The 288208-nt window shown below is 41.2% G+C and overlaps 1 protein-coding gene and 1 long non-coding RNA gene across 3 annotated transcripts; one reads left to right on the top strand and one right to left on the bottom strand.

Annotated features, from left to right (window-relative positions):
* Positions 1-53149: 53149 nt before the first annotated feature.
* PDGFC (platelet derived growth factor C) lies at positions 53150-198619 on the top strand. Its single transcript, XM_033060384.1, has 6 exons — positions 53150-53515; positions 130798-130993; positions 155817-155997; positions 191281-191488; positions 196869-197086; positions 197744-198619. The coding sequence occupies exons 1-6, from the start codon at positions 53398-53400 to the stop codon at positions 197858-197860; spliced, it is 1038 nt and encodes a 345-aa protein (XP_032916275.1). The 5' UTR covers positions 53150-53397; the 3' UTR covers positions 197861-198619.
* Positions 198620-223686: 25067 nt separating this feature from the next.
* LOC116996578 lies at positions 223687-281656 on the bottom strand. Of its 2 annotated transcripts, XR_004417962.1 has the most exons (4): positions 281503-281656; positions 260647-260692; positions 228698-229548; positions 223687-224109 (listed from the first exon to the last, which is right to left on the bottom strand). It is a non-coding gene; the product is annotated as an uncharacterized LOC116996578 (long non-coding RNA). The 2 variants fall into 2 exon arrangements; XR_006162988.1 differs by lacking the exon at positions 223687-224109 and having other exon boundaries at positions 227060-229548.
* Positions 281657-288208: the final 6552 nt, after the last annotated feature.

The raw sequence follows: 288208 nt of genomic DNA, 5'->3' as shown, positions 1-288208 counted from the left end.
TTCAACAAGGCCAAGTGCGGCATCCTGCCCTTGGGTCACAACAACCCCATGCAAGGCTACAGGCTGGAGAGTGACTGCAAAGCTACCCAAAGGATTCTGGGGCAGCTGATCAACAACCAGCTGAACATGTGTGTGCCAGGGCCAGTGTGTGCCCAGGTGGCCAAGAAGGCCCGTGGCATCCTGGCCTGTATCAACAATAATGTGGCCAGCAGGACCAGGGCAGTGATTGTCTCCCTGTACTCAGCTCTAGTGAGGCTGCATCTCAAATCCTGTGTTGAGTTTTGGGCCCCTCACTACAGGAAGGACATTGGGGTGCTGTAGAGACTCCAGAGAAGGGCAACAAAGCTGGTGGAGGATCTGGATAATAAGTACTATGAGGAGCAGCTGAGAGGTGGGCATGTTTAGTCTGGAGAAAAGAAGGCTCATATAGGACTTTAATGCTCTTGACAACTGAAAAGAGGTATACATAAAGGTGGGGATTGGTTTTTCTTCCAGCAGTCCCGTGCCAGGCCTGGGGAAGGGGCAGGAGACAGCCCAGGACACCAGGGTGGCAGGGAGAACTTGCCAACCCACTTTCCACTCCCCACAACCTTACCTTGGCAACACTGCAGATGCAACAAACCACGTCCAAGCTGATGTAGCACCAGGGCGTAAGCCCAGCTCCCTGGGATAATGTTGCCTTCTCAAGGCGTGGCGACCTGGTTCAGGCCCGGCACGGTGGCCCAAGCCCAGGGCCACTCAGTCCAAATGCTCCTGACACCAACGTGGTGGACAGCAAATGGCGTTTATTGAGGGGTCACAAGGGTTTTTATAGCTTGGGCAGTTAGTGTCACTTCCTTCTGCTTACGTCCGGCTAGGTGCGGCCAGGTACGGGGCAAAGGTCTGACTGCAGTGGGGGGGTGTCCTGACTGACCATACAGCCCGATATCTTCCGCACGCATATCCCTAACTCTCCACATTTCCCCCCTCCCTCATGATTAGTAAAAATTGTATAAAATTATAAAATGTAGACGTTACAAAATTTCATGGGTTAGTAAAATTAGTATATAAAATTGTAAGTGTGTTAGTAACAGGAACGCCTCAAAGTAGTTGTCGGCGTTCGACAAACATAATGTTAACCGCTTCTAAACACTTTTTAATGAATAGCACCAATTTGTTTAATATGCAAGGCCCGAAGGTTAGTGTTAGTAAGATTATGGTGAGTGGGCCTATTAGGGTAGAAATTAGGGAGGTGAGCCATGGGGACCAGTTGAACCCTGACTCAAACCAGCCTCGTTGAGCTTCTCTGTCCATTTTTCTCTGGTTTAGTCGGTATCTCAGCTCGGCCATGGAGTCTCTAACGACTCCGGTGTGGTCCACATAAAAGCAACATTCCTCTTTCAAGGCGGCGCACAGGCCTCCTTGCTGCATAAACAAAAGGTCCAGTCCTCGCCTGTTTTGGAGGACGACCCCTGAGAGTGAGGAAAGGGATTTCTTTAGGGAAGTAATGGATTTCTCGATCCTCTGCAAGTCCTCGTCGACAGTCATCTGCAGTTGGGCCAGTCCTTGATGTTGTGTTGCAAGGGCCGAGATGCCTGTGGCAGCGCCGGTAGCTCCTAAACCGAGGAGCATTGCGATGGTGATGCCCGTTATCACTTCTCGCTTGTGGAGCCGGTCGGGTTCCTCGAAAAAGCGGTACACCTCTTCTTCCTGGTGATACAGGACTCTGGGGACAATTAAAACTTGGACACAAAAGTCGGTAGAATGATTGAATTTATCAAGGAGTACACATGGGCTTACCCCGGATTGATTGACAGACCCACATTCCTGATGCAGCTGGGATCGCCCACCGGAACTTCCCCCCTTTAAGTTTGACGAACTCCCGGCAGACGTCGCCCATCTGCTTTGCCAAGGTTGCATTGCCAAAGCATTTGCCTTGGCCCGCAACCTGACTTAGGGTAATGCCTCTCCGGGGGGTGTCCCATCTGCATTGGCGTGGATTGTCTGACTTTGAAAAGATGAGTGGGAGATCGAGGGCAACACCTTCGTAAAAAGGGGGTTGTGCATCATAGCATAACCAGCATGATTCTGTGAGGTTCGGGTTGGATTGGTTCAGCGATAAAAAGGTAGCATTTAACACACTGAAAAATGGATTGGAGAGGGTTGGTTTGGCTAAGAGATCGGATGGGGAAGAGGTAGATTTTAGCATCTGTGTTTTGTGGCTAGAGCTACGGTTAGCTGCGATCTGCTTCCTGGGTCTACCCATTGCCAGAACCGGGTTGGGTCCGACTGATGGGGATATTGGAGGTGGGAATCTGATAATTTGTATGTTTGCCCAGATGCGGCGAGAGAGATGAACAAACGCTGTCCACGTTTTGCCCGTGGCCCAGCCATCATGGGTCGGCTGCAGGATTGTCATTATGTAGCCCGTGCAGGTGTGCTGTTTCCTGCCTTGGGGCATGAGCACGTACCCTTCCATATCAAATTTTGGTTCGAGACAGCCGTGGGGAATATACTTAATTTGCAGGAACTTATCAGGCTGTTGTGGTTTCCATCTATTGCCTGTCACAATAGTTTCACACCCCCAATGTCCACAATACCCATACCCTGGGTAGTTACAGTAACTTTTTCCTGGGTTGGAAGCAGGGCACCAATAGGTCTGAAATAATGTCATTTCCCCAAATTTGGGGTGCCCGGTATGCAAGGGAAAAATGTCTTTTAACTTGAACTCGAAAGATGGGGTGTTGGCTGTAACAATTTCTTTGATGACCCCCTCGTCTGAGAGATGGCGTAGAACCCACCTGAACGGCTGGTGAGGGTAGTGTTTTGTGTCTGCCTGTCCTCCACCTACTAACCCTAGAAACAAGATCACACAGAGATACCGTTGCTGCATTGATTTTGATGATGCGGGCTTCTCAGGCGATGCCGGGTTGCTCGGTGGTCTCTCTCTCTTTCCTGGTAGCAGGACGTACGGGCTGTGGGGGCGTCCGATGATCCAGTCCTGCAAACAAAGTCTCACAATTCTCATTATCTCTACTCTGAAGGTCTGGTTTGATAGATTTGAGTGGACACCATTTAATGTCCCCATCTTTTTTAACGGCCGCATACCCCCGCCCCGTGAGCACTAGTCTCCAACCCTGTTCCCACTCCCCTAGTTCATTTTTGATCACAACCCGTGGGCCTTTCTCTAGTGCTCGAGTGGCCCAGTGTCTCTGGGCAGGACTGTTTGTTTCATCCCCCCTAGGGAATTGATTTAACGCTAGCAGCGCGGTTGCTAGTATGCGTGCCTGGTCACTCAGGGGAATGGTATTGGTGAAGCCTTCTGTCTTTGCTAGTACTTCCAGTTTAGTTTTCAGAGTCTGATTTGCTCTTTCAACGATGGCTTGTCCGGTGCTGTTGTATGGGATGCCGTGTACCAAGGTGATGTTCCATTTCGAGACGAATGCTTGGACCGTCTTTGAGATGAAGTTCGTGCCGTTGTCTGTTTTGATTTGTTTTGGAACTCCAAGCCATGCCATGGCTGTCAGCCAATGTTGGATGGTCGCTTTGGAATCGGTCTTGGGATGCTGTGTGGCCACGATCATGCCGCTGTATGTATCCACGGTAACTGCGAGCCACACTCGGGGTTTTAACAGCTGGCATTGTGTAAAGTCTGTCTGCCATATTTCTGAGGCTTTGAGGCCTCTGGGGTTGACGCCGCTTGACCACAGCGGTGATTTCTGACAGTGAGGGCACGTGGCGACGACGTGCTTCGCGTCCGCGGTAGAAATCCTGCACTTTTTCGCAAGTGCTTTTGCTCCGATGTGAAGGGATTCGTGCAACTGACGAGCTTCTTTCAGTGTCCATACACCTTTTGCGGCGGCGTCTGCCTTGTCGTTGCCGATTTGGTAGAATCCTTTGATCGGGTCATGGCTGTTGACGTGGATGACTGATATGGTGCCTTTCCGTGAATAGAGCGCTTCTTCCAACATCGTTGCCACTGTGGACACTGACACACCTGGTCCGGACATGGCTAGGCAGAGCTTGGCAACAAATATGGAGTCAGTCACGATGTTAAGGTGTTCTTCTGGGAACAGTCCGCACGCTAGCACTACAGCTGCTGCTTCAAGCTGTTGGACTGAAAGTGTGGGGTCGGTTGTCTTGACACATTGCCATTGTTCTCCTGACTGCCATACTGCTGCTGCGGTGGAGGTCAGCGATGACGCGTCCGTGAAGATGGTTGGTCCTGCTTGCGGTCGGTCGATTATCTTTGGTGGGAGATCGATGTCGACGACTGTGAGCAGCCGAGTCCAAGGGGGTTTTGCCGCGTAGCGAATCTCTCCTCCGAAGCCTGCAAGAGCCATGGCTAGGTCTTCGGATATTGTTGTTGACTGTGCGGAGAGCTGTTTGCGGAAGGGCAAGTATATCTTGGTAGGTTCGATGCCCAGATGTCTTAGGGCGAGTTTCCTGCCTTTCATGATGAGGCTGCTGAGGCACTCGACTCCCAGGGAAAAGGCACGTGATGGTTTCCCCAAGACCACCCATTGTATCGGTTGGGCTTTGTCAGGGGGTCCTTGGGCTAAGGCACCCACTCCCCCCTTTTTTGTAAAGTGAACATACAGATCGATCGGTGCACTTGAATCCCATCTGGTGAGCGTGCTCACTGACATCTGGTGTTCGATAAAGTTGAGCGAGCTTATCGCTTCTGGTGTCAGGGTTTTCTGCTCCCATGGGTTCTTTCCTCTCAAGAGGTCGTTTAGAGGGTCCATGACCTCGGGAGGAATCAGGACGATGTTGCGGAGCCACTGTAAGGACCCTACGAGCTGTTGCACATCATGGAGCGTCTTGATGTCTCGGCGGATCTTCATCTGTGGGGGGAGTTATGTAGGAGCTTGTGATTCCCACTCCTAGGAAGGTCACGCACGGTCCCTTTTTTATTTTTGCACTCGCTATCTCGAAGCCATTTATCTTTAAGGTCTCGGAGACGGTTGATACCAGCTGGTCTACTTGTCTCGTTGATGGTGCGGCGATCAGGATGTCGTCCATGTACTGCATGATGGTCACAGTCGGATTGCTCTGCCGGACTGGTGCTAGCGCTCGGTCTACTGTGATCTGGCAGATGGTAGGGGAGTTGATCATTCCTTGGGGTAACATTCTCCACTGGAAGTGTAGGTTGGGCCGCTGGCTGTTCGGAAAGACGATGGAAAAGGCGAACTGCTCCTTGTCGTCCTCGTGCAGGGGAATAGAAAAGAAACAGTCTTTGATGTCGAGCACTGCACAGGGTTGTCCTTTCGGTATCATCGAGTTCATGGGCAGCAAGGTTTGCACGGGGCCCATAGGCTGGATTCTCTTGTTCACTTCCCGCAGGTCGTGTAAGAGACGAAAGCCTTCACCAGACCGTTTAGGTATTACGAAGATTGGGGTGTTCCATGGGCTTGTGGAGGGTTCTATATGATTCTTGTGCAGCTCACGGCCAACTAGCTCAAGGAGGGCAGTCATTCGAGGCTTGGACAAGGGCCACTGCTCGATCCACACCGGATCGACTGATTTCCAAGTTAGCTTGATGGGCAATGGTGGGTATGCGACAGTGGCCCTTAGAACAAATTTGTCACCCTAACGTCCAGCAGGGCTAGGGCATCTCTCCCTAACAAGGGTGGGCAATCCGACATAACGTATGTCGTGAGGGTGATAGTTCTTCCTGGTCCTCTCTCGGTGCAGAGTGTTATTGCTATTGGCTGGGTGCTTTTGCGGGCTCGGGACAGTCCTCCAACTCCACCCACCATGGGGGCTTCTTCTAGCTTCCATGGTAGAGGCCAGTGTATGTCTGGGATGACGGTGACGTCTGATCCTGTGTCCACCCAAAAGGGAAGGCAGATGGCTGAGTCGTCGGAGCTGTTGTGGAGACGACACACTGCCCACACGATCAGTGGGTGCTTGCCCACCTTCACGGCGAAGGCCACCCATGGGTCTCGTTCCCATGCTTTCATGGCCAAAGCCACCCAGGGGCCTCGCCCCCAGGGAGCTGTTCTTGGTATTCCTGAGGTGCAGATGGGTTTGATTGAGCCATTGGTTGGGCGACGAAGTTGGTCATTTCTTGAGGGGGTGGTGGGCATGGAAGCCCTGTGCCCCATTGAGGGTTGCTGTTGCTGGGCCGCTTCATGTTCCAGGAGGGAGGAGGCTGGGTACGGCCCGGCTGCCCCCTCCCCTTCCCGTTTCCCTGAGGCTTGGATCTGCATTCCTTAGCTAAATGCCCCTTCTTTCCACATGCCCAGCATGGTCCCCTAAGTTTCCCCTGGCGTGGTGGAGCAGCTGCTGGTGGGTGCCCTGACTGGGGGCAGTTTACTGCCACGTGGCCTGCCTGGCCACACTTAAAGCATGCCATAACACTGGTTATTGCAGTGCGAACTGCTGCTTGGATGGGAGCTAGGTGTTCTTCCTTTGCGACATGTCTGATCATGGCAGCAACATTGGACCCAGGTGGCAGTGATCTTAAAATGTCCTTGGTGGCTGAATTGCATTGCTGGCGTAGGCAGTCTGCCAGCACAGGACCCTTCGCCTCTGAGGGTAATGCTGAGGAATCTAGTGCTGCCTGAAGGCGGTCCACAAACTGAGTGAAGCTCTCACTCTCACTCTGCTTTATAGTGGACCATGGCGATGGTCTGGCTATTACTTTAGAAGCAGCACGGATGGCTTCCCAGGCAGCACGGGTCGTTGTCATGACCTCATGGGCCCGCAAGCCCTCTGCCTGTGCCTGGGGGGTGATCATAGTGGGGTCTGTGCCCATTAGCCTCTGTATGCTGGAGCCGTGCAGTGGATGGTCTGCCCCCATTACTAAGGCTAGCTGCTTTACACAATTGTCCTCCCATTCCTGTTTAAAAACGATCATCCCCGCCCCATCGAAAATCAGCCTGCACGTCTGTTTGATATCAAAGGGAAGCATATCATCGCCTCCAAAAACGCTATCGATGAGTGTGGAAACCATGGCAGAATTAATCCCCCTGTCCGCAACTGCTTTAACAATTGCCTGCACGTCTTTCGGGTTTACCGGCGAGTAGGTTCTTTGATTTCCGTCCGCCCCCCCCACACGGACCGGGAACACCAGCTTGGCAGACGGAGTCCACTCCGCGCAAGCTATTTTTATTTTCCGCCAGTCTGTAAGCGGAGTTCGATCTTTCTCTGATATCCCCTTAACCCATGCAGGAGCGTTGCAGCTAGTGATCTTATATACCGCCGCTCCCTTTTTATTAGAGCCCAATTCGGTGTCGGACCCATCCTCCGACCAACTTTCGAGCCCATCCGAGCTCGAGTCAGAGTCCGAGCCGGAAGTCGACTGGCTGGACGTTTCCGGAGAGCTCAGCCGTTTTCTCGGGCTCCGACCCCACCCCTTCTTGCAGGGGTCGGGCCGTTCCCTCCCCCTGGGCTCCCTCCGCCTCCTGCTGGGGGAGGTTCTTGCCCTATAAGGACCTGATTTAAAATGAGCGCTTTGATTGGTCTTAAGCTCCTTCTCGGGGGCCACCCCTCCTCCCCGCTCACCCACGCTTGCGCTGTTCAGCGAACCTTCTGCATCTCCGCCCCCCGCGTGATCGGTCAGCCCCCTATCACGTGCTCCGGCGCCATTTTCAAACGCATATGGCGGCGGTTTTTCCTTTAATTCCGCGGCCGTTTCGGGCTCCGATACTATGGCCGCAGTCCGCGCCTCCTCCGCGAGCCCCTGCCAAAACGTCCGTGCGTGTTCCCCCCCTCCGATGGTGGTGAGTTCCTGCCCCGGGGGTAGCGAAGGGGGTCCCGGAGTCCGCGCGTCCGCGCGCCCGACCGGGTCAAAGTCCTCCGCGGTTTGCGTCGCGGCCCCGATCCCCAGCTGCGGCGTGGCTAATAAACAAGTCCGCGCGGCTTTCCAGGTCTCCTGCTCCTGCCGAGCTTTTTGCAGAGCCTGGATAACCCTGCCCCACGATTTCAGGGCTTTCCCTGAGCCTGAGGACATGGTTTCCTCAGCCAGGGCCCTGGTGCATTTATCCCATATCTCCGGATGGAGAATTTCTACCGGGCTTTCTATAGCCCCCAGCTTAATCAATCTCGGCACTGCGAGAATAAAATCTTTAAGCTGACACTGAATACCGTACTGCGTATGAATTTGACTTATGACCTTCGTGATAGCGTCCATGCCCCTTGCTGGTCCGGGAAGCGTCCTTTCCCGCTGCACTAGACCAGCTGTGCGGCTGCTGGCTCCTCGTCCAGGCTATCCCCGAATCCCGGGCGTAATTTCTCCCGGGTTTCGGCACCAGATGTTGCCTTCTCAAGGCGTGGCGACCTGGTTCAGGCCCGGCACGGTGGCCCAAGCCCAGGGCCACTCGGTCCAAATGCTCCAACGTGGTAGACAGCAAATGGCGTTTATTGAGGGGTCACAAGGGTTTTTATAGCTTGGGCTGTCAGTGTCATTTCCTTCTGCTTACGTCTGGCTAGGTGCGGCCAGGTACGGGGCAAAGGTCTGACTGCAGGGGTGAGGTGTCTTGACTGACTGTACAGCCCGATATCTTCCACACGCATATCCCTAACTCTCCACAGGATAAGAACCACCTCCTTTGCTCTTTTATTGTCCCACAAGCAGCCAGAGATGACCCTAGCATTGCTGATACTCTCCAGTTCAGATATAGCCATAAGAGTGGAAGTCATTCCTGTCTGGCCTCTGGATGCAGGTAGGACATGGCTGAGTTACCGTGTGCTCTAGCTTAGTATGTAACAGTATGAGCCCATGTGAGAATATTCACACAACACACATGGAAACCTAGCAAGGAAAGGACAAGATGTGCTGCCACCAGAATGTAGTGAGGACTACCTAGTTTAAGAGTGAGTTTTAAATATTCAGGATGGTTGAACTCAGACAGTTGTATGCAAACTTCGTGCATGCAGGAACACTTCTCCGTCACTGCCATAATTTTCCTACTAGAAGCTCACCCTCCTTCCCAACTTGCCAGGGCTTCCTCAGAGACCTTTTACCCTGGGATGGGGCCATGGTGATCCAAGGGAGTGACTGACAGTTTTCAGGTGATGGGAAGAAAAGCCAGGAAGTGCATATGCCACAGAGGCAGATGAGGGGAGTGATGGCAGCTGCATCCCCTGAGAACCAGCCTTAGAAGCCAATGTTCTGATCTCACAGCCAGGGTTTCCAGGAAAGGCAAAGGGTTCTCCCAATGGCAGCAACTTCCTGCTGCTCTTGGAGAGGAAAAAAACCTTGCTGCAGGGCTAGCAGACTATGGAGAAGACAGCTCTGTCTTATCCTCAGCACCATGCTGGGCATTTCAGCATCTTCAAACTAAGGCTGGGTGCTTGCAGCCAGCCATGCCTCTCCTGGTCTGTGGATGCAGCAGTGTGAGTTTTCCCAGGCTACTCGAGTGCATGAGAGATGTGATGTTTAGGTAAAAGCAAGAGGTGTTGCCTTCCTTGGACCAATGAGTTTGATTCTATCCTTGGTTCTGCATCCAGTCTATAAAAATGTGTCTGATTTTTCAATAAATTGCTGCTTCTGCCTTCTGAAGGAAGTCTGTGTGGCTGCATTCTTTCGCTGTTCCTAGCCCTACGGTGACACTGGTCTGGAAGCCTGTCCCTTGTCCCTCTCTTGGTGTGCTTCCCTGCTGCCATTTCATGCTTGTTGTCCTAAGATGACAGTGAGAAGCACCTTGTCAAGCTGGGGAAAGCATTGTCACCCAGCCATGTTTAACTACCTGTGAATCCTATGGCACACCTTCACCATCTCCCTTTCCCAAAAACTCAAGGCAAGACAAGAGCTCCTGTCCCACGGGGATGGGGTTTCTGCCTTCAGAGATCCCTGAAAAATAGCAGGGAGGTTACAGCCCCCATTTGAGGGTTGATTGTTCCCCTGCCACGATGGAGCTTCACAGTAGGACCATGGCAAGACTGTGCTTGGGGCTGGCTTGTGTGAAAGTCAATGGAGCTTTAAAAGGGACTGGGAGAAGAAAGGCATGTTTTGGGCAGAAAATAGCATCCTGTATGACAGAGTTCCAGCACTAACACTTGCTGCATTTGTGGTCCCTGTAAAAGAGACAGTGGGATTTCTTCAATGTGGGGAACAACCATAGGGGAGCTGTGGCCAGGAACTCATGATGAAAAGAGAGAAGGTGAAACCTGAGGGATGATGAGAACTGCAGCTGAAGCTCAGGAACCCAACATCTTATAAACCCCAACACCATGGCTTCATTCCCCTTCTGCAGCTGGGGGAGCAGTTACAGCTTCTCTACTCAGTCCCCTCCTTGCTTCTCTGCTCATTCCCCTTCTCATATTCCTAAGCTGTTACAGTGAGACGCGAAGAAGCAGCTGGTTTTGAGCTGTTTCAAATGAGCTTCCTGCCCACAAGTGTTAAGCTGAGCAGACAGGTTTGGCTCCAGCTGTCTGGGACAAAGACAGCAGTACCAGGAGGACCAGGACTGGCACTCCACCTAATTTTTTTTTTTTGTCTGCTGAGCACGGAAAGGTTAGACTTTGTCCTGGTCTCCTAAGATGTTGCTGTATGTGCCTATAAGTCCCAACACAGCTGAACTCACAGGCAAGATCTTTGTTCTCTATGTACAAATCCACCAAATAAAATAGCAGAAACCTGAAAGTCTCAGCAATTTCCACAATTCATACTTTTCTCTGGAAGCGTTGCTTCTTCAAAACAAAAGCTGCAGATAAGGCCCTATGGCTCTATGCCACACTTGCTAGTAGCCTGTCTTCCATGACTTTGTTCAAAGACAGTTTCTTTTACCTGGGAAGAGCTTAGCAAAAGCATTTTTCTATGACAGCTTCATTGTCACCACTTCCAGGTCATAATTCACCTGCAAGCTAGGGAGTGTCTAGAGGACAGGAGCAATTGCTTTGGCAGTGTCCCTGTGCCTGACACAGCATTAGGAACATGAAGGAGAATGGCATCTCCTTCCTGGTTTTACTTTCAGCTGGAATGATAATTTCCAATCTTTCACCCTTAACAACCTCCATCTCCTTAGCCAGGCAGGCTGCAGTTAAGCCATGTTCCCAGGCTGGTTCTGGGGCAGAACTGCCCATGCAGAACTGAGACATCACAAGCCCCCACTCTAGCTCCCAGCTCCATATCCATCCCTCACCCACACACCTGAAGAGGAGAACATGGCAGCAGGAAGAAGATGGCAGTGGAAAGGGCTGATGATTAAATTCAGAACTAATTTCTGGTTGGAAACTCCAACTTCCTCCTCCAAATACAGCACACCTGGCTGGGGTTTGCCCCCGTGTACTGAGACACACAGGAGAAGTTGGCATGGCCCAGAAGGTGCAGAGCCCCAGCCCTGCTGGCAGGGAAGATCCCAGGGCCTGTTCTGTGGCAGTTATAGTATCCCAAAGCCATAAAAAACATAAAAACCATATAACCCCTCAGTTCACAACATTCCATGTGAGCAAAGGAATCACTCCTCCTGCAATCAAACACAGCATATGATGGGCTGCACAGTTGGTTGTTATGGCTCTCCCATGAAGAAAGGGGAATAAAAACAAGTCAGACCCAATCTTCCATAGGCATGTTTCCTAACAGGGGAATGCATGGAAACATTTTTAAAAGAAAAAGGAGAAAATTAGTTTCTCTATTCTCCTTGAGCAAAAGAGTTTTGTGCAAGTGTTTTCCAGTTTTGGCAATAACCAAAGTTAGATATTTTGGTTGTATACCCTCCACTTGTCTCAGCACTGGAACCAGCTCTTTGTCCTGATTTGCTGTGAGCCTGATCTGCCTCTGCCAACTGCTCTGGCCTGGCTGCCCTTGTCCCACCATGGCCCCCACTGCCAGCCAGATGTAGTGGAACCATGGAGCAGGTCCTGGAGCCTTCATCCCACTGGTAAGGGCAGTCTCTTCCCTTCCCAGCCCACAGAATGCTTTTCAGAAGCCTGGAAAGCCTGACCCACAGGGCACTCACCCCTGTGACTTGCCCTGCCAAGTTTCAACTGCTCCCATGCACATGGATTTTTTCTTAATTGCTTTTCCTTATAATTTCTTTTACTCCCTATTGCTGGGGACACAGAACTGCTTCCATTTATCTCCAGAAACATTTAATTTCACTTTTCACTTGCTCCCTCTCTCCTTGCTTCTGTTCATTGGACTCTTAAGCAGACCTCTACCCAAACTGGTACTATGTTACTTCTCGTGACCCACGTTTTACTGTTATTTCAGTTCTTCTGAAGTTACTGTCCTCCTAATGCTGTTGTCTTAGAGCACTTGCTAAAGACTCAGGAAAACTAGGACTGGGGCAAATCTAAGACAGAAGGGAGCAAGGAAGAAGGCTTGTTTTGGGCAACAGGATCCATCTCAATCCATTGGGTACAGGCAGTGGCAAGAGCTTCCTGATACAGGGCAATGCCATGAAGACTCTGTAAGAAAAGGCCTCTTTTTCCACCTCTCACCCTATAAAAGCTATCCAAAGTCACAGACAGCTGCTTTCCTACCTGACAGCGCCTTCTTGGCAGGCCAGCAGGGACAGAATAATCACTCCACTCCCTTACTCCACACTTGTGAGAAGAATCCAGAGCAGTCATGCATTCAAGACTCTGGAGGACAGCCCGCATTCCATTCAGATGTTCTATTGCAGTGCAAACAGAGCTGGCAATGCCCAAACGGGAAAAAATGGAGAAAAACTCCTCGTGAGAAAGCCTTATACACCCAAGCCAGTTGATCATGAATAATAGTGCAGCTTCTGCTGATTGGTTTCAGTCATATTGGTTTGTATTTCAGAGAACCTATTGATGAAAATGAACGAAATACAAGTTTTACTAGTAAATGAATGTATAGGGGAAGACACGTCTGTCTCAATATTCATTGTATTTCAGAGTGCAGCAATAGACTTAACTATCTTTCCTCTGCTTGAAATTGCTGCCTTGTCAGGAGTTGGGAATATCTAACCACCTTAAATTGTCTAATTCAGGAATAATTCCCATAAATTCTTAATCTTAGACAATATTCACTAGAAAATTCTTGTGCAAACCAAATGCAAAATATAAAAGACGTTTCCTAGTGATTGGCGCGGGGACATCAGTTGTTTCTTTGGTTTGCAGTAGTAGAACATGGACATCTGAAGGTCCAGCTCTGCTGTTCAATCACACAAAAGATACTTTGCAGCTATATAAGATAGAATTTCTTCAGTTTTATTGCTTTTTTTAGTCTCATTAAGATATTGATTTTTCTGTAATAACACTGTATGTGTATATATTTCAAGCAACTTGTTTCAAACTTTTGATTTTTTCAAGTGATTTATACCACATTTAAAATAATAACAATAACTTAACAAAAAAGGAAAAAAAAAAGAAGGCAGAGGACTCACAGAGTAGTCCTGTGTGTTCTATAAAGGTACCTGGATTAAAATACAGATTAAGCTACTGTTCCTGCAGAAGGAAGTAAAGAGAGCAAGCAGACTGGTCTGAGTGGTCACTAGAAATCAGAAAAATCACCTAGGAGAAAGTTATTACCAGTTCTTAAGCCACAAACCTATATAATTCATAAAGCATCTACTTTACTAGAGGACAAATTACGAATGAAGAACAAAACCTTAATGTCAAATAACTGACCAAATTTTATTAAAGCCTTTACCAAGCCTTTTTCAGGAAAGCAAATACATATTTTTAAATTTCTATTAACATAAGGGCCCATGCCTTGGCTTTCAGACTAATTCAGTTTAAAAGCCAGGCAAACAGAAGACCAAAATCAAATTAAAATCATATTTCATTAATTTCAATGCTCACTAAAGTTGTTTTTCCTATAAATTGAGTTGATTTAATTCACAAAATTGAAGAACACACTTTTAGAAAGGATTCAATGTTCTCCAAAGTTTGTAATTATAAATGGAGTTTTTTTTAGTCACCTGTCACATCTTCATGGCTATGGTGACCATTCAGAAGATTTAGAGATTTATACAGCACCTAAGAGAGACTGATTTCCAAAGGATGATGAAAACTCTTTATTCTTCCCTTCTCTACTATTGTAAAGGGGCATAAATCCTCAGATCATTGTAGGAAATAGGGACAAAATAGGTATTTGGTATACAATCTTTCTCCCATCTGGCACAAAAGACCAGAACCCTGGGCACAACTTGATTTTGCTTCTTTGAAATGAAGACTAATGATTTTTCTTTCATTTTGAAATACAGAAATTTGAAGTAGCAAACCCAGCAACAAACAAAACAGTAAAGAGAGGAACCATCACATAAAAAAATTATATTCTGTCCTCCTTAATGTTCCAGTTCCCTCATCTCTCTCTCACTTACTGAGTATGACAGACAGTTCTTACAGGGTCGATCAGGCAAATCTGACTGGAAAATTCAGACTATTAAGCGTTGGTGAAGACTAAAATTAAGACTTTTGAGAGAGAGCTGCACACACAATGAAGTCTCTCATTTATTAAAATGAATGAGAAAATTATTAGAAACCTGTACCACTTCAAACATGCTAATGCTAGTTTAAAAAATAGTATATGTATATATATATATGTTAGGCTTTGTATATCTGATAGATAAAGAGCTTGTGAAAACAGCAATGACATACATTGATCATAATAGACATGACATACTTCATAGGAAGCAGCCACATGTCTAATTGCTGCCATGGATTTATAGAAAATCAAGGTAATACAAGATGCTGAAAACATATATTCGTTGCAGCCTCATGTGTTTTATTTACTATGTAGCTTGCCTTTGCTGACAGATCTCCATATGCAAATCGCTGTCAAGCTGTTTGTATGACCTCATGCCCCATGCAGTGGTGCCCCTCCCCGGCCACACTACAATCCCAGAAACACTCCCTAGACCTTGGCCTTGAGAAGGAGCACCTGGAGCTTATCAGGAGCTTAACTGTCTGTTCCCAGGAACTACTATTGTCTAATGACCACCTGGACTTTAAGAAGCAGCCTTGGAAACTCATTTTTCTTGTCTGAACCACAACTTGGGTGAAATAATATTTTCATTATCAAATTTTCAAGGAAAGTTTCTGACCTGAATTGTGGCCAGGATGGAAGATTACTATGACTAAAGCCACCTCTCTTGTGATGCTAAAGTGAGCCCAAAATGAGACCCTCTGAGCTCTCCCAGACCACAGCAGCTGCGACCAGCAGCCTCCCTTTTCCTGGGACTTCTCTCAGAGCCGGTGAACTCTCAAGTTTGCTCTGCTCAGAGATCACTGAATGAAGACAATGGAATCTGGGCTGATACCCCAACTCCTCAAGGCTCAACTCTGTGCCTGTTGAGAAGATGCAAAGGCATCTGAAGTGAGCACTTCACTGAACTCAAGGGTAATTTTTCAAAGGCACCTTGTACAGACTTTGTGTCTGTACGAGCAAGAGTGAATATGCTATAGCAAATTACTAGGAATGTTAATCTCCTATATTCTTAAATACTTCAGATTTGAAAGTAAGTTAGGCTTGTGAGTTACTGTTGTGCTACAGCAAATTCTATATGGATCCTTTGCTAAATTGTCAATCCTAAATTATGGATTAAGCGCTATTAAATTCAAGTGTTGTTAAGGTTGATGGCTGTTGAGCTTTCAGGCATAAACTGTTGGTCATGGTTGGGCTCAGTTTAGCACAGGGGTCTACTCTGAACCTTGTGACTCAACAGTAAGATCTTCTGTATTCTTCTTTATCCTTATGCTTTCCTATCCTTTTCTTGCCTGACCTCCTTCCCTGAATTTTAATGTTTAAAGACTTCCAACTCTTGTTGCACATTACAACACTCACACTGTTGCACATTATAACATTCACAGTGTTAATATCTTTAAAAAAAGTTTTGAACACAATCATATGCCTATAATAGTGTTAAAAAGAAAACCAACTAAATGTCTCTTGAAAATTACAGAGGCTTATTTTCTTCCTGTAAGATAATTTTTTAGAAAGTTGAGAAATACTGTAACACCAGTTTTGTGAGAAAAAAAATTATGATTAAATCAAAAGATACCTATTTGTCTGCATCCATATTTAACTGTTATGCTCTCATTTAACCCCTATGTCTCAATAAAATGGTGTAATTAATTGGCTGAATATGTTTAGTGCCATTTTGTATTCTTTTGTGGATTATACTGTCATTGAGGAATTGAAATGCAAGTCAGTGATAAAAAGCTGACAGCTTCAAAGATCTTGAAGGCAGTGTTTGTTCGTGCATAAATGGTAGATATAAATGACTTGTGAAGAGTTAATGCATGATTAGTAATTTTTATCAACAAGCTACAGGCATGAACTGTATGTGTCATGAGTAACTGTGACAACTGTATCTAAACAAATCAATAAAGAATATAACTTAACCCTGGAAAGAATCAGGAAGACACTTATTGAGATATCATTTAATAATGCCTTCTATACTTTCTCCCATATAAATACTTTCTAAAGGCACTTACTGCATGCAAAGTGCTATACAGAATTAAGTACCTGTCTTTATTTCCTCTACTTACCTGATAAAAAGAAGAGACAGATGCTTGTTGGACAAGTCAAGACAATTCCATCTAATAGCAGTTTTAAGCATGATTCAGTATTTGTTCTAGCTGACTATTTTGGAAAGGTATCTAGATGTTCCTGAGGACAAAAGTGAGGACAGCATGAAATATCGCATTCAAATTTCCCTTTTGCCCACCATAGCGTATGTACTATATACCTAAGTCCCACTGCTGATGTTCTTTAATATAGTAGTTGCTCTTTACTTAAATTCTTCTTGATTTGCACTCTGAACAGCTACCTGCTAGACATATGGTGCCAATGGCCCACAGGGCAAATTTCTTACAGCCCACAAGATGCTCAGTTGCAATCTTTGGAACACTTTTAGCACACTGGCATGTGTGCTAAATTCCAAAGTGGACTTGAGCCCCAAAATTTTTACCTGAAAAAACCAGATCCCTTCTGCCTTGAACAGAGCTACTTTAGCAGAATCTCACTCTGAGGTCTTAGTTTGCTTCTTAGTCTAAAAAATTGATATTCTCTCTATTTGTGCTAATATATATGTCTGAACTTTAGAATCAGTCCCCTCAACCAGATTTAGCAATTCAAAAAAGGACATCACCATAATAATTGAGAGAATGTATGGGTTTTAACAATAGTGTGAGGGATCTGCCCTAGGAGATCCCAAAATATACTATTACATTTACCCTGAAATTAAAGCTCTGCTACCTTTTTTTTTTTTTTTTTTTTTAAGAAAACAAAGAGAACTAGCAATGCCTGAATTCTGATTGTTTGACTAAGGAGTGAAATGAGAACTGAGAAATGCAGTAGAATCATTACCTATATGGCAGTGGAAATCCTGGAGAATGAATGAACTCAAAAAAAACAGCTGCCTGAGGCACCAATGCAGATATGTGACATTTAAGATATTTAAGGAGATATTTTTCAAGAATAGGAATGTTGGACAAAATAAGGGGTTGGAACAATAACTGTTATATGAACCCTCTTGACTGAGCATACTTTTCAGATGCTTGAATACAATTAAGCATGTAAGAAAGGCCATGTCCTTCTAGTTTGAAAAACACACTTCAGAGTAATAATAATTATATACTTGGTGCCTAGTTATTAAACTATGTGGTTTCTCAGAAACTATAATAGCAACTAATAATTTCCAAAATAGAAACTTCCAAAAATATGTTACCCTGTAGAAATCTCATTCATTCTAAAATGGCAGCTTGTTATGGAAACAAGTATTTTACACATTATGCCTGAAATGTATAGGGTAAATTACATACCTTACATCAACATTAAAAATAAATCTAGCACTGAAACTTCAAGAAACTGTGGTGAAAGCTCTTGTGCTGCTAATTTTTTTAAAAATATCTAACTGTAAATATAGGTACTAGAGGATAGGTGGTGATTCAATATTAAAGAACATACTGACCTCTTAATGCATCCTTAAAATAATTTTCTCTTGTCTAAGACATTATCCTTCCTGTCTTGAACTAGGAGAGACTCATACAAGCTAATAGATCTGATACCAGTGTTACTGGATAGAACGATTTTTATGGTAGAAAAAATGCATTCTCATTTTCAGATTACATCTGATTATTGTTATATTTCTGCCTTCACATTGATTCACTTTAATACTAACTCAGGCCAGCCAGCAGAGCCATTACCTTTAGTGTAATTATTCACATCCTTAAGTCTGTGTTGAAATGCTTTTTTTGATTAAAGGTCTGTATTTTATGTTAGCACTTTCTTGCAGACAGTAGTTAAAATAATAGATCCTGCAGTGATTTTAAGTGCCAAACTCAATGGAAATACTCAGTCTTGAACACTTGAAAGATTAGGATGGGGTTCATGTGTCCAGACTGATCTACTTTGTCAAAGTACTATTCAGTTATTGTGTATGCAATATGAATTCAGTAGTGTTCATATGAAGACCATGCAGTCATTAAATATTTGATGAAGATTATCAAATGACTTCATAAAAGCAACCATGCTACTTCAGATCACTGGACCCCATAAAACAACATTTTGTCTACACCAGTGGCCATAGCCAGGTGCCTAGGGAAGAGTATGAACAGGACCAGCAGATGTTACTTTTTATCCAAACTCCAACCATTTTCTATGTTTTCTGTGCAGGGGATTTCTTAATATCACATGCAAGTATATAGACCTTAGTGTATTAGAGCAAGGGGCACTGCTGCCCTGCTGCTCAAAGATCAGGAAAAGAAGAATACTGTGAAGTTTGCATGCCCAGAGGAACTGTCAGACTGCAGAGAAGTAGTCTGAGACTTCTGCTGCAGCTGCCCAGTCTAGCATTATGGCTCTGCTTCAAGAAATAAATTCCCACAGGGCAGAAAAACTGGGTAAATAAGAGCCAGGAACACCAGGTCTTTATGACATTGTTTTCTTTTGATTTGCAGTACATGTGCATAACTATTTGCCCCAGTTTTTCTACTTTTTCCCCATTTTTCTTGTTTCATAACCCAGACCCAACTCATATTCACAAAGTGGTTTTCAGTCTTCATTCTGATTCTTCCCTGCTTCTCCTGTGGTCAGACCAATAAGCTTGTGAAGAACGATCTTAGGTTTACATACCGGTATCTGGATCTGAACATACAGATTTCAAGTCAAGACCAACCAGACAGCAACTATTCTGCTTTCCAGTCCAGTGAGTAGGAGAATGTGACTCTGAATTTGCCTTGAGCACGCCTTAGTGAGGAGCCTCCAGAAGCTATTTTCCATTTTATTAGAGTCCATCAATGTTCTCTAGTACCCAAGGAGGCCTCTTTTCTGGTGGTTTATCTCATCTAGCTCCACACAGTCAATGAGAATCTGGAGGCTATTAATTACTGACATTATTTACTGGTTACTTCATGTCCTAGATGTTGAGGGTGATGTTTTCTGATGGAAAAATATAGTATAAATAAAATGTATCCAAGGCAGATGGTCTCAAAAACACACAAGGAATAAATACTACCAGTATTGCGATTATACTCCTTGGCTGTGAAACTCAGGAAAAATAGATTACAAGAGACATTTTGCTGCCATTCAGCCTCCTTTTGAATGTTTTGCCATGCTGCAGTGCATGCAGCAGTATGGTGTGATGCAAACACAGAAGCTTGCTGTCCAGAGCAGCTTCTAGCCTTTCCATCTACAGATCTCAGGCACGCCTCCCAAGCTGTCTGACCTCAGATTGCTTGGACCTTGTCTACCACACAAGCTGTCCTTGCGTTACTCTCTGCTTCAGTCGCTATATTCCTCTCTCAATTCTTATTATGGAGTTTCCCAGTCCAACCTCTCAGCACCCACTCTAATCTAATCTTAATGACTACTGTCAGCCTATCCAATCCCACTCTCTGAGTCTTGCTTGAGGGCCTGAACACTAACACAGAGCATGTGGGAGATATCAGGGCTCTCTCACCCATTGCCAGCATGGGGAACTCTGTTCCAAACTGCCTGGGTGGGCTCATCAGTGAACCCTTGATTGGAATTAAGAATCTCTAGATAAAACAGTTTTAGACAACTGGCATAAAGGAGATGAGTTACACTGCTTAAATTAGATGTTTGGGCTGGCAGTCACAGGCTAGGAAGGTCTCCAGCTGAATGGTGACTGAACAACACTGGGCATTAGAAATCCCTCCTAGGGGAGAGGGAACAAATGTGGTGTTATGCTGAGGTAGGACCTGATGAGGAGGTTGGATTAGAACTAATAAGGTCTGAACTAGACCACATTTCCTTGTTTGCTTATGCTGAGATGCACAACATAACCCAACCATACTAAAGTCAAATTATCTCACTCCTGCTTTATTGACTTACAGTGCAGGCTAGTGAGCTGCCAGCAAATGGTTGCCTTGGTGGGTTTTGACAAGCCCATATTGTATACTTCTTAGCACCTCATCTTTTAGGTGTATACAATTTGATGAAACAAATATGGTATGTCCTTTCCCTTTCTAGAATTTCACATTCCTCTGTTGCTCTCTTCTCATGATAGTTGAATAGAATTGAACCTGCACCAGGTTCACAGTTCCAGCAAGGTCTTGTTTCCTGTCTTTAAATATATAGCTAGCTTCAAAAATACTAATTACAGTAATTTCATGATTACAAGCCGCACCATTTTGACTTAAATTTAGCTCCCAACCCGGAAGTGCGGCATACACTCTGGAGCGGCTAATATACTAACAAATTTAGGAAATTTCCAAACCCGGAAGTGAGAGCTTGCAAGCGCGGCAGCGCTGCCCGCCCCCGACAAGCACAGCAGTGGCGCTGCCCAGCCCTGATAAGCGCAGCAGTGCTGCTCGCTCTCTGCAAGCACAGTGGTGCTGCCCAGCCCCGACAAACGCGGTGGCAGTGGCGGCTGGGCACACCGCTCTCCCGCTTCCTGGCAGCTGTGGTGAGCGGGGTTGGGGTCGCTCCTTGGTGGCCGCCCCGAGCAGGGCCGAGCCAGTAAACTCCGCCATCCCGTGATTCTGTTACTATTTGGCAACTTTGTTGCACACAGGTCCTTGCTGCGAACGACAGAGCGGCTTATAATTGGGTGCGGCTTGTGTATGGACAAAGAACGAAATGTTTGCCAACACCCAGAGATGTAGCTTATAGTCAGTGCGGCTTGTAATCATGAAATTACTGCAATCAGATTAGTACCAATTCTCTGAATTTTCAGATCAGTAGCTATGTTAGTTACTCCAAAAATAAAGTGACTTCCTTTTTTTATGGTCTTATTAAATCTACGTCATGTACTGGATCCTTTGTATAAAATGGATATAAGGCTACTTAACAATGTATAATTCTTCTGCTTATTATTTTATAAAATATGTCAAAATTAACTGAACAGTTCTCTTTAATAAGTACCTTGTCTTGGAGCTTTGGAGAGATACAGATCACAGCAAAACATAAAAGTCTTGAGATGTTCACTGTGATTTATTGAGAGTAAAAAAGCCACGTATAACTAATATCACTCTATGCAACATGCTATCATTATCTCTGAAATGCTCTAGTGAACTTTTTGAACAAACCAAACAAAAAAAGAGACCTGAAAACTTGTTCAAAATTAGGGACAGCCCTTGCTCAGACACAGTTAATAAAAAAATTCCCTTTTGATACATGTGAACCAGGCTTTTGTGCTCTAGTTATGGAATATCTTTGTCGGTGTAGATTAAAGGATTTTTAAATTACTTTTCTTGTCTTTCAAAACAACTTTGTTGCCAGTCAGATATTTACAGCACAAGTTCAGAGCAACAGTTTTGTTATTAAAGTAGTGGAAAATAAACAAATGCAAACATTAAAGTGTAAGGAAATATAACCAAAACATTTTATTAGCTTAGCCAAAAAAAAAGGCCACATAAAAAAACCTTAATTAAAATATTTTATCTTTTCTGTAAAATTAGACAGTGATGTTTACTGATGGTTCAGTCCAAATTTGAGTTGTATGTGCAATTTGATTGACAAAGCACCCAAGCATGGCCCACAACTTGGCCTGCTCTGATGACATGGCAATTGTGTGGATGGGGATCTAGCCATCCAAAGCTGATCCATCTCTGTCACACCCAGGGATCTCCCATCCAGGTCTGCTGGGAGACAGTGCTACTGGCCACTGATGTTTAGCAAGGGATGACTCCCAGTTCTGAAAGCATTGCTTTCTTCCTCTGTCAAAGGAGAAAACCACACAAAGCTAAGCTGTTTGACTTTGCCTTGGGACAGAGTTGCAATCCTCATATATCCCAGCAGAGATTTCAGCTCAGAAGTGAGGTCAGGTTTTGTCATTTCTTGAATGAACTCAAAGTCTGCCTGGGATCTGATTTAGACAGTAAAGAAAAAAGACCAAACCAACTAAAAAGCAGTTATGGGGTGTGGGGGGAGGGAGAGGGGAGCATATGAAAGGAAAAAAAAAGAAGAAAAAAGGGAAAATGTAAACAGAGGGGAAAGGGGCAAAGGAAAGAACAAATCAGTCTTCCCAGATAAGACTCTGGAATATAAATGGAGCTCCTATACATGACCTTTTTCGCTTGACTTGATAGCTGAGGCTAATCACATTGGTGGAGAGAGAGGCACCCCAAACCTGTTTGTTTGCTTGCTTGCTGAAATGAGTTAGCAGTAAAGTTCCTCTAAGCATTTTCTATACAAAATCTCCTCAGGGTTTCCATGAGACTCATCTTGTTTTCACTGCTGTGGTGAGTACTTTGTCTTCAAACCTATTATTGTCAGTGTGCCATAAGAACATTGTGTTGCTGGAGAAAAAAGTTAAAATCTTACCTTTCCTATAATATATTTCTCCATAGATTCTTGCTCTCCTTGAGAAACCCGGGCATTTCCTTGATTCTGACACAGTATAGATCTCCATTCATGGGCATGAACTTGTGACTTGGGCTGTTAGGCTGCTGCAAATTGGAGAAATTCTTTAGACATGTGGCTCCTGTCTGGTGGCTAAAGTGAAAATTCTATTTTAAGGGACATTAAGGTGTTGCACTGACATTACTAAGTGGTGCAGATGTGTTGTTTTTCTGCATGGTCCCAGGACTGGCTATGTGTTTTTAAGAAAAATTATATTTGTACAAACATCTGACTGTAGGCACACACTGCACATGCATGAAGAGGTAATGTTGCAAGTGAGGTGAGCCAAGGGTACTCTGGTAAGTGGCTTCACCTTGGTTCCACCAGGGGAGAAACCATTTCCCAGCACAGCAGTCACACACTGGCACATCCTGCAAAGACTCCAATCATAAGTGCAAGGTGTATTCAACCGCTCTGGTATTCTAAATAACAAATGTGCAGTTATTCTTCCCCCAAAGCAAAACAGTCATTTTGAGTTAACTTCACATTAGCCATTTAGTGTCAGTAAAAGAAAATACAGCTCTTTGTCTGTTTCTTCCAAGACTGTGGGATACTATTAGCATACAACCAGCATGGATTTATGAAAGACAGGTCTTGGTTGACCAGCCTGATCTCCTTCTCTGGCAAAGTGACCCACTTGGTGGATGAGAGAAAGGCTCTGAATGCTGTTTACCAGGAATTCAGTAAAGCCTATGATGCTATTTCTCACAGCATTCTCCTGGAGAATCTGCCTGCTGATGGGTGCACTGCTCTCTGGATAAAAAACCGCCTGGGCAGCCAAGCCCAGAGAGTGGTGGTGAACAGATTCCATCCAGCTGGCAGCTGGTCACCAGTGGTGTTCCCCAGGGCTCAGTACTGAGGCCAGCCCTGTGTAATGTCTTCATCAGTGACCTGGATGAGGGGATGAGGGGCACCCTCAGTCACTTCACACATGACACCAAGTTGGGTGGGGGTGTTGATCTGCTGGAAGGTGGGAAGGATGTGCAGAGGGATCTGGATAAGCTGGATCATGGGCCAAGGCCAATTTTATGAGATGCAACAAGGCCAAGTTCTGGGTCCTGCACCTGAGTCGCAACAACTCTCTGCAGGGTTATAGACTGGAAGCAGAGTGGCTGGAAACCTGGCCAGTGGAAAAGGACTCTGTGGGTGATGGTCAACATCAGCTGAACATGAACCAACATGTCCGCAGGTGGCCAAGAAGGCCACCTGCATCCTGACTTCAATCAGCAATACTGTGGCCAGCAGGACCAGGGCAGTGACTGTCCCCCTTGCACTGGTGAGACCAAACTTTAAGTTCTGTGCCCAGTTTTGGGCTGCTCATTACAGGAAGGACATTGAAATGCTGGAGCATGTCTGGAGAAGGGAAATGGAGCTGGTGAAGGGCCTGGAGCACAAGTCTTGTGAGGAGCAACTGAGGGAGCTGGGGATGTTTAGCCCAGAGAAATGAGATTCAGGGGTGACCTTATCATCCTCTACAACCTGAAAGGAGACTGTAGCCAGGTGAGGTTTGGTCTCTTCTCTCAAATAACAAGCAAGAGGACAAGAAGAAACAGCCTCAGGTTGTGCCAGGGGAGGTTTAGATTGGAAATTAGGAAATTTTCTTCACAGGATGGGTTGTGAAGCTGCCCAAGGAATGGTTGAGTCACCATCCCTGGAGGTATTGAAAAGATGCATGGATGTTCAGTGGTGAACTTGGGGGTGCTGAGTTAATGGCTGGATTCAATAATCTCAATAATTCTCAATAATCCTAACCTAAATGGTTCTTTGAAGTGTTCCACAGTTAATGGTTTTCTCTTTAAAGTTACTGCAGCCACACTGAATGATATGTTGGGAAGATCGTCTTCATGAATACTTGTCTTCTTGATAGATAACCAAGAGACACATTACAATCTAGCTGTGTTTCTCAATAAGAAAAACCTAGCTGTGCACAGGCACTAGATAATTTTGAACTAATTTTCAAATATTTTGCTTAGAAATCATATCGAAGTTGTAAAAATATGTTCTTTTGGTCTACAAATGATTACATTCTTTCTGTTTTACACAGAAACTGTCACTATCCTGACACCAAACTCATTTTTCTTAATGGACTCGATCCACTGTCAGCAAAATCAATACAGTGCATTTTTCATCAATCTTAATGGGATCTAGAAAAGGGTCCATGTTTCTAAATAAAGACAAATACTGAGCTGATTCTGTAGTCAGTTATACCCATGCAAACTGGAGATCAGCCAGTTGGCATATTCTTTTTTCTTTCCTTCTCTTTTGTGTTTTGCAACAGAAAAAATCCCAGTTATTAGGGTGAAAAAGGTAGAAGCACAAGATTACAAGATAAAAAATCAATTCCCTTTTCAAGTGATGTAACACTTGGTCTGTGTGCCTCGGCTCAGAAGGAGATTTTTTTAATCATCCAAATTTCAGCATTTTGAATAGTTTGGAGCACTGTTAGGGTTGACATGACTTAAATGTGGCTGTCTACATACTAAAAGAGCCTTTTCTATTGCTGGCTGTTGTTAACAACACTCAAACAGTATTTCTGAAGTGGCACCTATGTATGAGGCAGGTGAACGTAAAATAAAACTATTGCATCTGTTCCACTCACCTCTTGTCCTTGGAAACTTTCTTCATTTATTTGCTTTGGCAAAGTAAAGAGATTTTTACACAGTCTCTGGCATCTCCATGTGCATAAAGATATTATAACACAATCCCTGAATTTGACATGCAGGTGGATTATGACAATGACTTAAACAGCAGAAAGCTTTAAAAGCAAGAATGACAGACTGCTTAGTTTTCAAATAATGACCGGTTTCTAAACAATTCCTCACACATAAAAATGGCAGAAATTCCTAGGTATTTGAGAATATGGTTGCCAATGACCTCACTGCAGGTACTTCAAAAAATAGGAAAAGACAGTGCAGCACATGGTACCATTTCCTTTCTCCTCTATTCTCTGCCAAAATCGCTTCTCATATTTAAGAAATATTTAACTCTTATGTTTTGAAAAGCTTAATAATAACTTTCCCTGCTTTATAAACTTTATGAGATTAAACCATTCTCAGTAGAGAGATAAGACATAGTTTGAATACCTCTCCTTTATTCTCTGAGCTTCTCTTTGAAAAAGAGAATGATTGCCATAAAAAAACTCTAATGCCTCACAGAAAAATAGTGGCATTTATGTACTCTGTTTTGTTAAGTCTCTGTATATAATATATAAAAAAATATATATATATAAATTTTTTTCATATATATGTATCTAATATATGAAGAGAGACCCTTTTTGCCTGTGTCTTGCATAGTATGTAGCTTATACAAAGAGGAATGGTTAAAAGTTTAAAGAAACCACCATCTACAGGAAGAATATGGTAGAAATCACAATTAAAATGGAAACTGGTGTGGCAGATGAGCAGACAGAGAAGAGCAGGCCTTCAAGGAAGGCAGGCACTGATTAATCTTGCAATCCTCTCACAAGCAAATACTTCCGTCCATCCTTAAGGACATACGACCACCAGCAGATTCTACCGGTATTGTTCTGCATTTATCTGTTAATGTGTTCCCAAAAAATATGATAAAGTCCCATTTTCAACCAGGAGCAAATTAAATAATATGAAAATAAACCCCTCATTCTTCTGTCACTACTCTGTCCCTTGCTTTCGAGCCAAGATGTAACTGCTGTTGGTGTCCATAGGAGTTGTATTAGTAGAGCAATGAGAAAGAGTATACACAGAGACCTGTTCTTTAAAACCTTTTACAACCTCAGCCATCCTTTCATAAGCACAGATATTGTTAAAGAAGTCCATGCCTGCTCACAATGCCATTCACTGGTGACACTTGGCACTGCCTATGGCCAGTGTGCAGTCCCCATCTTCCGCATAGGTTCAGTTCAAAACTTCCAGGGCCCTGTGGACACGAGGCATCATTTCAAAGACAAACACAGCCACATTTTAATAGTTTGGAAAATGTGACTGTGCAAAACACTCTGTTGGAATGCTTGGCAGAGACTATAGGATCAGAGCATATTTGATGAAATTCCTAGATTTTTTTTTATTTTTAGTTCTGTTTCAAAGGTTATAATAATTAAATAAGCAGCACAAATCTCAAATTATCAATATCAAATCAGTTATAGGATTAGTTTTCCCCCATGGGTATTAATCACTAGTTAGATAAACCTTAAGGAGTACAGAATACATACCTTTCCCAGGAAGAAACTGAGAAAAAGCTTTTATAGAAACACAGTTTAGAAATGCTTTCCAGAATACCTATCTACAGGACTGCAGGTTGAGGGAGACATTCTCAGACAGTTGTCATGATGGTGATATGTCATTGACCTCCAAAATGAGAGTTTATCAGTTCAAGTTACCAAATGTTCTAACTTCTATCTTGAATGGAATTCAAAAGAAACTAGACCCCAATTAGAAATACATCTTACTTAGGCAGAAAGCTGTATTCTTTGGGCTGTCAGGCCAGCTGTTGGATTTTTTCACATGCAGGAGTTATGTTTATCAGCTAGTTTAATTCTTCCAGTGGCAATTGAACACACTTAATACACTTTTTAGTAGGTGTTTTTGTTGATTTTTTTTACTCACTAACTGGATTTTTAACCTATTTCTTTTGCTCAAAGCTAAAAACATTTCACTTGCTGCTAGTCCTGAGTTTAGCTGCATATGTTTAATACACAGTACAGATTTTATCAACATATGCTCCACCTCTTTCGTATTTGGAGCATTACACTTATTAACCCTCCTTACCTCTTGATTTCAGTGGGAAATAAAAGAAAGTGATGAATGATGCAAGGCCCCATCTCATTCCAGTGCTTTCTAAGATATGAGGTAACATTATAAAAGGCACACAAATAATTTGGCTAGATATTTTAATTTTTCTAAAGATTGCATTGTGACGTACACCTTACGGTATTTTTAATTAACGTCACTTGATTCTTTTCTTTATTCAAAAAGCTTACGAATACTGAAAAAGGTCTTCTATTGATATGGGAATTCAAAGTGTCTTTTCGTATGTATTTTTCAGATTATCTTTAGATCACACCTATGGGGAAAAAAAAAGCAAAAAACCCTATTTGATGCTTAAATTCTATTATAATTAGTTATTTTTAAAATAAAAACCAAGGTCGCTTCCCTCACACATGCATTTTAGAGATCATCCTTGCCATAATCTATGAATTTATATTAATTGAAACTGGTACATAAAAGTACAATCTCAGATTTTTGTTATATTAGAGCCTAGCTGACTTTGTAACTTTAATAAAGAGTGGTGTCTGTAGAGCAGTCCATCCTAGTATTCATTATAGATATTCACTACAGTATCATAGAATATGCTGAGCTGGAAAGGACCCACAAGGATCACTGAAGTTCAACTCCTGCATTTGCACAGGACAGCATCAAGAACCGTGAGCCTGAGAGCATTGTCCAAATGCTTCTTGAACTCTGTGGTCACCCAGGTGCTGTGACCACTGCCCTGGGGAGTTGTTCCAGTGCTCAGCCACCCTCTGTGCGAAGAACTTTTTCCAATTATCCAACCTAAACCTTCCCTGACATGACTTCAAGCCATCCCTCAGGTCCTGTCACTGACACAACAGAGATGAGTGCCTGCCCCTCCTGTGCCCCTCACAAGGAAGCTGTAACTGCAGTGAGGTGTCCCCTCAGTCTCCTCCAGGCTGAACAGACCAAGTGACCTCAGACACTCCTGATTTGGCATCTCCTCAAGGCCCTTCACCATCTTTGTTGCTCTCCTTTGGACACTCTAATAGCTTTATATCTTATGTTGTGGCACCCAGAACTGCCCCCAGCACTTGAGGTGAGGCTGCCCCAGTGCAGAGCAGGACGATCCTCCCCTTGCCTGGCTGGCCATGCTGTACCTGATGCACCCCAGGACAGAGTTGGCCCTCCTGGCTGCCAGGGCACAATGGCTCAAGTTGAACACTTGCCATCAACCAGGACCCCCAGCTCCTTTTCTTCAGAGCTGCTCTCCATCCTCTTGTTCTCTTGATGTCAAGCACAAGTTTTAGTCTGAACCAAAATTCAGAGAAAGTCCTGGAGGGACTTCAGGGAAATTTTGCCTGAATTTTGCCTGGAGTTCTTTATGAACAAGTCCCAAAGGAATATCATGGAAAGAGAAGGATGTGAGAAAAATGAAAAGTATTTTCCAAATTCCCATAACTACTTTCTTAAATTGCAGTATATCCATGCACATGAGTACTCTGCACTTCTCAACTTTTAGTATTGAACTCCTTAATTGTTGTTTTACAGAAGTAATCATTATTTACCTTTGAGTCACAAAAGAAGAAAGCATCAAAAATAAAATCTCTCAGGCAGGTTTTTCCCTTACACAAGAAACACCAGCCACATGAAGCCTCAGGAATGGTTACCATAAAAGCTAAAAACAAACAAGGATTTCTTGAAAATGCAATTGCTCAATATACCCAAAACTGCCAGCTGCAGTTTCCTCTTTAGGCTATTGACTTCATAACCTTACCCAACCCTTCAGAAATTTCCTAGTCAACAAGATTTTCCGGAAACTTTATGGAAAAAACAAACAAAACAAAACAAAACAAAACAAAACAAAAACCCCATTGGTTTAAATTAATTTCCTGAAGACTGAATTACTTCATAAGAAGTCAGACTAAACAATTGTAAATGTTGCTAAAAGTAAACTGGTGTATCACCTTAGACCAATAAAGGCAAATAAGTAGACAAGAAAGCTTGTTGGAAACTACCTCTTTAGACTACCACCTTGAAATAACATTCAGCTATTCTTTGAATATTTGTTTTTCTGTATTGGAAGAAAAAGTATTGCAATGCATTTTCTTATTTTTTTCATTTTAAGTACAGGCTTCAGAGAAACTCAAGGGCATAAAGTAAGAGTAAGGTTTCAGACTAAAAGTGCCATTTCTTCATGAATGTTTGGGTTATGGTTATTCCATCTGCAAATGAATAATGTATTTACAATTGTGACTATTTAAACTTGCAAAAGTGATTCTGTATGCAAAAGCATGAGGTGCATTTTTAACAAGTGTATTCAAATCAGAGAGGGAAGGTATTTTGTGAGAATACCTTTGCTCTGCATTTACTGCTGTTAGCATGTTCCTGTCCTCAGCAGTGGCCTTGGTGGGACTATTTACATGAACATACATATCAGTACTAGAGTGTTCTATGACTCTGTAAGAAGCACAGTCCCATCTCATTCCTAGTTATAGTTAGTGATTCAGATTTCAAGGAGAGACAGAAATTAAAAAAAGAATTGTTCAGAAGATTGTTAGGATTAAATGAGAAAGTTGAGCTCCCGTCTTAATAAGGTTGCTGTTACATTTTTGTTTGCATAGAAACTTGGACAGCTGGTCTGGCTACAGTCTATCTTATATGCTTTAAGGCATGTGATAAAAGTTACAATTTCAGACCTAGGTCTTATGAAGTGCAGTGTCTGTATGGAACAAGACAGAGAGGTTACCTTTAGGTTAAAATGTGCAAGTTACTTTTAGACATTTTCCCATTTTTAATGAAAACTGGCAACTCACATGTTCTGATTTTAAGATTTCAAAACTATAAACTCAACCAACTGAGACCTGAATTTAAAAAAAGTGTATATAAAATAAAACTTGCCATTAGAAGTGCTGTTGCCCAAAATATCTACAGGAGCGTTATTTTCTTTCAGCAGAGGTTTACAGACTTTCAGTCATGGAAGAGTTCTCCACCATGCTCACTGATAGGAATGGGATAGAAAATGCTGTACTGAAGGTCTAATGAAGATCAAGCATCCTCTGTTTTGTCTTTTTCTATTTTAGGAGACTTTTGGAGGGATTGCAGAAGAGTCAGTAACTCTCTAGTGGGCTTCATAGAAAGCTGAGTGAGCATGGTGCAGAATTTTCTTCTGCTCGAGAGGCTTGTCTGTGAGAATGCTGATGTGAAAAAGCATCAGTCATGCTCTTGGCTCCCTGCTCAAAGTTACCTACGAACAAGTGCAGAAATACTCACTTTCAACCAAATGCTCCCAATTGCTGTTGTGTTTGGGGTTTTATTCCTTTTTACTTTCACTGCTCAAGTTTGCTGCCTCTTATTTTGATGAGAGAAAAGTTAGGATGTTTGTGAGGACAGAAAATATCAATAAAAATAAACAAAAAGCTAGACCCTACCAGCAGCTTTCAAACCAAACTGAAGTCTAATGTCTGCATTTTTATTAAAGTGCAAGTCCTGTTCTGATTCCCACTGGGTTTAACAGATACAAATTGTAAGGTATGCTTAGAAGACCTTAGTTATATTACTAGATTACTTAAGAGGGGCAAGTCCTTCACTCACTTTTTCTAAATTTTCATTTAAACCAATATTTGACATTGTGGTTTCAAAATACAAATCAATTTATTCCTGTTGTTTCACAATAGATGTAGGTAGTGACTCTTTCTGACTTCTCATTTCTCACCTGACACCAGGGAGAAAGTGCTGAGTAAGCTAGAATAGGTGCTGCTCTGTAAGCTAGAATAGGTGCTACCCTATAAAACACAATTGATTTGTTTTTTTTCTTGAAACCTTAAGGTGTTTTTTTGTTTCTTCTGCTTTGATAGCCTATAAGAACATTGTTCCTATAAGAATAAATGCCACAGGCATTTGCTTATAGCTTTTCCACGCATCAAAAGTATAATGAAATTCCTGCCCTGAAAGCTGGGAATTGTAAGATGAAGGAAGAAAACATTGTTTACCTAGCTGGAAGTGATTGTAGCCAAGAACCATCCAGATTCCTCTGGTGCCATGTCTGTTGTCAGCAGCCATACACCTTCCTGTACCATAACTGCCTGGTGTGTTTATTCTGAACTAGAGTATCCTTGACAGATAAAGGAACTGACAGTCAGAGGGGCAGCACAGGCTGCAGGAAGTCATGGAAGAATTTCCATGAATGAGTAGGAGCAAGCAGATGTTGCACAACCACAATTTTTCAAAAATCATTTTAGCAACACAGGAGAACCTTGGCAGTCCTAAGGCATTTAGTCAGTCAACATTTCTGTAAACAAATATATGAATCAATTTTAAATGTAATTTCATTCCAGGGGTCAGTTTCAGGTTGCTGTCACACAGACCTCTTCCTTGAGGAGATTTCTTCAATGGTGATCTCTGAATACAGAAGAAGCAAAAGAAGACAAAAATTTCATTCAATTACAAAAAAACCCTGGTTTCAATAGCAAGCAATGAATCAGGGAACCAGGACTTTCTTTTAAGAGTAACGGACTGAATGGCAAGCCTTGTTCTATAATGAGGTAAAACATTCCCTGCAGAAGTTTTAATTAGTCGGGAAATTATTTTTCTTACTATAACAGTTTTCCATTGCAGACTTAGGACTCTTTGAGGATTTGAATTTTAAAAACTGACAGAGTAAAATAACACAATGCAGAAAGTATAAAATTTTCTTCAAATACAGAAAAAATGCCAATATGGAAGTTGAGGAGTCAAAATCATTCTCTCATATTAAAAAGCCCTGTTCCTGCTTAAGGAAGGAAGTCTTAAGATATTTTTAATCTACCGTGCTAACTTTAAGTTGTTGTGAGTGCAATCTTCTCAATGTAGTTATGTTTGATTTGGAACAAAGCAGATTAAAAGTCCTTTCCCTGGATATCAGTCAGTGCAAATAATACATAGAAGTTCATGCAGTATTAATTTTCAGCATAATTTTTTCTAGACAGTTCTAAGGAGGTTTGAAGCCTACATTTAATTTTAAGAAGGAGGTTTGTTTGAAGCTTACTTGAATTAGTCAAAGGCCATCAAATTGATGCGGGCTAGAAACCTGTGAAAACCTCTCATATCTGTCCAGCATTTATACCACATTTCACTGCCACAATTAGAGTATGTCTTTCCTAAGGCATTCCAGGATTAAAATATGTATGTCTAATTTAAGGATGGATATAAAACAAGGTATAAAGAATGTGTAAAAAAAAAATTTAAACCATTATTATGCCCCTCTGTAATTTCAGAAGGTATTCTCAGTCATATAAAATTGGCACTATATGGTATGAGGTATCCCCCAGTGTAATCAGAATTAAAACATACATTTATTTTCTGTCTGCATGTTAATCTGGTTAGTATAAAAGACCAATCTGAGAGAGTAAATTAGATTTTCCTCTGACACCTATTACATTAATAGAATTAGTTTAACAGTATAATCATATTTACTAACACTTTAAACAGGGACCTATTTCTGCATCATGCTCTAATGGTGATGTCTGAACCAAAAATACCTCTCAACTTCAGTCCTTGTAGGATCTGATGAGAGGCTGACTGTATTAGCAAAGATTTTGAATGTCAAGCCATTGACATAACACTTTGCTGGCATATTTTGAAGTCCAGTCGGGTGTCCAGCTCTACAGAATCATGTAAGTGTCAGAGCCATTCCCCTTGAGCGTATGGAGACTTTAGTGGACATAGTGGAAACTCCCTGAGCTAGGAATACAAGCTCAGTCTGAAAAGATGCTTCGTTTTCAATACAGGAAGGAAGCAATAATATTCAGCAGTGCATTGTTAAAAAATCACTTATATGTATCAGTCAAGTCTACTGAAAATCTAAGGAAGTAATTTGTTTTGTATACATAGAAAAGAATGCTTCTTCATCCTTTTAAGTTTTAATTTTTTTTTTTTTTGCAATGGAACTGGTGTTTTCTGTCCAAGATGTGTTCCTAGTTCTTAGGAATAATTCAAGAAACCTGGAAAATGTTCATGGAAAATGAAAAAGACAGATTTCTGCTACTTTGAGACAGCAGCAAGTGCTAAAAAATAATGTACCAGAATATCAGACTGAGTATACTTTTGGAGACAATATTTCTAGCTTATAAAGACATAATGATGAAAACAAAACAAAACAAAAACTACACATTTTCAAAAGTCATTAATTATTGTTTTATTCTCAGCCTTTATATTTTTATATTTTTGATTTTTTTTGTAGGTTTTTTTTTTTTTTTTAATTTTGAATGAGAATCTACATAAGTGTTGAAGATCAGTATGCTGTTAGAACTGGTACTTTGCTTGTTAGATCTCTAAAGACTGAGCAGCAGACTTCCTTTAAATGCATAAATGTGATAGGGCCCTTTTCCTAGATGAGCAAAACCAGAGTCAGTTCATATAAGTTATGAATCCATTCTGGCAAGAAGTTAGACCATTTATTCTGGGTTTCTCTTTATAGTTCAAGTAATAAAGACAGGTCTGGAAATTCAATTATTGTCTCTTGTCTGCAATCTTTAAAAGAATTTAGGGAAGGTCTCAATGAGAGAGAGAAACAGAAAATATTTTTTAAGTATTTTATTTAAAGTATATCCTTCTATCCTTATTGTTTAAAGCTCAGAATTTAAGTGATGTGATTACCAACATATGTTATGTCTGTTTAATCAATTATTGATTTTTTTTTTCTGGCTACATCACCAGAGAAACAATGTATAGGATTTCTGTATTCTATTTGCAGGTCTGGTAGTAACTTGGATCTCAGTTCAAAAGGAAATGGAAACACTGATATGTTTAATAAGAGGAGAAAAGGAAAAATGAAAAAAAAATTTAAGAGCAGGGAGAGATAAGCATTATCAAGCAAATTTAGTTTTGGATATATCTATCTATCCATTTATCTATGTATTTATCTTTCGCTTTTAGTCATTCTGAGATAGGCATGAAGGTGTGTGATGAGAACAGGTGTAGAAACACAGGTAGCATCCTCAAACATGTTACCTCACAATGTTGTCAAATAAGCTTAAATTACAGATTTGGTGGGGTTATGAGTTGTATTCACATTATCCTGACAAAAGCAAAGCAAAGCAAAGCAAACCAAACCAAACCAAACCAAACCAAACCAAAATTATTTTAGTTTAAAGCAATAAGAAACATAAAAAACATCAAGAAGTGTGTCCAGGAAAAAAGAAAGGAGATTGATCTTACGTAACACAATGCTATTTCAAGGCTGAGCTTGCTCAAAATACACCATGTAGATGCCAATGTGAGGCCTTAACTTTCACTAAACTTTTAGCTCCAAGTGTCTGTGTAGCATTTGTATTTACTGACATTCTTGGGGTTGGAAAGTTATCTCTTACTTACAATTCCTGCAAAAGGACTTTCTCTCAAACTGCATTTAATTCTGAGATCTGCTTTCGACTCATACTGTGAGTAAAACTGGGAAATTCCAATATTTTATAACTTTAATGTCATTCCAGGGACCTGCAACCAGAAATTACAGGAAAGTTCCCTACTAGAAAATGCATTTGTAGTGTTTGAGTGAACATCATGCTTGACGAGACAGCTGCAGTCCTTTCATTTTTTGTTCTCTGACTGAGCCCACATGTAGGATTGAGCTTCCAGAATGGCTGCCTACAGGCAAAGCTAACAGAGTGTCTTTCTCCAAATGTGTCCACCTCCCCCTCAGTTTCCACACCAGGCAGAGAGGGCTGAACCTCAATGCTGAGCTGCTTCTGACCTGTTGCAGATGAAAAGTGAAGGTGAACCCAAGCTGGCACTGGTTTGCAATGTAACCTGCCTGCGTTGACAGGACACAGCTTTTCAGCTACCTCTTTGAAGGTAAGTTAATATATACGGTCAGGTTTTATGGCTCTGCAGCACATAAACACAGACTGGCCAGATCTACTTCAGATCTCGGGGCCATGAAAACCCCAACCCCTTGTGAATATGCCAGGGATAGATGTTTTCTATTGCTGTCAATCTGCCTGCCTGGCAAGCCCTGTAGGAACTCAGTTAATTCTACCTACTTGAATAAAGTTCACTAACGTGTGTGTAGTTTCATCCTAAAGAAGTTAGGAAAATTGATTTGTTTGGGTGAGAAAATATCAACCCATCTTAAATGAAAGTTAAGCATGTAAATCCCATTTGCACCTTTCTTCAAAATACTGGATTAAAAAAAAACAACAAAAAAACCAAAAAATTGTAGTCTCTCAGAACCATTCCCTCAGTTTCTTTCAGTTTTCCCTGAAACAACTTTTCAGTAGCATAAGCAGTGAGCTGTTAGTTTGGTAGATGAGTTCATTATTGACTTGGATTTTTAAGAATGACTGTATCAAGCAGTAGTTATAATACTGCTTATCCAGACTTTTTTCTAACCCAGTTCTGCTTCCTATTAAGGACGAACAATTTTTTCTTGTTCTGTATTTGAAGTTATAAGTGGGATTTTTACATAATAATAATCTGGTATATGCTGTTTTGTTTGCATTTTTTTGTTGTTTTTTTTTCCCAAACAAGGAGAATACAGAAGCATGGAGCTTCTGGAATATTAATTATATGTAGCTTTTTTCAAGATTCCAAGATATGGTTGTAACCATCCTGATTAAATCCATGCTGCAATTGGAGTTAAAGCGATAATTATTTGTTCTACACTGTCTTAAACTAACTTTGGAGGTGTGTTTCAATTAGATTTTTCATTTGTATTTCCCTTATGTGATGTTTATTTTCTTAATGACTTTGCGTTAGCAAAGTTTTTTGACACTGAAGATGAGGGAAATTATGAAGAAAGGAGAGAATAGCTTATTATTAGTGAGGAATGATTATGAGGTTTGGCAAAATAATACTGAAATGGAAAATGATATGAATTTAAACTCAGAGAAAAACATACTAATAAGAATTTCTGCTATAGAAGAAACTGTAAGAATTAGGTCTATTACGATTTGCAATGCAGAAAATATTGTAATACATTTGTGGCATTGAGGACTAGGGGTTTCCAACTAGATTTAGTATTTCAAGTAGTGATGGACAAGTATTAAAACAAGTGGAAATCTCATTTGGAATACTCCAGGCAATGTTTAGAAAAACAATTCTAAAACAAAGCTGTCAGGTAAGGTAGTTGTCAATGATGCAGAAAGTCTCTTCTAGGTATTAATTTATGTAGCTCGTGGCAAACTTCACTGTATAATTTCATTATTTAATAATCACTAAAAGCCTGACTAGAAAAAGCAGGGGAAAATACATTTGGCCTTCCAATTTGAGCTAGGAGCAGAGAAAACTTTTATTAAAATAAGTCCTTATTTTCCTTATATATCAGCTTCCCCATTTGAGAAAAAAATTAAGTTACCCAGTTTTATAAACATAATTAAGCTAATTAAATACTCATCAGCCTGAACGATTAATGAAGCACTTTGCTCTGCCACTGTCCAATACCACAACTTGTCACTCTACTTGCTACTACAACTAAAGAAGACAAAACCATTTAGCTTTAATATAGGTACTAGCAGCACCTAAACTTGCTGTTGTCTCTTTTTATGAGCCCTTGAATTTCTTTAGATGCTCAGTGCGCTGTTTCTGTTCAGAACCAACGTGGACTGGAAAGATTCCTGGTTTTCCAGAACAGTCAGGAGATTAGGTGTTTCTTAAGCAAAACTGGAAAGAGCAGACTACACAGAACAGTTTCCTGGAATTCCCATTCTATACACGAAATATGAGCCCTTTCCAGTACAAAACAACATAAATATCTAAAGTCTTTCCTGTTGAATAAATATTACTGTGCAAAGGATACAAGATTAGAACAGAGAGAAAAAATCCCAAACAATAACCAGGAATATGATTCTATTATCTACTTGTTACAGCACTGAAAAGAGAAAACAGAGTTGGAAAATGCTAGTTTAATTTTTTGTAGTTTCCACTAAACTCTAAAAAGAACTACACAAGTAAAGGTTCAGTATTCCCTCGCCCACACTAAGCAATATTAGCTAGACTTAGGGAGCCAATGCTTTCTTCCTGTCATCCAGTGAAACTGGGATCTGCTACTAAACACAAACATCACTTTACCAGGTCACTTGGAGAACATCTCTTTCTTCAAAGCCTCTCAGAGGTGTGATTAGGTGTGATTAGGCCACCATTATGTTGGAAAGGTAATTAAACTTAGATTTTTTGTTTCCTAAGTACTCACACTAGGCCAGCAGAGGGGTTCCCTATGGGGCAGGGAGGGCAGGCACATCTTTTACAGGTGATTCACATGGTAGAACAACATCTCCTGGTGTATCAGGGAAGGATCTAATATAGGGAGACATAGAACTAGTGCCTGTTTCCCTCAGTCCTCAGCTAGAAAATACAATAGGATAATCTCATGAATGAATCATATATAGGTTTTTATTTTGCAATTTTCCAGACATCCTTTTGGAAATTTTCCAGTCATTGGAGAGTCTTTTTATCCTCAAATACCACAAAAGATCAAGGTGATTAAGAAATCCTCTCCACAAATGGAGAATTTATTTTTGGAAAAGCCTTCAGATGTCAGCTTTAATAAATACATGTCTGATCTCCATGGTCACATTGAGATGTAACTTAAAATGACATAGTAATCAAAGAAAGCACTATTTTTAGAAGATTCATATCATAATTAAGAATTGCAGCACTTTACTTAAACGTTCTGTCCTCTGGTGGTCTTTACAACCCAGTGTCATTGTTTAATACCAGCCAGCTACCAAGTACCACACAGCCCCTTGCTTGTTCTCCCACCAATGGGACTGGGGAGAGAATTGGAAATACAAAAGTGAGAGAACTCATGAGTTAAGATATAGAGACAGTTTAATGGGGCAAGTAAAAATCATGGACAAAGCAGTGCAAAACTAGGAATTAATTCCCTGCTTCCCATGGGCACATGTTCAGCTGTCTCCAGTAGAGCACGTGTGATGGTGACTTGAGAAAATTAATGTCATCACTCCAACTATTCCCTCCTTCATCTTCCCCAGCTTTATACATTGAGCATGATGCCTTTTGGTATGGAAGATCCCTTTGATCAGTTTGGGTCATGTGTCCTGGCTGAGATTTTAAACAGCAGCATGTAGTATTGCTTTTCTGAGCTGAATCATGAAACAGAGAACTTATTTTAAGATAATCTTCTTGCCTTCCGCTCCCAGGGCTCGAAACAGCTCTTCCTTTTACGTCTTGAGGATTTTACATTCCAGTCTTTTAATCAAGATGTTATGTTGTATCACAGCATATACTCAAATTTGAGGCCTTTTACATCAACACTATCAACACCACTACTTTTAGCAACAAAGTGTGTATTCTTAATTTTTAAAAAACAGCATCAAATCCTTTCTGCCATAAACAGTGTTGAATGATTTCAATTAATGGATAAAAATATAACCACTCTTAATTCTCTATTAATTTATCAAAGTCAAGCTAACACATCTTCTCTGACTTGGACCATTCTTACTTTTCATTCATCCCCTTTTTAAGAAACTTGAGATTTACAGATAATTTCAGACTTTAATTTGCCACAGGCCATGATATGGCAATGATTATGTTATATCCCACTCCCATCAAGGTGGAACTATAACCAATTGCTTTTTCCAGTTTTATAAATCTCTTTTATTAGTCCAGGCTTAAGAAAATTAACACAAATATTGAAATTTCCTTATAACAAGTTTCTTGGGTTGGGCAGCAGTCAGTATGATTTAGATGGCTATTTTTAGTAGCTACTGCTTACCAGTCTCCTCAGTTACTTTGGGAATAGAAAGTGGAGATGCTGTACTAAGACAGACTTTTCCATACCTGCAGAAGCATTCATTTTTCAGCTGGTGTGAATATCAGGAGAATTTAGTAGGCTGGAATATAAGTATTCTAAAACATAACTTAGGTGATGGTAAAGCAAACTTATATACAATCAAATGGACAAAATGTATGATTCTAAAATCCCGTTAACAGAGTATCATGTAGGAAAGCCTAAACTAGAGCCAAGAAAGTCAGCTACAGAGATTACCAGGTACACCCTATGAGCACAACAGTCTCAGTGCAGGAATGGTTTCCATCTCAAGGAGTTGCCCAAGTCTATTTTCCCCAGAATTTTCATAATATCTTAGCATAATGCTTCAAAATCCTGTGTTGATTAAGTTTGTTGCAGATAAGCTGTTACCTGCCCACAGTGCTGCCATGCACCAGGGGGACCTGTTGACTGCCCCACAATGGTGCTGTCAAACTGAGGATCCAGACAAACCAAAATGGGGAGGAACGAGATTAGGCTGGATTTAAGTTGAGCTGGGTCAGATGAAAAATCTTTAGCTATTTGAGAGGACTGATACTTCCTGAAGGTATAATGCAGCACTGCAAAAATACACAAGCTGACATTCAAAAAGTAGCACGATCATGCTAGCACAACTTTGGATGCAAATCAGTTAGACCTTGCTTAATCCCCATAGTGATTTCTCTGTAGTGCAAATTTCCATTCTGCTTTCATTTTTTTTTTGTGGCTATTTCAGCAGTTCCAAGTTGAATAGATGTCAGATGTCACTTGGTGATTCTTATACTTTACTCCCTTTGCTTTTTTGTCCCTGATATACCAGAAATGAGTGATGAGTGACTACAGAAAAGGGAATGTGTTGCTGGAAGGCTTTGGGTTTTTTTTCTTTTTTTCCTTCTGGATGTTGTAATCTGCTATGCATTAAAATGAGCAAGTCCACATTTGCAAAGTGAGGCTTGAATGTTTATTTTATACACTGAATACCTGACAGATTATTAAACACATTAGTTTCCAAAATATTATATAGTTTATTATATTGCTTCTTTTCCTTGTATAATGTCATTACAAGTTAAAACCTGATTTAACCTTGAGAACCAAAATGGTGTTATTTAGCAGCTGTAAATATTGTTCTATGGGCAGATTTACCTAAAATAACTCATAATATTGCCCTAAGCTATTAATGCACTTGGTCCTGCACGGAAAAAATAAATCAGTAGAAGATCAAGAATAACAAATCGAAGCTAACAACCTTGGAAAAAGAAATGGAACGGGAATGCAAAAAGTATTTAGAGTTTTCCACTGTCTCAACATGTTGCAGCTATTCTTAATGCCATAATATTCATATAAGAATTAACTGATATGAGATACATCTGATAACTGCATTAGAAGTTTTGAATTAGTCTGTGCAATGAATAACATTCTTCTCATCTATTCAATTAGCATTAGATTTTCTAAGTTACCTAAAGCTGTTTGTTAGTCTTAACTAAAACTGCAGATGTTAAAAGTACATTTACAATATAATTAAAACTGCAGATGTTAAAAGTACATTTACAATAGCTTGGTATTTGTGAGTACAAGGATATTTGTCTGCCCATACTTTGCAGGGTGAAGGGGCATGGTGACAGAATGATCATCTTTCAGTGGCTAGAGTAGTCACAGTTTGATTGAGTGATCGTCACAAACAGCTTTCCTGGAAATTGCTGGAAGAATAAATATGGTCCATGACTATAAATTTGATAGAAGAGATTTATAATGCCCTTAAAATAATAACTAACATCTACTGCAAAACAAGCACTGATTTATATTTCCATATGCTAAATTGTGCTACATTATAACAGAAGGGAAAAGGAGAGTCTATTGGCTATTATCTGTTGTCTTTGCCAAAGTAAAATTCCTTCTGCTTTCATAAGACATACAACAGGCACAAGAAAGCTATTACTATAATCACTTGTTAAAGCACAAAAAATTTTTGCTTGAAACACACAATCATAACAACTAATTTTATGTGAAAAAATATTTTTGTAGGTAGCAATAAGTACACATACAATTAATAATAAAATGGGTGGAAAAGAATAGAAATGCCAGAGTCCTGAAAACTGAGGAGAGGAATACAAACTGGACAATCAAAAAGGTAATAACTCATTTTCTGTAGCTTTACCTGCTCTCAGTGATCATTATGCTTTAGTATGACTTAGCTGGTCATGACCAGGTGTGGCACTGAAAATAGAGTTTTCATTATTTCCTGCATCAAGAAATCAAAATCCATTCATAAGACTGTAAACAGGACAGCAGAACTGAATGCAGGGAACCCACTATTGAAGTATCTTTCTCATTAATTTCCAATTACATGAGGGACTGAGCTCTTTCTTAGTTTTGTTTTTGATTTTTAGATTCATATAATGGAATTAACATTACTCAATTCAGTGGTTCCCAGGATTGAGCAGAAATGTGTTGAGCTACAAAGGTTCAAGTCATATTTGCTTTATTCAGGCATGAACAGGCTTACTCTTTCTATGTGTGTAATAGGACTCCTCATACAGAAGAGATTTTTAGGCTTTTGTCCAATAGCGTGGTGGGCAGGGACTAGGAATCTGGTCCTACAAATCCATTTAGATCAGAAGCCCTAGTGTAAATTAAGAACTATCATCTCAAAACTGGTTTACTTTTTAAAAATATGTGCTTTTAATAACATTAATATTTTGTATTCATTAAGAGCTTCTTCAGGTCCACCAGCATTCATACCATTCAGCCTGGGCATTGGTGATATGCTTTCTGAAGGAAGGCATGATCCTGTGAGGTACTGAGTTCCACCCAAAAAGATGCTGACAATCTCAGCAACTTCAGCTCCTCTATCTCCTTTAGCCCATGTTAAATTTTGGGCTATTGACAGCTACCAGCATGCTGAAGGAGCACCAGAGAATGACAATATCACTGTTTACATCTACAAGTCCTCTCTAAATACTTAAATGGACATATAGTCTAAGGAAAAAAGAGTATTTTTTATGCATTTTAACGTTAATGGAGTGGTGTTATTTTCAGAGTGGATTGTGACAGAGCACAACATACAACAGCATTATAAACATACTATGAAATACATAGTTCAAAGACCTACTGTCAACCTAAACATATTTTATGGGATGGTCTGTGATCCACATGGCTGTGAAGATGAAGTTCTCATTTTTTTATGGTGCTGTGGGAATGAGAGACTGATGCTGGTGTGTGATCAATAAAGAAAAATGTTGGCAATACTCTGGAATATTATGCATTCTTAACTGGATGACATGAACTCCAGGGGTTCGTCGTGGGATAGCTTTGAAAAATTACTGGAAAATGCTTTGAAATTATTTTCCTTTGCAGTGTATTTCCATTCAGTGAATTGGCAAGGAAATAACAATGAGAATATATTGGTATGAATAATGCGTCATTTGTATATTCTTCATACTCTTGTCCAGCTGGCACTTCATTGCTGCAGCATTACCTGGATTTCCAGATAAAAAAACCAATGTATGATTTGAAAACCAATGTATGAAGTAGGATTTACTCTATGCGTTTTTGCAGTATAGCTAAGAAATAATTTAACTGCTCTTCAGTATCTCAGATTATTCTAATGTATTTATAATATGCAGAAATTCAACCTACTTATGTAGGAATGGGTAGAAAAAAAATGGTAGAATTAAGCAGCACAGCCGTTACCAATATTATTGAATGAAGAGGTTAAATGAGATATTGTTTTGAATTCTGAAAATATAAAGACCTGATGTTTTAAAAGGCTTTTACTATTTCTGACTTTGGAAAAATACATGGTATGAAAGCCTTCATGTTCCATTTTGAACTTTATTTCTGCCAAAATAACTTAGATATTTCTGTGAATGAAGCAACTTATGGGAAACTCAGAGTTTATGATTTTGTACATCTCCCATGTTAAAGCTTTTTAAAAATTTTCTATGAGTTAATGTTTTAGGAAGCGATATCAACTGCTAAGAACATGGGCCTGATGCCCTTTTTTTACATAAATTAATAAATTTTAAGAAACTTGGAAAATTAAACTTTGCATCTGATCTTTAAATTCTTAACTTTCACAAATCAGTTCCCTGGATGCTCTTCATCTCTTCTCTGGAAAAGCTCCAGACGGCCTAAATAAAACTCTGGTGTGCTTCCATAGATGATGCCAAGCCTAGATTTGTTAGGTGAATTGTTAGAACATGTTCTCTCTCCCCGGTTGACTGTGCAGTGTGAACAGGGAAGTTTTTTAGAGGCAGAGATACTCCATCAATAAGGAGATGTATGTACCGTAAGTTAAAGTAGGAGGGATCTCAGAAAGGTGTCATAAGAGTTGGGGCAGACAGAATAGCAGGTATATTTACACTGGAGTATAGTTTTGATGAGAAATATACCTTACCACTGATTATCATCTCACGGGTATCTTGCAGAAATAGAACTTTCTTATGGAAGGATACTGAAAGATGTCCAACATATTTATGTGTGGGTGCTGGGTCTGCAGCACTAATTGATTTACTCCACTAGCCTATGTTGAACTAATCAATACAATGAAGGCCTCAGAAAAGGTGTGGAAAAGTCATTCTGTGAGATGAAAATGGGGATAAAAAATTTGCTGTGGCAAGCAAATCTGACCTGGGGATTGACAGGAAATAAAACAGGGCAAACTACAAAGAGGAAACAAACCTGAGGGCTAGGGAGTATTGGTGGACCAGTTATGAAGGAAAGGAGGTGGATTAGAAAAGACAGGGTTTAAATCAAGTGTGGAGAGATAAGATTAGGAGGAAAAGATTTTAATTAAATAATTAGTGCAGTAGAAGTTATAACTAATTAATTGAGAAGGATGAAAGGGAAGAGGTGAAAGAGAGGAAGACTATGGAAGAGATAGAGGAAGGACAAATGAGAGGAAATGTAAAGTGGCAAGTCAAGATTAGGGAAGACAGACACTCCATATGTAGCAGAAATTTTGCTCCAGTTTCTCATCATTCCTGGGTGGTTGTTCCTGCTCTTCAGTTCAGCTTCAATCCTCTACTCCTGTTAGATTCCTGATGTTCTTTAAATTATGGACTTGTTTGAAATATTTTCTTAGATGGATCTCATTAACCAATTAAACTGTAATCTCAGTTCAGTCTTTAAACAATGCTGTTTGGAAGCTGATATTGTCAATACGATTCCTGTTCTCTTCTGCTGAATTAGTACTTAAATGAAGGTACATAACTATGTAATTGTCTCAGCATTACTCCTGCTGGGTGTGGACTGAAGTACCAGAACCAGAAGACTATATCTGAAGTGCAACAGCTATACAAAAAAAATCTGGTTCAATTAAACATGTTCAATGAACAAAATTCTTATTATCAGTACTATTTTAAATATTATAAACATAAAATGCCTGCAACATAAAGTAAATCAAGACATGTTATTTTTCCATTTCAAAATATATATATATAAATAGAGGTCAATAGATATATAGATATATATATATCAACAGATATAAATATTCCATTCAAATAAATGTGGTAGATCTTAGCATAATTATTTGATAGACAATCTACATTCAGGCTGTTAAGTTCTAGATAAATTGCAAATATTGGTAGAAAAACAATGCTGCTGTGCCACAAATACTCTCAACTGAGTTTCATTTCTCTGAAGAGCAGTTTTAAAGCCAATGAATATTTATATACAAGTAGCTTAGAATTATTTCAGTATAAAAAAAATTCTTGTAATGCTATAAGTGGGTTTTATCAGTGTTTGAAATAATCTATACAAAACTTATATAAATTAATATAAAAATAATCTATATAAAAATTATATATATATGTGTGTGTTTTGAATAATAAAGGTTCCTTAATTTTACTGAATCTGGATATAGTGATGTGACTTCTATAACTAATATGATACATATTATTTTTTTAAAATAGTAGTAGTTATTATTGCTTAGAAATACTCACCAGAATTTGGATTCTCATTGTATATCCATATTTTGCAATTCTCAGTGAAAGGAAGACAGGCAGGAAGACCAATGGCTATCCAGAATTCAATAGTTCTTTAGAGCTGACACAGCTCTGAAGAGACATGCCATCTTCAGTATTGATCATGACAGGATTTCATGGATGTTGATAGAACCAAAGATGTTAGTTATAATTTTGTGATGTCATCTGATTGAAAAGGAGCCAGAAAGCTTTCTTCTGACATAAATAACCAAAGTCATCATACACATAATCATAAATAGGCAAACATCCATGAGTAGCTGAGCAAGCCTGTTGTCTGGGCACTTACTGAAGTTCTTATGCACTTGCTCGAGCATGTGCCTAAGAGCACACGGCATTTGAATACTGAGGTGCATCTGAATGGGAGTGCAAAATGACAGGAGCTTCTACTTTGAAAGCATACAGAAGACAGTGAATGTTTTGAGAGAGACACCTTTGCACCAGAAAACTCCTACATATCCCATGGGGAAACACTGACTTTCAGAATGGCAACTGCCACCCTTTCAGGCTGGGTGTAGTCCATGTTGAAGTTCAGCAAACGCGTTATGAGGTATAAACGACTTTCACGTACTACATTTTACATGCTGACTTTGGAAGCCCATCAAGACCCAATGAGCTAGCAGGTGCCAGAAGTGGGTAGTGCTCTTTTAAACAGTTTGGGAGACCTCTAGTGGGCCTCCTCTCTTGTCTCCTGGTGTAGCTCCCATAGCCTACATAAAGCCAGGTTGCATTGTAACTTAGGCTATATATGTGTATGCAATTGACTGAATCAATAGAATTCTTATATGTGACTGCTCTAAAACAACGCTTATAAGTGGAAACCACACAAAAGTACAGTAAGGACTTTGATCTCAAATCTGAGACATTTTGAAAAATTATTAAAAATTATTAAACTATGCACCATCAAGCAGAACAACATTGATAAGCTTAGAAATCTGTTTTTAAAGGCTTATTTGTAGGTGTATTTTTAAGACCCAAGTCTCATTTTAGGATTTGCAAAATAGAAATGGTAGCTTTTATTTAAAGGTATGATTCAAGTGACCAAACTATGTTTGGAATTCCTTCTCCTCTGTTTGTGTCTGAGCAGTCCACGCCATACAAGCATCAACAGAATTGAAGTTTTTTTGGACTTCACATTTTTCTTTATTATATTTTCAAATGCAGCATGGAAATGGGACAACAAATCTTCAGCTCATTTACAAATTCAGTAGGAACAGACAATAAGACTGAAACACTTAAATTTATCATTACCTCATTTACAGAAGTACAGTAGTTTCACGAATACAAGCCGCACGGATTATAAGCCGCACCCCCGGTGCCTCGACAATGTTGCTGTCTTTGTCAATAGATAAGCCGCACCCCGAATATTAGCCGCACTTTCGTTCGTCGCGAGAATCCGTGCGCAGCTTTCACAAATTGGCCAATTAGTAACAGGATCGCGGCATAGCGGGCTTTACTGGCTCGGGGCGGGGCCAGGAAGGCTCGGCCCGCTCATGGTTGCCGACGGGGCCGGGTGGCCCAGCTCAGCGCCATGGCTCGGCGGGGCTGGCCGGCTGGTGCTGCCGCCGCCGCCGGGCTCGCTGGCCCCCCTCTCCCGTCAGCACCGCCCCGCTGCCGCGTTCGCTCGCCCGGCTGGCAGGGCTGCCGCCGCCGGGCTCGCCGCCCGCCCCGCTGCCGCTTTCGCTCGCCCTGCGCCGCGCCTCGCGAGCGCCGCGCCTCGCGAGCGCCGCGCCCGCCCCGCGGCGCTTTCGCTCGCGGCGGCGCTTTCGCTCGCGGCGGCGCTTCGCTCGCGGCGGCGGCGCTTCCGCGAGCGGCGGCGGCGCTTCGCGAGCGCCGCTTTCGCTCGCCCCGCCGGCAGGGCTGCCGCCGCCGCCACCAGGCTCGCCGGCCGCCCCCTCCCGTCTGCACCGCCGCCGCGTTTCCTCGCCCTGGCCGGCACTGCAGGCCCCCGCACCGCCGGGCTCCCCCACGCTGCTGGCCCCGATTATGCTGGGCTTCCCCCGCTGCCAGGCAGCCCCACCCGCCGGCCTTCCTGCTTCTGCCATGCTCCCCTGCACTGCTAGCCCCAGTTCTCCCGGGCTCCCCCGCCATGCTGGCTCAGGCTCTGCCGCCCTCCCTGCCCCGCCCTGCTGGCTCAGGCTCTGCCGCCCGCCCCCCACACTGCTGGCCCCGCCTCTGCCAGGCTTTCCCACCTCTGCCGGGCCCGGCCGGGCTCCAGCTTGGCTTGGGGCTGCCGCGGGCTCTCACTTCCGTGTTGGCAGCTTTTAGAATTTTGTTAATAGATTAGCCGCCCCGGAATATTAGCCGCACTTCCGGGTTTCCACCAAAATTTTGGTCAAATTGGTGCGGCTTGTATTCGTGAAATTACTGTACTTTCTAATACAGGAATGATGTTCTATTCAATTCCATTCATAGCCTTTGCACTTCACACAAGTAATATTTTAGAAGACTTTATTTGTACAAATAAAATGTATTTATATAAATATACATACAAATAAAAATAAAATATATAATATAATTTACAAATGTATTTTATTTGTTTATTTATACAAATTTGCCTATTTTCCAATTGCTCAGTGGTCATGAGAGTAGAACATTTTATTATTGCTTTTCTAAAAGGTAATCAATGTTTGTAATGCAATTTCTGTTTTCATATTTATCACTCATCCATAAAAAGATTTTAACAAAACATGGCATTTATATAACTAAATTAATAATTTTTAAAAATTCCATAATATGAACATAAGCATTTAAAGCTCAGCCCTTTTATAGTAGCAACTAATTCATGTGTAACTATACTGAAATCAGGAGTACTTTGCACAAAAGCAGACACTTGCCTGTGTGTCTGGATGAGCAAATATTTATTAATTCTAAATTATATTCTAAGTTTTGCAAAATTCTGTTTTGCCTTTAGTATGAACTTGCAAGGATTATACAGGTACATTTGGAATATACGCGAATATAGAAGTGCAGTAATTTCACGAATACAAGCCGCACTGAGTATAAGCCGCATCTCTGGGTGTTGGCAAATATTTCGTTCTTTGTCCATAAATAAGCCGCACCTGAGTATAAGCCGCTCTGTTGTTCGCAGCGAGGACCTGCGTGCAACAAAGTTGCCAATTAGTAACAGAACCGTGGCAGGGCGGGGTTTACTGGCTCGGCTCAGGCTGTGCAGGCTCGGCCCGCTCGGGGCTGCCGATGGGGCCAGGTGGCCCAGCTTGGCGGGGCTGCTCGGGGCTGGCCGCCGCTGCCACTGGGCTCGGTCACCACGGCCCGGCGCTGCCCCGTGGTGGCAGGCAGGGACGGAGCCCCCCCCGCTCCCGCGGTGGCGGGCGGGGACGGAGCACCCCGCCGTTTCCCCGAGCTGCGGCAGTGGTGGCACAGGGCCCCCGCCGCCTCCCCGAGCCGCTGCAATGGCAGCGGGGGGGCTCGCCCGTCTCTCCCCCGGGCTGTGGCAGAGGAGGGAAGAAGAGAGCTCTCCCTCCTCTCTCCCCGCCCCCCGTGCTGCCTGCAGGGAGCCAGGCTCTGCCCTCAGCACAGCAGAGTAACAATTTGTAACAATTGCAAAATGCCGACTTTTACTGGCAGCTGCTCAGCTCGGCACTCTGGCTGGCACTTCTGAGGTTGTAAATGTCAGAAAATTATTCACATATTAGCCGCTCCTGAGTATAAGCCGCATTTCCGGTTTGGGGAAAAAATCTTAGTCGAAATGGTGCGGCTTGTATTCGTGAAATTACTGTACATATGTATTAATTATTCTTTTCCTCTACTCTTATTAAGAAGGGAAACAAACTTTGGAGAGAAAATGGAATCAATCCATCTTCCTTTCCCAGCAGGGGATTGTAGTCTTGCAAAGGTATGTAAATTTTTAGCCCTAATTCTTGTGAGACATGAATTTGATAGAAGTTACTGCATTTCCAGAGTTATACGTCTCCAGCAGCATTTTCCTTTGGTTCATCATGCCTAAAAATGGGTTCATCTCTCAGCCTTTTGCTATTTCCCCCTAAATATTGTATTTCTCATCCTATTCCTTTTCACGAGAGAAATGCTTATGTCATGGCAAACCGTTTGGAAGGGAATAAAATATTTCTGAAACAGCATATTTGGAGAAGGAAATAGTACACTTCCTCACAGAACTTGTTTAGGGCATTTAGAGCTCCCTGAAATCAGTCCATATCTCTTGGCATCAGCTCAAACCATAAAGAACTGTCTGTGAACATATATGCACCTTGCCAGTTCCAGCCCAGTTCCAAAAGTAATAGGGAACATTTCTAGTTGCAAAGTGGTAAAGGGGCAAAGTGGTAAAAGGACAAAATGTAGAGCACATGTGACTGTCCACCACTCCTGTCACTGTGACCACATTTCCCATGTGGAAAATCTATTTGCTGGTGTAAGTGACGGTTTTAAAGATTGTGTGATGGAATGTATGTTTTAATAGTAACCCTTTCAGTTAATAATAATCACAGAGAATGCCTTTTCATTTCAAGGATATTTACAGTTCAGGAAGGCTATAGAGCATCACAGTAAGTCTCTGATATCCTAACAGGCCAAATTTTTGTTGCTTTCTAGAGTGGCTGAGTCTCAATAAATTCCTGTAGGATAATCCAGATAGTTCAAATTTTATTCAAGTAAAAGAAATACTCCTTCAAATATAGTTCCAAATGAGGATGATAAAAAACAGTCATAAAACAATCTGAAAATATGTCAAATCAGTAAGTCTATTCTACAGAGCAAAGTTGGGATCTCAGACAATTTGAATATTGCAATTTAAAGAGAAGCAACTGTTGGAATATTTAAGTTGAAAAATACTTGAGGCGCACTTGATAGATTTCATTACAAAATATTTGGGGAAAAAACTACAAAGTCTAGGCTAAATAATTGTGAGATGAGTTATGGTGAGGTGATTGATAAAAAAGACAAGAACTGAAATTCAACTGTAATCATGGAGAAAACTTCGAAACATAAAACTCTATGCACTTAATATTTATAGTATACGAAAAATAAAAAATATATCTAGTGAAATCCGTACTGGGCATTGAGCTACCAGAACTCTTAGCTGCATTGGCATTGTGGTCCCCAGTGAAATTCAGTATGAGCAATGCAATATGCACTGGCAGGAATTATCTGAACTACATATACATTATTTTGTGATAATTACTTAGACATTTACTTTTTTATTGCTGATACTTCTCTGGTTATTACATGAGAAGATCATATAAAAAATTAAAGGCATGAACACGAGATACTATATACAATGAAACATTCTATCTTCATTCACTATATAACGTTAGATTAGGCTTTCACTTGGAATATCATGTTCTATTTGTCTCACCACAAATAAACCAACAAAAATAGATGGCACTTGAGAAGCCTTAGAAGTATAGAGGTGTTCATGTGAAAACCATAGTAAAAATGCCAGTCTGGGAAAGGATGTGATACAGCTGTAACGTAGAAGACAGAGAGGTTAAAGAAGGCAAACATAAATTATTTTTTTTCATAACCTAAGTACATACATATACCTGATGAAACTGGAGAGTAATAATGTTGAAGATAAACATAGCTGGTGATAAATGTTTAGCATGAATTTCAGAGATGACTGGACATGTTTAAGGATAGAGAATACCTCACATAATATTTTGGGTGGAATTTGCAAGAAAAGCATTTTTGTAGAGAAGTAAAGCCTTAACAATCAAAAATATACCCTGACCTTTAATTACAGGAGGTTTAGAATGGAAGCTTTCTCCCTAGGCAGTGTTATTCCATATTCATCCACTATGTGGGTTCTTGCATTTTCCTTCGAAAAGTCTGAGCCAGGACCAGAATCATTTAGGTTGGAAAAGACCAAGATGACCAAGTACAACCACAAACCCAGCATTGCTAAGTCCACTACTAAACCATGTTCCTACATGACACATCTACATATCTTTTAAACATCTCCAGGGTTCATGATCACCGCTTCCCCAGGAAGCTTGTTCCAAAGCTTCACAGCCCTTTCTGTGGAGAGGTTTTCCCTAATATCAACCTCCCCTGATCCAACCTTATGCTGTCTCATCTTGTCCTGTTGCTTATTACTTAGGAGAAGAGAACAACCCCTCCCTTGTTACAGCCTCCTTTTTGGGCAGCTGAAGAGGGCAACAGAGTCTCTCCCCTGAGCCTCCTTTTCCCCAGACTAAACAATCCTAGATCTCTCAGCCACTTGTCATACGACTTATACTCCAGATCCCTCACCAGCTCCACTGCCCTTCTCTGGGCATGCTCCAGCACCTCCAGATGAACCCCTGGTCTGATGGAGCCTAGATTTTTCAATGGATAGTTTATTTTTCATGCATATAGCATAAGACATTAGGCCCATGTTTTTCAGAGTGAACTATCAGTACTCCAAAATACAAAGGATCCCACAAACCCTCAGGCAATTAAGGTTAAGCTACAATGTAATACTTCATTTATTTGATTTAAAAGCCCCAAAGTACTGCTTGTAATCATCAGGGTAGGAGAGACCTGGAAAGCTGTATATGTTATTTTTATTTCCATTTAAAATAACAAAAGTGCAGCCAAAAAAATTATAAGGATAACAATAATTAAAGTAACTATATAGTCTGCTTTGCGCAGTACATTTCTGTCTTCGTGCTCTGTAAAGTGAAGTGTTGCTATTTATGGTATGCTACAAGTCTGCTTTTCAGAAAGCAGCCCAGGCTGGACAGCTTTCAGTTGCTACTGGAAATATGTCACTTATTAGGAACAGAGGGGTTGTTTATCACTGTCTCAAGGGTTACTTTGGCTGAGGCAAAGAAGCAGCTCAGTTATATAATGGAAAGAGCTGGGTCAAAGGATAAGAAATTTATGTAAGTGTGTGCTCGAGACTCTGGCAATGCAGACTCAGTTTCTGTCTTGTATGTCTTGCACATATCACAGCCACAGTTCAAGTCCTCTAGCAAACTAGAAATGCCATCTCCAGCAAAGATCTACACGGGTGCTAAACATCATCAGTCCTTTTCGTTCTCACCAGCATTAATAGGGAATACTCACTGACATAATCTCAGTTCTGGTTTCTGGTGAAACAGCTAAAAGGAACCCAATCCTGTCTGCTTTACCTCAACAAGTACCACACGGCATTGCAACAAGACAGGGACAGTTACAAATAGTTGAACCGATGTTTCCATCTGCTTATGTAAATGTTAGATGTCCCAGTTCAGGGCAACCACAACAACTTCTAGTACAAAAAAACCCCAAACAAACAAACAAACAAATTCAAACAAGCAAAGAAAAAAAAAAAGTATTCAGAGTCTTTTTAAAGCCTCCTCTCAGTGTTATAGTTCCCTCTACCAAGGACATCCTTTAGATGAAATGTTTAACCAAGTATCAAGTTTTCAAGCTCAAATCTAATTACCATAATAAAAACCCAGGAAAGAAATACGGGTAAGTCAGCACCTCGCGCTAATTACCAATCACACAAACTGACTCCGGACCGCGGTGACTTCGCGTCCTCCTCGGGGGACGGGGAAGGGAGTGGAGTCCCCGTCATGGGGCAGACGGGGCAGGGGGACGCCCCCAGTTCCCTTCCCAGCACCTGTTGCGCCGCCACTTGGCCGCAAGAGAGGGGGCAGCAGCGGGGGCCGCCCGCCAGCCTCCTTCCCACCGACAACTTCCCGGGGCGTAAACGGCCGCGCCAGGTGCCGCCCTCGCCGTGATGGGACGGCGGGCGTGGGAGGGAGGGGGGAGCCGGCAGGCACGGCCCGGGCTGGCAGCGCGGCCGCCGAGTTGCGAGCGAGGAAAGCGCGGGTGCGCGAGAGCGGGCTGCCTGCCCCCCGCCCGCCCCCGCTGCCGGCTGACAGGTGCGCGTTCCTCCGCAGCGGCAGCAGCAGCGCCCGGCACCAGCTCCGGCTCCTCTGACCCCTGCCCGCCACGGCCACGGATCGTTTAGTCCTTGGGAAGCTGGTCTGGGTCCAGATTTTCCTCTGATTTTTTTTTTTTTTTTTTTTTTTTTTTTTTCTTTTTAAGAGAGAGAGAAAGAGAGAGGGGGAAAAAGAAAAGCCAAAGGAAAACAAAACCTTGAGACACAGAAAAGGGCTCTAGGAAAAAGTTTTGGATGGGATTATGCGGAAACTACCCTGCAATTCTCCGCTGCCAGAGCAGGCTCAGTGCTGCCTTCGCCCCAGCGGCGCAGCCCGCGCCGGGCGCTGCTGAGAGACGCCCGGGCCTCGGTGCCGCGCCGCCAGTGCCTGCTGCGCCGGAGCCCCTCGCCTCGCCGGCCCAATGCTCCTCCTCGGGCTGCTCCTGCTGACATCTGCCCTGGCCGGCCGGAGGCAGGGGGCTGTCGCCGAATCCGATCTGAGCAGCAAGTTCGTCTTCTCCGGCGCCAAGCAGCAAAACGGTAAGGAGCCGCAGTATCCACCGCTGCGCAGCCCGGGGCAGGGCGGGGGCGGGCGCCCGGCCGGCGCAGAGCAGTGCGGAGCTCTCCGCTCGGCTCCTCTCTTCTCGGCTCCTTCAGCTCCTCTCTCCCGCCGCGGGGCGGGAGTGGGTCCCGGGGCTGTGGGCGCGGGGGCAGCGCGGCTCTGCCCGCTGGCTCCGGGTAAAAGGGCAGCGGCTCTGTAGCTCTCTCTTCTGCGACACTCGAGGTGCAAAATGTGTCCCCTTCCTGTCCACACCTCGCCCTGATTTAAAAAAAACAAAAAACAAAAACAAACAAACAAACAAAAAACCAACCAAAAAAAACAAGCTGAAAAACAGCAGCCTAAACCTACGAGCGACCCGCGCACCTTTCTACCCTAAATACTTCGCTCTCGGGGGCTGGATTTCTGTGTCTGTGCGTGAATGAGTGGTATTTTGTACGGGCTGGAAACGAGCTAATCCCGCATAGGAAATGAGAATGACTTTCAACTTTCAAGTGTACCTGAAATGTTTAGAAAACTCTCAAATGCAAGTTCCCCTGGGCTGGTGCTGAGCAGAGCTGGAGAAAGAGTCCTTTCATACAGCAAGGGCAGCTTCGGGGTGTGTAATTTGCTTAGCCTCTGAACTCCATGTGATTTACATTATTCAGATTTTTAAGCACCTTACCTCTTGATCTGCTATTATGAAATCATCTTAAAGAATACTTTACAAACTTTAACGTTATATACTGCATGAAACCACACTTATTATAGAATATCTAAAATTAAGGCTGTTAGCATGTAGTTGTGGACACCCTGGTGTTTAATGTGGGGGGGGGGGGGTGGGCTGTGTTTGAAAAATGTAGTACTTAGCATGTCAGCTAGAACAAGCTTTCTCCCTGGGCACAAACCAACACAAAAGGCCAAGCTGTGAGCTCTCAAAACTCTCAGAACTGTAATGAAATAAAGCAGAAATGTAGATTCAAGGCTAATTCAATTCCCTCAACTTTGAACTTGGGACTCTCCAGATAAAAGTAGTCTACGTCATGTCTTCTAATAGAAAGCAAAGTTTCTGAGACCTCTGTGAGTGGGTAGAATATGCAGTGCACTAACAAATTTGGACGGGGTAGATTAATACTGCTGTGGCCTGTTAATGTGATGATATATGGCACCTGCAGACTGCTGGAGCTGCTGATCAAAGAACAGCATGGGATCAATCTCTAATCAGAGCAACTGTGAAGAGCCAGGGAAAAGTGATCAAAAGACTTAGAGAACTGGGCTGTTCTGACAGGAAACCAATCAGACTTTGTACACAGTACAGGAAATTATCTGCTCTGTGTGAGAAATCACTCACTTTCTACCCCTTCCCATTCTACCTGGTGTTTAGAGGCTTTAGGCACATGTTTGTGACAAAATGGGCTTGGCAATTATATACTGATGTCTCGTGCTGTTATGCTGCCTTCCCTTAAATTTGCATGGTGTACACATGGAGCTTATCAACACAGAGTATTGTCATTGCTTCACTTTAACTTTGTCAGGACTGGAAGGAAACCTGCTATACTGTCAGTCTCCTCTAAAAGGTTTTGTTCCAGGATAACGCAGCTGGGCCCTGAAAGGCCTCCAGGGTGCAACAATGGGAGCACAATAGTGTAAAAGGTAGATCACACAGCATGGAAGCAAAACTGGTGTAAATAGGTGTAAGTATATGTGACAGTACTAACTAGATTCTGTTCACATATATTGGAAATGCAGCTGCCTTAGGTCAGGCTTCAACTGGTTTGCAGTGAAATTTGGCACGCTCTAAGATACAGTCTACATCTTAGAACAAATGCAAAACCACGAGAAATTTTATTTTAAAAAAAGGCCCTGAAACTCTGTTATAAGGTAGTTCATACTCAGAACAGTCCAGGTTCCTTTTGTAACTTACTTTAGTTTGCTTTATAGTTGTTCAATTGCAAAACTTACTTAAAAAAATTAGCACAAGTTTAAGTATAGCTAAGTACCAACCTCTGACTTTTCTTAACTGATTTTAATTATTTGGGGCATCTGTAACACTAGTCAAACCAGTTCTTACTTGATTTAATTAGAGTGATTTTTACACTCTACTGCAATCTAAAGATTGTATATCTTTTAGCTAGAGGCAGGTTAAAACTCCCTGGAGTATGAGAATGAGATATTGCTGTTCATGTGCCAAATAATCTCTGGTCAAGAGAGAGGGAGATTTTCACTCATGCAGTCTACAAATAAAAATTCTGTCCTCAACTTGTAAAACTACTAAGTGGCCATGAAGTTTTGCAGCAGAATGGATTACAGTGTTACTCAGTGCACGCGTGGGTGCTATAGCTATTGCTTCAAGGTGATGCTGAAGATGCCTGTGACCAGTTGTTAATTCAGTGGGACTGCTTGTGTTTGAAAGGGTTAGCATGTGCTTAAGGATTAACTAATATTTGCTTATTTAATAATTGAATTATATTAACTTCAAAATTAAAATTTGACTCAATTTAGTTGCTAATTCTTTACATAAGAAGCTCTTTTATTTTGCTGCATAGTGAATATTATTTTAGGTGAAAATTTTCTAGTGTAAATATTTTTTTTGCAATTGTAAATTAAATGTTTTAGAACACAGTGTTTTGCTGGTACCTCCTGGAAATTCTGTGTGTTGGTTGTTGTGGGGCCAATGTAGCTCCATTTGAAACCACTTAAAGCTACCTCCATGTTTTTATTTGCCTACCCTCTGTTATCATGAGATTTTCTTTAAGAAGGGGTTTTATTTGTAATTCTGTATGACAGTAAGGGGTTTTATGGGATTTCTGTAAAAAAAATCCTATTTATCTTTAATGTTTTTATTTCATTCCACTGAGTAAATAATCATCTGAAGGATCAAAGAAGTTTTTGCAACAGTTTTCTGGAAGTAAAGTAGTAGTAAATGGTGCATGTAGTGAGGGCTCCGATTTATCTGTGTGGATTTCATTTCTACAGTTCTTTGTCAGATTATGCTTTGAAGGGTTTTTCATACTTATGTGGCTTTATCACTTTTCTTATGGCTCTTTGATGTATTTACTGCTATTTTTCCATATTGAAGCAAAGAATCAAGAAAAAATGAATGCTCAATTTCTTTTAAATCACAAAACTGAATTCTTGTATATTGAATTTATTGGATGGTTTACTTCTACTTTCTTGCTTTATTTCTAGCTATTTTTGACTGCTGTTTTTGACATAATATCTTCGTGATGTCTCTGTAGCTTCAGAAATGTCTGAGGAAGCTATTGGTATGTTGAGAACTGTGAATGACTTACAGTAAATTCACGAATACAAGCTGCACTGAGTATAAGCCGCATCTCTGGGTGTTGGCAAATATTTTGGTTTTTGTCCATAAATAAGCCGCACCCGAATATAAGCCACTCTGTCGTTCGCAGCGAGGACCCGCGTGCAATTAGTAACAGAACCGCGGGAGGGTGGGGTTTACTGGCTGAGCTAAGGCTGTGCAGGCTCGGCCCGCTAGGGGCTGCTGACGGGGCCAGGTGGCCCAGCCCGGTGCTACTGCTCGGGGCCGGCCGCTGCTGCCACTGGGCTCGGTCACCCCGGGTCGGCGCTGCCCCACGGTGGCAGGCAGGGACGGAGCTTCCCCCGCTCCTACGGCAGCGGCGGCAGGCGGGGACGGAGCTTTCCCGCGCCCGTGGCGCCAGCGGCGGGCGCGGACAAAGCACCCCGCCTCCTTCCCAAACCGCGGCAATGGCTGCGCGGGGCTCCCGTTGGCTCCCCGAGACGCGGCAATGGCGGCGTGCCCCCCCACCTGTCCTCCCCTGGGCTGCGGTAGAGGAGGGAAGAAGAGAGCTCTCCCACCTCTCTCCCCGCCCCCCGTGCTGCCTACAGGGAGCCAGGTTCCACCCACAGTAGCACTGTAACAATTGTGGAATGCCGGCTTTTACTGGCAGGTGCTTGGCTCGGCGCCCTGACTGGCACGTCTGGGGTTGTAAAAGTCAGAAAATTATTCACATATTAGCCGCCCCCGAGTATTAGCCGCACTTCCGGGTTTCCACCAAAATTTTTGTCAAATTGCTGTGGCTTGTATTAGTGAAATTACTGTAATTCTAGTGCCTTAACTCTGGTTGTCTTGAGTGCACCCTCTTATGTGAGGTGATTAGCTTAATCTGGATTCGATTACAGCATGAGATGGCAGGAGAATCTAAGATCTGTTTTCTTGGCTACTTTAGAACAAGATGCAATAATGTTTAAAGTAATTTTGCTAAGCTATCACCTGCTACACTCTATTTCTCATAGGAAATGTATCTGTAGAACATAATGTAAAATCTACTGTTGGATGCCATAAGCAATGATGTGTGTACAGCTTGTGTGGTGTGTACATTTCAAGTGTAGTACTGAATGTTTCAGAAGACTGAGAACCTGAGATCAGTTAGAAACTCACCAGGACTAACTAAAAAGACTGATTTTCCTGCAGTCAATTTCAAGTATGAATGAACTTCAGTAAACACAGTTACTGAAGTAAATCTTAGAAAACTGAAGCATTTACTTGATTTCTGCCGCACAGGTAACGTCAGTCATGATCTGTCTTTTCACAGATCTCAAAAGGAATTAGATTTGTTTTCTTCTTCCTCCACATGAATGGAAATCCCTAATAATAAGTTTCACTAACTGAACACTTCATAATCTATTTCTTAAATCTTCTGAAATGGGAAAGATTTATGTAACTTAAAAAAACCAAAAGTGTCCTTGAGACGGAGTATGATACTTGCATATTTCAGGCCATCCTTGGGAGAAGATGGTGGATGCAGCTGCAACTGAGTGAGTAGCTGAAGTGCCAGAGGAGGATTCTCTCATCGTCTCAATGTGTATGTGGCCTGCCACACCTACTCTGAACTGTATAAAGGGTTCTCTGATTTGTGTATCCCCAAAGAGAGCTCCCAGTTAATTCAGGGAGGGGGACAGCATAGCAACAGAGTTTCTGATTAAGTTCCTTTAAATTGGGCTGAACATCAGAAAAATGTGTGGATGTCCAAGTGATGCAGCACATTGAATCCTTACAGACAGGAATGTCAGTGTTTTTGCTTGAAGGCAATCATTTGACTGAAAAATTATTTCTTATAACTAAAGATATTTTATTATGGTGGGATGCCAGTTCCACTGGCTCATGTTGAATTGAAGAGTGCCAGCACAGCCTATTGACTACTGCTGGGTAGCAGAAATTGTCTTAGTTTTGAGGAGATAAGGAAGTATAATAGATAAGCTGTGTCATCTAAAGAGAAATTTGATAGTGATGCAGTTTTTCTCAAGTTAAATCTATTTCTGCCTAGTCTAAGGCTTGTTTTGAAATGTTTTAATGCTGTTTTCCTGGAAAGTAATGTGTTACAGCATTCTCTTTTGACTTTAAGCAGAAGATTGTGGCAAATTAGAGAAGCTGTTCACCACTACAGTAAATTACAAAAGAATAAAGTTTTTAAAACTGGGGGTTTTTTTGTGTTTGCAGTTGACTTCTGCATATTTTTTGCCATGCAACAGAGTGATGCTTGGGGCTTCTCCTTAGTTGGTTAGTTGCTTCTCTCAGTTTCTTGTATTAGGCAAAATAAGGGTTTTAAAATACAGACTTTTTACTCCTTGTCCCAAATATGTAGTCATTCCAACCTGTACATGTCTTTTTTAGGGTTGGAATGGAATTTAGTGCGAAATAGCATCTTGAATGGAATTTAGTGTAAAATCTTATTTTTCCATTAACTCGTTCTTACTAAGTTTGCAGATTGGACTTCAAAGCTTTATGTCATGTTGTTTGGGTGGTTTTTAGTTTGTCTATCAGTCAGAGATTTATAATAGAGAAGAAACATGAGGCATACTTTGAGTCAGGAACAGCAGTATTGCCAAAGAGCTTATGTTGAACTTCACATAATGTCTTTTGTATCTTATAACTATTCAAACCCTTCAAGTCTCAATTATTACATAGTCAACATGTAATAGCAAAGTACTGGTTTACATCATACAGCAGTGGTTGTGCATTGTTGCAGTGGTTTTGGGGGTTTCTGTCTCTATTGGGTGGTAGCTGCTTTTGGTTTTTGCTATGACTGGCAGTTCCTGACTATGAGAAAGAGGATGTGCTGAGCAAGCCCGCTTCCCTTATCAGGAAATGAGCCTCTTCAATTGCTTTATAGATAGCTCTTGGCTTTACCAGAGAGCCATACCTTTGCTTCTTAGTCACAAAGTGCATACCACGGGAAATACACTTCTTGGTGTGCATTAAGAATTGGCCTGTACAGATACAGCCTTTTAGCAGAAAGCAGTGTGACATAAAAAAGTTACTGGAACAGAAAGGGAATAAAGCTTGCACATAGAAACATAGTTATTTTAGTAGCACTTAAGTGTCTGTATGAGTGCCTTGCTGTTTCAGAGTTTCTGAGAAATTAATTGCATGCTAAAACTTACTCAACCCTGTGATTCCCTTTTGGGGGCAACTTTTTCAGCTTGTGTTTGAATATGAAATGCTTTTATTCAAGTAGGTAAGTGAAAATTCATAATGTGTCATTGTGAAGCTAAAATATGAATTGGTGTTTTGGAGGGGCATTCTTAGGCTATAGGATGTTATTTTAAGGTGACAATGCCTGGAAAACTTGTTCCTGGCTCTGTCCATAGACATTATAGCCTTAGGGTTCATCTGAGTTGTAATCACCTCTTCTTGACATCATTCTACTGAGATTTTTCAAATAAATCTTCAGTGCTACACTGGGATATTTGTGTTTAATTTCATGATTCCACAGCATACTAAGCAGTCTTCTTATGTGTGAAGGTACCTCATCTTTACAAAGGATGCGTGTAATAACAGGTCACTACATTTCCCTAACTTAATCAGTTTCCACAGCAGTTGTTTGGCTGGGTGACAAAAGGCAGGATGCTCTGGGAGAAATTCTTGCACACACAGAGTATAAGAACTATTAAAACACTAGTATAAACAAAAGAGAAAACCCAGCTAATTCCTCGATCTTCAGCAAACCTTCTGCATTAGGGTTTGCAAGTGCTGGGGTTTTTTTTTGCTGAGCTTAATTAGTTCTCTTCCAACTATTCCATCTTTGTTGAGCATGGTCTCAGTTTCGGACTTTGGCATGCACCTTGTGTAGGCGTGATGTGATGCTTGCCCTGGGCTTGGAACCTACTTGGCTTCTTGCCACTGTGGAACTCACAAGTCAATGTGCTTTCACATTTGCTGACCAGACCCTCATGTGAGCTTGCTGCAGCTAATGTTAAAAGAACTCCTCAACTGTGTAGTGAAGTCCCTTTGAGCCACTGGGTTATTATTTCACTCTGTGGCTATTCTCATTGTTGTGGGTTAATTTAAGACTATGCAGGTTAACTCTTCAGCGAGGATCTTCACAGTGATGGTTGATGATTTTGTTTTTGGAACTTTATTTTCTTTCTGACATTTTTATATGCAGGTGTTTGGATATGGGGAAACAGGATATGAATTAACCTCACTTTAATCTAATCCAATGCAGGCAGAAGGAGAAATGAAATAAGAAAATTTTCAATGGTTATTTCCTGTGAAGTAGAATCCTTTTATACTGCCATGAATGAGAGCTGCAAGGGAATAATCAATAACACCTTTTTTTCTGCGGCAATGTGCCTTTTAGTGAATTAATCCTCATAAACTATTCACTAAACTTACTGTTTTGTGGTAAATTCATTCAAGGTATCATTATAAACATGGATGTTTTAAGAAGATTCCTCTAGGCTGAAGGTCACCTTTGCTCCTACCTCCCTGAATGCCCAAAACACTGAAATTCCTCCTTGAATTACAGTAATTTCACAATTATAAGCCTCACCTGATTGTAAGCCTCATGTCCGGGTGTTGGCAACTGTCTTGGGTTACAATACAGAGTGGGATAAAAGGTATCTATTCTTTCACCATCTGTTGAGGGTGGGGGCAGTGATCCTTATCTCTGTGGGAGATATTTCTGCTAATGAGACATCCATTGAAACCAGGTGGGGCATTGTTCTTTATCTTTTCACAACTCATTTTTCCTCCAGGGAGTAATTTTCTGCTAATGGCCCATTGAGTCCCACTGTGTGACTGATAAAATTACTTCATCCCATTGGAAGTTGCTCCAGCCAGGGGGAAGGGCCCAACATTTCTTACCTAGACAAAACAGAGGTTTTGTGACACTAAGGCAGCCCTTTCTCCACTGGAGTCCAGAGGGAAACAGGATTTCTCCACAACACCACTGGACCTCCAGAAGGAAACTGCACCTTCTCCTGCAGTGACAGATGTGGTTCAGTTGAAGCAGTGACCTTGTAGAAGGGTGCAGCCTCCCTCCGAAGGTCCAGCGATGATATGGGGAAAAAAAGTCTGGATTCCGTCTGGAGTCCGGGGAAAAGAGGGCGACTTGGTGTTCCAGAATTTCACTTTTTATCTAGGTAGAAAAGGCTGGGCTCTCCCCTGTGGCTGGAGCAACTCCCAGTGGGATGAAGTAGTTTTATCAGTCACACAGTGGGACTCAATGGGCCATTAGCAGGAGATAACTCCCTGGAGGAAGGATGGGGGCGGTGCAAAGATAAAGAGCAATGCCCTACTGATTTCAATGGACGACCCATTAGCAGAGTGTCTCCCACAGAGATAAAGATCACTGCCCCACCTGGTCACAACAGATGGTGATAGAGTAGATAATTTGATCACATCCTGTATTATAACCCATGACACTTCTTCAGTGTTTGGGGTTTGTTTCTTTGTAGTACTGTATTTCTATCTTAATTTTTCTAGTAAAAAACTGTTATTCCTAATTCCCATATCTTTGCCTGAAAACCCCTTGATTTCAAAATTATAATAATTTGGAGGGAGGGAGTTTACATTCTCCATTTCAATGAGAAGCTCCTGCCTTTCTTAGCAGCCACCTGTCCTCCAAACTAAAACAGCAACTTTTCGTTCTTTGTCCATATATAAGCCGCACCTGATTATAAGGCGCACTTCTAGGTTCGGACCAAAATTTTTGTCAAAATGGTATGGCTTATAATCATGAAATTACTGTAGTTAAAACTGGTTATTAACTGCATTAAAACAGGATGCGGGCATGGCGCAGTTTGATCACTGTTGTGCTGATTCCTCCACATGAAGTGAACGGTATCATTGATCCTGAATAAAGCTTGGTAAAGGCAGGTAGGCCAGGGCTTTCTTTTGCACTTTGCCAACTTTGTGGCTGGAATGAAAAATCTTTGTTTTTAATTTTTCAGGGCTTGGTTTTCTAGATGAATGGTGATGTTGGTTGGGTACCTATCCTAATATGTTCCCTGTGATACTACAGTACTACTAAAGGAAAGCTGAGGAGGTCTTCCTAGTTTCAGTGAATGTCTGGCATAGCCAGTGATAACGTTGAATTCTGGATCCCTTATCACTCTTATGCGGCTTTTCTTGAAACCTTAATCTCTCTGTCTCAAAAAACAAAGAATGTCTTGGGAAGGAGAGACAATGCTACTTATGTTTTCTGTACATTTAATTCCTTTTTACATTGCTGCTGGTGTAGTATTCTTATAATGAATTGGCAATAAATCATGTAAGAAGGTGGGGTGCAAGGAGTTAGGTGCTGCAGTTAATTAGGGAACTGGTCTTGTAATTTGATAAATGGGCTTAGTAGGTTCAGACAGTAAAAGGTAAAGGAGTGTTGCCCTTTTTGTAGTTTCAATGTTCAAGTTCTTTGAACCATTATTCAATTTGGCACGTATCAGCAAAGTTGTAAGCATGTAAAATACCAGGGAGCTTCATGTTTGAAGAGTAGTTTACACTGGAAAAATTATTTTGGTGATGCATCTTCCCTGTCACCTTCCCTGTCAATCTGTAGCTCCTAATTTCTTTATGCTTCTTTTTCATTATTTGTTTAAAAGTGCATGAAGTGGGAAAAGTGACTTTGCTGGAAAAGGTACTTATTTCTGAGCTAATGCACAATATCACCTGTTTCAATTGTTATATTTAGTTATAGTTTTTTCACAAAAATCAGTTGTTGAGTCTTTTACTTATCTCGGGAGCTTCATTGGATAAGCTATTGTATGACAGCGACTAGAATATCTAAGTTTGATTACTATTATTTTCTATTCTATTACAGTAATTTCACGAGTATAAGGCGCACTTTTGGGCGTTGGCAAAATTCCGAACTTCGTCCATATATAAGGCGCACTGGACTATAAGGTGTACTTTTTTTTTGCATCGAGGATCCGTGTGCAACAAAGTAATAAATTAGTAATGGAATTGCGTGATTGTGGGGTTTACTGGCAGGTGTTCAATTTGCAAACATTTTTCACAGATTGGTGTAGCTTTTAAATGCAGCCCCAGGTGCCCACTGCGGGTCCCGGAACTCCCGCCCGGCGCCGGCTCTTGTGGGCTGCCGAGGGTTGCCAGCTCGCACTTCCGGGTTGGCAAATTTCGAACTTTGTCCATATATAAGGCGCTCTGGGGTATAAGCCGCACTTCTGGGTTTGGGCCAAAATTTTAGTCAAAAGAGTGCGCTTTATATGCTTGAAATTACTGTACTTTTTCTCCCCCAGTGTAATTCTCTGCATAATCATCCCACTGTGTTTACCCTTGTTGTTGTTTCTAACAATCCAAGACATTAGTCTAGGGGCTCCAAGTTCCTTCTTGGATTGACAAGGAAATCAGCACTCATTTTATGCAACAGTTAAGATTTAAGAAAGGCATATGTCACAGGAAATTCTTTTGCTGTGTGTGAAGGTATGGCATTTCCAAACTGAAAGTGTTGTCTGATTATTTCACTGGTAACGGAGAGTTATATGAGACCACTTCCATCTACAGAGAATCTGTTTCAGTTTTTTGTGGTTCTGGGGCTCATTCAAATGCTCTAAAACAAAATAAAAGGAATGGATGTAATAACTTCTTTATGGAAAAGTCATAAAAAGCTACAGGGCCATGTAAACAAATTGGGTCATTTACAAGATGTTTAAGTGATGGATATTCAGTCCAAATTCAAGGGTGTGGATTAGGTTTTTACAGTCATCTTGACTGAATTTTGCCCTCAACAAGTTTTTGTTTCTCTACCTTTGGCACTACGGATGACAAATTTTCAGAAAAAGTGTTTTCAAACTTTTCAGTGCATTCAGAGTAAAGCCAAGATGCAGGAGAGCAATTCAGTAGTATGATTTGTTATTTTTCTAGGTGAATGAGGAACCTTTCTCGATTGTCATGGTTACACTGTGGAGCCATAGTGGAACTTAGTAGTATCCCTTGGAAAATCAACTAAAAGAGTTTTGCTTCTGGATTCAAACACGCCTGAACTAATTACAAAGTAACCATTTTGGCACTGCTCTGTCAGTATAAATAGGTTTGCACACAACAGAGTGTCTGCGTTCCAAGCTAAGCTGTGTTAGTCACAGAAATGTATGTCGTATTTCATTGAAGCACTGGACATCGTATCTATGGTGTGTCACTTCACAAGGCCCTTCCAACTCACTTCATCACTTGTTGGAGAGGAGTGAAAAATATGATAAGTGAGACTTCTGCATATGAAGATGCATTCTGTGGATCATTTATTAGCTTTGATGCAAATGTAAGCCAAAGGATGGACAATGTTTACACATTTGGGTAAGGGATATTAGTGTTAGCTACTGTGGGGTTCTTCCCTTCTCAAGACAAGTGCTTGTTTTCCTACTACCAAAGCAACTTCAGTTACTGTTCATAACTCTTCATGCATTAAATATGCAGATAGTTTCAGAAAGAAAATATCTTCACTGAACACAAGTTTGGAGTTGGTAGTAATTAACTGTACATGGGTGAAGTTCTCTATTTGTATGTACAGTGCTAAATTGTGAGCTGTTGATAAATCTCTTAGATGCTTGATAATGGACCTGTGAAACTAACAGTTGTTACATGGAAAGTGTATATGTGTGATTATGCATCATTTGAAGAAGTCCTTCAGAAAGGAATTTGAATGAATGTGGCATCAGTGTCAAGAGTAAAAGGCTTGTATGTATATTATTAGCAATTTGTGTTTCAAAAATTTTTGGGAAGTGGTCTATCTTAATATTTAAAGGCTTCCATGTCTTACTACTTAGTTGGTCTGTTGTTACACAGGGAGGTTCATATCTATCAACATTTCTGTTGCTTGTGAAGCTACAGTGGATCTGAAAGGGAGGTAAAACCTCTTAATTGACAACTAAAAAATAATAGCTCCAAAACAAACATTATCTCTATAAAAGGAGATTAAATTGTTGGATATTACCTTGCCTACTGTTTTAAAATATGGCTAAAGATTCTTGATGGCCTTGCTTTCTTTTTGTCATTCAAAAATCCCAGTCCAAGGTGCGTTGCATATTTATAGGCAGACTTGGAGTCTGAAACTTTAAATACTCTAAAAATTTCTGCTAAGCATGCACTATATTTTTCACAGCTATATGTTCAAGTTTGCTGTTATGAGAAGTCACAAAGTACTTGCCTGTAGTGCTAAACCTTGTAGTTATTCCTTTTGAAATGGAGATTGAATTTGTGACAGTTAAATCTTTCAGCAGTCTTTACCTATCTGCATAAGAGCCTTTATAAAGATTGGCAAAAGATGCTGAGAACTGTCCTTTTTCGTTTGTTTTTGTTGGTTTTTTTTTTTAGTTTTGCTTTGTTTTTTTTTTTTTTTTTTTTTTTTTTTTTTTTTTTTCTACCTTGGGAATCTTTATCGTATACCTGTCCTCAGTACCTGCAAGAACTGGTACGTGTGTAGGGAAGTGAGTGTCCCAAGCTGAGTCCAAACAGTACTGGCATAGTTAGAGTTCAATAATTTTATTTGAAGAGACACCACTGAGATTGGCTTTGATATTACCTAACACCTCAAGAATGTCACACCTCGGCAGAGTATGACAGTAAAGAGAGCTCTGTTGCTTAAATACCTACCTGATATGCAAAATTTTCATAATGCTTGTGGGGAAAAAAATGGTTTTGTACAGTTGTCAAGTAGAAAGCTAAACATGTTTCTAAAGCATGTGCCTGCCTTATCAGCAAGAATCTTACAAAACTCTGGTTGGCCTCATTTGTCGGGAGGTTGGTGTAATTGTAATTCCCAATGAAGTAGCAGTGAAATATTTCCAAATTGTTCTTGCTTATAATGTAGTTACATTACCAAAATTTGGGCCCAGTTAGTCTTTCACATTGGAGAAAGAAATGATGACGTGCTAGTATTATATTTAAACGAACCATTGCTTTTATGGGATTTTTAGCTTCTCTTTAAGTTTGTAGATCTATCTATTATTAAAAAATACTGTGTACAGGTTGGATCAATACCCTTAAATAAAGTTGATTCCTCTTGCTCATTATGGGAAAAAACCATCAAATTTTGTTAATGGTTCTGATTCATTTGAAACACTTTGAAATATGTGAAGCAAGAAAGGAGGCTTAGTTTGCTTAGGGAAAGTTTTAACACCCAACACTTATTTCTAGTAGCTTCTCAGTAGATGGGCATTAATTATTCAAATTTATGGTTATGTGCACTTGTGTGTGGTGTATTCTGTCATTTTTGTGTAAGTGGATGCTTAATATATGTTTGTAATTCTGTTTCTTGAGGTTTGTTCTTGGGCTGGGTTGAAATGTTCAGATTTTTTCAGTTTTAGGAAGTGCTTGGTAACATTACATTCCATATTTGCACTTCAGATGAGAATGTGTTCTCTGTAGTTTTTCAGAAAGCAAGAATCTGAAAATCTCTTGTTTTAAGTTGGCTTAGGGAAACAGTGGTGAATACTGAAGATAAAATTATTTTGACTGAATTCAGGATGGGCTATCAGTGTGTTAACAGGTCCTAAAACATTACATAAATTGTGTAGAGTTTAAATAGTAGTCTTTTAAGTATACATGGAGATCAACTAATGCTAGATAACATGACAATATTTACATTTAATTTTCATTTTCTTGGGCTTGGGAAGAACGGCATCTTCTCTGGTCTTCTTCATGTCAAAATAATTTAATTCCAGGCAAAAGTGGCAGTTGAACATGTGGATTGTTGGCCACATCCAAGCTGCATATTGAGCTATCTGCTCTACAGAGGCATGTGTGACTGCAAAAGGTGCACGCCATCTGGTTTTGGAATTTTTGTGTGCCCAGATGTTGCTACTGAATACAGAACATAGGAGTTATTGGTTTCCAAGTCCTGATTCCCTAGCCCTACTTTAGGAACTTCAAAAACAACTCTGGAATATGTAGGAGGTGTTTTTTTTGTTTGATGTTTTTGTTTTGTTTTAATTTTCTGAAGTGCATGATGACTTATTTATTAATAACTATTATATTAAAACCATTTTTTTATTGTTGCCTCTACTTCATTCCCTTGGCTGACTCAAGACTTCAGTCAACTAAAATATAATTATTTTCAGAGGTAGCTGTTTTTTCTCAGTAACATTTTTCCTTTCTGTTGTTTTGCTGAATGTTTATTAGTTTGAAGCTCAAAGACTACTGTAAAAGGTATCTTGTAACATACAGTAATTTCACGAATACAAGCCGCGGCAATTTGACAAAAATTTTGGTGGAAACCCGGAAGTGCGGCTGATACTCGGGGGCGGCTAATATGTGAATAATTTTCTGACTTTTACAACCCCAGACGTGCCAGCCAGGGCGCCGAGCCAAGCACCTGCCAGTAAAAGCCGGCATTTCGCGGTTGTTACGGTGTTACTCTGTTGCCCTGGCTCCCTGCAGGCATCACGGGGGGCGGGGAGAGAGGCAGGAGAGCTCTCTTTCCTCCTCTGCCGCAGCCCAGGGGAAAGACGGGGGGGCCCCGCGCCACCATTGCCATGGCCCGGGGAGGTGGGGGGAAGCCCGCGCCACCATTGCCGCGGCTCGGGGAAGGAGGGGGAAGCCAACGCCGCCATTGCCGTGGCTCGGGGAGCTGACGGGCGCCCTGCGCAGCCATTGCCGCGGCCCAGGGAGGGGGGAGGGAAGCCTGCACAGCCATTGCTGCGGTCCGGGAAGGGGGGGGAAGCCCGTGCCACCATTACTGCAGCCCGGGCGGGGGGGGGGGAACCCCCGCCGCCATTGCCGCGGCTCGGGGAGGAGGCAGGGTGCTCTGTCCCCGCCCGCTGCAACCACGGCAGGAGCGGGGAAACTCCGTCCCCGCCCGCCGCCGGTGCCACGGGCGCGGGAAAGCTCCGTCCCCGCCAGCCGCCGCTGCCATAGGAGTGGGGGAAGCTCCATCCCTGCTTGCCACCGCGGGGCAGCGCCGACCCGGGGTGACCGAGCCCAGTGGCAGCAGCGGCAGCCGGCCCCGAGCCCAGTGGCAGTGGCGGCGGCCGGCCCCGAGCGGCAGCGCTGGGCTGGGCCACCTGGCCCCGTCAGCAGCCCCTAGCGGGCCGAGCCTGCACAGCCTTAACTGAGCCAGTAAACCCCGCCTTGCCGCCGTTCTATTACTATTTGACAACTTTGTTGCACGCCGGTCCTCGCTGTGAATGACAGAGAGGCTTATACTCAGGTGCAGCTTATTTATGGACAAAAACCGAAATGTTTGCCAACACCCAGAGATGCAGCTTATAGTCCGTGGGGCTTGTATTCGTGAATTTACTGTACTTAAATAAAAGCAAGCTGTTACCAAAAATATTAATTTCTGTCTGTTTAAGTCAAATCCTTAACATAAGAGCAGTTCTAAACTTGCTAATTACTATAAAGCATACTGTTATATCTACTAGCAATTTATTAGGCATACTAAGTATGTATACTTTTTTTATAAATAGCATGTTTAGGGAAACATCTTGATGACTTCTTTTTCAGATTTTTGATTATGTCCATTTAATGTGAAATGTGTTCATGTTTGCTGTATTTGCAGTGCCTGTCTAGCTATAAGAATAATTTCCTGTCTGAATTACTTCTTATCTTAAAAACCTCCAACTAATAATGGTTTAAGTGTAATAAAGTTTATTTATGTAAAATAGCATTTGAAAGATAAAAGCTAATCAAGCTTTCATATTTTGAATTTTATTCTCTGTTATAGCTCTTATACTCAATAAGCTAAGGAATGCAAGCTGTATGCTGAATAACAGGATCTCTACTCTGTTTACAGTGAAATGCTAATGGAAAGATATGAATATCTGTGCTCTTGATAAAAATTTGATAAAAACTGTAACAAAAGCCTCCATGCTTCTGCCTTTATGGCAAGAGAGAAATACAGTAATTTCACACATATAAGGCGCACCCTTTTGACTAAAATTTTGGTCCGAACCCGGAAGTGCGCCTTATACTCCAGAGCGCCTTATATATACACAAAGTTTGGGAATTTGCCAACCCGGAAGAGTGAGCCATGGGCCCAGCCAAGCTTGCGAATTGAGCACCTGCCAGTAAAACCCGCGATCGCATGATTGTTACAAATTTGGTTACTCTGTTGCATGGCGGGGGAAAGCGGGCTACCTGTGGGTGCCACGGGGGGAACAGAGCTTGCGAATTGAGCACCTGCCAGTAAAACACGCGATCGTGTGATTGTTACAAATTGTTTACTTTGTTGTGTGACCATCCTCGCTGCAAACGAAAGTGCGCCTTATACCCCAGAGCGCCTTATATATGGACAAAGTTCGGAAATTTGCCGACACCTGGAAGTACGCCTTATACCCCAGTGTGCCTTATACTCATGAGATTACTGTACTCTTTTTTGCAGTTTGCAGAATAGTTGATCAACACTGAATGTTGTTCCTTAAAGCATAAGGAAGTGGTATATGTTGAGAGGTAAAGACAAATGTAAAAGAAGTCTGCGTTGAAAGTTGACAATAGCAGAAACCACAACGCTGTGATAACACTGCATAGAAATTGTTTTTTCAGTTTCTTTTTTCCTTTCTTAGAAGAATGAACAAAAGGGCTCCAGCACAGTAACTCTTCATTGGTGATTACTGAATGGGGTTAATTATTTTTTTCATCCTGTTGTGCATGAGGATCTTATTTTATACTGTTAGATTGGTGTCACTTAATTTTTCCATCATGCAGAGGAATTTAAAAGGGGAATTTGGAAGATTCCTGGTACAGGACGTGAAACTGTAAACAGCAAAGACAGTGATCAATTCATAAACATTGCAATATACTGGTTTGATTTGTCCTCAGCATTACTGACAGTTCTTTTTGATGGGCTGTTCCTAAAAACATAGGATGTATATAGTGTTGGTGGTGGTTTAACAGGTAGTTAATCAGGGTTCATATCCCAGGGGGTGAAGGGAGAAGCATTCTTTTAGCTGTTACAGTTTTTTCATGCTAAAACATTTATATGTCTGATGAACTACAGATAAAGTAGCAGATGTTTAGGCTTTTTATCAATATTGGATAAGCAATCTCTATTTTCCTGTGTTTTTTTTCTCATGCACCAAGATTAAAATATTAGACACGGCCTTTAAATTTGCTTATCTTTTGTGTCACCAGTAAGCATGGCTTTCAGGGATGGCTTTGTATCAATAATTGTCATTACTTTAAACTAGAGGAAATTATAGTAAATTCACGAATACAAGCCGCACTGAGTATAAGCTGCATCTCTGGGTGTTGGCAAATATTTCGTATTTTGTCCATAAATAGGCTGCACCTGAATATAAACCGCTCTGTCGTTCACAGCGAGGACCGGCGTGCAACAAAGTTGCCAAATAGTAATAGAACGGCGGCAGGGCGGGGTTTACTGGCTCAACTAAGGCTGTGCAGGCTCGGCCCACTAGGGGCTGCTGATGGGGCCAGGTGGCCCAACCAGGCGCTGCCGCTCGGCGGGGCCACTGGGGGCCAGCCGCCGCTGCCACTGGGCTCGGTCATCCCGGGTCGGCGCTGCCCTGTGGTGGCAGGCAGGGACGGAGCCCCCCACCACCTCCCCGAGCCGCGGCAGGGGCGGCCCGGGTCCCCCACCACCTCCCAGAGCCGCGGCAGTGGCAGCCCGGGTGCCCTCCTCCTCCCAGAGCCGCGGCAATGGCGGCCCGGGTCCCCTGCCGCCTCCCAGAGCTGCGGCAGGGGCAGCCCGGGTCCCCCGCCGCCTCCCAGAGCCGCGGCAGTGACGACCCGGGTCCCCTCCTCCTCCCCGGGCCGCGGCAATGGCGGCGCGGGTGCCCTGCCGCCTCCCAGAGCCGCGGCAGGGGCGGCCCAGGTCCCCCCTCTCCTCCCCGGGCCGCGGCAATGACGGCACAGGGCCCCCCCGTCTCTCCCCCGGGCTGTGGTAGGGAGCTCTCCCACCTCTCTCCCCGTGCTGCCTGCAGGCAGCCAGGCTCTACCCGCGGTGCAACAGAGTAGCAATTTGTAACAATCGCAAAATGCTGACTTTGCAGCAGCTCGGCTTGACACTCTGGCTGGCACTTCTGAGGTTGTAAATGTCAGAAAATTATTCACATATTAGCCGCTCCTGACTATTGGCCACATTTCCGGTTTAGGAGCAAAATCTTAGTCAAATTGGTGCGGCTTGTATTCGTGAAATTGCTGTATTATATTTCTAAAAATCAAGATCAAAGCATTTAGAAATGAAACCCAATGGCACTTGGAAAACTATATTTCTATAGGAACTTGATCCTGAAAGCCAGAGGAGAGACTATAACAAACGTCTCAGTGGCACCTTGGTGCCAAGAAAGATTCACTTTAACTTCTTTTTTTTGTTGTTATTCCTGGCACTTTCTAAACGAATTATTTCATAATGTCTGAAATTTTTCTGAGGATAAATAAAATTGCACCCAAGGCTTCTCTTCTTTTCTTCTTCCTGTTTTTTTTTTTTTTTGAATTTTTTTTTGTGTGTATGTGTGCATTTTGGAAGCTATTTTAAGTTAACTGAGCCCTAAGGAAAAGGTGTGCAAACCAGACAGTGGGTACAGTGTTGCTTTTTGATTAGAAAGGTCAGCAGCTTGCACCTGCCAAAAAGATTTTGATCAGTAATGGTTAGATGTGTATCTATATATGGATGGGGAAAACAGAGGAAAAGGAGCTTTGGTAATTTTTCTGCCTGTGAACATTGCTGGAGCCTCTGGAATCCCCTTCTTCAGTAATAAGTTATAATGCTCAGCATCAGGCTTTGAGTGCCCAGCTAACCTCTGCTTTCTGTCACAGAGAAGGGCTAGAGGGAAAGTTCTTGCATCCTACTGGAATTGTGTGGGGTCAATTTCCTGAAGACTGAACAAAACAAAAAATCATCAGTCCCTCTCTTCAAGATGACTTGATAACCAAGAACACTCCATAAACACAATGGGATTATTTGCTCAAAGGACCAAGATGTTTATGTTACTGCTACCTTTGCTAGCAAACAGTAGAAAAGCACCAAAAGAAAGATGGTCTTAGAAAAAAAGGCGTCCAATAAAATGCCATATCTGGAAAATAATTTTTTCTCTAGATCTTTTCCATGAAAGATATTGATGGCTTTTAGCCAGATAATGTGAATAAATGCTTTTTCTTCGGTAGAGGAAGAGATACTGCTAAGATGCTGCCTTTTGCAGTTCCATAAATTCTGTGTTTAAAATGTAGTGACAGTAGCAAGGCAAAAGTAGTAGTACTATACAGATTTTAAGAATGTCTGTAAGCAAACAAGATCTAATTCAAAGAAACTACTTTCATTCTCTGACAATTATGTTTGTATTTTATTTTTAAGGTGAGTACCCTTGTTCTTAAAATTCTTCCTGCTCTGGAATTTACTTCAGTTCCATAACAGAAGCCTTCTGTATGTAATTCAGCTTTTCTATATTTCTTTATAAACAGAGTATCTGGTACATTTGTTCTAGGAGCAATATTTCTCCTACTTCTTTAAAACCGTATTTACAACTACCTGTTCCAATAAGCAATATTGCATTCAAATGGATTGTGTTCACAAAATAACTCTCTAAATAGCTTCAGATAGTTACTTGTCTTTTTTAATGTAAAATAAAATATTTTTGTTGTTAATTTCTGAGGTTAGGTGTAATTCTGTTTTCATAGCTTTCTCATAATTCGCTTTAGAATTTTACCATTTTCATCTCTCTGCAGAAGATTATATAAGATGAAGATGCCACCTCCACCAATTGTATTCGTGTGTAATTTCAATATACACTTTTCAAACTGTAGGTGTTTATCAGGCTTTAGGTAGTGTCAACAACTTTCTTGAAGTACCTGCAGAAATCTTCCAGGATCATGAAGACCTTTTTATTACTTGCTTTGAGGCAAAAATGTTGCCAGAGACTTCATTTAATGGCAATCTCTTGGTGTAACGCCTCATTTATATTTCTTGGTATCATGGCATTATTCAGGTAGTAACAAAGCATGAGCAGTAAGTAGTTGAAAACACAAGGCTGAGGTTCTGTTCTTGTATCTTACTTAAAATTAGGTTTAACTACTGCCTGAGTAGGCTTTCAAAGAAATACAAAATGTTAGATGAAGAGGGTTTGAAAACTGTGCTTGTCTTCCATCTGTATTTGTACTGGAGGGAATGTGAAGGCTCTCTAATTGCTTGTAAGGGTTTTGTTGCTTGTTTTGTTGTTTTTGCCTTTCTCTGCCCCCATTCATGCTGGACGGTTGAGACACTGACTGACATCCCCTGTCACTTGCTACAGGTTAGCACACTGTTTTGACCAAAATCAAATCAGAGAATTACTTTTGATCCCCACAAATTCCTTTCTAAAGACTGGATTTTCTTGCTTTACGATAATATCTGCAACTAAAGTAACCTTTTATTAACTTATCTACCACTTGCAGCTGTTAAGAATGTAGTTGCTGTTCTGTTGCCCAATTTTATACAACTTTGGATCTGTGTTAGTATTTTTTGAGATGTTTATGTGGAAGATATGACTAAATGTCCATTTGTTAAATTTCATTTTTAACTTTGGGAAACTGTAGGAACTAGGGCTTGAAAACAGAACTAAAATCTTTGAGAAAGAGAAGGGAAATGGAACATAATTATGGTCAGAAAAATTGCAAAGTTCACTCAGACATGACTCCTATTTACCAAGAAAAAAATAAATTGATAATTCCTAATTATCTTGTAAATATGGATATTCTTAAAGAAGTAAAACTTAGTGGTAGGTAGCTTATATAATTAATATTAGACTGAGGAGAATTCAAGAAAAAATATTTTGATTGTACTGAAAAAGAAGGGCTTTGTATTTGAGATGAAAAAATTTTATTAAAGGTAGGCAAGGTAATTAAAGATCTGGAAAAATATGTGAATTTTGAATATCATAAAATGGTAATGAGGCTAAAAGGAAGAGATAAGGTTAAGTATAATGCTGCAATGTCAAGGCAATAAATTAAAAGAAAGTACCTCTAATGGAACCTGTGTGCCAAGGCAATTCCCTGAGAAAGTTCTAGAAGGTAATAGCAGCCACTCCAGGCCAAATTGAAGGTATAGCTGACTCAATGTGTTTTGTTTGAGAGTACCCAGTAAGGAATGTAACAATGATTCCCTGGATTATTTTCCTGCCTTACGGTGTTAGAGGAGTCAGAAAATTTTATAGATTGCAGGCAGAATTTGGGTGTTTGGTAACCCAAGGGATTTTTGACATCTTGTAAATTTTTGCTGTTTACAGTTTCTAGTGAGAAAGTTTAACCTCATAACTGATAAATATCTTATTTTGGTTGTTTCATGCACACTGATGGATCATTTTATTCAGTATCATCTTGCTCTTTGGTTTTGCGTATGATTTTTAGATTTGACCAGCTACTGTGGAGCCTCAGCTAACAGCTGCTCCAAGCCTTGGATCTGCCATACTGTTCTCCTGAAGAGTGTTTGTGTATTTGCCTGTAGCAAATATAGACGTTTATATGCAAAAATGAACACAAAGGATGTATCTTCTGGTATTTCAAGTATCAAAAAATACTGAGAAGCAGTATTCAAGGTATGAGTAGACCCTGGATTTACACAGTAAGAGTGTTTTCTCTAGTTTTCCATGCCTTTACCTCAGGTTCTTAATATTCACTTAATAAACAGCTCTTGGCCATCCCAGTAGGACAGACAGCAGCTCTGCACATAGGAAAGATAGTCAGAAATTTCTTTATGTTGGGCTCAGATCTGGGAGTGATAGAGACTGAAGTGAGTCAAAGCTATACATTTCACAGGATCAAGACATTTCAATGTTCCACTTCATATGTATCATTGTTAGTATGGGTAAAAGATGCTGTAAATCAGGTGGTTACTGTAAAAATGGAAAGTAAACTTTTTCAAGTTTTCTTTCCTGTTGTGAGGTTGTGGTGTCAAGTAGTGTTCTGTTTGTTTTGGCCTTGGTTTTCTTCCCATTGACTTTTTTTTCATTTGTAAACCTCATGACCAGAATCTATTCCTTCATTATGCCTCTGCCTAAGAAGAGCAGAGATTTAAGAGTTTGGATTTTTTTAGTTCTTGCTGGTTATTTTAGATCCTGGTTTGAAGGAGAACCTGCCCCTGGGGGTAAAGCAGGTTCTTCAGTGCAGCCAGTGATATTATGCTATTGCAAATTAGTCGCTGATCTCCCACCCTGTTCCTTGCCTTATTTCAGAATTGAATTTTATTTGTTTACTATTGAATTTCTCTCATGAGATAACCCCACCTTTGTCTGCCTTGTGTGTGGATAGTGAATCATTTCCACTCTCCTCTCCTCTTTAAACAGAATATTTACTAAGTTTTCTTACATGAAGAAAAACATGTTTCAGAATACCAGATGCTTCACCTAATTATCTTGCAAATTTTTCTTGAGTCAGCCATTTTTCCTGGATGCCATTTTGCATTCAGGAATGGGTTTTTTTGACTGTAACCGAAATAAAACATATTCTTATAAAAGTAAATTAATAGAGAACTTGTGTACCTCTGTTTTCTTCCGTGCTCTGAAATTCTGGATCTTATGCATGGAATAAATAATACCTACTCAAATGATAATCCTCACTAACCTCATCAGGTAGAGATGATAAGATAAGAACTAGGTATTTATTTTCTAGTAGTATTCTTAAATTCTGCAGTTCTAGAAAATGACATTGGTACTATTTTAAATTGCCAAATTGAAAACCACATTTAAATTTGCCGTGGAAAATTATTTTCAATTTATTTTGAGGTAATTTAGAAGAATAATTTTCAATTTGCCTTTTATATTTAGAGAAAACCTAGCAATTGAACTATTTGTTTGGGTTTTTTTCTCTCTAATAGAATTTGGAAGAATGAATGAATTCTACAAATGTGAACAGCCTAATCCATGCTCTGCTGAAATTTTGATGACCCTGTTAAGTCAAGCCTGGTTCTTGGTAGGCAGTGCTAAGAGCAGAGACTAGTGTCCCTGAAGACGGTGGCAGTGCCACGCTGCTCACCAGTGCCTCTTGTCTGCTGGAAACCATTTCCCAGGGAAAAACTGCTTGCTGTGACAGTCATTTCTTGGTTGCTGCTAGATCCAGTAATGAGCCTTTTCCTCAGGTCTCCTGTCTCTGCCTTAGGAGGGTGTAATGGTATTGGGCGAGGAATAAAGAGAAATAGATGTTTGGAGCACAAACAAAAAAATGTGATTAATATTTGAGCAATATTTTCTGACCTTAATCACTGCAATAATGAGACATTTATGAAAATACAGGCTGGAAGTGGTACCATACCAGACAAAATGTAATAGAAATCTCAAATAAAGTTGCTAGTACTTCCTTTTCTAGCTTGCTTTCAACTGTGCCTGTGATTGCAAAGGAATGGCATGTATTTATACATTTGTAAATAAGATCCCACACATTTTCCGCTTGAGAACATGTACTCGGACCTTTTATGGTCAGGAAGAGGTGTTTCTCTCTGTCTGTGAGCTGCCCAGAGAACTACAGATTTACAAGTATGCAGTTCAGAAACTTATAGCTAATACTTTGCAAACTTCAGTTTAATTAAAGAAGTTTGGGCAATTAAAGGCAAAAACAGTGATTTTTTTATTTCCAGTAGTAAAATACTTTCAGATAAACAAACAGGTTTTGAAGAGGATGCTTTTTTGCTAGCCTAAGTTGCCTCATTCAGGTTTACTTATAAAAATAGCACTTAGATCAAGCTCTCGTGATTGTGTGTCATCTTTCCAAAATGTCAATTTATCAAGAGATTAAGTTGATGTCTTTTTAAAATATCCAGAACACTTTTTAGATACTCAGTACCAATTAATCTTAATAGTATCTAGCAATAATAATCTTAGGAAAAAACCTCACAAACCAACAAAATTCACCTAGATGAAATGAAAATATTTCAAAAATAGTAGTTTCTCACAGGCTTATTTCACCTATCAAAGAGATTCAATTTGAGCGATCTCCAGCCCTGAAAGATGAATGCAGAACACTTAAATGTCACTGTCAAAAAGTGTCATCTCAAGAAGGCACAAATAAAATAATTTATTTGCATAGCAATTTAGCTGCAGAGAGCATAATATGTATGTTCTTTCTTTTATGTGGAATGGTAAAGTGTTTTAGAGAACCTGTAATGTACCCTACAAAATGTGTCCGGGTGAGGTTTAATTTTCCATCAACTATTTTGGAAACTGCAAATACTCTGAAACTGGACAATTGGAAACACTTGAAATGCTACAAGAGCTAGAGGATTTTTAGCTATTGAAACAGTTTTTAGTTCTTATGCCATGATGCACACAATACTCCACTCTAGCTTTTATACTAAAAATTTTTAAATAGATTTTCTTAGAAGAGGTTACGTGCTGTCTTCAGATTAATGAGAAAAAAGACCCTCTAATACTTTCTGGAAAAGAAGAATGCCTACAGGAAGGAGAATAATCACTTGTTGAGTACTAAAAGGGGTAGGTTAAAAAATTTTCACTTACAGTAAATTCACGAATACAAGCTGCACTGAGTATAAGCCGCATCTCTGGGTGTTGGCAAATATTTCGTTCTTTGTCCATAAATAAGCCACACCTGAATATAAGCCGCTCTGTCGTTCGCAGTGAGCACCTGCGTGCAACAAAGTTGCCAAATACTAACAGAACTGCGGCATGGCGGGGGGTTTACTGGCTCAACTAAGGCTGTGCAGGCTCGGCCCGCTAGGGACTGCTGATCGGGCCAGGTGGCCCAGCTCGGTGGTGCCACTTGGGGCTGGCCGCCGCCTCTGGGTTCACTTGCCCCGGCCCCGCTCCTGCTCCGGTGCCAGCCAGGCACGGAGAGCGCGCCCCGCTCACGCCGCGGCGCCAGCTGGGCACGGAGCACCCCCTGCTCCCACCACGGCGGCGGAGGGCAGGGGCAGAGCGCCCCCCCCTCCTCCCCGAGCCACGGCAATGGCGGCGCGGGGCCCCCGCAGGCTCCCCAGCCCATGGCAATGGCGGCGCGGGGTCCCCCCGTCTCTCCCCTGGGCTGCGGCAGAGGAGGGAAGAGAGCTCTCCTGCCTCTCTCCCTGCCCCCTGTGCTGCCTGCAGGGAGCCAGGGCAACAGAGTAACACTTTGTAACAATCGCGGAATGCCGGCTTTTACTGGCAGGTGCTTGGCTCGGCGCCCTGGCTGGCACGTCTGGGGTTGTAAAAGTCAGAAAATTATTCACATATTAGCTGCCCCTGAGTATTAGCCGCACTTCCGGGTTTCCACCAAAATTTTTGTCAAATTGCTGCGGCTTGTATTTGTGAAATTACTGTAGTTTCCAAAAGATGCCTTGTACCATATGTATCTTTGTGCAGTGAGATGTGAGAGTTGCCATAAAAGTGCCTTTTTTTTTTTGTTTTGTTTCTGGAGTGTTTAATTAGGTCAAAAGAAAATGACAATGAGCTGAATGTTGTAATAACTGTATGTGCTAAGAATGTATTTTCAATTATAGTGCTCTTAGGTGTTTTAAATATTCAGTTTCAAATCAAGATAAAGTCTTTGTGATGCTTGAGGTTTTTTTCTACTCAGAAAAGATAAATTGCGTGCAATAGCCATTTCTCTTTTGCTTAGGCTGCCTTTGGTCATACCATTCTGCAAGAGCAGAATTAGTGCAGTTAAGTTCCCAGAGGTCTAAATTTGCAGTCAATGGAGGCATCCATAGGTTGGCTTGAAAATTTGCAAGTGAGCTGTGTGTAAGTTCTCAGAATCAGTCCATACAAGTAGGAATTCAGACAATTAAGATTACTTTGCAGATGCTTTCATAATATAGGGAGCTTTCTCTCTATGTTCTTGAATTAACCAGTGCTATGTAATCTTTGAAAATACATAACCCTACCACAGATGAACCAAGAAAGCAATTCCTGTTCCAAAGAAGTAAAAATCAGTGGTGTAGCAGAGTTGCTAGGGTGCTTGCTCAACTTAAGTTTTTGCTACTTTGTGTAAGCCTAGAAATCCCAGTACCATTAGTTAATTAGTGGTGTAATCCTGAACTTTGCTCAGCCAGAGGCAAGCAAAGCTCTTATTTAAGTGGAAATAACCGTGCAGGATTAAAACAGATAAAATTGGGCCTCAAGGGGATCAAGTGTATTCTTAGAATTCAATTGTTGTCACTTAATGTGTTTAATTATCTCTCAATTCACAGGAATGCCGTGTGCAATTAGCTGGAGTTAACAAATAACTAATCCGCAAATTTTTGAGTTAAAACTGCCTTTTGATGTTAGACTAAACTATGTCTTCTATGAAGTATTACTCTAGAAACCAGGACACCATCTTTTTATTTTCCTTTTTTCTTTAGTTTTTGTTTCTCCTGCTTCCTTATATCAGTTTAATTACCTTTTGTGCTATTTCCCCATTTCTAGGTGCCTATGGATGTTATTGGTATCATTAAACAGTACATGTCCTCATACACATATCCTCATACACATACACATATCCTCAGATAACTATACTCAGTATCATGGAGCTGATTCATGTTTTAGGTGTGAATCACATACATGACTTACTAAACAGGAGCTGATTCTCTTATTTAGATACAATGCGAGTACTTTGATCGTGATCAGGAAATTCTTCAGACGAACTGTGTGCTGAAAGATCAGCTGCTGCTTTGGTGCCTTGCTAAACTGGGCTTGAAATGTGGAGTGTACTGTAGATTTAGATCTATTTCTTCTGCTCCAGTGACTAGTGATAGTTAAACTGTAAAGGTATGATAAAATAAGGTGTTTTGAGATAACAGCCTTTGCATTATAACTGCATAGTCAAATATAGCTATGAAGTGGTAATTTTTTGAGTACCCATGTAAAGTATCAGATTTCACATTAAACTGAAGAGCCCTGTGGAGGCCCAGTGGCCTGGTCTGGGCAGGATTAACCTGAGGCCATGGAAAGCAACACCCTGAATTAGGAGACATTGTTGAAGTCAGGGAGAGTTAAACTTTGCTCATGCCGCGGGGTCATGAGAATTACAATGTAAATAAGAGTTATGTTGCCACTTATAATTGATTACAATGTTTTTAGAATGTTCCATCTGAGAGTATACAAGTTGTATTCACCCCTTGCTAGGGGTCTTGGTCTTTGGCTACATTCCAGAGTGTTCCTGTGTCGCATGGAAGAAGAATAAAATACGGTAATTTTACGACTATAAGGCGCACCCTTTGGACTAAAATTTTTCCCCGAACCCGGAAGTGCGCCTTATAGTCCGGTGCGCCTTATCTGATGGACAAAGTTCAGAAATTTGCCTACCCGGAAGTGAGAGCTGCAAGCCGCGGGGGGAGCCGGCAGGGCCATGGCTGCAGCTGCCGGGTGAAGGCGGAGCCGTGGGGCCGGGGCTGCCAGGTGCCTGCAGGGCCGGGACTGCCAACTGCCTGCGGGGCCGGGGATGCAGACTGGAGGCGGGACCGCGGGGCTGGGGCTGCTGGGTGCCTGCAAGACCGGGGCTGCCGGGTGCCCGCGGGACTGGGGCTGCTGGGTGGAGGCAGGGCTGGGCCTTCCAGGTGCCCATGGGACCGGGGCTGTGGGGTGCCCGCGGGGCTGCGGCTGCTGGGTACCCGCAGGACCGGGGCCGCTGGGTGCCTGCGGGGCTGCAAGGCTGGGGCTCCTGGCTGGAGGTGGGGTCGGGGCTGCCGGGTGGAGGTGGGGCCACGGTGTCACGGCAGCCAGATGGAGCCGGGGCCTCGGCCAGCAAACGTGCGGGGGGAGCTGGGGGTGGAACCTCGCTGAAAAAAAGAAGTACGCCCTATAGTCTGGTGCGCCTTATCTGATCTACAAAGTTGCAAAATTTGCCGACTCCCGGGGGTGCGCCTTATAGTCCGGTGCGCCTTATGGTTGTGAAATTACTGTACCCTCGAATTTTCCACCCAAGATGCAACACCTACTCTTTCCTTCTGTGCAAACCTGTCACAATTGTCACCTGTCCTTGCGGGCATGGGCCAGGAACACAACAGAACCCTGCTGTTTTGCATCTTATCTGTGTTTTTTTACTGGGCTCTGTGCACATAACATTAGTTTTTGCTCTGAACTACACAAAAATTTGTTTGGTTACTTAAAGCTATCTCTTACTTTGAATGATAATGAACCAGATGGCATGCTCTATAATCACTGAAGCTGAAAACATGGTATGGAGGGAATAAAGGAACAAAACTCTGGAGTTGTGGAGTTATCAATGAAAAGTTCCAAAGACAAAACGTTTCCGTGATTCAAAGCCTTGTTAAAATTCTGACATCTCTTTCCAAACTAAGCTGATAGGAGGGCTCTAGCCTGGGATATTTGTGGGAGCTGTGGTTGTGATGGCATCAAAGGGTGTTTTGGGCTGGCGAGGTTTAGAAATTTTTTCCATTATTATGTTAAGCTAACTGGGGTGGTTCCCCTATTAGCCGTTAAGAGCTGAAGACAAAGGAACGGCTGGACCAGCCCGATGGCTCCATTAGGGAAAGGTGGAGTCCTGCTTTTGTCCTTTGGTGAGTAGGAGGACACTCGCAGCTTGCCGGCGGAGGAGAGAGATTGTTTCTTCTCCGTGTTTCTTCCCCACTGGACTCGGACTGCAAAAACTTCCTGCTTCTGAGAAACAATGCCGAGAACCCACGGGACACCCACGGTGAGCAAGTTCTTCCCTTCTCCCACCTGGGACGGCCAGTGCCGCCTCGCTCCCCTGCTTCTGCAGCAGCCGCGACTGAGAGGCTGCCCTGCCCTGCTCCATCTCGACTGTGCGGATGAGGAGGGGCATCTGTGACTGGAAAAACGGACTGAGACTGTTTCGTTCTGTTCTGTCACTGGGGTTTTTTTTTGTTCTCTTTCATATAGCTGATGCTGGTTTTTTGTTTGTCTAGTAAATATATCAGTAAAGAACTGTTATTCCCAACCCATACCTTTTTTTGTCTGAGAGTTCCTGAATTTCCTTTTCCTGGCAATACTGTCCCTTTAAACCAGGACAAAGTGTTAAAGTTCAGTCTCTTTATTTTTAGATCTCTTCACCTTTAAAGCAGCAGGTCATTAGTTTTTTATGTTCCATGGTGGTTGGTTTTATATCTGAAATTAGGAGAGGAATAATTCCTAGCTGTCAGAGCCCTAAAACTGTTTGCACCATCAAAAAAGCTTAATGCAATTTTTGTGATGGCCATGTATGCAGTGTTATTGTTCTTCCCAATAGTAATATGATCTGCTTTTAAGTATGGCTTCAGGATAGTCTTAACAGTCTTTATATTGTCATTGTGGTTAGTTATCAGAAGTCTTGTATTTGAGTGAAGAGAAGGTAATCCAAAACCTTCCTTAATAACAGGAAATATTTGCCATTTCACCTCCAATACAAAGGAATTCATGTTTGCTGAAAGGTTGGGTCCTTCTAAAGGTCAAAACTGTGGAGTTGTTGCATCCTTTGCTTTCACAACTCCTTTCAATTTTAAAGTTTAAAGTCAACCTCTTTTTGCATTCCCACCAGATAGTGATTGGTTTGGGTTTTTGTGGTGTGGGTGGGCTTTTTCTTACTATGTGTGGGGTTTTTAATGGGATGCAGAAAAATGGTATAAAAATAGGATTTTAAAGGTTTTGGACAGGAAAATTGAGTCCTATTTTTAAACTGATGAAGCAGGGAATGTGACACTGAGTGTGGTATTACTAAGTTAGACTCAGTTAAAGTTGATTTTATTGCCAATTTTATATTTGTAATGGTATCCTCAGTTACTGCTCAACTTCAGGGCTAAGGTTATTCATTTATTAAAAATGTAATGAAACAGATGAATATTTTGGAGCTGACATAATTCAAAGTTGAAGTAATTGATGGAGGCATTTTCCTTGTCTTCTGTTGTTAAAGTGCATGCAGTTCACAGGATAGACATGAGGAAAGGTAAGTTTCTGTTGTATTTTAAGGCGTTTGACCTTAACTGGAAAGTTTACTTCAATCTCAAAGTTTTCCAAGGTTTTTATCCTGAAGTTCTGGCCTAGGTAATTATTGTCATTTGTGCATATCATCTATGCCATCACAAAATGACTGTCCTATATTTACTGGTGAGATAGGAGAGCAGAAAAAAACCCTAATGTGGCTTGATACACTTCTTATTAGTAGTTGCTGACTATCCAAAAAGCTTGGTTCTTGTGTATATCCAGAAATACTCTGCTTCTGGCGATCTGAGGTGATGCTTTTTCATCATATGAGCTGTCTCCAAATGCAGATGACTTTTTTTTACTGAATTTCCCAGATGGCTTTTAATTGAATCTGTACTTTATTCACATTTACATGCATATATTCTTAGAAAACTGAAATGGCAATGCCTCTTTCTTGCAGTAAAGGAATCTGCTATTCTTTCCTCAAGCTTAGCATATGATGGCACAGATACAAGACTTTTCCTTTATCAGAGCAATTTCAAAACTTGTGTCTGATTTTCCTGGAGAAAAGCTGTAGCATAGCATTTCAGGATCCCTCCAGGAGTATATAATTTCATAAATTTGAACACATCTCTGACTGAGTAGAAGTAAATATGACTTAAATAGGCTTGATGTTTAAGTACCTTAGGCCCTTTAGGAGGAGATTTTTGACTTGCAGATCTGCGTAGATCAGCTTTGAATGGAGCACTAATATCTTTGGAAGAAGAGGAGCTTCTTTCAAGGGAAAACTCCCAAAAAGCATGTCTTTCTCCACCATGGTGATTTTTTTCCCTTGGGTCTGCTATAAGTCTTTTCATGGTACACATACTGATTTGAACTGGGATGGTTGTGTGGTTTGTTGTTCATTTAAAGATTTTCTTTTCAGGAGCCTAATACAGGTTTTCAGATTTGTTTGGAAACCAGACCATGTGCCAAAAGCTTAGGTATGACAGTGCCCATTAAATATTTTTTTATTGTAACTTTCCTTTCCTATTTTCATACTTTGAATGTATGATTTTTATATGATTCTTCTAAAAAATGATATTAGTTTCCTTTAACAAAAAAACAAACCCAAACCAATCAGCAAACAAAACCAGTGAACATACTCTGTCACCCCAAAAAACAAAGTCCATGCTTTGCTCTGGCATTACTTTTGGCAAAAGTAAAATTTACACTTTTGATTTAGATTGTTCTATAAGTGAATGCTAGTCTTTGAAAGAATAGTCTGTAGTGAGGAAAAAAAAAGCAGATCTGTGAAACATAGTTTTAAGATCTCAGTTTTCAAGGAGGTTATGAAAATGCAGTTACATTGATATGTTTATAATATTTAAAATATTAGTCTTTGATAATTCAATATCAGTAGATAGTAAGTATTGCTGTTGGTGAGAGGCATTTGTTATACAGTAAATACAAGAATACAAGCTGCACTGAGTATAAGCCGCATCTCTGGCAAATATTTCGGTTTTTGTCCATAAATAAGCCGCACCTGAATATAAGCCGCTCTGTTGTTCGCAGCGAGGACCCGCGTGCAACAAAGTTGCCAAATACTAACAGAACCACGGCATGGCGGGGGGTTTACTGGCTCAACTAAGGCTGCGCAGGCTCGGCCCGCTAGGGGCTGCTGACGGGGCCAGGTGGCCCATCTCGGTGGGGCCGCTCGGCGGGGCCGCTCGGGCCTGGCCGCCGCCTCTGGGTTCGTTCGCCCCGGCCCCGCTCCCGCCGCGGCACTGGCCGGGCACGGAGGGCGCGCCCCACTCACTCACGCTGCGGCGCCGGCCGGGCATGGAGCACCCCCTGCTCCCACCACGGCGGCGGAGGGCGGGGGCAGAGTTCCCCCTTCTCCCTGAGCCGCGGCAATGGCGGCGCGGGACGCACCCCCTCCTCCCCGAGCCGCGGCAATGGCGGCGCGGGCTCCCCCCCTCCTCCCCGAGCCATGGCAATGGCGGTGCGGGGCCTCCGCCGGCTCCCCGGGCCGCGGCAATGGCGGCACGGGGCTTCCCCCCGGTCTCTCCCCCAGGCTGCGGCAGAGGAGGGAAGAAGAGAGCTCTCCTGCCTCTCTCCCTGCCCCGCGTGCTGCCTGCAGGGAGCCAGGGCAACAGAGTAACACTTTGTAACAATCACGAAATGCCGGCTTTTACTGGCAGGTGCTTGGCTCAGCGCCCTGGCTGGCACGTCTGGGGTTGTAAATGTCAGAAAATTATTCACATATTAGCCGCCCCCAAGTATTAGCCGCACTTCCGGGTTTCCACCAAAATTTTTGTCAAATTGCTGCGGCTTGTATTTGTGAAATTACTGTAATTTTATTCTGTTTGCTGAATACAAACTTAAGAAAATATCTGTACTTTATTCTGAGGTCAGCAGTCACTTTAGCTTCTAGACCTCATTTCACTATAATACTCTTCATCTCCAGCCTTTTTTCCCCTCTTCTTGTTTGCATAAAGCCTACAGTGAAGCGTAACTTGAAGCCCCTTGACTGTGAGATTTCCAGAAATCTGTTTTGCAGCTGAACCCTTGTGCTTTATTAAGAGTAAAGCTAAAATACAAAACTTAGAGAACTTTTCCTGTGCAACAGGTAATAAATATAATTACAGCTTAATAATTGAAGTATTTTACTGTCTTCAGAGACTCTGGTATTTGTTTCAAGAACTCATCAAATTTGCAAGAGAATTTGATACAGCTTTGGTTTCTAGAAACAAGAAAGCAAAAAAAAAATCTATGAGATAGAGTATCACAATTTAGATGATGCTATGAGAGTATGAAATAATAATTCTGTACTTTTTTATACTGATACATTTTCTTAAAGGTATTGTAGATTCGAATGTAAAATAATGAAACTTGTTTAGATATCTAGTGCAGATAAAGCAACAAATACAGTCTTATTTTTCTGTTGTATGAACATACTGTAATACTGAGTGTGAGTTTTGCAAACTCACAAATTTAAATGTAAATAATTTATACATTATTGACTTCAATATTCATAGGAGCTGGTAGACAGACTTATAAAATGCATACTTGGAAAGTTGTGACTTGGTGGCTTTTCTGGTATCCTGTTTTTATTCTGAAAAAAAAAAAAAAGCCCATTTTTGGCCTATCTAAGTGGGAGAAAAATCAACTGAGGCAGTTCTGAATTGTGGCTTTTGAGATTCTAATATTGTAGTTAATGTAAGGTAAGAAATGCAACCAGTTCAGCTGAACTCAGGTTGGCGTTGACTATCATAGTAATGTCCCAACTTAAAACTGAATTTAGTTGCTACCAATTCTGAAAGTTCAGTGTATATATAAATAAGAGAATTTTTCAGCTTCTCATAAAGGTGATGGGTAGCTCGAATTTCCAGTTGTTGCTTTTGTGTTGTTGAGGTTCCTTTGATGTAAATATCACTGACTTCTGAGATATTTTACATGGTCCTTTTATTTTTTTTTTAACACGTTTGTACCAACACTGTTTTCTTGTTTAGTCTGTTTTATAAGTAACAAAGTAGACTGTTACTGTGGAGGTCCTATTAAGAACTGGAGCATGGATAAATGTGTAGGTTTTCAGTGTCCACAAAATTCTAATTGCTTGACAAGTATACGAAAAAACTGGATTTTCATGTAATCAACTTGATGAAGGCCATTATATCTGGGTTCTCATGGCAGCCACCTATTACAGAAACCCACTCTATCATACCATAAAAGGAAAGTTATTTTGCTTTAATTTGAGGAGATGTTAAACCAGACAGGTGTAAAATTTAAAAGCTTTTTGACTTTATAATCAAAACCATCCTGTCAACATTAGAATACTGCATTGGCATGAGAGAACGGTGAATGTTGTCCCCCTGCATGTGAAGCAGTGGAGCACTCTTCTGTTCAGTCTTTGTTCTCCTCTATAATAAAAGAGGAATGAGACCCTGTTGGGCATGCATATCTTGACAGAACCAGCCTCTGATCTTTTGAAGACTGCTTTACACAGGTGGTGGGGTTATTCAAAGCCTATGGAGTCAGTCCCAGTGAAACGTCTGGGATCACCTTATAGGATCAGTCTTCACATACCTTTTCTAAGTTAGTAGGCTTTGCAGTGTGACTGGAGTCCTGAAACTCTATCCCTTGCTTTGGTGAGAAAACACTAAATTAGTAGAGCTGACTACAAATAGCACAATGTTTTTGCATCTACAAAATAAGCCTTAGGAGTCTCATCTTCCCTCTTGTGTCTGTCCCATCACTTCTTCATGGTTCCTGTTTTTCTTTCTCTTCTTTTTAATGCTTCTTTTGTTACTTAAGCTCGCACAGGTGGTGCTGTCAGGCTATAAAGGTAGTTGCTTGACCAATATAAAGCGACTGAATAATGCTGGTTTTTACATTTAGTACTAATCTTGCGTAGAAACCCTTACACAGGATTTATGCAAGAGAGCAATAAATTATATGTAACTTGTATCCCATGTGTATCTCAATATTTTACAAGATCAGTCAGCAGCAAAAAATTTCCTGTGAGTTGAATGTTTCTAAGGTATCTGGCAAATTGGTTCCTTAATCTTTCCTGTTTACCTCTTAATAATGGTGGTAGTTTACTTTATAAATTATTTTGGGGTGTAAAGTTTGTTGAACAGTCCTAAGGATCATGTGACCAATGACTGATGGAGTTCTGTTTCCAGCCCATAACTTTTCTGGCTTGAAAGAAAAAAAAATAAAATTAAGTAACTTGTGAAGATATGTTAAGCTAGTTACTAATTAAACAATGTTTAATGTAAATGCGTGGGACAGTTTTATAATATGTATATTCTGTGGCTCATGAGCTAGTGGTAAAATCTTTTTTTTGTGTTTCTACTTTTTACTGTCAATGAACTTTGTACTTTTTTAAAATGGACACGTTCTGAAAACTGCTCTTCACAAGTGCTGAAAATAATGGGAAATTAAGAAATGGTGCTGATGGAACTGTCTTGCAATGTAGAATAGGATGGATGAATGATAAATCAAAAATAGTAGTCTGCGGACTCTGAAAGTCCATGAAACTGGCAACAGTAGCAGATCTTGCTACTTTCGTTTATGCACAGCTTCTTGCTTGCTTGTTGACCCATCAAGAGGCACTGTTGCAGTTGTCTGACTCCGTATCTTGAGAGATACAGGTTAGTTTTTAAACAAACACCCAATGATAAATAAGTCAAACACTCCATTGTACAACTGCCAGAGTCTATTTTTAGTTTGTTACTATGAATAAGATTTGGGTTTTGGGCAAAATTGTAGTAACAGAAGGCTTTTTTTTTTCCCTTGAGGGGAGGATATGTGTGCATACACATGTCTGTATATATATAGTTTTAAAAGCATATATATGTATGTATTTAAAATAGCTTTGTGTGAAGTGCTGTAGCAGCAAAATTTGGGTTTTAGATTATGATTTTGAAGGAAAACCTTTGAACTTGTCTAGAATCAAGCAAAGATTTTAGAAAGTAATGTGAAGTGACAAGTTATATGCAATGTGCTACAAATTTTGGGATGTGTATATTTATGCGTATGGTTGAATCTTTAAACACAGAAAAACTAGCAATTCTTTTGAAATTAATTGTAAACCATTCCATTCCAGATTGGTTACAAAATACTAATCTCTATCCCTGTAAAAGCAGGAATTTACTGGAGGAACATGGGCAAATCTTTAGCACTAGAAATCTGAGCAGTGTCCATGTAATATTGTACATGCTATTTAAATGATCCACAAATTAGTCACGCATTTATCAGCTTAACATTTTGCTATTCAGAACTTCACACTGAACAACAAACATTGAATCCCATAAACATTTTTTCCAAAAGCAAATATATAAGAAGGCTTACTGAGGCTTTTTTTAAGGGAAGAAAGGAAACAAAACCCACTAAATGCACAAAATCCAGCAGAATAGTGAAAGGTTTGTGAAGAATATTTTGAACTGGTTTTAAATTTTTATATTTTTTTATTAATCTCAGCTTTCACTGAAGTGCCTTTGTTGCATTATGTACTCCATTAGTTTGGATTTAGATTCCATATTGATTTGATGTGGAAAACATAGAGATGACTCTTTCCCAGGAAATAAAAGGGTACTTTTTTTTTTCCCCTTGTCCTCTACTTTACTTGCTTAAGATGCCTGCAGTCACAAAGCAGCATTTTCACCATTACCTGGATGAATCCTATATCTCAGTGGCTGTGTCTGGTCTGATGCATGTAGTGTCATGAGCTATGGGAAGCAAACAAAGAGTTATAACTCTGTTCCAGGTGTTACATATAAAGCTAATTTTCTTGCCGATAACTGCGGTGATCAGTTCTTCCAGGCTGTGAAGTGGCTGCAGCTGCATTGCGTTTGGGTTCTGTGAGGATGTCTTAACTGCAAGAAAATCATCCTAATGACTTTAGAATACCTGCTTCATTGTCAGATAATCATCACAGTGGACTTGTTAATTTTCAGACTTAATTAGATGCCCTGAAAAGTGTCGGTCTCCTAATTAGTGTCTGTGACAAAATCTGCAAAGTACTGCAGGTTTAATAATGGGTATTTATCATTTTTGAGCTGATGCTTTTGTGGCCTGCTCTAACTCCTCAGCAGCCCTTTCTGAAGACTTCCATGACAAAGGCCAGAAGCAGTGTCTAGGACATCTGGCTTAGTTTTGCTGTCTCAGTAACTTGTATTGAACAATCAACATCTTTGTAACCTTTGCAGAATAAAGCATGGCATAAGTATCCTGCTTTAAAGCTTCCTTTTTTGGTCATTTTAGAATTAAACCTGGTGAGAGAGTTTTGGGCTTGTTATGAGGACATAGTTTGCAGTTTGCTTTGCTTTTTTTTTTTTTTTTTTTTTTTTTGTTGTAATGGTTTTGCTTTCTCTTGAAAGTAACAAAACTGATAATTTCAGTGTCATTCACTGTACCAGTGTCTGTACTATATCTCCTGCTAATAATAAAAGGATCCAGATTCTGTATACTTGACTATTGTATTAATCACTAACTTCTCACTATTAAAACATATATCTGCATTGCATGTATTAGTTCACATGTTCATGTGAAATTGGAGTTAATTCTTTCACTGCAAAATGTAGTAGAATGTGAATGTATTGGCCTGAAAAACTGCATTTCATTTCATGGAGTGTGTCTTCTCTTTCCTACCTTACACCTATGAAAGACACAGTTTTTGGTTAGTTATGGATTTTTGTTTGGGTTTGTTTTAAGCTGCAAGTAACCTCAGACTAATTTAAAAACTAACTAAATAAATTATAAATAAATAAATAAATAAATGAAACTCTGTCAGCTGCATAAAATGGTAGTTGACATAGAAAATACACCTTGGTGCCTGCTGAAGTAATTGGGAATCTTCTCCTTGACCCCACTGAACCAGTGATCCTTGTTATACTCTTTGAAACTCAGAAGATGGCTCTGACCAAGGAGTCTGTGCCTTTGTATACCATAGACAAACAACCATTTTCTCCTTAAAAATCCTAAGGGGTCTTTTTTAATTAAAGCTGAAAGTATAAAGTTGGCATTCAAACTGTGCACATATTAGGTAGTGATGCTCAGCTCCCTTGTTCAGTGTGTTGGAGGTGACTTCTTTGACCTGAGTGTTGTAATCAGCTGTTTCCCCAGCAGAGACCCACCATGCACATCTTAGTATCAAGCCTCCCATGGAGAAGCAGTGGTTGAGTGCTCTGAAGTAATGGATTTAATCTCTGCATATATCTGAATTCTGTAGATAAAAATTTCAAGTAAGCTCCAACTCTGTGCTCTCCTCCTGCAAACAGAGGGTTCGCTCTGCTTCAGTGGGGTGTGTCTGCAGTATTCCTCACTAGCCTGGTCACAAGTCCAGTGTTAAGCTGCAAAATAATGTGTTCTGTTTCTTCATCATACTGTATTTTCATCCATCTCTATTCCAGCTGCTCATTACACTTTTCCAATAGCCAATAGCACAGGATTTGAAAGATCTTTTGTCTCTTTGCTCTGCAAAATGAAAGTAAAAAAAACCCCAAAAAACCAACAAATTCACCCCTTCACCCCACAAATTACTTTTCTCAAGTAATGTACTGGGCAATTTTGGTGTACAGTAGCGTAGTCACTTGAAGAATTTTATTAAGTTGCTTACTAGAGTTTTGGTTTTCAATCCCAAAGTGCCTAAAATGAATTAGGCAGAATTTGCAGCCAGAAAAAATTCTAGATAAAAATGTGTTAGCAAGTGGTGCTTTGGAGGTTGAGTTTGGTCCCTGTGACTTCCTGTATGGAAGGATATAGACAGATGGGGAATATGTGAGAAACTGATATGGACAGGAATGTAAGAACTAATCAGGGACCATGAGAAAAGAGATTTTAGTTCCTTTTCTGTGGAGGAATGGAAAAATGAAAGAAATATCAGATTAAGAAGCACAGATGCAGAAGACAATAAATATACCTTCTTAGGAACGGCAAAATACTGGATAGAATGGGATGCCTAGGATAAAATTGCAATTGATTGGAATAATTCAGTGTCATTCAACTTAACCTATGGTTACAGTAGGTCAAAATGTTTAATCTGACAGAGCAGATATGTCGCTATACTGCAAAAAAGCCCATTTTATGGGCTCATTTTGAGAAGATGAAATAGACTGCTGTGCTAAAAAAAGCATTTTAGGCATTGTACAATATTTCAATGTCTTCATATTACAAATATAATTAAGCCTGCTTTTTCTCTTTTGTTTAGACCCTTTTTCAAAAATGAAATACCAATCAAGAGCTATGACTGATTTGACATGTACAGTAAATTCACGAATACAAGCCGCACTGACTATAAGCCGCATCTCTGGGTGTTGGCAGATATTTCGGTTTTTGTCCATAGATAAGCCGCACCCGAATATAAGCCGCTTTGTCGTTCGCAGCGAGGACCCGCGTGCAATTAGTAACAGAACCGCGGGAGGGCGGGGTTTACTGGCTGAGCTAAGGCTGTGCAGGCTCGGCCCGCTAGGGGCCGCTGACGGGGCCAGGTGGTCCAGCACGGTGCTGCCGCTCGGGGCCGGCCGCCGCTGCCACTGGGCTCGGTCACCCCAGGTCGGCGCTGCCCCGCGGTGGCAGGCAGGGACGGAGCTTCCCCTGCTCCTACGGCAGCGGCGGCGGGCGGGGACGGAGCTTTCCCGCGCCCGTGGCGCCGGCGGCGGGCAGGGACGGAGTTTCCCCGCTCCTGCCGCGGCGGCGGCGGGCAGGGACAAAGCACCCCGTCGGCTCCCCGAGCCGCGGCAATGGCTGCGCGGGGCTCCCGTCGGCTCCCCGGGCCACAGCAATGGCGGCGCGCGCTTCCCCCCCCTCCCCGGGCCGCAACAATGGCGGCGCGGGCTTCCCCCCCCCTCCCCGAGCCGCAGCAATGGCAGCGCGGGCTTCCCCCACCCTCCCCGGGCCGCGGTAGGGGCGGCCCGGGTCCCCCCTCTCCTCCCCGGGCCGCGGCAATGGCGGCGCGGGCTTCCCCCACCCTCCCCGGGCCGCGGTAGGGGCGGCCTGGGTCCCCCCTCTCCTCCCCGGGCTGCGGCAATGGCGGCGCCGGGCCCCCCCCCACCGTCTCTCCCCTGGGCTGTGGCAGAGGAGGAAAGAGAGCTCTCCCGCCTCTCTCCCCGCCCCCCGTGCTGCCTACAGGGAGCCAGGCTCCACCCGCGGTGCAACAGAGTAGCGATTTGTAACAATCACAAAATGCCGACTTTGCAGCTGCTCGGCTCAGCACACTGGCAGGCACTTCTGAGGTTGTATTAGCCGCTCCTGATTATTAGCCGCATTTCCGGTTTAGGAGCAAAATCTTAGTCAAATTGGTGCGGCTTGTATTCGTGAAATTACTGTACTTTGATTACATTATTATTGTTATAAGCAATGATATTTACTCTGCATTGTGGTACATACATATTTTCTGTATAACAGATTTTCTAATAGAGTTTATAATTTCCTCAGAATGTCGAGTACAAGCTAGTTATTCTCAGTAGTAAGGAAATGTGGCTTTTTGGCACTGGAATGTGTGTGTTAAAGTTTCCTTAATGAGGACTACCTGCCATTCTGATATATCTGTATTTTTGCTAGATACACCTGGCATGTGGGGAAATGTGTAGTTTACATTGTGTGACATTGCAGACTGAAGTTTCCTTTCTTTAATGGCTGCTGTTTGAGGCACAGCTGTTTTTTGAAAACACTTTCTTTAATCAGTATTTTTTTTGACATCTTCAGGAAGGAACATGGGATACTGGAAAACTTTGCTTGCAGCAGCTTCTGTCAGAAAAAAATTATTTCCCTTGGTGTCTTCTTCCCTCCTTACCAAATGTCATATGTGCTAAACCAGCACAGAAACATGCCTGAAGTAGCAGTGGTACTTATTGTGAGATTAACTGCACTTTTCCAGTGCTCACATTATTTTAACAACAATATATTTTTCTTTTGGAAACGCTGTAAATATGTCTACACTCCGAGGGGGTTGTGTCATTTAGCTTTTTTCTACTGTGTTAATAATAATTTTTCTTTCTGTGGGTTAGAGATTTAAAGTTTAGAGATCACTACAGTAACAACTGTAGAACAGTTGATAATGAAGTCGTCCTTTACTGTAGTTGAAGTAAGAATGTGGAGACTTGAGCAAGTTTCTGAGGTACTGAAGATTGCATCTTCCAAGTCTCAGTCTTGGATTATGGCAAAATGTTATCGCATAGTAACATTCATGTATTTTTTTAGTCTTCAATGTCTCCAAGGTTCATCTAATGTAAACTAATCCTCCATACTAGGGCAAAACATTTTACTGAAGCATTTATATGCGAAAGAAAAGGAAGGATTTGGAAGATACAACACACATGTGCACACACACACAAATATATATATATGTATATTATATCTAAAGTCTTCCTTAAGAAAAGTTATTATTTTTCCATAAGTAGACTTTTTCTTTCAAAGCAGTAATTCCTATTAAGGGCATAATGTTGTTGCTATGTGTTAATACAATATATATAGCAAGAAATTCTGTGTCTACTTCTTATGCGTAAAAAAGCAGTTATCATATAGTTTGGAAAAAACCTCTAAAGTTGAGTCCCACCCTTGACCGACCACCACCTTGTAAACTAGACCATAGCACTAAGTGTCACATCCAGTTTCTTTAAATACACAGTTTTAAAACTGTGAGCATTGAAGTATTTCTTAGTCCTAATGCCACACTGTGTGGATCTTCAATTTATTTTGCAGTGGGTTTATAATGGAAGTCAACAGTCCCGCAAATCTAAGCTCCTTAAAAGTTTCTCTATCTATAAAGCCTCTGCAATTTTTTGGTTTATTTTGGTTTTTTTTTTGTCTCTGAAAAACCTTTAGAAGACCAGAGGGAGATTAAAAGTACGGAGGAGGTGAATATACATATAACAAAATAGAGTAGATGTTTGCTGCTGAGTTTACTATATGCAATGTTGAATTAGGATGCAATTTAAATTCAGAAGTGCTGACTTCAGTTCACTTAGATCTGAGAAGGATAAGGCTGAAGTGGTAAGATTGCATTATGGTTTCCTGGTTTTTTTATCAGAAAAAGAGATGGAAAATATATGCTTCAAACTGTGAAGACCATAAAAGCAATACTTAAAGGAGAATCAAAAATGAAGAATTTCTCAGACTATTTTTTAATAGACAGATAAAGAAAAATTAGTACCTGACACCCAAGAACCAAGAAATAAAAACAGAAGATGAAAACATTGCTTTCATAGCATTGAAACATAAAAATTCAATCCAAGGAAGAACTAGTGAAAACAATGGTGTCAGAGAGGACTTTGAAGCCATGTGGTTGCAAAGAAAGTACTTTTTCAACTTCCAGAGATGCTGGGCAGTTGTAATTTCCTTTGTCTAAAGTATGGGACTCCAATTAGCTTGGTTTTGGAGCTAGACACTGTTATGACTTGGATTAACCTCAAAGGAAAGTTGCAGAGTTGTTTATAGCAAATGATGGGCTGAATATGTGTATTTTAGCTAAGCTAAGCTCCAGCAAATGTAATAAACCTTAAAACAATTGAAATTACTTCAGTTCTAGGTGGGTGTGAGAAGAAATGGTAGCTAGACAGACCGGAAGAAAAAATGGGAGATGTTTTTATGAGGAATAAAATGCAGTTTGAAAAAATACATGAAATTATGTGGTAGTTTTCTGAGTCAAGTGGAAAATCTATGTACTGGAGAAATTTGCAACTGCACATGCTTTTCTTCTCCTGCTTTTTCTTCTTGTTTCCATTTTACCTGAAAAGAAATAGGAGGGGAACTGTTGTTCTGCCCTCTGAAGTTGCAGAGGAAAAAGTTCAGTTGTCTTTATCTCAAACTGTAATGATGTATTAATACTTGGCACTTCACCTTCTAAATCTGCAGATTAACCCATAGCTATTTAAAAAGACCTAGAGATCTTGAGAACTCTTAAACAAATGTAATTCATGCTGTCAGTGTACAGAAGCTTGAAAAGTGACAGATTTTCCTGCTAGTTTGCTCAATGCATCTGGGAAGAACTGAGGCTGTTGAGTGATGGGTTGAAGATATATGTTCCACTTCACTCAGAAGACTGCCACATAATTGAATGTATTTCTTTAAACTACAGAGCAGTATCTCTGTAAAAGCTTTAAGCATGTCTACATGCACATTTGTTCTTATAATGCTGTTTTCCCATGTGTGCTCTTCAGGCAGCAAGAGGTGCAGTGAACAATTCTTACTTCAGTGTAAGCTTTGCTTTAAGCCCTTTGATCAGCATTGCAAGATTTGACTGTTGAGAGTTGCAGTAGGAGATGGAGAATTAAGGGAATTGCAAACAATGAGAAAAGCTTCCACAAACGTATATTTAAAAGAGGAAAATTATGCATTTTCTCAGGGTTGCCTCTTATTCTTTGGAAATTTAGGCTGTCCTGCTTTATCAATTCTTTAATAATAATTTCAAGGGATATTAAGCTGATGTTGAAAGTTGTGAATGCCAATTTTTTCAAGAGAGATTTAAAATGAAGATTGTAACGTGATTTAACAGGGAATTTATTCCTGTTGTAAATTCCGTGACTTTATATCACTTTTCCCTTTTTATCAGTTGTTGCTTTCAGTGAAGTTGCTGATAATTATTTGAGGATCTAATAGCAGGATGGAGGTATGGCATCTGAGACATTAGTGATTTATGTTATTCCCTTGAGATTCACATTAACAGTTGAAATTACAGTAATTTCACGACCATAAAGTGCATCGGACTATAAGGCACACCTCCGGGAGCCAGCAAATTTCGCAACTTTGTACATTATATAAGGCGCACCGGACTATAAGGCGCACTTTTTTTGTGCAGCAAGGAGCTGTGCCGTGCGCAATAAAGTAACGAAATAGTAACGGAATCCTGTGACCATGGAGTTTTACTGGCAGGTGCTCAATTTGCAAACATTTTTCACAGATTGGCGTAGCCTTTAAATGCAGCGCCTCGGCACTCCCGCCTACCCCCGGCACCAGCTGGCAATGTGCAGCTCAGGGCGGCCGTGGCTGGCGGCAGTCTGGGGTGGCTCGGGGCTACCTGTGGTCTGAGTTGGCTCGGGGTGGCCACGACTTGCAGCTCCTGTGGCTGCCCGCTCCCTCCCTCCCCACATGGCTTGTGCCGGGCCAGCGGCGGCGCTTCACTCTCTCCCTGCACAGCGGTTGGGGCCGGCGCCGCGCCGCTCTCTCCCCTCACGGAACGTACGAGGCCGGTGCCACTCTGCTTTCTCCCCGTGCGTCTTGTACAGGGAGAGAGTGGCATGGCGCAGGCCCTGTACGTGCCGCGTGGGGAGAGAGCGGCGCCGGCTTCCTCCCTCCCTGCGCGGCGGCCGGGGCCAGCAGCAGCTCCCTCCCACCCCGCGTGGCTCCTGCCAGCTGCGGCCGCCCACTCCCGCCCCGCCCCTTGCAACTCGGCGCTCCTGCGGCACCACCCCGCCATGCCATTGCGACTCACGCTTCCAGGTTGGCAAATTTCGCAACTTTGTCCATTATATAAGGCGCACCGGACTATAAGGAGCACTTCTGGGTTCGGGGGAAAATTTTAGGCAAAAGGGTGCGCCTTATAGTCGTGAAATTACTGCACCTAGCTTTTTACGTTGGTGTAACTTTTTGAAATGCAGAGTGTGAGATGGTCTTCATGAATACAAACTCATACACAATTACTTTGAGTTCTTTGAGCAGCAACATTGCAGAATCAGTTCTAAGGTGGATGTTTTAAGCATTTTCTTCCTAGAGGGAGGAAAATCTGAAGTATGTTGCATTTATTAAACATGGTTCAGAATGGTATTTGCATGTCGTGTAAGCAGCACAAGAAGCTGAGCATCTGTTTAAGCATCCCTTTAGAGTCTAGTAAAAGATACTATAGAATATAAGATGGCCAAATATTTAAAAAACACCCCACAAAAACCAGCAGCAACCATATCTCAAAAACCAACCTAGCTTTCCTAGTAGTAAAAATCATGTCTGTAGAGACCTTTGTCCCTATGGCACTCTGAAATAATTACAATTATTTTTTCACTTTAAGCTCATGTCACTCTGAATGTTAAAACACAGTTAGTTAAAAATGCATAATACTGTGCTGCTGCTTTTGGTATTCATCCCTGTTTCATGATAAGTCATCATATTTTCACAAAAGTAATGTAAGATTTGCCTGTTGTAGTGGTTGCTGCAGTTTCAGTAGTTGCCAGCTGATAGTGCTGGGACTATGCATGATCTGAGCAAGCTGGACATTGTCTTTTCTAGGGAAACTGGCAGCAAGGAGAATATGTTGATATATATCCAACCTTTCTCCGTGTGAACCAAATGTAAAACCAAATGTTTTTGAACTGCGTATTGAATGCAATGATGCTAAAATTATGCTAATGTATTCCCCTAGAGAAAGTGACTTCTGACAATCCCATTTTTTAGCCTGTAAGATGATTTTAGCAATGTTTGAAATCTCAAGAATATATTTATCTTGTGAAAGTTCAACAGTTACTGAGCTGATTTGAGCAAACACATTTTCAAAAGTCATAGAATAAATTGTTTCAACTCTGACTAGGATTAACCATTTTTCCTATAGCAAAAAATTATAAATATATGGGTTATTGCATGCAGAACATTATATACAGCTATAAAAAACACAACCCTTTAAAAAAGAGTGAATTAGATAATAAAGTTAGCATAAAAAGGTAAGGTATGTAGGTATGAATTAGAATTTGTTTACCTGAAGTATAGGATGATTCTTTTACTGTCTGCTAAGTAAACTGAAGCTTTCAGCAGAGGGATTTGCGTCACTATCCTAGTGAAGAAGTGAAGAATCCTTTATAGGAAACTTCATTGTGAGGTCTATGCCTATAAGCTACCATCAATATTTAGACTGGGGTTTTTTGGGGTTTTTTTGTTTCTGGTTTTTTTTTCTTCTTCTTTTCTGGAATAGTTGAATTCCTGGCCATTTGGAATATATTCTGTCATGTTTGTAATTTCAGCACCCAAAAATGCACAGGGAATAACAGTATTTTCCTCTTTTGAGCAATGCTACCTTTAAATGCCTCTACAAGAACATTTTTTGGATGCTATCATGTAACATTACTAAATAGGAAAACATATATGGATTAATTTAGTTGTGTGCTTTTTAGTCTCATGGGCTGTTAACTGGTGGAAAAATTTTGCAGGTATGCCTCTTTATCTCTTATTTTGGAAAGCTTTGTGATATAAATTATTTTTTCTTTTTATGTAATACTTTGTCTGATATGTGGTGAGTGATACTGTGGCAGTTAGACCACAGTTCTTAACAGTTGTTTATCAAAATTCTGATGATGGTGTATTAGTATATATGATATATATAGTATATATGATGGTGTTTTAGTATATAGCCACTAATAAATGTTTCTGAGAAATTCTGCCTTTCAGGTAGTAACGTGCAGGGATTGCCACTAATAGCTTTTTTTTTTTTTTTTTTGGTGGCAATTTTTTTAGAGTTCCACCCATATTTAGCTGTATCTGAGCATAAAGGGGGTATGGATGGAAACACAATGTTTGACATTGAATGTTTTCTCAATTATATGTGTTTATGTGATGGGTAGAACAAATCACACTTCTTGAGAATTCCTTCTGCAGGAAATTTACCGAGTATTGGGGATGATGAGTAAAATTGCAGATAAGAGGTCTAGTGACTTGGCTTTCTATTGCTTGTCTTAGAGCTGATGAGAACAGTTTTTCTGCAGAATGGTGTCTTGCAGACAGAGGGGACAGAGCTTTCTAAAACTGTGTTACTGGCTTAGCTGGAGAATGTGAAAGTTGTGGGTTCTGGCTAAAGGCAATGAACATGACTGGAATGCCCTTGAGACCAGAATTATGATCCCCAGCTCTGACCTTCCTTGTTAAATTTAGACAGCAGTTTAGTTTTGTCCTCTAATTTGAAGTATCTGAGATGGGTGAGCTTGCTGTTCAAAGACAGTGTGGTAATGTCGTCATTGCTACATTAGAAAGAAGGACTTCAGTAGTTTGGGCTAAGAATGGCTGTTTGTGGTCAGCATGCACAGGCCTGATACATTTGTAAAAGACATAGCAATCCTTACTGGATGTAAGGAAGATGTTTACATGTTTATGTTTAATAGCATCTGATGCGTGTAAACCAAATCTGATCTTGGTGCTTCTTGTAACTGTTTAAATTGGAAAGTAAAATAATAGATTAACATCCAAAATTGCATTTTGCTCTGGTTTCTGTGACTTCTTGGGGATATGGAGATAATCTTCTTTGAGACAAAATCTCCTTTTAAGGAGAACATTAAAACTGAGAAAGCACAAGTCCCCATACATGTTGGCAGGGTTAAGTGTAGTAGGCTGGCAGAAAAGTTGTGGAGGTCTTTGTTTTCTTTTAACATGATGTGAATGTATGGTGCACTTCAGTAGAGTTGCAGGGGCTTTTTTACTTCCCTGAACCACATTATCCAGGAATCTAAGGACCGGGTTTTTTTCTGCATGGGCTAGTTTGCCCTTCTGAGAAGTTAATACAGGGCTCTGTGAGCTTAACGTTATAGCAGACCTAGTCTGTCATTTATAGAAGGAGCCGTGTATTTCTGAGGATACTTTGAACCCAGGCTCAAATATTATTTGCATAGGAGACCACTACCCCTATTAGTCAAACACTTGTTGAAAGAGAAGAGTTAAGATTGTTTGTTGTCCCCCTTCCCCCATTTGGAGGAGAAATTAAATACTCTTATCTTCAAAGCTTGAAATAGATTTGAGGCAAACTCTCTAAAGGGCTGTATTGCTGTATTTCCATCTACTCTCTTCTTCAACACGTGCATTCCTCACATTGCTATCAATGCTTGGTACTGTAGTAATAAAACTGTGGGATTTATTTATAATAAGTTTTGAATCAAATAATTTATTTTAAACAACTTGGTTAAAAATATTATAAATATTGATTTGGGGACATATGCCTAAAATTAATAGACTAAATAAAGTGGTTCTTTAAATAGATGTTTCTTAGCCTACAATTTCTCTAGTGGGTTTTCAGACCCTTTTAATATATGGCAGCTAAATATCAGTGAAGAAAGCCAGTCACATGTATTGCATTTTATTTGTAAATTGTATCTCAATATCTAGTCAACACTGAATGTGTTTTTGTGGGTAAGTAATGTGTTTTTTTTATCATAAGCAGCAAAAAAATGTAGTTAGTTATCTTCATCAAGCTGAAAAGGAACAGGCACAATGTTTGGTCTGCCTGGGTAAAAATAGGACCAAATAACTATTTCTTTACTGCTCCTGATCTCCTTTCTCACCTGAGGAAAAACCTAGTTCCTTGAATTTAAGAATCGTATCCTGTATAAAATTTAGCAATACAGTAATTTCACGACCATAAGGCGTACCGGACTATAAGGCACATCCCCGGGAGTTGGCAAATTTTGCAACTTTGTACATTATATAAGGCGCACCAGACTATAAGGCGCACTTTTTTTTTGCAGCGAGGATCTACCATGGGTCCCCGGGCCTGCCTGTACCTGACAGCCGCGGCGCTGCGGGCCCGCCTCTACCCAGCAGCCACAGGGCCCCGGGCCTGCCTTCGCCCGGCTACCGCGGCACCGCTGCCCCGCAGACCCGCCTCCACCGGCTTCTGTGGCACTGCGGCCCCACCTTTCCCTGGCTGCTGCAGCACCGTGGCCCCGCGGGCCCACCTCCACCCAGCTGCAGCCACACCATGGCCCTGTGGGCCCGCCTCCACCCGGCTGCCACGGAACCGCGGCCCCGCGGGCCTGCCTCCACCTGGCTGCTATGGCACTGTGACCCCGCCTTCACCCAGCAGCCGTGGCACCGCGGCCCCGCAGCCCTGCTTTCACCTAGCTGCTACAGCACTGCTACCTCATGGGCCTGCCTTCACCCGGCTGCCGCACCCCCGCAGCACCGCCTCCACCCGGCTACCGCGGCCCTACCGGCTCCCCTCACGGCTCGCGGCTCACACTTTCAGGTTGGCAAATTTCCAAACTCTGTACATTATATAAGGTGCACTGGACTATAAGGCGCACTTCCGAGTTTGGGCCAAAATTTTAGTCAAAAGGCTGCACCTAATAGTTGTGAAATTACTGTAGTTGGATGCTTGCTTTGGCATGTGAGGCAGCCTTATATGTAAGGTATCTTATTTTTTCCTGAAAGGGAGAAATCTTGAAGAGCAAGTGGTCCTGACTATCATATTTTACCATGATTTCCTACTATTAGGAGTATTCATCCAAGTATGAGGGATGAGCCCTCCTCATGCAATGCCCACGTTAGAAAGCTTATATTGAAAGATGTTTCTTTCAAAATACTATTTTGGATTGTTGAAGAGTGTCTGGTTATACAAGTTTGGCAGGCTAAGCTGCAGAGTATTACAAATTCTTGGTTTATTATTGATAGTAACATAGTATTTTGTTGTGTTTTAAACATTTAATTTACTTTACTGCGTTTATCGTTCGCTTCCCACCCGGGATAGTGCACCCAGTTCTGGAGTCCTCAGCACCAGAAGGACATGGATCTGTCAAAGTGAGTCCAAAGGATCATCAAGATGATCAGAGGGCTGGAGCACCTCTCCTCTGTGCCGACAGACTGAGAGAGCTGGGGCTGTTCAGCCTGGAGAAGAAAAGGCTCCAGGGTGACCTTTTTAAAGCCTTTCAGTGCCTGAAAAGAGCCTACAAGAAATCTGGAGAGGGACTTTTCACAAGGATGTGTAATGATAGGGCAAGGGGGAATGGTTTTAAACTGAGAGTAGGTTTAGATTAGATATGAGGAAATTATTTGCTGTGAGTGTTGAGGCACTGAAACAGGTTCCTCAGAGTAGCTGTGGCTACCCCATTCCTCTCAATGTTGAAAACCAGACTGGATGGGGCTCTGAGACACCTGGTCTAGTGAAAGGTGTCTCTGCCCATGGCAGAGCGGTTGGAACTAGATGATTTTGGAGGTCCCTTCTAACTCAAACTTATCTATGATTCTTTACTTGTTTTTATTTTAAAAAAAATGCACAGGTTGGGCAAATAAGGTATTTTGGTAATTCTAGACTAGATTGATTTTTGTGCCTTGCAAGAACTGAAACATGATTAAATGACTGTCTAACAGTGATGCAGTTTAGAAGACGTTGTTTATTAACCCAGTAATTTTTATTTTTCTGAATCTTCCCATGTTGTTCTGGCAAATTTTACTGAATAAGGACAAGATACTCTTTAAATAAATTTTGATCTAAACTAATTAACAGTGTAAAAATAAATACCATTCTTATCCATTACATTAGTCTGTCACACAGGACAGTTTTTTTTTGTTATGGAAATATGAAATATTGGAAGAAATCAAAAGAAAAATTTCAAAATACATGCATAACTTCTTTTTTCAAAAAACATGACCGTGAGGCATGTTTAGAGGCCTGTATATGCCGTATCTGAGAAATGGCTAAAGGTAAACAGATTGGTAAATATGAAAGAGAATAAGCACAACCCATGTATGAATTCTTTCTCAGGCTGTAGCTGATGAATCAGAGGCAGTTTCTGTGCTTAGTGAGCATCAATTGTGGTAGCACGTCCAACCTTCAGTCTACTTCAATCTGTATGTATTTTCAGCACCCACAGTACTCTGTTGTAAAGATATTTACAGGTTAACCATTTTTGTAAAGAATTGTGTTATTGGTTTTTTTGAGCCTACTACCCTACCTGCAATTGCTCAGTGATTGGGCCTCTCCTCACTCACCTTTTTCTGCAAACCTTGTGCTATAACAGAAGCCTGTCCATTTTACATGTCAGCCTTATCCTAAGGAAATGGAAATACTTGAAGGACACAAACGTTACCATGCTCTTAGCTGCCAATTTGTTGTTCCTGCAGGTGTTCCTGTGCCCGTCCTTGCTCTGCAAAATTTGTGTCACTTCAAGCTCTGTGGCTGACCTAGTGTGACCCTTAGGAGGAAAAAAAAAATCATTCTTTGCGTTTGTGTTCAGTTGTTGTTTTTGCCTTTTTTTTGTTTTCCTGTGTGTGTGCTTTCTTTTCTTCCAGTCTTATTTGTCAATCTGGTTGCACATGAAGATATAAGTGAATGTTTTTTGTGGCTCATTGGGAAGGAATGTGATGCTAGAGAAAATATGTATTAATATAACTAATCTGACTTGTGTAATAGCAAATGGTGTCTGTAAAGGGTGAGTGCCAGAGTAAATGTCCTTGAAACTTTGTGTTTACCTTGACTGAGAATGGCTGAAGTACTGTAGCAGTGATTATGCAAATTCCTGTGTTTGCAATACATATGGATTAAAATGTAGAGAACGTGAACTTTTTGTAGACTACTATATGGATGTGTTGGCAGGTTCGTTTTTCCAGTCATTCATAGCATAAAATTTGGTGGAAATGCTTTTGGGTTTTTTTTGTTTTTTGCTGTTCTGAAGCCGGGAGCAATGGTTACAGTAAGAGTTTTGGGGAAACGTGCTCAAAGAAAGAATCATTATCCTCCTTTGAGCATCCCACCGAAGGCCAGCTTGAAGAGCTCTATAGTTTGTATTGCTGCAAAACTGACATTTCCATCACTTTTCTCAGCCCTTTCTCTAATAGAGTCTGAATGCACTGAATGTCTGTGGGACAACAGAGGCCTTCCTGCTATAATCCTTTAAAGTTACCTCACTTTTCGTTTTTTATGACCATTTTAATTTCAAGGAAATGGAAATGTAACAAAAACTTATTGAACAAAATTAAAGCCTTCATGTGTTTAATGAAGCATAATTTACTATTGCTGCCTCCCTAGGCCAACTTGTTTTGTCTACTCTTTGGAGTGCTACCCTATAAAGTAATCTAATACTTGTTATTCACTTTATTTAAATTTTGTTATAAATTACCTTTGGCTCTATTACAAAATTTTCAGAAGGCAATCGGAAGAAAACAAGAGTCAGGAAGAAATAATAGCAGTTTGGTTTTTTTCTATAAATCTGCCTTACTGCCATACCTAGCTGGGCATTGTATAGGAAAAGAGATGAGTCCAAAGAGTGATAGAATTTCTGGTTGGGATTGCACAGGATTTAGTTTAATATGGCCAATCTCAAGGACTTCCCCAGCCACTATGAACATAAAGTCATCTGAATTAGCAAAGAGTATCTTTGTTACTCAATATTATTATAGCCATTTTCATCTTTCTCCTAGCCAATTCTATGTATTTTCAGTGCCTTTGACAAGTCTCGTGGTCACTCCTTTATTGACCTTTCCTAACATTGCCTAGAAAGTAATAAAGTTTGTGGCAGTGTACAATTACTTTACAATTTATCATGCTGTGACAATTGCTGGCAGTAAATGTTTGTGGTGGTAGGTGTAAAATTAGATACTGTATTGGTAATTGGAGGAAATAAGATAAATGGAACGAGGCAGCAAAGGTAAGTTCAAGAAACCGAACAGTCGAGTTTTGCAGATGTTTCACTTAGAATTTACTAAATTGCACAGACACTTTGGTCATTGCTAGAGGCCATATGAAATAAGTTATTATCTGCCCTGTAATGTCACTTTCCAAATTCTCAGCAAAAATTTGAGCATAGAATGATGACAGCTTATGCAAATTAAGATTCCCCTTGTGTCATTTCAGCTCAAGAAGTGGCATGCCTAAAGAGGAAACAGAGATAAATGCAGCTATTCTGTCTTCTCTCATATGCTTTTGGATGCAGAGAAATTATTCGTTTTTTTACTCAGGCCTAGTTAAATGAAAAAACCATATATTGAATGAGTAAAATAATACAATAGCTAAAAAACTAAGAAGAAAGATATTTAGATCACATTACATGTTAAAAATAAAATCAGTCATGTATTTGTTCTTTTGGATGGAGTTGGACCAGTGGCATGTAAGGCTAAGTGAGGGATATTTGTCTCTTCTGAAATCTTACTGTATTCCCATTTAGATAATCAGTATTTAGGGAGTGTTTTAGCATTGTTGTGTAGATATAAGTCTTTTGATTGGTGGAGCAAATTTGTTTCATTTTTCCTTTGTTTCACCGAAACATTTCTAAAGCACATTCATTTATGAATTTCATTTGATGTGGAACTTTTCTTCTTTGTCCTGGCTGTAAATGTTTCATGAATGTGCCGTTTTCATTTTTAAGAAGCATGCTCTAGGATATTGCTGGTGCAAGGAACACCTATTTCTTGCAACTTTCAGTAGATCTATGATTTTCAGAGAAACAGTTGTATTCTTAAAGGATGTCTTTTTGGCATGTTTTAAAGGTAACATTGACACTGATGGCTGTGTTGGTTGGCAGAACTGGTCACAGTTAAATCACAGAATGTTGGTTGTTTTGCGTGTGTCTTTACTATTCCAGAGAACTTTACAGATTATCTTGCAGGACATTCCTACATGTTGCTACATGAAATATCATCTTAAATGGGAAGAACTCTCTTGTACTTGCAGTTTCAAAAGTTTTCTTTCTATCACTTCTCTTTCTACCTTTTTCAGTATTTTGTCCTATTGTAAATCCTATTTGTGCAAAATCAAAGACACCAACAATTAAGCAAAATGCTATTAATGCAGAAAAACTCATTGCATTGTCTTTCACTTAGCATAAGCAGTGTCTGATTTTCTTATTAGGGAGACAGGTATAGTTACTTACATATATATCAGAAGAACCTTCCTATTCTTAATTTAGTTCCAAAACATGAAAAAATTATAATTACATAGAGTTCTAAAAGAGAGAGGGAGAGAGAATTTGGTTTGAATTTTTGAAAGAAAGTGGTCCTAAATTTTTTTTATTATTTTTTTTATTATTACTTTTTCCCAAATAAAGTTGTGGATTTTTTGTTTCCAAAATCAAGACCTCACAAGGAAAACACATAAAATCAAGTGCTGAAGCTCTTTAGCCTCACGTTCATTCTGCCAGCTCAGTTTCACTTCCAGCAAAGTGATTTTTGCTGGTATTTCATTCGGTATTGAGAAGAGAGAAGAAAACCTTTGAAAGTGCCTCCTTTACATAGGATATTAACACCAGTTTGGGTATGTCTTAATCTGTTGAAAACTGAGACCTGTGCTGCTTTTAATGCCAGTTTCTACAGCACTTGAATTCTGACTTCAGACTCTGACATTCAGGTGCTCTCCAGACAGTACTTCTGATTCTTTGGAGAATCCTTTGCAGAGATATAAGTTGTTCTTACATAAAACTAGAAGCAGTGCTGGCATTAACCTGAATCATCTGAGAACTTGAATTTTCCACAGTTGAAACTGACAAGACAAGATTGGAATGCATATAATCTGCAACATCCGATTTTCAATTGTGTATTTGTTTAGAATTTTAATATAGATATAATATTAATTTTAATACTAACTAATAATATAGGTTTCTGTCTTTTTCGGTTCCTGGTGGATTTCAATGGGACCGGAGAGTGCTAACATGTAGCTATCTCTCAGAAACTCATATTTCATCAGCTGAGAAAGACCGGAGGCTACGCTTGACGATTTTTACACGAGTTTATTTCATGCGAAAGGGGGTCAGGCGGGATTCTCAAAGAACAAAGGGCAGACACCTATATTTATAGGTTCAGGAAGGATCCAACTACAACTAATAGAAGTTTATACAAAGAACAGAAACTGACCAATTAAACATCTTAATTTCTAACCAATTATGTTCCGAAGTGCTAGGAGAGTGACCAAATTCTTAAGGAATCTGGGTCAGCCTTGGTATCTAGGATACCTTATCTATTACAGCAAGTTCCAAGGACCAGGGGAAGATGGCTTTGGAGAAATTGTATCATCCACATAATAATGCCATCTAATGGCATATTAATTTTATTTGAAGGCTGGAGACATATTAGACAAAATCCAATCTGCCTTATGTAATCTCTAAGCATGTATGTTTGTTGTTGTGGAAATATTACTGTGGTCAGAAGTAGGATTTCATATGGAAAAGAACAATTTTTTAATGCTGTTGAGCCAGCCAGTAGGGTGAGGGCTATAAGAACTTCTGAATAATGCCATCTGGAGCTCCTGAAGTCTGTCTCAGAAGTATTTGGCAGTTGACTTCATCAGGTCATTATGTCATTTTTGAACCAGTAGAGTGGAAGAAAGTTGGGAATCTTCCAAAATTCTGTCGTTTGTTTTGGAAACAGTATTTCTATGTGTTGCATTTCTTTTCCTCAAAAGTAGTAAAGTAGGATAAAACTGTCAGATGTGCCTGCCACTCTGGTAGAAGCTTGGCAAATATTAAAAGATGGATTTTTAAATCCCCCCCCACCCTTGAACATGGTGACATACGCAGTAAATTATGGTCTTTGAAAGTGGAACACCATCGGAACATACTGTCAAAAATATTTTGTGCAAATCTGTCACTGGCTTTGGTAATTTATCAACAAGATTACAAGAAGAGATGGTGACTGTTCCCTTCTCTTTCCCTTAACAAACTTGCATGGGATTTAGGAAACTGATCAGTTCCTAGCCTGAGGAGATTTTCCCAGGATTTTCAAACATCTCCTGTTTCCCATGAGGAAGATGGCCCTTTGATGCTGCTAGTTGATGCTTCAGTTGAAGCAGAAGCCCAAAGCAGTGGTGCAATGTTTGTCCCCCTTAGCAAGCTCTAGGCAGTGCCCTTCCAATGGGGAAGAACTCTTCCAAGCACTCTGCTTTGCTCTCCAGTCTGCTCCTCAGCATGGGTGTACTGGGGACTGTGGGCATTGCAATGCTTAAACCTACTCGAGCCAAGTAGGTGGTGCCAGAATGCTTGTTGCAGATTTGCACTGTGCTGTTTGCTTATTTTACCCCATTTCTGATATGCCTGGAGTCCCTGTGGGCAGGGAACCACTCTGCCCAGCTCACCAGGGAGCTAAAGCACACTCAGGAATTGCAGAATGGGTTGGCTGAGGCTGGAGAGCAGAACAATGCTACAGGTCTTGGAGCTAGACCTCGTTTATAATCAATCCATGGTTCAAGGAACAAGTTGTCTTTCTTTTCCTTTTTTTTTTTTTTCCCTTCTCTTGTATATTTAGGGTACATTTGACTTGTGCTTTTTGTGACTTGAAAGAGATGAATTAATCCAGTATGCTTACTCTTGGAAGCTTCAGCTGCTGTGGAGAGAATACCAGCCTGCCTGCTGATGGGTACATCTGTTATATTTTATCTGTTTTGTAATCCAAATCTTTCTGAGACCATTTCTGTACATATACAGTCAATCCAGTGGTGCTATTAGCATTTGAGTACAGATGGCAAGTGTGCTCATAATAACGTTCCTGACTGCAACTTGCTTTCTGTGAGACAAAGGTTGGCTCTTGCCATTTTTGAACCTTGCAAACACAGCACTATTTAATTTTGTTAGACTTAGACTGGGCTTTGGGTAGATATAGTATGAAAAAGTAGTTTTACTCTGAAGACCTTTTTTCTTTGAAGATCTTGCTAATTCAGACTGTGTGATATTCCCAAGGAGCACATCCCACTGGATTTAATCATCATGAATGTGTTAACCTGAGAGTAATCCCCACGGAGATGGTAGGAGCTGACTGTGCTTCAATGAGACCTTGATGAAAGTTGTGAAAGTGACTACAGAAATTGGACACCTCGAAAGTAGTAGTGAGAATAAATATTTAGACTGGAAAAGCTCTCAGATATTTTAAACAGTCTTTTAAAAAAAAGTGTATTTATATAATACAGCTATTAAAAACTATGAATTTTTACCTATAGTCTGACAGAGAAAATCAGCTAATGGCACGATGTTACAATCCTGCAAAAAATACCCTTATTAGAGCATAGGAAATGCACCAAAGCAATACAGGACATAAGTATCCTATAATTAATCTTGAAATTTTATGAGTTTTTCTTCTGGGAGTTATTTAAATAACAAACTGAAAACAAAACCCAAAAAGCACAAGCAATCTCATTGTCTGATAGTAATGAAGCCAAAAGAGAAATGACATTTTCTATATGAAGTATCTGCTGAGAGTAATTTGTCACTAGCAGCAGCCAGTAGTTAACGCTGTAAACGCCACTATGATTCTGACTAAATAGCACTTGTGAAGTTTTGTTTAAGTACCATAGCAGTAATTATACTGATGTATATTACAAGCTTCAGCATAAAAGTGACTGATTATATGCCTTTTATAGAGGAGATGAAAAGTGAAAACGTAGTAGTTAATTATGATGTAGATTTTTCATGGCTTGCACAACTGTATTAGGAGAATGAAGACAGCTGCAAGAATAAACTGCAAAAATAGTTTGTTTAGCTTGCCTGCTTCCTAATTACACACATGTCTTTCTGGAGGGAGACACCTGGTATGGAAATGTTTCATCTTTGTTCAAGAGAAGAAGTCCCAACACCTTCTTGGTGGCTGCAGAAGTACCCAGAGAGTGCTAATTTAAATTAAATTATACTTTATACGTGCATGTGTGTAGTAATCCTCCATCCTGATATTTCCAAGTCCCAGAAATTTGGTTTCACTGCATTTTTAGACTTATCAGTGACAAGGGTAGTTATGTGGAAGGAGAAAAGAAGGTGAACTTGTAGGAAGAATACCTAAAAACACCTTTCTGAAACAAAGACACAGTGAATAAACTTGGAGTGTTATTGTTTTATGAGCTATAATTTGAAATTGTTTGCCTTTGAAGGCAAAGGTTTTTTGATCTATATTCTGCTGTTGACTAGATTTTTATCTTTCAAGAAAGATGAAGGTAGCTTAAAGGAATCTACTAAAACAATGGAAAACTACTTGAGGGAGTCTTATTTTGGAAAATAGTTGATCTCGTAAAAGTAGGGTAGTAGAACTCTCCTTTTGTCTGTGTAATTGGTTAAATTTAAAAAACCCTTTAACTTCTGTTCTTAAATGAGAATATCTGTGATTTCCATGGTTTCTTTCCATGTATGAAGCTTAATTGGCATATGTAGCTGTAAAACAAAATTCGTTTTAAGCCTAAATTTTAAAGCTGTGGCCTTACAAACCAGAAATGTTTCAACTTGTAAAAATTGTTAATTACTTAACAATTAAAATATTTGTACTTGTTATCTTATTCATTTGATGTTAAAGGAAGAATAAAATGTGTTTGGTGAAAGTATTTTCTAAGTTATTTTTTCCCCAAAGAAGAAATCAAGGGCTTGTTTTTCTCAGACTGACTTTTCTTCCCATCGCATTCACTTCAACATTTTTCAAAACTGAAAGGAGAGGTAAATCATAAACAATAAAATAAGGAGAAAGAATAAAGCTTCACCTTTGTTAAGTAAGGAATTTAAACTCCTACTTTTGGAAATGGAAGTGGAAAGTATAAGTAATGGGATATAAAAGAGTATAATTCAGGGAGAAAAAAAGGCCTTTTATTAAAAATTTGTGTATTGAAAAGTTTCACTACTACTGTCAGTGACTGACTGCAGTTGATACTGAATTATGTCTCATAAAAATGGTATTTTGTTCTAAAAAGCCAAGAATCAAAAACTGTAGGATTATATGGAATTAAATTGCAAGTTCTTTTTCCCAGTTCAAACTGGTGAAAAATTATGAATTCAGAATTTTATGAATGTTATGTTACATTTTCACACTTCTACATTTTTTTTCTGAATACACTAGTCAATAAACCATTGCTCCAAAAATTAAGCAGCTGGCCATTTTGATAATCTCACTTATATTTCAGTGTAAAATCTAATAATAATAATAATCCTGTCTATAACCAAATGTGCTGTCAGTCAGTACTTGTAAAGCAGTGCCCAGTTTTGCTACTGCAGTGACAAAATTGAGAACCCTTATTACCCATGAAATAGTTTTCTGACTGGAAAACGTTTGCAATCTACTGGTTTTGCAACCCCCCAAAAATGCAGAAAAAAATATGATCTGACAAAGGTAAAGAAAGAAATAACTTGAGAGAGATTACAACTATGTTTTTTTGCACCGAACTACTGCATGGCAACAGGTGGAAGTAGGAAAGGTAGTTGTAGGTGTTTGCTACCCTAGTTGTTTCACTGTCAGGGTAATGCTACTCTCTCTGTTGTGACACACATTGTTCATCTTTATTCATTGGAAGAGTTCCTTTTTTCTTAGATCCCCGATAATCAGGAGATAGTGACCTATCAAAGTTTTCTTTAACGCACTGTCTGATTTTGGGCACTCATACAGGAAAAGGTTACTGCAGGGCAGCATTTGTAGAAAAGGTTTTGACAGTTTGTTCCTTAAACTTAGACCTGTTCTGAGGATTCAGAATTTCTCTGTAGCCTCACACAGGGCAACTGATTTACTGCTCCTTGCGTTCGTGCTCTCTCCTTTATTGTTCAGCTGTGTCAAGCTATGCTGTGTATTTATGCTAAAATTCTGCAAGATCACTCTGCATTAAACAATGGGAATTGGTGATACAGAGTTTGGCAACTGGCTGCTTTGTTGTTCAGAGTTATATAGTCTTGTATTCAGAGTATATACTGAGCATGATACCTCGCTCAGAATTTCATCTGGGGGTGTGCCACAGGCAGGTAGGTGATCCTGAGTTATTTAGAAAGAGATGTCTGCTTTTCTCATGCCACAGGTAAATATGCACAGGCATCCTCCCAAATGTGATTATTTAGAATTGTGCATAGGGTGTTTTTGTGTACGTATGCATGGATAAATGAAAGTAATATCTCTTACTTTGGCCAAAGTATTTTATTGGGTTCTGCATAGTAAATGGTAGAAAATATTTCTTGGTTGCTTTCTCTCCTTTACTTGTTAAAGAAGCCAGTCTAGGGAAACAGTCTGGCATGATGACTAACAATTAAAGTTTCTTCATCCTTTTTCTTAATCTTTCCCCATGCATCCATAAAAATGGAGATTCTCCATAGCTTTTCTTTTGTCACTGATACATTCAGAAGTATAAAAACACTGATATTGAATAACTTTACATTGAACGTCGCAAATCTGATATTTACATGAGGCTAAAAATTCATTAATGTCCTCTTTTTTCCTTTTTTTTCCCTCTAAACTGTTCTTAATGTGGTGTTATTCTACGCATTTATGCTGAATTTTTATTGGGGGGGGGGGTTGTTTGATTTTTATGCTGTGATTAATCAATATTTCCTTCCTTGCTTAATTTACCTAAAAGTGACTTATGAATAGAAGCAATATGATTCTGTGTTAAAGCAACAGAATGGGAGAAAAATTAGAGCTTTCATTTGCCTTCATGAACTACAACTGCAGATTTAGATAAAACTTTGACAAACCTCGGAACAGAACAGGTGATCAGCTTTTATATAGTGCTGTTACGTACATGTGACTGGAAATAAAAAAAATAAAATGGGATGAATAGTGAGTTTATAGGTGGGAAAAAGCACAAAAATTATTCAGAAAATAGTATATTTTCTCACTGAATGGATAAGTTGATAAGAGAACTGGTATTCAGCTTTAAGAACTGAGTTTGACTGAAGGTTCTTTTTGACTTCAGTTAACAAGGCGCAGCAGCTGACTTACTTTTTTATCCAGTGAGCTGATCTCACAGACATTGAGTGTACAAGCATTTTCTGTGTGTGAGTAAAAGTACTGGAGGCTTAAATAGAAGCACATATTTGCAGCTGTTTTACATAACATCTGGATTTAATCCGTGTTACCAGCTGTAATGTACATGGAATAAAAGAGGGAAAGAGACGAAGTGAAGTATTCCAGTAGATTGTGTCATCAAATGGCTATGACTAATTTAAACATTTAGGTATTAATACTGCTACAGTACTCTGAATTTAAAGGGGAAAAAAAAGGGAACCTGCTTTCACTCTCCAATAATGATAGTAATAAATGACAGTGTTCTCATGTTAAGGTACTACTAAAATCTAGACATTAATAGTGAACAGTTTTGTGCACTTAAAGAAAATAAAGAAACTGGTTTTTTTCAGCTTTGGAGATAATTAAATATTTTTTTTCCCTTTGTTTTGACTTAAGATACATTCAATTGTACTAAAGGTGTAAGATTTTATTATGTTAGCAATAACATCATAAACTGGTCTTCCAGGCCAGATTGGTTGGTAATATGAGCCAGGTGAAAAGATAATTACATGCTCTTCTGTAAAAGGGGATGGGGTTCTCATCATCTTTCAGGACTTACCTCCATGAGTAGACAGGCACAGTAAATATTTATCATTAGTTACTTTTTTTCATTTATAATTGTTATTTTAATTCCTACCTCTTCACAATGATACACAATTATTTTGGCCTGTTAACAGAATTTGAATAAATATTATTAAAGAGAAATTTATAACACAAAAGCAAGTGGCAAGTAACTATAAAAACTTTAGGGGATTAATTAAACAAGTCCTTGAGATATTTAATTGGGAATTTCTGGTAAGTATTGTTGTTGCTCAAAATTTATGTGGCACTCTTTTTTAGTAGCACTAACAAAAATAGTTGTCCTGTAAAGGGAATTACTAGTATTGAAAACAAGAACAGCTATAAGTAAATACCTTCAGCATGACCCAGAATATTGTCTTTATGAATGACCACAGCTCAGCACAAAGTCACATACCCACATTTGCCAACTTCTGTTCCCTAGTAATCCTGTTCTGCACCAGGCGTTAGCAATTGAGGGGTATGTGCTCGGGAATGCTGCGTGTCTCCTTGAGAAAAAGGGTGGTTTTGTCATCAGATTGAATTTTAACAGCAGTCACAAGGAGAGCAAGTGATTTTGCAAATGGATAAAGTGAGTTTACTGTCATCTGTAGGATGTATCAGAAAACAGAATGAAAACCCACTCTTCCAGCTGTTGGGGGTTGGAGGGAGTTGTATATGAAGAATTGCCAAAATAAAGAAAGAAACTGTGCTCTAGCCCCTTTATTAATCTACGCTATTTTTATTTTACAAATGTTACTTTGTTTCAATTGAGTTTTTGCCTAACATTTTCTTAGACCAGTCTCTACAATTAGTGAGGGCAATAAGCAACACTGGACAAAGTGCAAATGCAGACCCTTGTGGAAACTTCCAGTCCTTGTGGGAAGTCTCCTAAAGGAAAGATTATCAGTACAGTAAATGTCTGAAATGCCCTAATACTTCTTCATTCTTCTATCTGTTCTCTTACAGTTAAGTACCATTCTTTTAGTACATGAGATGATTATGATGTGGAAAACAACAACTGAAACATTCTTAGCTTGTGAGAATGAATACCTGTGTCAAGAAGGGCTTTTGTTAACTCCCGCCAGCAAACTTAAAGGCATTGCTTTCTACCAGTGTGTGAAAAGGAAAATATTGACCAAAATATTAGTGACTCTCTGATGGTGCACATAGGTGGTGTTGCTAAGAGATGGGAACTGCCTTAAAGCCAGAATTCCCCTGGCGTGCAGCTGGTGCCCGGCTTGACTCCAGTAAAGATGGCAAAGAAAAGCAGTAGGACCATGCTCTCCTGGGGCTGACCTCACCTCCTGCAGCCCACAGAAAGGCTCCACTGTGAGGATCTTCACAGCTGCAGGAAGCTGTGGTAGACTAATGGAGCAAATGGGAAATCCAGCTTTTGTGTGGAGAAAGGGCACTTTCTGTTCTCTCAATGTATGTAAATACTTGGTCTGCTGGAGGTCAGATTTTTCCCTGTTCTTTTTGTTAGTCTTAAAGTGTGTTTAACATCTCTCAAAGTCTTTGCTGAACTGGAGCATATTTTTGACCTTTCCATACCAAGACTGGTTAGTTCTGATCCAAGAACATCCTTGGGTTATAATTTAAAAAATCCCTGGAACCGTGCTAGTCTGAATCTGGCACATTTTTAATTTCTACCCTTAATTTATTTTCTCCTGTTAATGATTGTAATGGTATGGACTTGTTTTAATACAGTTGTTAGCACTGTTGACTTAATGTATGCCTCTGACATTTGATATATTTCACATCCATCCCTTCTGAAGTGGGCACAAACACTTTCATCTTTATTAGTTTTAGGTCTGCAGCTTCAAAGATAGGAGCAACAGTTTCTGCTCTCCTCTTCCAATTTGGTACAACAAGAATCTAGCAGAGGCAAATGTGCATTCCCATGAGCTGAGAGTATGTGATCACTTTAACCTTCATCAGATTTGGGCAATTTTAAATGAGATGATACTTATTTTGTTGTTACTCCTTTTAACTATTTTCTCACTTTCCCTTGTGCTATGAACTCCCTGGGTCTTACAAGTAGATTTGGTGTTACTTCCAGAAGTGATCTAAGCAGTAATTAGACATATCATAAAAAAATTAAAAGATTAGGATGAGATCACCATCCAAGAAATTTTTTGTAAACAAAAGCATGAAATCTGAAAAGACATCACAGAGCTACTTCTACTGAACTGTGAAGTAACAAATAGTATTAAATGATGGAAGAATTTTCACCAGTTTTTCAGTTAATGCCTGCATGTGGGTGCATGTAGCTTGTCTTTGCAGCAATGCAACTCATAAACCATCCTGCTTATCTAAGAATGCTTAAATAGTTCAGGTGAAAATTCTGTATATATTTTTTAAAATAATAATTAAAACCATCAGTTCTTTGTATTGTGTGTATCTTGCTGATAATCTAAAAAGAATTAGTCTAATTACTTTTAATAGGGTGGGCTTTAATTCTCTTTGAAGTATACAAAACAATGAATTTGAAACCAGAATAAAGTTAGTACCCTGTGAGGAATGTATATCTGTTAGCAAGTCTGTATTTGTTAGATTTAAAAGAGAAGATGTTTTAAAGTGGGGTTTCTAGCACTCATAGTCCAGCGCTGTTCTTCGAACAGTAACACCTTAACTTAAATGTTATTTTGAAAACTTTTCTCATGGCAGAGAATCTACTAAGCCTGTAATGCAATCAACTGTTTCAGTTACATTCAGTTTTATGCAAATAGGTGATACCATGAAATACAAATTCTCCTCTTTCTGCTTCTTCTGAAGACCTAAACCCCTAAGCAAGATGAACTTAAGACATCTCTGGATTCAGAAAAAAAATTCCTGACTCTTGTGTTTTTTGAGCATCCTAAAAAATTTTATATATGATGTTTTAAAATAATCTGAGGGAATAATGTTCTCAGAAGCAAATTTCTTCATTCAGAGACTACAAATCCAAGCTATGTTAAATTGCAACCAGCAAGAGGTAAATGAGTTAAATCCCTCAAATCCACTCAGTGAGGAAGGAGTCCTAAGACAGTGAAACCAACAATCATCAAGACAGATTTGCCAGTGTGATAACTTGTCTGCTTTTACAGAAACCTGAAATATTTAGAACTATTTCAAAAAACTCTACGACAACGAGGAACTGAAACAACAAGACCACCCTCACCCCCCAAACTCTAAACATTCCCAGTTGATTTTAATTCAGCAGTCTTTGGTTCTTATTCAGCTTCATAATGGAGATAGTCAACATTTGGCACCTGGTGCTTCATTTTTCTTTATAGCAGCGATGCTTTGATGTGCAGATAATACTTTACCTGTGGCGTAGTACAATCTTAACTTCAAGCGTTCAGTTTTAAACAAAACATATTTCATAGCGATTTGGAGCTTTCTACTTATTTTTTTTAATTGTTCAAGATTTTAATAAAATAGACTTCTGTTAAGGGACCTAGAAATAGGAAGAAAATATTAACATGGCTAAAAAATTCAACAAGCAATTAATTAACAACCTTCAGAGTTGTATTAAGCATTCTACGTGTATAGAATTCTTTTTCATGTAATGCTATCGTGGACTGAGTAAACATTATAGACCATAAAGTTTGTAGACACTGATATTGCTGAAATTCTACAGAGGGAAACTGATAAGATATGAGAAATATTTACTTTATTTTTCAGCCATCTTGTGTAATACATATATGTTTAGTTGTTGCAGAGCATTTATCACCAAGTGATTCAGACATCCCATTAATTGCAGTGCTGGATTAGATTATGCATGTATTAATTGTTTTGTTCCGTCTAATTTACGTGAAGTCATAAACTTGAGGGCTTGATATTCCTATCTTGTTTGTTTTGCAATTGAATTATTAGCTTCACCTATTAGTGTTGAAGTTGTTGATAAATGCCTTCTCTTGGGGATGCATTGGAATTTTTAGACATAAAATTATAAATGAAGTGGGCATCGAGATGTGATCTCTTTCATGTAGTAACTTGCTGTTATGCCTTGAAAAAATGCAGTGCCTTAATATAAGGCACAATTTCATTTAATTTAAATAACTGTCATCTTCTTCTATTTTAAAATATAAATAACTCTTACAATTACAGCACAAGTTTTAACGCTTGGGTAGTGACTCCACTTGTAACTAAGGGAAAATTCTTTCTATTTACTTGTCTTTCGTAAGCAGAGTTCTGGTATTTATTTCCTTCTTGTCTTGAGATTCATGTCATGTGATGTGAACTTTGAATTCAACTTGTCCAAACTGCTCTTAAAAAATGTAGTTCTGTGCCTGTGAAATTAATAGTTTTACCTTTCTCCCCACGAGTTCAAATGACAATACAATCTGAGCCAAAACTGGCATCCGAAATCCTTTCCAAAGTGTGAGTGCATAGATTGGAAAGTGGTTTTTCATCAAGTATCCTAACCTAGTTTACTGTTCACTTAGGATAGTTTATCAGGAAAGCAGGTCATATTTATTGGTGGAGAGATGGGCTTCCATCACACATCAATGTTTGTTCTACCATTGATCCTTAAGGCAAAGTCTTTTTGTGCAGGCTGAATCCAATCCACTCAGGCAGTCTTTGAGCTTTCATGCTAAGGGTCTGCTTTCCTTTTATACTGTTTGCAAGTTCTCCAGAACTGCAGGCACACTGCAACCAAAATGCATTTTAAGCATTGATTTCCCCTAACATTCCCATATGCCCATACGTCTGTACTTTCCAAAGAATTTGAAGAATACTGAAGGCTGGTATGGATGGTTTGACAGGGGTTAAAGTTTCTAGAAAGGTAAAGTGACATATCTGGCTTCATTTTGATTCTGACTGACACTGAGGAGAAGACTTGTGAAAAGCAGCATTATTTCTCATGCTGTATTTCAAAATGAGAAGTGCTGATTAAGCAAATTATGTTAAAGGAATATAACTCTGTAGAGCATTGCCACGATCCTTGGAGAGATCACAGACAGTTTTAAAAGTTTTAATGTTTTAAAACTTCTATAGTTTTAAAAGTTGAGAGATGGGAAACTTATCTGAAACTAGGGATATTGGAGTGACTTAAGATCTTCAAATGTCACTTTTCATGTCATAACTGTGAAGCTTTTTGCAGACGAATCCGTACAGTTTTTTGACATTGGGTTGAACATAAGTCTCTGAGAATATTTTATATTAAAGAAAAAAAAAATTAAATCATCTAGTGATAAAAGCATGACTTATTGTGTGAAAAAATCCTAAATTATTTGTGAACAAATAAAATCGTAAGTCAACATGGGAAATAAGGTGAACATTGACAGCCCTGGGGAATGAAGCCTAAATCATTGTATCAATAGGTTTCTGAAGGTTTCAGCACTGCATATAACCTTTTCGGTGGCATAAATCATTACAGGTGGTGCTTCGGTCCTACTGTCAGTCCTCTTCAAAGACACCTGCTATACTAGATTAGCAAAAAGGTCTTTTGGAAGCATTTTTACCATAATTGCCATGTACAATACACTAGCCTATGGGATACAGGTTTCTTATGGATGCTCTATTATGCTTTTCTGGTCTTTGGAAAAATAAAAATTTCACAGGAAAATAAGGATAAATTGTTTGCAAATGTGATGTTTTTGTTCATCTGACTTCCCTGAAGAGTAAGGACTGAATGTTAGTTACGCTTGTACCACTTTCAATTACAGTAATTTCATGATTATATGCCACACTGACTATAAGCCGCACTTCTGGGTGCCAGTAACTTTCTGTTCTTTGTCCATATATAAGCTGCAACTGATTATAAGCCGCATGTTACAATACAGAGTATGATAAAAGGTGTCTATTCTATCACCATCTGTTGAGGATGGGGGCAGTTATCCTTATCTCAACGGCAGATATTCTGCTAATGGGCCATCCATTGAAACCAGGTGGGGCATTGTTCTTTGTCTTTTCACAACCCATCCTTCCTCCAGGGAGTCATTTTCTGCTGATGGCCCATTGAGTCCCACTGTGGGACAGATAAAATTACTTCATCCCATTGGAAGTTGCTCCAGCCAGGGGGAAGAGCCCAACATTTCTTACCAAAATAAAAAAAGAGGTTTTGGGACACTAAGGGAACCCCTTTCTCGACTGGACTCCAGAGGAAAACCAAATTTCTCCACATCACTACTGGACCTCCGGAAGGAAACTGCACCTTCTACAGGAGCACTGCTCCAACTGAACCACATCTGTCACTGCAGGAGGATGCAGCCACCATTTAATGGGACTGCTACCAACACCCTGCCTGATGGGTGTCAGGTTGTACTCTGACTTTGTCAGGGTTTGGAGTTTGTTTCTTTGTAGTACTGTATTTCTATTTTAATTTCCCTAGAAAAGAACTGTTATTCCTAATTCCCATATCTTTGCCTGAAAGCCCCTTGATTTCAAAATTATAATAATTTGGAGGGAGTGGGTTTACATTCTCCATTTCATATAGAAGTTCCTGCCTTTCTCAGCAGACACCTGTCCTCCAAACTAAAACAGCAATATTTTGTTCTTTGTCCGTATATAAGCCGCACCTGATTATAAGCCGCACTTCGGGTTCGGACCAAAATTTTAGTCAAAATGGTGCGGCTTATAATCACGAAATTACTGTACCTGAAAATGGAAAGTGTATTACTTATTTAGAGAGAATGGCAAGAGTTCTCTCCCTGAAGTTAGAAAACTTCTCTGTCCTAAGAAAATCCCCATCAGTTTGTCTAAATATCAAATTCTTGTCACTGTGACCTGTCTGCAAAAACAGATCCTGGTTTTCATGAGTTTAATAACCAACAGGATCAGAGATGCATGATAATGGATTTGTAAAAAGTATTATTTCTCCAAATCCTGTTTTTATACTGTACAAAACTTTCTCATTTTGTCCTTGCAGAACAACAGACTGTCTGCTGTAGCTGGACTTGTGCTTCCTTTCTAGATTTCTTCTTCACATGCAAATACTGTTAGGTGTTGCGTGATTTAACCTTCCATTCAAAGATATTAAAAATTAATGTTTCAAATCTGAATTTTTACTGAGCTCTGTCTGCCTGACATTCTTCCTGTTCAATAACAGTTGCATTACATTCATCTCTGCAGCTATTGATAGTACATTACTACTTCCTGTGAAATCATCTTCTAGAAATCAAATTTTAATAAGGTGAAGACATCACAATTTTCCTAATGCTTTATTTTAACATGCTAACACCAGCTAAAATATTTTTTATTTAAATGGGCATTAAAAATGTAATGTTTTTACGTCTCTGAATTTGGAAGTATAGTGTAGTCCAGATCAGAAAATACATAAAGAGATGCCAAATGATTTCTTTATATTTTCTTTGTTTCTCTTGCCTTTTTAACACAAGAATATACTGGGGGTTTATGTTGTGTGCATGTGAGGTAAGTCCGGGACACCTTTCAGCTGGATTTTGGAGTTTCCAGTAGCAACATCACTTCTGTGCTAAGAGTTTTGCTTAGAACCCTCTGTATTTTTGACCGTGGACTCAATGCCACATAGGCTTCATTCTTGTAGTTACTCTTCTTGTGTAGGTAAAACTAGCCCTACATGTACTGCATTCCTGCCTTTAACTGTAGTGCACAAACCCTTCAAACTCTGCTTTTGTTTTATGTCCCATCTTACAGGACTTTGATCACTGTAATTTTCTGACTAAAAGTGTTTGCAGTAATGCTTTTCAAAATGGTCTTGGGCAAACTTAGAATATGACTGATGATCTTCATAAATGTTTGAATTGCTATATTTATAACATACTCTACTGTGTAAAGAATTAAAAAATAAAATCCATACAAATAGCAAAAACAATGCAAACAGCAAACCAAAGCATTTCAAGGCTGGTGTTTCTGAAGGTTAGGGTGGTAGTTTTATCTTTTTTTTTTTCCTTTCCACCTCTTGAAACATGATCAGTCTGGGGTTATTTTTTCATTCTGAATAATGCCTAAAATGAGAGAGAGCTGTTTAACACATTCCATATCCATAGAGTCTATTTATTCAGACTGAATTCCACATGGACCATGGATAATCTTTTTCCCAAATGTTTACTAGTATCTGCTCTTAACAAGTGCTGCACAATATAAACTGAAGGCACCATGAAGAAAAGGGGCATAATAAAATTAAACCTTGCTTTTCAGCAAAATCTGACTTAAGATCAAGAAGTGCAAGTTTCAAATGGTTTGGATTTTAAAGATTTTTTCTATAAAGGATACAAATCACATGAACTTTAAAACATATGTAGAGCCATAGCTATTATTAGAAAATGAACTACAAGTAGGTTTTAATAAATGGCATTGAAACGAATGCTTTTAAGAGACGTGAAAGGAAATCTGAATCATTTCAGTGTTTTGTTGAAGTTATCTTCTTGCGCTTGTAACCACTCTGTGCCATGCGCTGTCTGGAAAATCAGAGTAATATTGCTCTGTTTCCCTGTTCCTTCCTATCTCGGCTGGTATGTGCACCTTTTTAAGACTGACTGACTGATACTGTGAGGGCATGTGTGTGGTCTCCAGTACTAACAAAACTAATTTTGGATGTAGGTTCTAAGCACTGTTGTAATAAAACTGAAAACAAATTGGAAGTGCTGGGCTTGAACGTTTATATGAGATGATTTTTACATTCACTGAAGTTTCTGTTGTTGCTATAGATACTATTTATAGTTGTACTTCCTGTTGATGTTTGGTTGCATTTCAGAATTCAGTTATGTTTTTCAAAACTTTTTTAAATCAGTTCCCATAGGAAAAAAGAAACATTTATTTTTAGTAACAGAAATGGAAAGTTTACAGATTTGCAAGTACTAATATTTCTTCACTCAAACCTCCCAAACGCATAAGAATTTCAAAATACCTTTTTTCTTCTTCTTCTTTATTTATGACTTAAATAACTTTGTTATCTCTTAGTAGATATAAATATCTCCAGCTGGGCAAAGCTTTTCCTGGTTTCCTAGTTAACTGTTTGTTTTTGCTTCCTGGTCCCTCTTATCCTTAAATGTTCCTGCATGTTTTTCTACTGAGATTTTTCATGTAGACCAAGTTGTACTTTTCCAAGGAGACTTACAATTCCTTCAATCCCACGCCATTTAATCATATGTTTATTAAAACCTGGGTGAGTGGCTTTCAAAGCCTGTCCCTTCTACAGTTTTGTTATCATTCAGGAACACCTATTTTACTTGTTCATTATTAAAGAAGACTGAACCTGGTGTTTTAGCCTTCCATGAGATGAGTCTGGAAAATGGATCCATCACTGTATATTATAACTGCAGCTTTGCTTCAACTTCAACAGTTTTCAATTTAAATCATTTTGCATAGAGGGGCTTTTGAGTGGAGATTACTTTAAATGCTTCCCCCTTCAGTAGGGGGAGAGAAAATAGGAAACAGAAAACATGAATAATATAATGTAACAGACTGATGGTCTGGAATATAGCAGAAAAGAAGAATAGTAAGAGTGGTCTTGTTGCAGAAAGATGAGGAAGTCATGAAGAGCTCATGTGTTGATGAGTGAAGGACAGGTATTTAGACTGATTACAGTAATTTCACGATTATAAGCTGCACCATTTTGACTAAAACTTTGCTCCCACCCCAGAAATGCGGCTTAAACTCAGGAGCGGCTAATATGTGAAAATTTTCTGAAATTTCCAACCCTGGAAGTGCAGCCGAGGTGCCGACCAAGCACCTGCCAGTAAAACCTGGGATTGCACAATTGTTACAAATTGGTTACTCTATTGCACGGCAGGTGGAGGTGGGCTCCATGCCAGCAGCGCAGGGTTGGGGGAGGTGGGGGGCTCCCTCCTTCAGGCAGCGTAGCCCGGGGCAGAGGCAGGGGGCTCCGTGCTGCCATCCCCGTGGCTCAGGGAGGAGGCGGGGACTCCCTCCTGCCGGCCCCGTGGCCTGGGGGGGAGGCCGGGGGCTCCATGCTGCCATCCCCGCGGCCTGGGGGGGAAGCGGGGGGCTCCCACCTCCACCTGCCGCCACAGGAGCAGGCAGGCTCCATCTCCACCTGCCACCACGGGAGTGGGGGGTCCTTCCCCTTCTGCCACCACCGTTGTGGGTGCTGGCGGGCTCTGTCACCGCCTGCCGCCACCGCCGCGGGTGCCAGTGGGCTCTGTCCCTGCCTGCCACCGTGAGGCAGTGCCGGGCCAGGGCAAGCGAGCCTGGCAGCAGCAGTGGCCGGTCCTGAGCGGCCCCGCTGAGCGGCAGCACCGAGCTGGGCCACCCCGCCCCGTCAGCAGCCTCAAGCAAGCCTAGCCCGCATGGCTCTAGCCGAGCCAGTAAACCCCGCGATCCCGCAATTCTATTACTAATTGGCAACTGTTGCACGCGGGTCCTCGCTACAAATGACAGAGTGGCTTATAATCAGGTGCGGTTTATGTATGGACAAAGAATGAAATGTTGCCAACACCCGGAGATGTGGCTTATAGTCAGTGCGGCTTGTAATCGTGAAATTACTGTACATTTGTTGCCTGCTCTGCATACTGTTGATCATACAGTTATTTACTATCTGCCAATCCTTCTAATGGTAGGGGGAGTGATCTATTGAGAATTATGATTTTTACCTTGTTTTCCTTTTTCTCTCCTGTCTCTCTCTCTTTCCCATCCCTTCTCCATCTATTTTGTTGTGGCTTTGTTTTTGTCATCACATTTTCACGTACTACTTTGACATTCAGAGACCATACCACAAATGTAAATGTAAGTCATTCAAAGTAGAAAAAAAAAAAACCAAGGATTGCAATTAACTATAATATAGTGCCTCTAAAACTTCTAAACCACTTTCTGCTGGACATTTGATATCCTTTCCTCTTAATAGCTTTGCAACTCCAGGAAAAAAAATCATAATTTGGGATTATTTTGATAAGTATTTTAATAGCATTGGTTATAGGAAGAGGCCCAAGTTTTCTTTCCTTAAGCAATGCCTCTTCAGTCTGACATGACTCTGGTCACTCAAGCTAGAGGACAGAGATGGAGCGAAATCCTTGACTAAAGACTGTATGTTATGTGATGACTACTTACTGTATAATAATTTTACCAAGGAAAAAAACACTGAGACAAGAAAAAATGGGGAAAAAGAAATCAAAAGGATGAGCATGGTATTTTTTTTTATACATAAGAGAAAAGAAGAATATTACTGTAGTAACTTTAACTGCTAATTTTTGTATTACAGAGTACTTTGTTAATTTTTAAATTGCTGAAATATGTATTTATGTTATGAATATGCAATGTACTAATAATCCTATTTTTTCAGGATAAAGAAAACAGATCATATAATGATTTTATAATGGATCGTCAATCCATTATGAAATAATTTCAACAGGTATAAACAGTATTTAGCATAGACGGAATTCCTTTCTTATTCAAGTCAGCAGGGGCTTTAATATCAATTCCAGTGTAGCCAAGACTTTACCTGTGGATTTTGGAATAAATACTTATTGAGGGACTCTGGAATAATTAGATCTTTGAGCATGTGATAATGGCAAAAAGTTACCTCATCTAACATTTAGCAAACGGATTCCTTTATCTTGGCTAAAACATAGTATTTATCTAGTTTTAAAAGACATTGAGAAGTTCAGGACTGAGACTGCCTTCCAAAAGAATTTGGTCTGAAAACAGTCTCAATAGAGGTTACTTTTAATGCGAGAAGAATTGCTTTGCAGGAAAACAAAAAACAACAACAAACCAACCAACCAACCAAAAAACTACCAAAAAAACCCCCACCAAAAAATCCTCCCTGTTTAATTGCCATTCTCTTCTTTGAGCCGAAGCCAGAGTACTAGGCAAAGTGCTGGCAGAATACTAGAAGGTTATAAAATATGAGCTTAGAAAATAAGAGTATAAATTCATTTTTGTTTCTTGATGCAATTTGGAATGAAAAAAGATTTGTTACTTTCTCATTAGTCATTATTATCTTCTGTAGGACATTGAGCCACATAGCTGTGTGGAAACTTTATTAAATCTGTTACTGCAGTTCCATGCTCTGTCACCCATTGATGTCTTCCCCCCCTCTTTTTCCTCCCGTTCTTTTTCTTACATTCATCCTTCCCTGTTGGGCCAGCTGCCAAAACTGAGGGTTCCTGAAGATCACTTAGAAAACTTTTTCTTCTCTGCCCACTTCATCTGTGTTCAGTCCTTAACATAATGTGAAAGGCAGAAAGACGTTTAGCCAGCAGTCAGATAGTGTGTCATATTCAGTGCCTAAGGTCACAGTTTGAAACCAAAATAGTTCCCTGAAGAAAAAAGGAATAGGTTAAATTGTAGGATTAAAAAATACCCCAACAAATACAGTTCTTCTATACATTCATCTTGAGTTGTGTGAACATGTCTTTCCAAGTGTGTGAATTAAGTATGTGTCAAAATGTAATATGTATCTTACATGTACCTACTTTGTTACTTTATATCTATATGATATTTATAAATTGTGTTTCTTACATTTTCGAATTTGGGATAATACGTAACTGTGCAAATTAGCAGATTTCTAGTTAAAAATTGAATTTATCATGCTGTGATGTTAATAGATCACGTGTATATTGTGTGTGTGTGTCTGTGTGTGTACTATGAGTAGTGCTCATCTATCTTTCTAATTTCTTGCTAATATTTGAAGAATCATGTCAAGACTTAAAATAGGTAGCTGTATCATAGAAGCAGCTGAAAATGGAAAATCAGCAGAAGATCTGTCTCAAGAAATGTATCCCAGAAAAGTTGCAGATCATACTTCTTAGGGAAACTCTCTTAGGAGATACAGCAAGCCAGTATTAAGTTTTCTTAGTACTGGAAAAGTTGATGATGAAAGCAAATGCTTGTGGCCTTCAAAAACATTTATTGAGTGAATTGAGGCAAAAGTTTGGGAAGAATAGACTGCTTTCTTAGTTAGTTTGAAAATTGACTAGATGGCTCAGCTACCTGGTTGCAGGTAGTGATGGACAGTGAGGAGTCTGGGCTTGTTGTGTCTGAGGAAGAGAAGGCTTTGAGGCAGCCATAGTGGGCCCCCAATTCCCTGAAGAGCAGTTACAAGGGATGGACAAGTTAAACTCTTCCTGGTAGAAGGTACAGTGTGTAACACCAGAACAAATCCTGGAAAAAAACCAAAAAACCAAATCAAACCAAAAAAATCCACAAAAAAAAAAAAAAAAAAAAACAAAAAAACCAAAAACAACCCCTCAACCCCCACTCCCCCCAAAATAACAACAAAATAAAAAACAAACAAAACCCGAACCCAACACAAACCAAACACCCCCTTCCCACGTCCCCCCCCCAAAAAAACCAAAAAACCAATCAAAGCAAATAACCAATCAAAAAAGCTCCAAGAAAACCAACAAAAGAATCATGGCTAAAAATTGCACCTTGAGAGGATCAAATTTAATATTAGGAAAAAACATCTTATCTAGGAAGTAGTACAGCAATGGAACAAGCTATCCCAAGGCTCTGTGGAGTTTCCATCTGTGAGGGGCTTTGAGCATTGTCTTGAAAATACCAACCCTCCAATGAGAGTGATGTGGGCAGGAACTGTAACCTAAGCAGAAGTTGGGGCTAGAGGTCTGCAGAGGTCTCTGCATAATAGCCTTTATATGACTTTGAGTCACTTTGCCCTGATAGCCATTTTATATGCAAACAATATAAAACAGAGGTATTTATTTTCAATTTTCTGCCAATAACAGATGATCTTCCAGTTTTTCTTTCGAACCTGAGAAAAAGAGTTAAATTTATTTTGACTGTTGTATTCAGATAATAGTTAAGAAGTGCCTGAAGGCAACTGAGTCAGAGGCAGGACATAAAGAGGTAACCCTGTATGGCTTGAGTTCCTGCTTTTGAAAGCAGACTTATTGCTTCTGGAAAGTTCGGTGAAAGAGGAAGAAATAGCATGTTACATTACATTTCAAAGAATTTCTTTTACAAAGTCTTGGTTCTGTAGAGATGGGTGTGTTGTAAAAATTATATGGGAATGCTATCTGGAAATCCTTTCAATTAAATAAAAACCCCTGTTTCCCTCTCAAGTTCTATAGTAATAACCAAACGATTACTAGCATCTTTTGAGTCTCAGTTTTAAAAAAGAAAATTCACAAACAGTGCTGTATATCTGAAAAATTTCTAATGTTTATTGGTAAAAATTTGCAGTTAAGACTTTTTTTTATGTTTGGATTTTGCTGTATTTTTTGAAGCATTGATAGGCACATGTGAGCTAATATTTTTTCTGAAAACTTAAAAGTTGTTTTTCTTAATTTAGGGCTATCAGATAAAATTAACCAAATAATATATATTCAGACTGTGTGACTAGTAGTACTGTTGCCCTGTTGTGGAAAAAGTGTAGTTTTGACAAAAGGATTTAAAAACTAATTTTTTACCAGTACTGTGTGGCCTTTTAAGTTAATCAATGTCGAGGTCATTATTCCACCCATGGTACTCCTTTCTTCTTCTGCAGTTCCTCTTCTGTTTCCTGTACTGCATGTAATTTGTCTGAGTTTTAACCATGACCCTTGCTAAAATGTAGAGATTACAATGTACTGAGAAAGTGGTACTTGCTATATTTAAAAAGTGTCAGTGCTGATCTTTGTGAAATATGTTGCGCCCATGGGGGAAGAGACTTACTTTGAACTAGGCAGGAATGAGCTTGTCTAGTCGATGGGTTTAATTTCAGTTTACAGTGGCATCTACTGATCTGTTTGATGATACTGTGGTTTTTCATCTTCATTACTACATTGGTGGAAGGGTTAGGCACTACTGTGCTCTCAGAATGCCTGGAATCTTGTAACTTTCAGGGGCAGACTTTCTGCACTGATGGATATATAAATCTGGTGATCTTGTACCACATCAAAGACAACTGTGGCGATTCATTCTTCAACTTCAGGCTATGTTAAGTGTGTGCTGTCCTTTCCTAATAACTCAGGGGTTTTTCCTTTCTAGTTTGACTAATTTCCAGGACTTTCTCCTGAAGATGATCTCAGTTGCTCATCATCTGCTGAAACTTTTTACTGAAGATGCGAATATATTGCTTTGGTGCTTGTCTGTCCCCATTTTCCCAGTTTTCTCCTGGCTGAGATAGCGCCTTGTCTACCTCAGTCCTTGCCTAAACTGATGCTTCAGAGTTTTTCTGTGCTGTTTGTACAGTAATAATTTTTTTCTATTTTTTTCTTTTTCCTTTTTTTTGACAGTGGAGGGACATCAGGAGGAGTATGGGGAGGATGGTTGTTCATAGAAAGGCAGACAGCCCACAGCAGCTATGTGCCTAGATTTGGAGATCTACAGCTGACTGCTGTAAATCTGAGTGAGCTTGTTACTGCCTTTTTAGTGTAACTTAGACTGATTTATACCTATAATAAAACCAGGAATTGCAAAGTCATTCCAAAAGAACAAAAACTGTAGTCTCAGCCATGCACAGGTAACTGTCACACAGCCTAGTCAAAAGCAATTTTCAGACCATGAATGAACTCAGTAGAAAAAGACTAGAGTTTTGAGGTACACTGGTACAAATTTTGTAGAACAGATAAAAAGGAATATTGCAACTTATCTGAAGAGAAATAACAAACTTCATTCTCCAGTAACAGCAATTACTTGCCTTTGTAGTCATACAAAATAATTCTTTTGTAAGAGAAGAAATTCCACTGTGCAAAAGCAAATATTTGAAATGGAGCAAGTGGTGTATGGGTAAATTTGATATGTTCATATAACATTGTTGTGTGTAAAGTAAATAGATACTTTTCCATTACAAATGGGGGAATTTGAAAGTACTGGAGATGCAGTAGATATTCCTTTCCCTCGTTTTTATTGACTTCTCATTTGATATGCCTGGACTATTTACAGTCATTACTTGCAGTGCTGTTATTTTCACTGCCCTGATGATGTAAAAGAAAATACTTTTTCATATGTTGTGAAATATATCGTGGTTTGCAATCTTGTTTGTGTTTTTAAAGACAAAACATACCACGAAGTATAGTGTCCTCACTTTGACATGTTTATCTGAAATGGTGGTCCTTTGAATGCTTTGGAAATAGCACTCTGATGCACTAATCACTGGGAAAGTAATTTTTGTCACTGTTGACTCCTGTGTTGAGCATGCAACTCTCAGCTGAGAGACTGTACATTATAGAAAAATGTTTGTGACTCAGCTAACAAAAACCTAATGAAGTATCTAAATTAGAAATTCTGGTTTCATGCCTTTTATTCTTTTTACTGCATGCTGTCCTCTCTTACTGCAGTCAGTCCTTTGCAAGTGTGTGTGGATGTTGGAAAGACCACACTCTATTAGTTTGATATAATCAGCCATTCTGCTTAAAAGAAAAGTTACCATTTTCGTACCACAAATAGAAGGCACAAGTCCAGAAGAATAGAAAGCCTAAGTTCATCAGACTTTTAAATTACATTTAAATTTAGATTGATTCTGTTAAAATAGCAGTGCAGTGTCTGTGACCTTCTTTTCTTGCACGACATTATTTTAGCTGTGAATCTTTATATGTGGTATATTAAGGTACAATTGCAGTGTTTATTTTCATAGTAGATGGAAGTATGTATGTCTTTTATAAATTTAAGTGAATGTTCATCAGAATGCTGTTTATAAAGAAACGATGGAAAAATAAGGTAAAATATCCAACTGAATAAAACAATGAATAGCTGAAAGTAATAAGAAATCTCCAGTATAAAACTACAACCTTATTTTGTTACAAAATTTATTAATAGCTACCTCTGAGAATTCCTATAATTTACTGAGTGAAATATCAATCTGACAATACACAGGTTTTAGAAAAACTATTGTGTTATTGTCATTATACGGACTTTTCAAGCAGAAATTCTTGCCACATGAAGGAAAGCAAACAAAACGGAAGTGTCTTTATCCGTGCATACTATACCAACACTTTGGGAAAAGAGAAGGAATGAGTATTGATGCCTCTGTTTTCTGTCCTTCCTGTAGGTGTGCAGGACCCTCACCATGAGAAGATAATTACTGTGACTACTAATGGGAGTATTCACAGCCCCAAGTTTCCACACACATACCCACGCAACACTGTGCTAGTGTGGAAATTAGTAGCACTTGATGAAAATGTATGGATACAACTTACTTTTGATGAAAGATTTGGGCTTGAGGACCCAGAAGATGACATTTGCAAGTAAGTTACTTTCCCTTTCACTCAGGAAATTCTGAAAGGAGGTGATTGGAGATGAAATAAAAAAGCATTGCTTGAGTTTTGCAAAAATCGACACTTGTATGTTAATTTATTTATAATATACAGTAATTTCACGAATACAAACCGCAACAATTTGACCAAAATTTTGGTGGAAACCCGGAAGTGCGGCCAATATTCGGGGGCGGCTAATATATGAACAATATTCTAAAAACTGCCAACACGGAAGTGAGAGCCCGCGGCAGCCCCAAGCCAAGCTGGAGCCCGGCCGGCCCCGGCAGAGGTGGGAAAGCCTGGCAGAGGCGGGGCCAGCAGTGTGGGGGGCAGGCGGCTGAGCCTGAGCCAGCAGGGCGGGACAGGGGGGGTGGCAGAGCCCGGGCCAGCAGGGCGGGCGAGCCCGGGAGAACTGGGGCTAGCAGTGCAGGGGAGCATGGCAGAAGCAGGAAGGCCGGCGGGTGGGGCTGCCTGGCAGCGGGGGAAGCCCAGCAGAATCGGGGCCAGCAGCATGGGGGAACCCGGCGGTGCTGGGGCCTGCAGTGCCGGCCAGGGCGAGCAAATACAGCGGCGGTGCAGACGGGAGGGGGCGGCCGGCGAGTCTGGCGGCGGCCGCCCCGCCAGCAGGGCGAGCAAACACGGCGCGGGGCGGCCAGGGTGAGCCTGGCAGTGGCAGCAGCCCTGCTGGCAGGGCGAGCAAACGCGGCAGCAGGGTTGTGCTGACGGGAGAGGGGGGACAGTGAGCCCAGCGGCGGCGGCAGCACCACCCGACCAGTCCCGCCGAGCCGTGGCGCTGAGCTGGGCCACCCGGTCCCGTCGGCAACCATGAGTGGACCGAGCCTGCCTGGCCCCGCCCCGAGCCAGTAAACCCCGCTATGCCGCGATCCTGTTACTAATTGGCCAATTTGTGAAAGCTGTGCACGGATTCTCACTACGAATGAAAGTGCGGCTAATATTCGGGGTGCGGCTTATCTATTGACAAAGACAGCAACATTGTCGAGGCACCGGAAGTGCGGCTTATACTCCGTGCGGCTTGTATTCATGAAACTACTGTACATATTTTAAGTATTTTGTATGATTTTATGATTTTTTAGTATGATTTTATTTTATAGTGCTGGAGGAGATTTTCATGCTTGAAAGCTCTGGGTTGCTCCTGTTTTTACTTCTGCTTTCAATATATAGGCCTTAGATACATTACAACACAAAAATGTGATGTAGTTAATCTCCCTCTCAAGTAAAAGTTTGACATCTGGAAAAATATTCTTGACAGAATGTTAGAATTATGAATGTATAATTTTTACAGAGTAAGTTTTGTTAAGTTAAGAATTCATGTCATGACACAAAGTACTACACTGTTTTTTAAGACACCCCCACACAGTACTCTACTATATTTTAATGACATTAAATTCTCAAGTTATCTATGAAAAACAGTACTTAAAGTACTATGCTAATTGACATTTTCCAGTGGTACTGGTTTTTCCCTGACTTTGTTAAGTATCCGCATGCTCAGTCACTGGCAAAAGTTTCCATAGGACTTGTGGAATCTGTTTCCTTCCATGATTCTCAGCTGAAGGTTTTGTAATTTGGGAGAGAAACATTTCCAACATAACAGGCATCAGCACAGATGTACTTCTGAACCAAGCCATGTGGTTGATGAAGTTCTGGATGTTTTGTGAGGCAGTAGGACTGACATACACATTTCCTTTGTGAAGGTGAAAGAGAAGAGATCCCAAATTCTTGTATTCTGTATCTGTCTCTCACTGCAGCAACAAATCAGAAAAAGTCTTAATGTGTGAATGGTGGTACATTGTCTAGGCTCTTCAGTAAGTGTGGTAGCACATAAAGTACAGTAATTTCACGATTATAAGCTGCACCATTTTGACTAAAATTTTAGTCCGAACCTGGAAGTACGGCTTATAATCAGGTGCGGCTTATAATCGAGAAATTACTGTATGTCATTTAAATGCCATAGTCTCCTTTGATCCCTTCTTTGAGAGATACTTCACACAAGATTTTTGTTTCAAAGTAATTTTTTGTTTTGTTTTTCTGGCTTGATTTTTTTTTTGCGTGCATCATATACACATTTGACTTGATTCTTGTTTTCAGCTTTTCTAATTAGCTGTTATTCCATTGGTTGACATCTTGTATCAACTTTTGATAAAAGTATTAATTTTGGGGGTTTTTTTGCACTTATCCTTGATTGGGAAGAAGATGTTTGTAACATATAGATAAATACAGTAATTTCACGACCATAAGGCGCACCGGACTATAAGGCACACTCCCGGGAGTTGGCAAAATTCGCAACTTTGTAGACATATAAGCCCCACTGGACTATAAGACGCACTATTTTTTGCCATGAAGATCCGTACTGCGCACAACAAAGTAACAAATTAGTAACGGAAACACGTGATCGTGGAGTTTACTGGCAGGTGCACAATTTGGAAACATTTTTCACAGATTGGCGTAGACTTTCAAAGGCAGCCCCAGGTGTCTTCCCCGTGCAGTGGGCCCTGGCACTGCCGCCCGCCCCTGGTGCTGGCAGGCACGGCTCGGCGCAGCCACGGAGCCTCCTCCCCCTTGCGGCTCTGTGCTGTTGCGATGCTGTTCCCCCTCACGGCTGCGTGGAGCTGCCGTGCCGTTCCCCCTCGCGGCTCTATTGTACCACCATGCTGTTCCCCCTCATGGCTCTACAGAGCCGACCTGCCGCCCGTCCCTCACTCGGCTCGGCGGCACCACCCTCCTGCCGCCCATCCTCACTGGGCTCGGCGGCACGGCCACCCTACCGCCTGTCCTTGCTCAGCTCGGCCACCCTGCCACCTGTCCCTCGCTCGGCTCGGCCACCCTGCCGCCTGTTCCTTGCTCAGCTCGGTGGCGCCGCTGCTTCTCACCCCTTCCCCGCGGTCGCACGGGCTGCGCCACGGCCTCCGCTTTCCTGCGGCCGGCGGCGCTTCGCTCCCCTTGCGCCCGGATGCACTTCGCTCCCCTTGCGGCCGGCAGCACCTGGTGGCTCTTCGCTCCCCCTGTGGCCGGCGGCACTTCACTCTCCCCATGGCCAGGAGCACTTCGCTCCCCCTGCAGCCAACGGCGCTTCGCTCCCCCTGTGACTGCTGGCACTGGCTCCCTCCCTCCCCACGCAGCTTCTGCCAGCCATGGTCGCCCGCTCCCACCCCTCCTCACTACTCAGTGCTCCCGTGGCACCGCCCCCGCCTTGCATGCTCGCACTTCTGGGGTGGCAGATGTCTCAACTTTGTACATCAGATAAGGCGCACCGGACTATAAGGCGCACTTCCGGGTTAGGGAGAAAATTTTAGTCAAAAGGGTGCACCTTATAGTAGTGGAATTACTGTATGTTTTTTTCATTATTCTAAAGAAAATACAGTAATTTCATAAATACAAGCCACACCAATTTGACCAAAATTTTGATGGAAACCCAGAAGTGCGGCTAATATTCGAGGGCGGCTAATACATGAACAATATTCTAAAAGCTGCCAACACGGAAGTGAGAGCCCGCGGCAGCCCCAAGCCAAGCTGGAACCTGGCTGGCCCCGGCAGAGGTGGGAAAACCTGGCAGAGGCGGGGCCAGCAGTGTGGGGGGCGAGTGGCTGAGCCTGAGCCAGCAGGGCGGGACAGGGGGGGCGGCAGAGCCCGGGCCAGCAGGGCGGGCGAGCCCGGGAGAACTGGGGCTAGCAGTGCAGGGGAGCATGGCAGAAGCAGGAAGGCCGACGGGTGGGGCTGCCTGGTAGCGGGGGAAGCCCAGCAGAATCGGGGCCAGCAGCGTGGGGGAGCCCGGCGGTGCGGGGGCCTGCAGTGCCGGCTAGGGCGAGCAAACGCGGCGGCGGTGCAGACGGGAGGGGGCGGCCAGCGAGCCTGGCGGCGGCCGCCCCGCCGGCAGAGCCTGGCAGCGGCGGCAGCCCTGCCGGCCGGGCGAGCAAACATGGTGCGGGGCGGCCGGCGTGCCTGGCAGCGGCGGCGGCGGCTGGCCTGCCGGCAGGGCGAGCAAACGTGGCAGCGGGGCAGCCAGAGCGAGCCTGGCAGCAGCGGCGGCGGCTGCCCCGCTGGCAGGGTGAGCAAACGCGGCAGCGGGGCGGCCAGAGCGAGCCTGGCAGCGGCGGCGGCGGCTGCCCCGCTGGCAGGGCGAGCAAACGCAGCAGCGAGGCGGTGCTGATGGGAGAGGGGGGCCAGTGAGCCCGGCGGCGGCTGCAGCACCACCCGGCCGGCCCCGTCAGCAACCATGAGCGGGCCGAGCCTGCCTGGCCCCGCCCCGAGCCAGTAAACCCCGCTATGCCGTGATCCTGTTACTAATTGGCCAATTTGTGAAAGCTGCGCACGGATTCTCGCTACGAATGAAAGTGCGGCTAATATTCGGGGTGCGGCTTATCTATTGACAAAGACAGCAACATTGTCGAGGCACCGGAAGTGCGGCTTATACTCCGTGCGGCTTGTATTCGTGAAACTACTGTAATTACCAAGGCCATATCACTATTATACTAACAACTATAAACACATGTTTGCTGGAATGAGTGCAGTCCCTCTGTACAATAAATCCTTTCTTCTGGTAAAATTTCGCTTGCATTTTCTTTTCTTTGCATATGGCAGAGTGAAGTGGCAAGTGAAAGAAAATCCAGGTAGGGGACTCATTCATCCACTTGCAAAAAGAGAAGTAAGATAAGTTAAAATATTTTATAATATTATAACTATAATAGTATTTTAATTGGAGTACATTTGTTTTAAGTAAACAATGTGCTAAATCCAAAAGGACTGACACATTAAGAAACAGTGATAAGTCACTCATAATCTTCACTCAACTATAATCTTATCATGTTTGTATTTGCAGAGATTCCAGGAAGCTTTATGACTGCAATTCCTGATACATTTCCTACTGAGAAAATACTGGGCTTTTTGACTTGGAAGATTAAAATGAGAATTGTATTTCTTTCTAAAAAAGATTTATATTTTTGATTGTAACCAAGATTTCTCTAGGACTCCTCTGAATTTTAATTTCAGTAGGAATTTCATTAAAAAAAGAGAAATTGCACCTTATTTGATGTAAAGGGAATATAAATAACTAACAAGTTGAGGAAATAACTAAAACAAACAGATTAAATATGTAAAATAATTCTGCACAGACCAAGTTACCAGTTAGAGTTCCTAATAAGATTATTTATACTTCTTCCAATACTTTCTGTAGAAAACCTAAGGGTTTTTTTTTATTGACTAGATTACACAGTATTAATTACTATACTTTTTCTGCCATCTTGAAACACAAATCAGTATTGTTGATGTAGAGTGCTCAATGATTTCTCTGAAAGCAAGTTTATAGGACAAAGGATAGAGTGAAACATCACATGAAGCTTAATCTATTATAATTCTATACCTTTAGCCCTGACATATGACCGTGACTAACTAAAAACTGCAGCCAGGAAACATTGGACTTTCTATGCAGTGTACAGTGTGTATCAAGATATAATTTTCTCCCTTCTGTGGTGAATGAGACAACCTCATGAGTTACCTGCTGTGGTCGTTGTCACAGTTTTCAGTCTCTCTACCTGCTTCTTGAACTGTTCATTTTGGGTAATGCCAGGACTTTCTCCATCATCTCTGTAGAATGTGGTGCCCTGTGGTGTCAGCTCATAGGGCTGATGAGAGAATATTCTGGAGAATATCAGCTAAAGATAATTAGCAGTTTTTAAATCTCATAATCAGTAAAATATTACTCATACTTCAGAGGAAAATAAAACTCAAATATATCCAGTTGTACAAGTGTTTTTTGTTTAACGTAGTTCTATAACACGTTTAGAATAGTAGTGGTAACTAAAAAATGTCATATATGTATCCTGAAGCTATGGCAAGTTTTTTCCTGTATCTGACCTCCTCATTCACATTTCTTCAAAGTCACTTCTGAGATTTCAACCTATTCAGTGAAGTCTTTTCATGTAGAGCAAATATCACATTTTACAGATACTTTGCAAGTACCAGTAGAGCCTCTACTTCAAATATTTTCCCACATGCAAATCAAACTGATCCTGCATGTTTTGGTTTTTTTTTTCCTCACTCTGTTTTTTACTTGTAATTCAACTTACAGTATTTATTAATGTAGTAAATTTGCATTACAACAAATTCTATGTTTAAGACCTGCCCTTCTGACTCAGCCTCACCTGAAGTAGTATTAACGTGCATGTTGTTCTGCTAATTCTCAACAGTCTTAAGCATGATTGCTGTGTAAGTTTCAATTACAGGTTTTTTTTAGAATGAAATTCTGATATTTTGCTTGTACTTAACCAGGTGATTTTTATCCTGGTTTTAAAATGGTGATGTACTTGAAATTCATGCCCATCATGTTTCCATTCCTTTAAAGATAGTCAATGGTTTTTGGTTTGTTTTTTTTTTTTTTTTTTTACAATAGTTCTATTTCATCTGTTCTTCATCCTTCCTATGGACACAATGTTAAGAATCCCACTGTGTCCTTTCCAAAGTGAACACAAACTCCGCTTTATTTGGAAACTAGTTCAATGCATATATCTAGAAGATATTTAGGGTATTTGGTTGACAGTAGGGATATATAAATCTCTGCAATATTACAGTAATTTCAGTTTCATGCACTTTGTTTGATTTCAGTTATGACTTGCAAAAGAAAAATGTTACAAGCAAAAAAATCCCTCTTCAAACCAAGCAAACAAAAAGAAGGATGTAACTCTTGGGTTTTTTGTGTACCCAAGACATTGTCTTGTTGTGTCTACATGATAAAAGTGGCAGTGAATTTCTAGCAGAAGCGTCGCGAATTTGGATTGTATACGCCTGCCCTTTCTGATGAAATAAAAATGCAGTTTTCTGCTGTTGGTAAGGTAACTGATATGGCAGGTCATTATTTTCATGATGCTAGCCCCTCAATCCTGTTTTAATCATAAAGCCATTAGACTTCTGTGCCAGACAGCTCCTATTGCCAGAGAGCTGCCATAACTTTTCTTGACCAAAAAATGACTTTTGCTCAGCTGTTGCTTGTTATTCAAATTTGTTGCTTTCTGTTGATAAGAACATGAGGTGTTAACAGCTTTATTATGAACTCCTCTGTGACAGAAAGACATAGGTTTAGCTTTCTTCCAGTCAGAACATAGATGTTACAATTGCCCCTGAAGGGAAATGTGATGATGTGACTTGGTTGTTTATCGGAGCATTACAATACAAGGCAAAAATAGGAAAGGGAAAGGAAAGAATCTTTCTTCCGTTGGGAGCATGTATCAAACTTGCTCTCTTTCTGTGCATGGAGTGGCTCTAGTTGTTCATCTGAGTAGTGGTTGCAGCTGTTCTTTCTAATCATCTGATGATTACAGTCTGACTTTTATTATGTGTAATAAAACACAGAAATGTGTCACAAATCCACAGTGGAATTACTGTAGATAAGGTGATAAGGATAAAATACATGAGTAAAAGGCTGTGGAACTAACTGACAGTAGAATAATAAATACCTTTTACCAATATCTTCATGTTAGAATGGTTACACTAATTTCCAACTCTCTTTATCCCTCCAATAGTTGAAATTATCACCTGTACTTAGTTTGTTTGTTTTGGGGAGGAGGGAGGATTTTAGCAGCTGCAGATATTAATCTGTTCATTTACATGTATATGTAAAGCATTAACCTATAATGTTTGAAAGAAATGTAAAAGCTTGTCTACTTTGATATATGTAATTTGTAGAACTTTTTCCTGCAGAAAATTAGTTAAGCTGAATGCAGCTGACAGGCAACTAACCTAGGGTAAAATCTGTGCAACTTGTTTTTCCTCTTGCTGTCAAATTTTTAATTGTGGGAATGTTCTTTCTGTGAGGATTCTTAGGATGATGCTTTATTATTCAGTGCCACCTGTATCAAATTCACTACCTCCCCTTTCCATGTTTCTCTAGTCTACTTTCCTTCACTGCAGATCTGTTGTGACTGAGCTGTTGCCTTCCATTCATGGAACATCAAGATTCTGCAGTAGAAGCTGTAATTCAGACTGCTTCAATAGTCATATATGTTCCTAATGAATCTGTTGTTAGGAAATTGTTGATAAGAATGAAATTAGAACATTTAGCTTAGTCTGACAACACCAAAAATGGTATATTAAAGAGGAAACATACAGACACTGTCTTACGAAGTGGCTACGAAGGAGGAAAATGTTTGCTAGCAGTCTTTTTTCTTTTTTTTTATCATAATTTGTTTTGAATGGTTGCTAGAGAGTGATAATATATAGTAAACACAATCAAAAGACTAAACATTTTGTTACGTAATTTTCCAAAGAGACCTTTCTCTGTAATATAAGACACAATGAGTTAGTTGCACCATGTGGAGCTTGCTTTTTTGTTATTATTACAAATCTGAATCTCTTGTATGTGGAATAGAATATGGATGCATAACTGTGACTCTCTAATGCCTCAGTAAAAAAGACAACAGAAATTTTACTTCCGTTTTGCTCCCTTTTATGGAAACACCTTGCAACATCAAGAGAGTGCATGCATTAAAGGATAATATCAGCATAATTTTCTTCTATTCAGAAGAAATTGCATCCCACACTCTACCCCCTAGATAACATAAAAAAGTTTTTTTTTCCTTGTTTTACCTTGGGTGTATTACAGAGTCAATGTTGAAGACAGCGCTAATATAAAGCGTAGATTTGTGAAAGAAATAGAACTTTTAACATAAAGTAAGTATTCTGATGCTATTGAGGGCAGCATGTTCCTTATCAACATCTAGTTCCCAAGAAAATTGTTTTCTGGACACAATTGATGGGCTGATTTTACTATCAGTGTTAAATTCTTCTCATTGTCTGTGGTTACAGACAGTGAAGTTATCTCCTGAGTAAGTACAAAGTTCAAGTTGGCTTTGAATAACTGGATAAGGACCTTTAAATGAACTCTGTATTTAAAGTGGAATTGGTGCAGACCATGTTCACGGTGACTCATGTTGTTAAGTAGCTGGGCTGCTGGGATTTTTACTGCTTCCCAACATACTTCTGAAGATGAAAGGATTGCAGCTGCCACCTTTATTTGAGTATTCAAAAAAGAGCCCCCAAAAACTGTAAGGCTTCAAACTGGGAAAATCCCCAAAATATTGAGTACCAAAACCCACAGAATCTTGAAAGCAGAGGTGAAAGTTATAGCGAAGACTAATCCTTAAAACCCTTTTCTTACAGCTGTTGCCTTAGGATTTCAGATGTTCAATTTAAACCACCTGTTTTTTTATGAGAAAATAATCAATGATATGATATTCAATAAGGGCAGGTGCTGGATTCTGAATCTGAGATGGGGCAACTCTGGGTGTACACACAGACTGGGGAATAAGAAGCTGGAGAACAGTGCCATGGAAAGGGACCTGATCGATGTCAAGTTGAACATGAGTCATTGTACCATGGCAGCCAGGAGGGCTGACCCTGTCCTGGGGAGTATCAGGCACAGCATGGCCAGCTGGGCAAGGGAAGGACTTGTTCTACTCTGCTCTGCACTGGGGCAGCCTCACCTTGAACACTGTGTGCAGTTTTGGGTGCTGCAATATGAAAAAAAAAAAAAAAAAAATTAAGCTGTTAGTAAGTGTCCAGAGGAGGGCCACAAGGATGGTGAAGGCTCTGGAGGGGAAGCTGTGTGAGGAGCAGCTGAGGTCACTTGGTCTGTTCAGCCTGCAGAAAAGGAGACCTCGCTGTAGTTACAACTTCCTTGTGAGCAGAAAAGGTGCAGGCACTGATCTTCTTTGTGGTGACCGACTGTGGGACCCGAGAGAATGGCCTGAGGTTGTATCAGAGCAGATTTAGGTTGGGTATCAGGAAAAGATTCCTCGCCATAAGGGTGTTTGGGCATTGTAACAGCTCCCCAGGTAAATGGTCACAGCACCAACTTGACAGAGCTTAAGAAGCTTTTGGACAATGTTTTTGGGTAAATGGTGTGACTCTTGAAGATGGTCCTGTGCAGGGTCAGGAGTTGGACTTGATGATCTTTGTGGGTTCCTTCCAACTCAGAATATTCTGTAATTCTATGAGATTCAACACATGGGTGGACTGAGCTCTGTTTAGGTGACTCTACATATCAGTGATACTGAAGTGTCTCATAATTGCTTGTAACTTCTATAAAAATGAAACCATAACTGAGTTAAAATTTATTATAGCTCTGTTCTGTGATTCAGATCCATTTGTAAAGGAATGACAGTGTTATAAAAAGCATATGAACTCTCATTCCTCAATACAAAATATTTAAGTTTTTCCCATCACATAAATAATTTTTAATCATTTTTATTCAAAGTCTGAAAGGGAGACATAAAATTTAAATGGTTGGGATGAGTTCTAGAATTCAAGTGCTTTAGTTTAATTGAAATACTGATGGCAGAGAATTAGTATGAAATACCCAATTTAATCTGAAGTCCTTTGTAGCAGCATTGATGTTTTATCAATGGCATTTTAGGAACAGTGTGTAGAAAATTACATAAAACCTGTGTTAATATAGGCTGATGGAGTAATTTCTTCTCATGTTTCTAGTGTTTTTCTGTGGTTTCAATTTTTTTTCTTTGATCCATTTGCAAGACAAGTGAAGAGTAGTGCCAGTACAAGAGAGGTTTGGATGCTAAATGATTAAATGGAGGATGAGAGTGGGGGATGGGGATCAAAATTCATGAGAAGTTATCTTGATTTAGGAGCAAAGTCTTCTGATTATCTAAAAATTGTTGTTTTATATACAAAGAAAATAGTTTTATACTGCAAAGGTTTTTATCTCATGTGGGTTGAAATGTAACAATATTATTTCAATTTAATGAATAGAATTCTAATGAAGAATCCAACAGACTTATGCTTCCTGATTTCTTAGTGTTTTTAAGAAAAAATGAGTGATTTTTTTGCATAAAAAGAAATATCTGGATATGTTTCTTCTCTATTTTGATGTCACAGAACAAAACTATAGTGTTTTGGGGTTTTTTCTTTCATTATTTAGATTTTGGTGGTTTAGTTTATTTGGATTTTTTTTAGAAATATCTTTCTTTTGGATATTGCATGATTCCAGAAAAAAAAAATCCATGTAATTCAAGCATTAACTCATCTTTCAGCTGGTGCAAGCCTTTGGGTTTAACTACTGTTCACTGTTCAGTGTGGCAGAGGTGTGTACTGTATCCAGAAGCACATGCTTTCTTTGGGGTTCTCTACTAATTATTAAAAGTTGCTTAATACCTTTCTCGTGATAAGAGATCTATAAGTGTGATAAAGCAGATATCACAGGCAATAAAAGATGATAAAAACAAATCTGAAAAGCAAAGCTCAGTATGATTTTAACTGAAGCTACTCTGTAACACATTTCCTAGGCTTCTTCAAGAAGAGTAAACTATTCTATTGTACAGAAAGGGCTTAAAGCTGCAAAATTGTATTCTCTAAGCAAATTGGAATGAAACATAGGAAAGGAAAAGTGAAGGTGATGTCTCTCTGAGCGGACTGGGAGGACTGCAGAGCACAGGTGATGTGATCAGAAGGGCAGGCTGCACAAACCTAGAGACTGCATTCTTGCCCACCTACCTTTGCCTCAATTTCAGCAAATGCAGCATTGATTTTTAGTATCCACTGTTGTTAGAGGACACTATAATAGATATTATTTTGGAAGTAATTTGCCACCTGTTTTCAGTCCAGATGAGTGTATAGGAGATAAGTGGGTGGTTGACATAAAACTTTACTCCTTTTTCACACCAGAGACTACAGTCATTGACTTAAAAAAAATTTAGGCTCCTTAAAATTTCTTCCTGGTCCTCTCAATCTCAAGCAAGCTTTTTGAATAAAGTAAACTATGTCCCCACTATCAAAATATTTTTGCAAATGGTCTTAATCCTAATTTATTGCTTCTAAAATTTTTTTGTTTTACTGTAGTTGGCAGTGTTTCTAATGGTGAAGACCAAAGTTATTTTCTTTGAATGTGAATGTGGAACTGCTGGATCTTGCTTCTCTCTAGGGTGCGCTGGGAACAGTTGTTATTGATGGAGTTCTTCTGCTCTCACCCTACCACTTATTAAAATATGGAAGTAAATCTCTACTTTCAGGGGCAGAAAAGCATACTGTGAGCCATCACCACCTGAGTTCAGGGACACAAACAGACCCTGTAGACACCTGTAGCCAGTAGTTTCTGGTGTGGCTCAATTAAGCTTCTGATGGCAAGTGAAATGCAAACTGCAGAGTCCAACCTGGCAACATTATCTAAAGTTACCTCGTGTAGTCTAAATATGCCAGTTTAAGCATAGCATACACTCCCTTACTTATGTTTTCTGATAACTGAAAGTCTAAGCAGTGTTATGATGTTAGACTCACCATCAGATATATAAACAGGATTAAACAGGAATAGCAGACATTCCAGCTGTTCTGTTTCTAGATGGACAGTGTTGTGTAGCTTTTCCTTTTTAGCTTTCTCCACTTGTCCTCTTCCTTTCTTCTCTTCTTCTCACTAAAAACTATCCTTGCTTCTTTGTGTATCATTGACATTTTAACAAAGTATGTTTCTCGCCTGGAATTGTAGTCAGACAGCATTACCAGCAAATATTTTCAGTCAGACAAGTTTGTAATAATCCAGTCTTGCACTCAATGCTGCTCCATTAGGATAAAGTAGAAGTAAAATGTAAACCAATTTGCATCAATCTGGTCACCAGGACATCTGAGAAGATGCATGTGCATCAGAACCTGAGGAAAGAAAGATGCATTATTATAAAAAAAAATTAGGTGGTCATGTGGGAGCATCTTAGGGGCTTTATACAGTAAAATTATTAGATCATCTCATTTTCTGAAAGCAGCACGTGAAGAGGGAGACCAGCGCTGTAGCACCAATTAAGACATATATCTTCAGAGTAACCTTTAATTCATATACTGTGGCTGGACTAAAAATAGATTTGCATAATTTTATGATCATCAATTTATAACTAGTAAAATTGAAATGAGAGAAAACTTGTTACGCTCCTTAGATGAAAAGTGATCTCCTTCTAGGATTGGAAATACATTTTTTTCTGGCTCATGCAGACTGCTCTGTTACATTACACAATTTTTTCACCTTCTGTTTAAGTAGCAATTATTAGCCTGTCCTGAAGCAGAATATCAGACTTTGTGACAACTGGTCTGTCCTGAATTGGTAAATACTGTGTGCAGGCACAGCTGCCAAGAGGGCATATGTTATTGTATCGCTGAGCTAAAGAAAATAAATGTGTTTTCATTTAAATACACATAGATAGAGCCCCAGCCTCCCCTGAAGTAGGCAGGAGTTGCGTAGGGAACATGAGAAGCTTATCCAGGCATGTAATGGTGTTCTAATATCAGAGGCTACTTGAGGGGAAGGGAAGCAGCCTGCACTGCCCTAGCAGACTCTTCGCATTGCTAAAAATGCCTCTTATGCACCTTGTGGGTTTTTTTTTCTCACCCAAAACTAGACTTTTGAATAAGTTAGGAAAGTGCTTAGCCAGTAGTTTGCACATCATTGACTGAAGCCATTGCTGCATTTCAGGATTTATATCCTGTAATATCTTTGAGAGTGCATAAAGAAGAAATTACCCTTTGAGATACTAGAATAAATATTTCTAATGCTGCTTGAAAAACAATGGTAAAAAATGTGTTTGTGGATTCACAGAAGCTGGAAGAGATACATTGACTGCTGTGAACAGTGTGAGTAGAGGAAGAATTTTTATAGTGGATTAGAAATAGTGCTTTACAATCTTGACTGTAAATGTGCACTCTGAAGTCCATTAGAGTTTTTGGTTTTTTACAAAATGTTGATATGTACAGTAGGAACATGTGATTTATTATGATTGCTGTAATTCGCAAGATAAAATATACCAGACTTTACAGATTAGTCCTGGGAAAAAGTTGATAAGGCATTTAATTCTCAAAAATCTGGAATGTGTAGTACTGTACAGTGCAGGATACTTATTAAGCTGATTTGCTTTGTGAGGAGAGACAGTAGCTGCATCTTGGTGAAGGCAAAAGTGTTTTGGAGAGTGTAATGTCCAGTGCAGCTGGACTCTGAACTTTGGTGGTCATTTCCATGTGATATTTTATTGTAAGATGATAATAATAATTATAATACAGGCAATGCCTTGCACAGCAGGAAACAAGGAAAAATAATAAAACTACTGCTGTACAAAACAGTAAGAATACTTTGTCCTGTTACCATTTTTTGTTGTGTGTGTTATTATTTATTTCATAACTGGTGCAGAATCCTAAGGAGGTCCAGTGCATAGCACAAAGTAGACGATTGGAAGTAAAACAGTACAGGAAAAGGTTTTATGTAGATGATATCCATTTTTTAGTCCTTGAAAAAGAACCTTTCCAAGTAACTTCTAATTTTGTAGAAAATCTTTTTTATTTGCTGTATTTTATATGACTGCAGGAGAATCTGTTGTCAGATAGGGAAAAGGTAAGTGTAGCATATTAATTGTGAGTGTCAGATTTTTTTGGAACCTTAATGTCCACATTCTTTGTATTTAAAGATGAAGACCAAAGTAAATACATGGACTGGGGCACTATTTGCAGGCTGATTTGTATGTGTACATTTTTTCCAAGCTCACCATTTTTCCCAAATTCTTCTTTGATATATAGTAACAGTAGGGATGGTCTGAAATGTCATGCCCTTTTTTGTGTATATGTCTGTTCTGCTCATAGTGTCCGATTTTTAGACCAAATTTAATCTGTATTTTGAAAAAGCTAAATATATTTCTTATTCTGATTGGCATTGGGAATGCTGTCATTCTATAATACAATGAAGGTAAGTATAGGTTACTTCTAAGAAATTTGACAATTGGTGTTTTAAAAGGAAGAGTTTGAGAAACCATCTTGTTTCCTTACCTCCAATTCTGATCTGGCAGATTACAGTAATTTCACAAATACAAGCCGCACCAATTTGACCAAAATTTTGGTGGAAACCCGGAAGTGCAACTAATATTCGGGGGCGGCTAATATATGAACAATATTCTAAAAGCTGCCAACACGGAAGTGAGAGCCCGCGGCAGCCCCAAGCCAAGCTGGAGCCCGGCCGGCCCCGGCAGAGGTGGGAAAGCCTGGCAGAGGCGGGGCCAGCAGTGTGGGGGGTGGGTGGCTGAGCCTGGGCCAGCAGGGGGGGCAGGGGGGGTGGCAGAGCCCGGGCCAGCAGGGCGGGGGAACCTGGGAGAACTGGGGCTAGCAGTGCAGGGGAGCATGGCAGAAGCAGGAAGCCCGGTGGGTGGGGCTGCCTGGCAGCGGGGGAAGCCCAGCAGAATCGGGACCAGCAGCGTGGGGGAGCCCGGCGGTGCGGGGGCCTGCAGTGCCGGCCAGGGCGAGCAAACGCGGCGGCGGTGCAGACGGGAGGGGGCGGCCGGCGAGTCTGGCGGCGGCCGCCCCGCTGGCAGAGCCTGGCAGCGGCGGCAGCCCTGCCGACCGGGCGAGCAAACATGGCGCGGGGCGACCGGCATGCCTGGCAGCGGCAGCGGCGGCTGGCCCACCGGCAGGGCGAGTAAACGCAGCAGCGGGGCGACCGGCATGCCTGGCAGCGGCGGCGGCGGCTGGCCCGCCGGCAGGGCGAGTAAACGCAGCAGCGGGGCGGCCGGCATGCCTGGCAGCAGCGCCTGGCCCGCCGGCAGGACGAGCAAACGCGGCAGCGGGGCGGTGCTGACGGGAGAGGGGGACCAGCGATCCCGACGGCGGCGGCAGCCCTCCGGCCGGGCGAGAAAACGCGGCAGCGGGGCAGCCGGCGTGCCTGGCAGCGGCGGCGGCGGCTGGCCCGCCGGCAGGACGAGCAAACGCGGCAGCGAGGCGGTGCTGACGGGAGAGGGGGGCCAGTGAGCCCGGCGGCAGCTGCAGCACCACCCTGCTGGCCCCGTCAGCAACCATGAGCGGGCCGAGCCTTCCTGGCCCCGCCCCGAGCCAGTAAACCCCGCTATGCCGCGATCCTGTTACTAATTGGCTAATTTGTGAAAGCTGCGCACGGATTCTCGCTACGAACGAAAGTGCGGCTAATATTCGGGGTGCGGCTTATCTATTGACAAAGACAGCAATATTGTCGAGGCACTGGAAGTGCAGCTTATACTCCGTGCGGCTTGTATTCGTGAAACTACTGTATACTGTCTCTTTCTAGAAGATTCTTATTCAAGTGTTTGAAATGCTGTATCAATAGAAGGTGTATGGGTATAAATTAGTTTGTACAGAGGCTGAATTCTGTAGTTCTGTAGTCATGAAATTATTGTTTATGTGCTTACTCCATATTAGTAGTTTAATATGCGTTTAAATAGTTGAAAGCTTGCTGAGCATAGAATTGTTTTTGTTTTAGAGGCTGAAGTACATTTACCAATGTATCTAGTTTTCAATTTCTCATTCTTGTCCCTTTGTTGCTACAAGCAGATGTCACATTTAGAGGCTGTGGGGTATTCACATAAGTTCATCAGTGCACCTAGATACCAGTAATGGGGATTTATTTTCTAGATTAAGTTGTGTGCCAACTTTCTTTTCATCAGGGAAATGTTTTCAGTAATGCACAATTTATTAACTGGCACTGAAGTAAATGTTTGATACAAATGGGAGTTTTGGGGAAAAGAGACACATTTCCTTGGGCCTCTTCTTTTTGCATACGGTGCCAAAATGCATTTATCAAGGGACAAAAGCTGCTTTGCAAAATGTGTATTTCTCCCCTTCACATGATACTGATCCACAAAAAATGGAAAATATATTTCCTGGTAGACTGGAGTGTGGTAGTGCAGCAGTTAACTTGTCCAAGTCAAACAACCAGTGCATCCTTTTTCATGAAAAGGGTTTGAATGTTTGGAGAGTAGAATTTGGGGGTTTGAACTCTGTCTTGTGTTTCTTTTCCACTTGTAGTGCGGTAAGTGTATATTTATGATCAAAGTGACTTACAGTGAATGAAAGGGAATAGAATTCAAATCTAAGGATTAATTTTTTTATTTCATACATCCTAAATAACAAAGTAGAAATACAGAGAGAGCTGCGTGGTAGTGTTAGAAGCCTCAGGCTGTTATTAATCAGTGAAAGAAAAGATTAAACAGGGAGAACCATGGCAACCACGTAACATTTGTGAATGAATCGGTGTTCCCATGAGACGGTACCTATTGTGCAATACTGCATATTCTAAAATAGATGTGTTCAAAGTAGATTGGCACAGAAACTACAGTCCTTATTTGGGGAATGGCAGTTAGAAATGTTCTCTATTTATACTTTTGTCTGATTTGAAGGAGAGGTGTCTGCTAGGGAAGACAGGACCCTCCCTTGGACTGGAGAATATAATATAAATCCCTCTCTCTGAATTATTATAATTTTGAAATTAAGGGGCTCTCAGGCAAAGATACGAGGATAGGAATAACAGTTCTTTACTAGTATGTATAACAAGGCAAACAAAAACAAGAACAACTATGGCATTAATAACAAACAGAACCAGGGACCCAGTAACAGTCCTCTCAGATGAGATGGCAAAGGAGGGAGGGGAGGCTTTGCTTCGCAAAGCGCTGGGGTGGTTGATCCCCATGCCCCTGCAGGACTCTGAAGAGCACTAAGATGGAACAGCAGGAATGAGCAAAAGATCCCGGTCTGGTGGACAAGATGTATCAGAAACTTGGTGGCAGCAGTTGGAACTGCTGGAAGTCCAGCAGGGCAGAGTGGTGCAGGGCTACAGCGTAGAGAAACCCAGAGTGGTGCTGAGGAAGCACAGGGGCTGGGGCAACGGTGGTCCGAATGCGAGCAGGGCCGAGAGAAATGGGTTCAGGATTCCTGGGAAGAAGAAGAAGAAGAAAGGAGGAAGAAGAAGCAGAAGAAGGAAGGAGGAAGAAGACGTAGAAAGGAGGAAGGAGAAGAGGAAGAATAAAAGGAAGAAGAAGAGGAAGAAGAAAAGGAAAAAGAAAGGAAGAAGAAAAAGAGGAAGAAGAAGAGGAAGAAGAAAAGGAAAAAGAAAGGAAGAAGAAAGGAGGAAGAAGAAGAGGAAGATGAAGAAGAAGAACAAGAAAAACAAGAAGAAGAAGAAGAACAAAAAGAACAAGAAGAAACGCAGAGGGAGAGACCTAGTAACTCCCCCCTGCTCTCCTTTTCCTGGGCCCATCCAACCCTTTGTTTCTTCAAGTACCCATAAGTACCAGCAGTCAGCAATTCCCAGCAAGTCATGGGAAAAATTCTATAGGTAAGAAGGAACAAAGGAAAAGAAACCTAACCCCCCAACAACATTGATTATCTTTATTTCATAGAAAATGTAAACACGGCAGGATACTTGAGGGTTTTACGCTCATTTGTTGGCTGGAAGTGATGCCTACTGCTAGAAGCGATGTTTGTATATAATTAAACAAAATTTTCTGAGTGCAAAAAGTGACCTCATCAGTTATTTATTTGGATTATATCTGAGTTTGTTGTTTCTTTCCAGTGACGGTTATAACACTGAGATCATAGAACAGCAAATACAGAAACTACTATGGAAATTTATTTCCCATCAAATCACTGGTGTTCCATCATCTTTTCTCTGTTTATGCATTAAAACATCAAGCATGATGATTTCATGACAGGTGTCATAGAAGATAAGCCTTTTCCCAATTATTGGATAATCTGTAATGGCATCCAAAGGAGTTTCCTCTTGCAGGAGAAGACACTGCCAAATCCTTCTAAAGAGGGTGAGTCCTAGAAGCAAATTACCCATGTTGTGAGCCTCAGGAACTGTAGACAAATTACTCTGGGTAACTTTGTTTGAAAATTCATATTGGAAAGACAAAATCCAGAGGGAATGTTTTAAATAATTAAAATTTTATATTGGCTAGTTTTTGAAAAATGTTTTCTTCCAGTATCCTGACTTGCTGTCATTCAAAGTAGCCCCACTTAAATATTTCTAATGATGTTGAGCAGAATAATCTTTACTGAGCTTTTTCCCTATACAGAGTGTTTGCTTGTGCTGTCACAGAGGCACCTTTTCAATAAAGGTGCAATCTCCCTTCTGTACCTCCAGGAAATCTGCTTTATGAGTTCTTTGCTCTGCTACCTATCTGGCAAGTGGCATTATTCATAGGTAGCTTTTACTGATATGCACTGGTAGTGGTTTTCAATTCCAAGAATCTTGTATCTACTGTGCTGAAGAGACACTGGACTGAATGGGCCCATCTGACATTCATATCAGTATTTCTGTCTGGCAAAAAATGCAGAAGAGTATGATGTAAATTAATACATTTAAAAGGCAATGGAATTAATTACAGTAATTTCACGACCATGAGGCGCACTGGATTATAAGGCGCACCTCCAGGAGTCGGCAGATTTCGCAACTTTGTACATTATATAAGGCGCACCAGACAATAAGGCACACTTTTTTTTTGCAGTGAGGATCCGTGCCACGTGCAACAAAGTAACAAACTAGTAATGAAATTGCACCATTGCGGGTTTACTGGCATGCGCTCAAATTGGAAACATTTTAACAGATTGATGTAGCCTTTAAACACGGCCCCAGGCGCCCTCCCTGTGTGTGGACTGGCCCCAGCACTCCTGCATGCCGCTGACACCGACTGGTGCGGCTGGAGATTGCCCGCGGCCGCCAGGCGGGAGCTGGGAGAGAACTGGCAGAGAGCCAGGAGAGAGCCGGGAGAGAACTGGGAGACAGCTGGCAGAGAACCACCAGAGCTGGGACACAGCCAGCAGAGAGCCGGGAGACAGCCGGGACACAGCCGGGACCTGCTGGGAGCTGCAGCCGTGGGGAGGGACCTGGACTGCCCGCGGTTCGGGACTGCCATGGTTCGGGGCTGCTTGCCTGCGGCTGGGATCTGGTGCAGTCCATGTCGAACTCACTCTCGTCATTAACAACCACCACGGGTAGGCAAGAAACTTTTCTCTGATTGGTTTATCGTGGTCAGAAACTTGCGTCCCGGCTTCCCCGTGGGATTGTTTGGGTGTGGAGATTTAGAGAATGAAATGTCCTTTGTTACCTATTCCTGCTAATTAAATGCTTACAGGGGCCGAGTGCAATACTCATTAACACGTCTTCCTGTTGAGTAAACGAAGAGCAGTTCACAGGAGACTACAGAGACAGACCAATACCAGAAGACATGCTGAGAAGGACGACCACACCAGATCCCAACCACGGGCAAGCAGCCCCCAACCATGGCAGTCCTGAACCACAGGCTGTCCAGGTCCCTCCCCACGGCTGCAGCTCCCAGCGCGTCCCGGCTGTGTCCTGGCTCTCTGCCGGCTGTCTCCCAGGGGGTCCCGGCTCCCTCCCAGCATGTCCTGGCTCATCCCCATGGCTGCAGCTCCCGGCAGATCTCGGCTCCTGCCAGGCGGCCGCTGCTCCCGCGGGTCCTGGCTCTCTCCCCATGGCTGCAGCTCCCGTGGGTCCTGGCTCGGCTCGCAGCTCGCTCTTCCGGGTTGGCAAATGTCACAACTTTGTCCATTATATAAGGCGTACTGGACTATAAGGCACACTTCCAGGTTTGGACCAAAATTTTAGTCAAAAGGGTGCGCCTTATAGTTGTGAAATTACTATAAATAGCTCCTCTGAAGCTTACAGACTTGGGCAACAGGTGGGTGTGCTACCTACCTGGTCACATTGTAAAGTGAAAAAATAATACCTGAGTTAAAATTTCATCTTACATAAAATGAAAAGTAGTGCACAAGTGCCTGCAGTTTCATTATTACCAAAGACTTAAATTTTGTATCGTCTCATGTGGTTTATCTTTTGTGTCTGCACCTTTGCCTTTGAGGGAAACTTAATTTTATCTCAGTGAGAGGAACAGTATTGGTAGCAAAAAAGAAAGTTATGCACCTGTTCAATGAATGATGGAGCAGGCTTTTCTTTTTACAACTGTATTACTGTATCTGCAGGCTTGTTGCTTGCCTGAAATACACTTTTTTCCCCTCTAATCCATCATGCAACTATGTCCTTTTCTTCCTTCTTGGGGTCCTCCCATTATCCCTCTGCCCTTTGTCATAAACTCTGTATTCCACTTGTTCTATCACACATCTTTGCTGTAGATTGACCTGCAGGGAATAACAAAGCTGCTATTAGATATCATGGATTTCAGTGCCTCTGTCATGCTCCAGTGTTCCATTTTCCACTCAGATAAGATGAATCTACCAAGCTTTGAAAAAAATATTGTTGAGCTAAATGTTTGGCCTCAGTTTCCTCTATAGGCAAATATTTTTATTTTACAAAAAGCAATATTATTACTTGCAGATGTAATTTGAAAGTGATCTAAGAAATGAAGACCAAGTAAGGTATCACCAGTACCTCACACTTTTGTTTATTCAAAAGCACAGTTATGGCAAATGATGGAAACCAAGACTTTTGTTCCATAGAAAATATAAATATTTCAATATCAGAAATTAAATTTATTTCAAACAAATGTCAGAGAGGGAAGTAAAATTTCCTTTAGAATGATGGTGTTAAAATTCTTTGTAAAATATCCAAGTTATATTTTAATGATGACAGGTTTTAGTAATTTCCAGTGTTTCAAAAATTGAAGCTGTCCAAACCATTTCAGTGCTATTTTGCAAGAGTTTGTCTGGTGAACTACCAGAGGACCTGGATGGTTTGGATCTGCAAGTGGGTGTGCTATGCCAACACCAGGAAAATCTCAGAATTCTATGTGCTTTTAAAACAAGTTGGAATAAAAATATTACATTGCCCCACAAAATGCTGTAAAAAATTTCAATATTCTTAACTAAAAAAAATAAACATATTTTTATCAAAAAGGGAAGGAAGAATAAATTTCACTTGTCACACACTATTTTAATGAGATTTCTACAGATTTCTACAGATGGAATGGTCCAGTACCACTGATATGGCGCAGGGTTTTACCTCGTCGATTTTTGTTTCTTACATTTTTTTATATATTTGTGAAATTCTGGAGGCAGAGGGAAGCCATAGAAAGGTCATAAAACTTCAAGCAATGATAAACAGCTTGTCAGAATATGTTTAGAAAATGACAGTATAAACCACAGAAAAATGTATAGAAAGGAGAGGAAAACATGTACCCTTGGAAAATACATTTCCTGGTTGGAAAGTTGTTGAAGCTTTCAGTTGCTTATGTTGCTTCCTTGCTCCTTTCCAGTAGATAATCTTTGTTGAGGTGTTAATTTCATGTTCCCAGGCACCCAGGCCTTATAGGAGGGAAATAGATTTTCTGCAACAGGTAAAACAGAAGGCATTGTGGGCATCGTGCCTAAAGGCCAGAGCATCTTTAGTCCCAGAAAAGGAGATCGGACTGCCTTTTTGGCATACATTTTTCTTAGTAATATTTTAAAAATATTACAGATGCAGCACCAGAACATCTATTTAGTAATTTTCAGAGGCTCGTGTTTTCTCCTTTGCACACTGCAAAGAAAAGAAGGCTTCTGTGTTGGTAAGTTCAACATGCATTTTAACATTTTTTTGCTCTGTTGCAGCTGTAAAATGGCATCTCAGTTCTTGGTTATTTATCCTACTTCTCTTGTGTTTCAAGTACAAGCTTCTCTGAATCAGGAAATAATTTTCCATGGCTGTACTATTGTCCTCGCTGCTACTTGGCTCCATGACATCAGCTGCAAAATTATGTAGCAATAATGTAAATGCTAAAGCATCTGAACAACTTTGTTTTGCTATTTTTATAGAAAGTTCAGACATCAGTCCAGATGTCTGATGAGAGGAATTTTAGTCACACAAAAGGCTTTTTGGCAGACTCTTATAGCACATTTAGCCTAGATAACTGACAGGAATAAAGTTATTGGCTAAAAATATCATTGTCTGAACTAGATTTTATTTGATTTTTCAGAATACTTATTTCCCTCAAGTTTGCCTCTTTACTAATGGAATTAATCAGCTCTTATTTGGAAGGTCTAGGATTTAAACTGTGGAATGTGAGTTTCTCTTTTACTTCAGGTATACCAGAAGAGCAAAGGGTGCAATAAAAGTACTGCAAGTTAGGTAGAGGCCCTAAACCTCCTGACTCCCCTCAACATCTTAAACCTAAGTTAATAAATGTAAATATTAGCTTATTTCACTCTTTAAGAATCAGTAAGATAGGTAATTATTTCATAGTCTTAAATGAAAAATAAAAAAGGTTATCTTTAGAAATTTCACAAGCTAATCTTGAAAAGAAAAAATGCTCAGCACTCCAAATAAATTTGATAAATGTGTTGAGCCCTGAGGCCTTAGTACACTTAATGTACAATTACCTTTGTAATAAGTTGTATACCTGATCATAAAGCAAAAACACTGGGGGATCTGTTACAGGATTTAGTTTGTGTTTGGGGGAAAAAAGATAATGATAAAGTAATTAGCATCATAAGTTCAGCAAAGATTTAAAACTGTGGTACATGGCAGTAATGGATTTTGAACACAGTTAATGAGCATATTCATTGCATTCATTTTTAATTAGGTGGAAAATATAGTGGTCCTTTAAATGGAGATAATAAATGTGCAAGTCAGTCTTGCACAAACATGCAACACAAGAATTTATTGCCTGCTGTCTACCTAGGGAACTGGGAATCATTACAAAGATTAGATTGACTGAAAAAAAAATCCAGAAAAAGCTTTAGTAGAAAATGTTTATGAGGTAATAATTTTCACATTAAGTATAGTTTGGTACATTTGGTAGAGTGTGTGTGTATGTGCATGTTTTTTAAAATATGAGCCTTTGCTATCATCAGAGGTAGGACTGTTTGTACCCTTGAAAAGGACTCTGCTATTTACAAATTTAGATTTATGTCAGATGCATTTAATATATGACTGCACATGCAAGAGAACACAAAAATATCAGAAACCACAAAGCTTTCTCAGAGGTTTGTTATGCTGCTGCTTAGGATACAAATTGTGGTTTAAAAGTAAAACTTGGCTCGGGAGCTGCAGCTGAAAACGGCAGAGTGCTTGCCCTGGTTTAACCAGCACATGATCACCTTCCGAAACCACTGGGCTGTGCTACCACCGGGACTCTGGGGGATTCCAGTTGAAGCAGGGAAAGTGCAGCTGAAATGCTCAATGTTTATTCTGTCAGTGGATGGCTGGGGAACTAACATGAAGCAAGTTAAAGCAGTGAAACCAGATGTACCTTCTAGAGCAGTGGCTTTCCATGTTTTTATGACTTGGGAACCCACTAAACCCAGTGAAAACTAGGACCTTTGTATGCCATGCTGTGAAGCTTATTGATGATTGACTGGTATGTCTTAGTTACCTTTCATGGATCTAGTTGAAGTAGTTTACAGATCCGCAAGGATACCCTGACAAATGTTAAAAGCAATGAAACTAAATCAAACCTAATATGTTTAATTCTCTCAACATTCCCTACCTGTATGTTTCTTGTCAATATTTCCACAATACCAGGTTCTTTCCATCATGCAGTGAGGTCTAGGTCTTTGCTCAACAGTTGCCTCGTTGGGATATGCATAAACTCCTTCCAAGTTTTCCTAAGCCTTTATTTAACCTTTAGGAAGTTATTCGCCTCTGGTATTCCAGGAAAGCAAGTTTTCAGTACCAAAAAGCCCCTAGACTTTCACTGCTGGTATGTAGTTGTACTACTGGTGACATTGCAGCACGAATTACTGTACCACTCAGGCATTTAAGGTCTTTTTTTTCTCTGATTTTATTCTGCCCTGTCACACATGTGGTAATTCTTTCTGTACAAGAAGCAAAACCATACACTTGGGTCTCTTCAAAATGCTAACTCTGCTTTTATTTTTTTTAACTTCACTGCATGATTTTATTATGTATGTAAGTCAGTAGCAACTTGGGAACTAAGTTTAAAATAGCTGGCTTTGGCTGCATATTTTTAGCATTTAAAAAAATAAAAAATTGCAGAGTCAGTTTATTGGTTAAATTAGGAAGTTTACAGAATTTTTTGCGAGTAAATAAACTTTTTCTTTTTTTTTTCTTGTTCAGGTATGACTTTGTAGAAGTTGAAGAGCCTAGTGATGGCACTGTTTTAGGGCGCTGGTGTGGTTCCAGTACTGTGCCAAGCAGACAAATCTCCAAAGGAAACCAGATCAGAATAAGATTTGTGTCTGATGAATATTTTCCATCTGAACCTGGATTCTGCATCCATTATACACTTCTTATACCAGTAAGTAACATGTTTCAGATCAAAACATTTCAGGATACAAAATCTTTGAAGTGGTAGCTCAAAAGAATCTTTAAATAGGGTAAGATTAAGTACTGTTAATAGTGTGCAATCTTGCAATCTGTCTTCCTGAAATGTATATTTTGTTTCTGTTTTTTAACTGAGTGCTCCTGTGGTTCTTTTTGGATGGCTTTGGACTAGGAAGTTGTGGGCTCAGTTGTTTGTGTGGAAAAATCAGTAAAATATTTGCATTCCTAATACTGTACTGTGGAAAAAAAAACAATTCCACCTCTGAAAAAAGATCAATTTATGAATCAGCAGTGTGATGTTGAAATAGGATTGGGAAGTTACAAAAAAGAAACTGAAGGGAATAATGTTTTTTTTAGTCAGACATACTCAACCAGATGAATACAGTAATTTCACGACTATAAGGCGCACCCTTTTGACTAAAATTTTCCCCCGAACCTGCAAGTGCACCCTATAGTCCGGCGCACTTTATATAATGGACAAAGTTGTGAAATTTGCCAACCCAGAAGTATGAGCCACAATGGGAGGCAGTGCCGCAGGAGCGCCGAGTGGCGAGGTGGGGCAGGAGTGGGCAACTGCAGCTGGCAGGAGCTGCGTGGGGAGGGAGGGAGCTGCCACTGGCCCCAGCAGCCGCATGGAGAAGGAGGGAGCCAGCGCCGGCCCTGGCCACCACGAGGGGAGGGAGGCAGCTGCCACTGGACCTGGCCTGGGCGCAGGGGGGAGGAGAAGCCGGGCGGCCGCAACCCGGGTAAGGGGGGATGGAGCCGCTGGCGGCTGAAGCCCGTGTGAGGGGGGATGGAGGCACCGGCAGCCATGGCGGCTGAGCCACAAGCCGAGTTGTGCCAGCCAGCGCCGGGCGGGAGTACCTGGGCCCCTGGCAGCCGCGGCCACTGGGCAGGGGAAGTCGGGACCTGCGGCCACGCAGTGGTTGCCAGGAGCTGTGAGCCGCGCCAGCCAGTGCTAGGGGCGGGCAGGAGAGCTGGGGCCCGCAGCATGGGGAGGGCGCCTGGGGCTGCGTTTAAAGGCTACGCCAATCTGTGAAAAATGTTTGCAAATTGAGCACCTGCCAGTACTTCATTACTTTGTTGCACACGGAGCAGCTCCTCGCTGCAAAAAAAAGTGTGCCTTATAGTCTGGTGCACCTTACATAATGTACAAAATTGTGAAATTTGCTGACTCCCGGGGGTGCACCTTATAATCCGGTGTGCCTTATGGTTGTGAAATTACTGTATAGCTAGTTCCCAAACAGAAGAGTTCTTATGATTCTTGACAGCTTTATTATAGAGACAAAGCAGACAATCCATAATATTAATTTTCCTTGTAAACTGTATTTTAGGCTTTTGTTGAATGTTGCTTAAAGCTTGGAAGTCACAGGTATTAAACTAGTCATTTTCTAAAATGGGACTAATTTCGCCATCAACAGTTTTCCATTAATATTTTCATGAAATAAAAGATGTGTAATAGCAAAAAAATGTTTACAGAATTTTAAGGATGAGATAATGTTCTGAAACATTAAAATGGAGGAAAAGAGGAGTTGACTTGTTTTAAAATAGGTATTCCATATTTAATGAGACTAAGGAGTATTTTTTTATTAAATTCCTTGTAATTCACTTTGAATCTCCTAAGTAGTCTCATGGTCTGTGGTATTTTGTTGGTGGAAAATATCTCCAAGTTCAATAAAAAATTTATTAAAAGAATCCATGTTGCAACCCCACTGACATGTGCTTCGCACTGAATGCACTTGGCTGGCTTTATTTTTCTGCAATTTTTGCTCCTTCTCCCCATTGACAAAATTTATGTTATTGAGAAGCATATATTTAGCATGCTGCTGATGATGTCAGTGTAGTGTAGTGGGGATGGGATGTTTGTGTATATGTGTATGTGTGTGTGTGTGTGTGTGTTGCTTTCCTATAAATATTTTTAACTACTTCTACTAACGAAAATCTGCGTCTAAAGGGACTAAAAGTTTGATCTGCATATTTGACTCTTTTATGATTTAGAATAACATTTTTTAGTAGAACACTATGACCTGATGATGGTAAACTTTAAAATTAAATAAAATGTCAGTCTCCAGACTTGAAATAAGGCCAGGTTTAAACTTCACTACACCTGAGGGCAGAATGTAATAAGTATGTTTACTTTTAGAAAATGGTAAAAAAAAAAAATCACTGAATACGTGTATTCGTAGGGCTGGTGCCAAATTCCGTTGTCACAGCTCTAGTATTACACCCTACCTGTTTTGTATCTGTCTAACTTATGTATGAGCCCATTTCTGTGGAGCTGAATAAACAAAGGCACATGAAAATAGGAGTATATGTATGATTATTTTTTTGTCATGCTGTAAAAATAGACTGAGTTTATTTCTTAATATTTGATGGGGAAGACCAGTTAAAAAAATTAAATTATCAGTACTCACAAAACAATGGTTTAATGTTCAAAATATTTACACCTAACACATGCAAGGGACAAGAGCAGCCCACTTGTTGTCATAAGAATTTGGAATGAGCCCCAGAATGTGCAGTATAGCAAACTGCTTATCAGTTAATTTCTAACTCTCACTTTAAAAGAACAGTGATTTATTTCAACAAAAAAATCCTAATAGTCATGCAGAATACAATTACACATTTCAGACAGCAGATTGTAAATTAAATAGATATTGTTTAGTTCCAGGATTAAACCTGCTTCTTGTACCTAAAGCAATTGAAAACCTGTGCAAAATAAAAAGTACTTTACTTTACAACTATATGGTTATCTTATGCAACTTTTCAAGAGAAAATTAAATTTACAGCCCCTCTCCCACATCCCCACAAAAACGATGTAAGCTATAGGAATGAGCTTAAATTTTAAATAAATCTTGAAAAATTATAGCTGGTTCACTAAGAGATTCAGTTCAATGAATTGGTCCTAAACAGTTAATTTTTTTTCCCTTTTTTTTTTTTTTTGACAAGTTGTGGGAAGGGGGAGATGCCTGGTAGACTAGCAGTGAGAGATTGTTTGGAGAGAAATGAAGCAAAACTGAAATAAAACAGTGCAAGCTTGTTTCGGTATTTAAAGACCACACACAGAGAGGGGCACCGGACACATTTTCAGGTCTATTAAAGAGCAAGAGAAATGGCTTTGTTTAGATCTGCTCTAATTTATAGTGTATGTATATGTATATATATATATATATAATTTTTTTAGGTTTTTTTTTCTTTGTATATTATATTTCAAACCAACTTTTCACATGATCGGTAGTAGGAGAACGGCTATTGATCTGATTATTTCTAGGATTTAGTTATTCAAAAGAAAGGACTCACAGCCATTCCAATATCAGTGGATGCGACACTATTTTCTAGAAAGGTTTGATGCAGGATTGGAAAACACTGCATAAAAGCAGTACACATACTGTATACAAGCAGAATGTTCCCCAAGCAAAACATGATGCTTGTCTTCCGATTCTAATTAGTGCTTAATAATTTGAATTTCTTCCATTTTAAGTTGAGTATTGTGGCTGCATTTGCAACATTCTGTAATTCTGGTCTTACTCCCACTTTCTTTTCTCTATTTAGTACTTAAAAATTAATTTTGTCTGCAATATCATGAAATGGCAGCCAGTGTTGAAAAAGCTTATTCTTATTAAGTGAACATGGTTTGTGTTATTCCACAATTATTATGCTCCTTTCAGCACAGCTATTATTCTGTCACTCTTTCATGCTCTGCCCTGTCACTTCATGCTTGCTGTTGAGCTGCTTTATTCATAAGGCTGCCTAGTGATGGTTCTCAGTTTTGACCAGCTATCCATTTACTAAAAATCATGATTTTGGCAGCACTGTGCCACCTAAACCCTCATAGAACTGTATTGCAAAACCAATCCGTATTTCATTTTTTCCCCTTCTTCTCACTTACCCTGTATAGTAGCCACATGAAATTGAGGGAAATCTTATAAACTTTTATAATATACATTTGGGCCTCAGTCTTCCTGGTGACTTGTTTAGTTTAAACTATGTCAGTTACAAGTTTGGCAGAGAAAACTTGTTGTAATAAAGTCCATTGTTAGTTGGGGAGTGGGTGAATGGGATACTTGATGCCTGAGGTGCCATTAAGGAATGCATGACTGATTGCCAAAGTAGTTATTAATTATTCAGGGCACTCTGAACAAAGCAGCCCCAGTTAAAGTTGAAGCTGGGGGTGACTGTATTCCACTTCTTTTTTGGCATATGGTAGCATGTCATTTGTCATCAAAGATCAGGCCAAAGATCTTTGAAAAGAACAGACTTAACCCTCTTTTATGCAAGCAAAGATGAAACTCCAAGAAACTGTCCAAAGACTGATCTGATTTAGAATTGTCTTAGCAGGTGGTTTGGGATTTTGGTGCAGTACCTGTTTGGCTACGTGGGTGTCAATCCAAGAGAGTGGTCTGGTTTGTTTTTCTTTTTTCCCCTTTTGATACAGAGATTTTGTTATTATTTCTCTTGCTTTTAACAGTAATGGAAGTTAAACAGATATTGCTATGAGAACTGTCTAATAATATTTCCTTTATTTCATCCAAATTGACTAAGCTTTGCTCTTTAAAGATTGAGAATATTACTCTTCTTTTGTGGAACCTTTTTAGTTGAGCTTGTTGACTGAAACAGGCAAATAAAATTAAAATACTAATAGAAAATAGAAACTAGAACAGAGAGGAAAGCTCGTACCCTGCTTTCGCTTTCTGTCACAAGTCTACAGATTTCACTGCAACCAGGTGTGTTTCTAACGTGTTTATGCTGAAGCCCAAGAGATGCTTAACTGTGTCTGCAATAACTGGAAATCCATCTGGAAACATCATAAAGAACATTATTGATCTCCTAAACAAATTTTTTTTCTACATTCTCTTTAGAAGTGGTCAAAAGGTTTTAGAAATAAAACTTCAGGGTTTTTTAAGCCAGGGTGGTATGAAGAATCAGGAGAGTGGATGAGTGTAACACAGCACTTTGCATTGCTACATGAAATGAAAAGGAACTGTGAAAACCCTTCATGTGGTGGGAAGGACTCTAAAATAAAACCTCTGTGTTCAGAGTTTCCACTGATTAGGTACAGTGAAACCTTAGCCTAGATAATTGAACAGGCTACTAAAGAGGCTCCAGTGTGCAAGTTCCATGTATTAATTTTCTTTTGTGTGGCAAAAGTAAATTGTAAGTCAAAGATGTTTTGGAACTAATTCTTTCCTTAGAGATTCCATTTTGCTTTAAATTCTTGCTTAGCGTCTTAGATGAGATAATTTCTTAGATGAGACTTTAAATATTACCCCAAAATACATAGAGAGGAATGAAATGTTTCAGTTATCAAAAAAAAATCCAAAAAGTACAAACTGAGAGTGGCAATTATCCATGGGACTAAAATGAGTGGTGGAGGAAAACAACTTTGAGGCAAAAGAACCTCTGAAGTATACTTTCTAATTAAATCATAATGCTTTTTTTTTTTCCTGTGACCATATCTCAGTCTGTCCCAAGGCATCATAAAAAGTTTAGATCTGTGTGTGTGAAGCAGATTTGCAGAGAGACAAGGTTAGACAGGACTTTAGCAAGATTATGCACCTGCAAAGAAGTCCATAAAAGTGTATCCTTAACTTCCACAACCTGAGGTGTCAGTGAGGATTTTCTGAGACTCTAAAAAGAAGAGTGGCATTTGGAACCATTTTGATGTCGTCATTTAGTTCTTAAAAGGAATGAGTAAACATATCTAATAACGAGGTTTGTACTTTGAAGAACAAGGTTCCTTTCCCTTCGGCCAAAATCTGAATGCAATTTCTCATGTAGTACATACAGTATAAACTATTTCTTTTATATCTTTCTGTGATGTTAGTCTTGCAGTGGCTCAGGTTGAAGGGAATCACAAATTGTTTCATTGCTTGTGAAAAAAAAAAATTGATTCCTTGGATTAAACTTTTTTACAAATTTATCATATATTTGACTAAGATTTAAATTCATTGATTTATGAAGTTTATTGAATATGACATTCCATATCATTGAGGCAAGAGATGAAAAATCAGCTCATTTTCGTATTTCTAAGTAAGTAGCAGTAATTTCAAAATTAAATGCAATTGCATTACCACAAATGTCATGCTTCGGCGGTTTTTTTCTTTATAACAAGTTCTGTACCAGTTTTCTTCCTGAAAAATTCAGGAATGTTCAACAAGTAACAAAATGCTTTTGGTTTGTTTTTTTTAATGGAACATTAACGTAAGTCTTAAAAAATTTTGAATTTTTGAATTTGGGGGCATTTTTTTGAAAGAAAGTACTGAGGGGCAATCACAACAAATGACATGGACACAAGCTCATGAAAATTACTTTCATTATAGTTCTCCAGAGCATTATGTCCCAGTTAGATCACTCTGTGCCAACTTATTTCAAGCAGAAATTATTACCATAAACAAGAGATGGGGTAATGCAACTGTCAAGGGTAACCTTTACTGCTCCTTGTCCCAAATAATGTCTTTGATCACATATTAACCCTCTCCTCCCACATGAAAGCAGACCATAGAACAATTCAGTGGAAACAATTAAATACCCTAAAAATTGAAAATGTTTAGAAAATTTATTGGAAAAATATTTCAAATACATGAAACAATCTCTTTTCTTCATTTTCTGTAAATTACCCAAAGACTTTTATAATTTCCATTTAGTAATGAATATTTATATTGTCAGAGATTCTTCTTAGTATTTGAAAATTTTATAAACTTTATTAGTGTCTCATAACATTTTGGTAGAGAAGTTTATGGATGTGTATTTAACTTGGAAATGAGTTTTACCTGGTCTATCATTTACTTTTTTGCAGTGTTCTACTGTAAATTTTAATGTTGTATGCTCTGCTTTTTTCAAAAATTTAAAAGTTTTCTTTGAAGGTCCTCAAACAAACAAACAAACAAAAAAACCTTCAAACTTCAAACAAGACTGTGACTTAAGTGCAGTTTGTATGTAAAAAAAGTCACTCTTCAACTGTAAACTCAGTGATGTCATGTAACTGGAGCTTTGGATGCTACTTCAACAGAAATATTTCACAATAATGTTTAAATGTTCCTTTAGTCTTTCAAGATTATTCTGTTGTCATGGTTCAAATTTATTTGTTCAATCTAATTGATCATATCTATCCTAAATAATGCAGTGTATCAATTATTTGTAATTTTTTATTTAATCCTTTACTAAATATTTTATGAGCTACTTTTCACTTGGTATGTTTGGTTTAAAAAACCCAAACTATCCTCCCCCTAAAAAACCCAACTGAACAAAAAATGGCAACAAAATGTCCGGACAAAAACCCCAAACAACACCACCTTCCTCTTCCCCAAAGTTTTTTTAGCAACCCATACTTTTTATACCTTAAGTACTATAGAATCATCTAGTTGGTTATTCCTTCTGCAATTTTCAGGATCAACATTTTTGAGAAAGCATGCTGACGGCTTCTTGAATAATTCCAAAGCAAAGTGATTCTATCCCATTCTCAAAGTAATCCTCCGTGTAACTGGCACAGTCCTGTTTTTTTTTTTTTTTTCAAATACTGAGACATTGTGTCTGACTTGGTTGCTAACTGAAAAAAGGGTAAGCAAATGTACATTTCATACTAGGTTTCAGGCACCACCATAGTTTTCATTTATGCCGTTCAGATGCATTCCTGTTCTGTCCCTACTCCTTATTAGTGTCTTAGTCACACCACAATCCTATCCGTTACCTCACCCCAGCAAAACAGGCAGCAACTAATTAGAGTGATGTGTTTTATGCTAAATTTTCTTACTATGATTCTGGTAGGAAAGGGCAAAAGCAGAAATGAAATAATAGAAGAGTGCAACTTCTTAATTTATTTTATTTTATTTAATTTTCACAGGCTAGAGCTATGAAGGGGGCAGTTCTAGACATTTGAGATAAACTCAGCTGTGGAGCAGCTTCTGTAGATGGCTTACAGCACAATCTAGCTCCACAGGTTGGTAGAAGTACCTCTTTAAATTCAGGAGAAAAATTCTTGACAGAGTAATAACACTGTATAGTAGCTTCAAGGTAAGAGTTCACTTGTGGGAAGATTAATATGGGATATTAGTAGTGGTATTTAGACAAATTCTTTTTTTTCTAAAAAAGGGATTGCTAATAAGCGCTATGGGAATACCAAATTTGCACCTATCTGTTCTTTGCAGTACGTAGCCTCTGGTATTACAGATGGGGATTAGGAGCTGTCATTTGTTAGTTTCTAAAAGTGTTCAAAACCTTTTTAATGATGACAATGAAAGGCTTGGCTGAAGAAACCAGGATTGTTGTTGAAAAGCTTTAAGTTTTGTTTTTATGGGAAAGTCTAGAAAATCACAAAGCTGTCACATCTGTTCTTGTAATTATCTCAGGCTAGGGTAGTAGACAAGGAATTCAGGAAGGCTGCTTCCATGTTTGCTTCTAGCCGGCTGATGTTGTTGAAGAACTGTAATTGTTTAAAAACAAAAATAAATTTTAAAAACCTTGCATGTGGAAATGGAAGGCAATTTTTTTGACCAAAGACCTTTCCAGAGGCTTGACTAAAAATTTCACTTTGCTTTTGAGCTAAGCAATAAATCACAGGAAAAAAATATTTATGATCATTTACAAGGACAAATAGAATGCTGGTCTTCATATTGAAAGGTGTGTTTCAATGCATGAAAGACCCAGTCTAAAGGCACTTGAAAGGTGGAGGTGTAGAAGCAGATGACACAGCCTTTCCAAGAAATTCTGCATATAATCCTACAGACACTGTGGTGGTTGGTGGATTCTAATAACATTTCCTTTTCAGCTGTGAAAGGGTTTCTTGGGGGGAGCTCTGTAATAACTCTACCCTGACATCCCTTACAGCAGTTCTTGGTCTCATCTGAGTGTGTTAGGAGGATAGGGGGGTTTCAGTGTAGTGTTATACATAGTTAAACCAAGATGGTGATTTATTGTTCAGTATCTAGCTCTGGTGTATTTTGGTAGCAGTTAGGTTCAGAGTTTGTCAGTGGACATCTCATTCTAAATATTCTTCTAACAGTATGATAAGCAACCCTTAAAAATCATGACCATCATTAGAAAGACACATGCCGTGCTAGAGAAATTTTGTTAGAAATCAGTATCTTAATAGTTTAGCTAGCAGTTGGTTTAATAAATGTAATTCCTGAATTTGAATTTTCCAGTGTTTTATTTTCACTATTTTTCTTACTATGTCTGCATGTAAGTGTTTAAAAGGCCACTGTTCTTGAAGCTTGAAAACCCCTAAAATTTAAAATACCTTTGAAAACAAATTTTTGCTAACTGTGCAACCAACCCTGAACTTCCCTGCTGACTGACAAAACCAAAATGACTAGGTAGCCAAGGAGAGTAAGATAACTTACTTGAGCCAAATTATCAAAGCCTCTCAGTCATCATCTATGTTTCTTGAGGGGAAAGGATTAAATGCCAAATAATTTTAGACTTTCTAACTGGAAGGACATTTAACTCCATATATGAAAGCTTTTATTAGGTGAACTGTTAATAGGGTTGCCCTTGCTTATCTTCTAAAATAATTCTGATCTATTAAACTCTTCTGATTTGTGTGTGCATATTTGTCTTTGGACTTTTCAGTGTGAGGTATTCTGGGTAATCAAAAGTTAATAATGAAATACTTCCTGTTCTTAAGTCATCTGTGTAATACCTTTTTGGTTTGGAATTCTTATATTTTAGTTTAAGTAAATTCTGTCATTGATCTCCTCCCGTTTGCACTTTGTCAATATATATAATTTTAAATACTTTATTTATTTAATTTATTTAATTTTCTGCTTAAGAAAGTCATAAGCACCTTTCATGTAGGAAAAAAACCCTTTGCAATTAGGTTCCTAAAATAGTAGCATATCTTTGATGCAAAATTAATGTGGAATTAAGAGTGTTTTGAAACTGTTTGCTGGTATAAAAACTTCAGATTACAGCTCAGCTTTTCACCAAAAATCTAAGGTAAATGGTCAAGTTAACAGTAGAAAAACAGCTAAAAATTTTCAGAAAGTTTTTCAATTCTTTAAATTGGAAAAGTATTTGCTGTTAAAGAGGGGGAAAAAAATCTTAAAATTTCCTTTATAAAGTTTGATATTTCATCACCTGAAACATTCAAATTACAGAGGAATTTAGAAATTCAATCCATTAAATGTCCTGGTAAACAGGACCAACTTTTCTGTATAGGCCATTTAAAAAAAGTGGTTGATAATTTTAAAACACTTTTGCCCATCTGAGGAGCATCATTAAACAAGTCATACAAAAGCACAATTTTCTAAACTACTGCTATTTAGTGGATACTTTATAGATAGGACTGGTCTAAATTTTGTGGTGCATATTTGAAAGAGTAATAAAATATTAAGGTGTAGTCATCATGAAAATCTAAAACCAGAGAAAAATGATTTTACTAGCACCATTAATTTCTTAATTTTTCTCTGAACTTGGTTCCATAATAAATTATGAGAGTACAATTACAGTGATTTCATGAGTATAAGCCCCACCCTTTGGACTAAAATTTTGGGCCCAACCCAGAACTGCAGTTTATACTCTGGAGCAGCCAATATATGGCAAAGTTTTGAAATTTGCTAACCCGGAAGTGTGAGCCACAGGCTGAGCCGAGCTCGTGAATTGAGCACCTGCCAGTAAAACCCGCGATCGCATGATTGTTACAAATTGGTTACTCTGTTGTGTGGTGGAGAGAGGCAGGCTCCCGCCAGCACCATGGGGGAAGGCAGGCTGGGCTCCCTCCCTCCAACAGCGTGGGGGAAGGTGGGCTGGGCTCCCTCCCGCACAGGGGAAGGCGGGCTGGGGTCCCTCCTGCGTGGGGGAAGGCAGGCTGGGCTTCCTCCCACCAGTAGTGGGCTGGACTCCCTCCCACTGGCAGCGCGGGAGAAGGCGGGCTCCCGTGGGCGCCGCAGGGGGAGCGGAGCTCGCGAATTGAGCACCTGCCAGTAAAACCCGCAATCACACGATTGTTACAAATTGGTTACTTTATTGCACGGTGGGGGGAGGCGGGTTCCTGCCAGCACTGCAGGGGAAGGCGGGCTGGGCTCCCTCCCATGGGGGGGAAGGAGGGCTGGGGTCCCTCCCGCCAGCAGCGGGCTGGGCTCCCTCCCACCAGCAGCACGGGAGAAGGCGGGCTCCTGTGGGCGCTGCAGGGGGAGCAGAGTTGCGAATTGAGCACCTGCCAGTAAAACCCACGATCGCGTGATTGTTACAAATTGGTTACTTTGTTGCATGAACATCCTCACTTCAAATGAAAGTGCACCTTATAATCCAGTGCGGTTTATATATGGACAAAGAATGAAACATTGCCAAAACCCGGAAGTGCGGTTTATAATCCAGTGCGGCTTATATGTGGACAAAGAATGAAAAAGTTGCCGACACATGGAAGTGTGGTTTATAATCATGTGCGGTTTAGACTCATGAAATTACTGTACTTTTGAAAGACTTCTCCATTGTCCTTAGTTAAAAACTTACAAAAGGTAATCTCCTATTCGAGCAATTAGAGAATTAATAATCAAGCGATTAGAGAATCCCCCAAGAGAACTAGGAAGCAACACATCTTGCATGGGGTACAGTGCGTGAAGTTTTTGGTTTAGGTCTTTTATACGCTGCTCTGACCTTTTCATGCACAGTGTTCTGTCCTCAGTTACAGTCTGCCATAGCTTCTTGCAGAGTGGCAATTTCCACTATTTTTCTTTCTGCAGGAAAAGGATGGAGGTTGTTTCTGCCAAGTATGACATTCAGAGGAGAAAGAGAAAATAACAGTCAAGTTACCCAAGGGGTGATAACTGGCAATTGCTATTTCTAATTGCTAGTGCCAAATTGTGATGGCTAGGTCATTTTGTATACAAATGGTGTTCTTGTGGGCATTATCAGGTGAATAATTGTATTTTAAAGGTAATTTAATAATGCACTAATTTGAATTTATTATTACATGCAATTTTAATGTTATTTCTATTAATATACAGCACCACTGAAATTTCAATAATAATCATATACTTTCCAACTTATAGGCTTGAAATCTTTGGAATTTTTTATTCTAGTTCTTTTGTCATTTACAGTGTGACTCATGACGTATTTTTAAACATGCAGTTCCCATTGCCTTCAACAGGAACTATTAGGTATTGTGAGTCTGAAAAACAATGACCACTCCATCACAATAATGGTCACATTATTCAATCCTAAATAGATTTTTATGGTTTTTAAAAATATATTAATTAATTAATTGACAAATAATTGTTTCCCTATATGTGCTTATTACAATGAGATTAATGTTCTACCCAGCATTTATGTATTCCTCTAATTTCCTAATTAAGTGAATTATATACCATGGACCAGATTCAGTAACGAAGTAGAGATTGCTTGGAGGAATTAAACTTCGATGCTAATCAGGTTAAATCGGTATTGATGCTCTCATTCTGAGATTACAGTCAGTGGTTATCCCAAACAATTGGTTTAATTTTCTGTGGCAGAAGTTGAATTGTAAGAGATAAAAAAGAAAAGAGTTGTCAATGTTTTAGTTGCTTACTAAAACATCCTAGATTTTTCAGAATTCTCTTTGACACTATAATAGTTGCTAAGGTAACCCATATCTAATACTAGTATATTGTTTGAGAAGAGAATATAACCTGAATTGTTAAATAGCAAAATGTCTTCTTCTGACGTCTTAACAGAAATATAACCTTACAAAGGGAATTTATGCTCATCTAAATTCAGGCAATTTACATTAAGTTGATGGTGATGTACTTGAAATGACAATTTGTCTTCTCTGCCATTCCCCAAGTGGTTAGTGCTCATGCATACTAATTTGCTCATTCAAATCCTTGTTTGTCCACTGGGACTGCACAGATAATCTAAAAGATGCAAAGTAGCTTCAAATTAAATAGTAAATAATGAAAGAATGCTAAGAACATGATAATACTATCTTCTTGGCAATTAGATATCTCAAATGTATAAACATTTACAAAACCAGAAAATATTTCCTCCAAATTCAAGACTGAGTCTTCCTTAGCAAAACATAGCAGCTACCACAGCCACTTTACTCAACTTGTTTAACATTGCTTCCTAAGTGTAATTCATGCAGAACATCTCAGTTATGTTTCATTTTTGGTATTGATAACCTTCAGAATGTGTTTTTATTTTTATTTAAACAATCATATTATCTCATAGGGCTTCGCTGTGTAGGGCAGGTAGGAGAAGTCTGACCAGAATAAGCCATGCAGATCTCTTCAGTGAATTTTCTTGACTGGTGTTTTCCTTGCAATGTCGCTTCCATCCCCTCTGCCACACTTTTTTTTTCCCCTCCTCTTCTTGCTGTGTCTGTCCATCATGCCCTGGAAAAAACATACCAAAACATATATTCAGCAATCATTGCTTATAAATAATGCCTTTTTAATATCAGCTTAAATTATCTTATTTGGCTTAATTCTGAGATAATGCTTTGTTGGGAATGCCAAAGAGCATTTTCAATGTCATGGCTGTGAAATAGATTTGCTAACTTGGTCAAAAGATAGACTTGTGATTTGCCAGTATCTTTCAATCCAGTAGGCTAAGGCAACAAATAACTTTGTTTTCTCTCTGTTGAACCACACATCACACAATGTCTGCAGTTCACAAGAAGTCATATGTCTTATGAGCTGGAAAATTCAGGTGTAACCAGTGCATCACACTTTGGCTTTTTACTTAAACTGATAATAAGCTCTACATCTAACCACTTCCTAGATTGCTGTGAATAGCAGCTTGTGAAACCACAATTAATTAAAGTTCAGAAAACCCCAGTTTTTGATGGCTTGTGTTCTGTAATTAACTCCATATATTCTACGTTAAATCATCAGGAACTGAATGTATTGCTGAATCAGTGAATGGGAAAATAAGAGACACAGAGATATTTTAAGTATATATACAAGCAGAAAATTAGTTTCAGAGCATAAATATTAATTTTTCAAATTAATAAAAAAGGGTACATGGTGGGAATAGAATGACAGATACCTCGTTAAAAGACTTCGCAACTCTTGTAAAATTATGTTTTTGAAATACAAAATTGAAGAAAGCCTTCACTTCTTTCAAAAGTGACAGTATGATATAGCAGATAGAAGCAGTTTGTAACTGGGTTATGATTAGTACGGTGTTCAGCACTTCTCTTATTGTGCAAGTGTTTAAACTCTGTAGCTTTCCTTCGCAGTGAATGTGCAAAAACAGAGTAGTGTGAAAGGAGGAAACCAGATGAAGGTCTGTGCACACGAGGAAATCCCTTTAAATCAGCTATAAACAGTGTGGTGGCAGGATTGGGGCAACAATCAATGCCGGAATAAACTTGTTTGAAATGTTACAAGGAAGATTAATGGCCTGGTTGAGGACATAAAGCAGCATAATTTTATATCATTTCTGTTAAAAAGACTACCCATATCTGTACTATGTTAGCAAGCCCAAGTGAATATAATTATCTGTCTGTCTATCTGTCTATCCATCCATCCATCCATCTGTATAAAGATACTTGATCTAGTTGATCATTAGAGAATTAGAGACAATTTGGTCACATCTGTGGACAATGACATTGTTATAACTGAAGATATCAGGTTTAATGGAAGACAGCTGATTAACTAGCAATCCTCAGGACAGTGGTCTTCTCTCTTCGAAGTTTTGGATTTTTTATTACTATGGGTTTATTACTTGACAGATGCTGTCTTTCCTCATTTTCTTCTTTTTTTTTTGTCAAGGAAAGGGGAGAAAAGGAATTGCATCTACAAAAGAAAATGTGTATTTATTCATTATAGTAAAAGTAATTAGACTGTTTCAAAGATTCATTTCATTTTTAATAACACCAAGAATCAGGCTGAGGCAGTTGTTTATAATGGTGCTTTAAAATTCAACCTATTCTATTTTAATGGATTTTTTTCATGCTGTAAACTCCACCAAATTTCATGGGAGACTATTAGAAACAGAATTAAGCAGTCTGCTCTCAAACCATCTTTGAAGGATTAATTTAAATAGCTTTGAAAAAGTAGAGCATAGCAGAAATGCATCTAGTTTTATTTTATAGCTGATACTAAAACCATCTTCTCAAGTGTGTTATAATACATACTATTTTGAGGTTTCAAAGGAATTGTAAACCATACTGCCAAAGGAACTTCTGCTACTCCAAAGGAACTTTTAATAAAAAACCTATAACTTCCTAATTTCCTTCAAGAGAAAGTAGCTAAATTAAAGTCCAAAATTGAAGTAGTTTCATTCTCATTTTAGTTAATGGCTTGTGGTTTGATATTCAGCTAACAAAAACAGAATGTATTTTTCTACCGGATATTCTATATTTAGATATACTGCCATGCAGTTATTTCTTTTTATATGTACCATTAGTTTACTAAATCCAAAGTGCTAAAATGTACAAATGGACAAAGAGTTACTGAGGAAAAAAAGTATTTGATTATGTATTCAAATGAGCTTCTGGCATAGTTAGTCAGAACAGACTTTAAAATTATTTAGAATTAATTTGTTTCTAAAATTCAACATGTCACTCAGCATAATTTTAGATATTCTAGAAAGATCAATATTCCAAGTAGATGCTTTGCAATATAATAACAGAGATGCAAGGCTGGAAGGGAACTCAGTGGGACTGGACATTTTCTGAGCAATTGTCCTGCTCTAAGCAGGGAGTAGATACATTAAGATCATTTTTGGTAGATTCTAGTGCCGTTGCTGAAGTCCAGGGATGGAGATTTCAGAGATTCTCCATGTCATCTGTTGCACACTTTTACATTGAATACAACTTCTTACAAACGCTTAACATAAATAATTCTTGTCATTGATGGACTAGGGAATAGTGATCATCTGATGCTCTTTTGCATGTTTGTTGTCTCCTGTCAGCCTGGTCTTGTCAAGATGAAAGAAAGGTGTATCACTAAATCTTTTATCATGGCTCATTATTTTGTTTTCATCTTACTCTTTCATGTGAATATCTTGTTTCTCTCTGCCTGTATCTCACAAGTGCTGGAGATAAATCTGAGCACTGTATTTCAGCTGAGACCTCTCTAGCAGCTCAATACCTGTTTTTATGATGTTCTGAAAATGTCTGAATGAGATTTGGTTTTTTCAACCAGGATCCCATTATCTCCTATTCAGGTTTTCATCTTCTCTGTAATATTGCTTATTCTGCGTCGTACTCTGTTTATGATTTTGTATTTATGCTTTTAATATTCTACTCCTAAATGCAAGGGATTTCAAAATACTTTTTATTAAATTTCTTTTATGAAGCGTACTTTCCCAATTAATTTTGACTTTTATTTGCTGTGAAGCTGTGTTACTTGTGTGAGTAATATATATCTAAGTATAATGAAGTAACGTGAAATATGTGATGACACTAAGAATGGATATATTAGGAGAGAGATGAGGTTCTTTCCCTGCAAAGTAATGCTTTGTTCAAGGACTTTTTGCCTTCAAGGCAGGACAAGGTCTGATTTGCAATGTCTGCTGTACAGGAATGTTGGGTGTGTTCATTTTTTTGTGATATGAAATGAACAGAAACCTGTTGTGGAATGCAATTTAACATGTATACTGAAGGATCAGATTAAAGTAGTTTTATTGTCCTTCACAAATACACTTTCCAGTTGTAAGAAACAGTCATTCCTAGTGTTTAATGTTTGATGAATCTCCTGTGAACATACTGGGATAAGTAAACATTTTCTTAAGAACACCTATCCCTTTCCAGTGGGGAAGTTCCTAGAGGGAACTTAAAGAGCAGTTCATTCACTGACTCCAAACACTTACTTTTGTTTTATTTGATTAAGCTGTTATATGTGTTTTGAGTAAAATGAACAATTTTTAAAAAGGTCTGCAGGCATGGTGTCCTGTAATTATCACTGGGCATATCCCCTGTCACAGAAGAATGTACAAAAACTTTTCTCTATTTAGAACAGCTGCACTTAAATTTACTGTTTATTCTTTGTCAGCTACTGACAATTAACTAAGAACTAGAGTTTTGTGTAAAGAAAATTTAAAAAAGGCTTCTGTAAATCATAAATACAGCAGACGCAACATTTTCCTACTTGAATTTCAGGTGTGTCTATCAATGTAGTGATTAGTAGTCACAGAAGTAGTCACAGAAACCCCATTTGCAGTAAGATCTGAGCAAACATTCATAAAACTACATCTACATGCCCACTGCGATCTGATTCCAGGAATCTCTTTATGCATTGATTCATTTGGGCATTTAATTTGCTCTCAGTTCAACTACAATGTTATTCCTCCTTTTTGATGATATTCCATATCGTAAGAAAAATTTAGGTTGTCCTGTTCTCCTGACTGAAGTGAAAGGTGTTCCACAATTCAGCCTTTAGGTATGCATACTGAACTTGCATAGTATCAAAGTTTCAGGGAAAGAAGCTAAGCTGTTGTGGAATCCTATTTTGTTAAAGTTCAGCTAAATCTTGCAGACAGGATGTCTGTATAATAAACTGTAAAAAAAAATAAGGATATCATTATAAATATTGAGCAGAGAAATTATCTTTCTTGCTCCCAGTATTTGATTATAAAGTTTTCCTTCTAGAAGGGAATTTTAGGTATAATAATACATCATTCATCAAAATAGGACAACCTAGAAAATTGCATTTAACTTTATATTCACAAAATGAAGGTAAAGGGTTTATTTATAGCAGCATTTGAAAAAAACACTTCTTATTTAGCTCTCAACTCATGCATTTGAATGTCCATGAAAAAATATTGTAGTGCAAAGTGATGTCACTATTTAAAATAGTCACTGAATACCCTACCACTTCAATCACAAGGTCAGTTCAAACAGAAAACAAAAATGAAACTACCTTAAAAGCTTAGGGTTGAAACATACAAAGGTACAGTAATTTCACAAATACAAGCCACACCATTTTGACTAAAATTTTGCTCCCATACTGGAAATGCGGCTTATACTCAGGAGCGGCTAATATGTGAATAATTTTCTGGCATTTACAACCCCAGAAGTGCTAGCCAGGGTGCCGAGCCAAGCACCTGCCAGTAAAACCCAGGATTTTGTGATTGTTACAAATTGGTTACTGTGTTGCGCGGCAGGTGGGGCCAGCTCAGCGCCAGCGGCACGGGGAGGGGGAGGGAGGCAGGGGAACTCCCTTCTTCAGGCGGGGGAGAGGCGGGGGGCTCTGTGCTGACATCCCCACGGCTCGGGGTGGAGGTGGGGGCTCTGTGCTGCCATCCCCAAGGCCCGTGGGGTAAGAGGGGGGCTCCTGCCCCCGCCTGCCACCACCGCCACAGGAGCGGGGGTGCTCCATCCCTGCCCACCGCGGTGGGAGCGGGGGGTGCACCGACCCTGCCTGCCACAGGAGCAGGGGTACTCCGTCCCTGCCTGCCACCGCGGGGCAACGCCGGACCAGGGCGAGCAAGCCTAGAGGCGGCGGCCAGCTCCGAGCAGCCCCGCCGAGCGGCCCCACAGAACTGGGCCACCTGGCCCCGTCGGCAGCCCCTAGCGGCCCGAGCCTGCACAACCTGAGCTGAGCCAGTAAACCCCACCATGCTGCAGTCCTGTTACTATTTGGCAACTTTGTTGCACGTGGGTCCTCGCTGCGAATGACAGAGCGGCTTATACTCATGTGCGGCTTATTTATGGACAAAGAACGAAATGTTTGCCAACACCCAGAGATGCGGCTTATAGTCCGTGGGGCTTGTATTCGTGAAATTACTGTAATTGTGGATATATTTAGAAAGTCTTCAAGCACTGATATATTGATGTAGTTTTAGAAGGGTCTCTGTAGAGTTCTAATTTACAGTAATTTCACGATTATAAGCCGCACCATTTTGACTAAAATTTTGGTCCGAACCCAAAGTGCGGTTTATAATCAGGTGCGGCTTATATATGGACAAAGAACAAAAAGTTGCTGTTTTAGTTTGGAGGACAGATGTCTGCTGAGAAAGGCAGGAACTTCTATATGAAATGGAGAATGTAAACCCACTCCCTCCAAATTATTATAATTTGGAAATCAAGGGGCTTTCAGGCAAAAATATGGAAATTAGGAATAACAGTTCTTTTCTAGGGAAATCAAAATAGAAATACAGTACTACAAAGAAACAAACTCCAAACCCTGACAAAGTCAGAGTACAACCTGACACCCCGTCAGGCAGGGTGTTGGTAGCAGTCCCATTAAATGGTGACTGCATCCTCCTGCAGTGACAGATGTGGCTCAGTTGGAGCAGTGCTCCTGTACAAGGTGCAGTTTCCCTCTGGAGGTCCAGTGGTGATGTGGAGAAATCCGGTTTTCCTCTGGAGTCCAGTGGAGAAAGGGGCTCCCTTAGTGTCCCAAAACCTCTGTTTTTGTCTTGCTAAGAAATGTTGGGCTCTTCCCCCTGGCTGGAGCAACTTCCAGTGGGATGCAGTAATTTTATCAGTCACACAGTGGGACTCAATGGGCCATTAGCAGAAAACGACTCGCTGGAGGAAGGATGGGTTGTGAAAAGATAAAGAACAATGCCCTGCCTGGTTTCAATGGATGACCCATTAGCAGAATATCTGCCGTTGAGATAAGGATCACTGTCCCCACCCTCAACAGATGGTGATAGAACAGATACCTTTTATCACACTCTGTATTGTAAGTGCGGCTTATAATCAGGTGCGGCTCATGTATGGACAAAAAAACAAGAAATTGCTGGCACCCGGAAGTGCAGCTTATACTCAGTGCGGCTTATAATCATGAAATTACTGTAACTCCTCATTGAGAGCAGTATGAGGAGAAAATATCATATTTTGGAACAGTAAACAAGAAACCAGTATAGAGTTCTGCCCTGCAAATGCGTACAAGGCTGCAATGGCCTCTTAACAATGAACTAGATTAAGCAGGGAATAAACTTTAAATATCCTTAAATACTGTGACGAGTAGTTAATAAGGGAGAGTTGAAAACAGGGAGGATAGAGTTACTACTTAGGAAAATATCTTGTGTTTCCAAAACGTAACCTGCAGCAATCAGCAGCAGTACCATGAGATGTGAATAGCTGACCACCTGTCCTGCACATTCCCTCACATGTTCCATACATTGTAAGGATTCACTGCAGCTGATAATTTGTTTTGGATAGTCCTGTGAATATAAAAAAAAAAATGCTATCAGACATGACAGTTACGATTTTTTAGACATTGGGGGATATGCCTGTTTTAACATCTTGCTGCAAGCACATGACAAGCTGTTTCTCCAAAGAAAGATTTTATGAGATGAGACTGTACTTCAGTAAATTATTTTGGTACTTCATTTTGCCTATACACAGTCTACTTTAAGTCATTTTCAGCAGGGACTTCATCTGTATAAACACATGAACACACTTCATACCCTTTAAAAAGTGTATATAGATTGTATATGTATTACCCATGGTTTGAATTAGACTAAATATTTTTATTATGCATTTAAATTGTACAAGACACAACATTATCTACTGGATTATAGCTTTTTAAAGTGGCAGTTATAGTCTTCCCATGTGCTCATGCATGAAACAGGAATAGCCAGATAGTTTCATAAATTTGGTTTGATAATGCTTAAATGAAAGTTACAGTAATTTCACGAATACAAGCCGCAGCAATTTGACAAAAATTTTGGTGGAAACCCAGAAGTGAGGTTAATACTCAGGGGCGGCTAATATGTGAATAATTTCCTGACATTTACAACCCCAGACGTGCCAGCCAGGGTGCCGAGCCAAGCACCTGCCAGTAAAAGCCGGCATTTCGCGATTGTTACAAAGTGTTACTCTGTTGCCCTGGCTCCTTGCAGGCAGCAGGGGGGGCGGGGAGAGAGGCGGGAGAACTCTTTCCTTCCCTCCTCTGCCGCAGCCAGGGGGAGAGACAGGGGGGCCCCGCGCCGCCATTGCCGTGGCTCGGGGAGGAGTAGGGGAGCCCGCGCTGCCATTGCTGCAGCTCGGGGAGCCGACGGGGGCCCCGTTCCACCATTGTCACGGCTCGGGGAGGAGGGGGGGAGCCTGTACCGCCATTGCCGTGGCTCTGGGAGGAGCGGGGGGGCTCTGCCCCCACCCTCCTCCGCCGTGGCGGGAGCAGGGGGCGCTCCGTGCCCAGCCGGCGCCGCGGTGGGAGCGAGGCCGGGGCGAGCGAACCCAGAGGCGGCGACCAGCCCCGAGCGGCACCACCGAGCTGGGCCACCTGACCCCGTCAGCAGCCCCTAGCAGGCCGAACCTGCACAGCCTTAGTTGAGCTCGTAAATCCCCCGCCATGCCACGGTTCTGTTAGTATTTGGCAACTTTGTTGCACGCGGGTCCTCGCTGCGAACGACAGAGTGGCTTATATTCAGGTGCGACTTATTTATGGACAAAGAACGAAATATTTGCCAACACCCAGAGATGCGGCTTATACTCAGTGTGGCTTGTATTCGTGAATTTACTGTACTCTGAAGTTCAGAATCAAAATATAGTAATTTCGCGATTGCAAGACGCACTGACTATAAGCCACATCTGCGGGTGTTGGCAAACATTTCGTTCTTTGTCCATACACAAACTGCACCCTATTATAAGCCGCTCTGTCATTCGCAGCGAGGACCTGCATGCAACAAAGTTGCCAAATAGTAACAGAATCGCGGCATGACGGGGTTTACTGGTTTGGCTCGGGCCGTGAGGGCTCGGGGCTGCCGACGAGGCCAGGTGGCCCAACTCGGTGCTGCTGCTCGGCAGGGCCGCTCAGGGCCAGCCGCCACTGCCGCTGGGCTCACCCGCCCCAGCCCGGTGCTGCGCCACGGTGACAGGGGGACACGGAGCCCGCCAACACCCGCAGCGGTGGTGGGAGGCGGGGATGGAGCCCCCCTGCTCCCGCGGTGGCAACAGGTGCGGACAGGAGCCCCCCGTCTCCCCCCAAACCGCGGGGCCGGCAGGAGGGAGCCCCCTGCCTCCCCCAGGCTGTGGGGACAGCAGGAGGGTGCCCCCCCCCTCCCCTGGGCTGCGCTGCCTGAAGGAGGGAGCCCCTGCCTCCCCTGGGGCCGCAGGGCCAGCAGGAGGGAGCCCCCCATCTCTCCCTCGGGCTGCACTGCCTGAAGGAGGGAGTCCCCCACCTTCCACCCCCACTGCATTGCCGACATGGAGCCCGGCTCCACCCGCCGCGCAACAGAGTAACCAATTCGTAACAATTGCATAAAGCCGGGTTTTACTGGCTGGTGCATGACTTGGCACCTCAGTATGCACTTCCAGAGTTGGAAATGTTAGAAAATTATTCACATATTAGCTGCTTCTGAGTGCAAGCCACGTTTCCGGTGTGGGAGCAAAATTTTAGTCAAAATGGTGCTGCTTGTAATCATGAAATTATTGTATTTAGCAATTGTTACTAGGCTACAAAAGGTAGGCTTTTTCTTATGGCATATATACATAGTTATATGGTGTAGGAAGAGCTCACTCTAAATTCAGCTTTAAAATCTCATTTAGAAGAGAGAAATGTATAAAAAACGAGAGAGTGCTCACTAAAAATTAAGATTGTGGAAGTAATTATGGTTTAAATGTTACACTACCACGAGTGTACTTAGTAGGAACCCAGACTGGGACAATAAACTTAAAATTAGTTTGTATATCTACAGTAATTTTAAAATGATAAAAAAAAGATAAATTATTTCAGGAAATAATTCAAGATTAAAACTCACATACTTGTTCTCCTTTGAAGTTTCTTGTCTTGGAGATAATCTATGCCATAACTTGTTCTGTGTTCTTATCACAGGCTAAGTGTTTGCTTTTAAATGCTTCCTGTTCAACTCAGTGAATTTCAACTTCATCAGCTCCTGCTTTCAGAATAGTAAGACTGGGTCTTTGCCTACTGAGTCAATTTGTGTCCAAGTCGTGAGATGTCTTGCATTTCTTTCAGTCTTCTATCTAGAATCCTATTCATTACCATGTCCACAAATTCCTAATGCAAGAAAATACAATTAAAAACCCATTAGAAAGGCAGAAAAAAGGCATCCAAATTTGACTTCCAGTGCAAGTATCTGGTTGAATCTGAATGCTTTCTGGATTCCAGGGCTTGCAGGGGTTATATGCTTCACAGTTTGAGATCTCTGCAGTTGCCAAAGGTGCTGGCAACGTAGCATTCAAGCAGAGTTGTTTATACAATTCCTCTCCTAAATTAGCTGAAAGAATAAATCAGTGAGTGAAAGTTACCCAAAACAATACAAGAATCACTGGGTCATTTTATTAAAAAGACAAATACTTCCAGTAAAGGAGAAGCAGGTAATTTTGTAGCGCTTATGAAATACTCATGAGGTAGCACATGCTGCTTCAATGAGACTTACCAGATGCACTGAAAAAATCAATAGCATGCAACTGCATCCGAGAAAGATAACTTTGTCTCTGTATACATTTCCTAGGAATAGAAACCTCTAAAATTATCAATATTGTATATTGATGTTGAGCATCAGTTTTCTTCTTTTTACCTTTAAAATGAATTAGTGTGATTTATTACTGATACATGTGATCACGGAGAAAATCAAACTGTATTTTATGTACACATAAACACAACTATTATGTACACATACATGATTACAGATATTTATGATAACTGACCAATCACTGAAGTTTTCTGAAAATAGCTTGCAGAGTCTATTGCTATTGATGCATCCTCTGAGAGTTAATGAACTACCTCTATATAGCTCTGTCTCTCACACCTGTCTATTTCAAAACATCTTAGAGTGCATAGAGTTCAGGCAAAAAGTTGCAATTTGCCAGAGGAACACTGATGATTAGTGACATCCTGTGCTATTTTCATGCTGCTAGCTTCCTTGGGAGCATCTTGCAGTTGTTTCCAGCACAATTAGAATTCCAGACCTTCTCTGTGAACTGCACAGAAACTGTATTTAGGATAATATTTAAACATTTTCCAAAAAAAAATTATATCAAAAGTTTAGCCTGACAAAATGTTAAGCTGCTAGTTAAGCTATAAGACTTATCCAATGCTACTTTTGCAAGTCTTTAGTCTGTTATTCTCACCTGTGACAGTCAAAACCACAAAGGCACAAATTTTCCCTTGTGATTTCTGATGTTTCTCCTGCTGGTGGTTATTGAGAGTAGAGATTATACACTATTCTGAAAGCAACCCTCAAACTGCAGTAACAAAAATATGGATGTAGAGTTTGGAAAGCCATCTCTGGCTTTAAGATATAAATTGGTGCAAGGGCATGTATGAATACATAGCAAATGAGGTCCTTAGTGAGATAAAAGGTAAACCCTGCATGCACATGAAGAGCCTGAACAAGCTTTTGGTAAGAGGTTGTAGCACACTATAGGAACAGAAAATTTATGGAAGTCTATGAAAGGCAGAGAACTGGAGACCAGGAAAGAAGGGTGCTGTCATCCTGCAGTCTGGTTCTCATTCAGAAAAACATTCAATTGAGGGGGGCTGGTAGCCCTCTACCTGCGCATCATTTGACTGGCAAAAGTTGCATCCCTGAAAAGAGGCTAGCTGAAAGAGAGGGATGTTTAATTCAGTGCCACTGGAACTTACAGTAATTTCATGACTATAAGGTGCAGATTTTAAGGCACACTTCTGGGTGTCAGCAAATTTCCAAACTTTTGCCCATATATAAGGTGCACCGGAATATAAGGCGCACTTCTGGGTGTCGGCAAATTTCCAAACTTTTGCCCATATATAAGGCGCACCGGACTATAAGGCACACTTTTTTTTTGCAACGAGGATCTGCCACTGGCTCCCCCCCGCGCAGTTGCTGGCTGCGGCCCCACCTCCACCCGGCAGCCGCGGCCCTGTGGCCTACCTCTACCTGGCTGCCAAGACCCTGCGGGCCTGCCCCCACCTGGCTTTCGCAGCCCCGCGGGCTTACCTCCACCCAGCAGACAAGACACTGTGGCCCTGCGGGCCCTCGTCCACCTGGCTGCCATGGCACTGCGGGCCTGCCCCCGCCCGGCTGCTGCGACAGTGCGGACCTGCTTCTACCCGGCTGCTGCAGCCCCACAGGCCCACCGCCACCCAGCTGCCGTGGCACCGCAGCCCCGCAGACCCGCCTCCATCCGGTAACTGTGGCACCGTAGACCCACCTCCACCCGGCTGCTGCAGCTCTGCTGGATCCTCCCGCGGCTCGTGGCTCACACTTCTGGGTTGGCAAATTTTCGAACTTTGTCCATATATAAGGCGCACCGGACTATAAGGCGCACTTACGGGTTCAGGTCAAAATTTTAGTCAAAAAGATGCACCTTATAGTCGTGAAATTACTGTATTTTACCAGACCTACCTGCTCAGTAGCCCCAGGATGATGTGCCTCTCAGGCAACCATTCTTGCTGCTGTGATAGTAACTCCATATAAAGCAGTAAAAAGTGCTGCAGTGGATGGGTACTGTGGCAACCTTCCTGACTTCGGTCTCTGCCATGTGAAATAAACATCCTCACCTTATTCCTGGTTTTGGCAGCCTAAATTTATTATCTGCCTCTGTGGCTTGTTTTTTTTCCCCCTCCATTCCTTTGCTTAAGTCATAAGATGAGGATCCTGAAACTTGATTTGTCTACTTGGGTGTTTGCACACAGGCCCAGCTACAGATCATCTAGCTTACTTCTTGCAACTTCAACAGGACTAAAACTTTCTTAGCAGTGCACATTACAGTAATTTCATGACTATAAGGCGCACCCTTTTGACTAAAATTTTTCCCTGAACCCGGAAGTGCACCTTATAGTTCGGTGTGCTTTATGTAATGGACAAAGTTGCAAAATTTGGCAACCTGGAAGTGTGAGCCACAATGGCGGGGGTGGTGCCCCGGGAGTGCTGAGTTGCGAGGGGGGACGGAAGCAGGTGACCGCAGCCAGCAGGAGCCGCACAGGGAGGGATGGAGCCAGCGCCGGCCCCGGCCTCAGCCGCCACCCAGGGAGGGAGGGAGCTGCTGCTGGCCCCGGCCCTGGCACGGGGAGAAGAAGAAGACGGGCGGCGCTGGCCCCAACCCAGGCGCAGGGGGACAGAGAAGCCGGGTAGCCCTGGCCTGGGCGCGAGGGAAAGAAGAAGCCAGCGGCGCCGGCCCTGGCCCGGGCACAGGGGGATGAAGAAGCGTGAGGCCGCAGCCCAGGCGTGGCGGGATGGAGCCTCAGCAGCCGTCGTGGTTGAACCGCAAGCCGAACTGCGCCAGACAGCGCCGGGCGGGAGTGCCTGGGCCTGTGCCAGCCAGTGGCCGCCAGGCAGGGGAAGCCGGGACCCGCAGCCGCATGGTGGCAGCCAGGAGCTGCGAGCTACGCCAACCGGTGCCGGGGGCAGGCAGGAGTGCCGGGGCCCACGGCACAGGGAGGGCACCTGGGGCCACATTTAAAGACTACGCCAATCTGTGAAAAATGTTTGCAAATTGACCACCTACCAGTAATTCGTTACTTTGTTGCATGCGGTGCAGCTCCTCACTGCAAAAAAAACATGCAAGCTGTGAACCGAGCTGCGAGGGGGCGTGGGAGCGACCGGTCCCTGGCCAGTAGCAACCGTGAGGGCTGGGTGGCACCGCCCAGCCTCCGACCAGCAGCAACCACACAGGGAGAGAGGGAGCGGGCAGCGCCGTGCTGCCCTGAGCCGCGGACGGTCCTGAGCCGTGGGCGGCCCCGAGCCACCTTAAACGGCAGCAACCCCGAGGTGTGAGCCGTGGCCACCCCGAACTGTGGCCGCCCCAAGCCCCGCCTCGCGAGCCGGGGCCGGGCGGAAGTGCCGGGCCCTGCGCACAGGGAGGGCACTTGGGGCTGCATTTAAAGGCTATATCAATCTGTGAAAAATGTTTGCAAATTGAGCACCTGCCAGTAAACTCCAAGATCGCGGGATTCTGTTACTAATTCATTACAGTAATTTCACGACTATAAGGCGCACCCTTTTGACTAAAATTTTGGTCCGAACCCGGAAGTGCGCATTATAGTCCGGTGTGCCTTATATGATGGACAAAGTTTGGAAATTTCCCAACCCAGAAGTGCAAGCTGCGAGCCGAACTGGGGCCGTGGGAACTGCGACTGTGCGGGTGGAGCCAGGAACCACGGGAGCTGCAGCCACTGGGAGGGGGAAACCGGGAACCAGTGCGGCCACCGGGCGGGGGGATGCAGGGACGCGGCATGGCTGCCGGGTGGGGGGATTCTGCGCAACCACCAGCCTGGGAGAAGTGGGGAGAAACTGCGCAGCCACTGGCTGGAGGGATGCGGTACGGCCACCGACCAGGGGAACATGGGGAGAAGCAGCGCGGCTGCCACCGGCAGGGGAGAAGCGGGGAGAAGTGGCGTGGCAGCCAGCGGCTGGGGAGAAGCAGGGAGAAGCCGCGTGGCCACTGGCCGGAGGGACGCGGTGTGGCTACCGGCCGGGGTGACGTGGGGATGCGGCGTGTCTGCCGGTGAGGGGGATGCTGCACAGCCGCCAGCCGGGGAGAAGCGGGGAGAAGCGGCGCAGCCACTGGCTGGAGGGACACGGCATGGCCGTCAGCTGGGGGGATGTGGGGAGAAGCAGGGAGAAGTGCTACGGCGGCCACCGGCCAGGGAGAAGCAGGGAGAAGTCATGCGGCCACTGACCGGAGGGAGACAGCGCAGCTGCTGACCGGGGGGACATGGGGAGAAGCGGGAAGAAGCGGTGCGGCGGTGCTGACCAGGGAGAAGTGGAGAAGGAGGGAGCCGCCGCCGCTGGCCCGGTGCTAACTGCATGGGGAGGCAGGGAGGGAGCCGCTGCCGCTGGCTCCAGACCGGCGCTAAGCATGCGGGGACGGAGGAAGCCGCCGCTGCTAGCCCGGCGCGAGCTGCACAGGGAGGGAGGGAGGGAGTTGCCGGCCTGGCGCGAGCCGCAGCCAGCCCGAGCCAACCCGTACCGCAGGCAGCCCCAAGGCAACCTGGACCGATGCATGCCGTGGCCGCCCTGAGCTGCGCCTTGCCAACCGGCGCTGCGGGCAGGCAGGAGTGCCGAGGCCCCCAGCACGGGGAGGGCACCTGGGGCTGCGTTTAAAGGCTACACTAATCTGTGAAAAATGTTTGCAATTTGAGCACCTGCCAGAAAACCCTGCAATTGCGTGATTCTGTTACTATTTCGTTACTTTGTTGCGCGCAGCACAGCTCCTCGCTGAAAAAAAAAAAAATAGTGTGCCTTATAGTCTGGTGCATCTTATATAATGTACAAAGTTGCAAAATTTGCCGGGTCCCGGAGGTGCGCCTTATAGTCCGGTGCGCCTTATAGTCCGGTGCACCTTATGGTCATGAAATTACTGTAATTTTGCACAGAGATGTCTTTATAAATGAGACACTTTTACAAGTGCTTTTTCTTTTGTACTGCTTAGATGCAAGCAAGTAAAAGCCCGTGCTTGTTCAGGTAGGTCAGGATTTCTAGATACTTTTCACACCTATTACCGCATGTACTTATGGGTGAAAACAAAGAGCTATTGTTATGCCGAGAAATTTGTGTCCTCAGGGCAAACTGGAATGAGTTGTATATCTGCTTTCTCTCATAACTTCAAATGATGCTTAGTAGGAGGGTTACCTGTGATTACAACGGAAGAAAACAGGCTCTTTATTGTGTGTGTTACAAGACTGTGCATGTGCTAAAGTTTCAAAAGCATATCGTTAAATCTAAGAGGACTTGGAGTGTTCCTGTGTAATAAAATTTTAAAAAAAGAAAAAAAAAAAACCCAAAAAACTCTAAGGATATTTCATTGAAAGAAATGTATTACTTCTTTGAAATTACTGATCCTAGTTGGGTTTCAGGGGAGACTAGGTTCCTCTGAGGTTTTTATAGAGTCCCTTCTAGTTGGATTAAACTACACTAATGTTTATTAGTTTCTCTGAACTGTACCAACTGATGAATGGGTCATAACTTAGAAACTGCTTAATAACATTTTCTTCAAGACACGAAAGGAAAAAAAAAGTGGGGATTTCTTTTGTGGGGAGATAATTATCCAAATTTATACCTGTATACCTGGTATCTGTCTAATACACTTCTGGATTCTTCATGTAAACCAATAATAAGTATCGAACAAAAATTGGTTATATTCATTCTGTCACAGAACCTGTAAGATCAAGGAATTGCCTTTATGCTCATTTTACAGATTTGACAAGGCTGTGTTACAAACCTGTGTGCTGGTGCTAGAATGAATCTAAAACCATATTTGTGTGACCAGCTGCTGTGCTTTCAATTGTGATGGCTTTATGGTTGCAAGTCTAAGCTTCTTTTTCAGTAGTTTGCCTCTTGTTTATTATTTAGCCACATACACAGTCATGCTGGCATAGCAAGGAGATACTACTTCCAGATGCTTTACATTCAGAGGGTTTGGCCTGAATACTGTGCTGAGGATAACACAAGAAATACGTGTGAGAACAAGAAATTAATCAAAAGTCTTCAAGTAAGGCTACATACTAAATAATACTTTAAGCTTGAACTTCAACTAGATAATTTTGAATTTGTTTGTTGAAGTTTTTGTTCAGATCTGCTACTTCAGTGAGTCTTGATGTCTTATTTTACTTACAATAGTATCCTACTTTTTTTCCTTTGAGAAAGAGGCTAGATAAAGTAGTTTTGATTCCTTGAATAGGGCACAACATGGTAAATACCATAAAACGCATTTTTAGTCCCTATTTTTTTCCTGGGGCACTGTTATGTGTGATGTTCCAGGCTGAATAGTATTATTTCTGTCTTTTTTTCCAAACCCATATCTTTAACCCTTTGTAAGCAATTTAGGGGATTTCTGTGTGGTATTTATTTTGATAGAGCTAAGTGCATGTACAGAAATACAGTATAAACAAACCTGAGAAAATTATGTTTCACCAATTGTCATTCTTGGCTGTTGTACAGGCCAGCAGAAGTTCAATGTTTTCAGCTCTGGTTTTCATCCTGAATCATTTTAACCAACAGTAAATATGCAACTGTCTCTTTCTTGGTTCTAAGTATATTTATGCTTATTAAAGTAATTTGAAATTGTTTCCTGGGCAGAAAAACAGAGAAAAAAAACACATGTTTTTTTACTAGAGGAATCACATAAAGAACCTGACGTATTTGTCAAATCTATCATGACAGAAATTATTCATGCTCAGGGAAAAAAATAAGAAAGCATTGGTTTGAGTTGAGAATGTGTTGCTATGACAGAAAAAGTGTTTACTGTCTATTAGTATTTATTATAGCAGAACTTGGAGAACATAACTTCCTAGAAAATGGTTTTCATCAGTGTTGTAATTCACTATCCTAGATGTATTGGAAATGGTAGATTCCTTGACCCCTGTAATGTCCTGTGGTCTGACCCCTTTCCCCTCTGTCCATACCTAGCTGACAGGGATCCAGTTTCCCCCCACCCCCTTCCTGACCCTAGAAAAGATCCTTGTCCTCTGGCCTCACCCTCTTTTCTCTCTGGAATCCCTCCAGAAATAAACTCTGGAATTTCTCCAGGAGGAGAGAGGCTCTTTTATATCATTTATCCTTGTTCATGCTGGGATCTCAGGCTTCTCCTGCTACTGAGCTAGCTGGGGAGCGGGGGAAGCATCAGATACACAGGTGCATCAGGAAAGATATTTTGGATAGGTACTGTATTTGGACAGCAGAAGTGTCTGCGGTCTTAGTTTGTATTTCTCCTGTCAGATAAATAAATATATGTTAAATCAAAATTGATTATTGTTTAGCTGCCGTGTTAGAGGAGACATTAGAAATTTCGGGGGAGTAAATTAGGTGATACTGTCTATAGAATAAATGTCCAGTTGACAAATGGCTGCTTCATTATCAGATCATTATCTCCATCAATGTTGAGCACCAAAACAGTAGAGATTATCAGTGGTCCTCCTGGAAGGCTTTCCCACCACTGTTCTGCTGTGAAATGGCATCTCTCTCTGACACCCACTGACTACTGATGTCATAGCACAGCACAGTGCATTGAGAACACCATGAGTGTCAGACACACAGGTGGAGTGAGGCATGCAAGTGGGACTGCCTAGAGAAATATAGATTAAATCACAGCAGGAGTGATAGACTTACTATAAAAGTAACTGAAAACTTCAGGTAAGAAGCATTTCAGCATTTCTGAGTTGCAGCTATGATGTTACAGTAATTTCACCATTATAAGCCGCACTGAGTATAAGCCGCACTTCCGGGTGCCAGCAACTTTTTGTTCTTTGTCCATATCTAAGTCGCACCTGATTATAAGCCACCCATTACAGTACAGAGTGTGATAAAAGGTATCTATTCTATCACCATCTGTTGAGGGTGGGGGCAGTGATCCTTATCTCCATGGCAGATATTCTGCTAATGGGCCATCCATTGAAATCAGGTGGGGCATTGTTCTTTATCTTTTTCACAACCCATCCTTCCTCCAGCCAGTCATTTTCTGCTTATGGCCCACTGAGTCCCACTGTGTGACTGATAAAATTACTTCATCCCATTGGAAGTTGCTCCAGCCAGGGGGAAGAGCCCAACATTTCTTAGCAAGATAAAAACAGAGGTTTTGGGACACTAAGGTAGCCCCTTTCTCCACTGGACTCCAGAGGAAAACCAGATTTCTCCACATCACCACTGGACCTCTAGAGGGAAACTGTACCTTCTACAGGAGCACTGCTCCAACTGAACCACATCTATCACTGCAAGAGGATCCAGCCACCATTTAATGGGACTGCTACCAACACCCTGCCTGACAGGGTGTCAGGGTATACTCTGACTTTGTCAGGGTTTAGAGTTTGTTTCTTTGTAGTACTGTATTTCTATTTTAATTTCCCTGGTAATGAACTGTTGTTCCTAATTCCCATATTTTTACCTGAAAGCCCCTTGATTTCAAAATTATAATAATATGGAGGGAGGGGATTTACATTCTCCATTTCAAAGAGAAGTTCCCGTCTTTCTCAGCAGACACCTGTCCTCCAAACTAAAACAGCAACTTTTCGTTCTTTGTCCATATATAAGCTGCACCTGATTATAAGCCGCACTTCGAGTTCAGACAAAAATTTTAGTCAAAATGGTGTGGCTTATAATCATGAAATTACTGTACTTTCCAGAGTTATGCTGAAGTTCCGCATTTGCTTGTTATAAAGGTGTGTGCCTTCAATGAAGTTGAGTTTTAATTTCTTGCATCAAGTCATTTGTGCTTTCTGCTCTGCGAGTAAAACCTTATTGCCTGTGTAAACTCTGCCTATAGGTGACAAACTTTGAGAAAGTCGAGTGAAATTATAGATTGTTTGGAATTCCAATATATAGTTTTTGTCACTGGAAGGAGTACCACTTATGCTGCCCTGGATGTTCTATCCAAAAGTTTCAAATTATAAGACTATTAGTATCCACTAGCAAGCAAAAACAATGTAAAGTATAATTAGAAGTACCATTTATCTTGAAGAGTTTATTGAATTGAGATTTCATAAGGGATATTATGTCACAAATTCAATATACAGCATTTATAGCTTTATTATATCAATTATGTTTAATCTTTGTTACACTTCAACTGTCATGTAAATTGACTAGCATTAAGATTATTGCAAAAAATTCTTAATCCTGTGATCCTAATGACTTTATTCTAAAACATTCAAAGTTGTATAATTTTGCTGTTTCAATTACTTTTTCTGCTTTGGGCTGCTATAAGAATGACTAGAAGGTGGTAGCAACTTTAATTGTGTTACCATTAAGTGCAATGATTCACCATATCCTCACATTTTAACTCAGGCAAATGCCAATTGAATCTAGAATACCATAAACGGATGGATTACTTGCTACATATGTATTGTTTAGTGTGCATGATAAAAGTTGTAAATATGGAAATAGATTCTAGATCAACACATTTTCTTCTAGAATCCACGTATTTCTCTGGCAACAAAAAATCCTAGCAGAAGTGAGACACTGAAGTAAATTCTTCACCTGGAAACAAAAAAGAAGATTTTTTTTTTGCTTCAGTTATTACTGATTTTGTTTTTCACGTTAGTAAAACCCTGCACCTCCAAACCAGAAAATGTTGTTTTTACAGCATTGTGGAGAAAAACAGGAAGAAAAATGTTGGAATGTTTGCTTTTTTGACCATCTGAATTACAGTCTCACAGTACCATCCTGAAGCTTGCTATGCTAAGTAGCATATTTTGCTAAGAGTAACTATTTAAATTAGAGACCAGAATTTTTTTCTTTATTATCATAGCGTAATAGATAGATCAACGTATTGCTATTTTTAATGCAGGCAATGGAGCAAAGAGAAGAAATATTTTAATATTTTGAAAATCACATTCATCCAGAATGGGAAACAACTGCTTCTATTCTATTTCCAGTTCTATTGGAAATTATTAGCAAGATGAAAATATTGTAGAATTAACAGTAGTAGAACACTTAATATATATTTTGTATTATTTTTGCAGGACTTCCAGTTAAAAAGAAGCACAAATCCTTCTAGTAGCTGCATTTCTTGAAGTTATAGAGAAAACCTTGAAACCAAAAATATGGAGGTTATGGTGTTTATTCCCATTTGCTGCTCTTTCAGTCACACATTTAGCTGAAACCAAAAGTGCATATTTAATAGAATTTAGAGGACAGAAAATAAAATATTATTATTGATGTGTATATATCTATATACATACATATTTATATATTTCTATCTTTGTATATTTCTATATTTATATATGTACATACAGGAATATATATTTTAGAAAACTTATGCTGTGTGAGTAGTGTTGCAAGAATTATTTTACTAAATCTTCTTTTCCAGCATAACTGTTACATTTCTCATCAATTTCCCTGATCATTTTGAAAAGGTAAATGACTACCTACCATTGATCTGACATTACAGATGGAAAAAATTACAGTATATACACACTTCACATTACAGTACTGAGAGTGTAATTTTGACACTAAGTGGTATGAAGATTTTTAAATATAGATATCTATATAAACACATATTCTTGTCTTTTCCATCTCCTAAATTGGCAGCATGTTCAAATTTTTCTTCATCTTTCTTACACGATCCAGATGAATTGCTCTGGTGCAGTACTGTGGACATAGTCTGCATACAGAAAAACCTAAAGCCTAAACTTCAGGTGCTTCAGAAGCAGCTTCTTACTTAGTCTTCCTGCTTTTTTTTATTCTTTTGAAAATACAAATCAATTCATAATTTTTAAATTTGTAGATTGTAGAGTGAACAAAAACAATTCACTTTGCTTGAATTGTCTGTGACTAAGTACTCCTGTCCAGTGAATTTTTCAGTGAAACTTGTGCTGGGGTAAAGTACTTTTTCAAGACTCAATTTCACCATTTAAATACTTTTGATTTCAATTAAAACATTTTTTTCATTTCTTCAAAAGGGAGAAAAAAAATTCAGTTATGCCAGTTGTTGTTATTACTCTGTTCATTATTGTTTAACCAGAAACATAATTCTTGGTACCTTATGAAACACAACAGGTGCACTTTTTTTATCTGTAGATAAGAGGAAGAATATTTGCTGTCTTTGTACTGGGATATGTTAATATTCTGCATTGAAGGACAAGAAGACAAATATTGTTAAGTTTCTGAGGAAAGGCAGAATGTGAAATGTTTCAGATTTCTAGAGGGGTTTAGGAAATGCCTGTAAATGGGCCCATATTTTTAAATCACCCTTCGTTCTATTTTAAAAGTCCCATCCATCACTCAGTGAACATCTTCAAAGGACGGGTGAAGTGGCATGCTAGCTGCAAGGCTAGAAATGTAAAAAATCTACAAACTCTGCAGTGCAAGTTTGTTTACAATTATTACTAAAGAATAATTACAGTAATTTTACGATTATAAGCTGCACTTCTGGGTGTCGGCAACGTTTCGTTCTTTGTCCATATATAAGCCGCACCAGATTACAAGCCGCACATTTGTTCGCAGCAAGAATCCGCTTGCAACTTTCACAAAATTGCCAATTAGTAACAGAATCGCAGGATTGCAGGGTTTACTTGCTTGGCTCAGGGCTGTGCGAACTCGGCTCGGTGCTGCGCTGCCACCAGAGCCGGGCAGGTGCCGCTCGGCGCGGCCACCCCAGTGCCGCTCGGTGTGGGGCTGGGCGGGTGCTGCTCAGCATGGGGCTGCCCTGGGGCCGCTTAGCGCGGGGGCGGGCAGGTTCCAGCTCGGCTCACGGCTGCTGTGGGCTCGCACTTCCGGGTTGGCGAATTTCTGAACTCTTTCCATATATTGGCCCCTCCGGAGTATAAGCCGCACTTCTGGGTTTGGACCAAAACTTTAGTCAAAATGGTGCAGCTTATAATTGTGAAATTACTGTAGGTAGTTTTTGACTCTTGTCATTTGTTGTATTAGATAGACTGTACTTCAGAAACAAGATATTCACTTACAAAGTCTCCCAGCTATGTAACTTGGTAAAGTACAGCACTTTGCCAAAGCAGATCCATTAACCCTCTGACTGGTGCCCTTCTCTTGGGTTTGATTGCAGCACCACACAGAAGCACCCAGCCCATCACTGCTACCCCCATCAGCCTTGCCCTTGGATGTATTAAACAACGCAGTTGCTGGATTTAGCACTGTGGAAGACCTTATCCGCTATCTTGAACCAGATCGATGGCAGCTGGATTTGGAGGATTTGTACAGGCCGACTTGGCAACTTCTTGGGAAAGCATACATTCATGGGAGGAAGTCAAGAGGTAATTTACTCTTCTGTCTGGCCTTGCAGCTGTCTATGGGTATGAGTTCTTGACAAAGAATTAAGACTGTTCTTCACCTTGAGTTTCGGTTCCCGTAATATGCTACAAAGAGAGCAGATACCATTGTTGTGAGCTGTCCTCACCATTGTATTACTTGCAAAAGGACAGTAGCTAAACTCTAAACTTAAAGGAATTTAGCAGGATAGGGCAGCAAAGAGGAACTAAAAAAAAAACAAAAAAGAAGCAAACTCAGTAGTTTCCTGTAAGGAACCCAGGAGATCTTTATTTCTCTGAAGTAACAGGGCATCTTGACAAACTAACATATTTGAAATTTGTGGGTTCCTTGTATTATGGAGAGCAATTTTTTTTTTTGTTTTGTTTGAGGTAGGTAATGTCTTACACTTACTGTATCATGTGAATGATTGTTTATTTCCCTAGAATTTTTCCATTCTTTACATGAAATGAATTGAGAGCGATTACCCAAATGTTTCTCTTTGATGACACCTTTGGAAATACCATGTGTTCATGTCTGGGTTGATCATGCAGTTGTCAACTTCATCAGAAATAAAGTAGATTGTGTTTTCAAAATTTTTAGATGTGTTGATCTCATTTGCTTCCTTCTACATTTAACACTCATGAATTTCCTGCCATATCTCACCCAGATGCTACACACTATTTCATATTTATGGATTACATGTGGATGGATAGCATGAAGGCAATATCACCTTCCTTGCCCACCATACAGCATGAAAAGGAAAGCATATGAACATAACTGAACAGACTTCTATGTTGATAAAAGGTCAGCATCTGATCAGCAAGAAAAGGGAGGAAGTAGACCCTTTCATAGCTCAATTTTAAGTGTTTGACGATTAATTCTTAGATCAGAGCACAGAAATCAACCATTGTACCCTATCCATGTTGCTATAGCCCTGCATAAAGCAGCTAAATTATGAGCCAAAGTGTAGGAAATATCTTTAAAAGCTCTCAGATAATCATTTAACACTTCCTTAATTAAAGAAATTTAGTATTTGCCCAATGCATGCCATAAGCGGACAATAAATGGGAGCAAAACAAAATGCAGGTGTTGGTTAACATCTGTATAGACAAAAACAACCTCCCTGCAAGACACATCTTAAAAAGAAACTATCAGAGTAAATCTTTTAAAGACTTCTAATTAGGTGCCAAAATAGATTTTTTCACTGAATAAACATATCATGGTATTGCCACATTTGTCTTAGAGACCACCCTCAGACTGTATTACTGAGTCTGTAATACAATAGCCTGAGGTGGAAAATATGTCCAGTTGAAACGACCTAGGACTATTCAATATATAGGAAAAGCAAAACCTTTTTCTTCTTTTTTATTTTTTTTCCCCATTTTATTCTCTCAAGCAGCATGTTTGCTATATGTCAAAATCTTTTTTAAGAAATGTTTGTCAGAAGTGCATATCCTAAAATTTTTGGTTTTCAAACTCTTTGATTCATTATTAGATCAGTTTCATTCTTACAGTGTTTCAGTGAAAAAGCTAAATTACTCTCCTGTTTCCATAAACAAGTTACAAAAAGTGTATCTTACTTTATGTAGAGAAATGTCCTCTATTCCTACGTAATAATTTGTATAAAAAAAAATATATTTAGACAACCTAAATTCCAGAGAACTGATGTCTCTGATGTTTTCTCTGGATAAAATGTTTCGAAAAACTTTGTCAGGAAAGAAGCAACACCAAGTTCAGAAGCTTTTATATCTAAATATAATCCTAAATTCTTTTATACTATTAAACATGCTTGAAAATAAAATATATTTTGCTGTGCAAAAAAAAAAAAATAACCCATGACTTTTGCACTGAAATAAATGTATAATCATTAGATCATATTCTGAAATCTCCTTAAGGAGAAAAAAGCCAGTCCCAATCAAAGCATAGTCCTTAGCAGTTGCGGTTTTTGTACAGTTACATAACCTTTTTTTTCCTTTATACCCCACTTCTTGCTTGAGATTTTTGTAACGGCTCCTTTTGTAAAAGCCAGCAAGAAACTTACATTCTCAGGAACATCTCCGAAGTACTTAGGAATGAAAACCATTCTGCTGCTATCTGTGCTCACATACAAGTGCTGCAAGTGGAATTTTATTTTTTTAATTGACTTTGAAAGCAGTATCCAGCTGGAAAAATGTTTTGGGAAAGAAGTTTCACTGTGGTACTCGATACACATCCCAGAAGATGCCAGAACATTGCATTGCCAATTGCACAATTAATTTCAAGCTACTGTGAACATGGATTATGTGTGCCAGTGTAGGCACAGTCTTGAAATACTCTTTACTGTAGGCCTACCTGCATCTACATTTTTTCTCCTTCACTAGTTTTTATTTTAGTGTTTCCCATTTATGTGCTACAGAACCTTTCACTCCTCCTGTGCTATGGCTAGACAAAAGAACCTTGATGGTAGTGTCAAACCTGATACATGAGTGGAAGGCAAGTTGAGGGAGTGTTTAAATGTTCACATTATAACAGGTACTGTAACTCAGTGTACTTGGGAAATCCGCATAACCTTTTATTATGGTTAAGTAAACACTTTTAAGGGAATATATACATTCTCTCATCTAGCTTCATACCCACAGTGTGTTAAAATAAATGTTGAACAGACAGCTACTTTGAAAAAATAACAGCTTCATTCACACACTTCAAAGAAGTGATTATATAAGCCCTAGATAAATTTGTCACAGACCTTTTAATGAAATTGAATTACATAAGGCAGGGCAAGGGTTCATTGTGAGCTATCGTAGCAATATACCATAGTACATTTTAAAGCATAGAAATCAAACATGACATTTGTTCATCTCTCCTGAAACCTGTTGTAATAGTAAAGCACACTGAAAGATAATTGCTGAGAGCTGACTGTGTGTTCTCCAACAGAACCCTTTTAAAATTAATGTCTGCAGGTCTGAAGGGTTGAGTTCAAATTAATTCTTTTTTTGTGACAAAGTGAGTAACATACTGCTTATTTTAGTGCATAGTCCTTTCTCTACAACTACAGCCAGCTGTAGGTATGGAAATTGATGCATTCCTCTGCTGCTGGCAGAAGACAGGAGGCAATGGAGAAGGACGTCACCGTACAAGAATCTCTCCCAGTGCTCTGTGGGCCTGCTGGAAGAGGTGTCAGTGCCCAGCTTCCACTTTCAATACCTCATGGTGAAGGGCTGAGCAGCACATAAGTTTAGCTCCTTCAAACTCACTGCACCAAGCACATCATTCTCTGCAGAAACAATCTTCCAGGAGAAAGTATTAGCAGAACTAGCACTTCTCAAAGTGCACTTCAGGCATTTTATCCTCATTCAGACAGCTCACTTACTGTATGCTTGAAAACATAACAGATGAAAGAATACTCCATTCCTGTCCACAGTCCTTGATTAATGGAGGTAGACACATCCACCTTTTAAGTGATTCAGCCTAGAGCAATTAGCTGATCAGAAGAGCTTAAATAGTTTCTGGTTTCTCACAGTGAATCTCTCCTCCAGAAGTTTTGTGTCTCTTTTCCTCTGCTCCCTTCTCAACTTTCTCCAAGGAATGCTCTTGCAGTGTAGGAGGCAGGCTGTTGTCCTATCAGTAACTTTATTGGAGTTATTACACACTCCTCCCTCTTAAAATTCAGTTTGTTTATTTAGGAACTTATGTTAAGCTGATAGCGATGGAATGAAGTGCACCAGCTTGGCATTCACTATGAGTGCAAGCAAAGAAAAGGCTTTAGAGTGTTAAATGATTTTTCACAATAACAAATCCTTTCGTATGTATGCCAGTATATGGATATGTCCTGCAAAAGAAATGTTTGAAGGAACATTGATTGAAATTCTTTCCCAACAATCTGCTCCTGGGAGAGTACCAGTGAGCATTTCTGCTAAAGAAATTCAGCTTCTAATTTTTTTTGTGTCTTCTGTGTTTAAATAGAATTAGTAGGAATTATCTTGCCTTGATAGGCTGAAGTTCTCCTTGATGACCTCTTGAGGCTCTTTACATAATAGAGAGGAAAAAAAAAGGTGTTTCTCTAGAGGGTGATTCAAATCAGAAATTTATTTTAGCTTTTTTGTATATATTTTTATTTGTTAATGGATGACATTTTTTAAGCAATATTAATGCACTGGGGTTCTTTTTCCCCCCTAATTTTTTCTTGATTTATCTTAAAACCAGTTGTTTAAATGTCTTTGCCACTTTGTTCGGGACCTCTGTTTCATTCATCTCAATAGCCATGTTATCATGATGTTTTCATTTTCTCTTTATGTTTTTGGTTTTTACTAGTGAGAATAGTATCCCTTTGAATTAGACATCACTTCTGTTCCTTGGTGGTAGGTGTGGAAAAAACCAATTCAGACAAAAGATCTTAGATCATGATCATTATAGTCTGACTTTTCTGAAATAAATTCAATTTACATTGCTTCTCCCTTTTTTCTCCCAGTCTTATTAATTTTTCCCAATTTTAACTGCTTCTTTCAAGGCTTGTTAGCTCTTGTCTATTCAACTAAGAGGAACATAAAGGAGCTTGTCCTCTTTCATCTATTTTCATGAACTTGCTGTTCAACCATTGGCAAAGTGAAACTTCAATATGATACAGTGGAACCAGTTTATAGGGTAACTGGTGCCAAATATTAATATCATTAACTTGCACTTCAAGTTAGTTACTTACAAGGGGGAACTTTTATTTAAGACACTTCAAGAGAAAATGAATCTAGAGAAACAACAGAAATCCATATATATGCTGCTATGAAGAGGGAGGAGAAAATGGAGCCTACTAATAGTTATATAGATACACAATCTTGTGCACCATTTATTCTGTGCAGAACTCCCTGATGATGACAACTTGAAGTTCTTAGTGCATAGAAGTTACTTCTGCTTAGATATGAATGGTTTCATTCTTTCATATACTTACAATGCCCTAGCAAAGATGCAATAGTTGAAATTTTAACAAGGAAGAAGTTTGAATATTTATTGCAAGGGAATTAAAAATGTTTTTGAAATTTTGCAGGATTCTTAATTGCTCTCTGTGTTTCACCAACCCAAAATGACCGTAGAATGGCAGCACTGGCGCGCAGAATATTAATGTAAACAAAGTGATTTCCATTAGGGTTGATTTGATAAAACATATGGAACATAGCCAAATATTTCTATAATTTGAATCAACTTTGCCAGTGTTATAAAATAACTGGTGAAGATCACTAGGAAGTGATCATTCAATTTAAGTTTCATGGTATTCATGGAACTGCAGTATTCTACTTTTGTGCTGAACCTGCACAAAAGCGAACCTTCCCCATGGGTTCTGCACTGCTGTAGTTGATTTACCACAAATGAACTTGGATTGGAAATCAGGAAAGCACTGTTTTCTCTCTCTCTTTGCAGTGGTGGATCTGAACCTCCTGAAGGAGGAGGCGCGGCTGTACAGTTGCACCCCGCGCAACTTCTCTGTGTCCCTGAGGGAGGAGCTGAAGAGAACAGACACCATATTTTGGCCGCTGTGTCTGCTGGTGAAACGTTGTGGTGGAAACTGTGTCTGTTGTCAGCAGAGCTGCAATGAGTGCCAATGTGTGCCAACAAAAGTCACCAAAAAATACCATGAGGTATGCATTGTTTTTACATTTGCATGTTTGAAAATACTGAAAGCCAGTTAAGGTGTTTCTTTTTAAAACAATAGATGCACCAATATTCATATTTTAATATTTTATGTATTGCACTTTTAGTAAATATTTTTTTAGCATTTAAATTCAGTATTGCATTAAAAAAAATCTTCCTTGTTGATATACTTTTCTCTGTGACTAATTTCTAAGGTATTTACTGGTGCAGTTCAGACACTTCACAACCATACCTTTCATTTTTCTTTCTCTAGTGGTAGAGATGAAACAAATATTATGATAAAACAAATATTTGTTCTTTTCCATTGCTCTAAATTGATAGCTAAAATTATTTACTATAGAATTATCTACTTGGGTTAACTCTACTGTTTGCTCTTAAATAAAATTAAGTGGAAATCTGAAACTGCGAGTCTCGTCTTTGGTAAAGCAACATGATTTAATTATGCTCAACATAATTTAAGCAATTTTGTAAATGGCTGGAGGTAAAAGCAAAAATAGTAACTGGTCAGTGGAATTAAGAAGAAATTCAGTTTTAATATGCTTCCTATCATCCAGTTGGTGTCCAGTGCAATTTAGTAAACCCATAGTCTAGATGTGTGATTAAGTACTTGCTGTTTTCTTGATGCTTGTCTTCTTCTTCTTCAGGTTCTTCAGCTGAAACCAAGGATTGGTGTCCGGGGATTGCATAAATCATTGACAGATGTACCCTTGGAACACCACGAGGAGTGTGACTGTGTGTGCAAAGGGAACACTGAAGGATAAGCATAATTTAATTGTGCTATTTTCTTTGAAAGCACATTCAATGGCTGATTCTGTTATGGGGCTTGTGCATTACCTCCTTCTGTAATCTCAGTTGTTTGCTTTGGGGATCTTCCGTCTTGAAGATTTACAGTGAGCTCTAAAAAGCGGAGAAGCCAAACTGAGATTATATGTTGTGTGACAGCTCTGTTTGGAGGCCCAGTGAAATGATGGGAGAAAGGCATCAATGAGGGATTTAAAATATATGTATTGTTGTTGTCCCCCACAATTAACTTGGCAATACATGGATTTATAATTTAGGAGTAAAAAATAGGTTTAAGGCTGACATCATGGAGACTTGATCCTGCTGGCTGTCTCATTTCTACAGCTCAAGTACATCTGGCCTCTGGTTGAAAACACCTGAAATCTTTCTGTGTTCAGCTACTCCTACATACTCTAAATCAAAGCGTTCTCTGTAGTATAAACTTGGGTTACAACAGACTGTCTTTTTCCAAATTAAATTTAATTTGTTCAATGCTGGTAGGAAGGACTGGATTTTTCCACATGCTCTGGTAAAGTTCCTGCCTTTTAGAAGGAAGACTGGATAATAACATGAGCTAAGGAAGCAAACATTGAAAAGAGCAGCGCCTTTATTCTTACTACTATGGCTGATGATTTTTTTTGTGTGTTTGTTATTTTTGTCATGTACATTTTTATACTCTCCTTTTGACAATATAACTATTTGCTTTTCTAAACTGGTTAAATATATCTATTTTTACCAAAGGTATTTAATATTCTCTTTTTTTTATTACAATCTAGATCAACTATTTTTTAGTTTTCTGAGACTTTTAAGCCAGATTTATACAGTTGGAGGAACAGAGATGTCATTACAGTGGGAAAGAAGTGTGATCTCTTTGCAGTTTGTTTCTACAAAGTGCAAAGCACAGTTTTTTACTTAGATACAGGTATGGCAGAGATGTGTGGATGAAGCTCAAGGCTTCCTGACTCCATGAGACTAAAAATATGAGACAGAGGTTACTATAACCAGTTTCACAAGCTGACTTTAAAAATTCTCTCTCTCCATACTTCAGGTAGAAGAGAAATGAGCATAGATAGATACATTCTGGCTTGTTTAACTCTTTAATTGCTTTAAAAGAGAATGACCTACAATGTACGAAGAGATACCAGTGGCTTGCAGCTATCATGATGCATCATGATCTTGGGAAGGCAACCTCGTCAATGGTGAAGTGTATGGTTTTCTATTGACAGAAATAGCTGTTTAAGTACTGTTCACTCACAGAAACGTAACACTCTGCAGTGTAGTTTGATGAACTCTATGGTATCTTTCTTCTGTATGTTATGTTCTTTAACCAATACACTTATCCCACCCTATGCAAATTGAAATGGAAACAGTAAAGTATTTTGCTTGTAAAATGCTATACATTATGCCTAGTTTATTTTTTTTACTATTGGATTTTCAGATTGTAATAAATCAAAAAATAAAGTAATAATGCTAATTTTGGGAGAATAAATGTTTTAGCGTGGTTGCATATTTGTACCTGTCAATATACAATTTAATGGGAAAAGTTAGGATGGTGATTTTCTCTCTACCATTTTGAAAGTCAACTCTGAAAAAAAGAAGTCTTCCGTTGCCAAGACTTCCACTTGTTTTATTAATTCTGCATTACTGTAAATCCGTAAGAAGAAAAAGGAATGGAATTAATGTGATGTTATTTGTATAAACATTCAAAATGTTCAAAATTGTGTGGAAGTGAAGCCATCAATTTGAAATAACATCTTCTGTTATTGTTTCCATAGAGAAATGAATTCTGATGCAATTTTGGGATTTCTGCAAGTTTGATGACTTTCTTATACCAGTTCTGGAAAATACTCAGGTAGCTTCTTATTTTGTCCCCACCCTCAAACTCCTACTCAGTAAGAATAATTTCTGCTGTAAATGTGGCATATAATATTCCAGTCTGAATATTATCCCTGTATGAAAATACCGAATTGTGGTCTCACAAGAAACCTGGTTTACTTGAGTTTTGAGTCTTTGACTAAAAGTGTTTTACAGGGATGTTGGGGATGTTTTTCATTAATATTGTCCCTTTTTTTTTTTCCAATTTAAAGAGTTTTTAAACAGCAAGTCTAGGTAAAGAACAAGATCATAGCCTCTGGCGGCATCATAATTCAGCAAAAGAATCAAAAAATGTAACTCCATTGCAGAAGGTTCTGCTGTAGGAAATGCAGGAGGTCTCATTCTCTCTGTAGACTTGGTTAGAGAATAAAGCTGGTCATGAATTTTGGAGTAGGTATTTGGTGGCAGCAGTGTTATGGGGAGTTTCTGGGATATGGAGAGTAATGTTTTCCAAATATCACAACTAGTTTTTTTTTCTCTGTTGCCCCTCTCTGACTCACTTTCTTCCTTGCCAATTTCTTGAACCAGTTTCCTTCCCAACTTCTTGCTATGGACCTGTATCTGAGCTCCTTATCCCTTTGCTTCTTGTATCCCTTTCACAGGGCTGTCTCTTGTCTGGCCCAAAATTAGCACCGCTTCTGTTTGCCACCCTCTTGGTGAGCATCGAGCTCTGTGCCTCCCCCTCGGCTCCATGCTCAAGCTTTGTCTTCACACTACTTCTGCCAGGACTTTGTTATTTCCACCTCTCCTCAGATATTCAGGAGATGTGGCGCTTCACCTAATCCCTAGCTGAAAGAGTCTGGACAGGCTCATTTCTCCTACAGGAGGGGGTTTGGGAAAGGCACCAGCTGAGAGGAGCAGTGAAGGATGCAGTTCTCCTGCTTGGCGCTGCATCCTGGGTCCTGCCAGGCAGAGCAGGTGCTCCTGGCCATGGGTAACTTCTAAGCAAAAGTTGTGGTAAAAACTGATTGAAGATATTAATAAAGAATTGCTTATAAGCAACTAACAGTGTATTTCACAGTTACAGGTAATGGCAGCTGAATGCCAAGGATGTGTGGAAAAAGATTGACAAAAGTGGGTAGTAAGCCTAAGTGATTTTCTAATGTGGAATAGAAGTTGCAAGTTTTGATCCTACATCTTTGTGGAGATTTTCTGGAAAATTGCAGTTGCAGTCTATTTTAAGCCATGAATTCATGAATTGCATTAATGTAAACATCAGTGTTTGGCAATAATGGCTAATGGATGTAAACAATGGAAACAACCAAGTAGAAGGAAGTAGCTCCTGTAAACAGACAAAATCCAAATAACCTAGTCTGGATTTTGTAGGTTTTATTCTATGCCCAATAAATGTCTTCAGACAAAAGTAGTTGTTCCCCCTAGAGGAATAGGTGGGGGAGCTGACAACTGATGTTGAGCTTTGTTTTTATGGATTCTGTGGATAGTCACATTCCTGGAACCCTCCTATTAGCTGTGACCAGCATGGGTGTCATGGAGAAGCACCGCATCTTTACTCACCAAGGGTGTTAACTGCAGATCTCTTGGCTTTTAAAGGACTTTAGGTGTTTTTGCTCTATATCTGCCTGGTTGAACAGGCTTACATTTTCAGCAGAAGAAGAGAAAAAAAAAAAAAAAAAGATAGAAACACAAAGATTTGGTTTTATTAGCTAGTGTATCAGCCAATGCAAGCTGTTACCTGATTTCTAACAGCTGTGTTGAAACTCTTAAAAATTTGCAATTCAGATGCTAGCTGCCCAAACAGTCTCATTTTGGTTACTCAAATTCTGAAAATAATAATTGTAAACATTTACTTTCTGTTTGACTTCTGAAGATACAATAATAGTGCTACTTTCAAAGCTCTCTCACAAAACCTCATGCAGAAATGCTAAAGAATCATTGATGCAAGATTCTTGTTCAAACCATGTGCTGAAGCTAAATAGACCAACTTTTCTGGCTCTGTTTGTGATATATTTAAATTACTTTCACCAAGATTGCTCTTTATATAATTTCTTGCATGGAATGCTTTGTCAGTTTGCCTGTGAAAGTCTTTTTGTGCACCTTTTAAACCCAAAAACAGTGGTTTTGTTTGTCTGCCAAAATCACAGTGTAGAAATATGGTTGCTTATTTCAGCATAAATTTGGCACATTTTTCAGAGAAGACAGCCTGTTGCCTCACTGGAATTCTTCTAGACTGTTGAAAGAAGCATAAGTTTACAGCTCATTCATAGGAGAAACATGACAAGGTTTTTGCAATTGTGATATTACATAAGCTATATTCCTGCTCTGAATCTTGCACTGCATCAGCCTTCACTGAGCTGGTCTATCCTCATCAAGTATAGAGGCAAAGTGTGTCCCTCCCAGCTGAGGCAACTCTGTTAGGTGCATAAGGTTCATTAATAGGAATACTTCATACACAGCCCTATTTTCTGAACAAAACATTACTTTCTCAAAGAGTCTCAAGGAGTTCTGAGGCTGGAATGGCTTTCCATATAGCTGATTTCGCCAGCTTTTTTTAGCCTAATGAAGTAAAGACAAACTGCCAGTTTGGCTCAAGCCCTTGTTGCCTTCTTCAGATTCTGCTTCACTGAAGACAGATCCAAGTCAACTTGTCTCTCCTGTTTAGGGTGAGTGATAAATCACATCTCAGTAGATTTGCTTTCCTTTCACTGGGAATCCCAGTAAATTAGTAAGGTTAGGAAGAAAACTTGTTTATCTGCCTTTGTCCTGCTTCACACATATCTGTGGGCCTCGACTCAGACAGTACCTGAAACCAAACCTTTTTTAAGAGTGAAGGCCATGATGTTTAGGGTTATTTTTTGAAAAACAGCATCTCACACTGATCAGAACAATTAGCAACTTTGAGACTCAAAAGATAGTAAAATTAACTTCACTACTTTGTTCAAAAGGCTTTGTTTAGAGACTTAGAAGAAGAAAATGTGTAAACTTTGATGTCACTCGTTTAGAGGTTTTCAGAAGGCAGGCTGCTTTTCACCCTCATTAATAGTTTGAAATTCTGTATTCTTTTGTAATAAATTGAGTGATTACCCTAAAAGCAGTAAAGTAAACACTTAAGTCTCTGTTTCCTCAGGTTTTAAAAGGTTGGAGTTCCTGATTCTTTCAGCCTTCAGGGTGATGTATCTTTTACTGTGACTAATATACTTTTTAGTGAGGGGAAGTCAGTGACCTGTGTACCATATAGCATCTTTATCCTTGAAGGCTAAGCAGACTTTTGGTGTATTTGCAGAGAGGAGGTGCCAGGCAGGAATTGACACTTTTGGTGCCTTCACATAATTGAAAAGTCATAGCAGACTAGATGAAGTGTGTATGGAATTTAAATTAACAAAATTCCACCACTGTACTCCAGAAAATATATGCCCCACAAGCAACACTTCAAAATAAGTCTGTTTACCTGTGACATACTTTAGTTATTTTCATGTCCCATGTTGAAGGTAAGTTTTGAAAAACAAAGCATATCTGAGCTATAAAAAGCTTTTTCATTCAGAGCCTTAAGCAGCTAGCTATAACAACAATCATACTCTGTTTCTGACTGTATCAGAAATTTGTGTTTAAGCTCCAAAATTTAACTACATAGCATAAAACAATCTCCTCTTGGCTGGGGAGCAGGGTGAGAGGGCATCCTTTCCTGACAATTTTATGGCATCTGGCTCTTTGGGAAGCAGTCTGTACATATACGTGAGATATGTTTTGCATGTGATTTTTGGTGACAGGTTGTCTTCCACTTAGAAAACTGGTTATTGATTTTGAAGAATTAGGAATCTATGAATAAGAAAAGAAGTGAAAAGCCTTTGTTTCCTTAGACCAAGTGCTCATCTAGCTCAGCGTTCTTGTCTGTATTCATGGCTATCATTGATGAATGCATACAAGTATGCTACACTTTCCAAATTCCATGAATCAGCAGTTTAGGACTCCTTTAGCCAGAGTTCGAATTAACTCAGCCCATAACATCCTCAGGAGAAGCTGTAAAACACAGCTCATTTAAACAAATGAATGTGTCTTCTGCATTATGTGATCACAGAGTGCTAAAATTCAGCACAGGTTCTCCCTCACAGAAAGATGGTTATCATAAGTGTCTAAAACTTGATTTCCTTTGCCACGCGTGAGCTGAACGGGTTCAAAAACAGCAGAACAGCTGTTTGACTACCAAAAAGGCAGTGGGATCCTGAAGTAACTCTTATATACACGAGATGCAACACATTTCTTGCATGTACTGTGAAGTGGTCAATAAAAGCAATAAAAGTGTCATACAGACTAATTAGTTTCAGGAAAGATAGAAAAAAGTTACTAAGTGTTCTTTTACAAAACATTGTTATTATATATATTTCCTACTGTACATTTCATTGTACCCAAGGCATCACTCAGGTTGAACAATCTTTTCTCATACATTTGGCATGGGTTTTTTTCTGCTGCTTTCAGATAAATTAAAATATTAGCATTTTTTTTTTTGTGATGAAATTTTGACTATTGCTAACAATAATTCAAGAAGTATTGGAGGCAAACTTTAAAGCATAGCCATTGCTAAACAGAGATGATGTGTTAGCATCTCAAACAAAAGAGGCAAAATTATGGCCTAAGCCACAGTCTGTGACTGTGAGGAATTCCTTTCAGTCACCTTGAAAATTGTACATTTCCAGTATTTTAGCGGTGTGGCATGTTAATACCAAAGAAATGTAGCTTTTTCCCTACTTGTAAAACTAAGGATTTATTTCATGCAATCAATGAAACTGAATTAGCTATGTTAGAGAAGCTAATGAAGTGTGGGCTGGATGAGCTGGCAGTGAGGGGGACTGAAAACTGGACGACTGGTCAGACCAGAAGAAACTCTAGTTGGAGAGCAGTATGTGTGCCCCCAGGGTCAGTAGTGGGTCCAGTCCTGTTCAGCATCTTCATCGATGCTCTGGATGTTGGGGTAGAGTGAATGCACCCTCATCAAATTTGTAGATGATTCCTAACTAAGACGAGTCTGATGTACCAGAAAGTTGGGCTGCTGTGCAGAGGGTCATTGACAGGCTAGAGAAAGGGACTATAGGAACCTCATGAGGTTCAGCAAAGTAAAGTGCAAAGTCCTGCATCTGGAGAGGAACAACCCTCGGCACCAGTATATACCGGGGGCCACCCACCAGGAAAGCGGCTTAGAAGAAAGGATCTGAAGGTCCTTCCTGGTGGACATCAAGTTGAACATGACCCAGCAGCATGCATCTGTGGCAAAGAAGGCTAATGGTGTCCTGGGCTGCATTAGGAAGAGTGTTGCCAGCAGGGTAAGGGAGCCAAGCCTTTCTCTGCTCAGCACTGCTGAGGGCACACCTGGAGTGCTGTGTCCAGTTCTGGGATCCCAAATAAAAAAAGAGACATGCGCATACTGGGGAAAGTGCAGAAAAAGCCCACTAAGATAATAAGGGACTGGAGAACTTCTTGTATGAAAAAAGGCTGAGAGATGTGAATGTGCAGCCTGAAAAGGTTGGAAGGGGATCTCATCAATTTGTACAAATACCTGAAAGGAAAGTGCAAAGAGAATGGAGTCAGTGATTCTCTTCAGTGTTACTCAGTGATTGACAGGACCAGAGGCAATAGACACAAACTAAAAAGCAGCAGTTTCCCTCTGAATGTCAGGAAAGGCTTTCTTGCTGTGAGGGTGACAAAGCACCGGCAGAGTTTTTACAGAGATTTTGGAGTCTCCCTGCTTGTAGATATTCAAAAGCTGCCTGGACATGTATGTGGCCAACTGGTTGTAGGCAGCCCAGTTTGAGGAAAGGACTGGAACCACATGATTTCCAGTCTTAGCCTTTCTGTGAGTAGCGCACATATAATTTCCACAAACATTAAATCTTCATCTTAACACTGAGATATTCAACTCATCACAGAACGAAGTATTAATAAGCAGAGTCAAGTATTTTCTTATGCTATAAAGCTTCTAAGGGTTTATATCTGCTTTGTTAATCATTACTTTCAAGATAAAAATTGAAGAGAAGGATGTGAAATAATAGTACATTATGTGATAGGAAACAGTCTATATCTAAGCCAATATCCTGTATGAAATCACACCTTTATTTTTCGAGTAAAATCAAATTTCTTCTGTAAGCAATAGCCTTTGAACTCTTATGAAATTTCTTATTTAACTCTGTGTTTCTGTGTGTTTTGGTTTTGCTTTATGTAGCACATAAGAACATAAACATTTTCCACTTGTACTTGCTAGCAGTATTTTGCCCTTACAACAGGTACTTCACAGGAACAAATAGAGCCTGAGAGTTTCAAGTCGTTTGAAAATGGCATCAGAGCAATTTTATGGCATGTTGTCCAGGGGCAGCAATGCCAGGAATGGTGCTACACAGGATGATGATAACCATCAACTCACAGACAGGCCACTATGTAAACACCCATAGGATGCAGGGATGGGGACCAGTAGCCCTGGGAGTCAACGATGGAAAGAAAGGATACACTTCTTCAAAGTTGAACTGTCCTTGATTTTCTTTCAGAAAATATGTAAAGGCAAACGACATCATCCTAGCCTCCTGGAAGAGGAAAAAAATTTAAGAGCTAGTTGAACTATCCCAATACTTAAAAATCTTTTTGTCCCATAGGAATGTGAAAAAGCAGTAGAGCTTTTAAGAAATGCTGGTGTTCCGCTTGCCCATGCTCAAGGTGGCATTTAGCTCAATAAAGACAGCATTCTTTCCAATGTGAAAGCAGTGAACAAGGTTATCGATATAAATAATTTATTTTATGGAAGTACCTGAATTAACATATCACTGCTATACTAATCACAACTAGCCATGGGTTAAAATAGTTGCCTTAAATATGGTAGCACAGTTCACAACTCTTTTACGCAACCTTAAGGGATTTTAGAATTTTGGCTGCCCTTGCAGGATCCTCAGAGGTTGCTGTGAGTGATGACTGCAATGAAAAACTTCTTTGTGACCTTTGGGACAGTTTTAAACAGTGAGGTCATGACAGCAATTTTATTTGAATGTAAGAGAAGAGGTCAGGAACAGATTTATTTTTAAGTTTCAGGAAGATGGCTTGAGACACCATTCCCTATTGGCAAAAAGGGGACTCTAGTTCCTAAGCTAGAGTTGGTTTGTCTCTTAAAACGTAAATTATCTTCCCTCTCATAGGAAAATGTAGCAAGATTAAAATAGAAATCTTGGAATCTAATATTTAACTTTATTTGCTTTCATATATTTCTTTTGTGCACAACCTTCTGCACTGCAAGCAGTGCATCAGACTGCCTGAACCTGTGCATATTCTTCCTGCCTACATGAGGTGCTAATGGGCTCAGAAAGTAAAAACAGTCTTTTATTGGATGTTTGAGATCAACATCAGTATTGTTAAGCAATAGAATTAGTAAGTGGAGAAGAGTAGCTAGTCCATGACAAAAAAAAAGATGTATATATGTTCGGTATCTCTACAGATGAAAGGTGGAAGAATCGGAAGAACTCCTAACAGACACAAATATAAGGTAAGCATCTCTTGAGAGCCGGTAGGCTGTAGGGTTTGACTTTATTTCTGCCTTTGAAAACCTTTCCTTCAAGTAAAAGAAAAATGGCATCAGAAAATAATCTTTGAAAAGGGACTGGGGTGTCAGAAGACTGAAGAAACTAAGAAAGGCAAGGATGATTTACAAAGGAAGATGGTTGTGTTTGGCAAATGGTGGTGTTGTTTGAGGAGCTCTGAAGGGATGGGGTGTGCATCTCCATTGCAGGTAGAGGAGTTGTGTTCTACACTGCTCTGAGTCTACCTGGAAGTGTAGGATGCCTAAAACAAGCATTACAGAAATCTGTTAATGTGCACCTTGATTCTGGCAGGCTGAAGGAGTGTCACTGGTGCCTCTGTAAAAGTCTTCTCCAAGGCCACAAAGGCAGGAGCACTCTTGACTGTCTGTGCAAGCATTTGCCATCAGAGACAGAAAGCATCTAGGCAGAGAGTATGCTGCACTGGGAGAGATTTGCCATGCCTTCACACCTGGGTACCAAATGTGCTGTTCTGGGTGATGCTTCTTTGGATATGTTGTGAGGTATGACTTCTCTCAGGCTACAGAAGGAAACTCATCTCCCAAGGTTCTGTCTGGTTGTCATTACTTAGTCAAGTCATAAAAGATGAAGGTTTTATCAGAATGTTTTCATGTTCTTTTCTTCTTTATATTGTTTGAGTGCTTTGCTCTCTTCGTCATTCTGCCATAAGAGTATATAGTTGTTGTGAGCTACAGTTCCAAGTGGTGAGCTAAATGCTCAGCTGCTCCTGTTTCATGTTGTGCTTTGCCTATTTTCTGCAAAGCATAGAGGAAAAGATTGCAAGGAGGAGCAGGGATTTGGAGATGTTTTTTACTGTTTTCTGAAAAGCCATTGAAGACAGTAATGGCAAGATCTGGATAGTGGTTGCACATGGCTGAGGAAGATTTCAAGAGGCTAAGAATTTGATTGAAACATTCAATATGCATAAAAACTTAGGATCAGGCCTATGATATAAGTTTACTCTGACTGAGCAACTGGCTAATATTTAGTTCTAAACAACAAAAAAAAATGAAATATCTAAATATATTGGCTATTTCCTAATTATTGGAGCATGTAATATGTGGTTTCAGTCTATTCCATTTAATTTGGCAAATCCTAAACCTTTGCAGTTGGAATGAGCTGCTGCAATTTCTATTTAAGTGGCGTGAGACTCAAGTCTAGAAAGTGGGAAATTAATTTTAAAAAACTAGCTTGGATACATCTCTTAGACATTTGCTCCTACTGTGCAGTCAAGAATATCTTTACTTTGAAAGTTTAGTCTTCTGTTTACTGTGTGAAGTTCCTTGGTATTCCCTCAGCCTGTTGTGTTTGATTTCATTTTTACTGCAGGTACAGTATTTTAAGTAATCTGAGGTACTATGTTTAATTTTCTTCTATTTCAAACTCTTTTTATTGGAGCTCCAGCAAAATTGTTTACCAGAGGTGCATAATGTGAAATATATTTTCCTGAGTTTCCCATAGGTGAAATAAATTGGTTCATGTGGGAAGCATGGGAAAATAACTATCATTCACTCTACAAGAAATCTTTAATTTTTTTTTTTATTTGCAGTGGGATATGCAGCTAACTAAAGTTAGAAAACTTTTTGACATACTTTTTTTTTTCCTAATATGTTTTGTCCTTTCAGAAGAAACTGAGAATTTAAGACTATTTCCAAGTATGTTGCCTGTCAGTTTAGTGACTGTCAAATTAGTTGTATCAGATATCTGAATATGGATTCATTTACTCAGTAACAAATACAAAAAGACCCTCCTTCCTGCTGCACAGGCACAAAGGCACTTTGGGGAGCCTCTGAGGACAAGGCTGTGTTTTCAAGTCTTCCCTGACCCATGTGCTTCCTCACCTCTGCTGCATGTCACCTCTGAAGCAAAGTGAAATTTTAGTTCTATTACCATGCACTCCTTCAGCTGGGGGCAGCTGGGCTGGAGACCTCACTTCTCCATTTTTAACACTTTTGCTGTCTCTTTATACTGGCGTTTTCCCTAATGTGCAGATATTGAAACCATCTTATTTTCTTCATTTTAAGAAGTGCATGAGGGCCTATCGAACAGTCTGCTCTGTTTTCCTTGTGGTCTTCTTTCTGCACAATGCACAAGCACTGCAGGAGGGCCCTTTTGAAGCAGGAATGCATGTAATACTTAAACACTCAAATTGTGTACAGCAGATCACACCATATACCTGTATAACTCCTTCACAAATGAATGTGCACAAATGCTGGAAGGCTATCAGTTTGAATATTTGTCACAGACACAGTCTTTTAATTGTAATTGGTTTTTTCCACTAACATGAAAAAGGAAAAATTGCCCAAATGAATGCTGATTTTTGCTTGATGTACTCTCTGCCAAGGCTGGAGTTAGATTGTTGTGAGCTCCAAGTGATTTTAAAATAAAATTTTATTTGATGACAAAGACACTTTCTAAACTTTGTACCTATTATTTCTCTTGCGATATTCCATAAACACCTTGAATGAACTGGCATATTACACAGTAATGAATTGCCCTTTCACTTTGCATGGGAAAGTTTCTCTTTTTTTCCAGACCAGAACACTAAACATATCTTGCATTACAAGAAAACAAAGAAATTGAGACTGCGACTCTGAACTACAGATTCCGTGCTTTTATAAGCAGGCTGTGCTTCCAAGTTTAATGTAATAACATCATCTCCTTCTCCTCTGCCTTCAAGCTGGTAACCTTTCAGACTGGAAATCAGCATTATGTTCTTGGTGCTGTCACTGATGCCTGATGAATTGCTGAGCAAGTCCCTATCCTTTCCTTAATGTACCCTGTTGCATGCAAGTGGATGTAGGCCTTCTTTTTACAAGGCACTTTTAATTTGGAATATGGAATTGCCATGTTAAATGCAGCTTTATTTGTTCTAAGTTGGTTTGGAGTAACATCACATAGATGAACCCAGGGGTTACAGAATGATAAAGAAATGGAGCTGCAGAAGTTTTTGTCACGTAATTGAATTGCTGCATAAGTGATTTCCCCAGGCAATTATTTCACGAGAGGTTGAGATGCTGCATGCAGTGTTCATAATTTGGAAACTTCTGCTTTCTCACAGTAACCCAGACATGCATTAAAATAGAAGCATGGTACCTTTTTGTTTTGATCGGATTTTTTTAACACATCTTCATTAGTGCAACTTTCTTCCCAAATCAGCAGAAATAGTGTTGCACCATTTAAAGGTTGCAGTGGATTCCAGGTTGTGAGTTGGTGTCTGTCTGCACTGCTTCAGACACACTCTAGCCCAGCAAATTAAATTAAATTAAAGTATGAATTACCTGAAAAGCCAGGAATTCACAAAATAGTTACAGTAATTTCACGAATACAAGCTGCAGCAATTTGACTAAGATTTTGCTCCTAAACCGGAAATGCGGCTAATACTCAGGAGCGGCTAATATGTGAATAATTTTCTGACATTTACAACCTCAGAAGTGCCAACCAGAATGCCAAGCCGAGCAGCTGCAAAGTCGGCATTTTGCGATTGTTACAAATTGTAACTCTGTTGCACCGCGGGTGGAGCCTGGCTCCCTGCAGGCAGCACGGGGAGCGGGGAGAGAGCAGGGAGAGCTTTTTCCTTCCCTCCTCTGCCGCAGCCCACGGAAGAGACAGGGGGGCCCCGCGCCGCCACTGCCGCGGCTCTGGGAGGCGGTGGGGGACCCGGGCCGCCACTACCGCGGCTCTGGGAGGCGGCGGGGCACCCGCACCGCCATTGCCGCGGCTCGGGGAGGAGGGGGGGACCCGCGCTGCCACTGCCGCGGCTTGGGGAGGCGGCGGGGGGCTCCGTCCCCACCCGCCGCCGCGGGAGCGGGAGGGGCTTTGTCCCTACCTGCCACCACAGGGCAGCACTGAGCCCAGTGGCAGCAGCGGCTGGCCCCCAGTGGCCCCGCTGAGCAGCAGCACCGGCCTGGGCTACCTGGCCCCGTCGGCAGCCCCTAGCGTGCCGAACCTGCACAACCTGAGCCGAACCAGTAAACCCCGCCCTACCGCCGTTCTGTTACTATTTGGCAACTTTGTTGCATGCGGGTCCTCACTGCGAACGACAGAGTGGCTTATACTCGGGTGCAGCTTATTTATGGACAAAAAAACGAAATATTTGCCAACACCCAGAGATGCGGCTTATACTAAGTGCGGCTTGTATTAGTGAATTTACTGTATTTTTTTCAGTGGTTCTGTCTTCCTTGCAGCTTTTTCTTGCCACCTACAGCTTGAAGGATATTATGGAAATCATTTCATTTTCTATGGATTTATTTGGACATGTGAGCATAAATGGGATGAAATAAGTTGGCTTTCATTAGGTCAGATGTCTTTCCTTTACCATGTATGGGATAGATTAGAAATCCATGTTCAATATGTCCCTAACAGTCGTTTTAATTTCTGGATGAATTTGCTAATGGTATTTTTTCCTTCTTTTAGGGACCATTTTTGATGTAACTGGGAGAATTTTATACTTAGTCTTTTTTGTGGACATGGCAAATCTCTCTAACATAAAACACCTTATAATATTGAAATGATTTGCTGAAGAACTTTCTCATTTTTCTCACTCGTTTGAGACTGAAAGAAATCCAAATTTATACTACTTTTGGCAGCTACAAATGTAAAACCTTACCAGCAAGAATATAAAATATGAGGCCAAGTATCTGAATTACTGTGCTTAAAAAAAAACTTGAAACTATGAAGCTTAAATGTAACATGTGGCTCCAGATTGGCACTGGATTGTTGAGAATCTCTTTGGTATAGTATTATTGTTTCAAAATTAAAAGTGTTATTTCTTTTCACATATATATATATATATATATATATATATATATACACACACAGTAATTTCACAATTACAAGCCGCACCATTTTGACTACAGTTTTGGTCCATACCTGGAAGCGCGGCCTGTAGTCCAGAGTGGCTAATATATGAGCAATATTCTAAAAGTTACCAACATGGAAGTGAGAGCCCACGGCAGCCCCAAGCCATGCTGGAGCCCGGCCGGCCCTGGCAGAGGTGGGAAAGCCTGGCAGAGGAGGGGCCAGCAACGCGGGGGGCGGGCGGCACAGCCCAAGCCACCAGCGCCGGAGGCAGGGGGGGCGGCAGAGCCTGGGCCAGTAGTGCGGGGGAGCCCAGCAGAACTTGGGCTAGCAGTGCGGGGGAGCCCAGCAGAACTGGGGCTAGCAGTGCGGGCAAGCCCAGCAGAACCAGGGCTAGCAGTGCAGGAGAGCCCAGCAGAACTGGGGCTAGCAGTGTGGGGGAGCCCAGCAGAACTGGGGCTAGCAGTGTGGGGGAGCCCGGTGGCGCGGAGCTGGCTGGCAGTGTGGGGAAACCCAGCAGAACCGGGACCAGCAGCGTGGGGGAGCCTGGTGTCACGGGGCTGCCAGCAGTGCCGGCCAGGGCGAGCAAACATGGCGGCGGCAGTGCAGACGGGAGTGGGGGGTGAGCGAGCCTGGTGGCGGCAGTAGCACTGCCCAGCTGGCCCCGAGCGACCCCGCCGAGCTGTAGCGCCGAGCTGGGCCACCCAGCCCCGTCAGCAACCATGAGCGGGCCAAGCCTGCCTGGCCCTGCCCCAGGCCAGTAAACCCTGCTATGCTGCAATTCTGTTACTAATTGGCAAATTTGTGAAAGTTGCACACAGATCCTCACTACGAACAAAAGTGCAGCCAATAATCCGTTGCGGCTTATGTATGGACGAGGGCCTAAATGTTGCTGACACCCCGGAAATGCGGTTTATAATCCGTGCGGCTTGTACAGTAATTTCAGGACCATAAGGCGCACCGGACTATAAGGTGCACTTTTTTTTTGCAGCGAGGCTCCGCCCCCAGCTCCCCCCGCACGGTTACTGGCCGAGGCCCTGCCTCAACCCGGCAGCCATTGGCCCCTGGGCCCGCCTCCAGCTGGCTGCTGTGGCATTTCCGGCTCCCCCCACGGTTCACAGCTCATACTTCCGGTTTGGCAAATGTTGCAACTTTGTACATCAGATAAGGCGCACTGGACTATAAGGCGCACTTCTGGGTTTGAGGGAAAATTTTAGTCAAAAGGGTGCGTCTTATAGTCATGAAATTACTGTAATCATGAAATTACTGTACATGTGTATTGCCTTATTTGTGCATTCATAGGCTAGACTTTATATTTAGACTGAAAACGTCTGGTTGCATGTGTGTCTGTTTCAGGTCGTAGATTTTATATGAAATTAGCTTTGTATTCTCACCATACATTCTTGTTCTATATACATGTTTTTATTCATTTCCTAGGCTGCCATTCCTATCATGTTGGCAGTTTCATGCAAACAGAAACCCTTAATATTGACAAAGAATGAGTCGTAAAGAGTGAAAATCACACAGAAAGGAATATCTTCAGTGCTGCATATTTTAAAATTACACTCAGTGGTAACAGGAAAGCTGCTTCCTATGCCCAGTCTAATTGCCCCAATTATGAACAAGTGTTGAATGTTTTAAAATTCAGACACACTGTTTCAAAAATAAACACTTTATTGATGAAGCAGTAAGTTTATTTTCTCTTTTTCATCTTTGTTAATTAAGCCCTTTGTTCAGTTAAAATCACTGATGTCATTGCAATAATTTTATGCTATGGGAAAATAATAGTTTGACTTATATTGTATGGCATATGATATTTATAGAGATAAGTTACAAACTCTTAAAACCAAGATTTTATAATAGAATTGTTGACACAGGCTTAATTGTTCTGGCATAATAAATTGTATTATAATGTTCATTATAAGAATTTCCAGTCCTTTTATAGACTATGGAGTCTCTGGAAAGCAAATTAAGTCAAGAAATTGCTAGAATATCACAGAGGGTCCTCACAGTTATTACTTAAAGGTAGCATATGTTTTGTTACTTTTTTTTTCCCAGGAATAATTTCCTTTTCTCCAGATAGTAGGACTTCAGTATAACTTGATTTGTTTGAAGTTGTCTTTGTATGGAAAAGAAAATCAATTCGATACTATCTTATTGTTAGTTATCTGAGAAAAAGAGATACAAAAGCCTGCTCTGAATAGCACTTTGATCCATCTCACAAATATGTGATATTTCTAAAATTTTATTTTTTTCTTAATCCAGTAGGTGAGATGTGTGAGTTGTCTTTCTTATATAAATCATGGTGCACCACCTTGCTGCATTTTCACCCACAGAGAATTTCACTATGTGTAAAAGCAACTCCCACACATTAGCCCCATATACATCTTTAATCCCTCATATTTTCTATCAGTCATTTCTGGAAGTAACTATTTCTTATTCTCATCTTGCCTGCAGATGCAGAAAATCACAGGAGACATTAATTAACATATAAAAGATATGCTACACTTTGCATTATTATTATACACAGAATATTTTGATGCCCCCATATTTTTCTGTAGATTCATTTTGGTTGTCACACTTGAGTAGGCTAGACAAAAGACTTTATTGTATTGTGCCATATTGATACATATACATACTTCTATAAAATAGCCTGAATCTTCACAAAAAAAAAAAAAAAAAAAAAAAAAAAAGCCAAAAAAATCCTCTCAGGCATCTCACAAATACCAGCAGAAAGATCTAGGTGGACAGCTTTCAATGCTTTTGTATGGATATTTAGTTATTTATGAAATTTCTGTTAAGAAACTGTGAATTTAAGATGCATACATCACAAAAACTCCAACTCTTCTGGAAGTATTGGGTGTCATTGAAGTTATTCAAAAATCTACATGGTATCAGATATATCAGGCGAACAAGACAAGATATTAAGTCTGAGGAACTCTTTGGATGTTCTTTAATGGACCTAAAAGGATGTTATGACTGTGGTGACAACCATATCAGAAGACAAGGGGTGGTGTGCTGGTAAATGCAGCACTGGGTGACGGTGGAACAAGTTACTATCTGGAATAAGACTTTAGTAAGTTTCTCTTCAATGAGAAGTCTGCTTTCTGCATTTACTTCCCAGCAAGTAAATCTCCTTTATCCAATCTCCTTTTCAGCAGTTATTCTAGGAAATTACTTAGGAAGTACTGAGCTATAAATAACTTTATTTTATTCTTAGGATAAAAGAAGAGGGAAGAAGGTGTAGATGTTTAGAGACTGGTCTGATACTGAAGCAGGTCAAGCCTTCAAGCTGTGAGAGCTTACTGTATTTAATTAGGAACAGACAGCTGACAATTTATGAGGGATGCATGTAGGCCATCTCTAGCTTACTGAGTAGCTCTTGTATTTGTTGGCAAGTATAGTATTCCTTTCACCATTCCATAATAAATATCCCTTTCCCATTTATGTGCACAGGCACATTAATTGAACAATGAAAGTATACCATAAGTAACATGAAGGATGTGATTGCACTGTGAAGAAATAATATCCATCAGAATATCCATTAAGTAAATAATTTCACAACTATAAGGCGCACCCTTTAGACTAAAATTTTCCCCTGAACCTGGAAGTGCACCTTATAGTCCGGTGCACCTTATCTGATGTGCAAAGTTCGGAAATTTGCGAACCTGGAAGTGCAATCTGCGAGCTGAGTCGGGACTCGCGGGAGCTGCGGCTGTGCGGGGGGAAGTCGGGAGCTGAGGGAGCCACGGCCGCCAGGGGGGAAACCGGGAACCATCACGGTCGCTGGCAGGGGAGAAGCGGGGGGAAGTGGCAAGGCCGTGGGGAAGTGCCAAGAAGCGCCACGGGAAATCGCCGAGAAGCGGCGAAAAAGCGCCGTGGAAAAGAGGCGAAAAAGCGCTGTGGAAAAGAGGCGAAAAAGTGCTGCGGAAAAGCACCAAGAAGTGGCGAAAAAGTGCTGCAGGAAAGCGCCAAAAAGCGCTGTGGGAAAGCGCTGAGAAGCAGCGCCACTGCCAGCCGAGGGGAAGCCGGGACGCAGCGTGGCCGCGCGGTGGGAGCCAGGAGCCGTGAGCTGTGCCGGCCGGCACCGGAGGCAGGCAGGAATGCCGGGGCCAGCTGCACGGGTAGGGCACCTGGGGTTGCATTTAAAGGCTACACCGATCTTTGAAAAATGTTTGCAAATTGAGCACGTGACAGAAATTCGTTACTTTGTTGTGCGCCGCACGGCTCCTCGCTGCAAAAAAATAATGCACCTTGTAGTCTGGTGTACCTTATATGATCTACAAAGTTGCGAAAGTTGCCGATTCCTGGGGGGTGCGCCTTATAGTCCGGTGCACCTTATGGTCATGAAATTACTGTATATTTCCATGGGCATTTGTGCACATTCTCTATTTCAACTGCTAGTATTGTAGCCCTGAAATTTCAGGGAACATTAGTAAAATATGTGGAGTCTTGGTTTAACATGTGCTAAAGCTTGAAGGTCATACAGTGTTTCCAGGCGATGTATTCAGTTGGTTAATAAATACAGGGATATTATAAATGGTACCCTTCAAGTTACTGAAGACCAGCCTCTTCATAGACTGTCATTGATGTCTTGTGTCTGTGTTCTGTCCAACTGCTATACTGTCAGGTTTCTTAAGACTGATTGTTCATCTGTCATATTTCAGGAAATTTATAGTCAATCAGACAAAAGAGATAGAATTTAGAAACACAAACTATTTCAGGTGAAGAAAGGTCTCAACGGGAACTTCAGGAAAGAAATAACAGTTATTATTTCTTTTGACAAGGTGCTATAACTTTCATATGTCCTGTGGAGCATATTTCAGTGAACCACTTCAAGGGGAAAAATAACACAGAAAGCTGACTCAATAATGCATATGTCAGATTCTCTTTCTATTTATGTTTGCCTTATTTGGAACAGAAAATAACGATTTGAGAGGGGATAGGGGAGATTGATACCACAGGAAATGGAGAGGAATGTTAAATAACAGTAAAATATAGAGGACAAATTTTATGCATGTATATTATATATTAATTTTTTTAATATAATCAGTAAACACTAAGGAATTTTTAAGAGATATTCAGTAACTTAATAGGTGAATGGATTATTTAGGTAAACATGCATGTGAATGTGGTCTGTAGAAGTTTCTATCAGTCATAAAATTATGTGCCAAAAAAAGTGAAATTCCTATGATAAGATATCAGAAAAGATCAGTCCAAAAATCATGCACATTATTTATGCATTTATATTTTATTTATTTACAATTAACTTTTATTTGCTTATCAATATATGCAATGCATTTTTCTCTATTTAAAATGGAAAAGTTACTCAGAAATAAGCCTTAAGGAAACAGAAGAAAATTTGGGGTTTTATTTTTTTTAATGAGTCAATATCATTTAATTATGTTGTGAAGAGATTGGAATTACAAAAACTATTTGCAAACACAAAATTGATAGGAATATATGATGGATGTTTTCTCTGTCTTTCATGTTTGTTTTTGTCACTTCTTAGGAGAAAATACATTTAGAGAACAGAAAATCCTAATTATTGAAGTTTTTAGCTTCAGGAGTGAAAAAAATGCTTTAATCACTCTGAGTTATAATTAGATTCTGAGGTAGCTGCATGATACATCAGCGCCATGGCAATGCCTTTCTCCTACCAAAGTGATTATAACAGAGACGACAGATTTCTTCCCACTGCAGTATTTCAATATGCAATTCATTAAGTAGATAATCCCACCTACACCAAAGACTTAAGAGAATTCCAGACTCATTGATAACCATAAACAGGACATCTTAGATGTGAATACTTCATCTGAAGTGAAGAATTTAAATTTACATGGATTTGAGGAAATTGGATGGAAAGCACAGGACCGACACTTCAATTTCTTGTAATTTCTGTTGTATTTATGCCACATCAATATGTGATATAAATAATTAATGGCACATAACAATTACTGTATTTCTTATTGTGTGTCATTTTATTCCCAACATTAGCATTAAATTAAGGTTGAATATTTGATTGTTGAAATAATGATTACTCATGTCCCTTTAAGATGTGATGTGTCATTGAGTGAGTCATAACATCCTTGTGTTTTTACATCTATTTTCTACTGTGAAATTTATAATTTGTGTTAGGGTGGTGATGGTATTGGTTTTTTTTTTAATTACTGAAATTAAGTTTATATCTGACAGTTATGTTTTTCATTGTGGATAATCTCTCTAACACCTGAGTAACCTCCACACAAAATAGGAAAGTCTAATGTGGACCTTAAAATAATTCCAATATTTTGACAGTTTCAGAATGCTACTTTTTACATTTTCTTAGTTTTCATAGGGCAGGGAGGCAGGGTTGTCATATGGTGGTATTGAACATAGCACTATAATTGTGTGCATTGCTGATACTGGTGAGGCTTGCTCAAAAAAGGCTGTGAAACGTTGTCAAAAGAGATCAAGTATAGATCTGCCTGCTGTCTTCTGACAGAGGCTATGCTTCATCCCCTGCACACAATAATATTGATAATGGTGCTAATGACAATGAATCCACCTTGCTTTGTTGTATAGTCTCCCTAAAGGTCTCAATTCTAATGCTTTACTAATATATTTGTTGTTCTTCTTCAAAGATTCTGTATCTGCCTTTCCCAAAGTGGAGGAGATTCAAAATTGTCAGAGATCAAACTTTCCAGATATGTTTAAAGTTCCTTAAATAACATATGAGTTCCTTATATGTTCATATAAAGTTCCTTATATGTATTGGTTTTGGTGAACCTCTTTATATTGCAGACTTTTTGCAGCTATGTTAACTGTACAAAGCCTTTATTAATGGAAAGATATATTTATAGGGTTGTCTACTCTGTGTCCTTCTCTTTTGATACTTCAGTCCACATGCTGAGCAATTAACCCTCCAGAAGTAGCTGTCAAAGACCTGTCTTTTGTACCAAGTGTTGGCTTTTTCTGTGTCTGCCAGTTCCTAGTAAATTGTGAAGGAATGAAAAACATGTCTAATATGAGGTCATTCTTGTTTATACAAAAAATCCTCATAGCAATCTCCCCAGCCACTCTGCTTCCATGTTTTTGCTTCCTGTACCCTCTTTCCTACCCAGTTCTCACTATACCATTGTGAGAGCTCTCAGTGTGCATGGACTCTACCTGTCTGTTGGTAGCAGCTGGGTGGTGTGGCATTTTATCCAGACCTTTCCCCAGTGAATTTCCACTAAAGCTCGGTTTTGTTCTTAGTTTCTTAGAGAACTTCACTGCCAGTAGCTCATTGTCACTGGCATATTTCATGTAATTGCCAAGGGCTTTCTTCTACAAAGGTTTAGAGATGGGCTCAGTTCAACACACACGAGTAGTCCTACTACAGTAATGAGACCTCTTAATGTGCATGAAGTGCCTGTATAATTTTTTGAAGAAGGTTATTTAAAATTCTTTAAATTTATATGTCTATATACACAACATTGAACTTTCCAAGGACTGCTGCTGTAGGGGAGATTATCTGGCTCATGTTGTTTCCTGAAATATACACAGAGCCCTGTGTTATCTGTGTGCTCTTTATCACAGATCTTTGTCTTGTCCACTTGTGCAGATGAGTGAGGTGACATCTCCTTGCTGTTGAGATCTCAGTGAGCTCTGCAAAGTCAGTAGGTTTTGTTAACAACTATGCTCAGCTCACACATAGTATGGACTTCCATGTCCATAGGTTTGGAATTTTTAGGCAATTACACCTATCCACCTTGTATTAAAAAGCTAGCATTGCGCTAACACATGATTGGTAGCACTGTCCTCCATCATACCTGGTATTCCCAGACAATTTGAAAAAAGGCAAAACAAGAGTATCTTCTTTCTCATTATTTCTCAGGAACCAGTGAGATGTCATTCAAATGTAAATAATCTCCAATTCTTTCCCCTCCACAAGTTTTCCAACCCTTAACTAATTCTAAGACAGTCTTGTCCTACTTCCAGTCAAGTCTTCAATTGTTTTGTTTGGCTTGGAAAAAAAAATTACTGTCACATAGATAGACAAAATCATTGTGTGCTCAAATAGCAAGTGGTAATCTTGTCAAATTTACCATGCCTGGAGCAGAGTAATTTTTCCAGAAAGTTGAAAAAATTTACTTTGTGATGAAAATACTGCCAAAGGTTGCTGACCCCTAGTTCTGTCTTCAAGTCAATAAAGTTTTCAAGGAAAGCCCTGTGGTTTGCTTGATCTTATTATTGCATATTCTACTATTAATGAATCTATTAAAATACCTATTATTGGTAATGATGAAGAGCAAGACTATAACTGTCCTACAGTGGTTTCAAAAATTTATCATACTCTTACATAACTGCTGAAACACCTTCCAATAAGCCATTAATTATAACACAATATTGGCAGAAATCCATTTGTTGCTTCCTTTCACTGCTTTCAACATCTTTCCTTTAGATTTTTTGTGCATGTGTTCTTGTTCTTTATGTATAGCTACTAAGTGTTCTCAAATATGTCTCACTGCTAAAATAAAACAGGTTACAGGTAACAAATTAGGATAAATAAGGAGAAAACAAAGAGAGAATCAACACTAAATCAATGTCAGAGGCAGAGAAACTGAAGCTGGTATCCCATGCAGTGTAACTAAGACTCACTTAGTGCAGTTTGTCTTTTCTGGCAAACCAGCAGTCCTCTCTTCACACTAAATCTAATGTTTTTCCAGCCTTGATTTTGGCTGTTTCTGTGCCTTAAAGCTATAAAAAGCAGGGGAAAGCAGGGAGGGGAGAACAAAACCCTTTCATACCGCTTTTCATACTGAAATGCCTTAGCCAGGGTCAGAGCTGAGACAGGGAGGATGGCAGGACTGCAGCAGCCAGCAGTCAAATCAACTGCAGGATCCACCACCTCAGACAGGAAGGAGATTAGGTAGCTGGTCCCCTGTCAAGCCTGAGACAGAGCCAAGAATTAATGAAAATCTGAATCAAAATCAGTGCCTAACACAGAAAAAATTCTTCTCTCGAATTTTCCATTTGGTGGTATTTTTCACTAACTGGTTTAACATTTGAACTGTGCCCACATAAAGTACTTTATTTCTTTCTCTCCTTTATTTTTATTTGAAAATAGTTTTATATGCTTTTGTGTATGTACATAATGCAAACTTAGATTACAAAATGAGACAGAAATGTCAGTACTCAGATTAAAAAAGCATCATGGAAATTTTCAAGTACACAATAGAAAGCTTAGCTTTAAAGACATCTCTATAATTTTAGAAAAATATAAGAATGTGCAATTTAAATGGTATAAAACCTAAATGTATTTCAGTTTAAAATGGTTATTTTTGGGATAGAGAAATCTTGTGTTTAAATATATGTACAGTTACATGTGGCCAAAAATATAGAGACACCACATAAATGATTATATATCAAAGGAAATATACAGTGTAATACAGTTCTGCAAAAGAAAATAATATCCCTAAAATGTTGACAACAAATGGATGTCTGGAGTATTTAAAAAATGAAGAAGTCTAGACTTCAAAAATATGTTAATTTAACTAAGTCTTTTTTTAAAATACAGACAAATGTGTAATCAATAAAGTTGGCATTTACTTTCAAAACAATGCTAAAAAGCATTCAGAGTTAAGTGATTTAGAATAAATTATTCTGGATTATGTGGCTATCAGAGTAATAGAAGGAGAATACTAATTAGCACTCCAAATCTTTAATACTGTACCAATCCAATTCCTTTGGTAATTCTTTATTGTAGCCATAGTAACAAAAGAAGAAAACTTAAGCCACACAGACATTTGCAATTCCTTTTATTTTTCTTAAAGAAGTCTTAATTTCTCTATGAAGCTCTGTTTTGTACTTGTAGCACTTGTAATTATACCTTCCTACACTTAAATATGACAGCATATCCTCAGGCATAATTTATTCCTACATAGCTCATCTAGATTAAATTTTTAAAAGCTTGCTCTTGCTTTCATTATTTCATGAAAAGCCTTTCAAAATAAGCTGAAGTATTCAGAACTTATATATATATATATATATATATATAATGACAGTACTTTCCTAAAATAGAAGAGTTATTTTGAGGGATTTTCTTTTAGATCTACTTTTAGAAATAGTTTAGAAGATTTCCATGTCAAAGCTAAAGAAAGTTAAAGAAGGTAGTGTTACAAAGCTCCATGAAAGATCTTGAAACATCTCGTGAATCATAGATTTATCCAGGTTGGAAAAGGCCCCAGAGGATATCTAGTCCAACTTGTCACTCAAAGTAGAATCAGTCCTGAGGTCAGCTCAGGCTGCTCAGGGTTTGATCCAGTTAGGTCTTGAAAGCCTCCAAGGCTGAAGGCTGCACATTCTCCTTGGGCAGCTTGTTCCACTGCTGGACTGCCATCAGAGTAAAAGAATATTCTCCTGTTTTCAGTAGGACAACACCCATTTCAGTTTATGTCTGTTGTTTCTCACCCTCCTGAGAGGGACTCTTGTGACTGTGTCTTCATGCTAAATTTACCATAATCACTGCCTCAGCCTCTCCTTACAGGATGCCTGCACTTTTTCTCCAGTCCCAGCCATCTTGGCAGTCCTCCATGGAACCTGCTGCATTAACAATGCCTTCCTTTACTGCTCAAGAGACTCCAGTCTCCTAGATAGGGTCAACAGGTGAATTTAAAGGGCATAGACTTCTCCCCTGCCATTGTGTATGTTCCTGATTATACAACCCCAAACACTGCTTCCCTGACCTACTGCCAGAGTACGTTCATCACTAGATCCTCCACTGTCTTCTCTACAGAGCTGCCCCACAACTTGTACCACTGTATGGCTTTCATACATTCAAGGGGTACAGCTTTGCAATTGTCCTTGTTTTATTACTTAGAGCTCCTGCCAGCCCATCCCTCCAGCCTGCCAGGCACTCCTGGAAGTGGTCGCGGCTTCAAGCAGATTGGCTGCATGCACCAACAAGATGTCCCCTGAAAGTTCAGTGAAAACGAACTCTGACCTCTCCTCTAGATCACTGTAAAAGGCGTTAGACAAGAGAGGCCTTGAAAATACCACAACTGGCCTCCAGGTAGAGTGTGGGCCATTAACCACCCACCCTTTTGGCCTCAGGGCCTAGGCAGGTTTTTACCCATCTAGTAGGCCACCCATCCAGACCCACCTCCCATAATGTTCCAATTCAGATATCAGGGTGCTGTGGGAAAGGAAAAAGTACCTCCTGATATTTTTGGACCAGAATTTATACTTCTAAACTGCAGGAAAAGTTCTTTACTAAACAACATTGCAATATTTAAAAGTCACAGTTCTATAAATATTTACTCTGACTGAAGTAGTTTTACATTTTTGTACATTGCACATAATTCAGTTTGCTGATTTCTATACAATAAATATAATAGTTTTTTCTCTCTCTACTTAGTATAGCAACAGGAGTGAGAAATATCAAAGAGTATAGTTTAAATCCACCATAAAAAATGCATCATCCTGTCACTGATCACAGCTTTTTTGAAGATAATTTCTATTAAAATATATCGTCTCTGTTTGAAAGACAGGTGTCTGCTAGGGAAGGCAGGAGCCTCCGTTGGATTGGAGAATGCAAACCCCCTCCCTCCAAATTATTATAATTTTGAAATTAAGGGGCTCTCAGGCAAAGATACGAGGATAGGAATAACAGTTATTTTCTAGTATGTATAACAAGGCAAACAAAAACAACAACTATGGCATTAATAACAAACAGAACCAGGGACCTGGTAACAGTCCTCTCAGCTGAGACGCCATAGGAGGGAGGGGCGGCTTTGCTTCGCAAAGCTCTGGGGTAGTCGGTCCTGGTACCCCTGCAGGACTCTGAAGAGCACTAAACTGGAATGGCAGGAATGAGCAAAAGATCCCGGTCTGGTGGACGAGATGTATCAGAAACTTGGCGGCAGCAGTTGGAACTGCTGGAAGTCCAGCAGAGCAGAGCGGTGCAGGGCTAGAGCATAGAGAGCCCAGAGTGGTGCTGAAGAAGCACAGGGGCTGGGGCAGCAGTGGTCCGGATGCGAGTAGGGCCAGGAGAGGTGGGTTCAGAATTCCTGGGAAGAAGAAGGAGAAGGACAAGAAGAAGGAGAAGGAGAAGGAGAAGGAGAAGGAGAAGGAGAAGGAGAAGGAGAAGGAGAAGGAGAAGGAGAAGGAGAAGGAGAAGGAGAAGGAGAAGGAGAAGGAGAAGGAGAAGGAGAAGGGAGAAGAACAGCAACAACAAGAAACGCAGAGGGAGAGAACTAGTAGCTCCCCCCTGCCCTCCTTTTACCTGGGCCCAGTCAACCCTTTCTTTTCTCAAGTACCCATAAGTACCAGCAGTCAGTGTTTCCCAGTCACTCAAGGGAGAAATTCTATAGGTAAGAAGGAACAAAGGAAAAGAGACCTAATTCCCAACATATATTTATTTCATTTTTCTAGTAGTAGCCTGTGAAACTCTATAGATATGTGCAAAACAAAAGTGGTCAGGGAATGGGAGTTTTTGCTTGGGAGATACCTTAGCAGTTTTTGAGGTGGGACACTTGAGTCTTCGATATGAGGCAAGACGAGTTTTCCAAGCTATGGAGACATGTCTCCTCCCTAACTCCTTGATGGGTGCCATCCCTGACTGATTTGGTGTCAAGGATGCACAGATGTGCTCTGATAGATATCAGGAAGCATCTCCATCCTTGCAAATTTTTCTTCCCCACCACAGTTAAAGATACTTGCAGTTGTGACCCAGAACCAGGCTGCAAAGAGTGTCCCAGGAAGTAGCTTTGTCAGTGCAGACAAACAGATTTGAGCCACTGGAGGCTGTGATACAGTCATACTGAGCCCCTTACGTGATGTGCTCTTTATAGACAGCTAATGACCTGGAACTCTCCCCCTCAAACAAGGGCCAGTACCTGCATATCTAAGTTGAGTAGGTTGTCCTTCTTTTCCATTCTTGGCTCACATCTGACAGGTTGTTCTTTTGTACATTACCATCTTTGCAGTATGGTTGTGTAAATCTTCCCCTCAAGTCATTTAAAGTCATGTGAAATATTCCTCCCTAAAATTTTGAATTTCCTTCACTTGGATTTTCCACCATACAAATAAGCTGAAGAAAATCAAGACAGAATGATATGAAAGAACAAAGCTGCCTAACATTTGTTTTAAGGCTCTGTGTTCCAAACTGTAGTCTTTAAGACTCCTTGAAGTCATAAAGGGGTTGCATAAATTTGGAGCCACCTGAATTCTTTAGTTGCCATGCATTTTTTTGAGCCTTCAAACCGACATGGCTGCCCAGCTTTTCAAATGGAACAGGGTTAGCTAGAGCTGAGTTGGAGGGAGTGCAGACTGAACCTGTCTTTAGCCACCCATTCACATCAAAATCTCTGTATTTCCTGAAGGCTTTAAATTCTTTTTTCCTGGGCAATCCCAAACCAGCTTAGCGTGGAGTGACCCAGCCATAATTTGCATTTAAGTCTAATTTGAATTAATAAACAAGGCATTCCTCAGTCTGTTTCACCTGAGGGGCTCTATCCAGCTGGCATCCTCCGAGCATGACTAATGATGCAGGCTGTGCATAAAACACAGCAGCAGCAGTGAGTGATGGGAGTCTCCATTCATTCAGGAGTATGAGTATGTAGTGTGGGTTCAATCTTTGCCTGGCAGAAGGGGTTTAGGTCCATCTTTCACCCTAATCTTCCATGTAAAAGCTATTCTAATATGGATTTCCTCTGTGAAAAGTCCTACATTTAAAAGGAATATGCAGGAATAAAATGAATACTTATTTTCATTTGTGGGAGGAGGTGGGGGGACAGTGTACTCAGAATTTGTGCCAAAATAGTCATGTTATTTAAATGTCCTAGGGCAGTAAGAGCTCTTGCTTGGGAGAAGGGGAAGGCTGACTTCCAGTCCTTGCAGGTGGTTATTTAAAAGCTTTACCTGATGCTTGATTAACAAAAAAACTGTGAACATTAGCCTCCTGACTATTCTAAGTCTCAAATGGATGCCTAAATCTACTCACAGGTTGAAGAAGAAAGAGATGTACCTGTCTTGGTATGAAGTGTACTCTCCTGCTTGCCCCTCTTTCTCCCACCCTCTTTCCATCCCCACCTCCTTCTAACAGGTCTTTTATATCTTTTCTGGATTTAGACCCTGAATATAGGCTTCAGTCCTTACATTCCCAAGCTATACTGGAGCATGAAATGAGATTTGCCTTAAGGCACAAAACCCTAGCGTATGTATTTTAAAAGCTTTGTGTGCACACAACTGACTATTACAGTGGTATTTGAAAATTTTAAAAAATGTGTATTATTATGTACTTTTGATGGCAGTGTGTACAGAGCATACAAAGTAGAACAGGCCTTGTGGCTTGTGTGCTCTTTCAGAATCAAAAGCAGTGAATAGAAGAGACTAAATCAAGATAATTTTGACACTTAAGATTATTTGTGCCCTATTTGGTAGAATTGCTTTTCCTAAGACATTTTAATGCAAGCACCCTCGAAAGGCATAAAGCACTTAAAACACTGATATGTGTATAAATGTAAATTTTCACTTAACAGAATGCATGTGCTGTTTGTTTTATTAAAATGTTGCTTAAAAAATATTTTTACTGAAAATGTGTACTCAGTATATGAACAATAAAAGTGCCCAATCTTTCTCATTTCCCCCATATAAAACTTGAATGAGTAAGATAGTATTGCAAAGCAACTTCATCAGGATAAAATAGTAGGGGTAAGAGTAGCATTCATCTATCTCAAGCTATTTTTTATACTGCTCAGGGTATTATCCACTGGCTTCAGGAATGGTTGGGATGGGTGTGTGGCAGCTGATTGGCTACACAGCACGATGGCAAGCTAAGGCCAGATCCGTGTGCTCTTTGTGTATGGCAAAGTCAATGTACATGATCTAGAATTTTAGTGTTGTGGTAAGACAGTCACCAGGGATGCAGAGAACATTTTAAAAATATATATTTTTTGTTAAAGTAGGACTAAACTTGTGAAAAAAAGCATACAGTAATTTGTAGGTTGTAACAAAGTAGTTTAGCCAACAGGTTGTTTCTAAGCAGGTTAAAGCAGAAAAGTTGGGAATCATCTGGTAGCTAAGGAGGGGATCAAGATGTTGAGAAATTAAGATTTATCACCAAAGTATATTTTCCCAGATTTTAAAGAAATTAAGAGGTCCTTTTTTTTCACTTGCAACACGATTATAAAAGTATCTAAGACAGTCCATTATCTCAAACACTAGATTATCTTGAAAGTTCAGAAACTTGAAAGCATATTATATGGGACGTGTAGTATTGCATAAGCACTCAGACTTCAGCCATCAAAATAAAAGAGAAATTTAATACTTCAACAGTATTAACATTGTATTTACAGTTTTTGCTGCTGCCCATATGAAAAAATGTTTCCCAGGGGCTGAGATCAAAGGTACTGCCAGTGTGACATACTATGGGACTACACTATAATAATTTTACAGTTTTAACAGATTGTTTCCAGTGAAAATGTATGTGATAAAACTGCAGGTGTTCATAAACAGGGAATGAAAGATTTTTTAATATTAATACAGGTTAAATTTTAAGTTGGCTACTTGCTTCATCTCTGTAATAGCCTCGTGTTTGAAAGGTACCTCCTTTATCTGTAATTTTCAAAGAGCGCATATAATCCAAAGATCCTAGAATTTTCTTGAGACCATGAATCCTGTGTAACTGCTAACCTACTCTTTTGTATTAAACAAATAGGTTGACAGCAGTTTGTTGTCTGTTTGATATGGGGAATTTAATTTTTGTAAGGCTGCTAGTTCATGTAAATTCATGTGCAAGTGGGAGGTCCTTTGTTAAAATTCAGGGAGAGCCCTCCCAGTTCTTTTACTTTTCAGAATGTCTTAGCTGAAGGAAAGTAGGCCATCCATCACTGTTTTACTTTGCCAACCTGATACCAAAGAAGGAAACATCATATCCAAAAGGACTTAGAAATGGCAGTAGGCTACTTGCCAGATGCTGCGAGTACGTCACCAGAATGGTGCGCAGGCATTTAGCTTTCTGACTCTACTAATGTTAATGTGAGTCAGGCAGTTCAACCTCCATATACTCTGCTCTAAACATATCCATTGAAGTCTGGCAAAGAAGCCCTGAGGCTTCCTTGTAAAAGTCTTTGAAACTGCAGCTCTTCTGTAAGACTTGTGATGGAAAACAAGCCAGAAAGATGCATGCTATACAGAGATGCAAAAGCTGTGCCTGCATAAGAGATAGGTCTGTTGTTTTGCCATACTACCAAAATCAAAGCACTGTGAGGAGAAGAAGGGTGATGTGAGAAGTACATGCTTCCCATGGGCAGTGAATGGCCTGAATGGCTTTGTAGAGGCAACTCCAGGAAGGCATTTTCTTTGCAGATTATATTGAAAGCTGCTGAGAAACACCTAGACCAGGCACCACAATTCACATCCCCGTCCCTGACAAAGCATTGTGATTTATTGTGTTGTTCTGGTCTGGAGCAAAATGTCTGTATAGCAAATTTATCTCTCTTCTGGGAGTGTGGAAAGCTATTAATGTATTGCAGAGGGTCAACCATTAAAAGCTCCTCTCTCTGCAAGGAAAGGAAGCACATCCCTGTGATCCCCAGTTATGTGGGGAGCAGGAATTGGGGGAGCTGCCCTTATAGCAGCTGATCAGCTAGTTACCTTTAAGAGGAGGAGACTTAGCTACATCTGTGAATAAGGCCCCAGGGAGCTCGTTCTTCATGTCTTCAGCCATGTGTGGTCTTATCTGCGATGAAGTCTGAAGGCAATCTTTATTCCCGTGTAGGTTTTGCAACAGGATCACAGATGGTGCAAAAATGGTTTCTGGAATGCAAATAAAAAGGGGCAGGAAGCCAGCCTTCATTGCTTCCTTACTTGTATCACCATAAGTGTAAAGGAATGGAGCTCCCATCATCAGAGCTACTCACTACGAAGGCCCATGGAGAAAAGAGTCAACTTCTTCCTTTGAAAGATGCCTTAAATTCCTTGTTTCTTCAAATGGATAAGTGAAGATAGTTGGTTCCAAGCTAAGACAGTTTGCAGTTACTTGCATACATGCTCAGAATCACTGATTTTTTAACACTGGCCTCTTTTTTCACTTGCAATCATTGGTGAAAAAGTGCAGCAGTACAGGGTGGCAAAACCCAGACACATTGCAGCTAAGAATCTGCACCCAAGTTGGTTGTGTTTAATCAAGTGCTGTACAAGACATGTCAGGTAGCAGATTTCCTTTTAGAAGAGCTCATTCAAATTCTTGGTAGCCCAGAGGGGGTATTTCACTGTTTACTCCTTTGTATTCATTCATACAAAGTCTTGCAAAGAAAACGTGAGGCTTGGTAAGGTGAACTGAACTCTGTGCTTAAGGCTGTAACTTGATCCGTGGCAGAGGCAGAGGTCTCTCCTTTCATGCTGTCCGTGCCTTTGCTCAAGCAGTACTCCGTGTGTGCTGAGGAAGGAGCCAGCAAAAGTGATCCTCGTGGTCCTTCACGTCCCCCGTTGACCACGACAGAGAACTGTAGGAGATGAGAGCGAATGCATAAGAGTCCATGTGTCACACTGCATCCCTCGCCATCATGTCAGGCCACATTTCCAGCTGTGCTACCCTTACCTGCAGGATTTGTTTGTCTGTCACTCAAAATAGTCTGAATTTACTTCACCAGCAATTTCACTCTCTGAAACAGTTCCATCTACTGTCACTGTCTGCCAGTCACTGTCTCCGGAGTAAGATACTGCCACTCTTTTACATGTAAACGGGCACTGTATTTTTAACTTTTTCCATTATTTTCTTGAATCAACACATAAACTGTAGTTTATATTTTTCTGCTGCTTCATGTTTGTTTGTTTTTTGGTTGATTTTTTTTTTTTTTCTGGCCCCAACAAGACATATGGTGAACTAATATTTCAATGAAGAGTGTTTTTCATTCTTCCAGAACCAGTCAGAGGCAAGGATGGTAAATATCGTTCTCTGTTTCAGAAGTACAAGTTTTGTCTTTCAGGATGCCATTAAAAAAAAAAAAAAAAAAACCAAATGTTTTATGAGCAAGAACAATGGAAAACCAACTTTCTACTTGACTTCTTAATGCTTTGACAACTGAAATAAAACATCACATGATTTTAAAACTGAAAAATTACAAAGCCAAAAATAGACTTGATTTGTTTGTGCTTTTTTTTTCAGCAAACTCTGATTATGCATCTAAGAAATAGTAATGTGAGTTTAAAATTACTTTAAAAATAAATTTGCCTTCATTTTTTGGGATACTGGACAGCAAGTTATACAGTCTCAAAGTAATATTAATACTTTGTTGCAGCAGAGTGCAAAAGACACCAGTTTGTGTTGACTCACTTCCTACTCAGAGAGAACACGTATTACAACCCAAAAAAGTAAGATCAGCTTGTAATTCAGTGGCTCACAGAGAGCTATGATGACAGAGACTTTTAAATAATGTCTTACTCAAAAAATACTGCTCCCTGAACTGTGGATCAGGTGTTGATCTCAGATTTCTGTTTGATAAGTCTTGACACTGCCACTGCCAAGGTTTACAGGCTACTTCGATCTTCTCTGGTTCTGCAAGATTCTGCATTGTCTTTTTGAATTTGGTTACTGGCCTATTAAAAAGGTAAAGGAATTTCCACTGTTCCAGTGACTCCAGATTTTTTCCTATCATCTTTGAAAATAATTACACTGCTGGCTTGGTATATGCCACTTATTTATAGAAGAAGGATTTCAGAAATCCATAAGCTGTTTAGCACATGGTTTTCTATATGTCCAGTTTGGCTTATTGAATAAGAGATGAGAAAAGGTCAAGATCAAAATTAAATCCTGCTGGTTATTTGTGCTAAGGAGAAATTAATTGCTAGAGTAAGATAAAAAGAAAAAAAACCCACTGAAAATCTAAAGTAAAAGTTGAAAACTCCTCATGTTCTTAAAATCATGGAAATGATTGTTAGAAAAAAAAATCAACTAAATCTCTTGTTCCTCATGGCAACATTCAGTAACAATGTGAAATACACTTACAGTATACAATAAAAGTTCTGGGTTTTAATTTTGCTTCTTGCATCAGTAGTTTTAAAAGTTAGTACAATTTATGTTTATGGAAACAAATTATTTATAAAATTGTTATTTAAAATCAGCTTTATTGTTTTGTTTTATTGTTTCATTGCGATGAAGTAGAATTTTTCCTGTATTAGAAGTTTCAATTTGCACAAGTGTGTAAGCTTACAGTTTTCTTAAGTCTAACAAAGCAAGTTAATTTACAAAAGTTTTAAAATGCACAACAGTATAGTTTTAATTATATTTCAGCAACTAGATTTTTCAAATGGAAAATTGAGCCATCAATCGTTGTCAAAAATATGTCACAAAAATATGCATCTTCTGCACTTCTAAGCACTGCAAAACTAAGAGTTATAAATTCCACTGCTTCTAAGCTGAAAACTCATCTATTTGCTTTACAATTGCCAGTTAATATGTGATATAAGACTTAATGGATCTGAAAATCATCCCTATTTATAGTGCACTATTTATATATACTAAGCCATAGATACATTCATAGATACATTCATTTCCTAAAAGCTGCCAGTATGGCATTTTCTAGTATGTGAATGGCTCAAGATTTCATTAGACTCTTAAAACAGGCATACCTAGTGACCATACATAAAGACATAAGGATCATGTAAACTATCTGAAATTGAAGGACAGGTCTAGTAGTGCTGTTTGCTGAAAGTTTATAAAATGGAATGTAACAGCATTCATTATATGAAATATTTGTGTTTCTGACTATAGTTTGCTTGTGAAACAGAATTTTCCCTTTCTCAAATCTAATTTTAATAATTGCTTGTCACATTATCAGGATTTTCAAAATTAAATAGTTGCAATTATTGTGTAAACAATTTAGTTTTCTGTTTAGTAAAAAAGCATCATGGATATTTCCTGTTACATCTGTGTAAGAATGTTTGTATATTTATTTTCTGCAGTTTATATTTCCCCTTACCTGTATCAATTGGAAAACAAAGTGATTGACATCAAGTTTTCTAATTGTGGTCTACTCTAGTGGAGAACTTAAGAACTTAGAAGAATTTAGGATATTAAAAGTATTTATCAAAATGTTGAAAAATCCTTTTTTTTTTGGCACCTGAACTCAAATTTGCAAGACCTGTGCACTCCCCCCAGGTGTTTCTTAGGGCCCTGCAGTTCATTAATATGCTGGGCTGGGCACACTTTGTCTGGGACATTCTAGCAAAGCATCTTCATCTTCTCCAAAACTGGGGCATTGGGTACACAGCTCCCTACAATCATGCTTACCTGCTGCACATGCGCGCAGGGAGTGCCTGTAAGTACTGAAAAAAATCTCATCATAGGAGGATGTCTATGCCATTTTTTTGGTTGATTTTTAAACATTGATGCTAGAACTCTTATTTAGCTGTTGGTTGCAATTACATTTTGCTGCTGCTCTTCAGCTGATAGAAATTGCAAACACCTGTTGTGCTTCCTGCTCCTGCAAATCCCTCAGCATTGCATTTTCCTGTCCTTGCAGCAGCACAAAGATCTTCAGAAGATGTAGTGCTGAGAAATTTGTATTCCTTTTCTCCTTTAAATTCCTGTGGTAGTGAGGGATTCTTGTTTTGAAGAAACAAGTTGCTGAGCTGGGATCTTCATCTTCATCATCACAAAGGGTAAGAAGAGTACATTTAAAGTTAAGAAAATCTGCAGTTTGAGAGGGCTAGGGGAAAAAAAACTCAGTAGAATACAGAGGTTTTAAAGTATTTAAAATGAACCTTTGAGAAAGTTAAGAGATGATTAAATGTTTTTGTCATTTTTTTATGTCTAATGGGGGACGAGGGACAGGGCCTATGGGCAAGTCCACCTATGCCCTGCATCAAAAGTCAACAGCTGCATGTGTGTGGCTATGTCTCTTTCTGGCTTTTTGCTTTGTCTCTGTGTGTCCCATATCTGAGTTATCTGTGTCTGTGGCAATTATGGAAAGAATGTTCTGTGGCCAAGATCCAGAAGGTTTTGAAATGGTAATTTTGAAACTGCAGCAACCTCTGGTTCCCCTTAAGGAAGGAGTACTGTAAGACACAGATAGGTATTGTTTTCTGGCGCTCCTTTTCCAATCTCCTTTATTTCATTTCATCAAATTTAATAAATGCAATGTCAGTGAATGTGATAATCTGGTAAGTATAGCCAATCAGATACTTAGTGGGATACTAAGCTGTCATTAAATTCAGTTCTGTTCCTAAGACCAAAGCCACAGATGGGTGTTTTAAAAGAATGAACTAATTGTTCCCACAAAATGTGACTGCAGTATATCCACCCATCAGTGGCTTGTACCCTTAACAGGCTTCTCAGAAAGAAAACATTGGTGGAACAATACCCCTTTAAAAAGAAACTAAAAATCTAGGTAGAAGCTAAAATATCTTATCGTGTTCTGGGAAGCTAAGGCTGAAATCACTTCTTTAATGGCAAGGTTTGACCCCTACTTAACTGTCTCCAGTGGGAAAGCTTTAAGCCATAGAGTGGAAAATATTCTGTGATAAAGCACTCTTAGTTTTGCTTGTGGAATTCTTCAATTAGCCATTTAAATAATGGCATATGTAATATAAAATACGAAGCGTGCTTGGCCAGCTATCCCTATCCTGAATAAATGTTCTAATTCTTAGGTTGCGCCAGTACATTTGCTCTCTGTGGACCCAATTTTCTGACATTGAGTCACTGAGTATAAAATTACTTACAATATCTTTCTTTTTCACTTTCAGTGAAGTACTTTTTCCACACAGGAGCTACTTCTGAGGAGAAACATGCCAGAGAGCCCTGTAAACCTGTACCTGTAGAGTTTACTTCTATCACCTTCAGCAGAGATGGGCATTTAAAGCCATGTTTTGTTCCTTGGCCAGGTGTTCTAGTGGGGGTGCTTCTGGTGTAGAGAATGCCCCTCCCTTCTCTCCAGATATGTGGGATTTAGATACAGAATTGGTGGGGTTTTTTTGAAGAATGAAAATGAGAATGATAAGGGAGAAAAAAAGAACAATCATCATAGGCTAAGAAAACCTAGCAAGGAAGAGTATAACCTTCAGAGATCTTGGCAGGGCTTGAGTCTGTGCTCTTTGTTTAGCTTTGCCAATGTTTGGGCATTTATGGGCAAGTCCAAAAGATCTTTCCCTTTGTGTAGAAAGAATTTCAGCCACCTCTTTAACCCTTTCAAGAAATATAGGTATCACAGAGGAAGGTGGGAACCAAATGAGACTTCTGAGTATGAAACTTTCTGACTGGTATGGTCAAGTTGCCTAAATATCATTATGCTACTTCTAAACTGGTCCCACTAACTGTGACTTTCTAAAATGAGGTAAATGCATAGAAGTGGTGAGTAAAAAAGTGTTTCTGCAAACCTTTGCTTCTTTACTACTGCCAGGAACCTTTTACTGCTCAATAGGGATTTTTCATGTGAGTTACTGGTTAAGCACAGGAGCAAATATAATGGTTTGGAGCCTGTTGAATGCATGAATATTTCTAAGCTACTCCTGTTCTACAAGGAAAGGATTTCTATCTCCACAAATTTGATGTGCCGTGTTATGTACAGCATTGGGTATTAGAATGATTTGTCTGACAGTATTTCAGAAGTAAGCAATAAATCACAGTGGAAACTGCAAATGGTTTCTTGTTCAAGTTCAGTCATTTTAATAATTGTCTTCAGATTTATCTACTGACTCACATATTAGGCAAAATAAATTCCTCTCTTCTAAAGTTTCAAAATATCATTACATTTTGAACACCATATCCATGTGGACAAGGAGGCCAAGAAAAACTATTTACAAGCATTACTTCAATACTATTTAAATGAGATAAATTAATTAGAAAAACATGTTTTTAGTGAAAAAAAAAAGTTTTGATTGTTTAATATTTAAATTGGGAGAAATATTTTATTTTAAATATTTAAAGAAAACATTTCAAACTTAATCAAATTTAAAAGAGTCAATTCATAAGGCATTTTGGGGGATTTTTTAATGGTGGACAATAAAGATAATACCTATTTCTAGGTGAATGGAGAGAGCATTGAATTTTGCTGAGTTAGTACTTCTCACTATCATTTCAACCAACCTGTACATTAGTAAGATTGTAATTTCCTGGATTTCCCTTTTAACATGGTTCAATTAAGTTCAGAACTATTGATTTTTTTTTTTCTCCTGTTTGTAACAAACAGCTGAAGAGTACCTACGTGTATGGGTATTTTACTGAGAAAAATGTAAGAACTAAGCTTGTTCAACCTTCTTCCTAAGCAAGCATCTCCCCTCTTGCAGAGAGATGTTTTTATATCTGCCTTCTATTGCTTTTCCTACAAAGGGATTTAAAAAATGCTTAGTCCCTTGAAACAGCAGAGTGATGTAGTGGGATATTATTTGCCCTCCACCTCCAAGTTCTTGTAAAATAAAATGATATGACTATATATTCTATGGAGCCAAAATCAACTTTCCAATAATTTGTATGAAAAGGCATCTGCAATCCTATGTGACACTGTTACCATTTTTATTAGTCATGGAAAAAAGAAATTTACTGTCTTGTTTTACAAAGTCTTGCAGGATGTATTTTTTGGCAATCAAACTGCAAAAGCTTTTGCAACAGTAAAATAGTACACAGTTTGCAATTTCTTTTTACCTTCCTTTAATTAGGAAGTGTCAAAATACATACGACAGGAAACACTACTAAACTGCTAACTTCTAAAATAGTGTTGAGGGCAACTAATGTGTCTAATACTGTTCTCTCCTAAGTGTAAGCATTTGGCACTGCCCACTCAACATACAAACAGTGGATTGACATAGGTGAAAATGCAGATTATTTTTCTATGTGTCTAAGTCACAGCAAGACCTATGGTTACCCATGAAGCTCTAGATCAACCAGGACACTAGGTGGGAAAAGAACCAGTTCCTTGGCAGGACAGAGGTTGCCACGGTCCTGAAATTAGTCAACAGCCATGAGAAAGTGCTTACAGGCCTGAGGTAACCTAGACAATTCTATCACCTCGGCCTCAGGCTTCTCCTTTGTCAGCAACCAAAGATCCCCTTGCTGTTTGACCCAATCATGCTGGCAGTGGAGACTTCTGACTTTAGTAACAGTTCAGAGTTTTTCTCCCTCCTTTCTTCTCCTCCTCTTCTTACACTACCCCTGGTGCCATCTATGCTACAACTACATTATTTAAGAACAAAGATGCATGGCAATATAAAGGCGCAAAAGTGCTGTTAAAATATATTTTTAGCAATTATGTCAAGATTTTAGTAAGTTGACCTGTTTGAGCCCAGCTTATTTCACTTTCTTATTGTTTAGTACTTCTTTCTTTTCCTTTGTTAATCAGATGCTTGATTTTTTAATAGCAACCTGCATGATACTGTCCTTGAAAATTGGCCTGCTATCATGACCAAATATTCCTTGGACTTTTAAATGCAGAATTCCTTGTGTTTTACCTATGTGAATGAGGGGTGGAAAAAAATTCTGTGTATCAGCACAAAGGTAGGAGTTTGGGAAAGTTGTTGGGGAGTGCAGCGCTGGCAGGACTGCTGCTACTGTGGTCCCCTGTCCCAGGATTGGGACCTGTCTATAGGGTCATCTCCAGTATATGCCTTCAAGTAGTCAAAAATCCATGCAAATGTTTTGATCAAAACCAGGTGTGAGTGGGAATGGAGGACTGCTATGACTTTTGCAAAAACTATCATTTTGTGGTTTGTTGTGAACTTCAGTGCTGGCTATATTTGATAACTGTAGTATTTATAATGAAGGGCTAGGATGGTGGTTTCCATGCTCTAAACTGTCAGACTATGGTACGTGGCCTTCACAACTATGCTGAATATAGTAATAGTTCTGGACTCACAGACTCAGTTCACTGTGACCATGTAGCTTCTCCAACTTTCTCATGTCCCTGCTGTCTATAGAAGATGCTGAATAATAAGACTAAGCAAGGAAAATGTGGATTGTCTGTTGGTAGCCTCAAGAATAGGAAACACAAGAATAATGATCTGGATGCATTCCAGTTCCATCGAAGTGAAAAAGGAATTTGCTGCACTTTGAGCCTAAATGTCATTTATTTTCTTTCCTTGACTTCTTTTCTTCCAAGATATGTAGGCCCTATACCAGCTGTCAGGATGGAGAATCTGGGGGAAGAGTTCCATAAAAACACAATGGGTTGTTTTTAGTTTGGCACAAATCTTGCTTCTCTTTTTCCATAGCCTAAACCTGTATGAAGACTTATCTTCACTCATGTAACTATTCATTCGGGGAATTTAATTAACTTAAGTAGATGCTTAACCTTTTTCATTCCAGAGATGGTTTTATGTGCTGAAACAGAATCTCCATTTTGCAACATGTTCAGTTCTCTAAACTTCCAGATAACTATTGTCAGAATAATTGGGGGTTACTATGGACATTTTAACAGGGAGGAAACAATATGAGAGAATCTTATTTTTCTGGAAATTTTTTAGTCTGCTGTAAGGTACAGTAATTTCACGAATACAAGCCGCACCAATTTGACCAAAATTTTGGTGGAAACCCGGAAGTGCGGCCAATATTCCGGGGCGGCTAATACATTAACAAAATTCTAAAAGCTGCCAACACGGAAGTGAGAGCCCGCGGCAGCCCCAAGCCAAGCTGGAGCCCGGCCGGCCCCGGCTGAGGTGGGAAAGCCTGGCAGAGGCGGGGCCAGCAGTGTGGGGGGCGGGCGGCAGAGCCTGAGCCAGCAGGGCGGGGCAGGGGGGCGGCAGAGCCCGGGCCAGCAGGGCGGGGGAGCCCGGGAGAACTGGGGCTAGCAGCGCAGGGGAGCATGGCAGAAGCAGGAAGGCCGGCGGGTGGGGCTACCTGGCAGCGGGGGAAGCCCAGCAGAATCGGGGCCAGCAGCGTGGGGGAGCCCGGCGGTGCGGGGGCCTGCAGTGCCGGCCAGGGCGAGGAAACGCGGCGGCGGTGCAGACGGGAGGGGACGGCCGGCGAGCCCGGCGGCGGCAGCGGCAGCCCGGCGGCGGGGCTAGCGAACGCGGTGCGGCCGGTGAGCCCGGCGGCGGGGCTAGGGAACGCGGCGCGGCCGGCGAGCCCGGCGACGGGGCTAGGGAACGCGGCGCGGCCGGCGAGCCCGGCGGCGGGGCTAGGGAACGCGGCGCGGCCGGCGAGCCCGGCGGCGGGGCTAGGGAACGCGGCGCGGCCGGCGAGCCCGGCGGCGGGGCTAGGGAAAGCGGCGCGGCCGGCGAGCCCGGCGGCGGGGCTAGGGAACGCGGCGCGGCCGGCGAGCCCGGTGGCGGGGCTAGGGAACGCGGCGCGGCCGGCGAGCCCGGCGGCGGGGCTAGGGAAAGCGGCGCGGCGCGGCCAGCGAGCCCGGCGGTGGGGCTAGCGAATGCGGCGCGGCCGGCGAGCCCGTCGGCGGGGCTAGCGAACGCGGCAGCGGGGCGGTGCTGACAGGAGAGGGGGGCCAGCGAGCCCAGCGGCGGCGGCAGTACCACCCGGCCAGCCCCGCCGAGCCGTGGCGCTGAGCTGGGCCACCCGGCCCCGTCGGCAACCATGAGCGGGCCGAGCCTTCCTGGCCCCACCCCGAGCCAGTAAAGCCCGCTATGCCGCGATCCTGTTACTAATTGGCCAATTTGTGAAAGCTGCGCACGGATTCTCGCTACGAACGAAAGTGCGGCTAATATTCGGGGTGCGGCTTATCTATTGACAAAGACAGCAACATTGTCGAGGCACTGGGGGTGCGGCTTATAATCCGTGCGGCTTGTATTCGTGAAACTACTGTACTCTGAAAAAACTTGTCATGCTCTACTTTTTGAGCTTTTGATTTTTTTCCACTTCTGGTGAGAGGAGCAGGATATAAAGTTTCTATAGTGGCACAAAAATAGCTTGTATGTACATTGGGGAAAAAGTCCAAAAATTATAATGGTGTGAACCTTGCACCTCAGAACTGGGGTGACTCCAGCCCTAGAGGTTTTGTCAGAAAGGAGGCCTGAGAATTTCCTGATATAGGTGCCTACCTCTTAACTCTCATCAAGTTTTTTCAAAAATCTTTGAAAAGAAAGAGAAAACTTTAGGGTGTGATTCTTCTGACCTATTTAAGATGCCTTCTTCATGGCAAAAAAATTATTATTACCCAGAAATATTTTGTTCTATTGTTTATAAAGAGAGATTACAGTAATTTCATGATTACAAGCCACACCATTTTGACTAAAATTTTGCTCCCACCCCGGAAATGCAGCTTACACTCAGGAGCGGGCAATATGTGAAAAATTTTCTGAAACTTTCAACCCCGGAAGTGCCAGCTAGGGTGCCGAGCCAAGCACCTGCCAGTAAAACCTGGCATTGCGCGATTGTTACAAATTGGTTACTATGTTGCACAGTGGATGCAGGTGGGCTCCATGCTGGCAGCGTGGGGTGGGGGGAGGTGGTGGGCTCTGTGCTGCCATCCCCACGGCCCAGAGCAAAGGCTGGGGGCTCCGTGCTACCATCCCCGCGGCTTGGGGCAGAGGCTGGAGGCTCCATGCTGCTATCCCTGTGGCTCGGGGCAGAGGCTGGGGGCTATGTGCCAGCAGCGCCAGGGAGGAGGGAGGTGGCCCTGCCGAGCTGGGCCACATGGCCCCGTTCGCAGCCCCGTGCCCACACGGCCCAAGCCGAGCCAGTAAACCCCGTGATTCTGTTACTACTTGGTAACTTTGTCACACGTGGGTCCTCGCTGCGAACGACAGAGCGGCTTATAATCAGGTGCAGCTAATTTATGGACAAAGAACGAAATGTTGCCAACACCCGGAGATGCAGCTTATAGTCAGTGCGGCTTGTAATCGTGAAATTACTGTATTTCAATATTAGACAGGTACATTTAGTGACAAAATTGTGGTCACCCAGGGTCCTTCACTGCTTCTTTAAGACTTAGGTAAATAAATAAATATAAAATTAATATTTTATCAAGACAGAAATTTGTCTTGATATGTTAGTTGCTATGACTGGAAGTAGAGTGTTTACATAAATAATTTATTTAGAAATTCCACTCTTCTAGCCAATTGGTCTGTTCTTGTTTCCATTCTCCATAAAATATTAAAATTGTTTAGAATAATCGGGGCAATTTACTAATTTTAGTACTTTTATGTATTGGGTTTTATTTGCATTCTTTTTGTTTTTTTCCTCCTTCATTCTTTATCTTATACATATGCATAGGTTGTTACAGACTCGATTTTATTTTTTTTTTATGTAATTAACAATAAATTTAGCCCAAAGTTTTCCTCATCTAAGAAGCTCTGAAGAAATCATTAGTCAAGGAACAGTTCACCATTTTCTTGAACACCTCAAAAACAAATAGTATTTAACTCTAATGTTTTTTTTTGGTCTGTCTTTCCTTTTTGGAGGTTTATTCAAGAACTTTTTGTGCAAAGGAAATTGTAGTTCCAACTTCTTAATGAAATTTATTGCTTGAATTTAATCTATGTTTTAAATATTTTCCTGAAATGTTCTGTATCTTAGCTGAGTTGTCAACCTCCAGCCCAGCTTCCAGAATATGGTGTCAGTATTTTGGGTTCATTCCTACCCTACCCCCCAGTCAAACTTCAGTGTGGTCTTACAGATTTTTGCTACCCAAAAAGAGGTCTGTCTTCCTAGAAGAGCTCCTTTCACTAGTAGTACATGAATGTGGTGGGTGATAGAGATTAAAACTTCACTGTAGTTCGTAATTTCCTGATCACCTCAGGGAAGTTTCAAAAGGACCTGTTCAAGTGACTTTTAAGTTTTGTGCTATGTATGCTACCTCTTTCCAGAGGAATCCAGATATGTGTCTGGCTTTGCAGAAATGTGATTAATTCCAATATTATAAGTTGGATGTGAGCAAACACCATTGCAGGTTTTTTTGGATCTGAAGCATTTGGCAATAAATTATGCATTACAAAATAAATAGCCAATGCAAATAAGTTCACTTAAGTAGCATCTGAAGACCAGCATTTCTGACTAATTGCTATCTGGTGCATAACACAGGTGCACAAGGAGCAAATAGTATTTGTCAATAAAGACTCAGTTAACTGCAGCCATAAATTTCTTCATTTTATGGCTCACATTATTTTTTTCCAACTGGTGTAGTCTTTGAAGTCAGGTGTTGCATACAAGATTGGCATCACCCTGCTGGGTTGTGTTAATTATTTGCACTGTATTGTCACTATGCTAGAGTTGAGAAGACTTTATAAACATCACAGTGACTGGGGGGGTCAGGGGGAATAGTTTTGTAGTTATCATTGCCGTTCATTTAAATAAATAATAATAAAAAGGCTTTTAATTTATGCCTGTGATATTAAAGTCACATCTAGGAGACTAAAGCAAAAAGAGGCAAGACCAGAGCATTCCCTGGGTGTTTGTCTTAACAGATTTGTCTGGCTCCCGCAGTTGAATAAGTTCCATTTTATCCTAAGTCTGTTCAAGAGGAAGCAGGCCTGTTGCAGTACTGCATTTTCTCCTGCCTCAAGAGCTCAAATAATTTGTCAAGTGTAATTGTTTTTATGCTGTTGTTGACTTTGCATGGGCTGTGCAATGCGATGGCTGTCTGTGTCACAGAGGTATCGATCATCATCTGGGGAAATCAATGGAAAATGTTATGCAATTAAAAAAAATTTCTCACAGCTGCTACTGTAAAATATTAAGAAAGGAGATGTGTAAACATCTGTCAGTCTACTCAAATGTAATGATACTGTTTTAAAGAAACTTATACGTTAGTGTCAATATAGCTATTTACTACTCCTCTCTTTGCTACACAGGAATAGTTGTCACTTGATGCTTCTGAGAGTAGTGGTGTTAAATCTCTCTCAGCCTAAATGTCAATACTGATGGGTGACTTAAATTTCTGACTCTGGTGTATTTACAAAAGCCTAAGCTGATCTAGCATGCTTTCATAGCTCATTACCTCAGTGGTCTTGTGTTGGGTCTGTGGTGAGAGACCTGTCTTCTCCCTTGGTGCTCTATTCTCTCATATTCATAACCACTTGTGGGGCTGGAATTGGAAAAATTGAGAGCTCAGATATAGTGGGTTTGATGCAAGGAAGTACACAGGGTTTAAAAGAGAAAAAATATTTTGGATAGTTGCAATATGCTTTGCACTCCAAACTTCAATTTTTCTTCCCATTAAAAAAAGTAGAATGACTCTCACATAGAACTGAAAATAATTGCAAAAGATTTTTGTAACTTTAGTGACAAATGGCATATATTGCCAAAAAAAAAAAATTCATTCAACTTGTTAGGAAACTGAACTTGTCATTCCAATAATTATTTACTTATGTCATTATCCTTTTCCTTTTTTTGGCCACTGGAAAATTTCATGACACTTCATGTTAAGTATCAATATGTGAAAAAAATATTAAACCATATCCTCCACTCTACAAAGTAATGAAAGAGGGCTGCTGTATTTCTGAATTCTTTACTTCTGGGTAAAATCAATTATTTCAGCACTATAAAGAAAAAGCTCATGTCTCACAAAGTAATTACCACATAGACATTCTCTAACACCCAGAACAAACATCTGGATTATGTTGAATGATTTTTCACCATGGCAAAAAGGATGAATGAAATATAATTCCTGCTTTCTGATATCATTAGATTTCTTCATTCCCACAACAGCTGGGGCTCTCAATATATTATAAGCAATTTTTTTTGTGTTGCAGAGGTTATGTGAAAAAATTCACACTACTTACTATAAAGCAACTCGTGTATCAAATGTAGTAGATAAATGAATTAGTCTTTGTGTGAAGTCTTTGTTAGTCATTAATTTGGGCAAACTATAAAACCTTGATGTCTTTGCAAGATATATATTAGTAGTATAGGAATAAAGAAATAACAGCTAATTGTTTATTAATAGATTAAGCTGTTAAATTTTAATTTTCTGCATGTGTTTTTGGGGGTTTATTTCTTGTATCTGTATGTTTGTTTGATTTTCCTAAGTATTTCTAATGCTTTATTATCTCTAGAATAATATTCTTAATACAGTATAATCTTCTGTGATAAACTGTAGCAGACTGGCTCTGGGACAAAAAAAAAAAAGCTCTGCTAAACTGTAGTCTGAATTTTAGGTCGCTTGTTAGGTTTAAAAGAGAAAATGTGCATTAAAAATAGTTTGACTCTTTCATGTGGTGGATTAGCCTTGGTTTAGCTTCTTTGAAATCTGGTAATCAGATAAAGTTCTGCACAAAGCAACTGCAGCTCTTTGCACTAGTGCTTACGGTGCCGACCAGGTTGAGGTCAGTGATCAAAATGAAGGTACATTTCAAAGAATTTCCCTTGGGAATGTGCCCTGAGAACTGCTGATGGATCAAAAGCACTGTTCTGTGGCAATGAAAAGACACAGAGAAGCACTTACTGTCATGGAAGTACAAACTGTGTTTGCAATAGCACTTGGCATCTTTTGTAAAGTGCATGGCTATCAGGACAACGGGAAGCATGACAGCCTGCCTTATGTACTTAATCTTCTGAGTAGAATTATTTAACCAGCTGTGGCACTTCTCTTTCATGTCTGGACAAGGAGGCCTAGGCACTGGTGTAGGTTTTCTGAGTGAATCCAGTCCATTTTCTTTGACAGTGGAACTGATTCAGTGTTGCTGAAGTGAATGTCTTTATCAGTGCGGCTGTCCCTGGCCATCCTGTCAGTCCCTTCAGGCAGGATTGTGATGAGTACAGTCCGAGGGAGAGATGGGAGTCCTCCAAAATAGAGAAGTGGCTTTGCTTCCACTCTTGAGCATGAGGGAAGATTTTCCTACTGACTGTAATTTCCCAAAACTGCAGGCATTTCTGTTGGCTGGACTTTGTATCCTGATAGAGGTGAACATGAATAATACCATCGCACTAATGTCTTGAACTTGTTCTGCCATGGCAACTGTATAATGACTGCAGACTCGAGCGATACAGAAGTAGTCTGGTAATTAGCCAGTAGCTATAATATTTTAAGAGGGCAAGTGCCCACACAGGATGAGCAGTACCTGTATTTAATGATAAATGTAACAAAATAAAGGAAGTGTTGAAGACACTGGAGTGATTTTAGGAGAAAATTGCTTTAATATGCCTTACACATGCAGTAGGCCCAGGATGACAATCAAAAGCTAAGAACTGCCTGGAAAGCCTTGTATTAGTGAACAGGAAGTTAATTAAAAACAGTAATTTGGGACTGTTAAAACTTGTGGTCATCATGTTTGTATTGGAAAGGAGAATTCCTGCCGTATGGGATATCTATGCTCATTTTTCTCCTGCCTCTGTTTTGATGATGCTCCTTCCCATATGAATACTGCTATGTACTAGGACTCACCGCAGTGATTGTACAGACTGGCTTCTCAGAAGCCACTTGGAAAGTTACACCAAGATTGAAGGGAATTCATCTGTAAAATTGTAAAAATATGTTTGCATCTGAAGGTCTGATGAGAGCACTGCAAATGAGAACATTGGTATAGTTATTATGTCTTATTATTATGTATTAGATCAATTAAAACTGGAATGTTTTCAGCTAATGTATACAGCTGCTGCTTTGTCATGTTGATATCCAAAACCAAATGGAGAAAGAGGAGACAGAAAGACTGTGAAGGGCAAGAAGATATAATGGCATTTAATTTTTTAAGTTAGGCTGATATGGCGCTCTCCTCAGGTGGGGAAAAAGTGACAGCAAAAAGAAGGCAGAAGAGATGGGGTGCCAAAAAACACTAATTTGGTCTGATGGCTGCTGCTTCCCAAGTAGATGTGCTGCTAGTGCAACAAACTAAGAGTTGTTTGCAAGCATTTATTGCAGAATTTTTCCCCTAGTCTTTTCCTTAGAGACTGGAAAGGCAATCCGGAAAGTAGCCAGTAGCTTTGCTTTAGCTCACACTCAAGTATGAAAGTGACAGAGGTATTTTGGAAAAAGGGGTATAGAACAGAAATGGATTAGGTTTTATGTGCTGAAATGTTAATGGGGCCCAGGGAAAGTTATCTTGTGAATATACTATTCTGTAAGTATCCAGTTTGTACCGTCCACATCCAATTATAGCCAACAGTAGATAAAATATTCTGGCTACGAGCCTGTTTCATGAAGGGAATATTTGTTAAACATCATTTAAAATTATACTGACAGATACTTTCAGACCATGGTTAAGCAGGTACACAGATTGAACTATAACTCAGTACTAGTTTAAAGTACAGAAAAAACATTTCTATTTAATTTTCTTTAAAACATTAACCTTAATGCAAAACATAAAAGAATAGGTGGACCGAAAAGTTCACCTTGTGTTTATGTCTGTGCTCTCTGTGACAGTGGGATGAGTGAGTGAGAGGCAGCAATGTACTTGCACCCCTTTGCTACCACAGGTAAGAGGATTCCTAAAGATGTAGTGCTTGTATTCTCAACTTTGCTGAGATATTTTCATGCATACCCAGAATATGCCTGCTCCTAGTTCTGCTTCATGACTGAACATAAAATATAAAAATGAGTGAGGCAACAGAAGTGACAGTGTTTCCTTGGGTATCTAAGATGTTATTTAAAAGTCCAATTGTTATTTTAAATCCAATTATTATTTTAGAAATCAAGTTTTGTAATCTCTAAGTTCTTTCCTTATTTTTTTACAGTCTATCTTATAATGATCCTGATGCTGATGCCACATTGGACTGCACTAGCACTTCAATTTAGGGATATGCTGTAGGGAAGCAAATCTCTGGATTGTGCCCAGTTTGGATTAAATTATGGGGGAGGGAAGGTGGGGGAATTGGGAGGAAGGGTGGGAGAGGGGGTCGTCTGCAAGCATAAAATAGATTCCAAATATATGAAAATGAGAAATGTCATCTAGACATCTAGTATGTCCCTTATTTCAAGTTGCGATAGAAAGAGCCGTCTTTTTTTGGTGATTAAGAGCAAATGGCAATGGAAAACAAAGAAGAAAATAAGAGCCATTATTAACAAATTTTTGTTAAGATGATGCAAATAATTCCTTAAGAGTTTTGCTTCAGTAAGTAATTTTTAGCTTGTTGATTTTCAGATTTGGTGATGTCCTCCAATGAAAGCGCACTTTTTTCTGCATAGGTCTGCCAATAGTGAGCAATGTTTCAGACCAGTCAGAGCTGTGCTAAGCTTTTTCTGCTCTCCCTAATAATGTTATTATGGAAAAGCATCAGAGCAGAGCATAGTGATGGTGGAGGTGGCATTTCTCTGAATACTCTTTGATTCAGATAAGGTAAATACATGGTTCAATTTCTTGTGTGGAAAAAAATACTGAAAATCTCTGTTACATTCACCTTATCACTTACCAATTCTACTATTCTCTTCAGACTTTTGTGCTTCCCTTGTAATTTTTCTTCAAAATTAAAATGTAGGCATGTTTACACTGACCTGATGTCTTCATAGGGTTATTCGCTGTACCTTTAAGATGCTGGCTTGCTTTTCTACTCTTTCTGCATCTTACAGAATTATACTATGTGCCGTTTTCACTGCACTGTAAATAAGAAGTGCTACTCGCATTACTTGCCTGTGTTGAGACTGGGGTGTAGGCCCTTCCTGTGAGCTGATTTGACTTGGTAGTTGTCTCAGTCTGAAAGACAGGTGTCTGCTAGGGAAAGCAGGGCCCTCCCTTGAAATGGAGAATGTAAACTTTCTCCCTCTGAATTAGTACAATTTTGAAACTAAGGGGCTCTCAGGCAAAGGTATGGGGATAGGAATAACAGTTCTTTAGTAGTATGTATAATTGAGCAAACAAACAACAACTATGGAATTAATAACAAACAGAACCAGGAACCCAGTAACGCTCCTCTCAGCTGCAGGCATTTTCCCCTTTGGTGCAGTTCCCATCGCAGCCGGCAGGGAGCGCTGGTGGCTCCCGGTGGATAGGGCAGGTGCGATGATCCCCCGTGGCTGCAGGGGGCGCTGTGGCGCGAGCTCAGGGAGCACGCGGTAATGGCAGCTGTGTCTGAGACAGAAAGGGATGGAAAAGAGAGGCTTTGCTTCACGAACCCTGGGGCAGTGTCGGTCCCGGTGCTCCAGCAGGACACTCATAAACAGCAAGCTGAAATGGCAGGGCATCCCAGCAGGGCCAGGGTGGGGATTCAACAGCAGAAGAAGAGGCAGCTCCCAGCTGGGTTATGGGCAATGGTAGTGGTGATGGTCCTCATCTAAAGCCGACAGTGAGTGAGAGAGCAACTGCTTCTGCTCTCCTTTTACCTGCTCCTAATCTTGCAGTGTCCCCCTCCCTCCAAGAGAAACTCCCAGAAACCAGAAGAGTTCCTCCTCCCCTGTCTCAAGATCCTAGCCATAAGTGCTTCTTAGCATGTCAATGGGAAAAATTGCACAGGCAAAGAGGAAAAGGGAAAAAAAAAACCAACCAACCCCCAACAGTAGTACAGGAAACTAAGCTGAAGAAATAGTTATTCTGCACAATATCTGACTAAGTGATTTGCAGAAGGGAACAAAGGGAACCCAAGCTCTTCGAAGGGAAGGATGAAGTCCTTTTGATTATCAAATGGGCCCATAAAATTGCAGCCATAATTATTTTTTGCACATCTCTTACACATAAATTGGGGGCTGCTACTGGTCTCTGGGCAGGAGGTTTAAACTGTATCATAGGAGATAGAGTGAAATGAAATCACACAAACTAGAAATTATGCTTAATTTGCTTATTTCTTGAAGTTTAGAAGTTATTAGAAGCTTGGTCATGTTGCTGTGTGTCAAAGCACATGAAAGGTGAAGTTTTTTTAGACATGAAGCAGAGGATAACTGAAGTATAGAAACTTGCCTCAAAAAAGATCATAAAACCATGACACTTTTGGAAATGACTGTAAAACCATTGACTTTGAACTATGATGTTTTGACAGGTCAGTGACAGTTGATTTAATCGGGTAGATGTTTGCTAGTTAGGATGGATTTGCCAGGACTATGTCATATCTATTTATAAGAATGGTAATTAAAAGCTCAATGAAGCAAGAGATGAGCCAAGTCTGATGTTATAATAACAGTGACTTAGATTAGAATTATAAACATTTGTTTCTTCAAAATAATTAATGGGAAAAGTCCTGACTATTCCAAATGGGAATAGGTAGCTCTGAGATTTGTACGTGATGTATTATGTGTTAAAGAGGTTGATGATTCATGATAATTTATTGTGAAAAATTAAAACTCTTCCAAAAGTTTGTGGTTTTTTTTATATTTTTCTGCTTCAGTATAAATAATGTTTGCTCACCAAAAGCTGGCACTGCTGTTAACCAATCCTACAAAAAGCCTTTTAAAAGTGTCAATTTATTGTGTCCTCTGTGTATTTATAGTGTAAATAGCTCTCTCTTAGAAGTTTTATTCTGAACCACTTTGCTAGTGGAACATAAAACAAGTTCTTATGAGGAGTTTAATAATCTTGTGGAAGTTCATTGTGTTCAAATAACTTTCAGTCTGCAATTCTTTCTGTGAACAGGCTGGTTGTGGGGAGTTAGCACCTGCCTGCAATCTCAAAAATTTCTATACAGTTTTGAGAAGGAATTGAAATGGAAGAAGTAGTAGATATTAAAACTGAGAAGAAAAGGTTTGGATTTCAGGTGGCTGTCTGAATAGCTTCAGCCCTTAGTTCTGCTTTAAGAATAAAATGGGACAATATACTGACTGTAAATTTTGAAGAGGCAAGACAGAAGCATTATCCTTCCATACTAATTTGACACCTGATGCAAGTCTTTATATTACAGTTGCTTTGAGGTTTGTTGAAAACATTTTGACACTCAGCACACTTGATTTCTTCTTTTTAAAACTGGGGATAGCGTGGGAACCACCAAGTGCCAAATACTTTCATCAAAGCCATAAACAAAGGGGGATTCTATAGGAAATTCGTCTATTCTCAGGAGGTTTCAACAAAACACATTTTCCCTTATTCAAAGTGGAAGAATAAATCTGTAACTCTTTTTAAAGAGACTTACTTCATGGCCCCAGGAGGCAAACACAGTACTGGATTTAAAACAAAAGCTGTAACAAAAACATCCTCACCAGGCTCAGTTAATTGTGATAATATTTTATAGGTATGCAATACATCTGGATGTGAGAGCTGTTCAGTTACTGCCCAAATAGCCTACGAAGGGGAAAATATGTGCTGTGTGGATGCTGATTTTTGATCAAATAAAGTAACATTGAGTGAATTAAACAAAATAAAGAGCTGTGCTCTGATAGCTGTGATCATAAGATAAAAATTACTTCTACAGCAATGAAAATCTTAACTTGGTGTTTTACCTGTATTTAATCTTTCTTGTCACAGATCATCTTTGTACATAAACGCACTGGTAATTAACCTTGCCTCACTTATTTAAGGGTTCATGGTTGCTGCCCAGCAGAGGCGCCCAGCTCAAATGGTGGGCTGATGTTACTGAATAAATACAGTGAGAGTTAGCTCCTGCCCTCCATAATTACCTATATATATGTTTTTTGGTGGCAGAGACTACTTCTGCTTGTACTTCTACCAAGTATTGGTGTGTCAGGACCTAACCAACTGCCTGTTTATTTAGTAAAAAATGCAGAAATATCTGCTTGTGTATATTTTCTGGATAGATCATGTTACAGCATCTGTTGAAACTCTCTTTTAGGGTTATTTATGGGCCAGCACATGCTAGACCATTTGCAAGCATCCCTCTCTCCATGGTATATCAGAATACTCCACAGAAATATACTTAATCAGATCCAAACTGCTACAAACATTGACCAGTGATGTGTGGATATGAAATGCAGAATGCTGCAGGAGTACAAGCAAGGCTTTCATCCGATGATCAGTGTTCGTCCTCCTCAGTGATAGCATTTGCCAATGGAAATTAAAATGTTCTTGCCATTCTGATCTTAGAGTCTAGGACTGTAACATAATAATACCAAAAAAGATTACGGGAACTGTCTGAGTTAATTTCTCATCTATTGTTTATAAGTTTGGTGGAAATGCCTATTTTTACAAAAAGTTAGTTTTTTGAGAATCACTAAAAATCGTAATTCTTATCATTAGTTACAGTCTGTTTTAGTTGTGGAAAACACCTTTTTCTGACAGAAAAACATTTGAGTTTTTTAGTTTGCTTAATAGAGAGACAGTTTAAATCAGCAATATGCATACTACATAAAAAATGGAAATGGACTGCAAAGTTAGCAGTGCAATACTGATATATAAAGCTACTGAAACATATGTTATGTATGACCAAATAAAATTAGCAGTGGGAATTTCTGGTTGGTTTTGGTGGGGTGATATTTTGTGTGATTTTTTGTTTTGTTTGGGTTTTGTTATGTTTTGGTTTTTGTCCTGAAGACAGTAGTCTTCCAAGTTTTGATGATGTGTTGTGGCTGAAGGCTTGAGACTTTAAGGACTCAAGTTATGTGAAGCAAAGAGAACTCTAAGTAACTGCAGACTGGCTGGAAATATTAATGTTTAGAGCTCAAAATTAAAGCATATAAAAAAGAATAGCATAGGAATCATTATATTCATCATAAGGAATATTTCAGGCTGTCAACATATTAGGAGAAGATAGTATATAAAACCTCCATCACTTCAAATTGTGCTATACTCTGATTTCTGTTACGCTATGTAGGCCGAGCTGAGAGGATAGAATCCTTTCTAATGGATTTGCTGGTAATCTGTACTTTATGTGTATATATCTTTACAGTTTCTCCTGGAAATAAAAGACATGTGGTTGCAAAAGTACACAAGACAAAAAAGAAATACCCAGCATGATCATAATTGGAATATTTAGCAAGTGTTATAGATGTGTCTTGCTAGGATAGTAATTTGGCTACTCCACAGAAAATGTTGTAGACATTTTTGGTATAATTATATTATTGCTTTGAGGGTGTGTTTAGATTTGGTTGCTAGACATATTCTGATAATGTTGGTGCAGCCCACTTTAAGAATTAGAATAGACACTGCTTTTAGGGTCTGTCCTTGCCCAGAAATGCCTAATGTTGCTTTCTCACAGAAGTGAGAAAAAACAACCAAAACAACCAAACCCCTCCCCCCCCCAAAAAAAAAACAACCCAAAAAAACCCAAAAACATTTTCTTCTTGAAAGAATAGGCACAGGACCAATCTAGTAGGTAATTCCCAATCTTTAGGAATTTGCCTACCCCTTTCTGAGGAAGTTCTTCATTCATCACAAATGAAAATCAGTCCAAGGTGTCTATGTAACTTCGCCATGCTGTCTTGAATAACTCATAAATTATGATGAATTGAATCTTCTGTCTCTTCCTCTCAGTAGTTGCATAATAATTGCATGTACTTCTGGATTTGGGACTATTCAATGGATGTCACTGAAGCCTTGAAGTCATGAACCTCAGCTGGGTTGTGTACGAAGAGCAGTTGGGGCTTGAGCTGTGAATCTCTGCATATACTTACACAGCAAGGAAAGGAGGCAGTCACTCTTGTGTGGGGAAGAAGGAGCAGCAGTTGCTTCAGTCTCACAAACCAAATCATGACCAAATCATGTGAGATACAAATAATTCCCATAAGAAGGGACACCTTTCTAAACATCTTTCTCAACCTCCCTATTGCCCCTCCACTTTTCCTGCAAAATAAGACAGGTTCTAATGGAATGATTTGTAAACCTTGCGGGTAGAAGATGTAAAAGACAAGTGCAGTAATTTCACGACTATAAGGTGCATCCTTTTGACTAAAATGTTGATGGAAACCCGTAAGTGCACCTTATAATCCAGTTTACCTTATATATGGACAAAGTTTGGAAATTTGCCAACCCGGACGTGCGAGCTGTGAGAAGAACCAGAAGGGCAGTGGCTGGCAGGTGCAGGTGGGACAACAGGGCCATGGCTGCTGGGTGCAGGTGAGGCCATGGTGCCGTGGCAGTCGGGTGGAGGCAGGGCCACGGCTACGGGGTGGAGGTGGGGCCGCAGCAGCAGGGTGGAGGCAGAACCAAGGGGCCATGGCTGCCCAGTGTGGGAGGCGCTGCAGCGCCACAACAGTCGTGTGGAGGCAGGGCCACAGGGCCATGGCTACCAGGTAGAGGTGGGGCCGTGGCTGCAGGGTGGAGGGGGGGCCATGGGGCCATGGTGGTGCGGCAGCCAGATGGAGGCGAGGCTGCAGTGCCGCAGCAGGCGGTTGGATCTGGGGCAATGGCTGCCGGGTGGAGGCGGGGGCTGTGGCTGCAGGGTGCAGGCGGGGCTTTCGGGCCACAGCGCCGCAGCAGCTGGGTGGAGACGGGGCCACGGGGCTGCGGCTGCTGGGTGCAGGTGGGGCCGTGGGGCAGCAGTTCTATGGCTGCTGGCTGGAGGCGGGGCTGCAGCACTGCAGCAGCCAGGTGGAGACGGGGCCATGGGGCTGCAGTGCTGTGGCTGCTGGGTGCAGGCAGTGCCGTGGGGTCACTGCAACTGGGTGTAGGCGGGGCCGCGGGGCCATGGTGCTGCACAGTCAGTTGGAGGTAGGGCCGTCGGGCCACGGTGCTGCGGCTGCCGTGTGGAGGCGGGGCTGCGGGGCCACGGCTGCTGGGTGGAGGCGACGCCATGACCAGCAACCATACGGGGGGAGCTGGTAGGGTGGATCCTCGCTGCAAAAAAATGTGCTCCTTATGGTCCGGTGCACCTTATATATGGGCAACATTTCGGAAATTTGCTGACACCCGGAAGTGCGCCTTATAATCCAGTGCGCCTTATAGTCGTGAGATTACTGTAATCAGAACACTGAGAATAGACAAAATGTTGTCCGATTTGGATTTTAAGTCTATGTGCCAGCCATGTAAGAGGGAGAAAATATATAACGAATGCCCATTATTGCATTGTTCCTATATTAAAATTTTGAAACCTTGTTGACATATCCTAGTTGAGATACATAGACATTTTAAAAAAGGGATACATAATATTATGTTTTCTAATACTTTTCTTGCCCTTATTAATGTCTTAGACTTTCTGTGCTGTTTTCTATACCAATTGATTTTGTTTAGCTCGATTAAAAGTTCAGGGATGTCGTTTTGAAGAAAAGAAAATGATAGGTGAATAAAATATCTGAGGGGAGAGGACATGACAACAGCAGGAGAAATTTAGGTTTCTTCAGATTCAGTAAGTCTATGCAAAACAGGGGAAAAAAAGGAGATATGTATAGATTTAAGTGAATTTGGTGATAAGCGGTGAAGAATGCCTATCAGATACTAAGCATAGATTAGTCTTCCATGTGATAGAAACTTTCACCCTTTCAAACCACTCAATGTATTTTTTCCAAGGCACAGTTTGGAATATAATTTGATTTTAAATGCACTTTTCCCTTATACAGTACAGTTTCATTTTAATAGCATATGTCACCAATTAAAAGCAGTTAATAATCTTTGTGAGCTTCTTGCCATAGTGAAATACAGTAATTTCATGAATACAAGCCGCAACGATTTGACAAAAATTTTGGTGGAAACCCGGAAGTGCGGCTAATACTTGGGGGCGGCTAATATGTGAATAATTTTCTGACATTTACAACCCCAGACGTGCCAACCAAGGCGCCAAGCCAAGCACCTGCCAGTAAAAGCCGGCATTTGGCGATTGTTACAGTGTTACTGTGTTGCCCTGGCTCCCTGCAGGCAGCACGGGGGACGGGGAGAGAGGTGAGAGAGCTCTCTTCTTCCCTCCTCTGCCGCAGCCCAGGGGAGGACAGGGGGGGTGGGGGGGCGCCGCCATTGCCGCGGCTCGGGGAGGACGGGGGGGGTGCACCGCCATTGCCATGGCTCGAGGAGGCGACAGGGGCCCTGCGCCACCATTGCCGCGACCCGGGGAGGACGCGGGGGGGAGGGGGGGCGCCGCCATTGCCGCGGCCCGGGGAGGGGGGGGGGGGAGTGCACGCTGCCATTGCCATGGCTCGGGGAGCCGACGGGAGCCCCGCGCAGCCATTGCCACGGCCCGGGGAGGTGGGTGGAAGTGCGCGCTGCCATTACCGTGTCTCGGGGAGCCGGCGGGAGCCCCGCGCAGCCATTGCCGCGACTCGGGGAGGAGGCGGGGTGCTTTGTCCGTGCCCGCTGCCGGTGCCACGGGCGCGGGAAAGCTCCGTCCCTGCCCGCCGCCGGCGCCACGGGTGCGGGAAAGCTCCGTCCCCGCCCGCCGCCACTGCCATAGGAGCGGGGGAAGCTCCGTCCCTGCCTGCCACTGCGGGGCAGTGCCGACCTGGGGTGACCGAGCCCAGTGGCAGCGGTGGGTGGCCCCGAGCAGCAACACCGGGCTGGGCCACCTGGCCCCGTCGGCAGCCCCTAGCGGGCCGAGCCTGCACAGCCTTAGCTCAGCCAGTAAACCCCGCCCTCCCGCGGTTGTGTTACTAATTGCACGCGGGTCCTCGCTGCGTACGACAGAGCGGCTTATATTCGGGTGCGGCTTATTTATGGACAAAAACCGAAATATTTGCCAACACCCAGAGATGCGGCTTATACTCAGTGCGGCTTGTATTCGTGAATTTACTGTAAATAAATCTACAAAAAATGTCAACTCAGTCTTGTGACTGACAGTTTTATTAATAAGATGATATGAGAGGAATCTTGGAATCCAACACAATAGATGGCTAAGGCTCCTGCTCCCTGTGGACAAGAACAAGATATAAATCTTAAAAATTAAATTCTTTACATTTCTGAGACAAAGTTGAAAACAGTTTATACTCAAGCCTGCTTGAGGTATTGCTGATTAAATTATTGCTGCATACAATATGATGTAAATACATATCCATTAAGATTTTCACAGTCTGACCTGTGCTACTACCGGCAGTCTCCCACAACTTTGTCAATAAAACTCACTAACAGCAATCCGATGGAGGTGTGTTGCAACATACAAATATTTCATAACCACCCACAGAAGTATATACTATAAGCTCTTTAAATTTGCATTCTCTGATAATGTATAAGATAAAATATACCTTAAAAATCTAGTGGTAATACAAATAACTGTGGTTAGTTCTAACATTCAGGCTATTTCAGAATAATTTCAGATGTGCTCTGTTTTCAGTTGTGAGTTCAGCTGATGTGAAATGTCGTACTTCTGTCACATTCTATCATTTTGCACTTGCAACAGCAGAATACTTGAATAGAGTTCTTAGTAGGTCACATTATATATGGAGAAAAATATTTAATATCTGTGCAACTCAGTTCCTGGAAAACTCTACACTGGACTGTAAACAGCTTCCAAGAAGAATCTATTGACCTTTGATCTGAAGAAGTATGATTGCTAAATATGTCCAAGAAATAAAACTGTGATGTTCTTACTCACAAAACCTATCGAAACAGTTCTACATACAAAGGACATCTTCAGCAAAGATTCGACAAAGTAGTATAGCAATAGTTTTCAAGGACTAGAATCAGTAGAGGCAAAAATGGACCAACCAAACCAACTCTACCCACCCATACCAAAAAAACCCCAAACCAACAAAAACTCTCCAAAACCTGGGGAAGATATTTCACTTCTATAGTTTTTGTATCCATTTTGTTATCATACCTGTTGTGGTAAATCTACACAATAAAATATTTGGATAGACACGTCGATGTTAGAGCCCTTTTTATAAACTTAACATCTCAGTTGATACCTATTTTTTTTTAAATGCTTATTTTAGGAAGATTTCTTCCTAAAGAAGTGCACACCACTTCCATCCTGTTCTCATTTCGGAGGGGAAAAAATAAACTTTTGAAGCATGTAAGTATGAGATCTATAAATACAGCTTGGAAAAAATTTGTGAGTGAGGCTGAAAATTATGGGTCTTAGGGACTGCTGTTGTGATCGATGCTTGCACAGTCAGGAAGAAGAGATTTCTTGTCTTAATCTGCACAATATGCATTATAAATGGGCTGAACTGATAATCAGGAGCAGTCTATGTTTTAGTTCAAGAATAGTAAAATTTAAAAATACCATGAGGAATATAATGAGTTCATTCTCTTACATCTTTGGTAGCTTCCTTGCAGCTATCATGACGGCTATGAGCTCTCATTTCCTTCCTCAAACTGAGCAATAAAGTTCCATCTGAATAATGCAGATTCACAGGATAGATTCCAGTGTAGACTTTTCTGAACAATTTTACATCAGAACAAAAATAGAATGCTCACTATGTCCACTCGTTTGGGTTTTTTCACTGTCGTTTAATAAGAGTGTGAAAATCACAATAGAAATCTGCTGTGCATTGCGCAACTTACACAGTTTCTTGGGGTGAACAGGATTGTGATGCTTAGCATCTTACTCTGCTCAACATTTCATCAGTGTTGAACTGCATTATGGTAAACTGAACTGTGTCATCAATAATTTTCTACTATTGTATAGAGGTAGTGCAATCAGAAACAAATGACATTATTTGAAAGCTGGGCTTGGTTTGGTTGTGTGCTTGCTTTTTTTCACAAATAAAGGAGAGTGCCCAGTGCTTTAAAATAGAAATGAGGAAAAGCTACCTATCATGGGCATCATTGCATCGATAGGAGATTGCTTTGAAAGTCTCAACATTAGCATTGCTACTCAATTATTTTGGTGTGGAAAAAAGACTTGTTCAGCCAGAACTCTGCAGTGGCATTCTACTCGATATGCAACCGGCTAATGCCTTCACAACCCTTTGGTAGGGAGAATAAACATTGTGAGTAATCAGCAGAAAATAGCCCAGTAAAAAAGAAAAACATTATCATTTCTTTCCCAACCAGAAGTCTATGAAGAAGTAAGGTATGATTTTGTAAAACTTACTTGCAAAACATGTCTTGTCACTTCCTGCCTTCACTTTCCTCATTTTTTGAGTTTGTTTCTTTTGGGTGGACAGTACCTTGGGGTAATAGCATTATTATTGATTTTAAAACACAGCTGTTGAAATGAAGCTGTATCTGTTGCCTAAAGTTTCTGACCAAAGTGCTGGACTATGAAGCTGCCGCTGTTGTTACAATTTCTTCCTTCATTGCCGTAGTTTAAGGTGAGACCCTGTCGTCAACCCACTAATTATTGAGGGATTTATTGCTTAGATGTACAGTCTGTATCTTGAATATATATATTTGATTTAGAACTGTAGTCCTCTGACCTTGTATGTTAACTCAATGTCCAAATAACATGCATGCATTGATATTATGAAAACTAAAGATAACTATGAGCTTTTTTTGTGAGCTCTTTGAGCAAAATTCATTCACCATGAATTCAGATTTACTGAAACTTTTGAACACGTTTACAACATTACGTGCCTATAGTTTCATAAAAGCTTGCCTGTGCTGAATACCTAGTTAGAATTGGGTAAGACTCAAGTCTTGTTTAAATCTGGTATTTGGCAAGTCTGTTCTTTTCTTTCTATTCCTGGATGATATTCCTGAATCAGAGCTAAAAAATAAAAATAAAGCTGCTATTTTCCTTGTCTCTTTTTTTTTTTTTTTCACTGGTTCATATCTGTTTTGGGGGCATTTTGCTCAAGTAGAGGAATATGATAATATAATAGTGAGGATAACTCTTGGTGGTGGCAACACATTTTCCTCTTAGAGGTGAAATAAAGTCAGAACTGAATAGTATTTTTTTATATGATGGTCCAGAATTACAGTAATTTCACAACTATAAGGTGCACCTTTTTGACTAAAATTTTGGCCCGAACCCGGAAGTGCGCCTTATAGTCCAGTGCGCCTTATATATGGGCAAAGTTGCGAAAATTTCCGACATGGAAGTGGGAGCTTCGAGGGGGCACAGCAGGAGCGGGACGGGGAGGCAGGGAGCTGCTGGCCCTGGCCCGGCTAGAGAGGGGCAGGGAGGCAGGGAGCCGGCAGCCCTGGCCCGGCAGGAGCAGCCAACCTGGCAGGAACAGCGCGTGGGGAGGGAGGGAGGAAGCCAGTGACCACCCCAAACCAACTCAGAAGTGCAAACTGCAGCCACGCCTTGGCAGTCCTGAGGTGCCCCAGACCGCGGGCAGCCCTTGTTACTAATTCGTTACTTTGTTGCGTGCGGTGCAGCTCCTCGCTGCAAAAAAAAATTACACCTTATAGTCCGGTGCACTTTATATAATGTACAAAGTGGCAAAATTTACTGACTCCTGGAGGCAAGCCTTATAATCCGGTGCGCCTTATTGCAAGCTGCATCTCCGGGTGTCGGCAACATTTTGTTCTTTGTCCATACATAAGCCGCACCTGATTATAGGCCGCTCTGTCGTTTGCAGTGAGGACCCGTGTGCAACAAAGTTGCCAATTAGTAACAGAATCGTGGGATCGCGGGGTTTACTGGCTCGGCTCGGGCCGTGTGGGCTCTGCCTACTTGAGGCTGCCGATGGGGCCAGATGGCCCAGCTCGGGGTTGGCCGCCGCTGCCACTGGGCTTACTCGCCCCAACCTGGTGCTGCCCCGCGGTGGCAGGTGGGGACGGAGCCCACCGGCACCCACGGCAGCAGGGGGGGGCGGGAGCTCCCCGCCTCCCCCCAAGGCCGCAGGAATGGTAGCACGGAGCATCCACCTCTCCCGAGCTGCGGGGATGGCAGCATCTGCCTCTGCCCCAAGCCGCGGGGATGGCAGCACAGAGCCACCCACCTCTCCCTCGGGGCACGGGGCCGGCAGGAGGGAGACCCCACCTTCCCCCCTGCGCTGTTGGCATGGATCCCGCCTCCACCTGCCACGCAACAGAGCAACCAATTTGTAACAATCACGCAATCCCAGGTTTTACTGGCAGGTGCTTGGTTTGGCACCTCGGCTGCACTTCTGGGGTTGGAAGTTTCCGAAAATTATTCACATATTAGCCGATCCTGAGTGTAAGCTGCATTTCCGGGGTGGGAGCAAAATTTTAGTCAAAATGGTGCGGCTTATAATGCAAATCTAGAAATTCCAGATGTGACTTGGGAAAACAAGGTACAGTAATTTCACGAATACAAGCCGCAACAATTTGACCAAAATTTTGGTGGAAACCCGGAAGTGCGGCCAATATTCCGGGGCGGCTAATACATTAACAAAATTCTAAAAGCTGCCAACACGGAAGTGAGAGCCCGCGGCAGCCCCAAGCCAAGCTGGAGCCCGGCCGGCCCCGGCTGAGGTGGGAAAGCCTGGCAGAGGCGGGGCCAGCAGTGTGGGGGCGGGCGGCTGAGCCTGAGCCAGCAGGGCGGGGCAGGGGGGGCGGCAGAGCCCGGGCCAGCAGGGCGGGGGAGCATGGCAGAAGCAGGAAGGCCGGCGGGTGGGGCTGCCTGGCAGCGGGGGAAGCCCAGCAGAATCGGGGCCAGCAGCGTGGGGGAGCTCGGCGGTGCGGGGGCCTGCAGTGCCGGCCAGGGCGAGGAAATGCGGCGGCAGTGCAGATGGGAGGGGGCGGCCGGCATGCCTGCCAGCGGCGGCAGCGGCTGGCCCGCCGGCAGGGCGACTACGTTAACGCAGCGGCGACGCGGCCGGCATGCCTGCCAGCGGCGGCAGTGCCTGGCCCGCCGGCAGGGCGACTACGTTAACGCAGCGGCGAGGCGGCCGGCATGCCTGCCAGCGGCGGCAGTGCCTGGCCCGCCGGCAGGGCGACTGCGTTAACGCAGCGGCGAGGCGGCCGGCATGCCTGCCAGCGGTGGCAGTGCCTGGCCCGCCGGCAGGGCGACTACGTTAACGCAGCGGCGAGGCGGCCGGCATGCCTGCCAGCGGCGGCAGTGCCTGGCCCGCCGGCAGGGCGACTACGTTAACGCAGCGGCGACGCGGCCGGCATGCCTGCCTGCGGCGGCAGTGCCTGGCCCGCCGGCAGGGCGACTACGTTAACGCAGCGGCGACGCGGCCGGCATGCCTGCCAGCGGCGGCAGTGCCTGGCCCGCCGGCAGGGCGACTACGTTAACGCAGCGGCGACGCGGCCGGCATGCCTGCCTGCGGCGGCAGTGCCTGGCCCGCCGGCAGGGCGACTGCGTTAACGCAGCGGCGACGCGGCCGGCATGCCTGCCAGCGGCGGCAGTGCCTGGCCCGCCGGCAGGGCGACTACGTTAACGCAGCGGCGAGGCGGCCGGCATGCCTGCCAGCGGCGGCAGTGCCTGGCCCGCCGGCAGGGCGACTACGTTAACGCAGCGGCGAGGCAGCCGGCATGCCTGCCAGCGGCGGCAGTGCCTGGCCCGCCGGCAGGGCGACTACGTTAACGCAGCGGCGACGCGGCCGGCATGCCTGCCTGCGGCGGCAGTGCCTGGCCCGCCGGCAGGGCGACTACGTTAACGCAGCGGCGACGCGGCCGGTATGCCTGCCAGCGGCGGCAGTGCCTGGCCCGCCGGCAGGGCGAGTACGTAAACGCAGCGGCGGGGCGGTGCTGACGGGAGAGGGGGACCAGTGAGCCCGGCGGCGGCTGCAGCACCACCCGGCCGGCCCCGTCAGCAACCATGAGCGGGCCGAGCCTGCCTGGCCCCGCCCCGAGCCAGTAAAGCCCGCTATGCCGCGATCCTGTTACTAATTGGCCAATTTGTGAAAGCTGCGCACGGATTCTCGCGAGGAACGAAAGTGCGGCTAATATTCGGGGTGCGGCTTATCTATTGACAAAGACAGCAACATTGTCGAGGCACCGGGGGTGCGGCTTATAATCCGTGCGGCTTGTATTCGTGAAACTACTGTAATTTGAGAGACAGTCACTAAAAAACACAGTGAAACTCAAGTCTAGCAAGGAAGAGTGAGCTTTCTCAAATTGTTCAGGCCCTTGTTTAGAGTCCAAGGGTACAGACATACTGCAATCAGGAAACTAACATTAGCTCAGACAGGATGCATGAGTCAAGGATATTGAAGGGAGATGACAAATGTGGTATTCGGGCTTCTGCCACTCACCAATTGCTGGGCACTCTCTGTGGTTCATGCTACTGATTGGAATGTACTGGAAAGGAAAGAAAAATAGTTTAAATCGGGTTAACCACTAACATCTGTCATGTGACTTACTGAAAGAAAGAACTGTTTAGCTGCGAAGACATGACCAGAAAGGATAGGAAGGGAGAAGTTCATAGAAGAATGTTTCCTTTTCCCATCACTCTCAGTCCCCCTGATCCTGTTTATCTGAGCTGATAAGGCTTAACAGCTTGAAATACTGAGTATAACCTGAGAATAAAAGCATGTACAACCAAAAGCTGCATGTTTTACTATCTCCTTATATAATGGATTGGGTTCTGAATTAACTCTAAAATCTGTAAGTATTTGAAACAGACATCATAATGGTCCACAGGTATGGTTTAATTTAGGTTGGATTCAAAACAAAAGATCCCTGTGTCTTGCTCAGATCTAGGAACAGCTCCTTTTTAAGAGCTTACTTTGCTTTAGTTAACAAGACTTGCAGCTATTTGGGTGGAGGGATGTAGTCAGTTCAATATATAGAGCAGAAACTTTTTCATTTAACGTCTGCTTACCACTGTGCATTTCCTGTGAGCTTTAGACTGGAGCTATATGAGTAGCTGTAAATATCTACTCAGATGTGAATCTGCTCTGTGTGGTCAGTGCAGATAAACACGTGAAGTACCTTACCCTCAGTTTTTTTCCTGACCCTCAAATCTTTGTCTGAACTCTAGTACCCACTCTGGCATATATTTTAATTGATTTTTAAAATATTATTTGGTGGTCTGTATCAAATACTTTTTTTTCCCCCTGTACTTCAGGAATCTATCAGTCAAGAAATCTGACTCTTTGTTACAGTGTCTTTATCAAGAAAAAAATTGTTGAATTTTTACTTCTGACCTGTGTAAGCTATTTTGGCATCTCTGGCATTTTCCAGAAACAAGGAGTTCCCAAAATTTGAGCAATTGTTTAGTTATGTGATATTTTTAACCCACTTAAGTTCTCTTGGATATATTGGATAATTGTAGACAATGATAAGCTAGTATTCTGAATGTACTGCAACTTGTCTATTGCTATTAAAAAATCTAGGCAATGGTGGAAAAAGTTTTTTCTTGCAACTGAAATTTCTTCTCCACAGAAAACACAGATTTCAGAAGTTTCCAAAATAGCTTGGAAAAACATTGAAATAGAAAAACAAAGTAAAACTGTCCGTTATTTTAAGACTTTCTGCCTGCATTTGTCTAAAACAAACCCTTGTATTTGTTATTCAGAAGTGCTCAGTTCCCTAGCTTATATTTTCTAAAACCTAAAGCTATTTATACTTCATACTGTGACTTGTAGAATTTCCCAACACTTTACCTTTTTCTTTCTTACAGTAGAGTAAATAAAATATTGTTTGCCTTTATTTGGCCAACAAAATTTGAGTCTGGAGAGTAGGATTGATTGACTGGATGGTACCAGAAGACAGTCTGAGTCCATTTTTATATATTGTCTCAGGTTTATGGGTCTCAGGGCACTTTTGCCTGTTGTTTATATAAAAATGGGCTTATCTGATCTTTGTGTTGGCATAGTGGGATGGACTTGCCTTTCCAACACTGTTTGGCAATGGAGGTTATCTTTGAGCTAATATTTTTATCTTGTGAATAAATTCACCAGTTTTATTGATAAATTCCCTGGCTGGGAACATCACATTAATACAGTTCAGGGATTGTTCCACATGTCCATATAATTAAGACAAGGAAAACATCACATATTTTTTTCAAAACACCTTAACCCCACAGCTGTGAATCTTTTCTCAGATTCACATTTTGTGTGTTTATTTTATCTCCAAAGCAAAACCTGGTAGTATGTTTTTGCTGCTAATTGCACATCTGAAATTGAAGTATTTTCTTTGCCTTATAAGGTGGATTTTACTCAATAACTTCTGACACTTTATTTAAATATGTTGGTACAGCCAAAATGTGTTACCAAGTTATAATTAGGACATCTACCGTCAAGAATATTTATTGTAACACAGCTCAGTTACATGAAAAATAATTTTTAAATTATGTGACTGTGACTGTTTTATAGTACTGGTTTATGTTTGGTAGTAGTAGTTGTGTTTCTTTGGAGACTTCCAGGGTTTCCTTTTAATTTCTTCTAAATCCTATTTTTTTTTAAGTACCCAATCATCCAATCCTTCAAATGAATAAACATGGAAAATGTGTAAAATATTAACCCCTACAGTTCTTTCAGTAATTTGGGAGACACTTTGAACTTCTGGAAAACTTTCTGTCTAATTTCTAGGTATTGACAGTTGTTGCTATCAACAGTAATAAATGTGCTGAATCCAAGTATGTTTCAGAAGGACCCCATCTCTGTCTATATCAGGGTCATGTCTGGTGCACATTAGGAATGAAGGTAAAATCAATATCAATATGCAACTTAGCTGCACACCCAGTCACTAAGAGAGTTTGTTAGGCTGTCTCCAAAAGTGTTATTGGTCTGTGTGCACCAACTGGCAATCAATAGGCAGCAACATTGCCTCCCTATGTTTTTTGTTTTTTTTTTTCCAAAACTGAGAACACTCAGAAGTTGGAAAAGATTTTAAGGTGGGTGAAATTCAGGATTCTGCTCTTGTGGAAAAGTGAACTGGTGCAATGCAATTCAGGAAGAGCTTAGAGATACTAAATATCCTCGTCTTCACTTAGTTCATGGCTGAAAATAGGAACTGTGGGTGCTTCATATTATTTCTGTGCAGACAATGGCCCCTTCACTGACATGCCTATGCATCTTCAGAATAGATTGTCCTTGGCTGGGCCTTGAGACAACCCCCTCTCAAATCTGCAGACAGAGTAGTAGTCCATAAGGCTGTGATAGAATTTGAACCTAAGACTTTTATGCCTAAAACTTCCAAGTGTGTTTTCTTTTGTATTATTAGTTTCATTTTTGCTCATTGTTTATGTGGGGTACTTGTAAAAATTCTCTTGTGTTATATCCATAAGTATCTCAAAATTTGCTTTTGACCTGATACTCCTCTTGAAGTCCTTGGTATAACTACTGACTTGTTTCGGTTTTTTCTTTTATTATCAGTTTGGTTTCCTCCAGAGCTAAGGAAAGTATATTGATACTAGTGCTGCTATCACTGTTATTTAATACAGTATTTAAATCAAAATGTCTGAAGTTTATAAATTTAATAAGCATAATCTAAAAAAGAAAACAAATTTGATACATGTTTCAGTGGATCTTTTCAGGTGTGTTGAGACCACTGTGTGTCATCTATTTCATTAGATTTTTATTAAGATTTTATTTATTGTTATGGAGCCTTTTTGAGTTCTCCCTCAGTCTCTGATTTAGATATACAATATCTGTGTTTGTGCATTTTTGCTGTGAAAAGTTTGAAGCTAATGGTTCTGTCAAACAGACCTGGCAAAATATGACAGCAAATGCTTACAAAGAAAAAAAAAAAAACCAAAAAAGAAGAACTGAGTATTTCGATTCTGAAGTGCCACCACAGTATTTATAAAAATAAAACATAAAACTCAAGCCATTCATTTGATCTGAAACATGAATACAAGTTCATTTTGAGTGTACAACACTGAGAACACCGGCATCCTTCAAACCTCCTTGGAAAAGCAGCCAATTCAAACTTCCTGAGAGTGAAGTTTGTGGGAAGTGGCTTAACATCTTAGAAAAGTGTTTTTGAACTCCAGACAGAATAAGGTATTAGGCTTAGCAAAGGAAACTACAGATTGTGAAGCATTTGGTATATGGTTTGACTTTGGCCACTGTTACAGTAATGTCTGCAACCCTTCAAAATATTCTCATCATGGGGAATGGTCTCATTAAAAGAAATTTTCTTCCTTTTTCTTTTTTTCTTCTACTGTGCAAATAAGGAAATCGTTAAGAGCTTTCAGACATTGCGATCAAACATTCATCCTTACAGACCTTGGAACAAAGTAAATTTTAAAGATTAACCTGGCCAAAATAAATTTAAGAAGAAAAGAAAAAATCTTACAACCATGTCCTTGGAACCTTACACAAAACTACATAAAGGCCCACTGTATAAAATATGGTCTACAGGGACATTTGAGGTATATGAACCAACGAGTAGACAGGCCTAAAAACTGATTTTTACCTCAGACAAGCATCAAGTTAGCAGAGTGCCATCAATCAGATAAAATTCTGTGTCAGAAGTGGAACTGTCTGTGTTTCTGGTACGCTGCAGTCCAAAGTGGTGGTTGAGCTCAGAAAATTCAAATGGTTTTATTTTGTCTTTGACATGTGAAGAACCACTGCTCTTTTATTGTATCATTCATGCATATTGCTATCTATTTACGTAACCCTAAGAGAAGCTGGACTAAGTTCTCTAAAATTTCATTCCCTTTCTTTTTTTTTTTTTTTTTACATCTTGCAGTTATTATTTTATTTTCTTTTAAAAATGTTTTTTTCAAGGCTTGTCTGTGATCTCCAGTGGTATAAACCATATAAGCAATAAGTTTTCAACACATTGTGAAGGTGCTGCTGTTGAGCTGTAGGTGATTTGCTCAGCTGGTATGGTACGTTGAGATATATATTTCTATATATGTATTTCTGTTGATATATATTTCTGTCTACACATGAGAAATCATTAAATTTATGCAGAGTTAATGTATAATTAGATCTCTGAAAACCTTCTGTTCTCTACTGAAAATAATTAAGTGCCTACTTTTTAATAGTGCTTTACAAAATAAATTATGGAAATAGACTTTTATTCCAACACTAAAAGCTGGCTGATGTGCTGTACTTCATTTTGTCATGTGTACTTGTGAATGAGCACAAATGTATCAGGTATAGGTAATGTCTGTAATGTTAGAATGGTATTTATTTTTGTAGTGAACTTTGATTTATGGAATTCATTAGGAAAAGCAGATGCATATTGACAGGCATTAATTTCTTTGTGAATGAAAGCTTTCAATTTGCCTGAAGTTAGGGATGATACCCTAGCAAACCCCCAAATCTGGGAGTCCGTCCACAAAAGAAAATAGTGAAAGATGAAAGAGAAAACAAAAATTTTTATTTATGACTTCTTGAAGATCTTTCTGCTATCAGTTCTCTGTTATATCTATTTCTCTTGTGTCTTGGTTCAGAACAAAAATCTACCTCTTTAGAATTTTTTTTGATATTGAAAGCTGAAAAAATACATTTTCTGAATTGCTTTTCATCTCATGTATCTAACTATAAAAGCTTCTAAAAGTGGTGGCTAAAAAAAAAATAGGAGTATTAATATTCAGATGTTATTATAGATATCATTAAAATAGCTTTTGCTGTATCAAAAGACATAACAGTAAAATTATGTAAAGTTTCACATACTTCTGGGTTTGTGAAGCTTTTTGGTTGCTTGGATTGTTGTTTTTGAAATGTTACTTTAAGTACTGGAGTTCAATTTTCTTTGGGTTTTCTGTACCCCAAAAGATGTAGCAGTTTTTTCAGTAAATGTAAAAGACAGTAGAAAACAAAGTTATGACACACTTCTGGTTATGCACAGGTTAACAACAGGCTGTCATGTGGTAGCAGAGGGATACCAAGTTCTCAGTTGTGTATATATATAAGTACTTAGGTACAGTGAATGAGAATTCCTTCCTAAAGTTGGGAGCAAGATGACAGCAGCATTCTAAATGGCTTCCCATATTATGCTTAGTTCAGAATTAGCCTGATAAAAAGGAGTCTCAGGGGAGACCTCATCATACTCTACAACTGCCTGAAAGCAATTGTAGCCAGGCAGGGGGGCAGTCTCTCCTCCCAGGACAGTGACAGCACAAGAAAAAGTAGCCTCAGGTTCTGCTCAGGTTGGACATCAGGAAGAATTTCTTCCCTGGACAGTCTGTTCCAATGCTTAACCACTCTTTCAGTGAAGTGGTGGAATCACCATCCCTGGAAGTATTCAAGAAATGACTGGATATGGCACTTAGCACTATGGTTTAGTTGATAGGGCGGTGCTCTGTCAAAGGCTGAACTGGACAGTCCTGGATGTCTTCTCCAACCTTAATGATTCTATTATTCTGTAAAACCTTGATACTTGCATATTTCTGCATTCAGGGTTGTTCAGGAGAGTGATTTTTTTTCCCCCCTACTGCCTTGTTGTATTCACCATTTTCATTGGAAACTCAATACCATTGCATGAACAGAAATCAGATAACAGTGGTTTGTACTCTGGTATTTAATGGATGTGAAGGGAAGATTTACCATTGTTTTAATAACTCCTTCTACAGAGGTTCTTGAAACAAGAAAGCCCTTTCCAGCAGCTCCTTTGCTGAAAGCAATATGAATATGTTCTGTTGCTTTTAAAGTAACAGAATTTACAAGTCTTTGGATGTGGTGAGTCTTTATTGGAAGGATACCAAAGGTTTTATAATTTTTTTTTCATTCATGGTATAAAGACCCTTCACGACTGTGGAGCAAGGGGTTGTTGCATTCCCATGCTGTAGCAGTAGATCAGAGGGTCTCATCATCATGCAATAGATATACAGTAATTTCATGACTATAAGGCGCACCCTTTTGACTAAAATTTTGGCCCGAACCCGGAAGTACCCCTTATAGTCCAATGCGCCTTATATAATGGACAAAGTTGCGACATTTACCAACCCGGAAGTGTGAGCTGCAATGAGGGGGCAATGCCGCAGGAGTGCCAAGTCGCGAGGGGGGCGGGAGCGGGCGGCCACGGCCAGCAGGAGCCGCACAGTTAGGGAGGGAGCTGCCGATGGCCCCAACCCAGACGTAGGGGAAACGAGAAGCCAGGCGGCTCTGGCCCCTGACCGGGCATGGGGGGAAAAAGAAGTGTGAGCCTGCAAGAGTCCCAAACCGAGCAGAGCCAGCCCAGCGGCGGCATGGGGGCAGTGCCGGCACGGCGCGAGCCCGCTGGCATCGGGGCAGCAGTGGCGGGGCGCAAACCCACTGGCATCAGGGCAGCAGTGGCATAGCCCGGGCGACGTGAAGAAAGTGACACGGTGGAGGAGGCGCAGCCCGGGCGGCAGGGAGAAAGCGTGGCGGTGGTGAGCCCGGGCGGCTTGGGAAAGCACCACAACTGCGGCAGCGCAGCCTGGGCAGCTGGGAGAATGCACCACCGAGGCAGCGTCGCAGCCCGGGGGGAGGGGGAAAGCCACTGACATTGGGGCAGCGGCGGCGCGGCCCGGGCCCGCCAGCATCGGGGCAGCAGCAGTGCAGCCAGGGTGGCAACAGGAAAGTGCTGCGGCGGCGGCGCTGAAGCCTGGGTGGCGGGGGAAAACCGCTGGCATTGGGGCAGCGGTGTCATGGCGCGGGCCCACCGGCCTTGGAGCAGCAGAGGCGCAGCCCAGGCGGTGGGGCAAAAGTGCTGCGGCAGCGGCGGCGCAGCCCGGGTAGCTGGGGAAAGCCGCCAGCATTGGGGCAGTGGTGTCATGGCCCAGGCCTGCAGGCATCAGGCCAGTGGTGGTGCGGCGTGGGCCTGCCAGCATCGGGGCAGCAGAGGCACAGCCCAGGCAGCGGGGGAAAAGCCGCTGGCATCGGGGCAGTGGCAGTGCAGCCGAAGCCCGCCAGCAACGGCACGACCCGGGCCTGCTGGCATTAGGGCAGTGTTGGCACAGCTCCGGCGGCGGGCGAACACTACCGTTATTGGGGCAGCGGCAGAGTGGCCCAGGCCCGCCAGCATCAGGGCAGCGGTGGCGCGGGGCGAGCCTGCCAGCATCGGGACTGCAACGGTGCAGGGGAATTGCCCTGGTGGGGCGTGGGCCTCCCAGAGCGGCACATGGCTCCTGGAGCACTTGAGCAGCACTGGCTTCCTGAGCTGCATGGGGCTGCCGGAGCGCCAGGGTGGTGCAGGGAGGGCGGGAGCGGGCTGCCACAGAAGCCGCAAGTCGCGCCAGCTTCGAGCCCTGCCTCGCCACCTGACGCCGGGGGCAGGCAGGAGTGCCAGGGCTCGCACACAGGGAGGGCGCTTGGGGCTGCGTTTAAATCTATGCCAATCTGTGAAAAGTGTTTGCAAATTGTGTGCCTGCCAGTAAACTCCACAATCGTGGGATTCCGTTACTAATTATTTACTTTGTTGCGCGCAGCATGGATCTTTGCAGGAAAAAAAAACCTGCGCCTTATATAATGTACAAAGTTGCTAAATTTACTGACTCCTGAAGGTGTGCCTTATAGTCCGGTGTGCCTTATGGTCGTGAAATTACTGTACAGTAAATTCACGAATACAAGCCGCACGGAGTATAAGCCGCATATCCGGTGTGTTGGCAACATTGATGTCTTTGTCAATAGATAAGCCGCACCCGGAATATTAGCCGCACTTTAGTTCGCCGCGAACTTTCACAAAATCGTCATTTAGTAACACAATTGCGGGATCGCCGGGGCTTACTGGCTTACTGCCGGCCTCGGAAACATTGTTTCCAAGTGAAAAAAGACACACCCTTTATTTACAAGCTGAAAAAGACAGGAACAATAGTGTGGTCATTTTGCGAGCATTCCCAATGGATCCGCGTTGCCTTTAAACAGCCACTCAGCCGCGCGGGCAGGCAGCTGAGCTCCGAGCAGAGCCACATCTCCGTGCTGGCACAGGAGCAGCCGTTGTAGCCCTCGCAGCCGGGCGGGGGGAGCGGCCGTTGTAGCCCTCGCAGCCCGCGGGGGGAGCGGCCGTTGTAGCCCTCGCAGCCCCGCGGGGGGAGCGGCCGTTGTAGCCCTCTCCCTGCGAGCCGAGTGGCCGTTCTACCCCTCTCCCTGCGGGGAGAGAGGCTCCCCCAGCCCTCTCCCTGCGAGCCCAGCCAGTCCCGTAGCCGCACAAGACTGAAAACACCTTAAAAAGTACAGAGAAATATCACACACTTTTATCGCACTGCCGAGGTAACTCGCCGAGGTAACTCACCCCGATAACAACCCCCGCCCCTCAGTAACGCCGCCATCCACAGGCAGGCAATAAGCTGTTCTCTGATTGGTTCATCGTCGGAACAATGGGAAACCATGGATTTCAGACTGTTTTGGCTCGGGACTGGACCAGCATGATACTAGGTAAGGGCAGATATCACATTTTTGTCCATAGATTAGCCGCACCGGAATATTGGCCGCATTTCCGGGTTTCCACCAAAATTTTAGTCTTCTTGCTGCGGCTTGTATTCGTGAAATTACTGTACTCAATTTTCTGTTGTTTGACTGGTTATAATAGAAGAGAAATTATGCCACAATCGACTGTTGAAAAACTAGAAGTTGTTTTTGGCTGCAGCCACAAGGGAGTGAAGAAGCTCAACTCAGATCTAGCAAAACATTTCACCAGCATCAGCATAAAATCAAAATGTATTTTCTATTCACTTGCCGTTATAGGTTCTAGGAAAGGCATCTGGCAATAAGTCTTATCTGTATTGAATGGGAATCTTGTTCTGCCTCCTCTGCTAACACAAAGGGGCACAATGTTAAAGGTAAGATGCGGTAGATGCAGCTTCCCTCCTCTCAAGACCTTAAGACCTTTCACATCGAGGAAAAAATGTCACCTTTGTGTCGTGAGAGACTAAGCCCTTTGCATTTATTTTAAAATTTTTTTTTCAACATTTACCTTTTTTTCCTCCCTTCAGTATTTTTTCAGTTATAAGGGAGATGGGTAGATGGATCTTGGGATTTGTACGTGCATGCAGAGCATTCTTAGTGCCTCCGCAGCAGTGAACTGGTCTGTTCTAGCATATGCCTATACCTACACCTGGAAGAACAACATTCCGTGGAACTAATTCTGTCTTCCAGAAAATTAAAAATTAATTCAAAGACTGAATAAGAATCCAGTAATTCAAAATCATAAGGATCTGAGTAAAAGCTAGTTGTGCGGGTGAGGTACGAAGTTTCATTTGATGTGTTTCCGCTCTTCTTGCCTGGATGTGCCTGGCACTGAGTACACTCACTGTGCCACACTTCAATCACTTTCCAGCCCTGACAGTCACTGTTCCTTACCTGCTCACGCATACCTGACCAGTGGTTTCTCTTTAGGAGGAAGCCCCTAAGGCTGCTGGTAACAAATCTTTTCTGCCAGAAAAGAGGACTGCAAAGGAAGACACTAAATTGACATCCTTCCCTGGGCACTGTAGCGTTACCCAGCTCTAAAACAAAGACTTAACAGTTTATGCCAAATGCAGGCTTTAATTTAATTTTGGGCACTTCAGGAGGCTTCTGTTAGCAAAATCTGTCCTGTTGTATATGGTGAAATAAAAGTTCAGGGTTTATATTTGTAGCCAAAACCAACAAATGAGGTAGGAAATGGCCAAGGAAAGAACAGGGAAAAGGCAATATTGTAAAAAGCTAACATTTTTTAATACAATCTTTTACTATGAGAATAATGGGACATTTACAATCCTATCTGACACATGTTCACATAGTGCGAAGGGATTTTTCTGTTAAGTTGAAAGACAGAGATGGTTAGACTTGCAAAAAGTTTACCAATGCGTATTTTATATTTATGGTAGTAATTAATTTATTTATGTATTTTATATTTACAGTAATTTCACAACTATAAGGTGCACCCTTTTGACTAAAATTTTGGCCTGAACTTGGAAGTGTGCCCTATAGTCCGGTGTGCCTTATGTATGGATAAAGTTCGGAAATTTGCCAACCCGGAAATGTGAGACGCGAGGGGAAGCCAGCAGAGCCGCAGCAGGTGGGTGCAGACGGGCCGCGGTGCTGCAGCAGCCAGGTGGAGGTGGGGCCGCGGCAGCCAGGTGGAGGCAGGCCCGTGGGGCCATGGCTGCCGGGTGGAGGCAGGTCTGTGGCCGGCAACCACGCGGGGGGAGCTGGCGGCAGATCGTCGCTGCAAAAAATAAGTGCGCCTTATAATCTTGTGCACCTTATAGTCATGAAATTACTGTATATGTTTTCAATTTATCTGCTAGCATGTGAAGCAGCTCTGTGTATGTGTATTCTAATGACAGAAACATTATCCATATAAATAACAATATACAGTAAATTCACGAATACAAGCCGCACTGAGTATAAGCCGCATCGCCGGGTGTTGACAAACATTTTGTTTTTTGTCCATAAATAAACCGCACCCGAGTATAAGCCGCTCTGTGTTCGCAGCGAGGACCCGCATGCAACAAAGTTGCCAATTAGTAACAGAACCGAGGCAGGGCGGGGTTTACCGGCTCGGATCGGGCCGTGAGGGCTGGGGGCTGCCAACAGGGCTGGGTGGCCCAGCTTGGCGCTGCCACTCGGCGGGGCCGCTCAGGGCCGGCCACTGCCACTGCTGGGCTCGGTCACCCTGGCCTGGCGGTGCCCCGCGGCGGCAGGGGGGGCACAGAGCCCACTGGCACCTGCGGCAGCCATGGGAGCCGGGGATGTAGCCTGCCTGCTCCTGTGGCGGCGGCACGCGGGGATGGGAGCAACCCGAGCCACGGGGCCAAGTGGAGAGAGCTGCCCACCTTCCCCCAAGCCGCGGGGCCAAGCAGAGAGAGCTACCCGCCTTCCCCCAAGCCGCGGGGCCAAGCAGAGAGAGCTACCCGCCTTCCCCCAAACCGCGGGGCCAAGCAGAGAGAGCTACCTGCCTTCCCCCGAGCCGCGGGGCCAAGCGGAGAGAGCTGCCCACCTTCCCCCAAGCCGCGGGGCCAAGCGGAGAGAGCTGCCCACATTCCCCCGAGCCGCGGGGCCAGCAGGAGAGAGCTGCCCGCCTTCCCCCGAGCCGCGGGGCCAGCAGGAGAGAGCTGCCCGCCTTCCTCCGAGCCGTGGGGACAAGCAGGAGAGAGCTGCCCCGCCTTTCCCCGAGCCATGGGGCCATCAGGAGAGAGCTACCCGCCTTCCCCCGAGCCGTGGGGACAAGCAGGAGAGAGCTGCCCACCTTCCCCCGAGCCGTGGGGCCAGCAGGAGAGAGCTACCCCTGCTTCCCCCGGACCGTGGGGCCAGTGGGAGAGAGCACTTACCTCGTCCAAGCCATGGGGCCATCAGGAGAGAGCTGTCCCACCTTCCCCCGAGCCGTGGGGCCAGCAGGAGGGAGCTGCCCCTGCTTTCCCTGAGCCGCGGGGCCAGCAGGAGGGAGCTGCCCCGCCTTCCCCACCCCCTGTGCTGTCTGCACAGAGCAGCTCCACCCGCCGCGCAACAGAGTAACCAATTTGTAACAACTGCGTAAATGCAGGGTTTTACTGGCAGGAGCTTGACTTTGCAGTTTGCGCTGACTTGGTTTGCACTCCCAGGGTTGAAAATGTCAGAAAATTATTCACATATTGGCCGCACCTGAATATTAGCCGCATTCCCGGTATGGGAGCAAAATTTTGTCAAAACGGTGCGGCTTGTATTCGTGAAATTACTGTAAACAATAAATAACAAAAAATTTCTGTCATGAAATCTTGTTCTTACACCTCACATCTTAACATTATTTTGTGTTGCATTGCTAGAAGGTATATTAACACCAACTCTTCAATATATGTGTAAATTATTGTTTTTTATTTCTGCCAGATTATAGACATTTCTACTATTTTCACATACTTTCTTAGGAAGATTAATCTTTTCCCACAGTCTAAGTATTTTCTTATGTGCATAGTACCCTGATCTTCCCTTGTCATGGGGCATAGTAATGCAATATACGAGGTTCTCAGTGTGACAAGGAGCAGCCCTTTCTCATTGTGTGGTTTTCTGACTGAGTTTAGAAGGAACAGTGACTCTTTTCAGCCATTTTGATAAAGTTTGGGGTGGGGGAAGCTACAGATTATGAGAGAACTTCATTGCAAGTTAGCAATGCTGAGATACACTTCTTATGTGATGTGCTGATATTCAATATTACTACTTCATTTCTAATTCCCTATAAACGCTGTTTTAAACTATATAGTACCCCAAAAATGAAGCCGTTATTATTTACTCTGTAGCATTACAGAAGAACTCACAGGTCGCCAGAGCAGGAGTTATTTGAATGGCTAGATGTTTTAGGGCAAGGTCTGAGATCTCTAACTGCAAAACTTTCCCAATCAGTTTCCAGAAGAAAACTTTGTGTTTTACTTGCACATTAAAGCTTCAGCACTAACTTTCATTTCAGATTTTTGTTGCTTTTGCTGTGGCAGTTGCAATACCAATGATGATATTTTTTTTTTTAGATTGTACCCTAAAAGACAACTAAACAGGTGTAGTACTACATAGTTAAAGATGGTCTTCTTATAATTTGTTCTTCATGGTAAAGAGCATTGTGAAAATAATTCTGTTGAGAATGACAGAGTAGTAGTGATATCAGTTGCAGTTTTTTGATGGAGAAACCTTCCCATAATATTTTTTTGTTCCTTTGCAACCAGAATAAAATCTTGATTTCAAAAAAGACGAAATGCTCAAAGCAATAAGTAGATGTTTCCCTGTGAAGGAAACATTTATTTAGTGATTTTCATGGTGTCCAGGTTTTCTTTAGTGTAATATTCTCCTGTCTCACTATAGTCAAATTGATCCTTTAAAATTCTTGTTTACACTTTACCTCTGATAGTTAAGCCCCTAGTGTTGAGAAAGGTGCACCAGAATGGATTTCTACATTTTTTTTCACAGACCCACATTAGATGGTTGTTCCACTTGACTTGCTCAAATCCACAAAATCTCTCAAATGAAAAGTGGTTCACATATCATAGCCAGTGTGTACTGGCTGTGGCTACCCTGATTTCTTTCCTAACTATATTCGTTTCTTGGCTTGGCCTTCCCTTATGTTACAAACTTTGTTAGAGAGGAATATATTTAAAGAAAAAAAATCTTCCCAAATAGCAACAGTTACAAAAGTCCTAGTGAGATTCTGTGGGATAGGACAATGAAGTTCCAACACAAATACAGTAATTTCCCGACCATAAGGCGCACTGGACTATAAGGCACACCTCCGGGAGTCGGCAAATTTCGCAACTTTGTACATTATATAAGACGCACCAGACTATAAGGCCCACTTTTTTTTTGCAGTGAGGATCTGCCCCCAGCTCCCCCCACGTGGTTGCTGGCCGAGGCTCTGCCTCAACCTGGCAACCATGGGCCCCCGGGCCCGCCTGTACCCAGTGGGGCCGGGGCATGCCTACTGCCACTCAGCGCTGCCTCCCTGGGGCCGGGCTATTCCCGCTGCCGCTCCATGCCACCTACCCGGGACTGGGCTATGCCTGCCGCCGCTTCGTGCTGCCTCGCCGGGGCCAGGCTATGCCCGCCGCCGCTCTGTGCTGCCTCCCCAGGATTGAGCTATGCCCGCCGCTGCGCCGTGCCGCCTCCCTGGGGCCGGGCTATGCCTGCCACTGCTCAGCCCCGCCTCCCCAGGGCCGGGCTATGCCCGCCACTGCTCCGTGCCGCCTCTCCGGGGCTGGGCTATGCTCGCCTCTGCTCGGCACCACCTCCCCAGGGCAGAGGCATGCCTGCCACCGCTTGACACCACCTCCCTGGGGCTGAGGCATGCCTACCGCCACTCGGTGCTGCCTCCCTCGGGCCGGGGCATGCCTACCAGGAAGCCGCGGGCCCCGAGGCCCAGCTGTACCCAGCAGGAGGGGCACCGTGGGCCCCCAGGCCCCCCTCCACCCGGCAGCCACGGCCATGCTGGCTCCCCTCGTGGCTTGCGGCTCACACTTCTGGGTTGGCATATTTCCCCTTTTGCCCATATATAAGGCACACTGGACTACAAGGCCCACTTCCGGGTTTGGGGGAAAATTTTAGTCAAAAGGGTGCATCTTATAGTCGTGAAATTATTGCAGTGTTTGAAAGGATGGAGCACACAAAGGACTGAAATATCAGTCTGTAGCAAGATTTATAAACCAAATCTTTATGTGATAATTTCTTTTGGTACTTCATTTTAACTACCATCCCTAAAGGGTCAGTGTTCTATACCTTTAGTCCAATTACAGTAAATTCACGAATACAAGCTGCACTGAGTATAAACCGCATCTCTGGGTGTTGGCAAATATTTTGGTTTTTGTCCATAAATAAGCCGCACCTGAATATAAGCAACTCTGTCGTTCGCAGCGAGGACCCGCATGCAACAAAGTTGCCAAATACTAACAGAACCGTGGCATGGTGGGGGGTTTACTGGCTCAACTAAGGCTGTGCAGGCTCGGCCCGCTAGGGGCTGCTGACGGGGCCAGGTGGCCCAGCCTGGCGCTGCCACTCGGGGCTCGCAGCCGCCTCTGGGTTCGCTCGCCCCGGCCCTGCTCCCGCCGCGGCGCTGACTGGGCACGGAGAGCGCGCCCCGCTCACACCGCGGCGCTGGCCGGGCACGAAGCACCCCCTGCTCCCGCCACGGCGGTGGAGGGCGGGGGCAGAGTACCCCCCCCGTCCTTCCCGGGCCGCGGCAATGGCGGTGCCCCCCCCCGCCCCGTCCTCCCCCGGCCGCGGCAATGGCGGCGCAGGGCCCCCATCGGCTCCCCAGGCCGCGACAATGGTGGCGCGCCCCTCCCCGGTCCTCCCCTGGGCTGTGGCAGAGGAGGGAAGAAGAGAGCTCTCCCGCCTCTCTCCCCACCCCCCGTGCTGCCTACAGGGAGCCAGGGCAACACAGTAACACTGTAACAATCGCAGAATGCCGGCTTTTACTGGCAGGTGCTTGGCTCGGCGCCCTGGCTGGCACGTCTGGGGTTGTAAATGTCAGAAAATTATTCACATATTAGCCGCCCCTGACTATTAGCCGCACTTCCGGGTTTCCACCAAAATTTTTGTCAAATTGCTGCGGCTTCTATTCGTGAAATTACTGTACTCTAATTTGAATTACCTGAGCTTTGTATTTAAATATCAGCATGGATATTAAAAAAAAAAAAAAAAAAGGTAATTGCTGTTACAAAACATACCCTCTTGAAACAGGTCCTGTTTTATCCTTTCAATTAACTATGACCTACCTTCATTTTCACATTGCTCAGTATGATATTGAGAATGAAGTTAATATGAAATAATACATATATGCATGTTATAGTCATGTATCTATAATTAATACTAGGAAATGATTAGCTGTATTTCTAAAAGGGACTTCAAAATAACATGTAAGAATTCTCTTCCTTTGTACTCTCTGAAGACAGCTAAACTGAATATTAAGAATACCTACACAGCCAAGCCTACCCCATCACAGAGGATAGCTGTGAAACCTCAGATAGAGCAGTCTGTACTGGTTCTACAGATATATGTTGCGTTTTCATTTCCAAACCCATATGCCAGACCTAAATTTGTAAGCGAGATAGCATTTGGAATTTTAATGCTTAATTGACACCTATTTTACTAAAAAATTAATACATAGAAAGGCTATGCCTATGATGAAGAATTATTCTTTGTTCACCTAGTTTTTGACAACAAAACTACATTTCTCTTTTGTCTACTTTTTCCTAAGTAAAATAGAAATTAATCTAAAACATGTAATAGAAGTTCTACCATAGAGGCTTTTTCCATAAAAGTACAGTAATTTCACGATTACAAGCCGCACCGTTTTGACTAAAATTTTGCTCCCACACCGGAAATGTGGCTTACACTCAGGAGCGGCTAATATGTGAATAATTTTCTGACATTTCCAACCCCGGAAGTGCAAACCGAGGTGCCGAGTCGAGCACCTACCAGAAAAACCCGGGACTGCATGATTGTTGTAAATTGGTTACTGTGTTGCACAGCGGGTGTAGCTGGGCTCCATGCCGGCAGCACAGGAGCGGGGAGGTGGGGGACTCCCTCCTTCAGGCAGCACAACCCAGGGGAGGCGGGGGGCTCCCTCCTGCTGGCCCCATGGCCCAGGGGTAGGCGGGGGCTCCCTCCTGCTGGCCCCGTGGCTCGGGGGGAGGCGGGGGTCTCCCATCCCTGCCTGCTGCCGCCACGGTAGCTGGGGGGCTCCTTCCCCTCCTGCTGCTGCCACCGTGGGTGCCAGCGGGCTCCATCCCCTCCTGCCACCGCGGCCGTGGGTGCCAGCAGGCTTCATCCCCGCCTCCCACCGGCTCCGTGTCCCCCTGCCACCATGACGCCGGGCCGGGGCAACGAGCCCAGCAGCGGCGGCGTTTGGCCCTGAGAGGCCCTGCCGAGCGGCAGCGCCGAGCTTGGCCACCTGGCCCCATCAGCAGCCCCGAGCCCTCACGGCTCGAGCCAAGCCAGTAAACCCCACCATCCCATGATTCTGTTACTATTTTGCAACTTTGTTGCACGTGGGTCCTCGCTGCGAACAACAGAGCGGCTTATAATCAGGTGCGGCTTGTGTATGGACAAAGAACGAAATGTTTGCCAACACCGGGAGATGCAGCTTGTAGTCAGTGCAGCTTGTAATCGTGAAATTACTGTAACTGGCTACTCAGATACGCTTACCTGGAACAGTGCATGGTAGCATATGAAGTGTCCTGGCCAATAGAACATTGTCTTTACAGACTTTTTCAAGCCCCAGCCCTTCTCTTTGTAGGTTGGTGAGGAAACAGACAGAAGAAATTTGCACCTGACCTGCATTATACTGATTTCTAGATTTGGAGGAGGATTAATTTACATTATGTTTGAAAACATCAGTTACTTCCAATGGCTCAAAGCAATGGTAACCTGATATACTTCAAAAGTCTTAATTTCTGTCAGGTAAGTACAGTAACTTCACAATTACAAGCTGCACGGATTATATGCCGCATTTCCGGGGTGTTGGCAACGTTTAGGTCCTCGTCCATACATAAGCCGCAACGGATTACTAGCCGCACTTTCGTTCGTAGTGAGGATCCATGTGCAACTTTCACAGATTTGCCAATTAGTAACAGAATCACGGCATAGCAGGGTTTACTGGCTCAGGGCGGGGCCAGGCAGGCTTGACCCTCTCATGGTTGCCGACGGGGCGGGGTGGCCCAGCTCGGCACTACAGCTCGGCAGGGCTACTCAGGGCCGGCCGGGCAGTGCTGCTGCTGCTGCCGCCACGTTTGCTCGCCCCCTCCACCACCTGCACCGCCACCCCCGCGTTTGCTCGCCCTGACCGGCGCTGATGGCCCCCGCGCCGCCGGGCTCCCCCGCACTGCTAGCCCCAGTTCTGCTGGGCTCCCCCACGCTGCTGGCCCCGGTTCTGCTGGCCTCCCCCACGCTGCTGACTGCTGTTCTTCTGGGCTTCCCCGCGCCACCGGGCTTCCCGCTTCTGCTGTGCTGCCCTGCACCACTGGGCTCCCCCACACTGCTAACCCCGGTTCTGCCGTGCTCCCCTGCACCGCCGGACTCCCCCACACTGCTAGGCCCGGTTCTGCTGGGCTTCCCCGGGCTACCGGGCAGCCCCGTGCCGCTGGCTCGGGCTCTGCCACCCGCCCCCCGCACTGCTGGCTCTGCCTCTGCCAGGCTTTCCCGCTTCTGCCGGGGCTGGCCAGGCTCCAGCTTGGCTTGGGGCTACCGTGGGCTCTCACTTCCGTGTTGGCAACTTTTAGAATATTGTTCATATAATAGCCGCTCTGGAGTACAGGCCGCACTTTTGGGTACGGACCAAAACTGTAGTCAAAATGGTGTGGCTTGTAATCGTGAAATTACTGTAACTTTTCATGTTAACTTGGTCCTTTTTGGTTTTGCCTAGCTTTACAGACTCCACTAGTGGAACTGGAACAAGCCCATTTTTATTTTACATACTATATCCTTGTTGTATATGGTTGCATCTTCTAAGAATGACAGAAGCTATATTGAACATAAAATAGACTTTCCAGATATTTTTGCATCTTGCAATGAAACTGGGTCATTAGTAATTGTAACAGTGTTGTTAAATTTGACTTTCCTGTTTTCTGTTTTTATTACATATTGTTGAAATAGAAGAGAGGAATAGCAATAATTCTGTTTGGGCAACCAGATCAACTACAGATTCTCTCTAATGGATTGTAGTTATCTTTATTTAAAACATTAGAGTAAGCTTTAGGTAATTTCCAAACTTATTTTAAAAAATTTCATTTTTAAGAAATTATTTGGTGGAAATATCAGAAATGGCATAATCTTATCAGCTATACAAATGACCATAAAACCACAGGGCAATTTTTTTTTTCCTGGCAAGAAGACTTTGGATCTCCTCTGGGCAAGTTCTGTTCCATTCCTACTTGTTGTCTTTAAGTCTGCGTTGTCTTTAAGTCTGCGCCACATCTCCTGCCCATTTTTTATTCCAGTCACGTCACTGATGCAAGTTATGATCTTCTTGAAAAAGGACAGCTCTACTGATAATCCCTGGGTAACCATTGCACCACCAGGGACTTGCCAAATGTATTTAAGCCCAAGAATTAACTGTAAGACAGCTACCAACTAAACAGAAGATTGTATTTCTTGCTTTTTTTATCATAGAATGATTAAGGCTGGAAAGGACCACCAAGGTCATCAAGTCCAACCTTTGACAGAAAACTACCATGTCAACTAAACCAGAGCACTAAGTGCCACAGCCACTCATTTCTTGAATGTTTCCAGGGATGGTTATTCTACCACCTTCCTACTCCAGTGCTTGACAACCCTTTCCATGAAATTCTTTCCGTGTAGTACAAGCCTTCCTTGTAAACTTTCAGAAATTACAGAGTTTACTCAACATATACTTTGCTATTATGTCCACAGCTAGTAAAATGAAAAATGCTATCACATTCCTGGTTTTTGTGCCATGTAAGTATTCATATTTTCACACTTGTCAGCCAGTTCATGGCTGAAAAGTCTATGTAAGTGAGGAGCAGCAACAAAGGTAAGACAGAATGGAGATTAAATCTATGGGGGGAAAAATTAAAAAAAAACTCTGTACAAGTGGATGTGTATTTTTATTAAAACGCTACAACTTTCTCAAAGTCTAAATGAACTGGTAGTTAAGTGGATCTAGTTATTCGTGCATCAGGAATTATAGATATTAAGATATTTTGGGGGTCTGGATTTTGTTTTGGCATTTTGATGCTTTACTAAAAAGGGATTTTACCTTTCTTAAACATTTCCTTATTTTTGTGTTCAACTTTATAGAGAACTACAATACTAGGAACTTGAGTATATCTATACAGGATACTTGTTAAAGAAAACCCTAATTATTTGTTTTAAAAAAGCAAGACTTAGGTACCTAATGTGGGCATGAAATAAAGTTTAGGTGTTTGAATCCAAAACTGAAATTTTTTAACCCCCTGTATTATTTGCTTTATCCTGGAACCTAAGATGCCTTAGTACTTAACCCTCTTCTTCAAAGTTTGTGTCTGAATTTAGACTTTTTGAATGTTTCCAGATGCATCTAATTTTCTTCAAGGCTGAGTTTTCCAAGGATATGGGAAAAAAAAGAAGAGCCAATCAGATGGTAGTATACTATAGGCACTGAAGTACAAGGTAGTAAAAACAATAGAGATGTAAGAACAGTAGTTCATATGTTTAAGCAACTACGAGTGAACACCCACCTTTATTTATTTACTAGCAAAGCTAAAATGAATACTGAAACTATTCCATAACTGAACATAGCCAAAAGCATTGATCCATGGACCGAGCTGAAAACTCTATTATAACACATATGAGGGGGCTTGCAATTCACAAACAAGTTTTCACCAAATCTAAAATCCTGAAAGTTTGACTTTGGTCACACCATAGATACTGCTGTACAAAAATGAGGATGAGGGAGGACATTCTATTTTTGCTGTTGAGACAGGGTGTATCTGCAATAGTGAAGGTTAGATGCACACCGTCTGAGGAACAGTCAGCAAAGTCAGCAAATTTGTCCAAACAGTGATGAACTGTAGTCCAGGAAAGGTAGTGGCAGAAGCACTACTTTTCCCTTGTCACTCCCAACACTAAATATAGTATTTCTTTAGCTACAATTTAATATTAAATACTGACATACTTGTGTGATATATGTTATAATTCGTGTTTATATAAAAGGATCGTATGAAATAAAATAAAGTAAAAAGAACCTTAAAACACCAAGCACCCGGGGCCATAGACAATGGCCGTAATTAGCATATCAACAAGACCTAGCCTGGCGATCTCCACAACAGACTGGACAAGGACCTGTTAAGTACCACATATCAGACAGCTCACCTCCGCTGGTTCCCTTAAGCACTCCCAAGGAAAATTACACATCAATGCAGAGCAGAAACAGCCTTCATCAACATGCAGGAAAGACCTTTGTCCAGGGCAGCACCAGAAAAAGATTTAATCTAAATATGAGAATCTGCAGCAGAAACAAAGGAAATTCTCGCCTCAGGCCAGGAAAAACTGTATAAAGCTGGACTCTCTGCGATGGCAGGGTGTGAACACAGGGAGATCTGATGCGATAGAGATCAGATCAGCGTGTGTGTCCACCCAGCGCCGACCCCGGGCTCGGCGCTGTCGTGTTTTCGCTTGTGGCTTCCTAGGACCGTATTTTCGGTCGCAAAAATAAAAATTGCTGTTTTGCTATTTAATTCGACTTGATTTGGTTATTTTCTATAACAATTGGGCTAGTGTCCATCCCAGACAGATGAAGAGCAATAAGCTAATAAATTGTCATACCTTCTGATTATCAGCCCCTGATTTACTTGACAATGCATTTTTATCCCCACACTTCAGGCTGGTGCATCTTCTGGGAAAAAAAAAAAAAGGAAAAGGGGTAGGAGGGGGTAAGAGAGCTCAGTTGCTAGGATAGCCTGCATTCTTCTGATTCTATATCTCTTCAAGCAGAGAAGGAAATTCCTGTGTGCCAGACATGCTGGACAGACAGCCTAGTCAAGGAGGTTTTGTATTCTAAAGATAGTTCCATTCTTTCCACAGTCTAAAACGAGAGGGTTCTAGGATGTGGCTTCTGATGAAAAAAAAGACACCAAGACCTAAGTGAAGAGAACGATTAGATAAAAAAAAACCAAAATTGCTGACAGCTTATTAACCGGAACAATTAGGTGTTTGTTTTGAAATAGACAATTTGTAAATGATTGGATTCCATTTTCATCATGAAACCCTCCCAAGTACGCCCCACAGTGTACACGCTCTTGAAGGTAGGCTTTGAAGCCTAAGGCTCGTTCTCAAAACTGCTGTCTAAATCAACAGAAAAATTCTCATGGGTTAATAAGCCACCACTTCTTTTTTGGAAGGCACACAACATTCAATTCGAGGTATTCTTGAGGAATCCTTTTTTTTTTCCTGTGTGTTTACAAATATTTTAGCTCCTTTTTTCATTGTCTGTAAATTAAAGTTTGAGAACAAAACTTAGGTAAAGGAATGCTGGTTGTATAGGGTCTTTAAGCCTCTCAAAAGGAAAAAAAAATCCAGAGTTCAGAACCTTGAAATTTCTAGGGACAAACTTGCCTTAAAATTTGTCCAAACAAACTACTGTGATAAAGAAAGAAACACAGAAATCTTTAATACATTATGAAATTAATACCTCATTTTCTCTAGCTCTATGTGACAGGATCTTATTTGCAGTATGAACTTTTTATTTAATCACACATCCATGTTATTAGAAAAGAAATGCTGGTTTAACTGATAGGAGTATTTCTAAAATAACCAATTTAAATTTAAAAAAATGAGCTCAGCTGTTAACACTGAAGGTAGAAAAGTGTATAGAGTAATACCATCGTTACTGAAAATCCTGGAACAGAGAGAGTACACAAGTACGTCTTGGCAAAAGCAAAAATAAAAAAATTTGCTAACTTTTTGTTTACTTTTTTTGTAAACTGTCAGTAAACAAACCCAAATGAGCACAAATGGGATGCCAGAACAACATCTACTTGTCTGCCAACGTGGAGCGTACATCCCTGTAAAATGCCAGTTCTTCCATGGGCACACGATACTCTTGTTTTACTCGTCTTACTCTTGTCTTACTCTTGTCTTGCTCTTGTCTTACTCTTGTTGCACTCTCAAAAGGGAAAAAAATATTAAAAAAAAAGCAACAAATGAACACAGAGTTAAAAGCAGACACCATATCTAAAATATTCTTTCTGCCCCAAATAGTCAAATTTTTCACCTTTAGAAGTGGTTAGGTAGCAGGTTGAACTGTAATCCTAATTAGAGGGAATATATTCCTTTTTGTTCCCCATTCTCTCAGGAACAGATGCAGTAGCAATCAGTTCCTTTAATCACAAATCAAATTCCCTTTTTACCTAACACTCTGGGTTAAAAACTTCCTCTCTTGACTCCTTCTGAATGGGAAACTAAACACTTCTCTGTTTCTATGCTGCATTTCATGTGTGCTCAGCTGCAGGATCCCAGCCCCTCTTTCTCCACTGTCAGTATTCAATCATGATGCATTTTTGGAAGAAAGACAACCAGAAAGTGCACGTATCAGCTTGATAATATATTGTCACTAACCTAACATAACAGACGTAAGAGAACTACTGAAAACATTAAATATTTATCTAATGACAAATAAATGGTTAAAAGCACCTAGTTTAGAAACCATAATTATATTATCCTCTGTTATAAATTATGTGCTAGTACTATTTTCACCAATATGTATTTTCACCAATATTACCATTCTGTTGTGCTCAGACAGCACACAGACTTTTCAGGTTTTGCTTGGTGATCAACAACCACCTGCAACTGCATCCTATCAAATGAGATCATGATTTATTTCCAGGAATGGAGTTTCATAATTTCCACTGGAAATTTATAATCCAAGCTGTCTGATTGAAGACAGGAGTCCATGCTTTGGCAGCAGCCAAAGTCTGTCAGTTATGGCTGTTGGCAGTCAAGCATGTTGCACTGTTCTGAAGCTTGGAAAACAAAGACAACATGCCTAAGATGTCATTACCAATAAAGCAGTGATAGCTGGCAGTCCTGTTATCTTCTAATGGACCACAGTATGGTCTCATTCATTATGGTGCACTTTGCCAGCAGTTCCTAGCGTGTGTGAAGACCCACCTGCTCTGGTCTAGTGCAGTATTGCACTGGACACCCACCAGTGTACCTGATGTAAGATGTAAGAAGTAGGCCACAGAACTGAAACAAAAGGAAAAAAACTTAGACATAATCTTTTTCTCTATATAATTTACTTTGGAATAGGGAGCAGAGATTAAGGTGCAAGGCTGGAAGTAGAAGCAAGTGCTTTTGAGACTCAAAGGTTACTCTGAGTTTGGATAAAGGAGTCACCCATTGGCAAGCCACTCATGAATGTTAAGAGGATGGGGATCAGAATAAATTTTCTGGTGTTTCTTGAAAGGCCAAGGCTCTTCCATGGTACCACAAAACGCTGACGTCTAAGCAAATGTGGTATAGCCCCAGTCAGCAATCAGGCACCACCCAGCTACTCACTCACCCCCACAACCAGCAGGATTGGGGAGGGAATTGAAAGGGTAAAAACCAAAGAACTAGTGGGTTAAGATAAAGAAAGTTTCATAGGGAAGCAAAATCAGTACACACAAGCAAAGCAAAACAAGGAATTAATTCACATCTTCCCACAGGCTGACAGGTGTTCAGCCATCTCCAGGAGAGCAGGGCCTCATTATTTGTAGGGGTTACTTGGGAAGGCCATCACTCCAAATGTCCTCTCCTTCTTCCCTTCACTTTACGCGCTGAGCATGATGTTATATGGTCCAGAATATCCCTTTGATGTGTTGGGGTAACCTGTCCTGGCTGTGTCCCCTCAGAACTGCTGACGCACTCCCAATGTCTTCGCTATCGTGGCAGTAAAAAAAGCAGGAAAGGCCTTGGCTCTGTGTAAGCCCTGCTCAGCAATAATAAAAAATATCTCTATATTATCAACTCTATCTTCAGCACAAATCCAAAACATAGCCCTGTACTAGACACTGTGAAGAAATTTAACTCTACCTCAGCCAAAACCAGCACAGTGGAAGAAGGATTGAGCTCAGAAATTTGGAAAGCATACCATTCTCAGCTGAAAGGGTTTTTTATCCTCTCCCATAGATAGATGTGCAAGACAGAATTAATTCTAAACTAGCACAGCCTTTTGTCCCCCCTCCCTAAAGCATCATGTCAGTTGTCTAAGCTCCAAAATCCTTATTTCTTGGAAAATAAAGTTGTTTCCATTTGCCTATGTCTATCACTAAAAGTTTTGATGTATTTTTCCATGGATTTAAATAACAGGATTCAGTGTACTTGCTAAGACAAAAAGGGACAATGAGTGGGTAAGTGGCACAAGCAAGCACACACAGTTGTCCCCTCATAGTTGTACAATTTCATCTTGTTTGTGTCTCTGCTGTTCTAACACAGAGATTATCTTCAGCGACCAAATGTGTTTGCACAGCAACAATATATACAGATTATTTTTAGTTCAAACATGTGGCACTACTCATTGTGCAGCTGCTTTCATGCACTAATGCATTGGGATACAAAACCCTAATTGCAAGAACCCTAATTAATTGCAAACAATGAGACATTTTGGACCAAAAACCCCTTTGGCTACACTGGAATCAAGTTGTTGACTTTTCAAGCTAAAAGAGATATGAATCATGGAAAATATGTTATTCTTAACCCCTCAAACTACCCAATATTCCTAAACTAATGCAAAATACAGTTATGTGTTGGCTTAGAAATTACAACTTCTCTGCCAAAGGTTAATTCAGACTATTCATTCAAGATTAGTTGCGAGTTTTTAAAACTGTAAATAAATTCTTGTTCCTAAACAGCAAAGGTTTTCAAAGCAGGGAGTATAACCCACAGCCTATAAAAGGAGAAGATTTAAAGCAGAAATGGGACATTTGACTTCTGCATATTTGGAACATTTAATCACCCTCTTGGTTATATGGAATAAGTTATACTGGTGGCTTTTTCTTCAGCTCCTTAGCAAAAGTACATTTATTTAATAGAGTCTTAATGGTTTTTAGGATGATTTAGAATTGAACCCTGTACCTTTTACAGGCAACTGCAGGACTCTGCTTCAGGAGGGAAAAAGTTCAAAGATTGTAAGCACTTGAAGGTACAGAATCTAACTTTTTCTCCTGTTTGAACAGCAGTGGACATCTTTCACATTCATAATACAGTACATTAATGAACATATAACTGGAGAATTTTAGTCTCATTCTATTAGAGAGAGTTCTGCAAAACTTAAGCTATCTTTAGCTGTAAGCTCAGGGGAAAAAAGTTTAAGGTATAAAAGTACTATTACTTACAGAAAGTAATAATTATGGGACCTATGTCTCAGAGAGAAGTAGTTTCGGCAGATTTGGCTATACCCTTTGTTGCATACAACTACCCACATATAAACAAACTTGCATAGCTTAATCTTAGCACACATTTACATTCACAGTCAGTTTAAGTATATAATTTACATTGTCAATTTCCATATTAAAATAAGCATGTGCAGTGCTATACTGAAGGGGAAATAAAAAAAGATAATTAAAGTCACTAACTCTCACAAAAATCTGCACAGACATCTACCAGAGAATCTTGTGTAATTTCACATACAATTTTCACATTTCCCTCCCAACCCTGAAATTTCTGTGGAGATTTCATGAGGGACAATAAAATTTTAATTCCAGTTGTGTTGTAAGTAAATGTGGTTTTGATATGTTCACCTGACTCAAGCAGTCAGAAGCTGATTATTTACAATTTGATGTAAGTTTACAATTAGGGACAATATAATAGTTAGTATAATTATTGATGTCACTAGAGGAAAATTCTAGAAGCAGAGGATTAGAGCAATTTGAGCCATAGATGAATCAAGGGTACACAGGCATTAAAAAACCTATGCTGCCATTTGGTCTTTGGGCCAAAGCACTCCTGCTGCTGGGTGCATCCTTTAACTTGAATGATTTTCCAGTCAAAGAGTTTGGATAAAGCTGTGTGCTCCCTCAAAAAGCCAGGCTGCTTGCACCATTACACATGGTAGGGATCTTGAAGGGTTTTGTGCTATGTTGCAAGCAGTCAGGAGCACATTTATAGCTTCAGAAGCCCCTCTGGCACTAGCTGTGCTTCCTTGTTGACTCATTCAACCTCACTGCACAGGAACTGAGCACTCGCATTTGGTTCAAGTGGACAAATTGTCTCTTCTCTCACAGCTGGACTTCAGTCAGTAACACCTTGGTGAATGGAAAGTCTGAACATTGCCTCTGATCAATTCGTTGCACAGTGTCCTCCAGAGAGGGGAAAGCTGTTGTTTCCATAGCAGAACTTCAGTCCACAGATCTGTTTTCTGTCCAGCTCCCAAAGAGTTATCTTGCATGACAAAGCTCAAAACTAATCCACCTTGTGGAGAACCTGATGCCAGACTACTGTTTTCTTGAAAGTGCCTGTCAGTAATACCTTTTTTTTTCTGGGACCATTTCTCAGTAGGTATTCATTGTTACTCAGCAAATACCAAAAAACAAGCAGCTTTCAGACAAGAAGTTCAGTTTAGAGTGCCAACAGAACTCTTTTCTGCTGTTCCCTCTAGCAGCCCTAATTTTTCATCTGGAAGCCAAATTAAAAGCGGTCTGGAGAAGAATAAATTTCTGTTCCAGCACTTATAAATCACAAATTGGAGTGGATAACCTATGTGTGGCTATAATCAAGAATTATTAACTTGTCCATTTAGCTTTTTTAGACTATTTTAGACTTTTTTAGACTGACACTTATGAATTTCAAAAATCAAAATACTCATTTGAAGGTCACAGCAATCATGTATGTTATTTTACTGAACAGCATGAGCAAGACCAGTTATAAGAAGTACTCTTTGAGTTATCCTGTGGAAAGTATCAGTCTGTTGAGCTTCATTTGGAATTCATATGAAGCAGTTCTCAAGTCCACTGCAAATTACTTAAACAGATAAGGGTTTTCTGTGAGGCTGCAAAGAGCACAGCAACTTACCATACCCAATGCTTGTGTCAGATCAGTG

Source organism: Catharus ustulatus, chromosome 5, assembly GCF_009819885.2.
Source record: "Catharus ustulatus isolate bCatUst1 chromosome 5, bCatUst1.pri.v2, whole genome shotgun sequence".
Lineage (NCBI taxonomy): Eukaryota > Metazoa > Chordata > Aves > Passeriformes > Turdidae > Catharus > Catharus ustulatus.
This window is presented reverse-complemented; position numbering and strand designations above follow the sequence as displayed.

Excerpts from the sequence above, each read along its gene's own strand:
- PDGFC (XM_033060384.1), top strand. The coding sequence starts at position 53,398 with ATGCTCCTCCTCGGGCTGCTCCTGCTGACATCTGCCCTGGCCGGCCGG. Across the intron at positions 155,998-191,280 it reads ATTATACACTTCTTATACCA|CACCACACAGAAGCACCCAG; the intron begins GTAAGTAACATG and ends GTTTGATTGCAG. Across the intron at positions 197,087-197,743 it reads TCACCAAAAAATACCATGAG|GTTCTTCAGCTGAAACCAAG; the intron begins GTATGCATTGTT and ends CTTCTTCTTCAG.